A 288,358-nucleotide genomic window follows, 5' to 3' on the forward strand; every position below is an offset into this window, starting at 1 on the left:
AGAACCAAACTCGATTTGGCCAAAGAGGAGACAATAACAACAGATGTGCACCCTCCCGGCGAACTCTCTCCAGAAATCCCAGGAGCAGAGCGATCGGGGGGAAACTGTACAGACGTAGCTTCAGCCAAATCTGCACCATGGCATACAACCCCAGTGGAGCTGGATGCATTATTAGTGGGAACCACAGTGGTCAGTGTGTCATTTCCTGAGATGCAAATATATCCACTTCTGCTTGGTCGCACCTATTCCATATAAGATACACCATCTCCATTCACCTGGCCTCAGCTCCTGTCTTTACAGGACGTCTGCTCCCTGATTTAGGCATCCAGGGAACTTACCCTGTGCCCACAGGAGGATCTGGTGCACCAATTCATAAAGCAGTATATTGTCTGAAAAGAACATGATGACCCCTTAGATCTGGGAGAGAAAAAAAGATGATGAAAAAAGAATTGTGAAGGCTGATAATAACTGCTCCAATAAATGCAACTTTTTAACCAACAGGTATTTATCAGGCACAATATCCATATGGAATACAAAAATTGACCCTATTTAATTTGTTAGTTCCCATTCAGTCGGTCACGTTCGACGTACGTCGGACAGACCGACGAATAGGAATCTCGCTAGAGAGGCCAATCTACTTCGAGTGTAACTAAACGAGCCAATGCACATTGGCATGCAATCATATGCATCAGCTGCTCGCCTCGCAGCGCGGGTATATAATGAGCAGCAGGTGCGTTGCATCTTCAGCTTTTCGCTTCGGAGCCGAACGGTGTTGTTCCTGTTCTCTGCAAGCGAGTGTCTGCTAGAAGACGAGTCAAGCTTTTGGTTGAACTTCTCTTTTTTTTCCGAGTGCGGGCGAACAGCACAGCAGCGGGGTCGACGTCCTCTCTTTTTCTGTTTCGTTTGCCGTTTTTGAGCAAATAGCTGTTTGACAGCGTCAGAAGGCTGTTCTCACGGCCGGTACGGTGCGCTTTTGAGCGCTGAAAAGCCGTTTTTACGGCTGGTAAGAGTGAGCGCCTTCAAAGAGAGAGAAAGCACATGACAGGCTGCACACAATCCCTGTCTGTGTTGCGGTGGCCGTTCCCCTGCGTGCTTCAGCACTTCTAAAAGAGTAAAGTCCCTGAAAGAGCTTACACAAGTAGATTCGCATCTTTTTAAAGACGACATCCTACTTGTGTTTCTGGATGCGATCGTTCCTGTCCTCACTGACGGCCACGATCACCGTTTCGCATGTCTGGGCGCGTGCTGAAATGATGTTCGTGGGTGTTCATGTTTTCATATGAGAACATGATCACGTCGACACGCCGGTCGTGACTCTTCTTTCTCCGGGAAGCTTGAGTCCCCTCTGTTGTTGGCCAGCTGCCGCTTGTGTGTAAAAGCACAGCCGCGGCTCTGCCCGACACTCTGGGAGACCGCGGAGATCAGCGAGAGCAAACCTCTCGCTCCTCTGCGTGTCGTGTGCCGTCGAGCTGCCGGGCTGCAGCGCGGGTTGTCACGGCAACCCAGCGCTCGCTCGGCGCTCTAGATGCGCGGTTCCCTTGCGTAATCTCCATTGTAGCGCCCTCTCTGGTGCACCAGAAGAGGTCTACTTTGCTGATATGGCTTGGGTGACATGAGGTTGAGGGGTTCCTTCGGGGAACCAACCCCCTAGGGCCCCTCCCTCTCTAGCGCATTGCAAGCTGTGCAGTTTCTGGATTGGATTGCTGGTCCTTTTCATAGGGGAACCTAGCATTTCATTCAGAGCTCCAGCTGAGGGACAGACGTCGATTGCAGCATCGGAGAGAGTGCTGTTATGCTCTGGAAATGAGGGTGACGCTGCCCACTGTAATGGTGTGTGCTTATGCTGACTCAGATTCAGAGTTTACAGCCATGCTTTCCTGGGTCTTCCAGATGTGCATGGAAAACTTGGCAGTATGGGGGTATATTGGTGCCATAAATATGGAATGCCAAAGGTGCCAATCTGCATAAGTTTTTCCTCTCTCACTACCCTCTTGGATGGGGTGGCTGTACACAGACCACACCCACCCTGCATGTGAGGCCAAGGCACTCTTTTTGCATGAGGGTAGTTCTGTGCTGGGGTTGAGCTGCGCTTGTTGACTAACCGTGATCAAAGTCACGGCGCAGGCCCTCAGCCAGACGATGTCCACCTCCGTGGTCCAGAAGTGCCCCCTGGCTTACCTTGTGAGGTGTGAGAGATTGTCAAGCTAAATGCTTTCTCAATGCTCCCATCTTACGAGGTGGCCTTTCGGTGACACTGTCGAGGACTGAGCCCAGCGGTTCTCCTCAGTTAGTAGCGGATAGGGGAGCTTCCCATGACAAACCATTGAGTTCCTCTTGGGCTGCCCCTCAGTCTGCTCGTCGCCAAGGGTGTCGTCCCCTGCAAGAAACTCCGGCCCAGCAGGCTCTGCTGTATCCATTGCGGGGAGATGACGCCTCCCGTCTCTGCAGCTGTTTAACTGGTTGGTGAGAATCACCCCTGAGACGGGCGACCCAGAGATGGGTGGGGCTGCTCTTCCACCCCTGGAGGAGGGCCAGGTGGTAAATCCTTTATTGGGTTTGTTTCTGTTCCGCCACTGACCCAAGAGGCAGCGGTACCCAAATTTTAAAGAGCAGTTCCTCCATTTCCAGGTCTGAAGAGGGTTTGGAGAGCAGTGGGAGGAGAAAAACCTCACCACTCTCATCCCCCTCTTCTGTCGCCAGCGGACAGCAGCGAGCAGCGGGCAGCCAAAGCCTCGACTGCTCCCTCTGTCCATCCGTGGAGCCAGGTAAGTGTTGCCTAGCACACTGTGACGCCGCTTCGGGCCGCCTCACAAAGAGAGCCCCCGAGCCGCGTCCCTGTGTTCCACCTCGCTGCCCTGCTGCGGGTACACCGGTGGTCCCTTTGGTCCTGCTTGTACGGTCTCTGCGAGCCGGGTTAGCGCTCCCCAGTCCGTCTCGCTGGCTCCTTCGGACCATCAGGGTCGGCTTTGCGATTCAGTTCGCCCGGCTCCCCCCCAAGTTCAGGGACGTCCTCTTCACTACAGTGAAAGATGCCCCTGTCCTGCGGGCGGAGATCGCAGTCCTACTGGCGAAGGACGCGATAGAGCCGGTCCCTCCAGCCGATTTGAGGTCGGGGTTCTACAGCCCCTACTTCATTGTACCCAGGAAAAGCGGCGGGTTACGACCGATCTTGGACCTGCGAGTTTTGAATCGGAGCCTCCACAAGCTACCATTCAAAATGCTCACGCAGAAACGCATTTTCGAGTGCATCCGTCCCCGAGATTGGTTTGCAGCGATTGACCTGAAGGACGCGTACTTCCATGTTTCAATTCTTCCGCGACACAGGCCATTCCTGAGATTCGCGTTCGAAGGTCGAGCATATCAGTACAGAGTCCTACCCTTCGGGCTGGCCCTGTCTCCCCGCGTCTTAACGAAAGTCGTGGAGGGAGCCCTTGTTCCCATGAGAGAACGGGGTGTTCGCATTCTCAACTATCTCGACGACTGGCTCATTCTAGCACAGTCCCGGGATCAGTTGTGCAAACACAGGGATTTGGTGCTCAGACACCTCAGCCAGTTGGGGCTTCAGGTCAACTGGGAAAAGAGCAAACTCGCCCCGGTGCAGAGGATCTCTTTTCTCGGTATGGAGTTGGATTCGGTCGAGCAGATAGCACGCCTCACAGAGGAACGTGCTCGGTCAGTGTTGAACTGCCTGAATACATTCAATGGCAGGACAGCGGTCCCACTGAAGTTCTTTCAGAGGCTCCTGGGGCATATGGCGGCTGCTGCGGCTGTAACACCGCTCGGTCTGCTTCATATGAGACCGCTTCAGCACTGGCTTCACGGCCGAGTCCCGAGATGGGCGTGGCAGTGCGGCACATTCCGGGTGCCAATCACTCAGGAGTGCCGCCGAACCTTCAGTCAGTGGTCGGACCCCTTGTTTCTTCGGGCAGGAGTGCCCCTAGAACAGGTGTCCCGGCATGCTGTGGTGTTCACAGATGCTTCTGCCACCGGCTGGGGTGCCACGTAATACGGGCATGCAGTCTCAGGGGTTTGGACGGGACCCCATCTGCATTGGCACATCAATTGCCTCGAGTTGCTGGCAGTACGCCTTGCTCTGAGCCGCCTCAAAGGCCTGCTTCAGGGCAAGCATGTACTGGTCCGTATGGACAACACTGCGACCGTTGCGTACATCAACCGTCAAGGTGGTCTACGCTCCCGTCGCATGTCACAACTCGCCCGCCATCTCCTCCTGTGGAGTCGGAAGCATCTGAGGTCGCTTCGCGCCATTCATGTCTCCGGTGTGCTCAACCGTGTGGCCGACGAGCTATCACGAGCTGCGCTGCCAGGAGAGTGGCGACTCCACCCCCAGGTGGTTCAGCTGATCTGGAGAGAATTCGGAAAGGCTCAGGTAGACCTGTTTGCCTCACCAGAAACCTCCCACTGCCAGTTGTTTTACTCTCTGACCGAGGGGACACTCGGGACAGATGCACTGGCTCACAGCTGGCCCCGGGACCTGCGCAAATATGCGTTTCCCCCAGTGAGCCTACTTGCACAGACCCTGTGCAAAGTCAGGGAGGACGAGGAGCAGGTCTTGTTAGTTGCGCCTTACTGGCCCAACCGGACCTGGTTCCCAGAACTCTCACTCCTCGCGACAGCCCCTCCCTGGCCCATCCCTCTGAGGAAAGACCTTCTTTCTCAGAGACGGGGCACTCTTTGGCACCCGCGTCCAGACCTCTGGAAACTCCATGTCTGGTCCCTTGGACGGGATGCGGAGGTTCTAGGTGACTTACCCCCTGAGGTACTTAACACCATCACTTCGGCACGTGCACTGTCTACGAGATGTGCTTACGCCTCCAAAGTGGAACCTGTTCGTCGAGTGGTGCTCTTCTCGCCGGGAAGACCCCCGAAGATGCTCGATCAGAGTCGTGCTTTCCTTCTTGCAGTAGGGTTGGAGCGTAGGCTGTCCCCCCTCCACCCTCAAAAGTCCATACTGCTGCTATATCCGCTTACCACGACCACTTAGATGGCAAATCTGTTGGTCAGCACGACCTGGTCATCAGGTTCCTTAGGGGGGGCGAGACGGTTAAATCCTTCTCATCCCCTCTCCATACCCTCTTGGGACCTCACTCTGGTGCTGAGAGCACTTCAGATTGCTCCCTTTGAGCCTTTGCTGTCAGCAGACTTAAAGATTCTGTCTATGAAGACTTTGCTGCTGGTGGCATTGGCCTCCGTCAAGAGGGTAGGGGACCTGCAGTCATTTTCGGTCGACGAATCGTGCCTGGAGTTCGGGCCGGGTGATAGCCACGTGGTACTAAGACCCCGGCCTGGCTATGTGCCCAAGGTTCCTACCACTCCCTTCAGGGACCAGGTGGTGAGCCTGCAAGCGCTGCCCTCGGAGGAGGCAGACCCAGCCCTGGCTTTACTCTGTCCAGTCCGCGCTTTGCGACTGTACATAGACAGAACCTAAAGCCTCAGGACCTCAGACCAGCTCTTGTCTGTTATGGAGGCCAGCAGAAGGGAAAGGCTGTCTCCAAGCAGAGGTTGGCCCACTGGATAGTGGATGCCATCGCCCTGGCTTACCAAGCTCAGGGTGTGCCCTGCCCGCTCAGGTTGCATGCTCACTCCACGAGAGGTGTCGCATCCTCCTGGGCGCTGGCTCGTGGCGCCTCGCTGACAGACATTTGTAGAGCTGCGGGCTGGGCGACACCTAACACGTTCGCTAGATACTATAGCCTTCGTGTCGAGCCGGTCTCCTCCCATGTTCTCGCCACAGGTCAGAGGCACGGAGAGGCCCCGGCTTAGTGTCGGCTTGCTGCGCTACATGCGCTTCTTTTCTCCAGAGAGTCCCTACAAGGCAGACCCTGTCGAGTCCTCCGATATCCCTTCGGCAGCCGACGTGGCGGAGCGTCTGGCGCCAGGCCTATACTCCGTTGTATCCTTGAGAACCGGGTTTAGGCTGGGTTCCATATGTGTGACCCTACGGGGATCCCATATGGTTGGTTCCACGGTTGCTCCTAAACGAAGCCCGTGTCTTTCCCTCTGGGAGAACCTACCCTTCATCGGGTTGGAGTCACCCCAGCTCTTCCATATGTAGCACAGCCCTTCAGGGTTAGTCCATATGTACTTCTCCACATAACTCCTTCGGGGAAGGATGTGGCTTCCGCAGCGTTCCTTCCCAGCGAAGGGTACGCTTTCCCAGTGTTATCCAATAGTCTCACTGAATGGGTTTTGGGGAACAGCAGTGATCGACTCTCTCTGTGTTAGCCCTGTCCCACCATCCTCAGGCAAGGGGGTTCAGGTGGCTTACAACAGAGCGCTGGAAGGGGGCAGCTCCTGTGGCGCTTTGGTAGGGATTCCTATTCGTCGGTCTGTCCGACGTACGTCGAACGTGACCGACTGAATGGGAACGTCTCGGTTACAAAGGTAACCCTCGTTCCCTGAAGGAGGGAACGGAGACGTACGTCCCGTCGCCACAGTCGCTGTACCCCGCTGATGCTGCCGCCTATCCGGTTCGGCTCCTCAGCGAAAACCTGAAGATGCAACGCACCTGCTGCTCATTATATACCCGCGCTGCGAGGCGAGCAGCTGATGCATATGATTGCATGCCAATGTGCATTGGCTCGTTTAGTTACACTCGAAGTAGATTGGCCTCTCTAGCGAGATTCCTATTCGTCGGTCTGTCCGACGTACGTCTCCGTTCCCTCCTTCAGGGAACGAGGGTTACCTTTGTAACCGAGACGTTCATATTACTAGTCTTGTGGTGAACAATTAATCTGTACAAGTTAATACACACACACGCACAAAAAAAAAAGCTTTTCGTGGTAATCTTTAATCAAAATCTGAAAAGTTACATCCGGTCTGGAATCCATCTTCATGTATATGCCAGAAGAGCTTTATTTTAGCAAATATTTAGTAAATGACTTTGGGGGGATGAAGTACAGATGCCTTTTTTACTTTCTATGTTACCTAGAGTAGAGTATCATATACACTGTGTCAGAATGATGATTTATTACCCTAATTTATTGCTTAATTTATGACCCAAATTTCTGTGTGTTTTCAGTCAAGCTGGTTGGACAGTGGATGTCAAATATGTTTTATGAGGGCTGTGAGCCTTGATTGGCAGGTCAGTGGTTGTCAATGCTTGTTTTTTTATGGCTGAATTTATGCCTGTTGTCCCCTGATTGGCAGGTCAAGAGTGTCAATGAGATATAGAGTGAGTTGGATTTATAGTTAGATATATGGGTAAATTTATGGTGGTTGTATCTCAGCCCCAGATTTGGCATTTTTATGACATTTTGGTGAATCCTGGTCCTGTTATTTAAATAAGGTGTATTGGGTACATTTGTTGAACACAGAGGAGATTCTGCAAGTCATCTGTTACAATGGGTAGTCCAAGCACCCCTAAAACTACAAGAAAAGTGATGTGTATTTCACCAACAAGAGGCCCTGTTGAAATGGGTGAAAGTTGACTTTTGCACCAAAGAAGAGACAAAGCGTCAGTTTGACAAAGTTTCTTCATGAAGATATGAAATTTGTGAAACGTGATTTCTCAATGTCTGGTGGACGCGTCGGGCGCTATGTGTTTGACAAAGTGATGCGGGTTGTAAAACTCTACGCTGTGGATGTTGGAGATGAATTTACATCACAGGAGCCGTGTCTGATTTTCCCTGCGAAAGACTGGTTTATTTTTTTCAATTACGTTTGGAGAGATCTGAATGACTGTGGCGACGAACCGTTGTACATCGCAGAGTGGGATGGTGTGAGTCCTGACACGAGATTTCGCGTGGTCGGTGATCATAGTAAAAAACTACCAGACGATTGTGTCTATATATTTTGCTCCAACGAAAAGACAAAACTCTGCGAACGTGTATGGCCTATCCCTGAGACTGAGCATTACGTGTGCTATGACATGAAATTTTTGTTTCAGTGGAAAGATATTTGTCTCTTTGACAATCTTTTTACCTGTATTAACAAGATGTTCAGATGGTGTGATATGTACGATCGCTACAACAGTGTAAAGGTGAAATTGTTTCATCCTGAGCAGGGCGTTACCAGCCAAAAAGACCGCCTCTTAAGTCCGCCCACTTACTACAAACATTAAAACATCTGCAAGATTGGTACACTCACTACATTCATTCACCATGTCTCAAGAAACTGCATCTAACTACTGCTACACCAGTACCTCTGAGACTGGACCAGCTATGCCTGACGATAACGCTATGCCATTTGAACCCCACCCACAAAGTTATGACATAACAATGTCTAATGACAGTGCTATATCGCAGGAGTCCCACCCACAAACTTATGACAACAGCTGGCTGGATAAATTTTGCATGGATCTGGGATATCACAACCTGACTTTCCTTACAACACCGTACGGGAACACAGGAGCAGTAGCTGGAGCTGCAGCCTATGGTGGGGTTGACGACACAGACGGAATTATTCGGTCTGATGGGTTCAGAATCATAAAAGCAACTGTTGTGGTCCTCCTGGAACATCTCATCAACAAAAAGCTAAAACAGATTTGCTTGGGTTGTGAGGTGGAGCACCCGAGTCAGATTAGACATTCCTGTTTGTTTGAACCTGATGCCTATTTCTTTGACACATACTTTGAGGAGCTGCCTCATAATCTAATTAAACCAGGACTCAAACACATCATAGCTCAGGCACTGAACTGGTGTGGTTTAAGAATTCATCCCCAAAGGATCCAGGGGTCAGGGGATACTATTTTGCACGAACTGCGTGACAAAGTTTACATTGTGGAAAAACTTTGTGAAGTCAGAGAGAAAGTTGTGGATGTCAGCAGCGAACAAATTGTCTATGACGCCGTGGACAACTGGAAGGGGTCCGCACAAGTTGTCTGACTGTGATACTGAAATGGGGAATACATGTTGTGCAATGGGGCTGGCAAAATGTTTACTTAAACGCCGTATTAGATGCGAGTTGACAAACTTGTTGTATAAGATCATTAATGACTGTGTTGATGTGCCTGTTGCTGTAAATGGATGTGATGTAGACCCCAAACGTTTAACAAATCTCAAGAACCAAATGTCTGGTGTAAGAGGCATGTCTAATGAGTGGACTGATATAATGCATATGTGTATTAATAAAGGTGAGCCAATTTGTGCAACAATTAGAAAAATACTAAACCTGGTCACTGAATGTGGGAGCTGTATTAGAATTGCTGACATATTGTGTTTGTGTACATATGTGATTGATTTGTGTGTAATCACTGTGTCAAAAAAAGACCAAACTAATGTATGTGAAATTGTTGAAACTTTAATTGAATACATTCTTGAGAAAAACTTTGTGATGTGTATAAGATTTTTACAGTACCTGGATGATGTATGAGATTATTGTACTCTCTTTTACTGAAAATAAAAAGCCAGAACATGTATATTATCTGAGTTATTCTTTTGTGGAGACTGAACCAACAATATGTCCGAAGAAGAAATAAAAAATATTTATTACACACCTTCTAACCCTGGTTCTTTAGGGGGTAAAAAACGTTTAAAAGATGGTGTTTTAAAAGAAACAGGTGTTCGTTTATCCGACAAACAAGTGTCGGACTGGCTCGCTGGTGAAGATGCTTACACGCTGCACAGAACAGCGCCTGTGAAATACAAAAGGAATCGTGTCTTTGTCTTCGGCATTGATTTTCAATTTCAGGCGGATCTTGTTGATATGTCAGCATATTCCAAAGAAAATGACAACAATCATTTTCTCTTGACATGTATCGACCTGTTTAGTAAATATGCATGGACGCGTGTTTTAAAAAACAAGAGCAGGCATGAAGTGACTAAAGCTTTTGAATCCATATTGAATGATGGACGAAAACCATTGCGATTACAGACCGATAAAGGGAAGGAATTCCACAATAAACACTTTCAAAATCTAATGAAAAAATATAACATTATACATTTTACACCTGCCACTGAATTGAAGGCACGTGTTGTTGAGAGGTTTAATAGAACGTTAAAGGGTAGAATGTGGCGGTATTTAACAGCTATAAACTCCAAACGCTACATCGACATTCTTCAAGACATAACGGATGGATATAACAGTAGCTACCATAGAAGTATTAAGATGAGGCCAATCGATGTGAACAAAGAGAATGAATCTGTGGTGTTTCATAATCTATATGGCTCTAGCGGTGTTCGCTGTGTGGCCCCCAAATTTAAATATAAAATTGGTGATGTTGTCAGAATTTCTAAAGTAAGAGGCCCGTTCACGAAAGGGTATGAGGAAAACTACACACAGGAATTTTTCACAGTAACAGCATGCATCCCCCGTAACCCGCCTGTCTACAGATTGCGTGATTATGACGGTGATGTCATTGATGGGGTTTTTTATGCAGAGGAATTACAAAAAATATTTGTGAAAGAAAACAAGACATTTAAAGTGGAAAAAATTTTAGATAAGAAGAAGAAGGGGTGTAAAACAATGGTGTTGGTACAATGGCTCGGATGGCCTGCAAAATTTGCATCGTGGGTTGATCAGAAAGAGCTGGTTGATGTACAAGTACCATAAAAACAAAATCCTGCATAACATGAATGCATTAGTGTAAAAACCGGTCATGGCTGAGGGTGGATTTTATGTCACGCTCCCCTGCAACGCTTCGTTAACTGCTTATCCAGAAAATACCATATCTAGCTATACAACCAGATTAGCAAGAACGTCTCGGTTACATAGGTAACCCTCGTTCCCTGAAGGAGGGAACGGAGACGTACATCGGACAGACCGACGAATAGGAATCTCGCTAGAGAGGCCAATCTACTTCGAGTGTAACTAAAACGAGCCAATGCACATTGGCATGCAATCATATGCATCAGCTGCTCGCCTCGCAGCGCGGGTATATAATGAGCAGCAGCTGCGTTGCATCTTCAGGTTTTCGCTGAGGAGCCGAACCCAGCAGGCGGCAGCATCAGTCTGTGGCGACGGGACGTACGTCTCCGTTCCCTCCTTCAGGGAACGAGGGTTACCTATGTAACCAAGACGTTCCCATTCAGTCGGTCACGTTCGACGTACGTCGGACAGACCGACGAATAGGAATCCCTACCAAAGCGCCACAGGAGCTGCCCTCTTCCAGCGCTCTGTCGTGAGCCACCTGAACCCCCTTGCCTAAGGACGGTGGGACCAGGCTCACACAGAGAGGGTCGATCACTGTTGTTCTCAAAACCCACTCAGTGCGACAATTGGATAACGCTGGGAAAGCGTAGCCTTACATGCGATAAGGAACGCTGCGGAAGCCATATCCTTCCCCGAAGGAGTTATATGGATAAGTACATATAGACTAACCTTGTAGGTTGTACAATATATGGAGAACTGGGGTGACTCCACTCGGTGAGAGATGGGTTCTCCCAGAGGGAAAGACACGGGCTTCGTTTAGGAGCAGCCGTGGAAAAAGCCATATGGGATCCCCGTAGGGTCACACACATATGGAACCCAGCCTAAATCCGGTTCTCAAGGATACAACGGAGTATAGGCCTGGCGCCAGACGCTCCGCCACGTCGGCTGCCGAAGGGTAACCGGAGGACTCAACAGGGTCTGCCCGTAGGGACTCTCTGGAGAATAGAATGCGCATGTAGCGCAGCAAGCCGACACTAAGCCGGGGCCTCTCCGTGCCTCTGACCTGAGGCGAGAACACGGGAGGAGACCGGCTCGACACGAAGACTATAGTATCTAGCGAACGTGTTAGGTGTCGCCCAGCCCGCAGCTCTACAAATGTCTGTTAGCGAGGCGCCACGAGCCATCGCCCAGGAGGATGCCACACCTCTCGTGGAGTGAGCATGCAACCTGAGCGGGCAGGGCACGCCCTGAGCTTGGTAAGCCAGGGCGATGGCATCCACTATCCAGTGAGCCATCCTCTGCTTGGAGACAGCCTTTCCCTTCTGCTGGCCTCCGTAACAGACAAAGAGCTGGTCTGAGGTCCTGAAGCTTCGAGTTCTGTCTATGTACAGTCGCAAGGCACGAACTGGACAGAGCAAAGACAGGGCTGGGTCTGCCTCCGACGAGGGCAGCGCTTGCAGGCTCACTACCTGGTCCCTGAAGGGAGTGGTAGGAACCTTGGGCACATAGCCAGGCCGGGGTCTCAGTACCACGTGGCTGTCACCCGGCCCAAACTCTAGGCACGATTCGTCGACCGAAAATGACTGCAGGTCCCCTACCCTCTTGATGGAGGCCAATGCCACCAGCAGCAAAGTCTTCATAGACAGAATCTTTAAGTCTGCTGACAGCAAAGGCTCAAAGGGAGCAATCTGGAGTGCTCTGAGCACCAGAGTAAGGTCCCAAGAGGGTATGGAGGGGGGACGAGGAGGATTTAACCGTCTCGCCCCCCTAAGGAACCTGATGACCAGGTCGTGCTGACCAACAGATTTGCCATCTATGTGGTCATGGTAAGCAGATATGGCAGCAGTATGGACTTTGAGGGTGGAGGGGGACAGCCTACGCTCCAACCCTTGCTGCAAGAAGGAAAGCATGACTCCGATCGAGCATCTTCGAGGATCTTCTCGGCGAGAAGAGCATCACTCAACGAACAGGTTCCACTTCGAGGCGTAAGCACGTCTCATAGACAGTGCACATGCCGAAGTGATGGTGTTAAGTACCTCAGGGGGTAAGTCACCTAGAACCTCCGCGTCCCGTCCAGGGACCAGACATGGAGTTTCCAGAGGTCTGGACGCGGGTGCCAAAGAGTGCCCCGTCTCTGAGAAAGAAGGTCTTTCCTCAGAGGGATGGGCCAGGGAGGGGCTGTCGCGAGGAGTGAGAGTTCTGGGAACCAGGTCTGGTTGGGCCAGTAAGCGCAACTAACAAGACCTGCTCCTCATCCTCCCTGACTTAGCACAGGGTCTGTGCAAGTAGGCTCACTGGGGGAAACGCATATTTGCGCAGGCCCTGGGGCCAGCTGTGAGCCAGTGCATCTGTCCCAAGTGTCCCCTCGGTCAGAGAGTAAAACAACTGGCAGTGGGAGGTTTCTGTTGAGGCAAACAGGTCCTCCTGAGCCTCTCCGAACTCTCTCCAGATCAGCTGAACCACCTGGGGGTGGAATCGCCATTCTCCTGGCAGCACAGCTCATGATAGCTCGTCGGCCACACGGTTGAGCACACCGGGGATATGAATGGCGCGAAGTGACCTCAGAAGCTTCCGACTCCACAGGAGGAGATGGGGGGCGAGTTGCGACATGCGACGGGAGCGTAGACCACCTTGACGGTTGATGTATGCAACGGTCGCAGTGTCCGTACGGACCAGTACATGCTTGCCCTGTAGCAGGCCTTTGAGGCGGCTCAGAGCAAGGCGTACTGCCAGCAACTCAAGGCAGTTGATGTGCCAATGCAGATGGGGTCCCGTCCAAACCCCTGACACTGCATGCCCGTTGTACGTGGCACCCCAGCCGGTGGAAGAAGCATCTGTGAACACCACAGCATGCCGGGACACCTGTTCTAGGGGCACTCCTGCCCGAAGAAACAAGGGGTCCGACCACGGACTGAAGGTTCGGCGGCACTCCTGAGTGATTGGCACCCGGAACTTGCCGCGCTGCCATGCCCATCTCGGGACTCGGCCGTGAAGCCAGTGCTGAAGCGGTCTCATATGAAGCAGACCGAGCGGTGTTACAGCCGCAGCAGCCGCCATATGCCCCAGGAGCCTCTGAAAGAACTTCAGTGGGACCGCTGTCCTGCCATTGAATGTATTCAGGCAGTTCAACACCGACCGAGCACGTTCCTCTGTGAGGCGTGCTATCTGCTCGACCGACTCCAACTCCATACCGAGAAAAGAGATCCTCTGCACCGGGGCGAGTTTGCTCTTTTCCCAGCTGACCTGAAGCCCCAACTGGCTGAGGTGTCTGAGCACCAAATCCCTGTGTTTGCACAACTGATCCCGGGACTGTGCTAGAATGAGCCAGTCGTCAAGATAGTTGAGAATGCGAACACCCTGTTCTCTCATGGGAACAAGGGCTCCCTCCACGACTTTCGTGAAGACGCGGGGAGACAGGGCCAGCCCGAAGGGTAGGACTCTGTACTGATATGCTCGACCTTCGAACGCGAATCTCAGGAATGGCCTGTGTCGCGGAAGAATTGAAACATGGAAGTACGCGTCCTTCAGGTCAATCGCTGCAAACCAATCTCGGGGACGGATGCACTCAAAAATGCGTTTCTGCGTGAGCATTTTGAATGGTAGCTTGTGGAGGCTCCGATTTAAAACTCGCAGGTCCAAGATCGGTTGTAACCCGCCGCTTTTCTTGGGTACAATGAAGTAGGGGCTGTAGAACCCCGACCTCAAATCGGCTGGAGGGACCGGCTCTATCGCGTCCTTCGCCAGTAGGACTGCGATCTCCGCACGCAGGACAGGGGCATCGGCATCTTTCACTGTAGTGAAGAGGACGTCCCTGAACTTGGGGGGGAAGCCGGGCGAACTGAATCGCAAAGCCGACCCTGATGGTCCGAAGGAGCCAGCGAGACGGACTGGGGAGTGCTAACCCGGCTCGCAGAGACCGTACAAGCAGGACCAAAGGTACCACCGGTGTACCCGCAGCAGGGCAGCGAGGTGGAACACAGGGACGCGGCTCGGGGGGCTGTCTTTGTGAGGCTGCCCAAAGTGGCGTCACAGTGTGCTAGGCAACACTTACCTGGCTCCATGGATGGACAGAGGGAGCAGTCGAGGCTTTGGCTGCCCGCTGCTCGCTGCTGTCCACTGGCGACAGAAGAGGGGGATGAGAGTGGTGAGGTTTTTCACCTCCCACTGCTCTCCAAACCCTCTTCAGACCTGGAAATGGAGGAACTGCTCTTTAAAATTTGGGTACCGCTGCCTCTTGGGTCAGTGGCGGAACAGAAACAAACCCAATAAAAGGATTTACCACCTGGCCCTCCTCCAGGGGTGGAAGAGCAGCCCCACCCATCTCTGGGTCGCCCGTCTCTTTTTTTTTTATTATGGGTGATTCTCACCAACCAGTTAAACAGCTGCAGAGACGGGAGGCGTCATCTCCCCGCAATGGATACAGCAGAGCCTGCTGGGCTGGAGTTTCTTGCAGGGGACGACACCCTTGGCGATGAGCAGACTGAGGGGCGGCCCAAGAGGAACTCAATGGTTTGTCATGGGAAGCTCCCCGATCCGCTACTGAGGAGAACCGCTGGGCTCAGTCCTCGACAGTGTCACCGAAAAGGCCACCTCGTAAGATGGGAGCATTGAGAAAGCATTTAGCTTGACAACCTCTCACACCTCACAAGGTAAGCCAGGGGGCACTTCTGGACCACTGAGGTGGACATCGTCTGGCTGAGGGCCTGCGCCGTGACTTTGATCACGGTTAGTCAACAAGCGCAGCTCAACCCCAGCACAGAACTACCCTCATGCAAAAAGAGTGCCTTGGCCTCACATGCAGGGTGGGTGTGGTCTGTGTACAGCCACCCCATCCAAGAGGGTAGTGAGAGAGGAAAAACTTATGCAGATTCTGGCACCTTTGGCATTCCATATTTATGGCACCAAAATACCCCCATACTGCCAAGTTTTCCATGCACATCTGGAAGACCCAGGAAAGCATGGCTGTAAACTCCGAATCTGAGTCAGCATAAGCACACACCATTACAGTGGGCAGCGTCACCCTCATTTCCAGAGCATAACAGCACTCTCTCCGATGCTGCAATCGACGTCTGTCCCTCAGCTGGAGCTCTGAATGAAATGCTAGGTTCCCCTATGAAAAGGACCAGCAATTCAATCCAGAAACTGCACAGCTTTCAATGCGCTAGAGAGGGAGGGGCCCTAGGGGGTTGGTTCCCCGAAGGAACCCCTCAACCTCATGTCACCCAAGCCATATCAGCAAAGTAGACCTCTTCTGGTGCACCAGAGAGGGCGCTACAATGGAGATTATGCAAGGGAACCGCGCATCTAGGGCGCCGAGCGAGCGCTGGGTTGCTGTGACAACCCGCGCTGCAGCTCGGCAGCTCGACGGCACACGACACGCAGAGGAGCGAGAGGTTTGCTCTCGTTGATCTCCACGGTCTCCCAGAGTGTCGGCCGACCCGCGGCTGTGCTTTTACACACAAGCGGCAGCTGGCCAACAACAGAGGGGACTCAAGCTTCCCGGAGAAAGAAGAGTCACGACCGGCGTGTCGACGTGATCATGTTCTCATATGAAAACATGAACACCCACGAACATCACTTCAGCACGCGCCCAGACATGTGAAAAGGTGATCGTGGCCGTCAGTGAGGACAGGAACGACCGCATCCAGAAACACAAGTAGGATGTTGTCTTTAAAAAGACGCGAATCTACTTGTGTAAGCTCTTTCAGGGACTTTACTCTTTTAGAAGTGCTGAAGCACGCAGGGGAACGGCCACCGCAACACAGACAGGGATTGTGTGCAGCCTGTCGTGTGCTTTCTCTCTCTTTGAAGGCGCTCACTCTTACCAGCCATAAAAACGGCTTTTCAGCGCTCAAAAGCGCACCGTACCGGCCGTGAGAACAGCCTTCTGACGTTGTCAAACAGCTATTTGCTCAAAAACGGCAAACGAAACAAAAACAGAAAAAGAAGCGAAAAGCTGAAGATGCAACACACCTGCTGCTCATTATATACCCGCGCTGCGAGGCGAGCAGCTGATGCATATGATTGCATGCCAAAGTGCATTGGCTCGTTTTAGTTACACTCGAAGTAGATTGGCCTCTCTAGCGAGATTCCTATTCGTCGGTCTGTCTGACGTACGTCGAACGTGACCGACTGAATGGGAACTATAAACCTAAAAGGTGAATGGGAAGTTGGTTTGATCGAATTTGAATATCCTAGAAGCTGGTATACTTTTAATGAGGAAGATGCAGCTTTCATCTTCAACTATGGGGAAACAACAACAACAGGTGCAAATAGTGAGGATCACACCCCTGAATACACCGCTGAAGGTAAAGAGATTGAGATCTTCATCTTCAGGGATAAAAAGATATCAAATGTGCTACACAGGTTAAAAGCTGGATATTATGACGACATTGTTTTTTTGATCAGGGAGATCAATGCAAATCTACCACCACATGTGAGTTTTGGTTTTGACCATGTTAAAAACAAAGTGTTTCTGAAAGGTCCACCAAAGACATCACTCACATTTTACGGAAAGTTGGCCGTTATTTTAGGATTAAAACCGGGGGTTGCAATAGAAACTAATGATCAACCTGTTGAAAACCACAGTATTGGATACAAGTCTGTGACGTATGCACCTCATCAATCAGATATAAATGGGGGGTTCTACACTATATATATATATATATATATACGGATATAATACAATATCAATCAGTTGGAGACCATCATGACCAAACAGTGTGTTTTTTAATAAACGCTTAGGAGAGAAAAAAAAAAATTAAAAAATGATTTATCACACCAATCATAATGCTGATCCGATGCGTTACGTGACGTATTACCAGAATCAAGCTGGTGGCGGCCTCCCCGGCTATGTTGGGGCCGGACCTATGTATGGAGCGGGGGTTGGGGGCTTTTTCGTGGGCTTTTTAGAATGGCAATACCCTTGCTAAAGCGTGGATTTAGCATAGCGAAACCACATCTTAAATCAGCGGCGAAAAATATATTAAGCGATGTTGTTAGCAATACATTATCACGATCTTTTAACAACGATGGTACTCAAGATGGATCCGGGTTAATGGTGATGGCTCGCAAAAGAGGTTCCAGGCCTCCAGGGGTACGGAGGAGTGGCCAGACACAGAAGAAAACAAAACGTGCTCAGAAAAAAACACCAGTTGTAAAACGCAAGCGTAAGGAGACAGCCAAGCGTACTGGGTCAAAAAGAGCAAAGAGAGCTGTTAATACAATATTTTAAAAATATGGCGGCAATACATAACATGTCACTAGAATGTTTAAAAACTGAGCTGGATCTTTTCACCGTGCCACCCACCCAAATGTCGCTTGAAAGAAATACTTATATTGAAGTCCCCCCGTTATCAGCAATATCGGAGACAACACCTTTAGAGTTTTTTATTGCGGGGGCTGGTGAGGACTACATTGACCTAAACAATACACTTCTATTTTTGCGGGTCAAGCTTACCAATCCTGATGGCACTGATATCGCAGATGGGGATCCAGTTGGGCTGATTAACTACCCTGGAGCAACAATATTTACGCAAGTAGATGTATCGCTTGGGGATCATCTTATATCACAGAGTTCAAGTACATATCCGTATCGCTGCATAATAGATTGTCTTACCAATTATGGTAAAGACACGCTTGAAACAAATTTCTCTGCAGGGCTTTTTTACAAAGACACAGCAGGACAAATGGATGTCGCAGACCCCGCTGGAGAAAATCGCGGGCTGACAAAGAGAGCAGCCTTTACCAATGCTAGTAATATCGTCGAGCTGTTAGCACCTGTACATGATATATTTTTTCAGTCAAAACTTCTAATTCCTGGTCTAGATCTTAAAGTTCGCCTGACCAGAGGTAAAGATGAGTTCTGTTTAATGAGGAGCAACGGTACACCTTATAAACTAAGCATATTGTCTGCATCACTGTTTGTGAAAAAAGTGTCCGTGGCACCTGCTGTGAGGTTGGGTCATGCTCAAGCTCTGCTTACAACAACAGCAAAATATCCTGTGGACCGCGTGTGTATGAAGACATTCTCAATACCTGCAGGTTCACGTGTCTGTAATCAAGAAAACTTGTTCTTAGGCACACTGCCAAAATCTATGGTTATAGCGATGGTTGATAATGATGCATTTACAGGATCATATAATAAAAACCCGTTCGCGCTTAAAAATTATGACCTTGAATTTCTAGCAGTTTATGTGGATGGGCAACAGTACCCCGCAAAACCTTTGCAACCTGAATATGAAAACGGTTCTGCAGTGCGTGAGTTTTACCAGTTAGCATTGGCTTCTGGAAGACATCTTAAAAACCAGCCTCTGTCTTTTGATAGGGAAGAATTTCTGCATGGGTATACACTGTACGCCTTTAACTTCACACCGGATGAGGAGTGCAGTCAGCATTTGTCACTTATCAAGAGTGGAAATATTAGACTAGAAGCCCGTTTTAGACAACCTCTACCTCGTACTGTTACTTTATTAATTTACTCTGTCTTTGACAGTCTAATTGAAGTTTCAAATCGTCGACAGGTTCTGGTTGATTACTATTAATACATAAAATGAACACTGTACAGCTTACCTCTATCATGGATAAGGTTTCGTGCAATCTACATTTTCTTGGGGTTTTTCCATGTGATTATCTGCCAAAATCACCTTTAAGAAAACTACCATCAGCAGTTATTATAAATACAGACATATCGGGGCTTCCAGGTCAGCATTGGCTAGCCATCTACATAAACGAAGATGGTGTTGCTTGTTTTTTTGACAGCTTTGGAAACAAACCGGATCATCATCGTTTTCCAGTATTCATCAAAAACTTTTTAACTCGGAATTCTAAAGAGGTCCAACATTCAAATGTCCAAGTCCAAGACTTTTCATCAGACACATGTGGTCAGCACTGTGTGTTCTTCCTGTACCACATGGCAAAAGGGTTTGATTATGATTATGTGTTGAAATTGTATACTCATGATTGTATTAAAAATGACAAAATGGTGTCAGCCTTTGTGAAAAAACTAAAGCAATCCCCATGTAATGAAAATGTTTTCAAATGTGTTCAGTGTGTACAAACAGGTGCAATGTTTATGTCTCATGATTAATTTCTTTTAATAAAAACAAAGCAATTTTAATTTCCTGTATTGTCTCTTTTTTATTATACACATTATTTCAACAATACATTTTAATAATGATAAAACAAAATATACATGTGTACAGAACTCACAGATTAAAAAGTTAACCACTGTCCATGTTCAAGCTTGGGTGATTTGAATACAGATGGTGATGGTGTACTAGGACACACTTTCTGCTGTTTATTCTTCTTAGATGAATTAGTTACAGATGGTGTCGTTTTGCTTTTGAAAGAGTTAATTGCACGTCTGACCTGATGATTTGGTACCACAGAGTATGGTAAATTTAAACCAGCAAAAGCCTCCAGAAACTCATTCCATCCATCCGGTCTCCGTTCATCTGCAATCTTATGTGGAGCTGTGATGTTTTTAATTAAATCATACATGTGTGAACCAGGGATCGTGCACCCTTTAAACACAAACTCACCCGTGTCAGTCCATGAAGAAACACTTTTAGCTTTAGACATTTTTTCTAAAATGTATCGAACATTTTTCACACTCCTCTGTGGAACATTGTTTAATATTTCTTCTGAAACATTATCTAAAAAGTCATGAACAGGCTCACTAACTGCCCTGGGTGGGTCTTCTTTTTCAACGTGATCAGGGTGTGGAAAACTTAGTTTTAATGTACCAAACTCCTTATCCCCTTGTCTAGCTATTGTTAGAAACCTTTGCAAAACAGCTGTGTACAATTTTGCTTTTTCATCGGGATTTAGATCAGAACTGTACAGGATGCTTTTTATAGAAATGTCTAGGTCATTTTCCACGAGGTCTTGTATAGACTCGCGTGTGTTAGAGGGTTTCAACTTATCCAGCTGATGTTGTGGAACTAAAAACATCTTCTCACCATACTCCATCGCCGGACCTTATGTAGAGCTAACCAAACTTGTTATGAATGGTATTGCAACACTTAAAAGCGGTAATAGAAAACCTCCTTGTTGATTGATTAGCTGTTTTTTCCTTCTAACACCAACCTTCTTATCTGCAACAATTTTGATGTTGGTTTTTCTTCTCTTCAGTCTCTGATATTGCTGTGGTGTAAGTGGAATATTACCATGGAGAACATTAAGAGCTAGTTCACACAATGCAACGATGAGTTCGTCTGATGCTGACTCTAAAATAGCACGCCTTTGTTTGGGTGTTGCTTTTAATAACAACTTTGAAACTGGGAGGTTTCTTAAAAGTCTTGCAGACATTGTAACATCCAAGAGTCTTAGTGTTTTCTTTTCTGAATGTATACAACAGGGTGTTTTGAGAGTAAACTCGTTCTGAGACGATAATGGTCTGGGGTTGCTGCTTTAAAGTCAACCAAAAGGTAGCCAAAAGGAATACTGGTAGCATCTTGATAACATTCCATAAAAAATTTGCTGTTTCTGGGGTACATCTGGCATGCTAGCACATTAATTTGGGTATTGTCTCTGGGGTTTTTAAACAACACCAAATAACTTGTATTCAAACTGATGGTTCTACTGGATTTTCCTTTACAAAAGAGGTTCTGGACCATAAAGAGACAACTTATATGCTTGTGATACACATAATTAGTGAATAAACATTCAATCTGTATGTTGTTACATGCATCGTTCATAAGGTCATCAATTATTAATAAGTGTGTCTTATTGGGAGGAAAAAGATGAACATCATTCAGGTTCTGGGGGATTCCTTCAATAAATTTAATATCATACAATGCCAACAATTCATCATACAAACCCTGCCAACAGTCAAATACGAAGACTATATTTTCAATCTTTTTAGAAAACACACTTTTAGCATTTTCTAATAACATTTTTACAAAAAAACGTTTTTCCAGAGTTAGAAGGTCCACATAAAACACAACTGAATGGAAATTGTAATCTGAAATCAAAACCATCTGTGTCTCGCACACCTTGGTGTCCAAAAACGTTGTCAGTAGCCATATGGTAGTGTGGTAAAGTCAGGTAGCAGAACGCGTTTGTTGTAAACGACTTTGAATTTTTTTGCAAATGTCTTGTTATGTAGTGTGAATCGCTTTTTGTTCCTTACGATACTGTCGGTTTGTGCAAGAATATAATTATCACAACCATCCCCCCTCACATACTGACCAACAAGCTCAATCAGCGAGTCTAATTTGACGATTTGAGAGTCTACAGAATTTAAAGTGATACCTTTGGCTTTCATGCTTGTCTTACCATTAACCGTTTTAAAGCCATAACTTTTTGGACCACTTGAACAAAACTCTACAATGTAATCATCATAATCAAGTTCATTCGTAAGATCACCAAGAAAGAGTCCTAGCGGGGGTTCCCAATCACCATCTTTTGATGTGAACAGAAGACTGTCTGTATCCGTGTAAAGCAACCTGTCACCCAGTTTATCCATAACATCATACAATTCTAACCGGGCATGCGCTGTTGTAAAAGCACCGATAAAGACGTTTACATCACGACTCTGACCACCTTTTCCTTCAGCATAAGCCCACTGAACTAATGCAACAGAGTCGGATAAAAATCTGGGCCCTCACTGTTAAACGTGACTGCACAGACAAAATTTGCAATGTGGGTATTATTTTCATATCTTGTTTCAAAATCATAAAAAATGTAGCGATCATTTGGTTTCTCTGGTTTGATCGGCTGAATAAAACACTGATGCTCCCCATCGGTAACCAAACTCTCACCACATTGGACACAATGTTCAGCGCCACATCGGTGTGGTTTCGGGTTGGTCCCACTGACGTGATAACGTCTATTACATTGGGGGCAAAATTTGGTGACAGTGCACTGTGCACATTCCTCACCAGGGGCGGGATGTTTGTGCATTTCAAAACAATAATCAGATGTACAGTATCGCAAACAATCGCCACAGTGTTTTATCTTTTTGGGGTGTGTGTGACAATCTGGGTAATTGCACACATCGCAAACAAATCTGCATTTGTGATCTCTGCGACAAGTATACCCTTGGTAACAAAACACACATACATATGGCATGCCTAAAAACGCTTTTAGGTTTTTTATCAAATAGTAATGCGAATCATGCAAATATAAAAACACAGTTTTTGGATGCGGGTCGTCCGTCGTTGTATACTTCTCCAACATTCTTGCATTTATGCGATGGAAAGTAACAATTTTGATATTCAGCATGCGCTCAAAACATGAAATGTCATTAAAACGTATTTTATGCTGATCTGTGAAACCAGCTGACTTCTGTATAGATGCTGCTACAGCCTCTAACTCTGTGTGTGGTTTCTCTGGGTTTAGAAAATGAGCGAGACAAATTGTAAAACATAGATTATTTGTAATGTTTGTTGGGCAGAATAAATTCATCCTGTTTTTACTGATTACTTGGTTATGCAAAAGGTCACGTATCTTTCCACGAGCACCGCCATTTTTACACATTGCTATCGACACTCTTAAATCCAATGCCTCATCGACAGTTACATCAGAGTTGCTTTGCAATATCTTTTCAAGCTGATTAATAAAGAGATCTGGATCGTAATTATTTTGAGGTGACAAGAGAGCATCAACATCAGATGTCAAGCTGGACCCACGCAAAGTAATATTAATTACCCCCCCATCACCTGCTAATAATCTGGAAAATGAGACAATTTCGGCCAATAGATCATGTAAAAATGTAGTGTAGGCAGATAAATCTGTAGAAGATATCTGCCGCAGATTTATAAGCCTATGAATTTCCAAACCATTGAATCGGGCTCTGGGAATCACTGTGTACTCATGCACGACACCCCCATCTCTCACAAGAGAATCTATTTCACCCTGCGTAAGGCCCATGTTGGGGGCTGCTGGATCAAATGCTTGGTACTGCGGGGGGGGTCGCCCCCCACCTATCTGAGGAGAATTAAAAAATTGCTCTATATCAAAATTGGTGTTTGACGAATCATTAGACGCATTGTTGGTCAGAGGAGAATTAAAAAATTGGTCTACATCAAAATTGGTGTTTGACGAATCATTAGATGCATTGTTGGTCAGAGGAGAATTAAAAAATTGGTCTACATCAAAATCTGTTTCTTCTTCTTGATTTACCACCGCTGATTGTACAGTGTTTAGCAAATCTATCAAAACTTGTGTACTAGATTTAGGTCTATCCATATTTTCGACTGTTTGAATTAAATAACGCATAGTTTCTGTTGTGCTTTGCTGATGATGCGAATCATTATCACATCTAAATCTCACTGCTGGACTTTGTTCACTATCATCTGACTCCAGACAACGTTTTCTGGCCATTTTTAACGCAAATTATTTAAAATCCACAACCAACTAGCACAAACACACTAAATAATCAACAATAAGCTGGAAAACACAAAAATAATCCTACAAATGAAACCCTAAAACCACATCGTAAGCATAATACATAAAATATAGCACAAAATCATAACATAAACATAGCGAACATTTGTAAATCCACATTTGTATTAAATCAATCAGGACTTACCAAAGCGAGGTATAAACTTCTCAACCATTTGCTTCATCAACTCCACAGTTAATTCCTGATCAGTTCTTAAGAGCTGTTGTATAGAACCGTGACGTCTTAGTAACGCAATAACTTCTTTCAAACCAGTTCTTTGTCCCTGGAGCTCGGTAGTCACAGTCCGGTTAAAGAGTTCATACTCCTGTCTATCCCTTCGTCTGTGGTCTGACGCAATGTTCTGATTTTTTACCAGCAATTCAATGGATGATTTTAAACTTTTCACTTGTTGACGTAATATCTAATTTTCTGCTCTTCTCTACTGATGTAATAGTTCATTCTCTTCTCTAAAAGCAAGAAATTGTCCCGACATCACATCCTTACTCTGGCATACACAGGATTGTCCCTCATTCTTGAAGGCCTCTTGGTTGGAAGGTAGTGCATCCGAATCCGAATCCGGTTCTGAACCAGACACATGAGCGACGTTCTCCGAACCACTCTTTACTGTTTGAGACTCAATTGGTAAAGCCTCTGAAATGTCAGAAATGGTCCATGCATACAGCATCTCATCATCCCAATTATCTGCATTATCCACGCTTGGGACCCCATTTTCCGGGAACGATTCTGTGGGAAAATAATTTGTATAAGTGTATCGGGATTAATCTAATAACATGAAAAGGAAAAACATTAGCATATATCTATATTTTTCTGTATATACATACCCCATGATTGTCTTTGACGTTTTTGCTCAGGGGTGTTGGGTATCACACATATTTCTTCTGATTCTTCAGAACTATGTACTACTGATCCTGACCCAGGCTCTTTCCTTTTAATACCATGCGTGGTGATATCATCAGCAAATGCAGTGGGTGGAGGTATGGCTCTAACAGCATCCCTTATATGTCCTGGGGGGGTAATGAAATTCTGTTTGAGTGATTTTTTCCGATTTTTAACATTTGCATCCCTACAATATATATATATGTATATATATATATATATATATATATATATATATATATATATATATATATATATATATATATATATATATTTATTAGCCACCAATGCACTGACCCACATACCGATCGGATCAGATATTACAGAATCCTCAGTTGGAGTGTGAATTTGGGCCTTTACTTTCAAATGCTTCCCAACCTTCGTTTCAGAACCGTTGTTTCCAACACTGTTCACAATACTTCTCAAGGATGCTAAAAAAAAAAAAAAAATAATGTATTCATATTAGTTCATGTTTTTAACATGATAAAAACGTTATAACAAACAATAAAACGATGAGCTAAAACTTACCAAGCGGAGATTGTTGTTGATTTTGGCTCACATCAGCCCCAGAAACCTGAGGGCCCCGCACTATTGGGCAGGGGAAAATACTTTAAAATCACAATTATAACACACTCCATATACGTTTTTAATATTTATAGAGTTGAAAATTGACATCATAACAACATCATACCCACACCGTTCAAAGCTAGAAGCTGATCCACAGCCTTGTCATAATGGGAGTTCTGTACGCAGAACGTCATATCACCTAGTGAACAACATATTGATGCCATGAACTACATAAACAATTTATTTATGCATTTTATTTATTTATTTTATTTATGATTAAAACACCAAATCGGAAAAATAGAACTACTGTTTGAAGGAGGATCCATTTTCAGAAATATGTCCTTAGGGTGAAAATGGAATACTGGAAAGCCTTTAGATGACTTTAGAAAATCTAAAGTAAAACCAAGTAAAATCGTAGCAAATGCTCTTTGTGTTAGCCACACAGAAAAACCGGCCTACTAGCCTCCAATGGTCTTTATAGGTAACACAATCAGTGGTGTGAAAACTGGGGGTGTTACGTCTCGGTAGACCCCACCTCCTTACAAACCCCTGAGGAAAAGGATTGAACACCGGAATATTTAAAGAATAAAACTATGTCGGCTTTTCAAAATAAAAATAAGATAAAAAACAAAACAACAACAAAAAAACAATGCATAGCTTCATCCGTCTATAAATAGATGCATTACAATTTTTAATAATTATAAAACCCTGTACATCTATTATTTACCTAGAAAGTTTACTGTTTTTTGTTCAAAGGATGAGATTTAACAAAAATCTTTAAAATAATACATCCAATTTGTCTATTGTATTTAGGGAAGCTTATAAAAAGTTATTTTATTGATTCTCCTTTTCCTGGGGGACAAAGGATATTTTTGTATAGATATAAGTAGACATCAGTAGACCTTGCGTCTGCAACTTTCATGTTAACAAACATTAAAACACATTCTAACAGACATACTGGCTGCATCACAGCAGGTAATTGATAAGAGAAACTAGGCTTCTGATGCTCATCCCTGCTGAGGTCTCAATCTAAAAATGCAAACATGAAAATGCAGACATCTTGCTTCCTCAGCATGATTTAAGATAAGAGAGAGCCCTGTACTGCTTCTCTACAGAGTCAATATTTTAGATGAAACAACACTTGATTTTCACTCCAAGGTGTGAAATTTGCTTGGGTGACTTTCACCCCACAATCAAAGGAAAAACATGGTCACCATCAGCTCCCAACAGACTGAAAGGAGCCAGATACCCGGGTTTCACCAAAATGTCATAAAAATGCCAAATCTGGGCTGAGATACAACCTCCATAAATTTACCCATATATCTAACTATAAATCCAACTCACCCTATATCTCATTGACACTCTTGACCTGCCAATCAGGGGACAACAGGCATAAATTCAGCCATAAAAAACAACCATTGACAACCACTGACCTGCCAATCAAGGCTCACAGCCCTCATAAAACATATTTGACATCCACTGTCCAACCAGCTTGACTGACAACACACAGAAATTTGGGTCATAAATTGAGCCATAAATTAGGGTAATAAATCATCATTCTGACACAGTGTATATGATACTCTACTACCTAGAAAAAGGGTGTGATTTGTTCTTGACATTAAAAGATCACTGCTAGTTTACTGGAAAAAGGATGTGAGACGATGACTCAAGACCTCACAGGGCTGAAAATAACCAGTTATTAACCATTTGTGAGAGAAGATAAATATTTAAAGATTTTTGGTAATAATTTATATTGAAGCTCCCTTTGTTAAGGGTTTATAAAGGTGTTTGTTAATTAGTCATAAGTCATTATATAAATTTTATAATTAGTACATGTTAGTTATATGTTATAAATCATTAATAATGCAGTTATAACTGCATGAATAAAAAGGGCGACTTTAATGCAATACCTGCCAAATAGAGAGCCGTTTTTAACTCACATGTTATAAATGCTTAATAAATGTATTTATTAACATATTTAACTCAAAACCAGATTTCTGGTTTATTTTATGATGCATCAAAAATTGACTATCATAATTAAACTGAAGGGTGTTGTGCTTGTGGTTTTCTTATTAATATCTCATGACTGTCACTTTTACTATGTTGCTTACCAGAAATTTCTGTCTTACCCATGATACTCTCCAATAAGGTCATGATGCCTATCCACAGCAGTGTATAAAAACTGATTTATTGTTTATCAAGATGAAATTTAAACTTTATTTTGAAATAAAAAAAAGACAATAACCATAACTTGATGAGATATTAATAATGAAAAATTTAATTCCAGTATTAGTTAACTGTGAACACTTGTGATCCATTTATTCATGAGTTATAAACATTAATAACCTGTGAAAGTGAACCTTAATATAGGGTGAACACTTGTGAACCATTTATTCATGAGTTATAAACATTAATAACCTGTGAAAGTGAACCTTAATATAGGGTGAACACTTGTGAACCATTTATTAATGAGTTATAAACATTATAAATAAAGACATAATTCACATGTTTCCACTTTACATTAAAAGGGGCCGAGTCCAACAACAAATGTCTAACTAATCAGCATCAGGGGGCATATGACGGTCGAGGAGAGAGAACAAGGGAGATTTGAAAATATACCCAGTAAAATCAATGTAATATATTTTTGTTCAATAATATTTTTTCTTTTGTATTTTGAGAGAATTTCATGATATTACTATTTATGCAATAATTATGATACATTTTTCCCATTTATTTTTTTTCTAATATTTTTTCGCTATTTTTTAATTAATGCAGTATTTCAGGTTAAAATAGAGTCTAGGTGTCACGAAATGGCAAAGAGACAAACAGGTAAGATCCAAGTGTAGCTTTAATGGGGTAATCCGATAAACATAATCCAGGAAACAGACAAGGGTCAAAATCCACAGATCAGTCCATACAAAACAAAGAAAAACAAACAGAGAATCCAGTGACAATAAACGAAAGCCGGTGACATGAAATGAAACCAAAATAACAAAAGCAGAAACAAACCAAGTATAAATAGACAGAAACTAATGAGCAAACACAAAACAGCTGGGTGCAATGAAATGAGGATAATGAGTCCGGGAAGTGAGTTCTGGGAAATAAAGTCTAAGTGTACAAAACAAGAGTCTGGGTTGGAGTGCCCTCTAGTGGCTGATTAGGCCACTCCCACTAGTGATCATGACACTAGGCCTTTAAAATAATTTCTTTGAAGGTAGATTAACGCCATCTGTTGAAAGTATGGAAAGAAAAATGTGTAATACCATGGTGTAACCAATAGATACTTGTACAGCTCTCTATAGCAGTGGTCACCAGCCTTTTTAAGCCCAAGATCCCTGACCTCAACCTTTTTGAAAGACAAGATCTACTTGATAGAAAAAGACAGCCCAGATTGTATTTAGTATTTTTTTCGTGGTCAATGTAGATTCTGAGTTATTTATTTATTTTTACAAGCAAATTGGCCGATTCTGATACTGGTTGCAGATATTTATTATTAATATTATAATAAACAAAAATACATAGCCATTTCAAATTAGAGGGAACCACTGCTTTTTAATCACAATCCAAACAAAGATGCTACGCACGTTGCATACCACTCATACTACATAAACTGAGCCACAGTCATTTTTAAATCACATGATGAGAAATAATCACAGTCTACCAAACAATGACAAAAATGCAGGAAGAATGACAAGACAGGAATTTGCCAAATACGGAGGAGAACTTGGGGGCGTTTCCAGTTAGGATGACTTCACTAGGGAGGTCCCCAATTTATCTTTAAATACCTGGGAGAACAAGAGTTACATTAGATGCTGCTTCACAACCACCTGAAGTGTGTCTCCGATCCAGAAGCCTTGCTGATATCGCCTTTGATTGAAAAACTTTGGGTTTTATACTATACTTCATAATATTCGATAAATATTTCTACAGCTGCAGAAATAAACTGTAACTGTTAAATTATTGCCATAACAAAATTTGCCTCCTGTGGCATTAATTTAAGATTAGAAGAAAGAACAGACCACGAAGGAGTCTTCTGCACCAGACCGTAAGTATTTTAAAATGCTTATAATTTCTACACTTCTTGACTCCAACACGTCACATATTGATGCTTATTCAGGACCTTTTGGCATCACTTTTTAACGGGGTACTCCACTGCTTTCAGTGAGATACTTGGCATCAGTACAGACACTATGGGCACGGGAATTTCATTACATCAGCTTTGATTGTGAAATGGCATTGTCTCTCGTGATCAATTGTGTCAAACTCAGCTGTATTTTTCGTTGAAGGGTTAGTTCACCCAAAAATGTAAATTCTGTCATTTATTACTCACCCTCATGCCGTTCCACACCCGTAAGACCTTTATTAATCTTCCGAACACAAATCAAGATATTTTTGATGAAATCCGATGGCTCAGTGAGGCCTGCATAGGGAGCAATGACATTTCCTCTCTCAAGATCCATTAATGTACTAAAAACATATTTAAATCAGTTCATGTGAGTACAGTGGTTCAATATTAATATTATAAAGCCACGAGAATATTTTTGTGCTTTTGTGTTTTTCCTTTCATTTAATAGGTTTACATTTGGACAGAATCTTGGTATAAATGAGAACTGTAGGCCTATCGTTACAATTGCTGGTTAGGAGCATAAACTCGCACGATGAGGAGTATAGAAGTATAACTTTCTTTAATATATCCACAAGGAGATTAATCCACAAACAGGTACAACGGGGAGACAACCAAACAATACATGAATGATACCGGACAATACTAGACAGGAAACACAGGGCTTATATACACAGGAACACAAGGGGGTGATGTGAATAGCATTTAATAAATATTTTTTCATCAGGTTAGATTCTGATTATTAATCACTCAAACACCTTTATCTGAACCGTCGGTCCCGCACATCTGTCATGTTTGTAGTTTTTTAATACTTTTTATTCGTATTTGTAGTACTAATCAAATCCTCATCCTCAGCGCAATGTGTTATGGGCAATATTAGCCGATAGAGTGTGCACGGATCTGCACTTCAGATTCTAACCAGAAAAAGTAAACCATCTGGGTATCTTTGGAATACTCATTTCAACATACTATGATTTAGATCATACTAATTCTATTTTCGAATACTATTTAGGATGGATAGTATGCAAATTGGGACGCAGCGTAAGACTAAATCAAAAATGCCTGTCAAAATGAACACTGCTTGTAATTTAGAAGTGGGGTTAGCACTGCTTGTGTGGTGTTAACCCCTCATTGTGGTGCCAAAGTTGTACAGTGTGAAGCAATGCGGTGTTAGAATGTTAGATGCTTACCAACAGACAACCAATCGTGTGCCTTATATTTGCCTGCTTTAGACAGTCACAGAAACACTGCGCGTTGTAAACAGCAAATTCAGCATTTGAGAGGGAAAATGTCAAATGCTGATAGAAAACGCGACAATTTGAGTGAAGAAGAGACCGTTTCATTCTTATCTTTATAGTCTGGAATGTCCGTTCAGTATAAACTCTATAGTACAGTCGACAATACGAGGATGCGCAATACTAAAGCTATGTAAAGCTATTTACTTTGATATCATCATGTGACAGTCCTAAAAGAACTGAATATTCAAACGAATAACGAAACAAACCCTGAAAGCAGTAGACACAGACAGGATAGATGAATGCCTCTGTTTCCACTCTTCTGCAGTGACAGAGGACTCCATTTCCAAGCTAACATTAGCTAGTGTTAACATTAGTTAACACTAACATTAGTTTCTCTCCTAGGGAATTGCGTTCAGTCTCTTGTGTGTCACGTCACTTATAATGGCATCCGTTAATATCTCATTTCTATGCGCCATTTCTATACTCCAAGCATACGAGTTATAACAAGAGGAAAGTGTACTTACATTGCTGTCGATACTTGAAATTTGCTTGAAGTTACGGGATGTGTATTGTGCAGTGCTGTTGTTGATTCATTGTATAATTGACATGTGCAGGGCCGGCGATTGCTATAGGCGAACTAGGCGGTTGCCTAGGGCGACAAATATGTTTGGGGCGCAGGCGCCCTCTAGGGTCGCCGTTACGTTACGTTAGGCAAGTGCGCAGTTGATGAAGAAAATGAAGCGGTCTAATAAACCCTCCGGTGCACAGGGACGAAAACGGAGAAAGGTAAAAGGAAAACACAGTATAGAGGTAAATCTTCTCATCTCAGCCATTAAGATGTTAAATGAAATAAATTTGCTTAGTATTGTGCATCATCACCTTGAACTAGTGGTTAAACGGATCGTTGTTGATCCGTGATCCGTTCAGGACGCATGTGATTCACGGATCATTTGCAAGTTTCACCGCAATAGAGTGAACAGGTTATAATTTGAACGTGTTTTGTCTTGCTATTTCACACATTAAATAGATATAAAACCATTCCAGCGCTAGAAGAGGAAAAAGAGGATTTAATTCGGTATCGCACGCAGCGCTGTTATCGGTACGCGCAGACGCGCATACAAGGCTCGCGCACACAGAGAGCGAGAAAGAGAGAGAGGCGCGTTTCAGATAGCTCTTAAACCCTAAATAAATTTCTCTTTCACGTCCTCAATGCACTCGGATGGTCACGTACACGCATTATGTCAGTCAAAATAATAAAATAATAAAGTATTCTCGAAAACACATTCGGTTATGTCTTAATTGAACGAGGTGAGAATTCGGAATCGGATGTGTATCTATCGGATGTGCTCGTGCATGGAGTCTTACTCTTAAAGTGACAGCAACCTAAAAATACCTGCTGTTGTCTGTCATGTAAATCAAACAACAAAACACAGCTTTAACAAAGATTAATCTATATTACATTACATTTACACAGTGAACAGTTTCATTTTATATTTAATTATTACATTTCTGTACACGAAAATTAATACTACAGTTAGAACTCATATTTTATTTGTAACTTTATGTTGTATTTATCTATGCTTGTAATTGGTGTACAGTATTTGTCCTTTTTACAGTCTGTTCACTTGCTTTTAATAATGTATTAGTTAGGCTTGTAGTTTCTGCTGTGGTATCAGAGTAGTTAAAGTGGGCTAAGTAATAAATGCAAAGTTAAGTTACCCCCCCCCCCCAACCCCTAATTATTATTTTTTTTTTGCTGATCCGAAAAATGATCCGATCCGTGACTTCATAACCGTGATGTGATCCGAACCGTGAGTTTTGTGATCCGTTGAACCACTACCTTGAACGTTTCATTGCTGTCACTAAGCTATCACTAGCTAGCTAGTTACTTTGCTAGTTTGCTACGTATTACTAGCTAGGGCTAGGGCAATCTCGCCTAGGGCAACCAAAGGGCAACCACAGGGCTAGAGCCGGCCCTGGACGTGTGATTGAATCCAATGCGATTTCAAACAAATATAAGGACATACCATGGTATTCCAAACAAATCAAATAAAGTACGTTGCTTTAGTAACTTTCCACCATTGAAAATCTGTATCGGCTTGGCGTCTTTGATTACCATGCTCCTGCATAACGTGCTTCTATCTACCAACAGCATAGACAATGATGCAATCAACAGGTGTCACTAATATTCACTTCCGCTGGCTGTAATTAAAGGGCCATACTCCTAATTTGGCTCCTGCATCACTGTTTTGGGCTTATGCTTGCTCATATATCTATGGAGTTTGATCATATGCACGAGAGAGTGAGGAACAGCTGCAGTTCACTTAACAGCCACCGGTGTCACTAATAATAAGGGTTTTCTAATTCTTACAAACAGTACCTTTAACTTAATGTTTATTAATCACTTACACAAATGCCTATTATACTTAAAAATTATTTCTGTTTCTTAAGGATCCTAATATAAAGAAAAATGTGGAGTGACCTCTTCTACCCTGATAATCCTAAGAGAAGGGAGGAGCTCATCCGCAAAAGTCAAGAGTTTAAAGATCTGATGAAGAGCAACTTCTATGCCACCAACCAACTAATTGATGTTATGAACGAGCAGTTGAGCTGCTCCTTCCAACATATCGAGATGAACGAGGCTGCTTCTCTCCAGGAGAACTGTAATGTGATGATTGACTGCATGCAAAAGATCCAAGAAGTGGTAGAGAAGATTGACAAGGAGCTGAAGGAGAAGCTGGAACCCACCCTGTATGAGAAACTGCTAAACCTGTCTCTGTTTCCAGAAGACTTTAAACTGGTTTCAAAAGTTGTTGAAGGAGTTTGTGGTGTTGCAACTGTGGGATCTACTACTTTAGGTGGTCTTTTGATTGATAAAGGAGTAATTCTGGCAAAAATAACAAATAAGTTTGTTAAAATTGTGGTAGGGACATTAGCCAGTCTCGGGTTGGCAGTGGTGTTTTTGGGGATTGACATGATAGTTGAGGCCATTCTTGGGAGCATTGAGCGTGATAACCTTGAGAAGGCCCCGAAAGAGTATGACGACGCTTTGAATGAATTCGAACCAGCGTCTTTAGAATATCAGTATAACATTACCTATGCCAAAGTCAAAATTGAGGGAATAAATAAATAAGAAATGCAAGTTTAAACTGTTTTCTTTTTCCTGCCTGAAATGTTTGCTGGAATTAAAAAACTAATAACAGAAATTCAGAAAGGTCAAAGTGACATTTTGAAAAAATATGTAGAAAAAGAAAGAATCTAGTGAGAAATGAATCAAAGTTCTCCTGCTATTAAAGGGTCATAAAACCATGAGTGATTGTCCACTTCTTCCCATAATGCAAATATGATGTCAAAATATACCTGAAACAGGTGCTGCCATCTCTCGCTGATCAGAGTGTGTGCAGTGGTGATCGCAGTAAAATCAACAAAAATAAATAAAATAAAATGAAATACAAAAATGCATGTATGTCCTTGTCCGTCATTACCGAGTCAATAAAAATCACATTGAACTACAGGCTTGAGTTGTTATAAATGCTCTGGAGTCTGAGGTATCGCTGGCAATACCACCTCGGTTTTTTTTCTTACCAGTGTGAAAGAGACTCAAAATACTCTGTCAATGTTGCACATACAATTAAGAGTTATACACCATTTTAATCTGTGAAATATCTTCTTTTATTTGTGTACACTCAGTGTAAAAACAAAATGTTGTGCTTTTTGCAAAATAAAGAAAACTAACATGATGCGTGATCTGTCGTCTTCCTCTGAACGAAGTCCAATCTGATAGTTCTCAGAAAGTGAACTGTAACTTAGTGAATACTAATCACAAAAAAATTCGACTTATGTCTAAAGAAACATTGAAATGTCAGGTTTTAAATCGTGTAAGTAAAATCAAAAACAAAAATTCTCTGTTTATGTAATCTGTATGGAAAGAGATCCATGTCAGAAGTCTGTGATTCAGCTCATTATCCGTTAATGCGGCCACACCCACGGAGCCAGCGCTATTCAGATACAAATACTGAGGCAATACATGTATACATCGTCGCAATCGTGTATTTATTATCTTCAAAAGTGTCTATCTGCATGTTATAGCCATGATTATAGCGATCTCTGGAAGCATCTGTTAGTTCCTGGAATGTCAAATGGTATGCCTGTTCTTCACTGAGACATTTATGAACTCCGGCTGCAAGTATGAATTGAAAACACAATAAATATTGAATAAATATTACTCCTTTGTATAGAAAATTGACATACATATGAAAATCCATCAATATTTCGCCAAATGTGCATGCTTTTAAGCATATTGAGAAATTACGTTCAATATAAGTTTTTAAGAGTAAAACAGGTCAAAATGTGAAGCTTGAGTCTTAAATCTTTTTAATGATGTATATTTTTTCAACTGCACATTAACATTAATTTTCAGGCTATATAAAATAACAAATATAGTAGCCTATATGAAATGCCATAGAGGTAGGAATGTTCAGACGCTTTGCATCACAGAAATACATTATATTTTAAAGTATATTAAAATAGAAAAACATTATTTGGTTAGAGATTTGAGACTTCTTTTAAAAACATTAGTAATGCGTCCAATCTTTTGACTGGTAGTGTAATTTAACATAGGCCTATACAAAATTTTCTTCACATGGTGTGCAATAATACGTGCATGCGCGAGATCACAAAAATAATGTTTTTTGTCCAGAGTGGACATTAATCCTGTTATCAGCATTATCACAGAGAGTTTTTTCACATAGTCTACCTGACTTAAAGAGCTCATTATGCGCCTCATTATGCAGGTCATTATGCTGATCTTTTGTCTTCTCAGCTGTGAATCACAGCATTATTCATCAAGATTCAGTGAGTGTGATGAATGGGAACAGATCTACCCATTACTGTCGGACTTGTCATTCCTTTGTCAACTGTAAACTGTGAGAGAAACTTCTCCACAATGAGCAGGGTGAGGATAGAGGGCATGATACTATGACTGAATTTGCAGAGATGTTTGCCAACCATTGTATTACCCAAAGAACTGCATAATCATCTTAACTAAAAGTAGAGAACAAACTGTGCTCCAAATGCATTTTGATCTTTCTTTCATATTTGTAATTGTAGTTATTTTCAGATCAACTCCTTCGTAACAGACGGCTTGAGGGTCTCCATCAATGGGCCAAAGCCAGAAGAATTCAATTACAAATAGGCTTAAGGACTGTTTTTAACAATGTCCACCCAGCACTGCTCCTGGAGATCTGCCTACCAGTAAAGCTCAGCTGCAGCCCTGATCAAACACAACTGAAGCAGCTCATTGAGATCTTCAGGAGCACTTGAACTGCTGGAGCAGGGCCGGAATGGGACTCTGGAGGTAGACAGACCTCAGGGAACAGGGCACCCCTGGTCTACACAAGATGAGAATCATCAACATTTAAAACATGTTATAGCACATGCATACAACCATTTAAATCCTTTCTCTTTTGTAGGCACAGGTTGATGAGAAGTGAGGTCACAAAGGGGCACAAAATCGCTTTCACAGACCTTCTCCGGGTCTGTTTCTGGCTGGTGGAATGATCTGCCTGTCTTTAGCCATTTTCAAACTGTGACTTCACACAGCACTTACATACTGTTGTTCTCACATTGATTTGATTGATTCTACTATTCTCATTTGTAAGTCGCTTTGGAGAAAAGCATCTGCTAAATGACTAAATGTAAATGTCATATTTTAAAATGAAGTGTGGGAAGGACAAGCTGCCTTCATGAAGCTCAATCTTTTTAGTTATCACAGGTAAAAAAATTAAATAAACTTACAGTATATCCTCAGTCTTCTATATTATCAATTTTGGTGGTTTAGTGAAAACCTTACAGCAAAATCACCAGAGTTAAAATCCAGGTGTTATGATGTTTTAGAGTTAAGAAGAGTCTGACCTCACTAACACATACGGTACATGCTGCGCGCTTAAATCAGCTGAAACGGTTCACAGTGACGCCATTTTATTTGACTCGCCATGCGGAGCGTTGAAGATTTTTAACAGGAAACATACAGAATGTGTTTTTTAAATTCTACAATATGTAATTTATAACCTCATATTGTTTTACAGAGATATTTATTGACGTGCACAAAACTCACAGAAACAATTTTCTTCGGCTTGGTGTGCGGAGCTGATAAGGCGGCTACTTTTATTAACAAGAGAGGTGCAGAAAGTGATTTATTTCATGAAGAAAAAATGGCTCATCTTACCCCACTTTCCCCTATGGCCCATCAACAGATACTCGCGGCCTACAGCCAATCAATAGATATTTGTCTGCCCTATGGCCCATCTGTTACGGTATGCTGGTGCAGAGATGAGGCAGATACGGATTTCCACAATAATAGATGCTTTTTAATAAACAAAGGTAAGGAACGCCAGACATACACATTAACAAAACAGAGAACGGACAAGGAGTGCAGGGAGTGAGTGCATTATAAAGGGAGTGCAGATGATAGAGTCCAGGTGCAGGTGATCTGTGATGATGAGGAGCTGACGAGGGAAGTGAGTGCAGGTGATGAAACAGGAGGATCATGGGAAATGGAGTCCAGGAAGACAAGGGATCTGTGACACCATCATCAACAGATAAATACATACATTGTGCGTCCATACCCACTAATTGCCCATCAGTTTACTTTGGACAATGTATGCTAAAAGTTTGTTTGTTTAGGAATGTATCTGCTTCACGATCGCCGTCACCAGCACCGCACACAGGGGCACACAGGTGTCGTTCAGTTCTCAGTGCGATCGAGAACCATACTGAGTAAGAGCACAAATGTAATATTTTACAGATGTAATAGTGTTTACATCATATATGTTCTTCTATGACATAAAACTGCTGTCTTTGTTATGCATGGCTATAGTGATTGTGTTATCGGTATGCTCACAATTTTTTTTTTTTTTTTTTTTTACAGATGTGACAATGAACATTTCCAAGCAAGCAACAGGCAGTCCACTCTGTCAAGGAAAACAGAGACTGATGTTGACATGTTTCCACAGACTGGAAACTGGACCACAACTGAGCTCTGCTGACTCACATTCTCCCATGAATCTATTCAAACTCTTTTTTCCAGAAAGTGCTGTGTCAACTCTGTGCCGTAACACCAATGTGCAGGCTGCCAAAGCAACTGCAAAGGGCTGCAAATATAAATGGACAGATGTAAGCATCGGTGAGATGCACCTCTACATTGGACTAAAGGTGAAGGTGAGCTCCATCAGGGACTACTGGCGGCAGAGCAGTGTTTTCTCCGTACCTCCGTCCAAAGATGTGTGTAGGTTCATATAGCTTATACAGTTCTATATAGGCTGTTTATATCAGTTAAATGTAAAATAGATATGTCAAATTTTAGAGGTTATTTATTTCTTTCTTTCATATGTTCATGAACTACCAGTCAAAAGGTTGGAAACATTACTATTTTTAATGTTTTTGAAAGAGGTCTCTTATGCTTATGAAGCCTGCATTTATTTGATTAATATACAGAAAAAAAAAACAGTATTATTGTGATATATTATTACAATTGTAAATAACTGTTTTCTTTGAATATATAGTAAAGTTTAATTTATTCCTGTGATCAAAGCTGAATTTTCAGCATCATCACTCCAGTCTAATTATTCTAATATGATGATTTGATACTTAGTTACTATCAGTGTTGGAAACAGTTGTGCTGCTTAATAGTTTTTTTTTTTTTATAACCTGTGATCTTTTTTTCAGAATTCTTTGATGAATAATAAAAACAGAAGCATTTATTTAAAATAGAAATCTTTTGTAACAATATACACTACAGCTTTTAAGTTTGAAGTCAGTATTTTTTTCTTATTTTGAAAGAAATTAATTATTTTATTCAGCAAGGATTAGTTAAATTGATTTTAAAAAATGATAGTAAAGACTTGTTAGGAAAGATTTCTATTTTGAATAAATTATGTTCTTTCTTTTTACTTCTCCAAAGCATTAACATAAAGCTTCACACATTTAAAGTTATATTTTTTTTTTACCATAATAACCCCTTGCGCCAAAATAATACATAAAATATGAAGACAACAATGACAATAGTAATAATTAATAAATAAATAAAAATATAAAATGGTGAATAAACTTTAAATAATATACTAATTTACAAATTAACAATATCATTATAGGAAGAAATAAATAAATTGAAATAATAACAATGAAAAAAAAAATACAATTCAAGTCTCTAACATGTTTGTGGTCTGTACATATTTATAAAAACAACAATGGTAATCGTGTTTAAATCAGTTTAGCAAACTTAATTACTCTGATCAATTAAGTGGGAGAGTCTTCATATTTTCAAAGCATGTGATCATGGGTTGGCAAATCTTGTAAAAGTTTTGGACATATCCTTTAATTAAATACTTTATTATCTCTTAAGTTTAAATATGAAACCAGGGGCCTGTTTCATAGAACAAGTTTACCAAATAATCCAGGTTTACTTCAGTAAGTCTGATTTATTGTCAGTTGATTTGGTTAAACATAATCAGGCTAACTGAAATAAGCCTGGCTTATTTGGTAAACTTCTGTTATGAAACAGGCCCCTGGTCACATATCCACACTGAAGCTTTGGGTGGGTTTGTTGACTTCCACTCCAATAATATTCTTCTTCTTGCTAGTAATGTGGCAAAAGCAATAACATTTTTTACCTTATTTGTCAATGAAACACCATGTTCTGGTACTCCAAAGATAGCAACTTCAACACAGAGTATTATACCTACGTTAAAGGCCTCATTTAGTGTTTTAAATATGAATGTCCAATAGCCATTCAGCTTTTGACAAGTCCAAAAACATAAGAAAAAAGTCTACCTTATCTACCTTATTTGCATCGATCACACAAATCATCAACATTTGGGTAAATTTTTAAAGTCTACATTTTGTGTAATAGGCACAGTGGATATAAATGCTGTTCTTTTAAACATTGATAATAAATCATCATATTAGAATAATTTCTGAAGGATCATGTGACACTGAAGACTGGAGTAATGATGCTGAAAATTCAGCTTTGATCACAGGAATAAATTACACTTTACTATATATTCACACAGAAAACAGCTGTTGTAAATTGTAATAATATTTCACAGTATTACTTTTTTTTCTGTATTTTTGATCAAATAAATGCATGCTTGATAAGCATAAGAGACTTATTTCAAAAACATTAACACAAGTAATGTGTCCAAACATTTAAACAGTATTGTAAATGTTTATATATGTAGCACTGTTAGGCACAACATTCAGTTCCTCCACATAGAGGAATTACAATAAAACAGATTAAATCTTTAAATTTCCTCACATTCTTTGTTCAGGCTGCCTGACAGCATTCCTCTTTGATGGGCCATTAGCCACTGGGGGAGTGTCTCTTGTCTCTCCTGGTGTGAATCACACAAATACTCATGGACATCAACACTCCCATGCATACAGCAGTGCTGACACAAAAACTGACTTACACAATTTAAATCATTATATTGTTGTTTGTGTTGAAGTATTCAGAATGATCTATCTCCAAATAATTGTGTTGTAAAAATTCTAGCCTACAAGCTTGATAACTCATAAGTCTAGTGAACAACTATTCAGTATGTGTTTATGGCCTTATTGCAAGGACATTTTGAGCAATAGTATGTTATAAGTAGCTGAAATAAGCACACATCTCAGGGCATGTCAAAACATCTTAAGGGCCCCAGAATTACTCAGACCCCTGAGAATAATACATTTGGTGACAGTGTCAAGTTATGCAACATAAAACAATACACTTTTGACAAGCAAACCACTGATGAGTAAGTTAATCTGAGAATTAACCCTTCCATTTTAAAAGACTGAATAAAGCAGATGAGAGTTGAAATTACTGTCTCATTCTTACGTCTTGTCCTGCTAGAAGTGAAGGAGATTTTAGAGCTGCTGTTCAACACAAGTTTCAGAGGAAAGAAAGATCTACAAATATTTGAGGTGAGTGTTTCATCTTTTAGTTTTTTTTTTTTTATGTATGAGTGTCGACTTATGATGTGTCACTTTGAGCTTCTGAGACTTTAATACCGCGCTAAAGTAATTTTTGATGATTTTATTTCATCAAAAGGAAGGTAACCCTCATGTACGGTTGCTGTTTTGATTTTTCGGAAAAATCACTTAATTTGTCAGTTTTTTAGTACCCTATGAAGCTAAAAAAGGAGTTTTTCCTTATTTCAATAAAAAAATATATTGTGTCAGCCACATATGGTAAAAATTAGCTATTTCCTTTTTTTTTCAATCTACCTAAAATACTATCTAACCTACAATGTTTTTCTTGACATTTTGTGACTTTTTCTCATTTAGGGTCATAAACATGCATGCAAAGTTTCAACACGCTGATGTATTGTGAAATGTGCATATAGAAATTTTAAATGTTCTTACTGTTCGTGGGTCAATTTGACCCATATAGACAGCCATTCGAAAGTAACTACAGACCCAAAATACAAAACGTTTTTAGAAATCATAAATTCAGATATTTATTCTTTGTAATGTGTGAAAAGTATTGATATTAAAAGTTAATTATTTGTGCATGATTGTATGTTTTTTCCCCCATGACCTATAATGAACAGAAAAACAGGCCACTGTTGTGTTGAGCTGACAAAAATCAGCCACAGACGTATTAAATCCTTCCGTTTGCAAGCTTTATTTACTTGTCAACAGACATTTTTGTACAAATTTACACACTTTTTCTGTACCATTTCTACAGAAATTAATTTATAGTTGTTATGGTTTCAGGGGGTAAGTGCTCTGTTAAATGCTCTGCTAAATTTTGTCATCATTCAGTCTTTTTATTTCTTCACAATTAGTTTTTGCAGACCATCTTAGACTGTTTGACACTAGGCTATTTCTGTGAAATGGTAATGATTATTTAAGTTTGAAATAATTATTATTTTAGACCTGGAAAACCCATGTTTCCTTTAGAAATAATGTTGGTAGTTTATCCAATTTGTATATAATAATTTATTAACATTTATTCATTCTACCATGGTGAATAAAGGTGCGTTCAGGCGGCCTCGTAATTCCTGTAGTTACGAGATTCTAGCTTGTAAAAAGCGTTCACGTCCTCATAGAGCTCGTAATTACAGCTTGTAAGCTGGGAGTTTTCTGAAAGCTCCCACATGTACTCCCACATTCTGAAAGCATCCTCCCCATTCCAGTAAATACGAGGTGACGTGAACGCAGCATAAATGATGGTTATGGCTACGCACATCCAATCTGAAAATTCTGTGCGACTGCCACTAGGGGGTGAAATGCGACAATCGTACCCTAATGTCGTGTGCAGTGAAAAGGCGACTATGCCGTGTCCTTTTTTCAATCAGAAACACTGTGCGCTGTAAACAGCAAATTCAGCGTTTTTAGAAGAAAAATGTAAAATTATGATAGAAAAATGCAACAATTTGAATGAAGCGACTGTTTCATTCTTACCTTTATAGTCTGGAATGTCCATTCAGCATAAACTCGATAGTACAGTCAGCAATATGAGGATATACAATACTAAAGCTGTGTAAACCGGTTGTGTGCTGTGTTTATCCTTAAGATGACAACTATGCAAATAAGAAAGATAACCCAGAGTTTAGGAATGTGCAATACGAAACATCAGTTTATGAATACCCAAGATAAATTGTTAACCCTGGGTAAATTATGAGCAGCGTGAAAAGTGAAGCAAGATAACCCAGGATTCCGTTTAGCCGGGGTTTAGAATGACCCAGGGCTAAATATTTAAAGTGTGAAAAGCCCTCTAAAAGCACAGGAGAGCTTAACTCTTCATCCTCATGGTTATGCTGAATCTAGTTAAACCATCAGCACAGCTGGTAACACTAACTAGCATAAAAGTGCAAGTAAACGAAGTCTAATGCAGCTGCAGAATCATACAGACACAAATGCAGTCATTTGTCCACTAGAGGTCCTCTTGTCAATGGTGTAAGTGATGTGACAATACATACTGTAACTTGTGGAGTAATGGTTACCAGTCATCTTTCAGCAGCATGGGATCATGTGCTTTTCAGAGAAACAGAAAACCGATTCATAATGAAACGGACAACTGAATATTTCTTCTGGTAAATAAATAAAAGTCACTTGTTTACTTTAATATCATCATTAATAACTGAATATTCAAATGAATAATGAAACAAACCCTGAAAGATGAACTGCAGTAGACAGACAGGATGGATGAATGCCTCGGTTTCCACTCTTCTGCAGTGACAACAGTGTGCAACACTAGCTAATGTTAGTTTGGAAATGGAGTCCACTAACATTAGTTACTCTCCCAGGGTATCACGTTCAGTCTCTTGTGTGTCATGTCACTGTTTTGGGCTTATGCTTGCTCATGTACCTATGGAGTGTGATCACGTGCGCGAGAGAGTGAGGATCATCTGCAGTTCATTTAACGGCCACCGGTTTCACTAATAACAAGGGTTTTCTGATTCTTACAAACAGTACCTTTAACTAAGTTTATTAATTCCTGTTTAATTATACTAAACTTAAAAATTATTTCTGTTTCTTAGGGATCCTAATATAAAGAAAAATGTGGAGTGACCTCTTCTTCCCTAATAATCCTAAGAGAAGGGAGCAGCTCATCCGCAAAAGTCAAGAGTTTCAACATGTGATGAAGAGCAACTTCGAAGCCACCAATGAACTAATTGATGTTATGAACGATCACTTGAGCTGCTCCTTACAACATATCAAGCTAAACGAGGAAGCTTCTCTCCAGGAGAACTGTAATGTGATGATTGAATGCATGCATAAGATCCAGGCAGAGATAGAGAAGATTGACAAGGAGCTGAAGGAGAAGCTGGAACCCACCCTGTATGAGAAGCTGCAAAACAAGTCTCTGTCTACTACAGACTTTCAACTGATTTCAAAAGCTTTGAAAGTAGTTTGTGGTTTTGCAACTGAGGGATCTACTACTTTAGTTAGTCTTTTAATTAATAAAGGAGTAATTCTAGCAAAAATAACAAGTACATTTGCTAAAATTGGAGCATTAACATTAGCCAGTGTTGGGTTGGGAGTGGTGTTCATGGGGGTCGACATGATTGTTGAGGCCATTCTTGGGAGCATTGAGCGTGATCAACTTGAGAAGGCCCTGAAAGAATATGACAAAGCTTTGAAAGAATTCAAACCAGCATCTTCAGAATATCAGGATAGCATTACCTATGTCCAAGTCAAAATTAAGGAAATTAATAAATAAGAAATGTAAGTTTAACATTTTTTTTTTTCCCCTGCCTGAAATGTTTGCTGGATTTAAAAAACTAACAATTGTTATTGTTAAACATGCAGAAATTCAGAAAATTCAAAGTGACATTTTGAAAAAAATATGTAAAAAAATCTAGTGAGAAATAAATCACAGTTCTCCTGCTATTAAAGGGTCATAAAACGTCTCAGGTTATGTATGTAACGATGGATCCCTGAGAATAGGGAACGAGACACTGTGTTGAAGTGCATATCGGGAATGTCTCTACGTGAACTGGTGTCTAAAAACAATATCAACTCACGACAATCCTATTGGCCGGCGACAGCCTATGACGTCATCATAGCGCGACCCTGAAGTATATAAGGAGAGCCTAGAGAACGTCTGAAGGGACTGTTAAGCAGGCAGGGCTGCTTGGCTAGGAAACTCAGTGTCTTGTTACCTGTTCTCAGGGAACCATGATTACATATGTAACCTGAGACGTTCCCTTTCGAAAGGGAACTCAACACTGCGTTTGACATGCTATGGTGAACGATACACCCACGCCGCCATGCTTGAGGGGAGTGCATGCCAAAAATGGCTAGACAAACGTCAAAACTAGCAGCTTCAACTGAAATGCCAGAATCATTCCCTCTACAGGTCATACATAGGCTGTCAGTGACAGCATTCCATATGGCTAACAGCCCAAAGAGGCTTTCCGCAGAAGGCCTACCGAGGCCGCTCAAAAGCTTCTGGAACCAAGCTTCTTTTAAAAAAAAAAGTGGGTACCTTTAAGAGAATGTGGCCAGGGGGCCTAAAGGAACCCTAGCCAGTCACTTGTCAGGGGAATGTACTCAAACCTGATTGCCACCAGGGAGGCCAATCTGGTCTACTCTTACAGAAACCAAGTTTTGACCACCAACCTGTCTGATCACAGAGTCTCAAATCACATTCTTCAGAGAAGTCCAGTAAGAGTGACTACAAAGAGGAAGTAACCAACTCAGACCAGAACTTAGAGATGGGCATCCCGGAGGGCAAAACTCAGCTTAGCGCTTTTTACCCTTACCAGTGAGGGGAGAAACACTCTGTTCAATCCTAGGATCTACTCAGCTCTGAGGAGGCTGTGCACTCTTAAGGAACCCAACAAGGGAAGTAAATTTATTAGCCTCTTCAATAGGGAGGCCTCAGAGAGGCTTTCAACCACTGACCATTGGGTGCAGCTGCCGGTCCTTCTCCTCTCGATGAGAAGACCAGAAGAGAGTGAAGCATATCATGAGAAAAACACTCCAAAAACAAAAAGACAGATCCCACAAGAACTGCCTGTACATGCTCTTTTGTTCTCATAAAAGACAACATTATAAGTTATATATGTGATCAGATGTCAACACTATGGGACATCGACGCACACACTTCCTGAAACATTTGTCAGACTTAAATTGTCTTACCTTAATATCGGTTTGATATTGCTTCAAACAGAACAGTACCTGAAGACAAAAGGTACTGACTTGTTCTCTAGGCGCTCATTGTATACTTCCGTGTCACTCTATGATGATGTCATAGGCTGTCGCCGGCCAATAGGATTGTCGTGAGTTGATATCGTTTTCAGACACCAGTTCATGTGGAGGCGTTCCCGATATGCGTTTCAACACAGTGCAGAGTTCCCTTTTCAAAAGGGAACCATGAGCGATTGTCCATTTCTTCCCATAGTACAAATATGATGTCAAAATATAGCAGAAACAGGTGCTGCCATCTCTCTCTGATCAGAGTGTGTGCAGTGGTGATCGCTGTAAAATCAACAAAAATAAATAAAACATGTATGTATGCCCTTGTCCATCATTACTGAGTCAATGAAAATCACATTGAACTACAGGCTTGAGTGGTTATAAACACTGTCACTAAATAATGTTTGTAACTTAATTAACTAAATTATAAGGATTTACATATCCAGTATTAGTTTACATTTGATTACTTTATTAAATATTTGTAACTACCATCTCTGTACCTGAACACTGTTAGAACTACTAAACTCAAGTGGTTCAACCAAACATCTCTGGTTCAAACACACGCTGGAGCTTCCATGCTATCTGAACGATATGATCTTATGCACATCCGTTAATCAGTGTTAAAAGAAATGTCTAAATTAGATTGTTTGAATGATGCACTGATGGTTGTTCATTTCAAAGTAATTCCAAATTATACATTTACTGCTCTCATTATTAATTAGTTTTGGGCGTGTTACGCTTTTTGGCTAAAGGTCTCAGGTTTGGAAGGAGCGAGGACTCAAATGCAGGATAGAAGGGCTTTTATTAACAATAAAAATAAAATAAAACACAACAAAAACTACCCCGTGGGGGAAAAGAGACAAAAATAAAACTTGACTCAACTGACTTGACTTGACTTTTGACTATTGACTTGACGAAACACAAGGGAAAATACGACAAAGAACGACAACAAACCAGCACAGGACTGCAAACACAAGGAGAATAAATAGGAGAGCAAACAAGGCAGGTAACGAGGGAGGACAGGTGGGGCAAATCAATCAATAATGAGGTAACAAGATGGGCGGGGTCAAGACAATAGACATGAGCACATGGCACAAAGAAACATGACAAGCCATGTGCTCACACCAAACAAAACAAAGACACAAGCACATGTCCAATGAAGACAAATCACAAGCCATGTGCTTACACAAGACAAGACACGAACACGTGACTATGAAAACGCATAAGCCACGTATTTACACAAAACAAGACAACATGAGAGCACGCTTAAACACAGACTGCGTGCTACACAACATGAAAGCACGCGGCAGGTGGAAATAACCGCGTGCTACACAAAACATGAGACAAGAGCGCACGGCAAGTGAAAGTACACACAAACCGTGCGCTCACAATAAAGAGTGTCCGAATCTTGACACGAAACCGAAACCAAACTAGACACGAGTGCCGGGATCCGAACGCCACGCTCCCAACATGAAACAAGGCACGCAGACAAGAGAGCACACGGCTCGAAAACACTCAAGACCATACGCTCACACAAAAACACGACAAGAACGGGAGTGTCAGAGCTCTGTCACGAAACCAAGAAATAAACTAGACAGAAGTGACAGAACCCTGACAAAAGGTTGCAGGCTTGCCTTCTAGCTACTTTGGCTATTACTTACCTGACTCCTACCTGTGTTCCTGCTTGTTGCCAGTCAGTCATCTGTCTTTTTCAGCCCTCATTTTCAATAAGCTAATTGGATCCTAGAAAAGGAAAGAGACTTTATTATCATTCAAGCTATGTGTTGATCTGAACTTTGCTGTGACTTACTTGTGTGCTTCAGCTGATCTTCCTGTTTACCTGCTAATAAACGTTCTCCTCTTCTGCTGCTGACAAACTTATGCAGTGAAGTAGTAGTGTTTTATTTATTTTTATAAATTAAACACTACAGTATTTTACAATTTTTATTTAAATTATTTTCACATTTATTTAATTTCTTTCTTGAATGCTACAGTTAAATCCACCTACTGTAGCTGAAAACAATTTCACTGTTTATTTGTAAATTAAGTCATTTTTTACATATTTTTAATGTGTATCTTTGTTATTTTTTTAAATACAAAGATTTAAATTTTTTTTTTAAAGATTTCTATTTTTGGCCTAAATGTCTGTCATTCTTGTTCATATATTGTTACCTTGTAAGGCTATTTTTAAAATAGGAAAATTTGTTTGGCTGTATGGCTCAGTCACTTGCAAAATAGTAAAACAACATAAAAAAAGAACATCTAATAAATTGATCAAATCGAAAATTATGATTTTTCTTAAATTATGATATATTTTTGCCATGTCGCCCACCCCACCATACAGTAAATAAATAAACAGTGTGCCTGAATCAGACTGTAGTAATAGTAATGATTCTGTCCATTAGATGGAACAGAAAGAAATTAGCTTATTTATTTATAGTTTTTAGAAATCCATATATACAAAAATAAAAAAATTATATATATTTAGTCAATTATAATCCATTATTATTTATTATACATTATTAATATATTATTGCTTATAATAATTATTGTTTTAACAAACATTTTGATTTTTGAAGGTTGCAAGGCCATTGAAGATCAAACCAGTATAATTTCCGTTATTATATAATTATTATTTTATTTCCCAACTAATGACTCATCCGGGCTTTCCAATAGGTTGCATGTACGGGGAAAAGGTAGCTTTCTTCCACTTAAGAAGAGTTGTGCACTTTTAAGCACTTTTATTGTAATATCTCTTTACATAATTTTTTTTTTTTCTTTTTACAAGCTATAATTTCATTATTTTACTAACCCATACTATGATGTCAACTCTAACAAGACTCACAGCGGAATGTTACGTGGCATCACGATGGTGTCTCTACATCATGTTGTCGGTCAGCCATCACGATGGATGATGATATCGTCCATCGGCACAACCCTATTTCCTTCATTTCATTTTGTGTGTTCGTTCCTCCCTAAAAGCCCAAATTTAACATCAGAATTGATGATAATTGCGGGACGTGTTTGATATTAGAAAGAGCATTTAAAAGCACAATAATTTGCACAAGAGACGCTGTTTCCAACTTCAAGGCGGCTCTCTGTTTGTGCACTCTAAAACGGACCGCAAGAAGACAAGCAAATTATACTTTAGGCTTCATGTGTGCGTCTAAACTACACACAAAAATATATCAAAATGACAGGCTTGAATAACTTTTGCTTTAATAATCATTAAACCTCTATTAATTTATACAGTGAAATCTACAGTGTTATTTGATTACTTTAATTACTTTTATAAGCCAACCTTGCTGAAATTAAAGGAACACTCCACTTTTTTGAATATAGGCTCATTTTCCAATAGGAAAAATATTGAAACTCTTTGGTAATTTTTGAGCGAGATGCTATTGGTCTCATCAGATTCAATGAAATATGCGAAGCTATACTAAAAGTGGTACCGCCAGACTGGTATGTCTCAACTGTTGGTAAAACAAAAATGGTAAAACTCAACTGTTTAACTCTAGGGGAGTTGGAAAATGAGCCTATTTTCAAAAATAGTGGAGTGTTACTTTAAAGCACTGTTTTTTTTTATTAATTTATCTTTGTTTTGTTGTATATTTACTGCATTAATGTGACCATTTGTTTGTACTTTGTTTCTTTATTCTTATTGTATCTTATCTTACATATATAAAACAAAAACTGACAGGCACTGTTAAATCGAAACCCACCCCTAGTAATGACTCGGTTCATAAGCCAAACGTTTACATGAGAACTAAATGACAATGCAATAAGTCTTGCTGTTATTTTCATTATGGGAGAAATAATTAATCATTCTCATGAGTCGATTCTTTCACTGAACCATGTTTAAATGCTGTAAGTTTACTATTAGAAGTTAAATCTTAGGTTAAATCTTTAAAACTATCCTGTATATTAAATCACAAGGTCTGTGAAATGTCCTTATAGATTGATAAGTAACACTATGTGTTTGTGCTTATACCCATTTAACCATTTTTAGGACACAAAAGGGAGCTAAATCTGGCAAAACCTCATTTTGCCAGCTTTTTTTAGTAATTATTTATATAAAAGCGATATGAAATGCCCCCTTTTGTGGGTGTGTCAACCAAAAGAAAAGTTTATAATAACTGACAAGTAACTCATATTAAAAATGTAATTATTTATTATTTATGTAATTAATTTATGTAATTATTATTTAAGTAAATTTACCCTCCCACCCACCCAATAATTTAAATAAATATAAATATAAGGAGCAGTTTGTGGAGCTGGCAGGAGCAGTCATTGTGATCTCGCAGGATAAGCTTACTTTAGTGTTCTTGTTTTGTCAAATTCATCTTATGCTCATTTTTGCATCAAGTAAATTTTCTGGGGGCACTAAATTTGCTGCTCCTATTTATAAAAGGCTCCAGACTGCGACTACATGATCACATTTTACGACCTTTTTCCTGCCGGAGCAACTACATTTTCGCAGTGGTGCCCCCCATCCCTTTATATTGCACATAAGAAACGCAAAACGACAAACGAAACCCCGCTACGCCTTTAAGCTTCGCAGTGTGGACCGTTTATCAACTAACCAACAACGGACCAGTATTTGGCAGCGCAGTTTGGACCAATCTTGATCACGTGACACCGTTACTACACAGCGCTGCGAGAAAAGTGTTTGAATCCACTGTAAACTTCATAACATTACTGTGAGATCTAGTAAGAAAAAAAAACATGAGCAAAGCAGCGCTTGCCTACAATTTGCAAACTGTCTGCGGCGTCTTGAATTCTTTGCTAGCCTTCATCACTTTCCCTTTTAGGCTCATGGGCTCATTTAACTCATTGACTAAACTCAACATCCAATCAGAGTTCTCTCTCACCTTTGGTGCCGTACCGATTCAACATGCTCAATCGGCAAAAACGCACCCGATGAGGTTTGACTAGTGCAGATGATGCAAACGCTCAACGGCGACCCAACTTTGTCCGAGCGTCTCCTTGGTGTGTCAGGGCCCTTAAACTAAGCTGAAGGACCCTGACTCTCTGCTCTTTCCTCACTCCGGCTGACTTGGAGAATCTGCTGAATGGATAAATGTGAGGAAAAGTTGAAGCACATGACATCACTGCTTGGAAAATTTCTGTCATCATCTGCCTTACCTCTGATGTCATACTACCTGACTCCTAAATGGTTCCGGACATTCGTTCCTGCCGAAACCATTGGTGCTGCAGGATGTCCTCCATGGTCGCTCTCTCAGATTGATTAAGAGCCAGGCACCATGTGATCAACTCCTGAAATTCTGTAAGGTGTCACAAGAGTGACGGTTAGTCAGGTATGTTCTGTACGTCCACAAACTAACGTTGATACTTAATACTAATACTCAGTGTTATTGGTAGTTAACTGGTCTCTGACCTGCGGAGACTCTGGAGTCAAAACTCAGGCGGCCATCTTCCTTTCTCAGGGGGTTACAGCTGCACACCGTTCTGTGCATCATAATCCCCAGAGACCAGATGGTGGTTGGCTCGGCCGCATATTCAAAGTCCGCAAAATATTCAGGAGGGCAGGCAAATCCTGTTCATTAAAAAGAAAGAGATGTTCAGTACAAATCTCTATCTTCACAAATCTATTCTTAGCTAGTATTGGAGCTAATCACAATGGTAACACAAAAAAACGACTCACCGATGAACTGCCCCTTAATGCCACTTTCGGCGACTTCACCGCAGCCAAAGTCTATCAGTTGGACCCGGTTTGTCACCGTGTTGATCACGTAGTTGTCTAGCTTGATGTCACGGTGGAAGACACCTCCGTCAAGACAGTGCTTGGCTGCGAGCACTGCTTGGTACATCAAGCTTCGTGCCTGTGATTCACTCAGCTTTTCCTGGAGGATGAATCCGTACAGGTCTAGGCAGGGCTCAGAATACTCCAGGATGAGGATGTATTGATCTTCCTCCTCGAACCAGTCCAGCATGTGCACAATATAGGGGCTTAACGGAGGCCGATTCAGCAGCAGGTTTAAAGCCACTTCTGCAAATAGAGGTTCGGAAACTCCAGGCTGGAGAAAGGAGGTCGACAAACCATTAGCTGACTTTCACTAATATTTAAGATATATTATTTGTATTTAAATGTATGCATTATGTGCACTGCCAACTTACCACTGTGATAAACCTGTCAGCAAACCGGCCTGATGTAAGCTTCCTTATAAATTTGATGGCGACCTGCAAAAGAAAAAGAATAAGTTATTTTTGAAGTGCACTAGATGAAGGCACTGATCTATCTGTTGGTGAACATAAGAGTGATTTACCTGCTGGCCATCGGATCTCCGGATTCCTTTGCGCACAGTGCCAAAGTATCCTCGTCCAATATCCTCTTCCACGTCATAAAGTTCAGACAGTGGAACTGTGAAAATGTCCCAAAAAACATGTTAATATATGAGTTTCATGACCTGGAGTCTCTTAATAATCATAAGAGTTTCTTAACAGTCATACTTCTTTAAACAGAGAATCAGGAAAATAAGGAAAATAATACTCATTAGATCAAGATTCATCAGCATACTATTGAGAACATCAGAGGAAGATTTAGACACACTGAAACAATCAGTGGAGGAACAAAATAAGGTCAAATACTCACGGGGAGATGGTCCCGGGCAAGAGATGGTTCTTAACCAGGATGGATCTTCGCTTCCCTTCGTCGCAGCACCTGGAGATTCTGGAAATGACGGAAGATCAGTCAGATCCAGAAAATCCGGTGGCTCAAAGAAGGACGGATCCAGCTCAAGATCAGTCAGATCCAGCGATTCCTTTTGCTCAGGAACAGATGGATCCAGCTGATGATGGGCTGAATCTGTGTCGGGCTGTGGAGGAGGTGGAGCCGCGCTGTTGCGCTTTACGAGACGCCCTGCTGCATGTTTTACAGTACGCCACGCTCTTTTGATGAGCGTACTGCCGTCTTTCTTCTTTTCTAAAAGCACAAAAATGGAAACAAGAGTTATAAATTGCCACCAGATATTCTAAGTCAAATACTGAGGCTAGATCTGGAGAATAAACATTTTCACGACTCCAAAACTAGGAATCAACAAATACACTTAACAGAGTCATCTGACACGGTGTGAAAAAACAGGACAGATATAAAATGACACTAGACCCACCTTCTGGATTTGGGACACAGATTCCCTGCCTGATGCCGGACGGGCCCGGCCGTGGATCAGCGTGATCCTGTTGAGTCGTTGACTCCAGGTGGGACGGGCCCGGCTGTAGATCAGCTGAATCTGTGTCCAACGGAGGCTGTAGATCGGCTCCTTTACTGCCTCGACGTTTCACATCCAGCTTGAAAAATGAAAAGAAGCGACTCTTCAAGCTTTTGGGCTGTTTTTCTGGGGGGGAAAAAATAAAAAAGGATTTCTAGTTACTACATCAACTTTCTTTAAATGTAATTCATTAATTAAACATTTTACATTAAACATAAAACTTAATAGAATTAAAAATCTAATTAAATGCAGAAAATATACTGTACATATTTAATATGTAATTATATATATATAAGCATACCAGTGGCGATTTCTTTAAGACTGCAAGGGACTGCAAGCTCGGCTTCCCTTATAATGTCACAAAATTAATGGTCAAATATGTACTATTGTATTAACATTTTATTGACTAAAAATGCGTTAGAAAACGTTCATCTCAAAGACGAGTTCGTTCAGAATCAGTTACATATAGCAGGTCGGCTGACTCGATTTCCTTCTCATACATTCCCGCAGCGTCACAGTGCATTTCCCTATTGAAGCCCAGCGTCCATTGACTTCAATGGGGCTGCTTTGAACGGTTTTTTTCAGCGCTTCGAAACTAGACGGTCATTGGATAAACGCTGCGATTATGTCCCGCCCACGGACGCTCAGCGTCTCTGGGGGTGAATGGGGAGTGGGCTGGCCCGGACGCCGAGCTTCTGCGTGATGATTGGAGGGTCTGTCGAAAGACTGCATCTCCTTTTGACTGACAGCGATTCTGTACTATAAGGAATCACTGAAGCTATTCGCGCTCAGTCCCATCGCGGATTTCTCAAGTTCAGTCGAAATAAAAACTGCTGCAACCTATTTCTTTGATATTTGCTTGGCGAAATTGCTTGATTTTCATCATACATTTCACACAATTATACACCACATTCCTTGTTTCAGTTTTACAGAGTTTAATTTTTTTTTTTTTAGTTCATTCATTCATTCATATAACATTAGTAGGCTAGGCTAGGCTAAACTGCGCACGATGGCAGACGGTGCTAATATTGTCGACCTGATTTTGGCGAAGCCATTTGAAAGTGTTCCTTACGAGGAAAAACTTAGAATTAAACAGCAGGGCAGATCAACACCTAAGATTGATTTAGTGCAAAAGATAGGGAAAAATAACAGGTCTTTTCAGCTCTCCTGGTATGACAAAGTTAGCTGGCTGACTGGAAGTGCTGTGACAAATAAAATGTACTGCTGGCCATTGAGAGGACACTGGTCAAGTCACTTGAAAAGACTCCTAGTTGGTACGACAGGGTCACAGACCATTTTCTTGAAAAGGAACGTAGGGCAGAATTTACTTTTAAATAAATAGACAATTTTATGATGTAGGCCGAAAATGAGCATCCCCTCTCTGACAGACCAGTAGCCGCCACTGAAGCATACATTATTGTCCAAAAGTGATGTTGTGCTTGAAGAGTGTAAAACTTTTGTATTTGCTCCACATTTTAATTATTTAATTTGTACTAACGCAATGAAACATAATTATTGGGAATTATTCATAGCTGTTTATACACTAGTATTGTTTATTATGCATTTTTTCATAGTAAAATAACCTACATTCCGATCTAAGCTAATTAAATTGTCAATTAAATAAATTAAATAAGTTTATTTATTCCCAATGTAACATAATTTAATGTTTTTATTGAGGCTATAGGGTCATTAAACGTATAAAATTTATTTTGGCCATGTATTACTATATATCTCTTGTGTTTGAAACCTTACGTGTGAAAATTATATATAGAAAATTCAAACTTATTCACCTGTCTCGCGGTTCTCCATCGCTGCTACAGTACGAGAGAGTTCGCTAGTTCTCGCCATGAAGCTCTGTAAAGTCTCACAATCGTCTGCACAGATTTCCAGTGTTTCCTCACGAGAAAGTCTCTGCACTGATCGGATTCTCACTGAACTGACGGACGATAAACACACGAGCTCGACTGACTGAACTGCGGCCACAGGCGCGGAGCTCCAAATATATAGCCCTGTGACGCCACAGAATCATCGACGTCACGCGCGCTTAAAGTGTTTGTTTTCGAAAGATTCTAATCAAAGAGCACGTGATCGATCCTCAGAGAGTTGAGTCTGACATGGACGCTAATCTGTCATGTGTTTTTATATATTTTATGGGTGTTGTTCGTCAATTCAGAGTAAGTGGATTGAATCTGATCTTTGCAGCGATCGTGTGTGTGATACGCGTGACCGCTGTCCATTATATTTTCGGTTATAACGTGCATTAGTTTGTTTTGGCCAATGAAAGATTTTCAGTCTTTATAACGATACTGCGCTGTACTTATTACCTTTATGCTTACTTATTTATGTTATTTATTTATATCTCGGTGCAGTTTATATGTCAAAATGCTCGTTTTGAGGTATTCGAGTTGTAAGCAACTTCATGCGCATGCGCGTAAACCACACATGCCCGCTGAAATAACAAATCAAGCTATTTACCGTTTAAACTAATGTGAGATTATTAATTAGACTAATCATCAATCTTTTTCTATCCTGTATGCATCATATCTTTTTATAACACTTAATGTTATTATCATGTATGATTATTTTTACCCTGTATTTTCTGTTGGGCTGTCACTAATCATTATTTAATAATCGAGAAATCTGATTATTTTGAAGAATAATTGAGTAATTGTTATTTGTGGTGGTTATAATAATAGACATAAGCCTTTAAAAATACATATTTAATATTTGGTTCAAATATAGCATAATATGATTTTATAGAAGAACACTGTTAAAATACATAATGTATTATAACAAAGGCCTTGTGTTGTTAAACTTTACAACTGATCAAATTCTTGCTTAATATTGGCCAAATGACATTTAATTCAAATGTTTAATTAATCTTTAATATTTGGTTACTTCTTTATGATAGAAATGCTAGAGCCACTGTATTTTTTTTCTTGAACAAGAATACAAGGACATCAAAATATAAATATATAATATTTAAACTTTTATTTTGGTATCACAATAAACGGTTTGCATATTTAGAAACGTATTCTCCTGTATTGGTGTAGGTTTATAAATGATGTACCTTACAAATCTGATGCACATTGAGTTCCCAGATGAATGCTATGAGCAACACAAACTCAAAACACCTGCTCCACACATGTAAGTGATAACAAGAAATCATCAGTGATGAACAGTGAACTCACACTGCAAAAAATGCTTTTCTTAGTTAGATTTTGTTGTTTCCAGTCAGATATGTAAAAAAAAAATTAAATCAAGAAGCATTTTTTAGACAAGTAAATATTATGGTCTTGTTTTCAGAAAAAAATAAGTCAAAATTAAGTGAGTTTTTCCTTTAAAAAAGCAAAAATAATCTTTTTTTTTTTCTTTTTTTTTTTTTTTTCCGGTTTGAAATAAGATTAATTTTCTTACCCCATTGTCAGAATTATTTTGCCTGAGGCTCAACCTGTTTTTATCGGCTCAGAGGTCTGCATTTCCATTTTTAGATTTACGAAGCCTACGAATCAAGTGTTTATTCATTCAGTAGCAAACAATGAAAGATATATGTTTCAAATCACCCTTGATGCTGAAAAAATTACACAGGCTACAGATGCCACAATTAGAAAATACACTTGTATTGCACTTGATTCATTAATTAATCATTATGTTCAGTTGGATTAAATAATAGACAAATGTATTAAACTGAACGAATAGATAAATTACTGCAGTTACTGCGATTGACACATTTTATATAGATTGAACCACTTATTTTGTGTAGTGAAAAAGAAACTTTGTGATTTTGTGTATTGTACTAACACAATTGAAAACATGCTGAGATGTTTGAAAAAAGTGCCCTTTTGATACGTTGTGATATTAACACTACTACGAGTTTAGAAAATTTACCAATTGCTTGTGAAAATTGCACCAAAGCAATAAAAAAAAACTGTAAATAAAGCACATAAATATTACCTGAGCTTATTATTGCCATACTTTGTGCTGTTATTCCAGCAAAATAGAAACCATTTCTAAAATCGAATCATTGTGTGACCATCGCAGCTAGTTAGGACCAAACTCTGATTAACATGGAAAAGATACCTTTTATCATCACGTGTCGCGGCGTCGCAGCTCGTTAGGATCTTGTGATCTCATTTTCATGGAGAAAAATCGTGATTCACATTTTAGCAAGAATCGTGCAGCCCTATGCTTGAGTAGTTTCAATTTAGAGCCACAGAGACTCCATCCATCTCCCCATCTCTCCAATAGTCTTCGTTTTGATTTAATTCCTAATGAACCTCTTCGATGTTTTTAATCCTCACTAATTTTGCTCTCGGTCTAAAATGAAAAGGCTGAACAGATGACATTGTTGTGACACAGTATGATCAAGGTAACGGAGCCAAGATCGGTGCAAACATTTTGAGGTCACTGCACAGAATGCACTGCGATGCAAACAACAATAGCGGCTTACCTGAGGATGGAAGGGGGAAAAAATCTGTGACCATTAAAATCTATTAACAATCAGGACAAAATAAGGTACAGACAAAATGCAACCTACTTGCTCCTCCAAAAAGAGGCCTGGCCATCTTTCTTTGATGACAGAGACCAAATGCTGCTTATTGACTATTTCATTTCTCCTGAGAGGGAATGTAGTTTCCATTTTGGTGTTCAGTATCATCATGTCCATGTTCCTTTTCTTGACTTCAAGCTCAAGCTGTTCCCTTTCATGCTCCAATGCAGCATCATCCAAACCAGCACGATTGTCTGGAAGAAAGTTGATTCCATCATCTCTATTATTGTCAAGCTCACTACATCTAGCATTGTGTAATTTTTTTCTGTGATTGCCCATTTTAAGATTGAAGCTCTTCCAGCCCTGGCATCCTGTGTCACAGCTAAGTTCCCTTAAGCCGGGCTCACACTACAGGAGTTCAAGGCCGATTTTATCCCTGATTTTCCCCTCCTAAGAATCAGAGAAAAAATCTTGTCAAGGACCTCAATCAGTTCCAATGTTCAGCACAGATTATCTGGTAATGTGAGGCATTCACAGATCGAATCTTGCACCTCCTGATCTGCTCTTACACAAATCGGGGCCATCCCAATCATATCAAACATGTTTGATATTTAGGATTTTAAATCAGTATGATCCAAGACTATGATTACGTCAGTACTGTCACAATAGACAATGAGAAACAAGTCTACGAGGAGACTCTTAAAAAGAAACTCTTTTTAAGTTTATGGGGGGAAAAAATGGTTTAGGGAGAATAAGTGTATTAAACTTTTTTATGGATTTTTGCTGGGCCAACACAACAAAACTAAGTTTTTTATAGAGTAGAGAAATTGCAGTTCTCGTCAGAGAATCAGCAAGTTTTCTCTCTTTTGCCAAAGACTACGAAGAATATGAAGTACATAAATGCATTTACACAACAATAAAAAAAAAATCTTGCTATATAAGTGCAAGTGAAATTTGTAAAGTTAGTTTATATAGTTAATATATGGGTATGCAATTCCAAATCTTATTTATATTACGCATTATCTGTATTCATGTTCATTTAAACTAATTGTTTAATAATTGTTAAACAAACATTGCTTGTGGAATAGATTAGGGGTATAATAATCATAAAAAATAAATATAATAATAAAAATAATCATTGCTAAAAGCCAGACAATTTTGTATTTAAAAAATCTTTTTTGTAGTACTATGTACACTCTCAGAAATAAAGGTACAGAAAAGACAAAAAAAAGGTACAAATGCTCGTCGCAGGGGCAGTACCCCCAAGGGAAACAAACTTGTACCATATTAATGGGTACAAAGAAGTACCCCTACAGTTTGTGCCTTTTAGGTACAAATATGTACCTTTGCTTCATCGCTGGGGTGGTACCCCCGAGGTACAGCAATGGTACCCTTACCATAGGTACAGAGTTGTACCCTTTTATACTGTACCTTTTGAGAGACAGTTTGGTACCTTAGCAATACATTTGTACCTTAATCCACTGGTACAAAAATGTACCCCATTAGATGGTACCAATTTGTTCTCGTTAGGGGTACCACCCCAGCTACGATGCCATTGTACCTATAAAGTGGCAAAAATGTCCTTGATAAATAGAAAAGAATGAGAGCAAAAGAAAGCAATGTTTTGTTTTCCCACAATCAATGATTTAAAAGAATATGCTTTCTATTACTGCATTTATTTTGTGCAAGTGAGATGAGTAAAGATCTGTTTCATAAATAATAATCTGTCTGGTGTTTATAAGCAGCACATACAGTATTGTACTACGTGTAAAATATACACAAACTTACCTATATTAAATTGTTTGTGGTACCTACAGTAAAAAATGTAAATGTAAAATATGTGATGATAATATTGTTCGAGCAATTGATGGAAGTAAAAATGCATGCAGAATTGAGAAAATAGTATTTATGGAGATAACTTGTAGGCTATCACAGGGCAAACATGTGAATGTTCACGGTGCATTTTATGCAAACAACTCTAATCGTAGTTGTAACTCTATATTTACAGTAGGCATAATTGTCATTGCGTATGTGTATGCAGCATGAGTCAAATACAATCTTCTGTTCGTGAACAGTTGTATTTCATTCATTAATCTGACTATGCATCCGTGCATTTAATTGCCATTCGCTCGTGTGATAGTAATATGGATCTTAAGTGATAATTGATTCTATAAACAACCATAAAAGATACATTTCGGCTTTCTCCGGCTCCCTGCACCGGGCGTAATGCGAAACCGTAAGTGTATAACAGCACACTCGCTGATCCGAAATCCAAAATGGCGGCCACGTGCAACTAGTCTATTATAACGTACACAACATAGCCGCCATCTTCTAACGTTAAACTGTGTTCCACGTGCACAAATGGAATCGAACATCATCCAACATCTTCAACTTATAAGTATACAATACCCGTACACTAAACACTTATATAATTGATTATCTGCATAGCTGCAGCACTATTTGGGCATCAACTTAACTTTAACTGAACTTTTCAGTTGAGTACGTTGGCTTTTTGAGGAACTCGAGCTAGCTAACGATAGCTGTAGCCAACTCTAAGCTAGCTGGCAAACGTTAGCTAAGGTCAGCTAACGTTATGCTTTTTTCTTTACAATTAGCTACATGTAACGAACGTTAGTGGTAACTTAAAAATAAGTCCTGATATAATGTTAGTTCGATCTAACTGTAGCTAACGTGCAGCCAACTTTAATCAGCGGGCCGCAAGTCTCACTTAAATGTAACTTTAAGTTAGCTAACGACAGTATTACTCATCTCTGAATTTCTGTGCTTCAACTTCTGTCATAGTTAAACCACCTTTTATCAATGTTTGGATCAGCTCATCTGAGGAGTTGGCAGGGCCATTGTTGAGCTGTCAAGCGTCCTGCAGGCTCCAGCGACTGCCGTGCCAAGTGAAAGAAAGAGGCGTGACCACTGACCTAGAACACGAATAACGGCGCGAAAAAACAGCCAGTCATAATATTAGACAGACCAACAACAGGACAATTTTTGCCATCTTATTCATCACTAAATTCACTTACGAGAACCTTTAAGGCGAGAAAAGAACTGTTTAGATTTCGAATATAGGCAGTCTTGTGAAAACTGATGCCGAATTGACAATTTGCTTCAAAGTTTTCGGAGTTGAGAAGCTCCATGAAGTGAGGCGACAGCCAGTAGGCGCTCGGCCAGTCCTGCTCAGAGACCCCGCTGTGAGCTGGAGGTCTCTCAGACCGGTCTCGTACATTAGAGGCTTTTATTTCGCCGTTGACGATTCGTTTGTTTACATGCTGTTCATGTAAACACTCAAATTCCATTCATGCCATTGATGTACATCCAAGTTCACTCGACTACATACTCATGGCGTCACATACATACTATCAGTGAAACAGCACGAAATAAACTCATAACACAGAATTAATGAATAAAGGAAAACATAAAACATGCAGAATAACACTATACTCGGTACTTTATCTCCGCATTTCATCTCTGCATAACTCGCGGCACGCGCGCGCTAATCACACCACATTTGCTAACAATGTGCGCAGCACAGATCATTAACACTATAAACAGTTTACAGACTCAACAGTCTCGAATAGGAAACAATACAGTTAACAGTCCTTCTTATGAAGATCTAAAACAATGATGGTGTGCATTTTATACATTCGTTACCTGTAAAGGATGATATTAATTGACAAGTTTAAGTGATGCGATCATCAGCGTTGCTTTATCTTGAATGAAACGTATCGCGAGAACTCCTTCTCTAAATGCACGCAATGCCGCGCCCACGCCAGCACAACCAAGCACACACATCCATCTTAACTATAATAATATATATTGAATTAATTTGAACCAATAGTGCTTATTATAGAACCCAAAATATATGCAACAATTATTTAAATGCAAACAATAATGATAATAATTATAAAAATCGAGTATAAATCTGTAAATAATCCCTTAGCAGAAACAAATGAAAATACTTACGAAAACTGATAGTGATAATAATTATGCACTTATCACAGAGGATTATTCAGCATACATTTACAAATTATGACAAAGGCTCTATCAGTCTTAGAAAAGGCACGCATAAGTAGCTGCTACCCCAGATGATTGTGTACCCTGTAACTTGAAAAGCACTTCTTAGTACCCCACAGGAAGTGTACCCTTTGACTTGAATAAGGTACTTTTTTGTACCCTACAGGATGTGTACCCAAAAGGTACTTCTAAGTACCCCATGGGAACACGATAGGACCTTTAATGGTACATTTGTGAATGTTGTACCTTAACTATTACTTTATATGACAATGTACCTTTTCAAAGGGTACATACTGTATATGTACCTTTCACCATGCATATTTCATTGTGTACCCCTTTTCTTTGGAAAGGTACTTTTTGGTACTCAGCTGGATACATGTTTGTTCCTTTGCTGGCACATTTGTGAAATTTGTACCTTAAAGTAGTTAATTGTACCCTCATTGTACTGTATTTCTGAGAGTGTACTATGTAGTGACCTTTAATTTGGAGCAAGAGAAAGGGGAGTGACTTCATTGGGTCAGACATGTCACTTTGCTCACAGTAGCCTAACCATTAACGGATGGGGAACTGGGTAATTTAACAAAATAAACTAACTATTTACAGGCTTTTTTTAATCTTTTTTCTTTTCTTTTGTTTTTGGCAATTGAATAATATAGGCATATTCATATATATTTACAGGCTATTTACAAGAGCACATTTAAACTAGTTGATTTATGCTTTCAATTTTTTGATGGTGATTTATTTTTTGTATAAGAATTCAACCCACCTTTGCATAATATTAGCAAATTTTTCAATGACTGCTTTGTTGAACTTGTGGATCTCATGTGTTAAACGCTTTTGAATCGAAAGCATTGCCAATGCATTAAGCCGTTCCTGGGAGGGACATAGTTGACCGGTTTCACAGACCGGGCTTAGCTTAAAGGTGCCCAAGAATGCTTTTTCACAAAATGTAATATAAGTCTAAGGTGTCTCCTGTGAGTTTCAGCTCAAAATACCCCATAGATTTTTTTAAATAAATTTTTTTAACTGCCTATTTTGGGGCATCATTAACTATACACTGATTTTTTTCAGCGCCACCCCTTTAAATCGCATGCTCCCTGCCACACGAGCTATCGACTATATTACAGCGCATTTACAAAGTTCACACAGCTAATATAACCCTCAAGAGAGAGCGTTTGTGAGTGAGTGACTGAGTGATTTAGCGTGAGTGCGTTTGTATGTGTTCAAGTGAATGTGTGTGTGTGTGTGTGTGTGACGGCACGCGACTGGTCAGAAAGCAACGTGTAACGTTAGTCTGACATGTTTCTTGTCCACGACACCACAGGATTTTAGGAGTCAAAATTGCGTCATCCATCTGAAACAGTGACCATTGCAACAGACCAAAAAATTGTGTAATCTGACACAGTGACTATCGCAACAGACAAAAAAAATCATGAAATCTGATCTGACACAGTGACTAGTAAGTTATCAACAGACAAAAAAATTGTGTAATCTGAACCAGACATTAGACATCGTCGACGTCTGATGCCAAATTGTCAAACATCGCCCAACCCTAGCTTCTTCTGTTTATTATCATATATGCATTAGTCAATAGTAGTTTTTTTTAAAAGCTAACGTTAGCCAATGGAAAGCATTTTACTTACTTTTCTGGGTGCATCCGTGACAGGTGTCTGTTAAAGTTTGAAGTTGTCCCAGTCTTTTCCTCAATTGTGCGATTATACACACAACATTTAGCGCTGCTCTTTCCAGCATTAGATGCAAAATTCGTGTAGGCGAATTTCATGATCCGGGGCACATCTTTCTGCGTTTTCCAAATTTGCACATTTAGCCCGCGAATCATGCACGAGCGTAAAGTGAGTGACGTCAGTGAGTGTTATTATATAATTATATAATTATATAATTTTTTTAGAACATATTTAGTCAAAAACAACGTGATGAATGCTTAAGTCCGATTTTATATATCCTCGAATCCGAGTCCAAGTACGAGTCATCAGTCCGTGAGTCCAAGTCGAGTCACGAGTCCAGAGAATGGAGTCTTGAGTCGGACTCGAGTCCAAAGAATAGTGACTCGAGTCGGACTCGAGTCCAAAGAATAGTGACTCGAGTCGGACTCGAGTCCGAGTCCAGGACTCGAGTACTCCATCACTGGCATGTATTTAGCTGCCACCATGCCCAAATCTCAGTTGAATAAACAGACAAGTCTATTTTTTGCCAAGAACTCTGTTGTATTTAAAATTTCTTGTTCAAACTCTTCAATACAAAGACATAAATACATTAAACATTTTGCTTCAGTTTGTATTTTGCAACAAAAAAACAGTTGTGTAAAATTGTATTGGATAATACAATACACAGATTGGATGCAAAACAAAATGAAATAACCAAATGGAATGATGCACATCTAACTGTGCACTAGAACTGCATATCTTGAGATGAAGGAACAACAGTAAGAACAACAGTAAAATGCAATTGTGCAACGTTTGATAATACTAGTACATAGTATTAATCCAAGAATATGTTTCTGAGTACAGCCAATGCATCAGATAGGCCCATGAGTCTTTGTATGTTGTTGCCAGAATCACCAGCACGGCATTTTGGGCAGGAGGGAGAATTTGTTTGCCATTCCTCAATGCAAATCCTGCAGCCAATAAGGCTTTGGCAGCATGATGAAACCATGGGCTCGTTCATTGGACCTGGAAATTTGATTCAGAAAACAGTTTTAAATACTATAGTTACAGTATTTGAGAACTATTCGATACATTTGTGGAACACTGTTGTCTTTGTGGAAAGTGGTAAATCAGTTGTATTCATAAAGTTTAGATTAGCACAAACAAATTATATATTTTTTTCTTATTCCATAAAATGGTAGGTTCAGTCACTGCTTGATGATTTTACACAATTTAATAACATTTTAAAATATTATTTTGAAGAATAAAATATAAAATTATACAAACCTTTGCAGATTATACACGCAAAAGCATCTCTGACAGCTGTGGTTTCTGCATCTGTAAGGGATACTGTCGTCCTCCGATTGGAATTGGCAAATTCCAGTAGCTCTTTCATCGTTGTGGACACTGCTTGCAGTCCCTGGGCTGCTGCCACAACCTCTTCAATAGTGTCCACAACCTCTTGGAGGCCAGTATCTTCTCTTCGACTGGAAAACATTTAAATCATACAAGGCAAAAATGATTACATTTGTTTTCAACAGATAGTGTATTCACAGTGAAAGTAAGCAGATACAATCATTTTAACTATACTTTGATCATTATATACCTATTAAAGTCTCAAGGGCTTCATGCAGTCTAACTGTAATCCTATGTATTAACCTGTGACTTTAAATAACATGTTAAGCAAAAGTAATTGTTGTAATAAACAGAGTAATTAAGGTCCCAGTCCATCAACCCATCTGAATTTAGTGGCCCCAACTGAGCCCAAGTGATGCTGTGCATCTGCACTAGTACCTGAATTCTCAAATATACTTTTAAGAAAATACTGAATATCTAGCAAATTTAGTTGACAATCCATACAAATGTGATTGAAATTGTAATGAATTTAATTAATAATGTAATGCAGCAGTTTCTGTACCTCAGTCTCCTCCTTTTTCCAGTATGCTGATCCTGTATAGTAAATAATTTATAAAACAAAAGATTTGGAATAATTTCTAACATGATTATGAAGCATTTAAAACAAAGTATGCTGTATTTATATGTTGTGTTCTTGAGGCAGTGAAAATGCTGCTATAATAAGAAATACAAAATGTTAATTATACCTCTGGTTCCTTCAGAATCCAGGATTTCCTTTCCTTGCCCATCAGTCAGGATCAGTGAGTCTTCTTGTCCAAGGGCCTCTTTAACTTTACTCAGAATACCCGAAACAGAAGACTCAAACTCAGAAAAACGCACCGTTAACGTTTTGTTGGTCTCCAACTTGTCATCATGAAGTTCAGCAATGAAAATATTCCTAAATAATTATAAAAACAAAAGCATTTTTGCACATTTGATATTAGAATCCTCTTCCTGTACATTATGGCCTGGTTTCACAGACAGGGCTTATATTAAGCCAGGATTAGGTCTTAGTTCAATTAGGGCATTTAAGTAGCTTTTATAAATGTTCCGTATAAAAAAAAACAAAAACAAAAAAAAAAAAACATTACTGCTGAGCATCTTGAGACAAAACAAAGGCACTGAAACATTTTAAGATATCTTAGTGCAAGTTGCTTTCAAAACATCTCAAACAAACATTTTAGTCTGGGACTAGACTTAAGCCTTGTCTATGAAACCAGGGGTATATCTGTAACAGTTCAGCCCATGCACAGTTCATCCCTCCAGCAGAGGGAGCCGTCACCTGAGTTTTAGCGGTTCTTCCTGTTTGTATTCTTACTTCCTGTTTGTAGCCTTATAAGCCATGTGCTTCTCTGAGTACCTTGCGACGTATTGCATGTTAACTCTGCCTTACCAAGCCTTTATTCTTATCTCCGTCTATTCCATGTGTCTTGACCATTTAGCCTGTTTTTGGATTTACCCTTTTGTCTACTGTTTTGGATTTGGCCTGTTGCCTGCTTGCCTTGCTGTGTTTTTGAACCTTGCCTGGACTTTGACTACGTCTTTTGCCTGCCGTCTTGTATTATTCATTCTAAGTTTGTTTTTGTCAATAAACAATCTCTGCATTATGGATTCAACTCCGTCTCCAGCGATGGGTTCCTTACAGAATGTTTACATGCATGCAGCATTTTTATATTTTTGGCAATTAACTTGTGTGACTGGATGGCAAAGTAACTAATGCACTGAAAGCATGTAAAGTCTTCAATTGTTTTATATACTATTATACTGTGATGCTTAAATTATGTACTAGGTGTAACATATTTAGTTGTTTCAAGTTTTTACAAAGAGGAATTGTTTAATTTGGTTACCTTTGGAAAGTTTTTGGCATAGTTGCTCTTGGAACTGCAGAGGAACCAGTTGCAGAACCTGCTGCTGCACTGACTGGCCGGTGGAAAGAAAAGCGAGTAGGGTTGGGCGTTACAGGTGTATTAGGTGAACACTCCACGCTGATGCTCTCACCGTGCACCTCATAATGACCCCTTACTGTGAGGTCAAGAAGACTGAAGTGGCCATCAGGCTCAGGATGTTGTCATCAGTGATGTACAAACTGGGGCCATGGACCTTTAAGATATTTATTTTCAACATAAACAAGTTCAGGATATTTATCAGGTCACTTGAATTTATGGTGTAATTTAACAGATGGCGTCCATTTGTTTTCAAAGACAGTGGGCCTCCCTTCTGACAGAACATCAAAATGGTGTATTCTGAACAAAAGTTTTGTAAAGAGCATAGTGAATTTTTTTAATATACATAGAGAGGTATATTAGCCTGATGTCGCTTTAAGACCTAGCACATGGATTCAATTCAATTATATACATTCGATTTTCTCACGAACAATTTGCCACATAAAGGCCAATTCACCCTACACCAACAGACTCCGACCACGGTCTACAATCAACAAATTACCTAAACCAACGCCAATAGAGCCAAAACACTGATCCGACGAAACCAGGCGAAGTGTCTTGGTCGGTGCAGTGTGAATTGGCATTTGTAGTTGAATCTACAGTAACTTTACCTGAAAGATCCTGCCGATCTTGTCAGTTGTAAGGTCATTTTCTTTTAAAGTGATTCGCTTGTTCCCTCTAAAGAACACAAAACTTTCCATTGTGATCGATTGTCAGACAGTGATGGTCGCGTGCAGAGCCGGATTAACGCAAAGGCAAACTAGGCACGTGCCTAGGGCCCGATTGGCGGGATGGGGCCCAGACAGAGGGACAAAAATAATAATAATAATAATAATAATAAAAATAAAATAAAATGTACAAATGTCCTATCTACAATTTATTTCAATATTTATTAATTAACTAAAAATAGTGACGATGTTTATCTTAACCATAGACTGTTACATTACGTCACATTAACGCCAGCCCATGACTGTATTTATATAGAGGCGGCGGCGCCAGCCAGTTAAGTCCGAGGAGACGTCAGCGGCGGTCAGATGTTAGAGCGGGACAACAAAGCTAGCAGGCAGGTGTGTTTTGAGTAGGCTAACATTCAAGATGCTTTCGGGTGCGGCAAAACGTAAAAAGAAAAAAAAAGAAAGAAAGGGTATTAACAAGCTACCCATCTGATCCTGCAAAGTGGGACCAAATTGATGACAGGATGCGTGAGTACTTTGCACTAAACCATCCCTGTCAAAATATTGGAGATTTCTCTGCATCACAGAGGAAATATGGAGACATTAACCGAAGCTTAACCAAGGAACATTTCTTTAGAAAAAAGCTAAATGGAGAAACCCTGTCAAGAAAATGGTTAGTGTACTCACCGTCTACTGGCACTGTATTCTGTTACTGCTGCAAGTTGTTCAGTATAAGAGACAATCAATTTGTCACTGGATTTAATGACTGGAAAAACTGTGCTAATCGCTTGCATGAACATGAGAATAGTATGGATCAAGTTCTTTTATCCATTGTTTTATAGAAGGTGCTTCCATGCTCTTCCAGTTCATAGCAATGGCTCTTCTGGCATGTAACAATCCAAAGTCCAATAGTCTAGTGTGTTTCTTTGTTTGTGGGAAAACTGTAGGATATATTCCCAGTACACAAAGTTTGGCACAATGTGGTATTTTAAGATTAAACCGTTCTGACAAACAGTTTATGACATCCTTCCAGATCTTCTGTATATCAGAACATTCCCATAGACAGTGAATTAGATTTCCTTTATAATTTTGGCATTTTGTATATCAGGAATATTGCTAGACATATGATTGAGTTTTTCAGGTGTTATATAAACCCTTGTCAACCATTTATACTGTAATAATTTAAGCCGTGTGTTTATGATTTGTTTTTGCGCCTTTAAACATGCTTCAGTCCATTCAAATTCCCCTATTTCTTCTTGAATGTCTTTCCTCCATGCGTTTCATTTGTCTACAGCAGACTCTTTAGAGTTAGACATTATTAAATTATAATATTTTGACAATTGGCCCTTTTCACCTCTTTTTTCAATTATTTCCTCAATTAATGACAGTTTGGGAATGTACATAATATCTGTAGACCTGGAAGACATAAAACTTTTAAGCTGTGAATATTAAAAAAAAAAAAATGTTTTGAGGGAATCTGGTGTTTATCACACAATTCTTGAAATGTAAGAAGTATTCCATCCATATACAAGTCTTTAATAGTCTGAATACCTTTAGTTTTCCATAGTTTAAATCCTCCATCCTTATATTTATTATTATTTATTGTTAGACAGTTTGTAAATGGTCTTAATGAATGTGAAGGGGTCATGTTTGCCTTCTTGTTCTTAATTACAACATTTCTAAATGTTGTAAGCTATTGCATTTTGCAGAAAATCTTAATTAAATGTGTTGATTAAATGATACATAGTTTACTGACACCTATTGGTTATTTACTGGTACTACTGCCTTAACAATGTCACTCCCAATGGAAGAGGATAATTTAATAGCATTTAATAGAGCCGTGTAATGACGTATAAATAATGAATATCAAAAAATAGTCTGATAGACTGTTTAATATACAACACAACCAATTTGTAACCAAAGACAAGGCTATGTAAAATGTGAATTAACTTTTATTAGTAACTTTGGTAAGTTTCAGATTTCAATTCATAAATAACATCGATGGAGGGGGGCCCAAAAAATGCAGCCGGCCTAGTGTAGTCCATTTATTTAATCCGGCTCTGGTCGCGTGCGCTCTTTCATCAGTGTTGCCAGGTATATGGTTTCCCACTTGAATATTCCTCCTTCCCTCCCTGGATGTGGAACGGAATATTTACCACCCAAAAATGCTAATTTTACTCCCCGAAAAGTTATTACGTTTTTTTATTTATTTTTTTTAGAAGGGGAACACCTCTGGAATTCAGTTGGAATAATGATGGCCATTTTGTGGCTAGATTGATCAGCAATGGACTATATGCACGGAGCGTTCTTTAGAACTTCCGCATTAATATAAGCCAGCTCGAAAACTTCCGGTGAGATGTCATTTGCTGGTGTGTTGAGCATCAGTAGTGTAATACTTAGTTTATAATCAGAATATAGTCACTTAAATAGTGTGGCATAGCATTAATTTAGTTATTCAAACGTAAGACAGCATAAAAAAAAAAAAAAAAAAAAGACGTACCTCAATGTTCCTCCTCGGCTAAATTCAATTCGACCATTAGTTTTCACACTTTTATGTGGAAAAAAAGCTTCAAAAATTAAATATTTATTGTGCACTTTAGTTAGATTAATTGAATAAATGTGTGTTTTCACAAGTGTGCTGAAATCATTGATCTTGCGCTGCACTGACTGACAGCTGCTGTGATTACAAAGGGAGAGCCCGGTGCTCGCTTTCTGTGTAATTCACAATAAAAGTTATTGTTTTTCATAAGATTTTGTGAGTATTTCATACTTCACATTGACAAAATGTATTTTAAACCTAGTTATTTTATAATGTTTAATATTTAGTCAAAAACGAAGTGAAAAACGTTTAGAGGAAATGGCTGATATGTGCGCAAATAAATGCTACTTTGCCGCCACCTGCTGGTTAAAGTGCTAAGTACTGTCTTTTTTATTTTTAGATAAGTGTTTTTTTTATCAAATGTTAAATTTCCTACATTTTTTACAATGGGGACAATCTCAGAAGGATGAACAAATAATGTTTGGTCATCACATTAAAAATAACATTTGAAGTGCTGGAGAAATAATGTGTGTGCGTGTCTAATTACAGACAAGGCATTTTTAAACAGTCCCAATAGCTTCGTCTTTATTGCAATCAATAAAACTGGTTTATTGGCAAATTAGGTAAATGTGATAACTGCATTAAAATATGAATACAACATTAAAAGTCAACCATAGATGGTTTTGTGTCGATGTACAACGACTACAGAATGAACAGCTAACAGTTCACCGGAAGTGCTCGAGCTGGCTTAACGACAACCAGGAAGTAACCCGTGCATATAGGGTATTGGGAGGGTATTGTTATGCAGACTCGGCAACCCCGTTTCACAGCTACATCCGGGTCATGCCAAATTGGATAACTAAATATCAAAATCAGATTCGTGGTGGAGGCGTTTTTCGTATTTCCCATTTTCAATTTGAGCATGTAATCGAAAATACAAAAAAACTTTGTACAAAATTTGTTTTTTAAATATTGTATTTGTAAACTAATAAGGAAATAACAAGTTCGATTTTCCGAATATGATTTCTTAATTGAATATGAAAAGAACGAATGATACACGGATTGATGACCTGTGTCTCTACACACGTTGTCTATTTGTGTCCTTGTGGTTTGGGTTATGTCGGGAAAAACTTCGTCAACTAAAACAAAAAATTTGTGAGTATTAGAGTTCTATCAGAAGAAAAGATGTCAATTATCCAGTTGCGGCCCATTTTTTGTCTTCGAATCACGATGTTTCCTCCTTAAGTTTTGGTGGTATTGAAAACGTGAGTGTGCCACCTAACGCTGTTTTGGATCTTTACCCTTCAGACTTTATCACCTATAGGTATGAATGATGAAGCATTATTTAATGTGAACAGTTTTTCCCATTGACAATGTATAATTGTGGAATTAACTATGTGATGTGGTGTTAATGAGGTACTCAGTCATTTAGCTTGATTGTAAATTGATGATTTTTCACTGTGATTGGTCATGTTATCATTTTAAATGTAATGGAGTTTGAATAGTATGTTGATGCCTGATGAAGGTCATGAGACCAAAACGTTGCTAATGAAATATTTTTATATATTTCGCAACTATTGATAGTGTGCGGGATTCTTTGTTTTGCAGTTAAAACTGCTCAAACATGCATTTTAGTCTAGGACTAGCTTAAGCATTGTCTGTGAAACCAGAAATAAAACAATACTTTATTTTTTATTCACCCCATTAAGTCACAGGCATAGCATGCTGGGAACTACTGTTTGAGTAAATGCAACAGCAAATATATTTTTCAAGTACTTTGTTTGTTCACATTCATCATTCATAGTTAAGTAAATCAAGTAATTTGTGCAGAATTTTAATGTCTACACACCCTAAAACATTGGGAGAGGTGAGAGCAAAAGATAGCATCTTCATTGGTGTGAGGCTGCATTTTATGGCTGTATACTTTGTCTCAGAAGCTGTTACTTTTACTGGGATTTGCATAGCCAATTCTCTGAACACTGGGTTATCACTTGTCAAACACTTTCCTCTTCGTCCTTTGTACCTTATCACAATATGTTAAACAATAACCGATTCACGAGTACAAGTTTATATCTGTGCTCTGTGTGGATGTAGTTTTCATGTTTTGTTCTAGTGAAAATATCGCCTGTTTCATCGAATTGTTTTCAGAGGCATGTGACCATGCCAAAGGAATAGTCTCCAGGTGAATTCAACAGGGGCCTAGATGAGAAGAGTCCATCCAGAATGTGTTATTAAGGTATTATTCACCCTCACCAAAGTTTCTTACGTTGCTAGAAAGATCTGTACTGTTAATCAGAACCTGTAGGTATGACGTCAGCTGATAACCCATTTGACTGTAAGTATCAGTGTTTCTGTGTCCCAAGTTAGTTCAAGGCTGGATCCTTATATGAATGCCTCATATGGGCAATTATGTTACTGTTACATAGGTATTGTATTTATAATACAATGAATATAACATTCATATAATGTCTTATAGAATTGACCCAGTGGTACTGTGAGTGTTAAGGCCAATTCACACCGCACAGACAAATGCCAGCAAACACATTTGTTGGGTTTTGTCTGATCAGTGTGTTACCCCTGGCGGCATCTGTTGGTGTTGGTTGTGGTTTGTTTTCACCTGATTGAACATGTTCAATTAGTGTTTGTTGGTGTCTGTTGTGGCAGTGTGAACATTAGTTATTTTTCATAAAATTCTGAATCCAGCGGCCAACTTGTTTGTTGGCGTTTGTCTGTGCGGTGTGAATTTGCCTTTAGGCTGGAGAGCATTGGCGAGTTATACAGTATGTGTGTGCAGAAGCGGCTGTACAGAGTTGAAATCAAGGTCAAAGACCAATGTGTTGTATAACATATTTTGTAAAGAATATGCTTTATTAAGAAAAGAGAAACCACACTTGTATCATTGAGAAAGTGGTTTATTAAGTAAGACACCACACTTGTTTTACTGTTGTTTTATTGAGAATGTAGTTTATTATAAAAAAGACAAGACGTTTCATTTATTAGAAATGTGGTTTATTAAGAAAATAGAGTAGAGAGGAAGAAGCATGTATTAGAAAGAGCACTAATAAGATTGGAAAAAAATATAAGAAAATGCCTTACCAAGAGATGATAGGCCAGTTGCAAGACAAGACGCAGAAGGCAGCAGTGGAGTTTGGAGGAAAAGAACAAGAGGTAAAAGAGAGAGGCTATATAAAGACTATATAAAGGGCGTTTCCAGTCTGGATGACCTCATTTGGGGAGGTCACTTGAATAAATGTCTGAGACGACGACCGAGACATTAGTTGCTGCTTTGGGACCATTTGAAGAGCTTCTCCGGCACCAGAACCTCTGCTGATATTGCCTTGAGGAACTTTTAAATTTTTATACTTTACTTAATACATGTATAGAGTATTTGTAGAATATTTGTACTGCTAGAGTTACTAACTGTAATATGTAATTTGACTTATATTTTTATAAAACAAAGTCTGCCTCCTGGGGCACTGATTAAGTCTGAGCCAGAACAGACCGCGGAGAAGTCTTCTGTCCGATTGTATTTTAAAGTGCTTATAATTTAGATCCAATGTGACTTACTTACCTATAAATAAACAATAGATACATACCCACGCCCAGGATAGTGTACATGCATGACAACAGCATTTTCCAAGTTATGTCTGTCTGACCAAACTCTAAAGTTTCTTTAGTTGAGTCTGGTAAGATGGCAAAAATTGAGCCCAGATGGATCAAAAAGTATCGACATTCCCTTAAAGTGATGCGCCAATTCTTTCAAATAGAAGTATACCATAAATCTCTTAAAACCTTTGGTGAATTGATGATTGTGGTTTTTCTTTAATCCAATTAAGTAAAATACATCTTTGGCAGTGTTGGGCAGTAGCGTTGCTGCAAGCATGGGCATCGGAACCATTGTATGTGGGTGGGACAAGACCCACCCACTTTTTAAGACCAATGATATTGGACACACTCACTTTTACCGTCTCTAATTCAGCATTTGTCTGTTCAATTTTCAGAGTGCGTCAGTCACTTAAAGGGTGAGTTCACCCAAAAATAAAAATTCTGTCATTTATTGCTCACCCTCATGCCGTTCCACACCTGTAAGACCTTCATTAATCTTCAGAACACAAATTAAGATATTTTTGATGAAATCTGATGGCTCAGTGAGGCCTGCATAGGGAACAATGACATTTCCTCTCTCAAGATCCATTAATGTACTAAAAACATATTTAAATCAGTTCATGTGAGTACAGTGGTTCAATATTAATATTATAAAGCCACGAGAATATTTTTGGTGTGGCAAAAAAACAAAATAACGACTTATTTAGTGATGGCCGGTTTCAAAACACTGCTTCAGGAAGCATCGGAGCACAATGAATCATGAGGGTGAGTAATAAATGACAGAATTTTCATTTTTGGGTGAACTAACCCTTTAATTAGACATAACTGGCTGTGTTTTGTAAACCTTGTGTTTATTTGACAGTATTAGCACATGTATATCGCATTGTACAATATATAACAGACTGTGTTAATGGGTCACAGTCAAAGACACTTATCCCTATCCATTATTTCGTGAGGTATTCCTTTTCCCCAAATCATTACCGTCTCACCTTATATTTTCGCAGGGTAAGATAGATCATGGCCACGAATTAATAATTTGTTCCAGCAACTAATAAATTATCTTATTTTACTGAAATTACAGACATGTAAACAGATTACTATTTTAAATTAAGGAGGGACGAGGAAATTAATTAGTCGTAGAAATGGAATTATTAATTATTTATTATTATTATTATTATTTGTTATTATTAGGCTATAAAAGGGGGGGGGATCTGGTCTATGTATCCCTGCCTCTGCTGAATTATTTATAAAATATCCCCCGGGTGATGCTACTCCACACACCACAAACAGAGCATATAAAATACCAAAAATAAAAATATTTTTTAAAACATTGACAAGTAAAACGCTGTGTTTATAAAGAAATGTCTCTTTACGACCACAACAAACAGGACACTTTTCAGACCTGCATTCCAACTCGCTTCAGTCGCAAGTCAAACGAGCGCGGCGAGGACGGGGGACCTTCAGTTGAACAACAGTGAACTGCGGTCAGATGAGATGTTGTCAGGGTACGTGCGGCGGCATGCACTGCATATTACTTTATTATTCTTAACTAAAGCGCAAAAGAAACTACGGGCATGCACCGTCGTTATTCTGTTGTAAATGAAGTCATAATATTACCAAACATGCAATTAAAGCTGCCTCAGAACTGTGTACACCACAGTTATGTACATATGTACACGAAGGAAACCTAAATCCCCCAACCCCCCTAGCAAACTATGTTTTGTGATCTTGGTAAATGGAATGAAACCCTGCGTACGGCCCTGTTTCTTTTCTATCTAATGAAATCAAAAATCAATTACTATCCCTATCAAATAGCTTATCAGTAGCAAAAGCTCTTTTGTTGACCAAGTAATGCTGTAGCTTCCACACAAGCTACATTTCCCAAGCATTTCTGAAGCTTAAAACGGAAATACAACTGCTAAGGATCACTGATTCTGGATCAGTAAGTGATGCCACCACCATACACAGACCTGTGTAGCCGACAGAAGTACTTCCTCGTGTTTTACGGCAGTTGGGTTTGCTACTGTGCTGAGGCGAGTTGGATTTTAAATTAACTTACAGTTTGTCCTGCAAATGTGCCCAAGCAGGGCCTAAAATGAACACTCGCCAAGTGCACATAAAGATCGGTGTTGGCGAGTATATGAAACTGTCAGTCTCCAGATGGCCAGTAACAATTTTATGAATTCTGACAATGCAGTGTTGTGAGAACATGAACATGAACAATGCTCTGTATAGTTGGTCAGTGCTACATCATCACAAAAGTTTAACACTCTGGAGTCAGGAAACGTGCATGCGCGTTTTGCAGGATTTTTTTCACATTGCATCAAAACAGACTTAAAATACTCCGTCATTTTTTGTCATAGAGACATAATTAATATATCAATTGAAACTATAGAATATCTTCTTTTATTTGTGTACACTCAGAGTAAAAACACAATGTTGTGCTTTTTGTAAAATAAAGAAAACTAACATGATGCGTGATCTGTCGTCTCCCTCTGAACGAAGTTCAATCTGATAGTTCTCAGAAAATGAACTATAACTTAGTGAATACTAATTCTGACATTTCAACGTGTCTAAAAACATGTTGAAATGTCAGGTTTTAAATCATGTAAGTCAAATCGAAAACAAAAACTCTGTTTATGTAATCTGAATGAAAAGAGAAACGACGTGATTCAGCTCATTATCCGCTAATGTGGCCACGCCCACGAAGTGAGCGCTATTCAGACGCAAATTCTGAGTCAATACTTGTATGCATCGTCTCAATCATGTATTTGTCTTGAGAAGTGTTTATCTGCATGTTGTAGCCATGATTATAGCGATCTCTGGAAGGCTCCATTAGTTCCTGGATTGTCACATGGCCTATTCTTCTTTAGGAGGCATTTGTGAACTAAATGTGTACATAGCGCCCTCCGGCTGCAAGTATGAATTGAAAACACAGTATCCAGCACTCATAGTAATGACAATAAATTTTGAATAAATATTACTCCTCTGTATAGAAAATTGACAAACATATGAGAATCCATCAATATTGCTCCAAATGTGCATGCTTTTAAGCTAAAAGCCTATATGAAATGCCATAGAGGTTACATGAATGTTCAGACGCTTTGTATCACAGAAATACATTGTATTATGTTATAAGTATATAATAGAAAACCATTATTTTAAATTGTAATAATATTTCACAGTATTGCTGCTTTTTCTGTATGTTTGATATACACCACATGATCACAGAGGGTTTTTTCACAGCCTACCTGACTGAAAGAGCTCATTATTATGCAAGTCATTTCAGGTCATTATTATGCGATTCTTTTGTCTTCTCAGGTGTAAATGACCCATTATTCATGATGATTCACGCCTCCACGCATACTGTGTTTCTTAAAGTGTCTTACAAAATTTAAATCAACATATTGTTTTATGTGAAGGATTAGGTAGGATAATTTTTTACATCATTTTGAAGCAAAAACTCTAGTCTACAACCTCCAATACCAGAAGTATTGTGAACACAGATTTAATAAAAAAATTTTTGCCTCATTTCAGCGACTTAAGTTTTTTGTTTTTTCAATAACCACGCATAAACATTATTCCTTCAAAAATACAAACATGTACATACGTGTTCCTCACATATTATTGTAGCCTAGTTTGTGCTGAATACAGTGTAATGATACCTTTTCCATTAATATGTTTATGAACAACTGAAAAAAGCATAAATGTCAGGGCATGTCAAAACTTCTCCAGGGCCCAAATCAGCCTCAGACTCCAGAGGGTTAAGCCTGTCCACTGTGAATAATCAAGCTCTAGAACACGTGTCAGGGAATTCAATATTCACGCGCTGTGTGGGAAGTTCAACATCTGAAAAGCACGTGGCCTGAAAGCCGCGTCTCAGACAGCGTGCAAATATTAAGTTGATTGAGCTGTCTTTAATGCCCTCCTGTGCTTGAATGGACAAATTCACACATAAACTGTCCAAAAAAAAAAAAAAAATGTCCGTCCCGGCAAATATCCTAGTAAACATAGTCATTATGTCTTCATTAGAAAAAGAAAATGCATGATCCATGTGTGCATTGGCTCTTAAAGTGACAGCGTCCTAATAATCCTGTTGCTGTGCTGTCTGCATTTTTAATGTTAACCAAACAAATGAAAAAAAAACCACTCAGTGCTCTTAAACTTTAAAAGGTATATGAAGACTATGCAGTGTTATTTATTTGATTAGATTCTAATTTGTGTACCTGAAAACTACTGTTAGACCTGCCTGAAAAGCACTGCTCATTTAATTTGTACCTTTGGTGCATTGCATTTATTTTTGCTTTTGCTTGCAATTTGATTATTTGTTCATATTTTATTACTGACCATTTACTTGCTATTAAAATGATATTATTAAGCTAGTAGTTTTAGCTGCAGTATTGAAATTGGAATAGAGGATTGTAAATTTTCACTAGTGTCTAAAATATTAATGTCATTACTGCCTGTTTTTGTTTCACAGCTGGTAAAAAATAGTTCTGGCCGGTAAATTTTCTTAAGTCACCGGCCGTTGGCAGGTGTGGCAAAAAGTTTTAGGCCCTGTGCCCAAGTCTAAATTGAGCATACCCAATAGTAAAAACATCTTGGTCGTAGTCACCATAATACTGAACCATGGATGCATATTCAAGTTGAAGAACCCATGGGTTCAACCAGACGGCTTCAAAACCTGGGTGTTGAGTCATGCATCCAGGTTGCAGTTCTGCTTCTGCACATTTGTCCACAACCTGTATATATATAAAAAAAAAAATTAATTGTAACATTTAAGTAGTTTTAGTATTTTACCCTGTAGTATTAGTAATTTATTCTATAGTGTAATTGTTAATGTAATAACACATAGGCACTGTCTAGCAAATGTTAAGTTTATTTGCAGTCATAGAGTGCTATCTTCTCTCCTACTCTGCTGTTGTGTCATTTATAGGCTGGCTAATAACATGATACCCATTCTCTGCACTTCTGTCACAAACCTGCCTAACCTCCCTACAACACAGTCTTTCAGGACCAGTGTCCATGTGCTGACAGTAGCCACAGGAGCACCTGAATGAGAAGCATAGTACAGTTTAACATGATAAATAAAAGTTGCTGGTTAATTAGGGTAAGTTGCGTTATCTGTCAATTATAGATTTAGACAGTAGACAATTTATTGAATAGATTCAAAACCTTATGAAAACACGGTGAAACGGCGATTAATGGACAAATTCCAGTAATGACAATAGTTTTATAATTAAAATTAGTCTTACCATTGTGACACATCAAGATGCTCTCGAGGGTGAACTTGCTCCTGAGCCGCCACGTCCAGGTGACTGTTGGGACCGTCTGCATGTAACGGCTCAAACATATAGGGCCTGATTCCCGGGACAAAATGATCCTCTGTGTGTTCTCCATCCTCCTCCTCCTCCTGCTCCAAACTAATTTCTGGATTGAAGGGGACTGCTGGTGGTGTATCAGGCGGCGAGTAATCCTCAACAATCGACTGTAAACTTGCGTTCAGATCTGCCTCCATTTCTGAATGAAACGCCTACTTTTCTAGATCCAATCAGGTCCCAATAAAAAAAATAAAAAGAAAACACGCCCACTGTTTCTCATTTATTATTCCGTTTCTCTCGGAAACACGTCACATCACTGAAATCACAAACAAAGTCGGTTGCAACTTCCGGTTCACGCGGACTTTAAATAAACTTATGTTTTGCCAGATTGGCCCCTCATTCGAGTCCTCTAGCATCAGTTGTCCTAGTTAACCGGTGCTCTGACAGTCATTACTGTTCGGTAACTTCAGATCACACGCTGAATCACGCATGCACAGTATCATCAGCTCATTGGTTCTTAAATCTGGCATGTCCGAAAGAAGCAGTTCTCGGTTGTGTACTGATGATCTGAAAACCGTTGACTGAATAACTCTGGGATGTTGATTTATTTCGAGTCTGGAGTGTCAGGCACATCAAAAAGTGAGTAACTTAGTCATTTGTGGATTAGTGCTGGAGAACTGTTTTGAACGATTCAGTCCGATTTGGTGAACTGGTTCGACCGTTTCACTAAAAAGAACCGGTTCAAAAGAACGATTCGTTCGCAAACTGGACATCACTAGTTTATGAATGGTAAGCATTTCATTTAGTATTTGTGTCAAAGTGTTTAGATATTTTGTCACTGCTGTTTGTTAGCTTTCAATATACATTTTTATCCTGATTAAAGCTTTACTGTAGCCGAATACATAACTGAAGGTTGCATTTCTGTAAAGGTAGTGTTTAATTTATAGCATGGACAACTGTTTGTCTATGAACATAGATGTTTTTTGGTGTTTGTTGGAGAAGTATGCAATCGAATTTAGCTAACTGGCTAGCGAAGCAAAAACGAGTTGCTCTTTGTATATGTCCTTGATGCAACCAAAAAATAGCAACAGAACTATAGGTTTAAATGACATGTACAAACCATAAAACGTACTTACAGTTTGAAGCCAATAAACAGCAGCTTCTGCTTTTAAAGTGGGAACTGCTTCATCTTTCAGTAAAAGCCTTTGTGCAAATCCAGCATTGAACTCATGTAGATTCTGGAAGCTTCTTCAGTTCTGCATCCAGTGTAGAAAATATCACAGATCATAATGGGTTTTATTTTCTTTTGACGGGTCGCCCTGCGCTGCGCCGCGCCGCTCGCGTCCGGTGTACACAACTCTTCCGCTTCCACATGCCGGGCCACATGGCCTCGCCCACTTTGTTGTGTGTTCCCGGGGGCGTGTTTTGAGGGTTTATGATGTCACCAACCCGTTGTAGTCCAAACCGGTCGTCTTTGTAGGCATTAAAATGCCATAACTTTAAAAGACAATATCTCCGTTTGCATTGAACTTTCAGCGCTGTAACTTTGCAGATACTGTTTATGCTCAAGCAGCAACATTACACACTAACTAAAGTTAAAAAAATGAAATCGCAATGAAGCAAACTTTTAAATTATTTTATTGAGATAATAAATCAACCATTGGAGATTTTGACAAGCTAGGAAGAACCAGGGATCCTGATTAGTATAAAGTGTCTAATTTGTAAATAACTGAAGAAATGCTGTACTTTGATGTTAAATTTATCTTGCAGCTGTTTTAGGGTGAAGAACAAGTGAAGAATACATTTGATTCCCCTTTTATAGCATTGTTGGAATATACTGTCCTTTAAAGGTTAGTTCACCAATAAATTCACAAATAAATGACAAGAACGCGTCTTTGTGTCTAAAAACGCGTTTTAAGCAGAGCGCCTAGCGTTTTCAGCTGGCTAAAAATGCTCTGGTGGACACACGGCCTTAGGAGTGGTTTTAAAAAAAAGCGCAGCATAGAACGCGAGAGTCTTGAGACGCGCCTTTGAGGCTTGATGCAATAACGACAATAACGGAAATAATAGAAATAGGCAAACTGTAGAATTTACAGATACTAGTTTTGACATGGAAAAAAAGAAAATAAGATAATAATGAGCGCCTCCTCCACCATATTGCCATTATATACAGTTGTCATGCCAACTCGCAACGCTTGCCCCCCCTCCAAGTTCTTCTGATTGGTCCACTGCTTTGGAACTGACATTGTTGAGCAGCGCTGCGTGTAAAAGTTGAAATTCTTTTAACTTGACACGGCATCATCTTAAAAACGCGGCGCTCATGTGAGGCGCTGCAAAAGACTCGAGACGCGAGCGTGACGGTCATGCACGTCCATCAAGCGCGTGTTTACATAGAAAAACAATGGGAAAGTAGCGCATTGGAATAGAAAAACGCGTTCTGTGTGAACGGCCCCTAACAAAGTTTCATAACATAATACATCAAACCCTGAGAACTAGATAATTAACATAAATCAAGGGGAAGCAACAATGTTAAACTAAAAAATGTGTCCAGCAACACTGTCCTGCACAGTACCTCTGCAGTTAGGGTTTCGTTTCTGGATACAGCACTCAAAATGGTCCCTTGTTTTACAGTGGATGAGAGGGAAGCACCGCAGCTAGGAGCGGGTGTCACGTCAGTCTCACGGGTGAAAAAGCCAGCGATTGGGTTGGAAGCAGGTGAGCACGCAGCTGCAGACTGGTGCTTTGCACCTTTAACGTGGCTAGACAGCGCTGCCTCTCCCATGTTAGAAATGTCAAACATTTTACGACACAGTGTACATTTAGCACGTCCCGGGTCCTGATCTTTCTCCAGCCACCCCTCATACTTTTCATCATGAAGCCATACATTTTTAAATCTGCATTTCCCTGGCATTGCTACACAATACTATTAGCTGAAACTGCGTTACCCCGTGCAGAGAACGTCACGTGACGGATCGTGCGAACCTTAACTATTGTAATTTAACTAATATTATCAACTATATTCGAATATACGGACATTGTGAAACAAATTTCCATGACTTTTCCAAAACTTTGTGGGTTAATTAATTTTTCCAAAACAAAAGGCCTGGATTTTCCAGGCCTGGAAATTGCCATTTTAAAATTCCATGACTTTTCCAGGTTTTTCATGGCCGTACGAACCCTGCATCTAGACTGCGCTCTACTCATCCCTGACAGCTGCTGAAAGGTTTGAATCAATGATTAATCAGTCTTGACTGCTCTAAGAGGATTATGTTCTACAATGTGTACTTCACATTCATGAAAAACGTCCTGTAGTTCTGTGTTAAGTTAAAACGCAGGCTTCCTGTTTTCCTGTAGACGTTTATTCATATCAGACACACATTATGGGCCTAAGTAGATTAAGGCCCGGTTTCACAGACAGGGCTTAGACTTAGGCCTTAGTTCAATTAGGCTATTTAAGTAGCTTTTATAAACATACCCTAGAAAAAAACATTACTGGTGTGCGTCTTGAGACAAAACAATAACACTGGCATATTTTAAAATATATCAGTGCAAAAGTTGCTTTCAGTTGAAACAGCTCAAACGTGCATTTTAGTCTAGGACTAGCTTAAGCCTTGTCTGCGAAACCGGGGGATTAGATTAGATTAGATTAGATTAACTTTATTAATCCCCGAAGGGAAATTCACATGCCACAGCAAGCTCAACACACAGAATAATAAATAGAATAGAAATACAAAAAAAAAATAAATAAATAAATAAAATTACAAACAATTACAACAAATTGTGCACAATAACCTGAGCAACTACATTATACACTGCACCACATTGGTTTAGTTTTGAGCATATAAAGTACACATTCCACATCAATACACAATCAGATTTCTAACAATTATCTTGTATAGCACTGGTTGTAAAATCTAATGGCTGTTGGTAAAAAGGACCTTCTGTAACGTTCCTTATAACACCTAGGTTGAATTAATCTTGAACTAAAAGAACTCTCGCAAGCATGAACTAAATCATAAAGAGGATGGCATTCATGATTCATCATGTTAATCAGTTTGTCAGTCATTCTAACCTGAGCTATGTCATCTATAGTGGGAAACACACACCCCACAACCGAACCTGCTTTCTTAATTAGCTTATTAAGTTTGTTTTTCTCCCTCTCCACAAGTCCTCCTCCCCAGCAGGTAACGCCATACAAGATCACAGATGACACAACAGAGGCATAGAAAGTCTTCAACAATGCTTGACATACACCAAAGGATCTAAGTCTCCTTAATAAATGAATACGACTCTGACCTTTTTTATAGATTTGAGTTGTGTTGTCAGACCAGTCAAGCTTATTGTTCAGATATACACCCAAGTACTTATATGATGTGACAATCTCAATATCTGACTCGTATAAATTCACTGGCATAGCGTGATACGGATGTCTGCCAAAGTCAACCACAATTTCCTTGGTCTTGCTAACATTTAGCCTAAGAGAATTTATCTCACACCAATCTGCAAAGTTCTTTAGAAGTTCCCTGTATTCACTCTCATCATTATCTTTTATACAACCCACAATTACAGAATCATCAGAAAATTTTTGAAGATGGCAATTCTTGGAATTATATTGAAAATCAGATGTATAGAAAGTAAATAAAAATGGTGCCAAAACCGTTCCCTGAGGTACACCAGTGCTACACTTAACTACTTGAGACACACAGTTTTTTTCCCTTACATACTGTGGTCTGTTTAAGAGATAGTCAGTTAGCCAGCTGACCATACTGTGGTGTAATCCGGCATTTTCTAACTTATTCCTAAGTAAAGCAGGTTGAATAGTGTTGAAAGCACTAGAGAAGTCAAAAAATGTAATTCTGACAACATTACCAGAGGTCTCTAAATGACTTAAAGATCTGTTTAAAAGATAGATAATTGCATCATCAACACCAATGGCAGTTTTATAAGCAAATTGCAATTTATCATCAAAAGCACATAGTAACTGCTTAATATAGTTTAAAACCAATCTCTCAAACACCTTCATCAACTGGGCCGTTAGGGCTATCGGCCTGTAATGTGCAAATTCAGTAGGGTTAGTTTTCTTAGGAACTGGTACAATACATGATGTCTTCCATAACACAGGTATCCTTTCCAGACGCAGACTTAAATTAAAAATATAGTGTATCACCCAACAAAGCTGATCAGCACAAACTTTAAGAACTCTAGGACTTATACCATCAGGGCCTACAGATTTCCTCATTTTAATTCTCTTTAAACCACTTCTTACTTGTTCCATAGGTATAGTAAACACAGGAACAGACTCACAGGTGATAGAGTGTGGTGAATTTAACTCTAAGGAGAGGTCTAAACGAAAGCTCCCCCTCAGACCATCCGTTGAGGAAAATATTGGGTCAATACCATCAAATCTATTAAAAAATATATTAATTTCATCTGTCCATGCCTGTCCACCAAAGGCAGTAGATCCATGTACTCTATTCCCATGTCCAGACATCATGTTTAGGTCACTCCATACCTCTGTCACATTGTTTTGTTGGAGTTTTTGTTCCATTTTTGACTTATAACATTCCTTCCCCTCCTTAATTTTAACTTTTAGTAATTTCTGAACTCGCTTCAGTTCCTCTCTGTCACCAGTTAAAAACGCCCTCTTTTTTTCATTTAGTAATGACTTTATCTCCAGGGTAACCCATGGTTTGTTGTTTGAGTAACATTTTACCTTTTTGGTGGGTACTGTGTTTTCAACACAAAAATTTATGTAGTCTGTAACACAGTCCGTTAGGCTATCAATGTCCTCATCATGCGATTTACATAAAACCTCCCAATCCGTAGTTTCAAAACAGTCCATTAATGCCTCATAAACTGATTCAGACCACACTTTAACTGTTCTTATTGTTGGCGGATGCTTTCTCACAGCCGGAACATACATAGATCTAACAGAAACAATATTATGGTCTGATCGTCCCAATGGAGGCAGTGGTAGAGAACAATAAGCATTTTTCACATTTGCGTATAACAAATCCAGAGTTTTACCATCTCTCGTATCACAGTCCACATATTGTGTAAACATAGGGAGGGTATTATGTAAAGAAGCTTGATTAAAATCACCAGAGATAATGATGAGTGATTGTGGATATTTTGTCTGCATCCTGGCTGTGACAGTATTTATATGCTCACTTGCATGTCTCACATTTGCAGAGGGCGGGATATACACCGTGATAGAGATCACATAAGAAAATTCTCTTGGCAAATAGTAAGGCCTCATTCCTACAGCCATTAATTCAATGTCCTTGTTACACAATTTTTCTTTTACTGTAATGTGTTTTCGGCAGCACCAATGTTCATTAAGAAACAGGGCCAATCCACCACCCTTGCTCTTACCAGACTCCACAGCACACCTGTCCGCACGTACCAGATGAAAGGAATCCAGCGTAACAACTGTATCCGGTGTTCTCTCATTCAACCAGGTCTCTGTAAAACTCATAAAACTGCACTCACGATATTCCCATTGAGACCTTGTAAGTGCCGTTAGCTCCTCCATCTTGTTCCCAAGTGATCGAACATTTCCCATTACGATGGCTGGTAGCGATGGCTTGTATCGTTTTTTCTTTAGTCGGCTTTTCAATCCAGCTCTACATCCCCTTCGCCTCCTCCTTAAATCAAGCGGGATCTCCATTTCAGGTATCAGTACCTTTGTCGAGTACTGAAGATCCAAAAGTTGTTCTCTTGAGTAAATTATGGAGTCAGAATTAGCTGCTCTAAAGCTAGCACCTGAAGATCCAATTATGAGTGCCAAAATAAAAACAATCACAATCCAGTGCTTCCTGATGCTCTCATATCTAAAACTGCTCACAAATGTAGTCCTCAGGCATTGATAAAGTAAATTTAAGAAACACAAAACAAACAAAAAGTTAAGAACATTAACAACATTAAAAACATTCAGAGCTGCTGCAACAGGCTGCCACATGCACGGCGCCATCTTGGTACTCACGGAGGGATCTCGATAAAGTTTACTCTATTTTTCTTCTAGTTCACCAGCCACTTACTTGCATGCATTTCGGGAGAAACTGATGAATTCACGTGCTGTAAATTCGACTGACAGGACTCTGTGAACTACATCATTGTTTATAAAGGTTTTAAAAAGACAAAACACACTCACACATATTTGAGAATCGGAATATCAGATACTTGATGACATGATAAGCAAGTTTGTGAATATTTTAAATAAAAAAGGAAAAACTAAGGCCCCGTCCACACGAAGACGGAGCTTACCCCAATCCGATCTTTTTTTTTCCTTGTTCTAAAAAAAAATCCCGTCCACACGGCGCCGTATCAAGAAATATCTGCGTCCACACGAAACCAGTGAAACGGCTCAAAATGATGTAGTATACATGCCAGACCATTATGTGGCGCTGTAATTCAGTCACAGAAATGCACTTAAAGCAGCGAAGGAGACTTGGAGCATGCGCATAAACCTTGCGTGCTGAATACAAACTATAGCAAAGCTTACTTTGTGTTCACACCGCCAGCAGCGAGAGCGTCAAAGTGATAGGAAGTCATACATTTTCAATGAGAGCTGGCGGCGAGCTCCGGGCCTCCGGCGAGAGCGGCGCGGAGCGTCTAGGACTGTGAGAGCGTCGAGGAGAGTTGAAATCAAGTCAACTTCATGGTAATGAGCTATGACGCGGTTCGGCGGCAACCAATCGGAATGTAGAGGTCCTCGCTTGAGAGGATTCCGATTGGTTGACGCGACTAGTCATTTACTTTGACCCTCCCGCCGGCGGCGTTTTGAACGAACAGAACAGCGTTGTTGAAATAACGCTTTATTTTGGCTCAGTAGCTTCTGCAGCATGAACACAAGCATGTAGAGTCTGCTATTGCTGTTGTTGGTGCTGTTTTGTGGTGTTAGCGCGTCTGACTAGGGTCGACACGTGGGGTGATGACATCATCGTTTCAGAAAATATACGGATTGCCCCGTCCACACGATAACGCAAAGACGGCGTTTTCAAATTTATCCACTCTGGGACCCGGTTTAAAAAAATAGCGATTTCACCGTTCGAAAACACCGGATCCGTGTGGACGAAACGCCTATCCGATAAAAAATTTGTGCGGTTTCACTGAAACGCGTCTCCGTGTGGACGGGGCCTAAATAATAGTGATACATCTGTCATACAGTGTTATTGTGGCTGCGGTGTCTGACATGACAAGCATGACGCGTTGCCATGGAAACAATAGGGGGAAACATTCTAAAGTAATGGTCAACTAAAAAAATCTCACTCTGGGGGGTCAGCTAGAATATTTCAAACTCACGAGTTCTTTTTCAACCATAGTATATCTGCTCTCTCTCTTTCAAAGAGTTTTCTGCTCAAAAACAGCACTGGCCTCTCACTAACAGACTCTCTTTGGGCCGAAACCGCTCCCTGTCTGACATCAGAGGCATGCAGGTGCACAAGAAAAATATATTCTTTGCATGGATTCTTTGAGAAATCAAGACTCTGCAAAACTATCTCTTGACATAATAAATCTTTAAGTGCTTAAAAGCTCATTCACACTGCCCTGTCCAGTGAAACTTAGAAGGACTCTTTATAGTTAGATCAGTCAATATGGTAGCCAGAGATGCAAAATGGGGAATAAAATGGCAATCCCACCCAATTAAACCAAGGAATGATCTCACTTATTTGTTGTTGTTTTTTGTCTGTGGCCTTGGAATGTTTTGAAAACACTTAAGCTTCTCTACTTGTGGCTTAATCTGACCATGGCCAATGAGATATCCCAAATACTTAAGCTCTGTTTGTGCCCACGAGCATTTAGTGGTATTAATAGTGAGTCCAGCTTTCTAAACATCACTAAGATGTTCTAGATGTTCCTGCCATTTTCCACTATATATCACCACATCATCCAAATATGTAGACTAGTACACTATCCATAAGTCTCTGGAATGTTGCTGGTGTTCCATGTAACCCAAAAGGCATTACAGTATACTGATATAGTCCTGTGGGGGCACAGAAGCCAGTATGGATTACAAGAGGGGTCAAGTGGTACTTGCCAGTATCTTTTACATAAATTTAGGGTGTTCATGTAATGTACTTTACCAAGCTTTCCACTTTGTCTCTATGAGGCATTGGGTAGGAATCAAAGCAAGAAACGCTATTCAGTTTTCTAAAATCTGTACAGAACCTCAGTTCACCGTCTTTCTTAGGAACCAGAAGTATGGGACTTGACCACTCACTTTGGGACAGATCTATTATTCCCATCTCCAACATCATCTCAGTCTTCAGTTTCCCTACCATCTACTCAGGCACTCAAAAAGGCTTCTGTTGGATTGGAGCAGTATCTTTCAAGATGGTATTATGGGTGACAACTTTGGTACACAACGGTCTTTCCTGGAAGAGAGATGGAAAAAATTGACTACCTCTGCTAGATGTTGTTGGTGGTCACTCAAGTGTGTATTAAGGCCTGGAACTTCCGCTGATGGTCAAATTTGTAACATCTCTAATTCATCTTCTTCATCCATGACTACCTGCACCATCATTACCACTTGATCTTTAGGTTCAGGCACTCTCTTCTTAAGGCTGGAATACATTACACGACTTTTAAAATCTGAACGGATTTTTAAACAGCAGGCATCATACACTTGCCGACTTTGTAAATGGTTACAGAGAAAAGCTGGGCGTCATACCCTACACGACTGAGGATCACACACTACCAGACTTTAAAATCGTTCCGAACACAAACAGAAACATGCGCCTCGTTGCCAGGAGATGCATGATGGGTGAAACAAATGCAGAAGATGAGATGACCCGCAGTAGTGCGTTTGGAGATGGACAGGGGTGGGTACACACAGTCAAGTATGCGCTCAACGGATTACAACAGGAGTTAGAGGTAAATGGTGTAGTTATATCCATGTTGTTACCTTTAATATAATCCATTATCAGTCATTGTTTACATTTAATGTAATATAATCAATCATACATGTCATGCGCAAACTCACGGCTCCATCTAGCAGCTGTAAGCGGTATATATAGTAGTGTCTCAACACGATCAATCATCAAGCGCCAAACTTGTGATCCGTGAGCTGGACATTGGTAAGCTTTTCCTTTTTACCCGATCTTGTACAGTCGAGACATTTTTTCTCGATCTTTGTGACTTTGCACCCTTGATTTCCATTGTCTGGGCAGCGTATGACTGTACTGTGTACTGTATTTATTATATTAGCAAAGCATATCATACACTGATACGTGTTCTTAAATCGGCTCAAAATATCAAACATGGTTTAAATCCTCTGACTGGATGGAATCAAAGTCTGAAGCTAAAAAATCGGAGTCTGTGACCATCATATACTATGTGAATCTGCAGACTGGCTCTGACTTTTGGCAAATAGCATCATCTTGTTCAGACTGTAAATCTGTAACTGCAACTGTAAAAATCGAGGCAAAAGTCGTGTAGTGTATTCCAGCCTTTAAACTCCCTCGGCAGGTTGACAAGGAGGATCTGTTTAGGACGTTTTCTTTCAGGACACAGAATCTCATATGTTACAGAACTCCATTTTCGGGTAATGACATATGGACCTTGCCACTTGACTTCATCACATTAGCCATGAAATTAGTTCCTTCATCAGTAATGATCTCAAGGGTTGGAGTACCTTCTGAAATTAAGCCAATTAAGCATTTCACAATATGTTTAACCTGGATGGATCACAAAGGGTACACTTCAGGATATTTAGTTGTATAACTGCAAATTACCAAGGCAAATTGGTTATCTGAATAGTTAAAGGCTGCAGATAACTTCTGTCTGCCTTATGGACAGGAGCTACCAGCTGGCATTCAGAATAGATCTTACAGTATTCTTTTACATCCTGATACAATTTAAAGGCTGATTTATACTTCTGCGTCGACTGTACGCCGTAGCTACGGCATAGGCTGTTTGTACCACGCGTAGCCTACGACGTAGCCTGACGTGCACCTCTTCAAAAATGTAACAACACGTCAATTCTACACGGACCGCAAGCGCTCTGATTGGTCTGCTAGAACCACTCCCTCGGGTCAATAAACTGGCGCGGAGCAATAGGAGAAGAGCGAGCGCTTTCAACTTCCTAATAGGAATGAAAAACTCTCTGTTTCAGAGGACACATACAGTAAAACTGCAACAAAAGTCATTACCTATTTGCCGCTTCTCTGCCATTTCTTTATGTAAGCATTTTGAACGAATCTTTAATGTGACTCAGGAAGAACGAGTCATCTCGGGGGGTGATTCGTTCAGTCACACATGCGCAATATTCTATAGGTTCTGTACTGCTAGTAGTAGTTCACCTGTTGATTCAATTGATTAGTTCATTTCATGAGTCTTTCGGATTTTGAGTCGTTCCTTAATCATGTGACAGACCCATACGCTACAATGCATTCTGAGCCGGAAAGAGAATTGATTAGTTCTTTTTATGAGTCTTTCGGATTTTGAGTCGTTCCTTAAACATGTGACAGACCCATACGCTAAACCAATGCAGTCTGAGCCGGAAAGAGAATTGATTAGTTCTTTTCGTGAGTCTTTCGGGTTTTGAGTCGTTCCTTAATCACGTGACAGACCCATACGCTAATATATAAAACCAATATATCAAGTCTGCCTAGGAAAAGCAATTATTATACCAGCAAACTCAAAATTAGAGTAAAAATGAACAAACTAGGCTATAAATACTTTGTATTGTAGGCTTGGATTATTATATTATTATATAGCCTAGTGTTTATTAACAGATAGACAGTCAAAAAGATAAATATAATCAATATTTTATTTATAACAGGGCTTTATTTATTTATAAAATAATACACCACAGATCCTCAAGAAACAGGTACAAAAATATAGTGACAGAAATGTCAGAAATAGCGTATGGGTCTGTCACGTGATTAAGGAACGACTCAAAAACCCGAAAGACTCATGAAACGAACTAATCAATTCTCTTTGCGGCTCAGACTGCATTGGTTTAGCGTGTGGATCTGTCACGTGATGAACGAATGACTTAAACCCGAAGACTTGTCAGACAAGAGGTGAGTTGAGCTTAGGCTATCATAAACTGAAGACCCATGTAAAGAATTAATTAATCTTTTCTGTATCTTATAGCATTGTAGTTTTGTATTGTTTGTAGTGGGATCAACGTTTGCATAAGTAGCAGATGTGTTGGGGAAGTAACACGTAACATTTAATTACATTTTGCTAAAATTATCTAAATGAACGAAATGACTCGAAAAAAGATTCGTTAATTTTGCTGAACAAGACTCAAAAGTCCGAGTCGGTAAAATGATTCGAACTTCCCATCACTACGGCGTAGGTCAGACGCAGAAGCATAAATCAGCCTTAAGCAAGTAGAATCGTTGACTAATTCACTCCTAAGTTTTCTGCTGACCTAAATGTCCAGACCAGGGTATAGTATGACCCAGATGTAAAATCATCTTACGCAGTTCACTAGGCGCAACCAATTTACTCTTTAATCATCCCCCCAGAATCAAACAGGTCTGCATGGGCATCAGGATAGGGTTGTAGACCTTTAGTCTGAGATCGGGTTACCACTGCACAAGTTTTGGGCAGTGCATTGACAAGATAGGTTAAAAAAGAAAAATCATCACTTAACACCACATCATATGCCAAGTTGTCAACCACCCCCACCCTCAGCAAATATGCCTGTTCATCAACAACCATACATCAGCAGTTGGTTAGGTCTTCAATTCAATCTTTAAATTGAATATTACATACTTCACTTTGTCACACAATGAATGACACATTTTGGCTCTCATGGTGTGTGCATTATGTGTGTGAAATGCCTGCTAATTACGTTGCTTATTCCAATACCTTATATTGGGCTCTTTTTGCACTTAAATTGGCTTATTCTTACTGTTGACATTAAAAATGATGCGTTTTTCTGAGGATTAAAGTCATTGGCTAATTTATTGATTACAGTTTTGACAGTTTCCAGTTGGACATTTTAGTCATATATACTAATTCTCTATAATGTATTTGCCCTGTATTTATTTTTTCATTTTGCCATCATCATTTTGTTTTAAGGATATAAAAATTGTGCTTTTCAACCATTGGCCGTATACTTTATCTCAGAAGCTGTTACTTTTACTGGGATTTGCATTGCATTATCATTTCTCAAACAGTCTCACCTCCTTTTGCACCTTATCATCAGGCTCTAGTCAGGTACCGTTTGCAAGACAGAAAAATACAAGGGGTTATATCTATGGATGCAGCGGTCCAATACAGACTTTGTTTTTTTCCCCCGGGTCAGTTATCGGTCAGACAGCACTTATCCAAATTCGATCCTGTGCTTTTGTCCGAAAGGACAAAAAACTATTATAAAAGCACAATAAATGTTTTTATCTGAAGAGTTTCAATTGCTGGCAGGCAAGCAGGCAGGCACCACATATACGAAACCAGACAACACTGAACTGAAACAAGGGAACTTAAATACACAGGTAAAATAAACACAAAATTCAAACAAAGAAACTGTGACACATACAATATATCAGGATTAGTAAACGAGTGAGTGATTTCAGACACAGCCAATCACAATGCATTGCTGCATTAATCTGAAAATGAGTTTGTAGATTGTTAACATTGTATTCTGAATTTTGCATTCATCGTGAATGGTTTTTTTTTTCTTTCATTTCTTGTTATTTTCAACAGTGCTGCACCAGCATTAATTATTTAAATACAGTAATTATGGCAAATGAATGAATGAAATTGAGATCTTAACTGCAATAATAAATTCAGCTAAATATTTTTCTTCACGTGAAAAGCAAAACAGTGTTATATTTTTTTTATTCTGGCATCTTATACAGTTTTTTTTTCACCCCACACAATGTGGACCATCTCACTCCCGCACTACAGATAATAAACACTGAAATGCCATCTGGGACTTCACTGAGGTCCAAGTAAGTCACCAAGGGTAACCTCTTAAAAGGTACAAGATGTAAAGGTACAGAAATTAATTTATAATACCCCACTGAAAAGCCATTGTACCCTTAAAAGTTTTGGCTGTTTTTTTCTGACAGTGCAAAATGTTAAGTTTTCCTTGCAGCTCTACCAACCAAAAAAGGATGAATCATCCAGGTGTTGCGAAGGTGTGGCCAATGAGCTTCCTATAAAATCACTGGATCTGTGCTGTTGATCTCAGAGGCTTCTTCTGAGACTCGTCGACCTACAAACCAACACCAGCCTGTTGACCGTCCAGCTTGCTGACCAAGCAGACCATTTCTTCAACTTCAGGTCTGTCTTTGAGTTTGTTGAGGTTTTACTAGTTTACATTTTACATTCTTTTATTTTGCAGACACTTTCTCTAAAGGGACACAAATCAAATACAATCATTTTTAACCTCAGAGATAACCAGGACTACAGTGTTTTTTTTTTCACTACAGAACTCTACTTGTGGTACTACTTTCAATGTTAAATAATGAAAAAGTAAAATAAATGTTAATACCATAATAAGCATTTTCAAAACATGTTATAAAGTGCATCACAAGGCAATAAAACATGATAAATGTGGCAAAGAAAACTTAAATATACAGTAATTGTAATAATGGATTTAGTTAAGACTGCATCAAGTGGCTCCACACATCTGTTTTAAATAGTTCTTACAAGTTGTGAAAGCTAAACTGAAAAACTGAAGTAAATTGGACAGAAGCTCTTGAGTAATTTGGGAATTTGTTAGTTCTATACATATCATCTATGTATTGTATGTTGGTTAGAATTACAATTCAAAATAAAAGTTACTGGCAGCTGTAGTTACTAGTAGTTTAATATGTTAATATATGTTTATGGTTCTTTACTATAATATAATTTATTTTCATTTGAGTCTACTAATTAAGAATATTTATAAATATAAATTTAAACTATAAACTCTGCTCAAATACTTTACATACTTGAAACACCTGAATTAAAGTGCCCCTATTATGGATTTTTGAAAATGACCTTTCATGTAGTTTGTAACATATAGCTCTAAGTGAATGAAAACATCCTGCAAAGTTTTAAATCTGAAAGTGCACCGTATATAAAGTTATTGTCTCTCAAATGTAAGAGTCGACTCTGAGCAGGGCTTAAAAACGAAAATAAAATTCAATCGTTCCACTCCGAGCAGAATCGGTATTTTAACGTTTCTGTTCCAGCGTTCCTTCGTATTATAAACGTTCTGAAACCGGTTTTATCGAAAAAAATTATTTATTTTTTGCGTGTAGCCTACTTAATAATAATAATAATAATGCGTACAGCATTTTATTTATTTAAAAAAAAGAGAGTGTATTTGCCATTTTAGCCAATAGGCCTACAATTATCTTTTATAACAAGATTCCGTCCAAATGTAAACCTAAACGAAAGGAAAATCAATGGTTTATAAATTAAAGTATTTTTTCAAGATATTTTAAAGGTGCCCTCGAATGAAAAATTGAATTTATCTTGGCATAGTTAAATAACAAGAGTTCAGTACATGGAAATGACATACAGTGAGTCTCAAACTCCATTGTTTCCTCCTTCTTATATAAATCTCATTTGTTTAAAAGACCTCCGAAGAACAGGCGAATCTCAACATAACACCGACTGTTACGTAACAGTCGGGATCATTAATATGTATGACCCCAATATTTGCATATGCCAGCTCATGATCGAGGCATTAGACAAGGGCAAAACATCTGGAGCAGCACAGCCGAATCATCAGACTAGGTAAGCAAGCAAGAACAATAGCGAAAAATGGCAGATGGTGACCTGTGTGAAGTTGGCCCCCCACCCAACGCAAAACGATGGCAAAATAGTCTCAATCGTTTGTGCTCCGTTTGTGCCGTAAACATTTTCATTTGTGCTGCTTTGGTTTTTTAGATATTAAAAGAATATTTATAGGTCATTCTGAGGTCACTCAGCCCCCCACATGTTCCAAATTCACCGAAAATAGTCTCAATCGTTTGTGCTTCGTTTGTGCCGGTAAAAGTTTAGTTTGTGCTGCTTTCGATTTTTGAATTATAGGTGATGACGTCACTCAGCCCCCCACATGCTCCAAATTCACCGAAAATAGTCTAAATCGTTTGTGCCGATAAAAGTTTAATTTGTGCTGCCTCGGTTTATAAATATTACATTTACATTTATTCATTTGGCAGACGCTTTTATCCAAAGCGACTTACAAGTGAGGAATACAACAAGCGAGTCGTCATGACGAGGCAAATAGACACAAGAAGTGCTTGCAATACAAGTTTAGGCACTATAATAAACTATAATAAATACTGTAGTATACTTTAGTTTTTACAACAATAAACTGTAGTGTATATTGTAGTATAATATACCCTATAGTTGTAGAAAACTTAGTACAGTATTGGGTAGAGTAATTTGTTTATATTACTATAGTTGTTATTATCACTCACAGCAACTATTACCACAATAAATTAATTCAAGTACTTTACTATAGTATGGTTCAAAAACACTATAGTATTTACTATAAATTACTATAGTATTTTTTTCACCTGGGCCAGGTACGTGTTAACGAATCTTATTGTTTTATTATGTATTATTCATCAAATTATATTAACTGCAGTGATTCTCTATCAAAGGGTAGCGGAATACAACGATTTAATAAGAATGTGCGTCAAAATCTTGTTTATTATTATTGCCTAATAAACCTGGCATTGTGTATTATGACTGACTTAATTTCTGTGTTCCTCTTTTCTTCTTCTAAATGCATGTAGCCTAAATGCACCAATAGGCTAATAATAATAACAACAACAACAACAATTATTATTATTTATTGTACTTATTTTTTAAATGTATTTATTAATCAATTATTTTTAATTTATGACTATAAATGAGTGCACTTAGTATGTTTATCATAAAATAATTAATGAATGCTTTATTTAAAAAAAAAACTTTTTACAGTTTTAGAAATGTTTGTGTACTATTCATTCTTAACATGAAGACTTGTTTTGGTGATTTTATTATACTAAGCTTTTTGCACAAAATGGACTTTACAAGATAAAAATAATGGAAATTCTCAAATGAATTCTGAATGGAAGTTCAGGAAATTCTCCATTTTGTAAAATAAAGTTTATTTATTTACAATAGCCTATAGCCTGGTTGAATCTGCCGGTGTTATGAAATATTCGGTGTCTGCGATTTTCGGTGACACTGGGCGGAGCTTATATGAATATTTACAAGTTTCCTGTTTTGAGTTAAAGCGCCTCTGAAAATGTTAGTGGACTGTCCTTGGATCACAGAACTGTTTTCTGTAACGTGATTGTGTTTCCACGTCAAATGAATTTATGATTCTTTTTATTAATAACTGTTTATGTATGCTCAATAGTTTGTAGGTTACATTGTGTCGTGAGATATACGTGAGGTATTTACAGCCACTGGTGGTCTGTCGTTAGGAAATGAGCCAACATCGAGTTTGTTTGTTTTAGTAGGATACAACTGTTTTGATTTTTAGTTCATTTGAGAAGATAACTTGTATAAATGTATCTGTGGTTGCATAATAAAAGTTTCAGTTGTGATTGTGTCATTCCCTATTGCTTTCTCAGATAGCCTGCATAACTTTAACCAGACATTATTATTTTTAAAACACATTGAGAGTTAGATTTATGTTCCGTTATGTTTTTGACTTGCATGAATTAATGTAAACCTTCTTTATGCTTTTCTGCAAAACACACAATGCTCTCTATGAATAGAAACATGATGAGACATGATATTAGCTTCCCTGCAGCACTTTCACAAGGTTTTATTTTAATGCGCTTTCCACAACAATTAAAATGTTAAAATTGAATTACAAGTGGTTAAATTGATCAGCTACAAAACTAAAAGTTACTAATGCAGGTTTTATTTAAAAATAATTATATGGAGAAGACAATTGGCAAAAGTATGAGGAATATTATTGTTATGTGGATAATCAGACATATATACATACTACTATGATTGTTCTGTCATTTCTTAATTGCTTGCTCAGTTGGTAAATATTTTTAAAGAGACTTTATTAAATCCTAAAGTTAAGTGTTATTTTTTCATATTATTAGGAAACATTCTCAATCTTTTTTCCCACAAAATGATGCATTTCATTGACAAAAAAAAATTTTAATGTGGAAAAACATGAAGCACTGTGAATCAGGATTCAGTTTAACAGTGGTGATATGAAACTATATGGAACTAAATGATCAAACCTGCAGTATATTCACAATGAAATGTATTAGTTCTATTCTACAAGCTTTCCATGACAATTAAAATTTTATTTATGTGAAATTAGCTGTTAAAAAATTAGACCATGTAGTAATTTGCATATCTGAAGGTAAATAATGAGAGTAGTTTCATTTTGAATAAAAAAAGAGCAACTGGTTCTGTGTTGGAATTTTATTCACAAATGAGGAGAAGTCACGACATATGACATATTTAATTAGCAAAAACACTTGTATTTAAACACACTTTACACAGGGTCTTTGGTTTGGTCTGTTCTTGTGATCCCAGTGATACCAGCCTTTGATACTGACACATTCAATCTGAAATATATAATAAAATGACATTACAACAAACATGTATTATTAAAATTTTTAATACTCTGTCATGTTCAACACAAAGTTAAAAATAAAAGTGTCTGCTTTGTCTGGTGTACAGGGATATTTATTGGCAAAAGTCATATTTGGGAATGAAAGAATATTGGCTATAGATATTATATTAGTTATCGCATGCATAATTCACCGTGGCCCATTTGGATAATAAATAAACTATATTTAAAGTACATTAACATGTTTTCTTGCATGTGTGCAATTTTTGAAACATATTACATATAGAAATTCAAGTCTACCCAGATAGAAGTGCTTCTGCAAACTAGGAAAGTTCACTGCTGCCTTCACCACAGGAGTTTACAATTAATATTATTATGCTACCATACATTTCGGCAAACTTTTAAAACTATATGCTTAAAAAACTCAAGGTAATACAGCAACAACAAAAATAGGCTACTTAAAACGCTATTGGCTCGTTTAGCGAATCCTAACGACACCTCTGGCGAATCATTGGCTGTAAATTTATTGATTTAATTTATTACACAGGAAAGGTTAAAAGGTGACTGAGGTGTGGTGTGGTGAGGTTAAAAGGTGTTGCACGCACAAATTCTGACTACATTAATATTTATTGATTTTTTTGTATTTACAACTATGTCTCTATTTGTACAAAATGCTGCACATTCATGTACTGATTTTGCACACACAAGTTGTAGTTTAAATGTAGTAACGCACATTTGTGAATTTGTCAAATAAATTGGGTTGTTGTGCACACATTAATAATTAGCTCCAGGCTTAATCATTGTAGTTGTTTGTGTGGGTTGTGAAATGCTTGAAAACCGCGAAAAGTAAAGTCTCAAATAAATGGGTTAATGTTTGGGTTGCAGTGATTAACTCAGTATGCTAGGTTTCACAACAACTGTACTGTAACCCAGACAGCAACATAGTGTCGCCCAGATCCGGCCCGCATCTGGTCCGTGTGTAATCCACATAAAAACTTTTAAAAAACACTTAGCAATGTGATTCTTTTAGTTAGTTAGTTCATCTTTATTTAATTTCCCGAAGGCAATTTGATTGCAGCACACAAGCATTTCACATAAACAACGAAAACACAAATACAATATAAAACATAAAACATTTTATGTTCATTTCCTTCCTAAAAATTCCTTCCTTACCTCAAATTTAAAACCTTCACCGCTGAGGGGATGAATGAATGTCTAAAACGATTTGTTCTACTAATCAGAGTTCTATAACGAGTGCCAGAAGGGAGAAGGTTAAACTCATAGTACATTGGGTGTGAATCATCTAGTAAAATGCTCTGGGGTCTCATTTATAAAACTGTGCGTAGGATCCCTACTAAAAGTGTACGTACGCGCAAAAGCTAGATTCTGCGTACGCACAAAAAAAAAATCAGATTTATAAAACCATGCGTACGCCAGAACCTACGCGCAAATCCCTTTATAAATCCCAGTCAGTGGAAGATCGTGCGTACGTGCATCTCCACCCTGTCTCCCCCCCAAAATCACCATATATGGAGCTTACGACGCCTAGTTTTACTATGCATAACCTCATCTGCATATCATTTCCATACATATTCCCATCCACGTGACACCACGGTTAACACCGTCAAAGGTACAAGACATTGGAAAATATTAGATATGGACTATAAATGCAATTTGTGCCACACATTATATTGATAAAGATAATCCAATATCCTCTTTATGTTTTAGAATAAATATATCAAAATATCCATAAAAACAAAATTGTATAAAATACTTCAGATAACTGGCCAGATAGTATTTTAATAGTTTTAAACAATTCAAATAAAATTTATGCAGTTTTGCTGATAAGGTGAACATATCTTTTAGGGAGTTTATAGGCTATTTTTAGTGGAAAAAGATCTGCCTAGGGGAGCGCGGGGCACAACGTAACACTTTTTGGATTTGGCCGAATAATTAACAAAGTAATGGGGTTAGACAAACCATATTTTTAAACCAACAACATGCAAGCCTCTCTTACAAATGAGCACTGTTTGTATGTTCGTCGGACCTACCATTCCTGTGCTGTATCGCCCAAAGCGCCGAGAGTCAAATGTTACAATTTACCCCGTGGGCGGGGTTAGTTGTAACAGTTGCTGGAAGAGTCAGATTTCACACAATAAATTCAAAATCAGTTTAGTTTAGATCGTAGTACCATTTCCTTATAGTATACTCAACTAAATGTTGTATTCCACATAGCACAGTATGTAAATTTTTTGATCTATTAAAACAATATTCTTGAGTGTAGACAAAGATTTATTTTCAACAATAAACTGGTTCAATAATTATAATTTATTTTTCTTATTACAGTAGGCATAGTAGATAAATACATTAATTAATAAATAAATACATTAATAAATAAATAAATAAAAATTAAAAACATGTCACTCTTAACATTTATGAAGACATTTCAACCTCTTCAACTGTGTGATTTAAGGGAGATTAGACAACAAATCATGTCAATTTCTTTTTATTTTACTTTTAAAACAGACCTGTATATAGGCCTCAGTTTCATGAACCGATAGGCTAACATTTTAAAAATCATGTAACTTTCTTTTTTTATCTTAAGACATTTTAAAATGTGCATAAACCATTTAATTTCACAAGACATTTAAACATTTGCATAAGCTTTTTCAAGGTAAAGATAAAAAAAAAATCATCTTTTCACACCGTTTCTGTATAACTGATATTTTGAATGAATTGAATAACTGATTATTTTGTATCAGTACTAATAAATGATAAATCTAACAAATATTCATGACATAGTAAGTGGAAACATTTTCAACATACCACTGTACGACGTGTAGCCTAGAAACTTTACTCATTAAAGGGATGGTTCACCTAAAAATGAAAATTTCCCCATGATTAACTCACCTTTTAGTCATCCTAGGTGTATATGACATTCTTCTTTCAGACGAATATAATCTGAGTTACATTAAAAAATGTCCTGGCTCTTCCAAGCTTTATAATGGGAGTGAATGGGTATATTTTCCATCACAGATAAATGTGCTCTGATGGACTTCCAAAAAAATATACTCATTAACTCTCATTATAAAGCTTGAAAGAGCCAGGACATTTTTTAAATACAACTCGAATTGTATTAGTCTGAAAGAAGAATGTCATACACCTAGGATGGCTTCAGGGTGAGTAAATCATTGGCTCCTTTTCATTTTTGAGTGAACTATCCCTTTAATACAACTTACTCTTCATCACAGACGTGACAAACATAATGTTCATTTCCCTCTGTGCATAACTCATGTGACCACCCATCACAAAAGACACATTTAACCCATTTCTCTCCAGGTGCAGAGGATGTAAATTCCTCCCCGCACACAAGGCAGTCGACTGAATTACTTAATTTACTTCGCTTTTTCACACCAAGGCTTCTGTTCTTGGGGGCTGTCTTTTTACTCTTTCGAACCTCTTCCTCTGCAACGGCTGGAGTGTCTGTGAGGATGGCACTTATTATCTTCTTTCTGGGCTTGGCAACTTCTTTTCTTGGAGGTGCATTGGGAAAGGGCCTGACTAAAGCAGGAATGAATTAAGGCACAGAGGAGCCCTGGTGAAGAGAGGAGGAGCCCTGGTGGAGTGTGGAGGAATCTGCAGAGGATGTCAAGGTAGTTGGCTCTGGTCGGTCGGTTGCATATGCAGGAGCGAAGTCATTTTCTCCAAACACATCAGGGCTGTAGGGCCAGATACCAGTGCACCTAGATAGATAGACAGATAATTTATTCATCCCAAAGGAGATTAAGAATTTTATTATTTTTTATTTAATAGATAGATACCTGAAACCAGACACGATGTTCTCAGGTGTTGTTGCCTGTGGCAACGCTTTTGCAACAATCCCAGGGAGGTCGTATATTGTGCCGTTCTTGCCAGGGTGAGCTTTCATCCAGGCGTCCAGGTGCGTGTTGACCCTCCCTTTGAAAGATCGAAAAACTGTTCTGTCCAGGGGACAGAGCTTATGAGTGCAATGTGGCGGGAAAGTAAGTAAAACGATGCCTCTTTCTCTACAGAAATCCATGGCTGGCACAGACAGGTGGGACACGTGATTGTCCAGCAAGAGAAGTACCTTCATTTCTAGCGAGGGTTTTGTATGGTTGGCAAAGTGGTGAAGGAAATGGGAGCGTTTAGCGGAAGTTCTACCCGGAAGACTCTAATGCACGTCATTGCTCATTATCTAACCAATCATTACACGTCACCTGAGTATATAAGTTCTGTTCCCACCCACTATCGTGTTCGCAGATACCATCGCCGGCGTTCAGTTCGCAGTTGACGTTCCTCACGACGCATGTACAGGCCTATTATTGTGATTATCTAAATATTCACACAGACAATGTTAGCGGTAGTCCGATGTACTACAATGTGAAAACGTTTATTTTAGATGGGATATAATGCTGCAGCGTCATTTAAGTTAACGTTAGCCTATTATTTTGAACGTTAATTGAAGCGGTCGCACTATGAGAGTGATCGTATTCACCGTCTCAAAATTCAGAAGTGTGCAGGTCCACCCGCGGATTCTATTTTTGAATTTCGTTTCAGCAATATCATCAAAGGGCCTAGCTATCATCAAAGCAATCTTCAACATTCTCTCGTCATCACTACAACAGCCACTTCATCTCAGTGATAAGTATTTCCATCGTTTTATGCATTTTGATGTCGTTGGGTGTATAATCATACTCTTTTGCTCTTTACATACATCAGCAGAGCCGTACAGTGCAGTAGCACGCATTTGTTTGAGACAGAACGGTGCTCGTTCGCATTGTTACATTCATAGCATGTCGTAATGATCCGCATAAAAGCGGAGTTGGACTCGTTGTCTAACAGCAGAAAGAACGACAAGCTTTGTAACTTGTGTATGCATGGCGCATAGTGTCGAGTGACTTCCTTTGTAACATTAGAGGCAGAAACATCATTATTTATGTCCTGTGTGGTAATAAGGCTATGTCATTTACATACTGTATATAAAAAAATAAAAAAAATACCTGTACGTGTTACTTTCTGCAGTTACCCAGATAGCAAACGGACGTCGATTCAACGTTTATTTTTGGTTGTAAAGATCAGTATCAGTCGCCGATCAAATTTCAATGTTGATTCAACGTTCACTATTTGATCGGTACATCAGAACGTTATTACGTCGAAAATATGACATCGATTCAATGTCGAAATGAGGTTGTTTCATCAACAGATACCTACGCCGACGCATATGATCGAAATCATAACGTCTAATATATGTTGAAACTTGGTTAGAGGAATCGGACATTGCGTGCACTATTAGGACGTGCATGTCTTTTGACTTATTTACTGATATAATTTTAATTCGTTATAAAAACCCTATTTAAGTAAATTAAACAAGTTTATAGCAGTGGTTATTTATAATAAATCCACATAAATGAGCAGCAAAATCTATAGCAGGCTCTTACTCTGACACTGATAAAATGAGCAGTCCTCAAGTTTCCGTGATTTCTTGTCCGATGCATCCATTTTAAAATTAAATGAAAGCATAGCCTACCGAAGATTGCTCAAACGGTATCGGCAGGTCATAAACACACGAGAAGGAGCGTTAATGAAAACCATGAATGCAACATATATGTGAAACACTGTTAATATGAAGACTTAAGATGCAAAAGCCTCTAAGTACCGTCTGAAATTTTTATCAAGCTCGTAGGTTCAGTAATTTCACTTGAATGGCAATTAATAGGTCCTTTTCATTGCCATTAAAGTGAAATAACTGAAGATAAACATATAAGCTTGATAAAAATGCTCATTTTAGAAGAATTTCAGATGGCACTTAGAGGCTTTTGCATCTGAAGTCTTCATATACAGCTCTGGAAAAAATTAAGAGACCACTCCAAGTTCAGAAATCAATATTAAGTGGTCTCTTAATTTTTTCCATATATATATGTATATATATATGTATACTGTTTATATTTTAAAAATGTAAAAATGCATAGAACATAAAGCTTAAAAATTGATCTTCATGTTACATGCATAAATAGGCCTGTGTACATATTTAAAATATATTTTAAAAATATAGCCTATTCATGAATCATGTTATGTATAGTTTTTAACAAGAGACAATATTGTGAAACAACGAATGTGAAATGACTATGAGTGTACACAAAGCAACACACACACACACACACACACACACACACACACACACACACACACACACACACACACACACTGATGCCTGGATGCTATATGCAATCAATCACACAAACACATATTTATCAAAACCAGCAAGTACATATACTTCAATTCACCCACTCGACCAACAAAAAGAATCAAAATGTCTTTTGAGACTCCATCTATCTTACATTTTTTCATTCTGATTGCCATTGCTCATTGTTTCAGTATGTGTTAAGTTCAAAATCTTCAACGCTAGTTCACATACTGTGTTTGAACTCTAGCTCATAATGCTGTATGGTTAAAATATGTTTTTTTGTTGTTGTTGTTGTTGTTGTTGCTTCCGTCCTGGTGCCCATTGTAGTGGACATGAATAAATCTAATATATTGTACATTTATTTTATTTATTTTTTTACAGTTAAAGAGAATCTGAAAAGCACAAACTGGCTTTATATATATATATATATATATATATATATATATATATATATATATATATATATATATATATATATAACAAAAGTAAAGTGTTGGTATAAACATACTCCAAGCACGTTTTCCAAAAATATAAAGAAGTTCTTTTAAAGTTTCACTTTCTCATTTTGCACAATGGGTCGATAGAACTACAAAATGCATTTTAATTTCATGATTTAATAATTGTATGTAATGTTATAATTCTATATGTTTATGTTTGTAAATGCTGCATGACTGTGACGTGTTTTAATGCGCGTGCGCGTTGAACGTTCGAATCGCTTTCAAATGCTGTAGCGGATCTGAGTTGCCATGGAAACGGGGAAACGTCAAGCAGCAAGCCTCCGTCTCGCTGTTGTTTTCACTGATTTTAGGTAAGTTTAGTCCACAAAATCACACACATAATATATAAAACTGTTCCTGACACTTTTCTTAAGTGTAACTGACACACTTCTGTTGAATATTTACTTAAAAGAAATGATTTAGTGTCTTTGAAAAAGTCCGTTAGCATCTCAACCGTTTTCAGAAGCGGTTGGCTAACTCTATATTTTGAGCCCTTGTTTAATGAAAGTTTGGGCTTTTAATCTCATCGTTATGTGTAGATGAGATGTTTTGATAGCTTTGTTAACGTTTTGCTGGCATATTATCAATGAATGATGGTAAACTTACTTATTTATTTAACCTAAAAGTATGCGCTGGCTGTACCGTTAATCGGTGACGTCACTTACATGAGCGCGAATATTAGCTGAAACTATTTCAAACACGGTTTGATCTCTAATGGTAAACAAATATTGATAAAAATTGTTCTGTAATTTCAGGGACGACAGAAAACCCCCTCCAACAAAGGGTAAATTCCAAAGTTTGCAGCATTTCTGGAGGAAACACAGGTGAACTGAGAAAGCTCATTAAATATTTTAAAATGCATTTATTTCACAATATATTTTACCTATATCACCATGCATCTGCAGTTTTCTTTTGTAAAATTATTTTTAATGCATTAGTTAAGAAGGCTTTGACATCCAAACGTAAGTGACACTGTATGTACAATAGTGAATTCTAATACTAAAAATATAAATTCTGTTAACTTAAGAAATTATTTTTTTAATATTATGTATTTTATTCTTTCCACCTCTGCTCTAGCTTGGTTCCTTGTAATAAACCTGTAATAAATGTGGTTGGCTCTGTGACAAATTGAATGTTATGTTCCTAGATCCTTCCATGAGGATGGCCTCCTGCACCCCAGCAGAGCTGAGCGACCTCCTGTCAAAGGCCATGAACCAGATGACTATTGTAAGCAAAACCTCAATCATTCACTACACTACTGTTGAAAAGTTGTGGGTCTGTAAGATTTTTACATGTCTTTGAAAGAAGTCTCACATTTTAAAATCATTAACCCCAGGTTGTTTCAGTGAGGTTGTTCTTGAAAGGCCTGTAGGCTAAATAATCAGCTAAAAGAGGTAACATACGTGACAAGTATAATGTTATAATGCTTGTAGTTATAATCATTTATTTAACTATTATGATAACAGGATATCATGGTCATTAATCTATTTTATTGTATTTCTCTGTCTATTTGTAGTTATGTTTGCCAGTGACAGACGCCATACTGTTCCACTCAAAGGTATTTATTTATTTGTATACGTGCATGCATTTTTTAATGATATATTCTTAAATATTTTTACTTATAAATGCTGATTGTGGTCCAGGGGGTCGACAACTTTAGGCAAGTAAGTTATTTTCGACAGAAATCTGGGCAGCTTACTCATTGCTCATACTCTTAGCCTCTAATGTGTTTGAATTTATATCATCAATGCAATATCAGGGGGTAAAGATATCATTAGAGTTCTTACAGTTATGGCTGTACTATGCTCTTGTTACCAGATGAGATGTAATCTCTAGCGTTTGGAGCTGTGATTCTTCAGGACAAGATGCCATTCACACTTGATACATGAAGATGGTGAGTTTCACAATAGCTGCACAGTCACAAATCAAGAGACTGACTCAAGCTTTCATCCTTATGAGCTCACCCATATGTAGGGATGGGTACCGAAACATGGTATTAAACAGGCCCCGGGGCTAAATTCTGAAAGACCAGAGTATCGATAAGCTTGAACAATATTGGTTCTGCCGTCGGTACTGGAGAAATTACACGCACTATTCATTATTGCTATATAGATGTTATGGCTGGGGAAAAAAATCGATTCACCTATCGCAATTTGTTTATGATTTAAAAAAAAAAAAAAATTTATTCCAGAATCAATATTAATTCATATGAAATTTCTCTATTTTAGTCCTTGCCTATAGACGAGGTGGACAGAAGTTACCCACTCTTGTGTCATTATCAATGCTTGTCACGTGACGTAAACCAGTCCTGCTGTTAACGAGCAGAATTACTGAAGGAAAGAAACAACAACAGAAAAAGTGAAAAACTTCCAGGCACAGCCTTAGATGAAATCAACCAAAGATAAAAAAGACCTTAAAGGGTTAGTTCACCCAAAAATGAGAATTATCCCATGATTTACTCACCCTCAAGCCATCCTAGATGTATATGACTTTCTTCTTTTAAACAAACACAATCGGAGATATATTTAAAAATGTCCTGCACTACAAAAAAATTTTCTTACTTAGTATTTTTGTATTGTTTATATTCCAAATATCTAGAAATTGTTAAATCAAGATGCCTTTTCTAGATAATTAAAATTACATAAAATATTTCTTGTTTTCTGGGGGGGGGTAAGAAAAATCTTGTTTCTGTTTGAAATCCCAAGATGAAATTCAAAAATCTAAAATCTGTTACAGTTGCCGATGGATATTGCCGCGCATATTGTGGGCAGCCTATAACACATCTCGATTGAGACAGACTGCTTCAAAGCTCATATGTGCTGTGATGCACGGAATATCTGTGATCACATAAACAGTAACATCTTCTCAGCATGTTTAATAATAGAACCTGTTATAATCTGTGATTTTGTCTACACTGGATGAGGAGTGACGCAACACAACAAATTCCTGACAGTAAGCGGGCTCCGCGTTCTATTTTCAACAGTCGGTCAGCTTTTAGCTGTTGAGGCGCGACACAAAAAAAGTCATGTCTGGTGTAGACACGGTGTTAGTTGTTGTTTAGAGTTGTTTAATCCTCCTCTGCTGAGATCTTGAGAGATTTAATGTCTTTTATCTTCAGTTGATTTCATCTATAAAGCAATGTTAATTATGTTCTTAATTTGTATATAATAAAAAGAACCGATAAGAATACCGTTGAAGTACCCGATCAATAATTAACAGTAGCAATACTGTTAGAACTATAACGATACCTATCCCTACCCATATGACATAACTGACATAACTTCTATGAGTCACATGAAATAACTTCTTAAGGCTGTCCTAACCTAATGTAGCTCTACCCAACCACTGCATGGAGGCTGAAAGATGGCTTCCTGAAGATGAAAGGACAATATGGACTTGAGGAGGGGAAATACTTTATATGATATGTGAGGATAAGGAGGGGTGTTTTATTCCAACTCTAGTCTTCATACAACGTGTTTGTCAGGATGGTTGTTATTTTGTAAGATTAGGGAGAGACTGTACCTCTCATTTGTGTGTCTTGTGTACTATAATTTTAGAACAGGAGCTTGTACTCCTTTGATTTGATTGAAAAGTTTCAGATGGAGCTGTTTTTTACTTTCTGTTCCCATTATGTTCATTTACATGCAAACAGCTCATGGTGAAATTTTTCTAGCATTTATATATACTACTACTATTACTACTATTAATATTGTTCATATTATTAAACAAAATTAACAAGATCTTTTAAAAACATAATATAATGACTTTATTATAAAAGGACCCACTATGAAAATACAGTTTTACAGTGTTATTCGTGTCTTTCCTTTTACTTTATAGCACATCACTGACAGGCTTTCCTGTGTAACACTGATTCAAGTTTTCCACCATTGTATTTATCCAAATGAGGTTTGTAAATGCATGGATGTTTCATATTTTGCATTAATTATTTCTCTTATATGAAAATTACAATGTAAAAGAAGACGTGACAAGGTCATTGGTCTTCTCACAAAATGCCACGTTAGAGGAATATTCAGAGGGGCGAATTGAAATAATTTCTTTTGGGCATTATCATGCCCACTAAAACTAAACCTGGAATGATAATTTGTGTTACCAGATGAGATACTTTGTAATGGGTATGTATGATGTATGATTTTGATCTGTACTATTTCTGTTTCAGGTTCTCAGGGATCCCCAGTTGAAGGCATCAGGACATCAGATGTTGGCCTGGACAGATGTACCAACAGTACACCACAAAGACCTCTGCTTTTAAATGGATGGCTGATTACTACCATGTTCTGTGCGGGTATTATTATAGCAAAACTGAGCACCTGTGACAGTGGGATTTCTAATTTTAAAGAATAGTCATACATCAGTAAATTATTTATTTATTTTTTTATTTAAAAATTTGAAAGGATTTTTAAAAGTTGCAAACTTTTTTCTCCAGTTACAAAAACAGCTACACCTTTTCAAATTCTTCATTGGGGGTGCACAAATCCTATTTCACAAATTAAGAAATTCATATGCTCACATTTAAGCCGTGCTCTTCAGACACTGTAACAGTCCTGATATGATGTCACACTTTGCAGTATCTTTTTTATTAACATGAATTCAAATTTTAACAAATATATTCAAAATGTAAAGATATACAATCTGACAATCTGATCTTGTCATTATTAATCAATCAGTAATCAACACTGCACCACCCCGAAATTACATGCACTGTAGAAGTATGGTTTTGGCAAGAAATGAACAGTAGCTAAATATTTATTATAAATGCTACTATTTGACATTCAGTATTTTAGTCTATATTAAAGGGATACAAGTCTCTTTTATGTATGATTTTTTTTTATTACAAACTGTTTTTGTTTGTTTGTTTGTTTGTTTTTAGCTAGCACTTAATATTTCTTTAATGTTACCACATGAGAATAGCCAAACAGTGTAGGTGATTCACAAAATCATACACAAAGAAATGTGCATGATTGGCCAAAGTTTTACTGATCTACAAACAAATTGAGCTTATGAATTTCTTAATTTGTGATTTGTAGAATCGGTTTAGTGCACCTGCAATGAAAAAGATTAAAGGCAGCGGCTATTTGCACTAAGTGACAATAGCACATTTTCTTACACTAGGTGAAAATAGTGATAGATTCTATTTACACCATGTAAAGTATCAATTCTTTGCAATAAGAGTAAATAGATGCTATCTATAGGCCTACTTAATATTGGCAGATACTATTTGCACCTCAGTATTTTTGTACATTAACAGGATGCAATAATATAGAGTGTAAATGATTGTATTTATTAAAATGATTAAATGGATGCTGCCTTATTGGTAGAATAAAACCCTCCCTACACCTTCTCCTAACCCTACCCAATAAACATTTTTAATATTATTAAACACTCGTTCAGTTTAGTTCCGCTTTTAGAACATTATTTTCATTTTTATTGAAAATAAATGTGAGCTTAGCAAAAGGCAGATTTGAAACTGCATCAAAAGCCAGAACTCCCTACTCTCTACTGCTGTGTCACTAAAGACGTTGCCTTCTGTGCTTCTTTTTTAAAACTTGAGTGGCCCAAAAGCTAGTGTAAATAGCGTTTGCCAACAAGGGACGCTATTTGCACTTTATGTAAATAGACACTCTGAAATTTAAAAGGTGTAACTGTTGTGTTGTGTTTTTGAGAGAGAAAGGAACTAAGTTTTCAACTACTAAAACATTTTGATGACTTCACTGAAATATTGTCTACACCTTCCACTGTCAGTTGCTCAGTTTCACTACAATAATGCCAGATACAATACAGCATGTGCATAATTGAGTCGCTGTTCTAACAGCTGGGGGCTATAGAGAACCACCTGCACTGCAAATTTTCAGGCGTGACATTCGCATTTATCCAATTACAGGAGTGAATCCGTTAAATCATTGGGGCACTTCATGAATTGACACTGGTTTACATTTAGATAAAGATGAAATATTTTAATTTTGATATAAATGTCAATAATAATTATGAAATAAATTTAAATATTCATAAACCTTGAAATTAAAAAAGTAATTAAAAATATATATTTTATTGTCCATTGTATTGAAATTGTGGGTTACATCTTTGTCACCCTTTTCATCCCTGATGAGTTTACATCCCTGTTACAAGAGCAAGGAACTTACATTTTAATTGCAAAGGAAAACCAATTCATCGTCTATATTCTTCTGTCCTCCATTTTTAAGGGTAAGATTTCTTTATAAATCATCTAGTGACCCATATGTCTTTATTTTTGTTGAACACAAAAGGAGAGAGTCATATAGTCTCAGTCACAGCAAGAAAAGAAACTGATGGCGTAGTCTGACTCAGGCTGTCAGTCTCTTGATGTTCTGCCTTACATCTCCTTTTGTGCTCCAATAAAAATAACACATTTGGTACAAAAGAACATGACCAGTTTTATACTTGAGTAAATATTGCTTTTAATTTGTAGCTTGAGACTATTTATAATAGCTAATAATTAACTTGTATACCTCTTTGTGTGTATTTGAGAGTAAATGCCTTTTCTATGTTAGTCTTGTATAGAAGGTTTGTATGCTCTAACGATGTAGGCTATTTGTACCTGTATTTTGTAAATATTAAAGCAATGTTAACTGAATGTGATGTGTGATTATTTTGTAAACAGGCTTATCTTTTAGTATTAAGTGTTTGAGATTTTTAAAATAAGTAGAAAATGTGTTAATTGTATAGAGTTATTTCACCCAAATGAAATCAACATCAACGTTGGGTAAGCAAACCAGTTAGATCGATTTCATGTTGAATTCGTGTTGATCTACAACGTCGTTTCACTCAGCTGAAATCAACATCGTTTCGACGTTAGGTAAGCAAACCAATTAGATCGATTTTATGTTGAATATGTGTTGATTCTACAACGTCGTTTCAACCATCCGAAAATCAACATCGTTTCAACGTTCGGTAACCAAACCAATTGCGTCGATTTTCCGTTAGATTTGAATGGAGTGTCTGACGTTGATTCAACATTACCCCGATGAGCAAACTGATGCCGGATCAACGTCGGAGATCAACGTCGTTTCGATGTCACGAGAAACGTCGTTTCTACGTTGATTCTATGTCAGTTTGCTATCTGGGTAGTCTCCGTCTATGTCCTGTGTGTTCAGCTTCATGCACGTGCACCAGATTTTCTTTGTGAAAAAAAAAGGGACAGTCGATTTCATTCCATAGTTATTGCGTTATCTTTCTGCGACTAACGTCATATATCGTGATATGACAAATTAAGATTATTTGAATAACCCTTTTCGGAAAGTACCCTAATTCTAGAACATTTAGGGTGATTTAAATGAAATAAAGGGTGACATATTTCAGGTAAGTATTCAGATCCAGTAAATGATTAATGTAAATAACATTGCATAGTCTTTACTCTGTTTTAAATGAATTTAATTTACCTGTGCTAGAGGCACAATCTCATCGGCGCGGAATCGCGGGCGCGATTGCAACGAGAGACTGATTTCAGTGCCACACGCGAGTCCCAGCCTGCATTTCCAGGAATAGGAACGAGTCAATTCATTCTACTGGAGTAGGCCTACTTGCAAGTGCTTAAATACTACTCATACAGGTAAGTTTATTTTATGAATTAAAACTGACGTAACGTATCGCTGTTTAACTTGGTCTAAGGTTACACTATCACATTAAATTGCACTTGAGTGTTAAAGTTGTAGACTGCTATTCTATTAGTCTGTTGACCGTAAGCAAGATCAACAGCATGATATTCTAACATTCCATCGTGTTGAGCCATCTATGGTGTTGAGCTACATAACATGAATTCATCTCGTGTACTTTTGCTCACCTGTCTATTAATGTGCTTGAGCGGCATCTGTTGAGTCGAGTTAGTCGCAAAGCTTCTGCATTTCGTAAACGCCATGCTGACGTTGATCCTCGCTCCAATTCTTATTCCAAGTTTGCTTGCCATGTTCCATAGTGTTGGATGAAACCGCGTGCCACTAGACATCACGCAGCTGTCAATACCTGTTCCACGGTTACTATCAAAGACTATAGAATAAAACAAGTCGTGTCACTCGTTTTGTTTTGAATGGGAGAAAGTGTATTGCGCAATATGGCGGAATATGTCCCGCCTTCTAAATAAGGTCCAATCGCTGACTGCTAAAGTCATCACGTCACAGAGCGCCTCTTAGAAGCACCGGTTTCTATAGAAACGGTCAAACGCGTGCCTCAGAAAGGAGGCACGAGACGCGCATTTAGGTCTGCGGCTGTCGACATACGGAAGCTGTAAGCTTTAAAGTCTCATTCTCACTTTTGAGATTCCCGCTACAAGCTCGCAAATATGTGACTGCTCGTGAAAGTAAACCGTTCGTTTTGCTTAATTTTAATAAAGTGATAACCTGAAGGAAGCCTGCAGTATTTCTATTGGAATATTTAATAAAAAAAAAAAAATCTTAACTTTGACAAATCATGTAACACTAAGGCTACTAATTTTAATAAATACACGCGGTGAAATAAAAAGATATAAAATGATATGTAAATAATGTCTATAATAATTTGAAAAATCTTTTAATAGGTTATAACATTTGTTTGTGATGTTATGTTGGATTTATTGTGCATTAGCCACTTATAATATCCTGGGGCGGTCAGTTGAGCTACAAGTTTGCAGCATATCTCAATTCTTAAACAATGCGTTCGGTGTCCTTGTGTCCTTCCGAGTTCGTTCTTTCAAGGTCGCTGGCAAGACCGGACTCCACAAGAACGCAACTCCGCAACTCTGCGTTCTTGGAATCGAGAAACGGCCCGAGAGGTGTTTCAAAGATGGCCACCGAGTGAAATGACTGTCTTAAAGGGACTTATTACTTCGCAGTACAATAAGAATCCAGGGATAATGCAGAATTGCAGTTCTTTAAAAAAAAAAAAAAAAAAAAAATTATCAGAGCAAGTGGTTTTATCTTGCATATCATCTCTAAAGCTGCAAAGTTATTTCTCTGTACTTTGTTGGTTAACATGCATGACACAGACAGCAGCAAGCCTGCGTAAGTTAAGATCGGATGCGTGGATCCCCTATAATGATACACATCAGTTTTCTTCACGTTACCTAAGCCATATGCACTGTGTGTACAAGGACATTTGACATAAATCTGCATGTACGTGTCTATCCAGGCAAAAATAGATGCATAGTGAAAGCAATCCGTCTTTAACGTGTGCGCACACAGAATAGCGCGTAAACTGACAGGACCTAAACATGTGCAACTATACTATCCTTGCTTCATGACTTGTGGATGCGCACATCCCGACATATCTAAAGTTATATATTGTGCTGCCTACTACACATCGACATCAGAGTTACTGTGCTCCGTAGGCTACTCCGCACCTGCCTGGTCATAAGCATTTCACTTGTGCTCATTGTGCCCCTTCTGTGCAGGGCACTCCCGAATATCTCTTTTCTCTTTACTAAGGTGTTGAACAACGATGCTCATGGTGTTATACTTTTGAAAAGGTTTGCTAGCTTCAGCCAGGTTCAGCATTGTCAAGTAAAGTGCTTCCCTTTTGCAAGGGCATCGTACAACAAGGTTTCTCAATCTTTATCTGCCCCATGCATTAAGTATTCTTGTACTTATGTCATGTCAAACTTAATTTCTTTGGGGGTTCTCTTAGCAGGTTCTGACAGTTAGACAAAGTTCTCTCTGCTTAGTTCTATCTAGCCGTGAGCAGGAGTCACGCCTAAGCATGTTGAATGAGTCTTTCCTATAGAAAACATATATACCTTTTCATTATTTACTTAAAATGACTCATGCTCATTCACTCATTGTAATCACATTACGTCGATTATTGGCTGCTAGTTATTAGCGGTGGTGTCATTGTTTTCTACTTTATCTTCAGCTTCGGTCTTCACAAATGTGTATCTTTTTATATCATTGGCTTATCGTGACATTTAATCAGTATTCATTATGGGCCTTTCGTGGCCTTTACTTATAACAGCCTAATCATGGTTTCGTGTAACATAGCACATTGTTGCTTTGCTTGGAATAGTCCCATGACTTTTGCGTTACATAGAATATATCGAAGTATCATACTAAATTGCCTATTATTGCTTTGATTCTTAGCATTATAGGTATATTGTTGTTATCAGGCTTACTGTTGACATCTCATAAAATCGACTATCATTACCTTACATTGTATGGCCTCTCATTGCATTCACATTTGATGGCAATCATAACTTTTAGCTACATGGAATATTGTTGCTATAACATTAAAGGTTTAATATAATGGCCATCATGACAGGTCGTTGTCATCAGGCTTATCGTTGTCATCAGGCTTATCGTTGCCATCGGGCAAATCGTGGCCATCGGGCATATCGTTGCCATCGGCCATCGGGCATATCATTGCCATCGGGCAAATCGTTGCCATCGGCCATCGGGCATATCGTTGCCATCGGGCAAATTGTTTGCATCGGGCATATCGTTGCCATCGGGCAAATTGTTTGCATCGGGCATATCGTTGCCATCGGGCATATAGTTGCCATCGGGCATATAGTTGCCATTGGGCATATCGTTGCCATCACATCAAATGGCTCATTACCTCACATTAAATGGTTTTCATTTTTGCATCAAATGGCATGTTGTGGTTCTACACAAAGGCCTGTCTTAGCTCTTCATATAATTAAAACCTGTCATGGCCACCAGGTAAGTCTGTTTTATGTAACTCCAAGGTCTTCTCGAATTGGCCTATATTGACTTTTCAAGGTACAGGACCTTTGCGGTCTTTACATGTAAAGACCATATCCTTGTCAGTCAATATTATTCATTACGTATGCCATTTATTCGTCATAATTTAATACTAGTACGTTACTAATGCAAACTGGTGGTGGTGTTTTCATACGATTTAATATCACTCGTTATGATTTCCCTATACTCACTCAGGGTCAAGTGAACGCTATCTCTATGGACCATGGTCCTCATATGCAGTCTTCTAGTATCGCAGACTAACTTGTCTTTCAGACCATAGCATCAAATCACTATTCACATCACTGGTATTCTTTTGTTAATCTAGGATTACCAAGGTTATGTTTATAACAAGCATTAGGTAAGGTTATAGCTTATCATAAAATCCTATATTTAAATCTTCCGTGGTAAGTATCATATTGAGACAAACTACCTGTTACGGTGTCAGTTTCTATTCCTACTATTTACATCTATATGACTTGCTTTAGTCGGCATATCGGGGTATCTCATTCATCCACTCTGTCTTCCCTTCACTATGGCCTGTCGTGGCATCATACATGATCTACATGGCAGCTCGACCTAATGTGGCAATGTTATGGGCTATGCGGCATTCTTGACATCATTAAAGCTGTGACATAATAATTCTTTCTGTTAATGATTAAACATTCATTAATGTCTGTGCATTCATTATCTCTTTCTCTTTAGTAATATTTAGGAACGTATTCAAAGAATCCTCCAACTGGTGCGTATTTCATTCACATTCCCAGTTCTTTTGGGGGTAGGCTCCGCCCCTGCCTTCATCTTCAGGCAGGATCTGCAAACGTCTGCTACCCTCCGGATTGTACTATGGACGGGGCCTACGCCAAAGAACTTTATCATTTATTTGATATTTACATTCATACTGTTGAATAAATTGTATTCAAACGTTTCTTTGCTTCCCGAGTCTTTCTGGTAGAAATGGGAGCGTTTAGCGGAAGTTCTACCCGGAAGACTCTAATGCACGTCATTGCTCATATTCTAACCAATCATTACACGTCACCTGAGTATATAAGTTCTGTTCCCACCCACTATCGCGTTCGCAGATACCATCGCCGGCGTTCACCCCCATCCTCCCCACCACCACCAGGTCGGTCCCTGTCCATACATTGGGGGTAGGCTCCGTCCCTGCCTTCATCTTCAGGCAGGATCTGCAAACGTCTGCTACCCTCCGGATTGTACTATGGACGGGGCCTACGCCAAAGAACTTTATCATTTATTTGATATTTACATTCATACTGTTGAATAAATTGTATTCAAATGTTTCTTTGCTTCCCGAGTCTTTCTGGTAGAACTGCAAAAATTCCTCTGCTTGCATCCAACCAGACCCATTTGCTGCTCCGGCTGATGCAGGCGGCCCTTCATGGATGAAGTGAGAGTGAAATCGCTTACGGGGAAAAACAAAAAACGGAGGCACCGAATTCCCCAGGGCATTAATGGCCACTGCCACAGTCACAAGCGTACCCCTTTCTCCAGATGTCATTGCTCCGATCTGGCGCACTCCTTTTGTCGCAATTATTTTTTCTGGGGTGTGTACTGTGGTCACACCAGTCTCATCCATATTCCATATGTCATTTGGCCTAAAATGGTGAGTATTGTATACAGTGTCTAAATTGTTAAAAAAAATTCCTACATTGTGAGAATTGAAACTAGTTGCTCTCGCCATACTGGTGGCTTGTGGTTTTCTTAATGAAAGAGACCTGTTCCTTTTGAGGAAGGATGTAAACCAGTCTTTGCATGCCATTTGGGTTTTTGACCAGGATTCTGGGAATTTGCAGTGGAACTTGACTCCGCATTCGAATGCAAGTTTTCGAACCTAAAAAACACAAAAATAAAAAAGGGGTAAAAAATAAGTCAACTACATGAATTGCTTTTACATACATCACACAAGGCATCCTAAAATTGCTTATTCGTGTAAGTATATATGCATACTTGTATGCATGTGTGTAGCCTATGTATGTATTTATTTGTGTGTGTGTGAGTGTGAGTGTGAGAGAGAGAGAGAGAATTTTTGAATTTTAATACACCTTTATTAAACCAAAAAAGGTTTCACAATATTACAAAATCACAAAGCAAATAATAAATAAAAAACAAATCAATCAAAAAGCAAGCATTAATTCTTCAACATCATCAACTGTACAAAGGACCTCATTTATCCCCCAAATGTACATAAAAGACTCCACACATTTAATCATTTTATAATAGGCATGCTCTATTCTAAGCCGAGCTGCGACCAAGCCTTTAAAAATCTTCAACACATCCAGAGAACCCTGTCCAGACAACTTATTTTTTCTTGATTTCCAGATAGCAAGTTTTGCTATACCAGACAAAAAATTCAATAAAATCAACTGACTTTTCCTTTTTTCTGTATACTTTGGACCATATATAAACATTTCAAAAGAGAAAGCTTCACCAATTTCAGTAAACCATTGAGATAAAAATGAAAACAATTCATTTAGCCGAGTACACTGTACAAATAAATGAAAAACTGTTTCAGCCTCTGTACAGAAGGGACAACCCACCCCAACAGAAGGATCAATGTGCACCACGTATCTGTTTGTGGCTATCGCCCCATGTACAATCCTCCACTGAAGGTCACCTGTTCTTTTATCAATTGGGCATTTGTATAAGGACCGCCAGCAGCCTCTAGGGGAAGAAACAACTCCAAAAAATTCAGTCCATTTTGTTGAAGTCAGTCCACTCAAAAAATTAGCATTAGATGCTTTTACACAGGAGATATATAGGGCTTTTTTTCCTACTTCTTCAAAAATTCCAAGCTGAGGGGTTTTAAAAGACAAAAGACTCTTTCCATCATCTTGCCAATCTCCCACAGCAATAGTTACATTAAGAGAGGGGAAAACATAAGGAATCCCTTTTCTCCATTGATCAACTGCTATGGAGTCATTTGTCAAAGTCTTATGTTCCCCATGCAAAGACGTTAAAATTTCAGTAGTAGCTTGTTCCAGCAGGCGCAAGGATCTCACCCCAGTCCTTTCACTAAGTTCCTCTGTGCTTGTATTTAAAAGATGCCCCAACTTTGTACATCCAGCAGCCGTAAAACATGCACGCAGACTGATACCAGACATAAGTCTTGAAGGTAGAAAATTGTTCAGAAAAAGTGGCTCTTCAAAAAGCCATAATCCATAATTTGTGTCTGATGAACGTGAAATGGTAAAAACCTTCCATGCCTCCATGACTGATTTATAAAACAACGTAAGACTCGCCCGATCTTCATTCTGAAGCTCCATCAAGAACAAATGTTTGTCCAGTCCCATACCTCTGACCCGCCTGAGAAGAGCAGAAGCTGTCTTTAGCCATGATACATCTGTATGATACAACAGTCTTTGAGCTGCTTGTAGCCGGAAAGCCATAATTCGGGCTCTTATGTCTATCAAACCTTAACCTCCTTCTTGAACAGGAAGGTATAAAGCAGCAGCACGTAACCAATGTTGTCCAGACCAGACCAAAAATAAGTCACAAGTTTCCTTTGAATTTCTTCAATAATTCCAGCAGGTGGTTGTAACACACATACTTTGTGCCACAAGGTAGAAGCGACTAAATTATTAGTCACTAAAATCCTCCCCCTATAGGACAACTGAGGTAGCAACCATTTCCATTTAGACAACTTGCTGCACACTTTCTCCACTATACCCTCCCAATTTTTCTTTTGAAAATCATTTGACCCCCAAAAAAAAACTCCTAACAATGGTCCCCAGGTAATTTTGGGAGATTCTCAGATTCCCCTTTACCAGCCCAAAAAGCTTCACTCTTAGCCCAGTTCACTTTAGCTGATGAAACTTTCTCATAAAGACTGAGCACCTCAGATAAACACTTAATATCTTGAGTGTGATTCACAAAGACTGTAATGTCATCAGCATAAGCAGAGAGAGAAATGTTTGAGTCTAAAGAAAAACCAGGCACTTTAAAACCTGACAGTCCTTCTCTAAGTTTAATAAGCAATGGCTCAATTGCTAAACTATATAGCTGACCAGACAATGGGCAGCCTTGTCTAATACCCCTTAAAATAGGAATTGGCCGACTCAAAGTGCCCCCTATCTTAACCATACATGATGCACCGTTATATAATAACTGTATCAAATTTAAAAAAGTTTCACCAAAACCAAAAAACCTTCAATACATTAAAAAGATAATTGTGATCAACACGATCAAAAGCCTTCTCTTGATCCAGAGCAATTAGTCCAACATCCACATTAAAACCATTGCAAATATCTATAATGTCTCGTACTAAAAACAAATTGTCCATAATAAACCTCTTTGGAATACAATATGATTGATCCTTATGTACAACCAAACCCAAATAATTTTTTAATCTATTTGCCAGACATTTTGAAAATATTTTATATTCTGTTGTAAGAAGAGCAACAGGACGCCAATTCTTCAATAAGGCTAAATCTCCTTTTTTTGGCAATAATGATAAAACAGCATACTGACAGGTAGTAGGTAAAACACCCTCTTTTATAGATTCACATAAAACATCAAAATAATCATGTCCAATGCAATTCCAAAACTTCTTATAAAAGTCTGCTGGCAGTCCATCTATTCCAGGGGATCTTCCTGAACTAAGTTGTCCCACAGCAGCAGTAATTTCCTTAAATGTTATATTAGCATCCAAAACAGTTTTAGATTCAGAGTCCAGCTGAGGAAGACCTTGAAGAAGTTGTGTCATCAATTCATCATTTTCACAGTTTTCTGCAGCATAAAGATTTGAATAAAAATCCACAGCATGTTTTCTCATTTCTATAGTCTTATATGTTATCCTCCCATCAGGGAGTTTAAGACATGGCATTTGTTTTTGTTGAGCCACCTTATATTCCAAGTTAAAAAAAAAAGAAGTTGGTGCATCCATCTCTGCTAAAGACATGAAACGGGACCTTATCAAAGCTCCCTTTACTTTTTCATTTAGGACCAGACTTAGCTCTCCTCTTTTCTTTCGTAAATCTTCATACAGTACAGAATTGTGTGCATCAACAAGCTGCAATTCCATCAAATGAATTTGCTTTTCAAGTGATTCAATCACATTCTTTATTCTACTACTACAGTTGGCTGAATACTGCTGACAAAAGGTTTTAATTTGAGTCTTACCTACATCCCACCACTGTTTCAAGTTTTCAAAAGAACTTTTTTTTTTTTTTCCAATTTTCCCAAAAGAAAACAAAATTATCACAAAAAACAGCATCCTGAAGCAATTTAACATTAAAATGCCAAAAAACAGACTTTCTAGGAACATCTGACATGGTCATTGTCATAATAATTAAATGATGATCAGAAAAGCCTACAGGACAAATGCAACATTCAATTATTCTACTACTGAAATATTTAGACACATAAAATCTATCTAGTCTGGCAGCACTAACTCTATTATTAAAAGTCTTAATCCATGTATACTGTCTATCATCAGGGTGTTTTATTCTCCACATATCCAATAATTGGAATTCTTTTATAAGTTTTGTCAATGCACTTGAAGACTGTATATGAGGTTCTTCAGTATTACGATCTATAGTAAAATTTATTGTGCAGTTCCAGTCTCCACCAATAATAACACATCCTTCACTGGAAACCTTTTTTAGACTCTCATTGAGTATATTTAAAAAATGTAAGCGCTCCTGTCCCACTGTTGCCGCATAAATATTAATTAGAAAAACAAGCATTCCTTCAATCTTAGCTTTAACTACCAATAACCGACCCTTTACTGGTTCCTCTGTACTTATAATATCTACCCTTATGATTGGAGAGAAAAAGATTCCTACCCCTCTGCTTAAATTTGTACCATGACTAAGTATTTTATGTCCCTTCCACCACAAATTCCACTCAATTTCATTCTTTATATCACTATGAGTTTCTTGCAGGAAGACAATATCAAGTTTTTTTTGTTCAATTGTTTCATAGACTACAGCACGTTTTACACTATCCCTCCCACCATTAATATTTAAAGAGCCTATCCTCAAAACCTCCATACTCAAGATTAAGATGGAAAATAAAGAGTAAAGCATGATATGAAAGCAAGCAAGGAAAAGACACCATGTGATACATGATTATTTTAGATTTTAGATTTGCTCTTTTTTCTAGTCATTGCTTTGCCTTTTCTTATAGTGGTAAGATGCTTTTTCAGCCGAAAACGCTTCTTCTCACTAAGTTCCTCAACTCCAACAGTCCTCTGATAAAACATAACAGATTGAACAAATCTGTCTACATCAGAAAAGAAATCATTTATGTTAATTTGTTTACCGTACGTCTCATCCAGGAAACTATTGATTTCTTCAAGACTATACAAGGAATCTTTATTGAAACCTCCTGAAAAAACTGCCTGAGACACATTAAATGCAAGTCCCTGTGAACCACCATCATTTTCACACATAGAAACTTGTGACTCTGTATCATCCGATTGCTCCTCTTCCACATCCTCATCATTCAAGGCGCCTAAATACGATTTTTTTTCCATTCCATCATTTGCAATTTCCAACTGTTTAGTACCTCTAGCTACTTCATCAGTAACATCAGGAGTTAAATCCATTACGCAATTCTTTGGGCCTACATTAACTACATCACCGTCATTTTCAGTGTCAACAATTAACGCATCATCTGAATTACCAGCACTCACCTCAACAAGTGGAACAACCTCGTCTTTGGACGCCGCAACCAGATCAACGTTATTATTTGCGACCCCATTCTCTGATCCTGCCGCGCTCTCCTCTCCTGTTTTCTTGTGTGGACACGTAAGACGCTTGTGTCCGATGTCTCCACACTCGAAACATCTTATGCTGCCAGTAGTTGCATACACCATATACAACCTTCCTTCATGTTTCACACGGAAATTAATATCCAGTGTATTCTCAGGTGATTCTAGCACCATGTAAACATACCGTCTGAAAGACGCAACGTGCTTCAGAGCCGGATGTTTACATCCAAGCGTAACAGTTTTAAAGGGACTAACAATTTTCCCAAAACGCGCTAACTCACGTTGCAAAACGTCATTAGATATAAAAGGCGGGACCAGTTACAATTAAACGGTTGACAAGATTTTGTTTCTTCAAAAAAACAACAACAGCCTGATTCATGCGTGATGCCGATACAACATTCTCATGACCAATCTGATCACCAACTGCAATTAAAACATCCTCCACAGTAGAATTATCCTCAGGAACGCACCTGAAACCATTACGGAGTGATAATGGCGGCGTCTCATCAAGAGACGCCATTCTGCCAAACAAACACCAGTATTCAACTATTTTACAATTTCCTTTCTAAATCATGTATTTTCTAGACAGAAAAGCAAAAATAAATAAAGAAAAGCTAGATTTAGAAACTCTCACCACACCGCAGCTCTCACCACCACCACCACCACTCTCACCAACTCCCAGCATGCAACAGAGAGAGAGAGAGAAGGCCTATGTATTAAATAATTTATTCTAAGCATTCAAACAAATGAACCTACCATTTATAACAGAAACAGGCACTTGAATGTGAACAGAATTCAACAAAACAGAGCAATAATTCCTAGCTTATCCTAGTTCAACCAGCCTACCTCCTTGGGGCTCAGCCCATAACACATTGCTGCAGCACGAGTCAAATATGCAACAAGCTGCTCCTCCTGCTCTGAAGTAAACACCTTTTTGTGTGAAGAGTAGCCCACTGGAGGTAGTGGTGATCTTACTCCCTGCTCATGCAGTTTGTGTTTACGTGTTATGAATCGGTGTAGAGTAACATGGCAGATGCCATAGCTACCTGCCACGCTCCGCAAGGACCTGCCTCTCTCCACCTCTCCGGCTTCCAAACTAAAAACTTCCCTAGTAGTCTGTCCCCTAGTTGTTGACTTTCTACTATTTCTAACCCTGTGAATAAAATAAATGCAACAAGTGTTTGTGCAAACTGTACTTACTGTAATACAATGGGAATGTATCCAATTTATTTAAATAAAAATTATATAGGATACATGTGTGTGTCTGTGTACACACACACACAGCATTTATATTTATAAGCTATATATACATATGTATAATATGCATATGTATGTATATATAGCTTATAAATATAAATTATATGTTTGTGTACACACTCAAACACATATATCATTTATATTTATAAGCTATATATATATATATATATATATATATATATATATATATATTTATAAGCTATATATATATATATATATATATATATATATATATATATAATATATATATTCGCAAAATGTAGTTGATAGAATCCGACATTGCCGATTATTATGTGCGGCTTAGTTGTAACACCGTGTTACAACTAACCCCGCTGTGTAGTGTTTACCTCAGGACTGGCTAGCAGTCACTATGCGTTTTTCACATCTTTCAAAATGGTAACATCTTTTAGCCAAGACGACGTAATCACAACAATATAAGGTTGGACTAACCTACATTCATACATTCTTTAAAAATCGAAAAAACAACTATTATAAAAAACAATACTTACATGCTGACGAAAGAGTTTCTCCTCCGTTCTCATCCAATATGTGACGAACTTTCTCGAAAGATGGCGGGAAGACGTCTGCCGACAGTGTGGTGAAAAGCCCGGAAGTACGTCATAGTTAACCCTTTGCAACTATCTAAAATGTCTGTGTTACTTTTTACCCCGCGTTACTTTGTGCCCCGCGCTCCCCTACTTATTTATTGCAGTGTAAATAGGCTACAATCGTCTGACTCGGCACGTCACTGACAAAGTATTTTAAAAAGAAAACGTGCAAATCTTACCGTTTTCCTCAAATGATATCCTTCAAATAGTAATTGTTTGAAGATCCTTCACACGACATCACCACCTCCTGCAGCTGTGGTTGTACAGTAAGATATTATTGGACCTATTCAAACTGGACAACGGATCCAGCAGTGTCTTCCATAATATCCAAGTTAACTGTGCATCACTGATCGTTATTCTGAAAAAAATATTTTGTCATAACATCTGCAGTTTAGATTCAAGAGGAATTATTGTGCTCCCAGCGCTCCTCGCTGTCATTAAAACAGCGTATCACTGGAAAAGTGATCGAAAGTAGCACATCTACTATCTCAATTCATATCACTTTTGTCTCCAGAATGTGCGTACGCACGGCTCAAAGTTTGCTTAAAGGTGCGCACATTCTCCCGTCAAGTTTGTTTTTATAGATCACAACCTTTGCGTGGTAACTGGCGTACGCACGTTTCCAGCCCCGTTTTGTGCGTACGCACGCTTTATAAATGAGACCCCTGGGCTTTACTCAGAACCTGTCTATGATATAACTGGGCCATAGACTTACTCCCCGTTATTTTACTTCCCTGATTTACAATCCTCTCAAGACAGTTCTTGTTTTTCACATTTAGAGAATTAAACCAGCACAGCATTGAAAAGGATAAAAATGACTCAATATAAGATCTATAAAACATGCACATCAGTTTTTTGTCTACATGAAATGACCTTCATTTCCGCAAACAATACAATCTTTGCTGCCCCCTCTTACACATAACCTCAGTGTTGGGAGAAAAGGACAATTTATTATCCAAAACAGTCCCCAAATACTTGTGTTGTTCAACACTCTCGATGCCTACTCCATTTATGCTTAATTGCTTATCATGAAAAAATGTCCTCCTAGAGTTAAAATCAATAGTCATCTCCTTAGTTTTAGAAACATTTAGTTTTAAGAAAGTATTTTGACGCCACATGATAAAATCATCAACCACAGGACCATGCATAGGGTCCTCCTCACTCATTAAGCTAACAATTACGGAATCATCAGCAAATTTTATCATGTGTCTGTTTCTATAACTGCTTTTACAGTCATTCGTGTACAGGATAAATAATAAAGGAGAAAGGACGCATCCTTGAAGTGACCCAGTGGATGACACCAGCCAATTTGAGAAACAATTATTTACTTTAACTCTCTGAGTTCTTTGCACAAGAAAATCTAAAATCCATCCTACAAGACTAAGATCCAACCCAAACTCATTTATGAGCTTCTCAACTAAAATGTGTGGCTGAATGGAATTAAAGGCGGATGAAAAATCAATAAAAAGCAATTTAGCAAATGTTTTCGGCTTATCCAAATGCTGAAGTACTAAGTGTAGGAGAGTCGCAACTGCATCCTCTACCCCTCGTTTAGACCTATAAGCAAATTGTAGGGAGTCTAAAGAACTCTGTGTCCTTTCCATAATTACTTTCTTAACTAAACCTTCAAAACATTTCATAACTAGGGAAGTAAGCGCCACAGGTCTAAAATCATCCAATACCTTTATATTTCGCTTGGTACTGGAATCACTGTAGACTGCTTCCACAGTGCAGGCACTTTTTGTTGTTGGAGAGACAGAGCAAAAATTTCATAAAATATTGGACCTAACTGCTCGGCACATTCCTGCAATAACCTACCCCCTATATTGTCAGGCCCTGGTGCCTTCCTGACTTTGCACTGTTTAAAAATTTTGATCACATCACTCTCATTAAAAAAGACACAATCATCCTCCCCAACGCGAAAAAACGTTTTTCATTGTCCAGTTTTCTCTCAGAACGATTATCAGAGTTACTATCGCCATTATCGATGCAGAGTTAATGACATACAATGGTGACATTAACGAAAACAAATCACTGCACTAAACTCGAAAACAGAAAGGCTGCGCGATCCTGCCAATATGGCGGATAAACAAAGAAGTTGCCCAGAACACAATGCGGCGTGACGTCAGATTCGTATTCTCTTTTCCTCAGGTTTATTTTCTTTTTTCCATTTGCTGTAATAGTATGAAAAAGGACAACATATACTGCACATTTGTGGTCTGTTCTCCCGATATAATTTACAATATAGCCCTTAAATAATTCACTGGAATGCACAAAGAATCTCTCGTTCAAAGCCTCACATCTCTTACCAGGTTTGTTTTCGCAGGTAAATACAATTTATTATCTGTCAAAACGATGGAAATCACTTAATGCTGAAGTTGAACATTTTTGATTAAGGCAACATTTGTTACATAATACAGATTACTACAGTAATATTTAACTCGTCCATTATTGCTGTGGAGAGAATCACACCTTTGGAGTTATTCATGGCCTGTTGAAAGTACCTTGTTGATGCTTTTACACTTTTAAATGTCCTTTTGATGTTTGATGGTTGAAGGGTGAGTAGAATAATAGCATCTCATTGTACCCAGTTTAAACATAAAACATATTATTGCATTCATAGAGCGAGTTTTTCACCGATTGTTTACAGCTTAATGGAAGTTACACCCATAATTTGCGCAAAGTGTCATGGGGCGTAGGAATAAGGTGGATAAGTTGCTCTCTTTATTTCAACATACAGCAGTAATGCACAAACAGCACAAACCTGAAAACTTTCTTGGCTGAAAACAAGGAAAAATGGGAGTAGTAGTTTTGGGCACTTTCGAAACACTGCTTTGTGTTTTATACTGCCCAAGTCACGTGATTTTAATAAGGCTTTGTTACTTCAAAACATTTCAAAATTTCAGTGGTTCTAGAGGACAATCTCAGTGAACCTATGAACTGGTGTCTGTTTTTTTTTTTTGTTTTTTTTTACCTGATCTCAGATCAGTTTGATATGTTTGCAGACATTCTGTATTATAAAAAGGAAGATTAGTTCATTGACTCTTATTGGCCTGATTAGCCAAACATGCAAAACAAACCCAATGCAAGGTTGTTGTAATATTACATGAGCACTGGGTTAAAAATTGGTTTGTTTTTTATCCAGGCCTTTATTAGTTTGTACTGCTTTTGAGTTGAGTTGTAGTAATAAACACTCAATTTCACGTTGTGTTTCTCCAGCCATGGCGTCTGCTGGGCTTCTGTTCCTGATGTTGATATCGTCCTCCTTCCTCATCTCCACCGTCTCTACATCTGCTAACCAGGACCAACGGCAGAAAAACTCTTCAAAGAAATTAGAAAAAGTCAAATATATAGTCAAGAACATCCTTCTAATTATTGAAAAGATCACACGAGCAGTCAGCCCTTTTATGGCGCTGTTACCAGCTCATGGGACTCTTGCAAGTGGCATTTTAAATGCAATAGGGATGGAAGCGTCGAAAATTAACAGTCAACTAAATGGTGATCCATTACAAGCTTTCATGAATGAATTTAACAATCTTAATATTAAGCTTGACCAATATCATGGAGAGCAGAAGTGGGACATCTGGGCAAATACTTACTACAAGCCAGAGCTGAAAATTAACACAGCGTGGACTATGTTCAATACTATGCTGCGCAGTGTTAGCGAGGCAAAAGATGTCAAAGAAAAGGAGAGGCATGAGCAGGAATTTGTCAATACCTACTCAAAATTTGAGCATGCCACTAAGACCTTACATAGTAACCTGATCAATGACGGACTGTCCTTGGGGCCACGCTTCGGAGATCTACTGGCTAAACATGTTAAATGTCATGAAAAGAATATCATAGAATATACAGTGTTAATTTATAAACTTCTCTACAAGGGCAATATAATGAATAATTTCTATTATAAACTCAGGAAAGTAGAGTCCCAAGCAAGGGTTGATGAGGAAGCTAATATTACATATGACGCAGCATCAATTATGTTCCAAACCCACAAGGAGTGCATTATTAACAGCATGGAGTACATTAAAAACGATGTGAGAACACTCATCGACAAAACACAAACACGTTCAGAACTTGCAAAAAATGTCTGGTCATTTCTGGTGAAGGAGTATGACAGGTACGACTGGATGGTTGTTGCATTTATAACAAAAAAATCTGATAAACCCTTTGACACCCTGAACAGTCACGTCCTGACAGGATTTACTGAGGTGACAAAAGATGGCATTAGTGTGGCTGTAGCCAGACAGGTGAAAGGGACTTACACTAAGGCAGATTTAGTCAAACAAGCCATTGGCAGGTGCATTGATAACTCAGTCCAGTGTCATGATGTAGCAAAGAAACTCGAAGGTTGTACTGAAACTATGGAAGGAATTCGAGTGTCTAAGACTTACACAGCAGTACATGCCTATATAAAAAAAGCTCATGACAGTACAAGCAAAGCAACAGATGAAGACTATGAAGTCAGTGCTGATCCCGAAGACAGTTCAGCTCAGACTCCTTTTATTTATAAAGGGAAGTGTAAGAAACATCTAGTTTTGAAAAGCAAATTTGTTGTTATGATTAAAAGTGATGAAGAAATAATGACAGAAAACCCCTGCTCCAAACTGAACTGTGGTGGGGAGGAAAGAGGCAAGTGTGTTAAAGTGGAAGGCATCTTCCTGGCAATGTGTGAGTGTAAAAATCCATACTATGGTGAGAACTGTGAGAAGAGCTTAGATGATTACAAGAGGGAATTAGAGGAAGAGATTCAAGTAAATGTAAAGCCACAAGTAAATCGAGAGAAGCTACAAGTGGTAGATAAGAGGAGAAGGCCTCGCCAGTGATGCATTCCGGTGTCAACAAATTTCATGAAATGACTTGAGCTCGTCTTAAACGACACTCAAACTTTTTGGTAAATTGCTAAAGTTCACGTCTTATCTAGATATTCAGACTGAATATATCGGTAAACCACCAAAAGTCTTAAAAGATTTTATTGTGTGCACAAATGATTCTCCACATCTATAACAATATGAACATGATATTAATATGTGCACATAAAGACAAGCATCTTAGCTTCATTGTTTGTGCACATATGTTAGAATACAAGAATGTTTTAGATAATGTTGTTCACAAGATATTATTAATGAGCACAAACAAACAGCACTAATGTGCCCTGATGTACTTTTCAGTCCACACCAAGAACACAATACAATTTTTACTCAGTTTAAAGTGTGTTAATTAGTTTTAAGCAAAGACAGTTTGCTGAATAAATTAGGGCCTGTAATGATCCAGGAAAGACAGAGAAGCAGCATTCAGGGTTTCATCATTCTTACACACCATTGTTTCTGTGTGTCGGGAACCAACAACCACATTCAGAGAAGGCCACAACTTCCATAACCCAAGACATCTGAAATTGCATACTCTCTAGAGTAGGTACTTATTTTGAATAAATAATTACTTCACGACTGCTAGAAAAGTATGAATGTAATCTGGATGTACTACATTCGCCATGTTGTCATTATCATGTGACCTACCAGCGTCAGTTGCGTCGCCTTCACTGTCATTTTTCAAATCCTCTCCTGTGGCCTCATGGGATAGTAAAGTGTCCATTGTATGCACATTTCAGAAGTAGGAGGTCATCGTTTTGTGACGTCATTGTTCTGGGAAAACTGAAGTTGTATATTCAGTGTCGGTCACAGCACCTTTTAATTGCTGTTTTGGATCCGATAATTCATTCACAAATTAAGCACTGCATGCATTGAGAAACTCAAAAGGAGTGAAACTAAAACTAACTTTAAACACCTTTATCATCTAAATTTGAAGTTAAAGAAATCTAATCTGAAGATTATTCCCTTCAAACAAACATTACTGAGTTCATTTCATTTCATGAGATTTTTTTGATACCTAGCTTTGTGTTCATATTTTTGTGATGATGTATAAACTTCACAATAAGAAAATGCATCATCAGTTGGAGTTGAGCTGTAACGCAAAATGCTAAGTAAAGAGAGCCTCTGTCCACAGGCAGGAGGGATTATATTTCTTTTACGAGTTCAAATTAAAAAAACTTTATTCCATTCTGTACAGCATTTTAGCTGAAAAAGTGTAGGGGGAAAAACTGCTGTAAAGAAAAGTGATTCAAACAAATGACCATTAATGTGCAGAAATCTGTGGCTAAAGTGTGAGAAAATGTAAAATTACAGTGACATTTTATTTGAAATTATTTAAAATTAAAGTATGACCTGTGTTGCTGTATCTATAGTGAATTTCCATTTTTCCCCCTTTCTTTATTTCTCATTAGACCCCTTAAGGGGAAACAAAGAAAATGCATCAAGCATACTGTAAAACAATAAATGCATTTCAGACACATTTCATTATTATTTTTATCAGATTGTTTTGTTTAAAGAATGTTAAAATATCATGATCACCTGCCTGTCAATTTGATCAGATTGGAGAGAGTTTAAACGACATGCTTTTCCTGCTTCAAGCTTCTGTCCTGATTTTGCAAGTTGGTAAAATGAATAAAAAATATCTGTTTTATTGTCATTGGTATGTCTTTTTATTTGCATGCATACAACAATAATATTTAATATAAAGGTGCCATCGAACATTTTTTTACAAGATATAATATAAGTCTAAGGTGTCCCCTGAATCAGCTCAAAATACCCCCTAGATTTTTTTTTTTATACATTTTTTTAACTGCCTATTTTGGGACATAATTATAAATGCACAGATTCAGGCTGCGGCCCCTTTAAATTCTCCTGCTCTCCGCCCCCCGAGCTCTCGACTATAAAACAGTGCATAAACAAAGTTCACACAGCTAATATAACCCTCAAAATGGATCTTTACAAAGTGTTCGTCATGGATGCGACATGCATGCGTCAGATCATGTGAGTAAAGTATTTATTTGGATGTTTACATTTGATTCTGAATTAGTTTGAGGCTATGCTCTGTGGCTAACGGCTAATGCTACGCTGTTGGAGAGATTTATAAAGAATGAAGTTGTGTTTATGAATTATACAGACTGCAAGTGTTTAATAATGAAAATAGCGACGGCTCTTGTCTCCGTGAATACAGTAAGAAACTATGGTAACTTTAACCACATTTAACAGTACATTAGCAACATGCTAACGAAACATTTAGAAAGACAATTTACAAATATCACTAAAAATATCATGTTATCATGGATCATGTCAGTTATTATTGCTCCATCTGCCATTTTTTGCTGTTTTCCTTGCTTGCTTACCTAGTCTGATGATTCAGCTGTGCAAAGATCCAGACGTTAATACTGGCTGCCCTTGTCTAATGCCTTGAACATGAGCTGGCATATGCAAATATTGGGTTCATACATATTAATGATCCCGACTGTTACGTAACAGTCAGTGTTATGTTGAGATTCGCCTGTTCTTCGGAGGTCTTTTAAACAAATGAGATTTACATAAGAAGGAGGAAACAATGGTGTCTGAGACTCACTGTATGTCATTTCCATGTACTGAACTCTTGTTATTCAATTATGCCGAGGTAAATTCAATTTTCAATTATAAGGCACCTTTAACACAAGTTTGCAAACAAATGAAATTATCAGGTGGTTTTATTTTAGGCTCTGTGAAACTCTTCAACTGTTATATGTATATTTAATGACAAACCCAAACCCCAGACATGGAACATGTTCTGTTTTGCATTTTTATTTTTAAACCATCATTACAACTGTTGCTCTAATACTCTCTTTAAGTATAAATACCACAAAACAATAGGAGCAGTACAGACACAGGGTTTCTGCAGGTTTTATGAAGGTAAATTTACATTTACACTGCAAGTCTTAATGCACAGATCCGATCTTTTGACCATATCCGATTTTTTGGCCAGTGTGTTTACATTCACTTTAGATGTGACTGGTATCTGATATCTGTGTTTACATTCAAATGATTGCCATTGATAGCTTTGCATGCACGTGGTAGACCCTTGGGTTTTGAATGGCCGTGCTATTAAAATTATTTATATGTTTCACGTCGGGTGGCCATGATTACCTGCCAGAATGGATAAGTTAACAACTGTTAGTGTCATGCGAATTACAGCACGAATTCTGACTGAAGGAATATAGACTGGAAAATAAAGGTAATTTGTGTTTGTTGTGTTATCTACAGTCGTTAGATCTAGAATTCTGAAGGGAAATAAAGTAGCAGGTAAGATTACATTTATTTGAATGAATGATGATGAGAGAGCGAGCGAAGGAGAGAGCGCACTCGAGAATGAGTATAGCCTATCCAGTGAAGCTTTTGGTTTATTAAAACAAAACAAAAACACACACAAGGTTGTCTATTTTAAATTAACCGGACAGAGGTTGAAATTCAGCTGCTGAATGTGTGTGTGTGTGCGTGCGCACACAATTTCTTTCAAGGAAAAAATAGGGGTTAAAATAAAAATAGCTTTTCACATCCTGAAAAGTGTAGCCAAAGCGTCTTGATCGCCCCCAGGTGGCTGGATGCAGTATAGCTTATAAACCCCGCCCTCTCCATGTAATCTAATGGGACATGAGACAAACTATGTAATTATACTTCAAATATTTTTTTTCCAAAGATGATTTCTGTCATTTTAGTGATGTTAGTTCAAGTGTTCGTTCTTTAAATAACTTTGGTTTTAGTTAGTTATGTGATGCTATAAAAACGAGAGTGTGGCGTCATGATTGACAGCTGAGATTGACAGCTTTTCTGAGTGATGTAGTCACTGAAGCAATAACAGACTTTTTTTCAGGGTCTTGAGGAGGTAATTGAAGCTATAACTTTATTTTCTACACTTCCAGAACTTTTTGTTTCACACCAACATAATGAGTTGATCTGCAGTAAACTGTATTAGCCGATTCTGTGGGAGTGTGGGCGGGGCCTTTATACCCCAGCTCGACTTCACGCTGCACAGGCTCTGGTCCCGAGTCAGTGCAAGATGTCAGCGCCATATTTGGACTTTGGCAGCTTCACTTTCCTACAATGGAAAAGAGTGAAGGTAGGTCGTCCATTTTTTTACAGTCTATGCTTCAAACATGACATGAATCTGACCAAAGGATATTTGAGTGGGCTCTTTTCCTGCACTTTCTGAACAAAAAGGCAAGTCATGCAGTCCTTCCTAAACATCATTACAGTCAGTGTGGCTCCAGTCCGAAGATAACTCCTCCACATACTGCTAAATCAAAGCACACTTGTATGAGACGGTCCCAAGTAGAAAAAGAACTCCCACAACTTTGTCAATTTTAGGTAGTTAACCCAAGCCAAATGGGTTCAAAGATGGCACATTGCTACTCTTGTAAGAAAAACCATGAGTTAAGACAAAGGAGGGTTATTCCTATGGAGTGAATAGTGTGCCAAAATTAAACAAATCAATCCAGCATTTGAGCGATTTACAGATATAAAGGTCAGTTTGAGCGAAAACACAAAGTAGCAAATATATATTGTGACGTTCCTCTGGGCTCGTACTACTCTAGCCAGCTGTGGGATTTTGAGCTAACTGTAATGCTAAACACCTGCAGACAAATTATAAAAGGCTCTTGGTTCTCTGGCATCTCTCTCTTCTGTTGCCCTTTTTGCTCTCTGATATCATTGCTTTATTATATTAATTTAGTTTGGGGATTTATGTTTGCAGGTTTTTATGCTATGTTGAAATCTGCCTTCATTATTACTGTGCTTGTGTTAATTATGTAGTTTATTCTTTATTTACTTTGATGTTCAGAGCGAAATGTTTTCTGTAGTGGTGCTTTCTTTATTTATTTCTTATGAGTTGTAAAGTTTATGTTTGTTAATAAATACTTTTTGATTCGCTGTCGTTTTCGTTGCCTCCCTTATATGTCCCGGTCGTAACAATATTGTGTTTTCCAAACATAAATAAATGAGCCTACATCATATTTAACAATTAAATACAATCCATCCTAAAAAAAAAAAGAAGCAGCATGTAACCTTTGTATGCAATAGATTTGGTATTTGTTCAAAGAGGTGGATATACTAGTGGATCCATACTAGTAGTTTTCTTGTTGTTGGGAAATTACATTTTATATGATTTAAGTTGACTATGGCATGCTAAAATTACTTGATTTAGCTAACTTTAAAACCCTTTTAAATGCAAATGACCACCCAAATCAAGACTGCATGAAATGTATACCAGGTTCTGCTGCTGACAAACTTATGCAGTGAAGTCTGCAGTGTTTTATTTATTTTTATAAATTAAACACTACAGTATTTAACAATTTTTATTTAAATTATTTTCACATGTATTTAATTTCTTTCTTGAATGCTACGGTTAAATCCACCTACTGTAGCTGAAAACAATTTCACTGTTCATTTGTACATGAAGTCATGAAGGGGGGGGTAGTATCCTTCCACTTAAGAGTTGTGCACTTTTTATTACTTTTTATTTTATTACTTTTTATCTCTTTACATAAATACTATTTTCTACTTAAAACCTATAATTTTGTTATTTTACTTTATTACTTTATTTTATTTCCCAACTAGTGACTCATCCAGGCTTTCCAATAGGTTGCATGTGAGGAGGGGGGGGCTTCCTTCCACTTAAGAAGAGTTGTGCACTTTTTATTTTAATATATTTCTTTACATAAATACTATTTTCTACTTAAAAGCTATAATTTCTTTATTTTACTAACCCAACTAATGACTCATCCGGGCTATCCAATAGGTTGCATGTAAGGGGAAAAGGTAGTTTTCTTCCACTTAAGAAGAGTTGTGCACTTTTAAGCACTTTTTATTATAATATCTCTTTACATAAATATTTTTTTTTCTATTTAAAAGTTTTAATTTCATTATTTTACTTACCCATACTATGGTGTCAACTCTCGCAAGACTCACAGCGGAATGTTACGTGGCATCATGATGGTGTCTCTACATCATGTTGTCGGTCAGCCATCACGATGGATGATGATATCGTCCATCGGCACTACCCTATTTCCTTCATTTCATTTTGTGTGTTCGTTCCTCCCTAAATGCCCAAATTTAACATCAGAATTGATGATAATTGCGGGACGTGTTTGATAATAGAAAGAGCATTTAAAAGCAAGAGACGCTGTTTCCAACTTCAAGGCGGCTCTCTGTTTGTGCGCTCTGAAACGGACCGCAAGAAGACAAGCAAATTATACTTTAGGCTTCATGTGTGCACCTAAACTACACACAAAAATATGTCAAAATGACCGGCTTGAATAACTTTGGCTTTAATAATCATTAATCTATGAATTTATACAGTGGTATTTGATTACTTTAATTACTTTTATAAGCCAACCTTGCTGAAATTAAAGGAACACTCCACTTTTTTGAATAGAAGCTCATTTTCCAATAGGAAAAATATTGAAACTCTGGTCATTTTTGAGCGAGATGCTATTGGTCTCATCAGATTCAATGAAATATGCTAAACTATACTAAAAGTGGTACCGCCAGACTCGGCGATCGGCTGAATGGATTCGAAAACGCTAAAACTCAACTGTTTAACTCTAGGGGAGTTGGAAAATGAGCCTATTTTCAAAAATAGTGAAGTGTTTCTTTAAAGCACTGTTTTTTTTTTTTTTTTCATTTATCTTTGTTTTGTTGAAATATTTACTGCATTAATGTGACCATTTGTTTGTACTTTGTTTCTTTGTTCTTATTGTATCTTATCTTACATATATAAAACAAAAACTGGCAGGCACCGTTAAATCGAAACCCACCCCTAGTTGGGCGGTTCATAAGCCATACGTTTACATGAGAACTAAATGACAATGCAATAAGTCTTGCTGTTATTTTCATTATGGGAGAAATAATTAATCATTCTCATGAGTCGATTCTTTCACTGAACCATGTTTAAATGCCGCAAGTTTCCTATTAGAATTAGGTTAAATCTTTAAAAATATCCTGTATATTAAAACACAAGAGGTGTATGAAATGTCCTTATAGATTGATAAGCAACACTGTGTGTTTGTGCTTATACCCATTTAACCATATTTAGGACACACATTTGTACTCAAAAGTGAGCTAAATCTGGCAAAACCTCATTTTGGGGACCTCCTCTTTTGTAAAAATGAGTAAATTAAGCTTTTTTTAATAATTATTTATATAAAAGCGATATGAAATGCCCCCTTTTGTGTGTGTGTCAACCAAAAGAAAAGTTTATAATAACTGACAAGTAACTCATATTAAAAATGTAATTATTTAATTATTTATTATTTTTTATGTTTATTATTATTTATTATTATTCAAGTAATTTACCCTCCCACACACCCAATAATTTAAATAAATATAAATATAAGGAGCAGTTTGAGGAGCTGGCAGGAGCAGTCACTGTGATCTCGCAGGATAAGCTTACTTTAGTGTTCTTGTTTTGTCAAATTCATCTTATGCTCATTTTTGCAACAAGTAAATTTTCTGGGGGGCACTAAATTTGCTGCTCCTATTTATAAAAGGCTCCAGACTGCGACTAAATGATCATATTTTATGACCTTTTTCCTGCCGGTGCGACTACATTTTGTTAGAGGTCGCAGTGGTGTCCCCCCCCCCTTTATATTGCACATAAGAAACACAAAACGACAAACGAAACCGCGCTACGCCTTTAAGCTTTGCAGCGTGGACCGTTTATCAACTAACCAATAACGGACCAGTATTTGGCAGCGTAGTTTTACAGATGGGCCAATCTTGATCACGTGACACCGTTACTAAACAGCGCTGCGAGAAAAATGTTTGAATCCACTGCAAACTTAATAACATTGCTGCGAGATCTAGTGAGAAAAAAACATGAGCAAAGCAGCGCTTGCCTACCATTTGCAAACTGTCTGCGGCGTCTTGAATTCTTTGCTCGCCTTCATCACTTTCCCTTTTAGGCTCATGGACTCATTTAACTCATTGACTAAACTCAACAGCCAATCAGAGTTCTCTCTCACCTTTGGTGCCGTACCGACTCAACATGCTTGATCGGCAAAAACGCACCCGACGAGGTTCGACTTGTGCCACCACAAAAAACTGAGCGACGCTCAACGGCGACCCAACTTTGGCCGAGCGTCTCCTTGGTGTGTCAGGGCCCTTAAACTAAGCTGAAGGACCCTGACTCTCTGCTCTTTCCTCACTCCGGCTGACTTGGAGAATCTGCTGAATGGATAAATGCGAGGAAAAGTTGAAGCACATGACATCACTGCTTGGACAATTTCTGTCATCATCTGCCTTACCTCTGATGTCATACTACCTGACTCCTAAATGGCTCCGGACATTCGTTCCTGACGAAACCATTCGTGCTGCAGGATGTCCTCCATGGTCGCTCTCTCCGCTGGATTGAGAGCCAGGCACCATGTGATCAACTCCTGAAATTCTGTAAGGTGTCACAAGAGTGACGGTTAGTCAGGTATGTTCTGTACGTCCACAAACTAAAGCTGATACTCAATACCAATACTCAAGTGTTATTGGTAGTTAACTGTTCTCTGACCTGCGGAGACTCTGGAGTCAAAACTCAGGCGGCCATCTTCCTTTCTCAGGGGGTTACAGCTGCACACCGTTCTGTGCATCATAATCCCCAGAGACCAGATGGTGGTTGGCTCGGCCGCATATTCAAAATCCGCAAAATATTCAGGAGGGCAGGCGAATCCTGTTCATTAAAAAGAAAGAGATGTTCAGTACAAATCTCCATCTTCACAAATCTGCTCTTAGCTAGTATTGGAGCTAATCACAATGGTAACACAAAAAAACGACTCACCGATGAACTGCCCCTTAATGCCACTTTCGGCGACTTCACCGCAGCCAAAGTCTATCAGTTGGACCCGGTTCGTCACCGTGTTGATCACGTAGTTGTCTAGCTTGATGTCACGGTGGAAGACGCCTCCGTCAAGACAGTGCTTGGCTGCGAGCACCGCTTGGTACATCAAGCTTCGTGCCTGTGATTCACTCAGCTTTTCCTGGAGGATGAATCCGTACAGGTCTCGGCAGGGCTCCGAATACTCTAGAATGAGGATATACTGATCTTCCTCCTCAAACCAGTCTAGCATGTGCACAATAAAGGGGCTTAACGGAGGCCGATTCAGCAGCAGGTTTAAAGCCACTTCTGCAAATAGAGGCTTGGAAACTCCAGGCTGGAGAAAAGAGGTCAACAAACCATTAGCTGACTTTCACTTATATTTAAGATATATTATTTGTATTTAAATGTATGCATTATGTGCACTGCCAACTTACCATTGTGATAAACCTGTCAGCAAACCGGCCTGATGTAAGCTTCCTTATAAATTTGATGGCGACCTGCAAAAGAAAAAGAAGAAGTTATTTTTGAAGTGCACTAGATGAAGGCACTGATCTATATGGTACAGTTGGTGAACATAAGAGTGATTTACCTGCTGGCCATCGGATCTCCGGATCCCTTTGCGCACAGTGCCGAAGTATCCTCGTCCAATATCCTCTTCCACGTCATAAAGTTCAGACAGTGGAACTGTGAAAATGTCCCAAAAAACATGTTAATACATGAGATTCATGACCTGGAGTCTCTTTATAATCGTAAGAGTTTCTTAACAGTCATACTTCTTTAAACAGAGAATCAGGAAAATAATAATAATTGGATCAAGATTCATCAGCGTACTATTGAGAAAATCAGATGAAGAATTAGACACACTGAAACAATCAGTGGAGGAACAAAATAAGGTCAAATACTTACGGGGAGATGGTCCCGGGCAAGAGATGGTCCTTAACCAGGATGGATCTTCGCTTTCCTTCGAAGCAGCACCTGGAGATTCTGGAAATGACGGAAGAAGATCAGTCAGATCCAGAAAATCCGGTGGCTCAAAGAAGGACGGATCCAGCTCAAGATCAGTCAGATCCAGCGATTCCTTTTGCTCAGGAACAGATGGATCCGGCTGAAGATAGGCTGAATCCGTGTCGGGCTGTGGACGAGGTGGAGCCGCGCTGTTGCGCTTTACGAGACGCCCTGCTGCATGTTTTACAGTACGCCACGCTCTTTTGATGAGCTTACTGCCGTCTTTCTTCTTTTCTAAAAACACAAAAATGGAAACAGAAGAGTTATAAATTGCCACCAGATATTATACGTCAAATACTGAGGCTAGATCTGGAGAATAAACTCTAGGAATCAACAAATACACTTAACAGAGTCATCTGACACAGTGTGAAAAAACAGGACAGACATAAAATGACACTAGACCCACCTTCTGGATTTGGGACACAGATTCCCTGCCTGATGCCGGACGGGCCCGGCTGTGGATCAGTGTGATCCTGGTGAGTCGTTGACTCCAGGTGGGACGGGCCCGGCTGTGGATCAGCTGAATCTGTGTCCAACGGAGGCTGTAGATCGGCTTCTTTATTGCCTCGACGTTTCACATCCAGCTTGAAAAATGAAAAGAAGCGACTCTTCAAGCTTTTGGGCTGTTTTTCTAGGGGGGAAAAGGGATTTCTAGTTACTACATCAACTTTCTTTAAATGTAATTCATTAATTAAACATTTTACATTAAACATAAAACTTAATAGAATTGAAAATCTAATTAAATGCAGAGAATATAATGTACATATTTAATATGAAATTATATTTATAAGCATACATTATTGCCCAAAAGTGATGTTGTGCTTGAAGAGTGTAAAACATTTGTATTTGCTCCACATTTTAATTATTTAATTTGTACTAACGCAATGAAACATAATTATTGGGAATTATTCATAGCTGTTTATACACTAGTATTTTTTATGCATTTTTTCATAGTAAAATAACCTACATTCAGTTCTAATCTGTAGTTTGCCTTTTTTGCCAATTAAATTGTCAATTAAATAAATTAACTAAGTTTATTTATTCCCAACGTGACATAATTTAATGTTTTTATTAAGGCTATAAGGTCATTAAACGTATAAAATTTATTTTGGCCATGTATTGCTATATATCTCTTGTGTTTGAAACCTTACGTGTGAAAATTATATATAGAAAATTCAAACTTATTCACCTGTCTCGCGGTTCTCCATCGCTGCTACAGTACGAGAGAGTTCGCTAGTTCTCGCCATGAAGCTCTGTAAAGTCTCACAATCGTCTGCACAGATTTCCAGTGTTTCCTCACGAGAAAGTCTCTGCACTGATCGGATTCTCACTGAACTGACGGACGATAAACACACGAGCTCGACTGACTGAACTGCGGCCACAGGCGCGGAGCTCCAAATATATAGCCCTGTGACGCCACAGAATCATTGACGTCACACGCGCTTAAAGTGTTTGTTTTCGAAAGATTCTAATCAAAGAGCACGTGATCGATCATCAGTGAGTTGAGTCTGACATGGACGCTAATCTGTCATGTGTTTTTATATATTTTATGGGTGTTGTTCGTCAATTCAGAGTAAGTGGATTGAATCTGATCTTTGCAGCGATCGTGTGTGTGATACGCGTGACCGCTGTCCATTATATTTTCGGTTATAACGTGCATTAGTTTGTTTTGGCCAATAAAAGGAGATTTTCAGTCTTTATAACGATACTGCGCTGTACTTATTACCTTTATGCTTACTTATTTATGTCATTTATTTATATCTCGTTGCAGTTTATATGTCAAAATGCTCGTTTTGAGGTATTCAAGTTGTAAGCAACTTCATGCGCATGCGCGTAAACCAGACATGCCCTCTGATATAACAAATTAAGCTGATTACTGTTTAAACTAATATGAGATTATTAATTAGACTAATTATTAATCTTTTTTTATCCTGTATGCATCATATCTTTTTATAACACTTAATGTTATTATCATGTATGATTATTTTTACCCTGTATTTTCTGTTGGGCTGTCACTAATGATTATTTAATAATCGAGAAATCAGATTATTTTGACGAATAATTGAGTAATTGTTGTTTGTGGTGGTTATAATAATAGACATAAGCCTTTAAAAATACATATTTAATAACAAGGCAGTCATATTTGGTTCAAATATAGCATAATCATATGATTTTATAGAAGAACATTGTTAAAATGCATAATATAAACCATCATCTTCTGTACGTAATGTATTATAACAAAGGCCTTGTGTTGTTAAACTTTACAACTGATCAAATCCTTGCTTAATATTGGCCAAATGACATTTAATTCAAATGTTTAATTAATCTTTAATATTTGGTTACTTCTTTATGATAGAAATGCTAGAGCCACTGTATTTTCTTGAACAAGAATACAAGGACATCAAAACATGTAAGCTCAGAGGGTTTAAACTTTTATTTTGGTATCACAATAAACGGTTTGCATATTTAGAAACATATTGACGTATTCTCCTGTATTGGTGTAGGTTTGTAAATGATGTAACTCACAAATCTGATGCACATTGATTTCCCAGATGAATGCTATGAGCAACACAAACTCAAAACACGTGCTCCACGCATGTAAGTGATAACAAGAAATCATCAGTGATGAACAGTGAACTCACACTGCAAAAAATGCTTTTCTTAGTTAGATTTTGTTGTTTCCAGTCCAGAAAAATAAATAAATAAATCAATCAATCAATTATTTTCTTGACGAGTAAAAATTATGGTCTTGTTTTCAGTAAAAATAAGTCAAAATTAAGTGAGTTTTTCCTTTAAAAAAGCAAAAATAATCTTAAGATTAATTTTCTTACCCCATTGTCAGAATTATTTTGCCTGAGGCTCAACCTGTTTTTAGACAGGTTGACAGACAAAATGCAACCTACTTGCTCCTCCAAAAAGAGGCCTGGCCATCTTTCTTTGATGACAGAGACCAAATGCTGCTTATTGACTATTTCATTTCTCCTGAGAGGGAATGTAGTTTCCATTTTGGTGTTCAGTATCATCATGTCCATGTTCTGTTTCTTGACTTCAAGCTCAAGCTGTTCCCTTTCATGCTCCAATGCAGCATCATCCAAACCAGCACGATTGTCTGGAAGAAAGTTGATTCCATCATCTCGATTATTGTCAAGCTCACTACATCTATCATTGTGTAATTTTTTTCTGTGATTGCCCATTTTAAGATTGAAGCTCTTCCAGCCCTGGCATCCTGTGTCACAGCTAAGTTCCCTTAAGCCGGGCTCACACTACAGGAGTTCAAGGCCGATTTTATCCCTGATTTTCCCCTCCTAAGAATCAGAGAAAAAATCTTGTCAAGGACCTCAATCAGTTCCAATGTTCAGCACAGATTATCTGGTAATGTGAGGCATTCACAGATCGAATCTTGCACCTCCTGATCTGCTCTTACACAAATCGGGGCCATCCCAATCATATCAAACATGTTTGATATTTAGGATTTTAAATCGGTATGATCCAAGACTATGATTACGTCAGTACTGTCACAATAGACAATGAGAAACACGTCTACGAGGAGACAGAAGTGACGGACATTTTGAAATGTCAGTAAACAAAAAGCATTAACGCCAACGCTCTGTGTGAATGCAGCATAAGGATTATTTATTTATTTATTATTATTTTTTTGGATGAATTTGCAAAGCATTGTTCACAAAACTCTTTTTAAGTTTATGGGGGGAAAAAATAGTTTAGGGAGCATAAGTGTATTAAACTTTTTTATGGATTTTTGCTGGGCCACAACCCAAATTGCAGTTCTCGTCAGGGAATCAGCAAGTTTTCTCTCTTCTGCCAAAGAATATGAAGTGCATAAATGCATTTACACAACAAGAAAAATAAATCTTGCTATATCAGTGCAAGTGAAATTTGTCAAGTTAGTTTATAAAGTTGATAATATAGGGGTATGCAATTCCAAATCATATTTATATTATGCATTATCTGTATTCATGTTCATTTAAACTAATTGTTTAATAATTGTTAAACAAAAATTGCTTGTGTAATAGATTAGGGGTATAATAATTATATAAATCATATAAAATAATAAATAATCATCGCTAAAAGCCAGACAATTTTGTATTTAAAAAATCTTTTACTATGTAGTGACTTTTAATTTGGAGCAAGAGAAACTGTGGATTGACTTCATTGTGTCAGACATGTCACAGTAGCCTAGCCATTAGCGGATGGGGAACTGGGTAATTTAACAAAAACACAAACATTTACAGGCTTTTTTTTTTTTTGGCAATTGTTTCCTTTTCTGGGATGTAGAAATGTCATAATATAGGCATATTCATATTTATTTACAGGCTATTTACAAGAGCACATTTGAACTAATTGAGTTATTCTTTCAATTTTTTGATGGTGATTTATTTTTTGTATAAGAATTCAATCCACCTTTGCTTAACATTAGCAAATTTTTCAATGACTGCTTTGTTGAACTTGGGGATCTCATGCTTTAAATGCTTTTGAATCAAAAGTATTGCCAATGCCATTCCTGGGACATAGTTGGCCGGTTTCACAGACTGGACTTAGCTTAAGCCAGAGCTTGGCATTAGTTACATTAGGATATTTAAGCAGCTTTTATAAAAATGCCTTAGAAAAGACATCACTGGTGTGTGTCTTGAGACAAAACAATGACAATAGTTCAGTAAGATATTTTCAGTTGAGAGCTCAAACATTCATTTTGGTCTGGGACTAGCTTAAGCCTCATCTGTGAAACCAGGCGAGTGTTTCTCAGAAATGTTTTATTAATTTAATAGTGGATTAACATCTCTCAGATTTTGCCAATGAAATCCACAAAGCTTCTTGTGACTCCATGTGCCTCTACTGCATCAGTTCCTTGCTTTTGAGGCTGTGCATAGAGGCTGTCAACACAGGGCATGATTGCTCTAATAGCACCTTAGAGATGATGAATTGTTTTTGTAACTATGACTCATGTTATACATCATGTACAGTCTGTGTAAGTGTATAATTCAAGTGTTCCCCATGCTCTAATGTATAATAAAAAAAATCACAATACATTGCAATATAGAATTGCAATATTTGTAATATTGCAATTCTTAAAAATTGCAATACATATCATATTGGTAACCCCAAGTATGTGACAGTATTGAATTGGGAGATGGGTGTATTGTGCCAGCCATACTGCATGTTGTGTACAAAAAAACAGAGATGTGGATGTAGTGATGGCGATAATCCACTATAAGCTAATTAGTCAGCCTGCGAATGAGGTTCAAACAGGGTCATTCCTTAGAAATGAAACAATAGTGGACAGGATTATAGATGCTATTCTGTGTAATCAAGATCTAATAAATACACTGGCTAATGCAATAAAGCAGGCAAAATAATGTCGAAAGAGGTTGAATCTCTTATTAAAAACAGACAAAGAGTTGAAGAAACCAATATATACTTGAGCCGACCAATGTGTCTAAACCAGTGGATCCCAAACTTTGTACCTTTTATAAATAACTTAGTAAATTGTTTTAAATAATAATAATAATTAAAAAAAAAAAAAGTTAAATAGAGAAATATGCAATGATGGCAAAAACAAAGTGATACTTTTAAATATTAAATGAAAACCGCCAGTAGGTGGCAGTTAGTCACTGTCTTTATGAGTGAGTCGTCGAGTCATTCATTCATTCATTCATCAGTACGAAGCACATGGCTGTATTTATGAATGAGTCATTGAATCATTTACTCTCACGATTTGTTCAAAGCCGCTGATTTTGCACTAAACACAGCTGTGTTGCTTAGAGACCAAAGACTTTATATACAGTCTTGAAGGGACTTTGTTGGAGACTAACAACAGCTCTTCTGTGGCATTTGTTGAAAATATTATTTTATTAGAAATAGAGCAAACAATACAGACAAGACTGTGTTTAAAATTGACATCACTTAATAGTACCCTTCTGTTTGTTGAACTGTTGTATAAAATCAGTGTCACATGTGCAATCGTTTGCACATTTGCCGATATTATCAACATTAAAAACAAGAACTCACACAGGGTGTGTTTTTATATCAAAGAGAGATTTGTTCTTCATGCTAGTAAGTGCTACATCCCCACTTTTACATTGTCAAAAGATGATAGAGGTTTGATTGGATGTTATGTATTTACAGCATTTTGCCTGCTAGAAATACATGCTCAGTTTTAATGTCATTTTAAAGAAATGTACAATGATATGAACGGCAAAACTCATTTTGTTTGCGTACCCCCTCTGTCACCTCACATACCCCCAAACCAGTGTATAAAGTAGCAAACCCATGTGAACTTGAACAGTCCGATGTATCTAAACCTTCTGTCTGGTTATACATCTGTATTAAATACCAATGTGTTTGTCATTAAACTATACATTTAACCAGTGAACCAATTCATAGTCATGCAATACACATGTATTTTTTCCTGAACGGCTTCATGATGATGATGATTATTATTAATATACTGTACATAACTTAAGTAAGCTTTTCTGTCACTGTTCCTTTGATCACAGAATCAATTAAATTAAACCTAAATGTGACTTATAAGTAAGGAATACTTTTAATATATTAGTAAATAAGACTTAAATAACACTTAATACAATAAAGTTAAGATTACTTACTTGAACTAAGGCAATGAGTTTACACAATTAAACAAATGTGACAAATTATTTTTACAGTGCATACGTGACAGACAGGACCTTAAGCAAGTAATCATTAACATAGGTAAAAACACAGCTCACATTATGATACAGTAAACAAGTCATTGTAAACGTTATCTTAAGTGCATAAATCTACTACCGCAAACATTGTGAATAGAGCTAAACTATTGAACCAGGAACGACTCTTTAATTTATGATTAACAGTTAACTTTAAAGAGGTCATGAATTGAGAAATCAACTTTTCCTTGAGCTTTTGATATATAAGAGGTCATCGTACTATAACAATATCCTGTAAGTTTCAGAACTGAAAACTTCCTTGTTAGTCCAATAAAGGCTTTTATAGACACCAGACCCATCGACTGATCCTGGAATAGACAGATGAAATGCCATCTCCACAAAAGAAATCAACGGCTACTTCATCGTTGCAACATTAGCCCCGCCCACTGCTGTGTTAGATGAGGAGGAGAAAAGAGCGATACAGCTCAAATTAACATTACCTTTCAAAGGATCCTAATGCTAGGAATATAGTTATATATTTTGATATATAAATCAATCGCATTTCAGTGTAGGCTTTGCAAACCTTTACAATATGGACTCAAAAGTAAAGCAACAACATGTAAGTAACGGTGTTAATTCTAATGCCTAATCTGATATTAACGATTCGGTCAACTTCATGTTGTTTTTATTAGTAGGATGAAAATAATCTGTTATTTAAAAACTGGTTAAATTATATATAGAAAGCGATCAAAGAACGCTCCCTTTACAATCATTGGAGCTGTCAATCAAACAGTGCGAGTTTATCAGTGACTGAGTTCTGGACTTGTAAGAGATTTGTTGAATTGTTGATTTGTTTGCACTGTTATGATGAAAGCATTCGACGAGATCACTGCTTTCATGCACTCAACAACATGTCTGTGATCGAAACTTTTCACAATGAGTTAACCTTGAGAGTAAAAATGTGCTAAAAATTTTGACAGAGTAATACTTAGCTATTTCAAATGGAAAGCCAATCACAGTTGTGGGTGTTTACACTGAAGTCTCACAGCAAACACGCCCCTTAAAACAGAGCATTCAAATCAGAGGGATAAAATCAGGGTAGGAAAAATGCCTTTTATTTCTAAATGATGACAATTTTTGATGTAAAAAGCATACTAACATTCTAAGTGCACCCTAAATGAAGGCTTTAGTATGTATACTGCTGCTGCTGGAAACCTTTGTGTTTGTCGTCCAGCAGCAGGTAGATGGAGGACTCAATGAGAATGAGATCAGTCAACAGATCAGCTCTGAGGACGGAAGACAGAATCCACCTCAAACAGACACTTTGAGAGCTGAAGCTTCAACTATACAACACTGCCATCTGTGCTTCCATGACATCCATGCAGCACTGAGAGAACTGACCGCCACCGTTACAGAGCAGAAAGGAAACATCAGAGCTTTAGAGACGCGACTGAGGGATGCTGAGAAAGCTGCAGAACAACATACGTTCCTCCTGGAAGAGATGAACAAGAAAAATGAAGGTACCTCACCGAACCATTCACTCTTTTATCAATGATCCTCAAAGTAAAACACCTGCAATATATTACATACTGTAAAATTGAGTTTTTACTCTGCAAATTTTATCTATTAACAGAGTGTAACAGTACACATAATCGTACCATGAATTTTCTGTATCTTATGGTTCTATACGCATATGTACATGACAAACACAGTCTTAGTTTTAACCACCTTTTTTTACTTTAATAATAATCAAAGTCTCAACTTTCATACTGTGTCCATTTTATCAAGAAATTCAAACAGAAAATGCAGTTTTGACACTCTTTGATGTGACGTGACAGATCACTGTCTAGACGCCACAGTTCAAGCACAAGTGAACATGATCATCTCTTCCTCTTTAATACTAGTTACAGAATAAACATGAATGAACATCTGAAGATATGTTGAAAGATACAGTACAACTTACTGAAAGACATCAATAAAACAGCTTGTAAACAATGTCACGTAGCATTACATTTACCTCAGACGAGTCATTCAGTGTCCACAGCTTGTTCATTCACCAGAGAAATGAACTCTTTCTCTATACACTATATTAGGCTGTATATTCCATAAATTTTAGTGATGTCTTGATATTTAATGCATGTTTAAATCAATCTGTCATTGTAGGGAAAACACCCTAGGAAGTAAAATTAGCTCAAATGAAATATTTAGGGAATTATAAAGAGTTGTTTAGATTACGACCGAGCAACTGATTCGTCCAGCGTTCATTTGCTCGAGCCGTAATAAGCTCTTGTAACGGATATAAATATCCAACAATCGTGAAAACACTGATTAGAGCACGGTAACTTGATCACAGTTTAAGACATTAAATCATAAAGCACATAATACAAGACACTTTCCTTTTAAAATCTACAAGAGATTTTATTTATTCTAACACAAACTAATCTAACACAAAGGCACGCACATACACACACACACATTCATACGCGTTGCAGTAAGAAGGAAATGAGAGAGAAAGAGTTTTGAAAGAGAGAGAGAGAGAGAGAGAGAGAGAGAGAGATCTGATTAACAGAATTCCTATCAATGCATTTCAAAGACCAGAACGAACCATGAATCATTCATTTAAATACACCAGTTCAGTTTTCATCTGGAGGTACTTGCTTGCGTTGACTAAGGTGAATTTCCCTCGTCGTGCAGAGAGGGGTTTCCCAAGTCGACGATTGGTCCAGATCAGGTCCGTGTGGAACAATGAAGGAAGTCTCTTTGTCGCTGGAGTTGAAACGGCAAAAGTCGTTGGTTGAACTTTGCGGCGAAACTTAGGACACAAGACTTTCAGCGGTAAAGGAGAATTAAGTAAAGAAAAGAAAAGTGAGTGAAGGTTGGATGGCTTGAATGAGCGGCTTGTCTGTTCTTCTTGTCACTCCATTGTTCTTGGTACTTGTCTTGGCTTCTCTTACCAGAACAGGACCAACTCCTTTCTCGTTTACCAACCAACTTCTCCCCCTCACTATCTTGCAATATGATCATTTAAACTTAGTTGTTTGTCACACCTCTGAGGAGTCCTGGCCAATCAGACATTGTCCTGTTTCAAGAGGGCCTTCCTCTGACCCCAATAAAACATAAGTGTTACATCCTGTTTCTGCTTCAGCAGAGAGTGCCATTTTAACATAATTTCTATTAAATGGAATACGATACATTTTAAACAGATTTCATTCAAGCCATGATTTAAGAAAGATGAAAAGAAATAGATCAAGTCCAAATAAGGCATACTTTCAGTCATTCAGTCAAGAGTTAACACATTTACATGAATTGTGAGTGTTCTAAAGCCTAACTGTTTACAGGTAGTACTTGTGGACACATAATGCAAAATGTATGTAGTTAAAAGATGTTTGATAAGTCCGTTAAAATTGTTGAAACAATTTTGAAGCAGTTTTATTTGTTCAACAGTCTCTTTGGCTTTCCTGTGAAGTAAGGAGACAAAAGGGTCTGGATTGTCTCTCTGTCTTCTTGGGTGACCCTTTGGTATGTCGCTTCTGCTATCAGGAAGCATGTGTCGTAAAAGTAATCAGCCTGGCTTTATCTGCAGACGGGCCGGAGCCGGACCCCAATTCTGAATTAGAATTATGTTTTGAAAGAATCATCTGAATGATTCATTTGTCTGGTTCGTCCACAGTTGCTACATATCCCCCCTTTGTTCGGCGATGTGTTGAGATGAAGACATCGGCGGACACTGTGGAAAAATGGACAGAAGCAGACACACACAAAGCAACAACAAAACAACACCTCCATGATTGACCACTATACTGGTGCAGGGCATTAGATTATCTGAGTACTGATGGATTAAGTTCAATTTTGGGAGTGTTATTCTACATTGTCTCAGTATGTTAATGCTTGGATCAAATTGTGTGATTTAAATTGTTTGTTTCCTTCTCTTCTAAATTGTTCTGGTGACATCATTTGTGGTAAAAATGATGTGACCCATCATGGAGCTCTCTCTGGCTCACATTCGAATTTTCAAATGGCTTTCAGACCTTAGGCGTGGTGCGTCAATCCTAATGTCACGACCTTGACCCTTATGGGGCAGTCAGGTATTTTACCTTATAAAGAAGAAGGGAAAGAGAGGAAGAGGAAAACAAAACAAAATAAAACAGTTAAGTGTTTCCTGGTATGGCTAACACTACTGCGTGCATCTAAGGTGTCATGTATCAGCTTAATGAAAGGTGTTCTACTTGTTGTGCAGATGGTTGTATGTTTCTTATGGTGAATGTAGCTAAGTCGATGTTGAGCTAGGTTCTGAAACTAATATCTGTCTGTAGGAAGAGCATGTTGGTGAGTATGTTAATGTAGTGTAGTGTAATGTAATGTAGTGCAGTGTATGTATGGTCAGATCTGGTTCGGTCTGTCTTGCTCCCCCCTTTTCTTGAAGGGCTTAGATGAAGATTGTCTCTTTGCATCTTGGACTTGGGACGAGGGATCATCCCTAATTTGATGGGAGTCAGTCCAGTGAGGCAGGAAGTTCTTTGGCAGAAGGTGGGAGGAAGTTTGACATGGCTGTGTTGAGCTGTGGTGCAAAACTTTGTCTCCTACGGTGCCTTCCTTTTGTAATGCCTTCTGGTTGTGACAGACTGTCTGACCTGTGCTTACTGTGTTTACTGTTGTTACTGTTGCACAAGCATGGTTATTGAGATGGGAACTCGTTGGGTTTATTGGTGGGTGATGAGTAACCAGAACTGTGTTCTCTGGTACTACTGAGTTTTCAGCGGTGTTTGGCTGCAAGAGACCGCTTCGTTCTGTGCTGTTGTAGAACAGGTGGCAGTCATCTCCATTTGGAAGGTGGATCAGATGATCACTGACCTTCCGTTCTGTCTCTAGTCATAACAAGGGTGACTCATCCTCGTGATCGTCGCTGTTTATGTTGTTTGCAAAGAACGCTGTAATTTGCCTCATCAGTTGTTCCATGTCTTCTGAGGTGGAACTGTCTTGTTCTTGGGCGTTCTTGTTCTCAGTGCTGTGTTTAACTGAGTGATGCAGAGGTGGGTTCCGCCGTCGCTTACCCACAGTGGATGCATTTGAATGTGTTGGTTGGTGGACTTTAGCTGTCCAGTTTGGATCCCAGATGTTTCTTTCTGGTGGGTTTCTTGAGAAGTGTGGCTGGTCCCATGGCATTTTCCAGCTGTCGGTGTGGGAGCTGTCAGTGGCATGGGGGTCACGTTCTCCGTGTCCTTTATGACAGGCTGTGGCATTGTCATGCCACTGGCCGTCTTGCAGTGCACGGCTTGGGTCTTGGCTGCCGGAGTTTGAAATTGTGACTGTTTTCAAACCTTTCTTTGAGTTCATCTTCTGTTTGATGTAGGCCTTGTGTGTCAAGTCACGTAGCTGTTGGATTGACATTGTGCTTGGGCAGGCCATGACGCCAAGATGGTGACTTAGTCCAGGGTGCAGGTTTCTCAGGAAGAGGGTTTTGAAGTTCACATCCTCTTCAAGTTCAGGTTCGTGATGTGCACCTAAGTAGGCTTGTCGGAAACGGTTGTAGTAAGCTTGGGGAGTCTCTTGTCGACCTTGTTTGGTTTCCAAGGCGACTAGCAGTCCATGTTCAGACTCTGGGCCTGTAAATTCTTTGATCAGTGACTCACGTAATAGCTGGTAGTTGTGCTTAACGTGAACAGGTTGTCGATCTAAAAAGCTTCGTACCTCGGGGCTGGATGTGGACCTGAGGAGATACAACCTGTCTCCGTCAGTCACATTGGGTCTCACCTCTAGGTAGAAGTCAATATCTCGGAGATAAGTCTGGATGTTGTGGTTCTCCATGGAGTTCGGGTTGAACTGTGTGATGTTCTTAGCCAGCTTGTCAAGGTCTTTAAGGGTCATCTCGTGCGCAACTTTGGGGTCTGCATGGATGAGCTCTCTTTGGTTGACAGGGAACAATCCTGTAGTGAAGGCCGGTGATGTTGTGGGTTGTGGCCATTCACTTCTTCCGTTGCATGGCAGTTCTTGGATGGGGGACTCTGTTGTGCTCAGCAGTGGTGATGCTGAGGGAGGCCCCTCCCTTCTTGACTCTGGTTTCTGTGTGTGAACATGCTTAAGTTCATTTCTGACCATGTAGAGCTTGCCGTTGGCATCGTCTAATTGTTGGTTTAGATGGTCCATTTCAGTGCTGTACCATTTCAAATGGTCTTCCAGAGCATTGATTTTAAAGTTCTTATCTTTAATGTCAGAATTGGCATTTTGTAGTTGGTTTACCAGGTGACTTTGGACAGTCTTTAATTCTTGCTTGTCACGTTCCGCAACTGCAAGGGCTTCTTGGAGCTTGTCAACTTGTTCCTTTGTTTCTTGCTCTGCAAGTTTGTCTTGAGCTTTCACCTTGTGCTGGTCTGTGCAGCGTTGGATGTGCATCAGCTCTCTCAGGAACTCAGTGGTCTGACGCTTGAAGTCGTCCTGGACTTTCACTTCCAGCTTGTCTATGCGGCTCTGGGCACGTGTCAGCTCCTCCTGCAGGTGGGTGATGTGCTTGTCGCTTAGTTTCAGCTGGGCTGTGAAGGCAATGCTTAGAGAATTGGTTATCTTGCTTAGTTCAGTGTGGTCTTGGTTCTGGCTTGAATCATGTGTCGGGAATCTTCTCAGAATTATGATTATTATTAAAAATAATAACAGTTCAATTGTCTTTGGCATGAGGCAGTTTGTAATGCCGCTGAGCCAGGCGTCCACATCTTGGGCAGTGGGGTTTTCCGTCTGCGACATGTTGGCACGCTGGGGAGAAGAGACTGACACAGATCTGTGTGGGGTGCAAGCCTATATGTGGTGGAACAGCTAAGTGTCGTTCAGTGAATGTACACCAATAGTGAAGTGTGGCTACGTGTTGGTCTCAGTGTGTAGACAGGTAGGCTAGTGATGAGAAGGCTTTGTCACTCAACTGAGTAAGGGAAAGAGAAAGAGAAAAGTTAAAACAAATTTCAATAGACGAAATATTTCCTATAAATATTTTCTATCAATGAAAAACTGTTTTCAACTCGTGATGTGAGGACTTTGTCACTCGACTGAGTAAGGAAAAAGAGAGATTTTTTTTTCAATTTATAGAAATATTTATTTCCAATAAATATTTTCTATTAATGAAAAGCTGTTTCTAAAAATAAAAGAAAAGAAAATATATATTATTGTTTATGTTCGCAAGGACAATAATACAATAATAATGCTGATACCTCTTTTCTTAGTTTGACAGGATTGACACCACACACCTTCAGTTGAACTGCTTACCAGGGATGCTGTGAAGGCAACGGTTGCTCAACACTTGTCTCTGTTAAAGGTTCTTGGAGGAAATGTCAAAATTTAAATTGCATTTACAAATGCAGGGAGTATGGAGAACACAAAAGGGTTTGATTAAAATCAAAAACCTAATGAATGGTTTCTTTGGAAAGATTGTGTTTCTCTTTCTATAGAATTGATTGATGGTTCGTCCAAGCTTGATCCCTACAAAAGTGAAGAATAGGATGGAAGAAAGCAGGAGAGCACAGGAAAGACGTGAGGAAAAGGAAAGGAGAAGAAAGGAGACCAGATCCACAAGTGGCTCTGAAGCCTTTGTCTAATTACGAGGATATAATTGGTAGTTGATGGACAACTAACCCATGAGAATAAAAATGTTAGTAAAGAGAGGGTTGTGTCTGATTGGTTTGAAACTCGTAAAAAGATATCAGAGTCTCCTGTTGAGGCCCAGGTGTGTCGTTCCTAAGCTAGAATACAAAGAGGACAGGAAAAAGATAAGACAATGAAGTCAATGAAAATAACAGGATGAAATAAGGAAAAGGGAGTTAAACACAGGTGAATGAATAAATAAAATAGAGTGGTTAGGTGAATAACCACGAAGGAAAAGAAAGATAACGCAATAAAACAATGAGCAAATGTGAGTCAAAATTAGGAAAAACTTTGGTGGAATAAGTTTGCTTAAACTTCTAAAGTTCAAGGCTTATTCATACCTAAAGTAATTCGATCTAAAATAGAATTTTAGATTCATGAAAATTGTGAAATTAGAAATAATGGAAATTTGGAAATGTAGAAATAATTTAAAATTACTTTCTAGTAAAATGTAGGATTTCAATTTGAATTTAATTGGTTTTATTAAATTCAAATTTGACAATTAAAAATTGTAAACCAGTATTTCTTTTTCAAGTCAAATGCAGGTAAGGCAATTATTAATTGTAAACCAATATTTTCCTTTTCAAGTAAAATATAGGTAAAGTAATAAGTGAGAAAGTTAAGTGAAAGTATGAAGGAAAGACCAACAAGTGTACATAAAGTTGAAGTGTTTTAAGTGGTTAAATCACTTTATAGTTGCTAAAACAGACACTGTGTTCACACAATGATGTTAACTAGATTAGCTTTGAGGCTAAAGGCTTTAGCATACGAACTTCGGTGTAAAAAAACTACAGAGGTTAGTGTGCGGTTTGTTTACAATGACGTTCTTCCGGAAGCGTTGGTTAAGACTTCCGTGCCACGACTGTAACTATGGCGACCAAACAAAATGATAGTGGCGAACATGTGAATTACATCAAATACATGTAACTGTACAAATGAAAGACACATGCACGTACAATCAAGCATTACGTGAAATGTCGGCGCATTTCAACTCTATAAATAAGAGACACCACTCGTAGCTGTTTTACGACGTGGGGCTTAAACTTTAAGTGATAGCTTTCTGCTGTAATAGATGGAAAAATCGCGACCTCGGCGGGTCTCTATATGCACGCAAAATATAACAGGTTCAAAAGCTTCACTTGGTCAGTTTCAAATCACTTAAATTGCGCTCGGACACACGTAGTGTTACACGAGCTCAAACAAGCAAGCGTATAGCGTTTAGCAAACGGGAGAATATAGCACACTGAAAGCAGTGGAACACGCACTATAATCAGTTTGGCTATATATAAAACCAGCAAGCGTATAGCGTTACTGTTTAACAGAGGGGAAATAGCAGATTAAGTACAGTGGAACACGCACTGACACTTTAGCTATAAAAATAAAACAAGCAAGCGTATAGCGTTACTGTTTAACAAAGGGGAAAATAGCAGATTGAGTACAGTGGAACACGCACTGACACCTTAGCTATAAACAGGGCCGGATTAACATAAGGGCTAGGTGGGGCTGAAGCCCCAGGGCCCGCGGGTAGAGGGGGCCCGTGATTGGCTGGAGGAAATGAGATTGACAAGTCATAGGTGGTTGATCTTTGTCTAATAAAATAACAAGAAAAAATGATTGGAAAATGTGCCTGACTGATAAATCCCCGTCCAATCAAAATCACTTTACAATTCGCGCCATATGACATCGCGGGAAACGCCTCTTTGCGTTATGCATGTAGATTAGACAAGCAAGCATTAGACGTTATGCAAGCCTTTATTGCTTGTTCAGCCTCGCTGGTGTTCAAAATGATAAAAAAAGTGATAGTGGTGCGCAAAAAAGGAAAAATAAGCTTGAAAGGGAGAAAAGGGATGCTAACCTTACATCAAAAATTCCAAAACTAACTACTTTGGTTCACATAAAACATCCGAGCCAGTGGAAGACCCCGCGTGCAGCGGCAGCTCACAATTATCTTCACCCACTGCACGTTGAAAAAGGTGAGATAGCAGCTGCATCAAGTTATTATTTTTATTATGAGTTAAGCCCTATTCGGATGGTAATTGTTTCTCATGAAAACGTAAGGTGTTTTCAACATTTACAGGGACGAGTCGATTGATTTTATTGCCGTGGATTCAGAATGTCAGTGTTTTTTTCTCTCATCATCATCACCCGTGTAAAAATCCCAAATTAACTTTCCTACTGTTTTTTGATGAACACCAATGTCGAGTGACTTGTCTCCAATATCTGCCTTTGAAGCACATTTTATCAGTTGCAGTTCTGGTGGCTCCATCCGTACAACTCGACCTCGACACATTCACAACACACGTTAACACAGCGGTAGAGTTACTCACGGAACACTGCAATAATTTGCAATCACAAAAGTTCTTTATTTGCATGTGCTTTAAAGCCCTGCCAGTTAAACATGTCATTCGTGTGCTGTTCTGAGATGCGCCTTTTCTGACCCCATACACCCGAAGCGTGCACACACATTTAAGCCTGTCAAACAGTACCTGACTACTGGACTTCATCTTTCGCGTCTGATTGCGCTACAATACTGTCAATTACACAAAAGGTTTACATAAACACAGTTGGTTATGTCTGAAGTTGAGAAAATCGGACGCGTGTAGGTCTTAAAGTGACAGCATCCTTATAGTTAGCATGCGGACCCTTGTCCTTAAAGGGATAGTTCACCCAAAAATTAAAATCCGTAATCACATACTCACTTTCAAGTTGTTTTAAACCTGAATGAGTTTCTTTCTTCTGTTGAGCACACACACACACACACACACACACATGTTTGTTTTTGTGAATTGTGGGGACTTTCCATAGACTTCAATGCATTTTACACTGAACAAACTGTACATTCTATCCCCCTACCCTGCCCCTACCCCTAAACCTAACCCTCACAGGAAACTGTGCAAACTTTTACTTTTTCACAAAAACTCATTCTATATGATTTATAAACCCATTTACATTGTGGGGACCGCTGGCTGGTCCCCACGATGTAGGTGAACTCAGGTTTATATTACATCATGGGGACATTTGGTCCCCACAATGTAATATAAACAAAAGCACACACACACACACACACACACACACACACACACACAAAAATATTTTGAAGAATGTGGGTAACCTAACAGTTGCTGGTCCCCATTAATTTCCATAGTAGGAAAATAATAATAATGTGGAAATCACTGGGGACCATCAACTGTTTGGTTACCCATATTCTTCAAAATAGTTTATTTTGTGTTAATCAGAGGAAAGAATTATTGTCTACTTTACTTCGTGTAAATAAGAGGCTGCAGTAACTTATTTCTGCTAATTTCTATATTTTTAAAAATAACATTATCATTTTGAGATAAAATGCAAGATAGAAAACCAGATGGACAAATCTCCATCTGAATGCATGAGTTGCACTGAGGTGCAATGCAAATTTATTTTTACTGACGTCCACATGAGAAACAATTACCATTTTAATATGAAAGCAAGGGTTTTTATGAATGCTTTCTTTGCCCCTTTAGATAACGACAGAAATAGTCCAATGCACAATGAAATATTGGTGCCATCACACTGTGGAATGGCAATCAGATGAAAGGGGGCCCTCGGTGTTGCTATAGCCCCAGGGCCCAATGTGTTCTTAATCCGGGCCTGGCTATAAATATATTGATTTAGAAACAGATCGAGGAACACGCTCAATCTTGCCGTTCTGTGAGGAGAGTATTCGTCCTACACTGAGGTATTTTAACTATTGCAGTTTAGTTTCGATTCAGCTCTCTGATACACAATAACGTTATTATAGCTATTTGAATGACGCTGGAACACGCAGACATCAGGATAGCTATAAACAAGGCATTCTAGAATTTAAGGAACACGCTTAATTCTTACCTTATTGTGATATCATAGATCTGAAATTTACTGCAGACTGGAGTTTAGAGACAAGACAGCAGACTGGGGTTAAAGCTCTCACTCATTCAGGCACTCGTTCAAACGGGCCGCGCCGTGCGCGCTGCATACGTCACACGAACACTGAGGGGTTTAATAATTTGCGTTGATAAAAAGAAAAATGACTTGATATGTGCTCCAAATTTAGATTAAACTGCCCGAATTATCCTCCACCATTACTGTAGGGAAAACACCCTAGGAAGTAAAATTAGCTCAAATGAAATATTTAGGGAATTATAAAGAGTTGTTTAGATTACGACCGAGCAACTGATTCGTCCAGCGTTCATTTGCTCGAGCCGTAATAAGCTCTTGTAACGGATATAAATATCCAACAATCGTGAAAACACTGATTAGAGCACGGTAACTTGATCACAGTTTAAGACATTAAATCATAAAGCACATAATACAAGACACTTTCCTTTTAAAATCTACAAGAGATTTTATTTATTCTAACACAAACTAATCTAACACAAAGGCACGCACATACACACACACACATTCATACGCGTTGCAGTAAGAAGGAAATGAGAGAGAAAGAGTTTTGAAAGAGAGAGAGAGAGAGAGAGAGAGAGAGAGAGAGAGAGAGAGAGAGATCTGATTAACAGAATTCCTATCAATGCATTTCAAAGACCAGAACGAACCATGAATCATTCATTTAAATACACCAGTTCAGTTTTCATCTGGAGGTACTTGCTTGCGTTGACTAAGGTGAATTTCCCTCGTCGTGCAGAGAGGGGTTTCCCAAGTCGACGATTGGTCCAGATCAGGTCCGTGTGGAACAATGAAGGAAGTCTCTTTGTCGCTGGAGTTGAAACGGCAAAAGTCGTTGGTTGAACTTTGCGGCGAAACTTAGGACACAAGACTTTCAGCGGTAAAGGAGAATTAAGTAAAGAAAAGAAAAGTGAGTGAAGGTTGGATGGCTTGAATGAGCGGCTTGTCTGTTCTTCTTGTCACTCCATTGTTCTTGGTACTTGTCTTGGCTTCTTTTCCCAGAACAGAACCAACTCCTTTCTCGTTTACCAACCAACTTCTCCCCCCCACTATCTTGCAATATGATCATTTAAACTTAGTTGTTTGTCACACCTCTGAGGAGTCCTGGCCAATCAGACATTGTCCTGTTTCAAGAGGGCCTTCCTCTGACCCCAATAAAACATAAGTGTTACATCCTGTTTCTGCTTCAGCAGAGAGTGCCATTTTAACATAATTTCTATTAAATGGAATACGATACATTTTAAACAGATTTCATTCAAGCCATGATTTAAGAAAGATGAAAAGAAATAGATCAAGTCCAAATAAGGCATACTTTCAGTCATTCAGTCAAGAGTTAACACATTTACACGAATTGTGAGTGTTCTAAAGCCTAACTGTTTACAGGTAGTACTTGTGGACACATAATGCAAAATGTATGTAGTTAAAAGATGTTTGATAAGTCCGTTAAAATTGTTGAAACAATTTTGAAGCAGTTTTATTTGTTCAACAGTCTCTTTGGCTTTCCTGTGAAGTAAGGAGACAAAAGGGTCTGGATTGTCTCTCTGTCTTCTTGGGTGACCCTTTGGTATGTCGCTTCTGCTATCAGGAAGCATGTGTCGTAAAAGTAATCAGCCTGGCTTTATCTGCAGACGGGCCGGAGCCGGACCCCAATTCTGAATTAGAATTATGTTTTGAAAGAATCATCTGAATGATTCATTTGTCTGGTTCGTCCACAGTTGCTACATCATGAAAACAAGTTATAAACACCACTGTGTAAATTATTATATTTCAATAAACAAACTGGAGTAGAAAAATATTTTTATAATTAGATTTAGCAGCTCTAAAGGCAAAAACTGCCTTATGTGCAATTTACATGTTTGTATAACTATTTTTTTTTTTTTATTTAAGCGTTGATTATTACAACTAAAATTACTGTTATTGATTTTAACCTGTATTATAGGAATTGTATTCTAGTAATGTGGAAGTAAGGATTGAGTAAGAGTTGAGAAAGGAAAATAACTAAACAGTGTGTTAAATTCAGTGTGTATACATTCTCATTGTAATATATCACAATATTGCTTATGTTTTTCAGTAACAGACAGAGAAATAGCTTTTTCAGCTGGACTGGTGGAATCTGGCAATGTAGATATTGGACCTTCTACCACTAACATCACACTAACCTACAGGAACGTCTTCACGAACATAGGGAACGCCTACAACCCAATTACAGGTAATTATCAATGAAATGGAGTCATAAAACTCAGTTTATAGTAATGAAACCCTTCTGCTCCATTCAGACCTCTCTGCAGTTGTGTAATGTGTATAAGAGAATTAAATGATCTGCCATCTTTCAAAACTATTAAACAGTGTGTTTGGTAATTGAGCAATCATACAGGAAACAGCTGATTCTTTTCTTTATTGTTATTTGCTTTAGGTATTTTCACAGCCCCACTTAAAGGAGCGTACATGTTCAAAATCTCTGTCTATGCTCATGGTGGTCACTCACATCCAGCAAATGCCACCATTATGAAGAATGAACAGCGGGTGCTTGTAGCACATGCTCAACAGGCTCAGGGAACATTAAACTCCTCAAAAGGAGTTGTGCTGATCCTAGAGGTTGGAGATGTTGTCTATGTGAGACTTTGGTCTAGCAGCAAGATTCAAGATAACAGTGATAATAACCACAACACTTTCAGTGGTTTCCTACTGTTTCCCTTAAAATAACAGGAGATTTGGAGAATGTGATTCCAATAATTCTGAACCTTCAGCGTATGATTTAAGATGAAAATCATGAAGAATCATTAACATATGAACCTGTATTAATGATGACTAATGTGTGTTTGAAATTTGCAATAGATTACTGTATATAAATTAATATAATAGACTATATGAGCTCATAAGTTCTGATCTGTCTATACATGTAAGTTTGTATAAAGAGTTTCAGCACTGAGACAGACAGGACCCATGAATATCACATGATTTAAAAATGATTTGTTAAAGTAGAACATCTATAATGTTAAATAATAGCTTTTAAGTGCAGCTTGTTACTGATCCTTGATCTGTATCTCTTCATTCTACATAGACATATTATTGTGATATTCTTTTCCTCATGTTCTGGAATATTTCCCCCAACAAACCTGTAGTACAGTAATAGGTTATATCATTGATGCTTGTGTGGCGGTTTGGTATTTCAACAAAACTCAAACTGACTACGCCACCCTGTCAACCAGGGAAAGATATTTATGAATTGATCACCTTTAAATGGGCACACAAGAACGTGGTTTCAAATATGGAGGCCTGAGACATGGATAACAAAATACAAAGCTTTATTTCAACAATAATCAAGCACAAATCTTAAAACATTCCTGCAGGCTGGGCATATTTTATGTGGAGATGGATGAAAAAAAAAAGAAAAAAAAACAAAGAAAACAAAAACAACCAAAGGGAAACCGAGGCTTACCTAGGGCAGGTATAGTGTGAGGAGCACACGGCTACAATAATCGCAAAAGATCTTACCACCAGGTGCACAGGTCTCACTACACACACACACACACGTCAAGCGTGAACACACAGCACTCCGTGACAGAGTCCCACCACCGCACACGAGGGCCAACCAGCGACCTGCCTGAAGCCTCGGTTCCTACAACAAGAAGCAAAAATTAACCCAAAACCTCAAACAAGAGAAAATGATATTATTATTAATAATAATAATAATAATAATAATAATAATAATAATAATAATAATAATAAGAAGAAGAAGAAGAAGAAACTTTAATTACAGTAACAAACAGATAGGACTATAAGTATGAGACCAGAAGATCAAGACCTACTGATGAAGGTTAGGAACAGTCTCAATGGGAGATGTTCGCTCCCAGTGCCATACTGATATAATCAACAAAACATGAGCAAAATACATATTAAACAACAAAATGAAACAAAAAAATACATACAAATGAATAACACAAATAATCAACAAAATAAACCAAGTAAACAAATTAATAACTGAAAAATAAACTTGAACAACAAAATACACAAAGAGCAATTACAACACATCCAAATAAACATCAAATCCAAAGAAAACAATAAAACAAATGAACCAAACAAAAGCGCTGACCCAACGAGATGGACCGATGAACAGCGCACTATCGCGCCGATGGTGACCTTGAATAGAGCGGAGTAAAGTTAGTTTTGTTTTGGATATTCGTCACACATTCAGCAATAAACGGCAATAACTCCAAAACGACACGCCCCCCCAAAATCTAAACGGTATTATCGTTAAAAGGGCAAAGCTAGTAATGTTTCACAAGCTTTCTTTTCATTATTTTTGCTCGATCTAACGAGCAATGACCCGCCAAAGCCGTCGCAATGTGAGTTACGGCGAGAAGACTCGCTCTTGGCTGAGCTGTAAGTTGGGGACCGTGGGGAAAGTGCAAGTTTTCTTCGTTTTTTGCTATAACTCGGTGAGTGGTGTTTTTCTAATAGCTCTTTTGTTAAAAGTCCTATAAACATGAGACCAGTGTCATTCAGTAAAAGGGGACAGGGGACAACTTTCACAACCTCTTTTTTACCCCTACTGGTGGAAAAGGGAACTGCATGTCCAAAATTAACTTTCTTTTTGTAATAGCTTTGTCCACCGGGGAGACAGAGACATCAAACCAGTGTCATTCAGTAGAGGGGGACAGGGGACAACTTTCACAACCTCTCCTTTTACCCCTACTGGCTGAAATGGGTATTGCATGTCTAATATTAACATTCTTTTTGTAATAGCTTTGTTTATCAGTGAGATAGAGACATCAAACCAGTGTTATTCAGTAAAGGGGGACAGGGGACAAATTTCACAACCTCTTTTTTTACCCCTACTGGTGGAAAAGGGAACTGCATGTCTAATATTAACATTCTTTTTGTAATAGCTTTGTTTATCAGTGAGATAGAGACATCAAACCAGTGTTATTCAGTAAAGGGGGACAGGGGACAAATTTCACAACCTCTTTTTTTACCCCTACTGGTGGAAAAGGGAACTGCATGTCTAATATTAACATTCTTTTTGTAATAGCTTTGTTCATCAGAGAGACAGAGACATCAAACCAGTGTCATTCAGTACAGGGGGACAGTAGACAACTTTCACAACATTTATTTTTTACCCCTACTGGTGGAAAAGGGAACTGCATGTCTAATATTAACATTCTTTTTGTAATAGCTTTGTTCATCAGAGAGACAGAGACATCAAATCAGTGTCATTCAGTACAGGGGGACAGTAGACAACTTTCACAACCTCTTTTTTTACCCCTACTAGTGAAAAATGGAACTGCATGTACAGATTATACCTTATTTATATCCTTACAATGTCAAAATTTACATAATGCAGATTTTTGCTGTTAATACTGTAAAGCTGGCTTTAAACAATCTGTACTGTAAAAAAATGAAACATAAATAAAGGAGACTTGACTTGACCCTACTGGTTGAATATGGAACAGCACATAAAAATATGAATGCTGTTAATAGGTTCCCAGACCTCACCCCAAAAATTGTCAGGACAACAGCCATTTTGACAGAACTCGTGTTTATGCAAACATTCAACATAAAATGAAAACCATACAAAATTAAACAATATCTTTTTACATCTTTTGTCTCAAAGGATTTAGTAGTGTTTACTTACAGAAAGCACACAACCACAGTGCTCTTTTTAGTTTTCGTACACCTTTTTTGGTAATGTTGACACAGACTGCGTGGTACCATCTTGCAAAGCTGCTGCACTGAATCTGGTGGGGGAAATTGAAATAATGAAAATATATGATCTTTATTTACTTAATACAAAGTACTACAGAACATTTGCTTTAATGTCATTTCAAGGTTGACTCCATACTAATTATTTAATTATCTGCATACTAATTATATAAGTAGATGTAATAGTTTAACACATAAGATCTATGTCAAATAGCTTATCTAATAAGAATTGTTTCATAATAAAGGACACAAACCCATGTGTTCAGACCCACACGTCCAGCAGGAGACTCTTGTCCACAAAAGGAGCAATGATCCTTGGGGTTGAACACTGTAATTACATTCTCACAAATCAGTGTTCTATTTTAAATGCTCTAATTTTTTGATAGATAGATATATTTTAAAAAAATTAATTAATATTAAAATAATTTAATAACATTAAAAATTAAATTTCAGCCAGTAAGAACCTAAAACTGAAATGGCCTCTGATTACAAGACTATAAATATTCTTACATTATGGTCCAATGAAGGTGTATATTTAAGAAAACTGTGATAAGCTGTAATTAGCAACTTTGTTTTGTACTCTGGCCCTGTGAAAAAAAAAAAAAAAATGCTGACACTTCTTACTAAGTATATAAACTAATCAAGTGCTTACAAATCAATTGCAAATTAAATAATTAACTCCTGGTTTGTATATTGTATTCTCTTAACTGTTAATGTATTAATAGATTAATATATAGTGAGTTCTTCACTCATTGTCAGGGTATAAATCAAAATTTTATAATTAGGTCATATGTAAAGACTAAGATAATGCTTTTTATTCCTTGTAAACATCTAAATAAGTAAATATTTTTCACTTTACATTAGGTCATGGAAAATTATGACAATTTATTATGGTTAATACATTTGAACCAAAAAATAAAAATAAATCTTGACATTTAATATGAGCTTAGTTAGTGGTTTAGTCATGAAAGTCTCTCATTCACCGCTATAAAAGTTAACCCAACTATGAATACTTCCACTTTTGAGAACCCCAGAAATATGAAAAGGACCTACCCTAACCTAATCCAAAGTGCTAACATTTTGCGGTTAATAAGTTGTTAACAAAGCATAAAAAAACATCTAACTGTTCACATATGAGCTAATTAATTAAATGTAATTAATTAAAGTAATCTTGTTAATTACAGTAACAAGGAATTAAATCACTAATTGTACAGTATATAGCCTTATCTTAATATATTAATAATGTACATAATGAAATATATAAAATATGAATTAAGTATATTTTGCAAATGATTTGTTGACTTTAGATCATTTTGTAGGAGGCTTGGCTTTTCATGCCCATATATGTAGTGAAAGAGCACTCATACTGAAAGATTTGTGCATGATTCTCATTAATGTGTGCTTAAAATACATACCTGATGCTTCTAGGATGGTTACTGCCATCTCCTTACGCAGCTCAGATAGGATATGCTGGCTAGAAGGTATCCTGATTTTAGATGGTGTCTCTGGAAATGACTCCACTACCTCCTTAGCCATCTGTTGGGTAACATAAATATCATTAAACAAACTTGCAAAATACATTAGCCATTAAAGAATAAGAAATTTAAATATTACACATTTGAGGTTATGCAAAAATTAGTGTTCTAAGGTTCTAAATTGTATAGCTACCTGCATGACATAAACACCACAGCTACAACTGTCTTTTTGAATGGTGTGCTTCAACACACCATGTGTCCATGCCACATCCACCCAGTCCGTCTTACCATACAGTATTTGCCGCATTTTGAAGTATGTTCTACACGTGAGAATTGTATATTATCAAATTTAGTTATATTAGTTCATATGATAATGTATTGTATGATAATTTAAAAAAGGGAATAATATAATACAATACCTGAATCTTTCGGCAGCAAGTTCGGATTCTTTAGCTTCATCTAACCCTTGTGGATCCACCACTAAAACCTTCTGTGATGTCCTATTGAGGTACTGTTAAAACATATAGTTTGGTTAGTTTTTCATATACATAAGTAATGAACTATGGTTTAACAATGGTTTTACACACCAGAAATTTCCAGTGGTTCTTGTTTACTTGCATAAATCCGATTATGGCGTCATATTTTTCAAAGTTGACCTTCAAACGAGTTGAAATATTATATTATATTATTGTACTTGTCCTTTTGACCTTTTCATTTTGCACAGAAGAACAACCGTAAAGTCTGACCTTTCGGAAACTGTGCCTGGACATGGCAGATCTCTCCCCAAACACAACAACACCGGCAGAGAAGTGGTTGAATAAAAAGATGTACTTTCCATAACCTTTGGAATTTAACAAGGTTTGGATGTAGCTTTCGATAACCTGAAAACATTTAGGAAAATTAAATTTATACCCTTACATCTCATTACAATAGTAGTGACATAGTATTTGTCAAATGTATCTTCACTCATTAGCCTACAAGTAGTGAAAGTTAAACTCAATGCACAATAGTGACTGTTTCACATTTAGTTAAAATATATGTATTAATCAATGGTATGCATAAAGCATTTGTCATTTTATGATAATAAATATACACTTTCTGTCTATATTGTCCTTTCAAAAATAGCATTGGGCATCCTTTCACTTAAAACTATACCAGTACAAATATGAAAATACATCCTGAAATGTAGGTTCAGAATACCATGTAGTATTTACAGTGGTGGTTAATTTAAATCCTTACTATCTAACTGGATTATAAATATATAATATATCACTGCTTGGTAATGTATACTGTAAAAAATAAATGTAAAAAAAAAAAATAGTAAAATACATGGCAGCAAAGTGTGCCAAACATTTACCATTAATGAAAATAACAGTTAAACATCATTAAAAAAGAAACACTCAGTGACTGGCAGAAGCATTTGCCAAACAAAAACTGTACAATTAAGGTAAAATATCCTAATTCATCTCCTAATTTTAAGTTAAAAAAACTAAATAAAATATCCTAATTCATCTCCTAATTTTAAGTTAAAAAACAAAATAAAATATCCTAATTCATCTCCTAATTTTAAGTTAAAAAAACTAAATAAAATATCCTAATTCATCTCCTAATTTTAAGTTAAAAAACAAAATAAAATATCCTAATTCATCTCCTAATTTTAAGTTAAAAAAAAACAAAAACACTAACAGATCTCTCTAGATGTCAGCATCTTTACTTATTACAAACCAGACTGACTTTCTTTAATATAAAACTTCTTAAGAATTAAATGAGGTTAAGATGTTGATGTTTTTGTTGTTGTTGTTGCATTTGCTTTACTTAGGCTCTTGACCCTTGACTTTTTAAATTATTATTTTTTTTCTGATTGTTATTTATTATTATTATTATTATTAATAAATTATATTTAGAAATTCTTTGGACAAGATGATGTAGACACAGACATCAAGATTCAGCGTATGAACAATGGTGACAATCCAACAAATATTCAGAACAACTATCACAAATCAAGGTACTAAAGCTCCCTTTTTCACCAGTAGGGGTACGAAAAGAGGTTGTGAAAGTTGTCCCCTGTCCCCCTCTACTGAATGACACTGGTTTGATGTCTCTGTCTCACTGAGGGACAAAGCTATTACAAAAAGAAAGTTAATTTTGAGTTGCAGTTCCCTTTTCCACCAGTAGGGGTAAAAAAGAGGTTGTGAAAGTTGTCCCCTGTCCCCCTCTACTGAATGACACTAGTTTGATGTCTCTGTCTCCCCGGTGGACAAAGCTATTACAAAAAGAAAGTTAATTTTGAACATGCAATTTCCTTTTCCACCAGTAGGGGTAAAAAATAAATGTTGTGAAAGATGTCCCCTGTCCCCCTCTACTGAATGACACTGGTTTGATGTCTCTGTCTCACTGAGGGACAAAGCTATTACAAAAAGAAAGTTAATTTTGAGTTGCAGTTCCCTTTTCCACCAGTAGGGGTAAAAAAGAGGTTGTGAAAGTTGTCCCCTGTCCCCCTCTACTGAATGACACTGGTTTGATGTCTCTGTCTCCCCGGTGGACAAAGCTATTACAAAAAGAAAGTTAATTTTGGACATGCAGTTCCCTTTTCCACCAGTAGGGGTAAAAAAGAGGTTGTGAAAGTTGTCCCCTGTCCCCTTTTACTGAATGACACTGGTCTCATGTTTATAGGACTTTTAACAAAAGAGCTATTAGAAAAACACCACTCACCGAGTTATAGCAAAAAACGAAGAAAACTTGCACTTTCCCCACGGTCCCCAACTTACAGCTCAGCCAAGAGCGAGTCTTCTTGCCGTAACTCACATTGCGACGGCTTTGGCGGGTCATTGCTCGTTAGATCGAGCAAAAATAATGAAAAGAAAGCTTGTGAAACATTACTAGCTTTGCCCTTTTAACGATAATACCGTTTAGATTTTGGGGGAGCGTGTCGTTTTGGAGTTATTGCCGTTTATTGCTGAATGTGCGACGAATATCCAAAACAAAACTAACTTTACTCCGCTTTGAATAGTCGGAGACAGATCACAGAAACAAACGTAAACAAAACAGCAGCATCAAAGAATGTCGCCCCACAGGCTGCACGACGTGCAATGGGTCCTAAAATCAGCTATTCTTCCTAAAAAAAAAAATAAAAAAAAATAAATAACTAAAAACATTAAATTACTTACCACGTAAAAATAGTATAGACCTTAGTGATAGTTACACATACCTCCATATTGTCGCTATAGTCACGAGTCAGTCCGCACGCACACTCGGACATCAAACCCACAAAAGGATATAATCACAGCAGGAGCATGTTGAGTGAGAGGGCAGCCGCCAACCAAACACTATGAATGATTTTCGTCGGAAACTACAACCCAAATAAAACCAGTTACCTCAGACACGCATTCTAATGCTCACTAGTTAGCAAACGCATACCTGACAGACGGAAAGAGCCAAAAACCGGAATGGGCGGGCCTCGGGCAGTGACGCACAGCGGTGAGCAAACACACAATAGTGCTTTAAAAGTCCCCTTTTATATAGCCGTGAAAGTATATGATTGGACAATTCGTGCACTTGTGGCCAATTTAAAGAACGCACACCGTTCATCCCACTACACTTGCTTTGAAGTCATGATCAGCTATCATTATCCTAACTATTGTGCCAACGTAAGCTGGGCTGGACAATGCAAAAAAGCATTACATTCACAATTAAACAGGTACTGCTCAATGAATTTGTATTCTTTACCAATTTTAGAACTTGTCGTGAGCAAACATTTGCCTGAAAGTCGTCATACATTATCATCGTGACATCTGGTGAGAGAGGACACAGGCGCAGTTGGCTGATTAATGAAGGTGCTGGTAACCCTATCACATTTAAGACAATCAAAATAAAAGTATAAGTATCTGTCTTTCTGATGACATGTCTCACTTCTGGTCCCTAATCTCGCAATCACAGCTCTTACCACCTGCCTGGATGAAATAAAGGTGTGGATGCATGACAATTATCTTAAACTTAACGAATCAAAAACTGAGCTGTTACTTGTTGGTATGTCAGCAGATTTGCACAAATATAACAGTCTCAATCTGCTCACTGATTCTGACTTACTGTCTCCAGCATTACAGGTGTGAAATCTAGGTGTTATTTTTGATTCACAATTGTCATCCGATGCCCATATTAAAATGGTTTCAAAATCTACATTTTTCCATCTCAGAAACGTTGTCAGACTTCAACCTTCTCTATCTTTGCCTGATACGGAAAGGCTTATCCATGCCTTTATTAGGTCGAGACTAGATTATTGTAATGCACTTTACTTGGGTCATCCTGAAGCTTTATTAACTGCATTGGCCTCCATTATGGACACGTATTAATTTAAACCCTTTCAGGCATGAATTATGATAACCTCAGCCATGATTTTATTCTTTGATGGAATCACGTCCTCATGTTCTGATATCAGATCTCTACAATCATTCAAGGTAAAACTGGAAACCCAATTCAGATGATCCCTCCAGTGTACCAGAGTATTACCCTTATTAGCAGATAATTCTGGTGATGTTCAAGATGGACAAATTTCAAACATAGCTCTCCTCTGAGAAAACCTAGAGATCAGGGGCTGTATTCACAAAACATCTTAAGGCTAAAAGTAGCTCCTAACTTGCAGATTTAGAAAACTCTTAAAAATAATCGGTGTGTCAGTCCTAATTTTAGGAGCCTAATTTTGCACGTTTTATTTCACATTTTAGCACTAAAACTAGCTCCTAAATCTGTGAAATATGTTAGGAGTACTCAAGAGGATTCCTAAATCACTAAGATCAAATCATAAACAAACCTAATTGCTGTTGCTGCCAATCCACCTCAGCAATCCACCCAAAGAAACTGTCAACCAACTGAGGCAATAGCGATATAGCCTTAGGTGCTGAACCTTTTCATCATAAATGCAATAAATATTTTGATTAGATTTGAATCTATGATACAATGCCAAAAATAAATCTTTTATAAATAAATAAATAATGTCCGATTACCTGTGGCAGTTGTTTTCAAGAGTTCACTTAAAAATTATTAAATGGAGTAAAAAAAAGGAAACACTTAAGAACACTGATCCTTCATTAATGAATAACTACTCAGGAACAAATGAATAATGCATTATTAACACTCTAGTAACTACTGTTAACTAACAAGAAACTCTGATTAATGAATTATTATGTACAGTAATTGCACTCAGTTGAATGTGGTACTTCACTGTTAGCTAATCAGTAATCATTACTATCCCAAAACCTTACAAAAACATCAGAAGTTTACAATGACTACAGTAGTTACTAGAGAGTTATCATGTTTCTCACTTTAGAATACTGATCCAAATAATTAGTAATTCCTTCTGAAGTATTTGATAATACTTCAGTCATTACTAGTGGGTTACCATGATCTTCACTTTGTAATTAATTATACATTATGCATCATTTACATTAATTATGAACTTGTATATAGTAGTTTTTAGTAGTTCTCTGGGAGGAATGAAAAAACAGTAGTTACTGATTAGCCAATAGTGAACTACCACCTTCATCTGAGCACTATTACTTACTAATTCATTCATCAGAGTTTCTTGTTAGTTAATAGTAGTTACTAGAGTGTTGATAATGCGTTACTCGTTTGTTTCTGTGTAGTTATTCATTAATAAAGTATCAGTGTTCTAAAGTGTTACCCTTATATTTTGAGTCTCTCTCTATAAGAATCACATCTAGTGGACGTTTTATTTTCTGTGACCTTTAGACTTTTACACACGTCACTTAAACACAGAACCAGGAAACTGGATTCACCCGAAGTGTATTTGACTGTTGAAGTGTAGTTGAGCTGTTGTGTTTGTGTCTCTGTATTCATGCAGTAAAATGGCAGAAGCCAGAATTTCAGTGGATCAGGATGAGTTCCTGTGTCCAGTGTGTCTGGATCTCCTGAAGGATCCAGTGGCCATTCCCTGTGGACACAGTTATTGTAAGAGCTGTATTACAGACTGCTGGGATCAGGAGGATCAGAAGAGAGTCTACAGCTGCCCTCAGTGCAGACAGACCTTCAGTTCAAGACCTGCTTTAGCTAAAAGCACCATGCTGGCTGAAGTGGTGGAGAAACTGAAGAAGACTAAACTTCCTGCTGACTGTTTCGCTGGAGCTGGAGATGTGCAGTGTGATGTCTGTACTGGAAGAAAACACAAAGCCGTCAAGTTCTGTCTGGTGTGTCTGAACTCTTACTGTCAGAATCACCTTGAACAACATGAGAGTTGGTTTAAAGGAAAGAGGCACAATCTGACTGATGCCACTGGACGACTGCAGGAGATGATCTGCCAGAAACATGACAAGATCCTTGAGGTTTTCTGTCACACTGACCAGAAGTGTGTGCTGTGTACGATGGATGAACATACAAACAATGATACTCTAGCAGCTGCAGCACAGAGGACAGAGAAAAAGGTATGAACTTTGTTCTGGTTTTGTACTCAGCAAGCTAAACATTACTCAATAGCAAGACTTGACACCAGGAAGGCGTCGTTCAGAAGGTTTACTGAGTAAAATGTGTAAAACTATAAAAGATTGTATTTCATGAAAAATGTTGACTCCAATCATGTCCGACATGAGATAATCATGCAAGATGCTTACACAATATACATATACCTAGAGATAAATGCTTAATAAGACCTTAAAGGGATAGTTCACCCAAAATGAAAATGTTGTCATCATTTACTCACCCAAGATTCAGAGCGTTATGAATCTTTTGTGTCGAATCATGATTCGAATCACGTGTCAAACCGCCAAACTGCTGAAATCACGTAAATCACTGCTAATTCGACACAAAAGATTCATAACGCTCAGAAGTTTCCTGAAGCAGTGTTTTGAAATCGGCCATCACTATATAAGTCGTTATTTTGTTTTTTTGGCGCTTCAAAAATATTCTCATTGCTTTATAATATTAATATTGAACCACTGTACTCACATGAACTGATTTAAATATGTTTTTAGTACATTAATGGATCTTGAGAGAGGAAATGTCATTGCTCCCTATGGAGGCCTCACTGAGCCATCGGATTTCATCTAAAATATCTTAATTTGTGTTCTGAAGATTAACGAAGGTCTTATGGGTGTGGAACGGCATGAGGGTGAGTAATAAATTACATTATTTTCATTTTTGGGTGAACTAACCCTTTAATTTGCCGCCCTGATTGCACTTGCTATGTGCATTACACTGCAGGCTCACTCTTGCTCGTATTCAATGTAAATCATCAACACTATCATCTGTTACGTGTGTTTTATTGAAATAAACATGTTGTCCGATAATGACAGCTGAGGCTCGGCTTGAGCTCAACCCCCCAATAATGATACTATGTAGAGGGAGAATGAGAGAAATTGAGGAGGAGCTGTGTGTATGCCTTGGACAGGAATTAATTAAATGAGGGATATTCTGACATTTTTGTTCCTGGAAGAAAACTCAAGAGTTCAGAAACAGTGCGCACTGATATAGAGAACAACTCCAGCTGGAGAAACTTTGATACTTAGCAGAGCTTTTTCATGCACAGACAGCAACATTACACACTAAAGAAAGATGACACTTGGGGAAAAAGCATAATAGGACGCCTTTAAACCAGTAGTTCACCCAAAAAAATGTGCATTCATCATTTACTCATGTTATTCCAAACTGGTATGACTTTTTTTTCTCTGAGGAACACAAAAGAAGGTATCTTAAGGAATGTCTCATCTGTGCATATATTGAAAGTCAATAGGATCCAAAAGTTTCAGTCTTCAAAAAGGACATTAAGGTAGCATAAAAGAAATCCATACAACTCCAATGGGGTAGTCTAGCCCTGCATCCCAATGTGCATACTATCCACCCTAAATAGTATTGAATATTCCTAATGTCACATACTATTTAGGATGGATAGTATGCACATTGAGACACAGGCAAAGTCTTCTGAAGCGCTATGAAAAATCAAATATGATGGCATGTTTAGACTCGTGACATGCATGAGCCAGTGAGGTTTGATGTTATTGATGCATCATCATATTTGATTTGGGCTCTAGAAACTGAGACATTCTTCAGAAAATCTTCTTTTGTGTAATGAAATCAAGTTTGTAAAGACATGAGGATGATTAAACAATGAACACATTTACATTTCTGGGTGAACTAATGCTGATACTTATGATTGAACCTATAATCTTATGAAAGATCTTTAACCCCTCAATCTCACCACTTCAATGATACTGGATTCATATCTGTTTACTTGATGATTTATGTGATGTTTCTCCTGTCATTGGTTTGTCCTTTAGCACCAGCTGAAGGAGACACAGAGGTGGTTCCAGCAGAGGATCCAGCAGAGAGAGAAAGATCTCCAGCAGCTGAGAGAGGCTGTGGAGTCTCATAAGGTGAGTCTGGAGAAGAAGAGAAGTTTGAGAAGTCTCAGTCAGGACTCACTGAAGCCACTGTGTGATTGTGATGTGTGTCCTAACAGAGCTCTGCACAGACAGCAGTGGAGGACAGTGAGAGGATCTTCACTGAGCTCATCTGCTCCATTGAGAGAAGCCGCTCTGAGGCCACACAGCGGATCAGAGATCAGGAAAAGACTGCAGTGAGTCGAGCTGAAGGACGACTGGAGCGATTGCAGCAGGAGATCAATGATCTGAGGAGGAGAGACGCTGAGCTGGAGCAGCTTTCACACACACAGGATCACATCCATTTCCTGCAGGTAACAAAGATCTAGATGAACAGAATCAAAGCAGACTTGAGCAAGAGACTCACAGAGAAACATTTCATGAGAGCAGAATGAGCCGTTGACTGAAGTGTTGATCTGTGTGTTCGGTTATTATATAATCATCAGTCAGACTCTCATCTGATCATCTTCTTTTGAGAGAGACACACTTACAAATGCATTTCAGCTCTGGAAATCTCTTAAAATTAAATTAAATTAAACTTTATTTTACAACAATGTGAAATCCATGAACTTGATGGTACTAGTTTCACCCAGTAAGATTTCACATCATCTCTTTACTTATCTTTTTACAATCTTTGACTTACACTACAAATTTTGAGTAATGTTTATCAAAATAAAATAATCTGCAAACTGATCAACAAGAGCTGCTCAAAACTGACAGTAGTGCAGGTTATTGTCTGAAGTGTGGAGGTGATGATCTTTGATTTCTGTTTTCTGTAGAGTTTCCAGTCTCTCTCAGCTCCTCCTGAATCTACAGACGTAAATGATGATCCCTTCAGTTCTCTCTCCTCTTTTGATGAAGTGAGAGAATCTGTTCTTCAGCTGAAATACAAACTGGAGGATTTCTGCAAAGAGGAGCTCAAGAAGATCTCTGAGAAAGGTAAAGTTCTAGGGCCTGATGTATAAAATTTGCATACGCACAAAAAAAGGCATTGAAATGTGGCCCTTCCACAAGTCCTTTAGGAAAGGTAACATCATGCAATGGTCACTTCACTTTAAGGAAGTAATTGAATTGTTTACAGTCATGTGACCCAGGGTGACGAATCATCATGATTCATTTTAAATTTAAATGTGGTGGGAGAGTTGGTAAATCAATACTCTCTAATGGGTCAAAATGGGGCTGGAAGAGCATGTCTAGAACCACCGATAAATCGCAGGATGGGATCAGAGACTTAGACCTCCCTCATAAATTGACATATCAAGGGGTGCTGGCTTATCATACCCGAGTCCAGCCCCACATGACATTCTGAGATGGCTGAAAGATAGACCTTAACTGTCGAAAAGGCTTTACCTTTATCTAATAGTTCCTGCAGAAAGCAGATAACATCTGACAAGAAAGAGACAATGTCTATGTGGAAATAAGCGTCCTTGAAATCTATCGATGTGAACCAATCTCCATGACACAACGTTTGGGACGGGGTCCTTAATCCAAGCATTTTGAACATGTATCTCATGGTTGTTTGGTGTTTGTTCAGGGTCTGCAAATCTAAAATAGGATGGAGACCTCCACCTTTCTTTGGAATCATGAAATACCGGGAGTAAAATCCTTGATGGCTTTCCTCTCCCGGCACCATTCTTATTACTCTTTTGCTCACAAGAGATGCGTTTTTCTCTAAAATCTGAGCTGATTCCCCATGTGCTGTTGACATAACCACTCCATTGAAACTTGGTGGATTTACAGCGAATTAAGAGTCTGTAACCCTTCTCTATTGTGGATAAAATCACGCAGTGAGTATGCTCAGTGGCGAAGAAAGGAATTGCAACTTCAATGGGGAATATTTTGGTTTCATTTTTATTGTTGTGTTTACACATGTCCCCGCCCTTGGCTTTTGGCCTGGATGCATGGGAATTTATTTTATTTTCACACATGAAAATGTTTTGCTTGTTAGAGGGAGATGGTGATGTTGGCTAGCCCTCCTGAAGTCTATGACTATCTCTTTTGTCTTGTTGGTATTGAGGGCCAAGTTATGCGTTGTGCACCAGGCTGTGAGTTTCTCCACATCTTCCCTGTATGCTGACTCATCATTATCGGTAATAAGGCTGACAACAGTGGTATCATCTGCGAACTTGATGACATGATTGCTGTTAAAACTGACAGTACAGTCACAGCGTGAACAATAAAGGACTCAAAACACACCCTTGTGGCGTGCCTGTGCTCAAAGTTACTGTTTTAGATGTTAAACTGCCAACTCTGACTGTCTGTTGTCTCTCTGTCAGAAAGTTTATAATCCACATACACACACCTGAATCCAGGCCCAGCAGCAACAACTTTTCCACCAGGCAAGATGGTATTAAATGCTGAGCTGAAGTCAATTAGTAAAATCCTGGCGTAGGTGTTCTTGTTCTCCAGGTGTGTCAATGTAAGGTGGAGCAGGGTGGAGATTGCGTCCTCAGTAGAGCGGTTCGACTGTTTAACTGAAGCGGGTCCAGATTTATTGGGAGACAAGACCTGATATGACTTATCACTAGCCGCTCAAAACACTTCATGACAATGGGGGTCAAGGCTATTGGACGATAGTCGTTCATTGATGATGGATTGGACTTTTTTGGAAGTGGAATAATAATGGCACTTTTTAGACAGGTGGGTACACTGGCCTGGCTGAGAGAGATGTTAAATATATCACAAAAAACCTCCTTTAATTGCTCTGAGCACCCTTTTAGTACACAACCTGGGATCTGGTCAGGCCCAGCAGCCTTCCGTGGGTTGATCTTAGTAAAGACCCTCTTGACGCTGTCTACTGTCAACTGCAGTGCCTGTTGAACAGAAGACTGTTCCTGCATGTGTGCAGCTCTGATGTTCTTAATTTAAAGAAATTTAAAGAGACACACACGAAAATGACATGTTTTTGCTAATAATCTTAATTACTAACTAACAGATGAAGAGAGTAACACTTACTTTTTGTCATTAATGCACACAATATAAGTATAAAACACTGAACATGGTGAAAACTCCCAGCAGCTCAGCACTCGCTTCTCTATCTTGAGTGAATCTGCATGTGACAGAGCGCTTGACTCATTGCATGGCTTAGGCAGTGTTGGAGTGCATTAACATCCACCAGAGATGTGCATACACGATTATTCTGTAATCTGTGCTGCCTTTCTTACAGATTGACATGATACTCACACTCTTCATGTCTGTTGATTTCCACAGTCACTTTCAGCAACATTCCCAGGACCAGGAACGACTTCCTACAATGTAAGTCACTAAGAAAACAAGCAGAAAAACTCACTGAGTGTGTTCATGTTCTTCCTGTAGAATAAGAAAAAAAACATGACAGAAGAGTTTTATAGTTGATCATGTAAATGATGATTTGTACAGGATATCTGGTAAACTGTACTGAGACACTGCTGATATATTGAACACGAAGAGTTCAGATACATTAAAAGATCAGATTCATAATTCCTGATTCTGATGTGTTTTATCTCCATCAGATTCCCATCAGCTCACTCTGGATCTGAACACAGCGAGTGAAAACCTCTGTCTGACTGAGGAGAACAGAATGATTACTAACAATGACACAGAGCAGTCGTATCCTGATCATCCAGACAGATTTGATTTTGTGTCTCAGGTGTTGTGTAGAGAGAGTGTGTGTGATCGACGCTGTTACTGGGAGATTGAGTGGAGTGGACGTGTGTATATATCAGTGTCATATAAGAGCATCAGCAGGAAGGGAGGTAATGAGTGTTGGTTTGGATATAATGATCAGTCCTGGAGTTTGTTCTGCTCTTTCTTCAGTTACTCATTCAATCACAATAACATCGAGACCAAACTCCCTGTAAAGCCCATCATCAGCAGTAGAATAGGAGTGTATGATGAGGATGATGATGATGATGATGATGATTTAGAGTCCTTCATCAGCAGTAGAATAGGAGTGTATGTGGATCACAGTGCAGGAACTCTGTCCTTCTACAGAGTCAAGAGAAACACAATGATCCTCATCCACACAGTCCAGACCACATTCACTCAACCGCTCTATCTTGGGTTTAGGGTTTTTAAAAGATCATTTGTGAAACTGTGTAAATGAATCAGATTAGACTGTACAGAGACTCTACCCATAATGCTTTGAGCTCATGATGAATTAGTAACAGTGAGATGTTATAGAGTCTCTTATTTTCTCTTCATTACATTAATACTACAGCTGAACTTCTGTCAGTGAAATAACATGTCAGAATAAATGTGTGTAATGAATCCTCATATAGACAGTAAGATCAGTGTGTGTTTGTGAGTCATGATGAGTGATGGATTGAGGATTGAGTCAAATCATCATCAATTCAATCTGGATAACTAAAATATATTAGGAATGAAAGAAGGAAAACTAAGCTGAACTCTGAAATCAGTCCAGATGAATCACATCATTACTGTAAATGTCAGAATTGTTGGAGTTTCTTTGTTCAGTGGTTCATGCTGCTTGTCCTGCTTGTATATATACAAACCCGATTCCAAAAAAATTGGGAGTCTTGGGACACTGTACAAATTGTGAATAAAATGCAATAATTTACAAATCTCATAAACTTATATTTTATTCACAATAGAATATAGATAACATATCTAATGTTGAAAGTGAGACATTTTGAAATGTCATGCCAAATATTGGCTCATTTTGGATTTCATGAGAGCTACACATTCCAAAAAAGTTGGGACAGGTAGCAATAAGAGGCCGGAAAAGTTAAATGTACATATAAGGAACAGCTGGAGGACCAATTTGCAACTTATTAGGTCAATTGGCAACATGATTGGGTATAAATCGGTGTCGGTGAACACAATCCACCGTGTCATTCGCCGTTGCCGGCTAAAACTCTATAGGTCAAAAAAGAAGCCATATCTAAACATGATCCAGAAGCGCAGGCATTTTCTCTGGGCCAAGGCTCATTTAAAATGGACTGTGGCAAAGTGGAAAACTGTTCTGTGGTCAGACGAATCAAAATTTGAAGTTCTTTTTGGAAAACTGGGACGCCATGTCATCCGGACTAAAGAGGACCAGGACAACCCAAGTTGTTATCAGCGCTCAGTTCAGAAGCTGCATCTCTGATGGTATGGGGTTGCATGAGTGCGTGTGGCATGGGCAGCTTACACATCTGGAAAGGCACCATCAATGCTGAAAGGTATATCCAAGTTGTAGAACAACATATGCTCCCATCCAGACGTCGTCTCTTTCAGGGAAGACCTTGCATTTTCCAACATGACAATGCCAGACCACATACTGCATCAATTACAACATCATGGCTGCGTAGAAGAAGGATCCGGGTACTGAAATGGCCAGCCTGCAGTCCAGATCTTTCACCCCTAGAAAACATTTGGCGCATCATAAAGAGGACGATGCGACAAAGAAGACCTAAGACAGTTGAGCAACTAGAAGCCTGTATTAGACAAGAATGGGACAACATTCCTATTCCTAAACTTGAGCAACTTGTTTCCTCAGTCCCCAGACATTTGCAGACTGTTATAAAAAGAAGAGGGGATGCCACACAGTGGTAAACATGGCCTTGTCCCAACTTTTTTTGAGATGTGTTGATGCCATGAAATTTAAAATCAACTTTTTCTCAGTTTAAACATTTGATATGTCATCTATGTTGTATTCTGAATAAAATATTGAAATTTGTTTCTGAAATTTCATTCTGTTTTTATTCACAATTTGTACAGTGTCCCAACTTTTTTGGAATCGGGTTTGTATATATGTAGCCTCTATGAGTGTAAACCGCCCTTGTTTCCTTCATAAAATAAATGTGATGTACACTTGTCACCATGTGCTTCATTTCCACATATTTAGGCCAAAGATGAATAATATAAGTCAAAAAGGGTAAAATGACAAAAATAACCACACAGTATCGAAGTATTGCTTCAGTATCACTCTTGTACCCTCAGTTAATGTTGAAGCAATGTTGAGAATTCAACCACAAATCAATGGTAATATAATTGATTCAAAATTACAAAGTGATATTTTTTTCAACATCACTTTTGCACCCTCAGTTAATGTTGAAAGAATGGTGGACAATAAAACCAATGGTAATGCTATTGAATCAACATTATACTATGATTGATTCTACATCACTGATGCTGAATTAATATTGGAATTACAAAAATAATCAATGGTAATGTCAGTGAATCAACATTACACTGTGGTGGTTTTGGAATAGCCTCACACGAGGGCACCACAAATGTAGTTATTTATGGTCTTAAATATTAATATTTTGTATTAATATTAATATTGAGTCAACATTCCTTCCTATATTTCGGGGGATCAGTCAAGTCTCACTTTGACATTAAAGAACAAACATGGAAGATTGACTGAATTACAATTATATAAATTGGAGGAAGTTCATCGTTTGACCAATCTGAAGGATTAACTTGTAGAGCCTCTTACTGTATTATTAACACAAGGAAGAGACTAGTGTAATAAATGGATTTTATTAACAAAAGGAAAGACAAGAGTATCTAACAACTACTGAATGGATAAAGTGCAAAAAGATTGATAAATGCAAGTGAATGAGTTAGATTTTACTAGTTAGTCTGGTCCCACTTTATATTAAGTGGCCTTAACTACTATGTACTTACATCAAAAAATATGTACAATGTACTTATTGGGTTCATATTGAATTGCAAAACACATTTGCAGCTATTGATGTGGGGTATGGGTAAGGTTAGGGAAAGCTTTGGTGGTATGGGTAGGTTTAAGGGTAGGGGTAAGGGTTAAGGGATGGGTCAACAGTGTAATTATAAATGTAATTACAGAAATTAATTACAGATGTAATTGCATGCAGGTGTTTTTAAAATATAAGTACAATGTAAAAACATGTATGTACACAATAAGTGCATTGTATCTAATGGTTAATTTAAATGTAAGTACATAGTAGTTAACGCCACTTAATATAAAGTGGGTCCGTTAGTCTTGTAGAAAGATAAACTGTAGTTTCTCTAAAAGAAATAAGATAAACCTTATTCTGAATTCAACAAATAAACCGAGAGATTATTTGTTATTAACTGATATGAGCTATGCAAAATCTAATGCAATCAGATAATCATATACTGACAATATACACTGCCTGGCCACAAAAAAAGTTGCTGTTTTGGACTCTCATAGACTCTTGAATACTTGAGAGTCTATGACTAGATCATTGTTGCTGTGATTATGATGTTAAGAGTGTCAGAAGGTAGTGAAAAATCCCCAGTCTTATTAATGAAATTGGTTTCTGCATCATTTTGATTAACACTGTTTTCAAATGAAAGACTATTGTCAAGTAAAGGGCTTTCATTCCTCTCATCATCAAATTCAAAAAACAGAAAATCATTGCTATAATCATAGGAAAGCAAACCTATATTATCAAAATCTTCCACATCTGAATACTGAGTGTTGTCTTGTCTTGTATGAAATCCCTCACTGACATTACAAAGTTCAGGTCCATTCATCACAGATGAGAAGTGTCATTTTCCACTCCGGAGGAGGAAGTATTTAGTTCTAAATGGTTGTCATTTGACCTCCAACCTTTTTTGCTGAAAGAAAAGAAAACACACCAAAGTGTACTGTACAAGGTAGATGTTTCAAATGTTCACAAAAACATAATAAAAAAGATATATTAATAGTTCTCATTTGGATATCTTTTGGGTCTCTACTGAATCTTCATTTTCGTCCTCCAACGAGACTGGCTTATTCTCGTATATCTTCCACTAAATGTGAATTAAATGTCACATATATCGCACACCACTATGTAAGGAGTCATTTGCTCTCCAATTGCTCTTGCGGTACTTTGATGTCATACATCGTCTGCGCAGCGCCGATACATCTAGGCATCTAATGGTGTGACATCACTAATAGTCGAACGCTGAACATGATGTCACGCCTGAGAGTATTTAAAGTTTCAGAGTATTCTGATTTCAGCATGAGTGTTATCATGGGACAACTAAGTTCGCGACCAAAGAAAGCGAGTTGTGTGGAGCATGTACATGAACAGAAACCCTGTGTACTGCTCAAATACACCACCGCCACAGCAGAAAACCATCCTCATCGGCTCGATAAGACACCTGGTGGTGCTGGTGAGATTGATGAAGGGAGAAAGGAGGCAGGGAGAGATGTGAAAAAGAAGATGTCTGGGAAATTCTGCCTTTTTCGCAAAAGAGCTGGAAAAAACAACCTGGCTCATGCTAAAGCGGGATCATACCGGAAAATTACTCATGGTATAATCACACATGATGATAGGAGTACTGATTATAGTAGATCCTTCAATTAGCTATACTTTTGATGTTCTTGTGGACAACATAATTATAAATTATATTTTGCTGCATTATGGTCCTGGAACACCCCTTGTCTTGTATGAACATGTCAAGCTTCATGAAGCTTCAAGGAGGAAGTCTCGATGAGAGGACAGCAAGGCAGGTTATGCAGCAGGTCATTCACATCACTGTCATTTGCTGTGAGCACAGAGGCTTCCATCGAGATATAAACCTGGAGAACCTGCTGATAAACCAGGACACCTTGGAAGTCAAATTGACTGAGTTCGGGTGCGATGTGCTAATGAAGGAGTCTGCCTACGAGACCTTTCTTTGTATGTATTTTGAACTAATCAGCTCACTGAAACACATCCTATATATAGTCTACATGCTCTTGTACAGTATAACATCATACAAAATCTCTTTCCAGGCACAAAAGTGTGCTGTCCACCAGAGTACCATGTCAATCCTTCTGTTTGTAATGGTGTGTGGGTATTATCCCTCAGACCACAACTTGATTATGATCAGTGAAGATGAATGGTGCGAACCTGGCCTGTCACAAGATGAGATCTTCATTAATAAAACAAAGAGGGCGGATCTCTTTAAAAAAGTTGAGCTAATAATCAGATGTCTCTCATATCTTTTTGCACAGAATGTGACCAGATGATAAGTGCTTCTCTGCAGCCTGATCCACAGCAGATTTATTCTGGAAGAGATGCAGCTCCATGACTGGATTAAGGTACTAAAAGACTTATTTTAGTCTAATGTTTTTTTCATATCATCCTAGACTTTTTGCCAAGTCACATTTGCTCAAAATGTAATGTATTTAGACAAATAATGCAGATATATGTTTTTATTTCAGGTCATGGTGTAAGACAATGGAGAACAGCAGAAAACAGCTCCATAACAGACACCATTTTGTTTCTGTCTTCAGTTTTTTTCCATCCCAACGAAATTCAATAATATTTTGGCGAAATAGAGCAAAAACAGGCAATATTGTGTCTAAAATGTTACTTAATATTCACTTTTTTTTTATTAAAATGTTGTATAAAATCAATATCCCATTTGCAAACGTGCTGATATTTGAAAAACAAAAAATGTCTTTGTATGTTTCCTTAACTATATCATATGATATAAATCAAAAACTTATACAGGGGCAAATTCAAAATAGTAAATCAGGCAGTCACAGCATGTACTCAAAATACACACACGCAGTAACCTTTTCAACGGCACACTCAATAATGACAGATCACACATCATTAAAACAACAATTACAGTATTATAGTAGAAGATTTATTTATCTCAGACTTTAGGGACTTTGATATATAAAATATATAATTATATGTGTTGATCAATGTTTTAATGTGATCTGAGAATAAAGTATTACATTTCAAACACTTTATTATACTTTCTTAACTCTTTAAACAGAGAAAAGTGGCTTTAAAGTTTGACCTCAGTGTGGATTTTGAAATACCTGCAATCCATTTTCCTTGAATTTCTATACAAACAACACGTGATGTAATTAGAGTATTTGCCTCAGTTGGTCAGTAAGGAATTGCACATTTGATTACACCAGGTGTTCAGTGCACCATAAGGATAGATGACACTTTAAAAATATTTATATTTATATAGTTTTGGCCATTTCATACCCTTGCCTCAACAGAAGGTGAAGATGCAAATTACGAAAAAGAAAAGGTATACAGCCCATAAGTGTTTTAAGACTTGTAGTTTAAAAACAAGTGATTTTTAAACCGCTCAAATCAGCAAAAGAGAAGTCCTTCAGTGTGTGTCTTTCCATCTGAGAGACAGACTGAGTGACGCACATAACACACTCGCACATAGAGCAGAAGAAAAAGATGGTACATTTATGTAATGTTTTGATACTATTTGATTTGTTTTGTTTAAAACTTATTTAAGGTGATTTTCTGTAATTTAATATAGCTTCATATTTATCACAGGATTTTTTTGTTTTTGTTACATGTGCATCCATCTTCAAATGTAAGACCTGTGATATACTCAAAGAAAATGAAGTTTTAACGAAAATCAGATCTGGGGGGAAAGTCCTTGCAAGATGGTAGACAATAAATTCTACAATGCCACTGTAGATTACATTGATGTCTGTGAGCAAAAAAGGTGCAAGAAGGTGACAGAATTTTCATTTTTGGGTAGGGCTGCAACGATTAATCGCGATTAATCGTTTGCAAAATAAAAGTCTGTGTTTACATAATATATATGTGTGTGTTCTGTGTATAATAATTATGTATATATAAATACACACACATACAGGTATAAAGTTTAGAAATATATGCATGTATTATAAATATATATATATTTATATATATTTTATATATAAATATAAAATTTTTCTTAAATATATACATGAATGTGTGTGTATTTATATATACATAATTATTATACACAGAACACACACATATATATTATGTAAACACAGACGTTTATTTTGCAAACGATTAATCGCGATTAATGCTTTCAAAGCTAGCTCGCTATTGCTAGCCTCTCCAACAATCACCTTCCCTACCTTTAAGTTATAAGCTGGTCTTCAGAAGAACTAACATGCAGGGATGTTAAAGCAATATTTTTAAGTAGAGCAATTTAATCGTCTTCAAGTGAATAAAAATGTATAAATGGGGGATTCCAGTGAGTTATGTTAAATCCTTTCACTGATCAGCACAGACTTGTGTTCTGTGTGGGATCTAGTGATTTACCTACCACTGAAGCTCACATCAGGTGCACAGCGTTTAACCCTCATGCACTGTTAAATTTCTGGTTACTGCCTGTATGATCGGGGTCAAAATGACCCTAACTGGATTCAATACACTTCCCCAAAAATCACACTATGAAAAAAAAAGCATACAACCAGGTATTAATAATTAACTTTTAATATCAATACTTTTCACTTTACAAAGAATAAATATCTGAATTTATGATTTATAAAAATATTTTAACCACTATTTTTAAAACTGCCGCACCCCCCACCCGTGTAACATTTACCATTATACATTTATAACAATAATATCTTAGTCTAAACCTATATATTATTTGAAAGCTTTCAGATTCTAGTTTTCATATTTGTTGATTTTCAAAAGAAATGACGAAATGAAGAAAAATGAAGAAATGAGCTATAGATAAATAGTGACAGATTCTTCATTTGTGATGTGGTGCCAAACTATAACACATGCTCTGATTTTTTCCGTATGTTTTTTATGTGTTTTAGGGCTTTAATTAACATCAAATATTAACATTACTGCACAAACTTCTTCTGAATGGGATGTTTACTATGTAAATAAATATTTTGAAAAATATGGAAATATGGTTCAGTTCACTAATGTCTTTGAAAAGTTTGGTACTTGACACAAAAAAACTTACTGAAAGTCCTGTTTGTTAAAAAACATCAACCTAAAAATTAGCACAGAACTTTTTAATATTTAAATATTCAGCTTTGATTTTCTTAAAGTTTTAGAGTTATAAAATATATAAAAGTTATAAAAATATATATTATATAATTTAATTTTCCATGAACTTAAACTTCTATAAATTTTTTAACTTTACTTTTACAACTGTCTTCTTGTAGAATAATCTGTGAAGTGTTCCCTTTAAAAAAGATACCAAACTTAAGATTTTTAACAATTTAAATTGATAATCAATGAACAGGTAAAACAACTTTATATTTTCACAAACTTTGCACTTCAGTACTAGAGTTGAAGAGCTCTGACATACAACACAGAAAGCGTTTTGTATTTTTAAATACAAAAAAAAAAATCGACCCACGAACAGTACGGTGCATGCATGTTCATGACCCTAAGTGAGAAAAGTCACAAAATTTCAAGAAAAACAACACAGGTATAATTGTATTTCCGATAGATAACAAGATGGAAATGTATAATAAATATAAAGTCCAAGGCAGCTGCAGCCATAAACACATAAAAGCATAGTCCACAAACTGGATTCAGAAAGTAAAAGGGGGGATTATGTCAAGTCACCTTTGATTATGAACTGAAGGCTGTAGATATGAATTATACAACAGAAGGTGCTGTAGTTTCCTCATGTTAAGACCAAAATTTATGGAAATACCTTTTAATAAAACCTGAACAAACCTAAATCTGTGAAATTCAGAGGAAAAGTTGAAGAAATGATGTTGCAAACATGATGGAATGTGTCTAATATTCTTTGTACTGTTAATAAGTCCAAAGTTCAGTGTTTTGTTCAGATCAAAGTTGCCATTATGAGCATAACAGCTGTGTCAGTATTGCATGTGTCAGTATTGCATTTATAATCAATTTGTAAATCATTAAGCTTGCATAAAAGTAATGAAGCAATATAGTTTGAGCAACAGTCTTATAAATCTACTGTATGCTGCCTGTCATTGTCTAAATTGTCCATCACATGTGAATTACTGGAGAATCATCTAAAGCATTAAGAATGAGCTTAACAATAGCAGTTCCTCTGCATCTGTACATATGTCTTGAATTTGCTCTGAATGCCGCAGGTCTGACCATCGCAACAGAACCGGCCACTTCTGAATTGAGTACTGAAGATGATGCCTCTCTTCAGAATGAAATTAAACAGCTGACTTGTCCTTTGACAATATGCACAGACCTGCTGAAGGAACTTGGAGCCACAAAGACACGACTCAAAGCTCTCGAAATCAGTCAGCAGGAGCTGATGTCCAGACTCGCTGACAGTGAAGCTCAGATTGAGGAAATCAAAATGGAAAGACAAGGTGAGACTGATATTTTTAAGACCTAACACTGAAAAAACAATTGGTGTAGGACTTGCTTTGTGAAATTTACAAGCAATTTCTCATTGAAACTTGTTTCCAAGAAATGAAACTATCACACTGAATTAAGAGTGATATTTATGAAGGTGTTCTCTTTACACAGACCAAATGTGGCATTTCAGCTTCATTAGGATCAAATGGTTTCTTTGGACCATTTAACACAGCTCTAACACTGGTTTACAAGAAAGTCTTCATCAGTGTTGGTGATGCCTACAGCCAGGCCACAGGTATTAATCCACGCTGCTGAAAACAATATCAACACTTGTATAATTCATGTCTACAGCTGTTACATGGAGATCGGTCTTACTCTTTAACAGGGATTTTCACAGCACCGGTACAGGGAGTTTAATATTTCAGTGTCTTCTACCATTGTGGAACTGGTCATGGATCAGTGTTGTCTTTGTATAGAAATGGAAAACATGAAGCATTGACAGGACATAACAAGAGCAATGATTCTCCAGAGAACGGAGGCAATGGCTTAACGCTGCTGTTGGAGAAAGAGGATCAAGTCTATATCGTACTCCGAAAGGACACATGGATCACCATGTGAACAAACATAACAATTATTCAACATGTTATGGGTTTACAGGTTAAAGGTGCTAAAGAGGATGTTTTGTTTTATACATTTTTGCAATATTACAGTCTTTACTAACTGATAAAAGACTATTTATTAGGTGCACTGAAAGTAATAATATTAATATACATAATCTGTGCACGAGGTAGGGCCTTAAAAACATCGATGATCGCGTAAACGATTGGACCTCTGGCTTGTCAATCACTGCCATGACGTTCCTTGTGAGAGACGTGCGGCTGCGCTCTCCAGTAACTTTCCACACTCCACAGGCGCCGCATGCAATGTTTTTGTCCGGAGACAGGAGTAACAACTGCAGATTATGAGTTACCTGCGGTGAGTCCGACATAATGAATCCACTAACACGACACAGCGAATGCCGGTGATAAACACTCGTGTTCAAATATGAGTGTTTACGAGTTTTGGGAGGCGTTCCTTTGAAGTGAGCTGTGAAGGAGGGGGGGTTGTTCTTACGCATGCGCTCATTTCAAAAACTCACTAACAGTCTTTGGATTCTCAGGCGACGAAAAAATCCTCTCTATCACCTTTAAGGTGAATTAATACAATTTTTGTTTGATGTGAATATTGAATTACTTTAACATGGCCATTTACTCTTTTTGTTCAGTACAACACCATGTTTTAAGAAAGTGTTTGTAATTGTTTTCATGGTTACTTGTTTGATTAATGAACTGCATCTTTCTTTGGTTTGGTTTAGTATTTATTATAAACTATATAGTATAGTATATTTTCTGTTAGTCTTTGTTCCATCTTTGCTGAAGATGGAACAACGTTCTGCTCTTTGAGAGATGAGTGTCCAGAGTAGTTTTGCTTTTTTTGAGTTTGTTAATAAATATACTTCTGCAATTATACTGTGTGCAGAATTATTATGCAAGTTGATTTTCTGATCATATTTTTTTTCCAGGCATATTTGACCAATTCCAAACCAACTCAATCTTTACTATTAATTTTGTATTTAATCATTTATAAGTGATATATAATTGCTCATGAAGGCTGGAAGTGAAAGTCGTCTCATATTCAGGTGTGCAGAATTATTAGGCAGGTTTTCTTTAACAGGCAAAAAGAGCCAAAAAAAAGATTGAACTCAGACTGAAAAGTCAAATTATTGAATGCCCATGAGAAGAATGCAATACTAATAAAATACTAGAAATTGCAGAGTTAAAGCATGACCACTGGATAGCAAAACATTCATTGGTTTAGCAGGGTCGGACAAAAACAGGTGGAAAAGAAAAGACACATGTTAACTGCAAAAGATTTAAGAAGTAAGGAGAAGAATTCAGTGTGAAACCATCAGGAACCCTTTAGTCTCCAGTGACACCATTTTCCAGAACTGCAACCTACCTGGAGTCTCCAGAAGTGTGAGGTCTCAGGATCTCAGAGACTTAGGTTAGCTAAAGAATCCTAAAAAATGACCCCAACTTAATAAGAATCACAAGCTGAACTGTTGTAAAATACATGAAGTGTTGTAAAATACATGACATTTTTATTGGTTTTATAGACAGACAGATTGAGGGTGTCTCTTGAAGCACCAGCACCACATCCTTTTGTACCACTGTTTGAAGAATTGATCTTCCAGAATGTGGCAGTAAATTTGGAAGTTTTATTCTATATCTGCAAGACAGACCTTTCAAGATAGGAGATGAACTAAAAATGAACTCCCACACATTACTGGCAGATTCTGAAAGATGAATTCTTCAAACATTAAGTCTGTCTGTCTATAAAGCCTATACCAAAAAAAAAAACTTCATGTATTTTACAACACTTCATTGTGTGAATTTTTGATTGGATCGATGTCTACAATATTTAACAACAATACTTTTAAATGAAGTCACTTTTCTGTTCATTAAGATATGATGTACAATGAGGATTACCATGTTAATGTATAATACAAACTATTTTTTGTTAGTTCATACGGCTTGAGCTAATTTGTATAAACTGAGAACAAATACTTTTAACCATATAATTTTGAAAATGTATGAATAAATGTGTAACCATTTAATAAAATGTCTCCATTGATTGTATTATGTGATTATGTTATTTCCTTCATGTTCATGTTGTGAACTTTTGACAAAAAGTAGCCTACTTCAAGACACCAGCATATGGGCATTTAATGCCAAATATAGGCCTACGTGTATTTAATCATTGTAAATCCTTGAACAAGTGAAACATTCATTTAAGCCAATGAGACATTTGACAACAAGAATGACGGAGGTGAGTTGTGTTTGATATATTCTGTCAGGATGTGGTAAACAAATTTAGTGTTTTGAAGTATTGAATCTGTTCACATATTTCACAATTTATCATTAAAGCTTTTTTTGCATTTGTCAAAATATATAATTCATGTTAATATTAAATAATTATTAATTAATAAAACATATTAAAAAAAATTTTAACCCTCATGCATTGTTCGATTTCTGGTTATTGCCTGTATGGTCCGGGTCAAATTGACCCTATCTGGATTCAATACGATTCCCCAAAAATCACATTATGAAAAGAAAAACAAAAAACAGAACATACAATCAGGAATTAATAATTAACTTTTAATATCAATACTTTTCTTTACAAAGAATAAATATCTAAATCTAGATTTATAAAAATGTTTTTTAAGACTGCCCCTCCCCTAACCGTGGGACATTTACCATTATACATTTATAACAATAATATCTTAGTCTAAACTTAAAGTATTCTTAAACTATACATCATTTGAAATCTTTCAGACTCTAGTTCTCATATTTGTTGATTGATAAAGAAATGACAAAGCAAAAGATATTTAGCGATAGATTCTTCATTTGTGATGTGGTGCCAAACACATAACTGCGTTTTTTTTTTTTTTTTATAAACGAAGCATTAAGACATGTTAAACTGTGCCCCATAAACAATCAAGTCTAGAAAAAAGCCAGTGAACCACCGCTTTAAAAAGACACAAAACTTAAGTAGTTTAAATATAAGTAGTGCTCGGAAATATTCAAGATTTTTAACAATTTAAGTTAGAAAAGTCTATGCTAAAAAAGTGGGACTGACAACTGACATACAACACAGAAGTGTTTTGTTTTGGGTCTGTAGTTGCTTTTGAATGGCTCCCTATGTGAGTCAAATTGACCCATGAACATTAAGAACGTATAAAATTTCTGTATGCACATGTAGTCCTCTCACCAATAAATATGGCTCAAATATTAGAATTTTCATCTAGGGGAACCTCTAAATTAACAATAACCTGGTAAGAGGCACATTTCTAAATTTACTTAATTTACATAAAAAAAAACAGATCTTCAGATACCACTATTAGTGTCAGTTTAGTGTTTTATAATTAGACAGTAGAAGTAACTACAGACTAAAGTTTCAGTTACTGTGGTCCAGCATTCCCATATGTAAATAACCATGACCATACATTTTTTCTTTCTCCACAGCAAAAACACCAGAATGTGAACTGAACAATAAACATGAATTTATTAAACTGGAGCTCTTTTGATTTGCTCTTTTGATTATTGATTTGTTTTTTCTTTCTCTTCAAATGAAATTCAATCAATTAAATCACAATTCACACTAACACAAGTCCAGAAAATCACATTAAACCACAATAAACCCAAAGTAACGTATTGATTTGTGTACCTTCGGATAATTTGTTTTATTGTTTTTGTCTTCTAAACGGAAAAACGAAGAAAGCATTAATTTATCACATATTCGACCCTCCTCATGAGCATAAATAAACAAATCTCGAGTCGTTTTTTCATATTTTTATTTTAATCACATTTTGTTCTAATCCGCCAAATGGATAAACAATAAAACCAAAATGGATAAACAGCTTGAATATTCGATCTCTACATGGGCGGGAATAAAACGCCCCTTTCCGCTGATTGGTCAACCAAAGATCAAGCCACGCCATCAGTTCTTAGCTCGGCTCCGCGCAACAGAATAGTAGCCTCTATCTATCCGATACATTTGTACAGATTATTACAGAGTTTATTGCAACTACATTTAATCTCGTTCTCATCAAACAGCCAGACTAATAAATGGCTCGACACAACCCGTGCCAGGGCAGAGCCTAGACAGAGCTTTCTTCTGTATACACATAGCCTATTCGCGTGCCATGATATACTAATTTGTCGTATCAAATATTAATTTACGTGGCATCTGCTTTCACAACTACTCCTAACCTATGTATTTGGCACACCGCTGTTTTATTTAGCTGACCAACTCTAAAAATCTCTGCTGGAGCTGCATGAGTGCGGGGAGAATGTATCGGACATTTCATCTGGGTCTATATCTCATCAAACAACCAGATTAATGAATGGCTCGACCAAACCCTACAGACCATAGCTTTCTTCTGCCTACGCATACATTTGCGTGCAGTGGAATTAGTTAAACATATTAAATATTAATTAATTTACGTTGCATCTGCTGTCACAACTACCCCTAACTGGCACACCACCTGTTTTATTTAGCTGATCAACTCTTGAAATCTGTGTGCCAAAAATGCACGACAAACAGCGCAGAGGGAATATTACATTGTAGTGAAGTGCAGATCAGCAGTCCTGACTGTTGTTTTGAGCAATACACCGAGTTTATTTCATTAACACTATGTCCCTCAAAACAATGTTTTATTTTTTCTGCCAGCTAAATTTCTAAAGCAAAGTCACAGATCATTGTGCGACTAGCAACATAAAGGCGCACAGAGTAGCCTATAGTAGTTAATTTGTGAATGAATCCAAGTCTTTGGATCTCAAATCTGTTGAGTGATTCATCAGCCATACAGCCTTTTATTACTGAATGAATCAGCGTTTCGAGCGAATCGATTGAATAAAATGACTCGTTCATTAACACAGTGACTTGCTGCCACCTACTGGCAATATTTCATATTCATTTCATCTTGTTATTTCATATTTCTGTATTCAAAGCATTTTGTATAAAACATAAAATTAATGTCATTGCATTATTTGCTCTGCTGTGTGGATGTATTTACGGACCTCTCTGAACAGCATTAAATTGTGTAAATACATCTAAAGCAACTTCAGATACTGCTCTGCCACCTCTGCAGCACCTTTGGTTGAAACAAAATAGTGTCAAACTCTAATTGTATTGACTAAATTTAAGATTTTAAATTAAAGGTGCCCTAGAACTTTTTTTTAAAAAGATGTAATATAAGTCTAAGGTGTCCCCTGAATGTGTCTGTGAAGTTTCAGCTCAAAATACCCCATAGATTTTTTTTTTAATTAATATTTTTAACTGCCTATTTTGGGGCATCATTATAAATGAGCCGATTCAGGGCTACTGGCCCTTTAATTCTCGTGCTCCACGCCCACGGAGCTCGCGCTTGCTTTGAACAGTGCATAAACAAAGTTTACACAGCTAATATAACCCTCAAAATGGATCTTTACAAAGTGTTCATCATGCATGCGGCATGCATGCGTCGGATTATGCGAGTATTGTATACTGTTATATTGTTTACTTCTGATTTTGAATGAATTTGAGGCTGTGCTCCGTGGCTAACGGCTAATGCTACACTGTTGGAGAGATTTATAAAGAATGAAGTTGTGTTTATGAATTATACAGACTGCAAGTGTTTAAAAAATGAAAATAACGACAGTCTTGTCTCCGTGAATACAGTAAGAAACGATGGTAACTTTAACCACATTTAACAGTACATTAGCAACATGCTAACGAAACATTTAGAAAGACAATTTACAAATATCACTAAAAATATCATTATATCATGGATCATGTCAGTTATTATTGCTCCATCTGCTATTGTTCTTGCTTGCTTACCTAGTCTGATGATTCAGCTGTGCACAGATCCAGACGTTAATACTGGCTGCCCTTGTGTAATGCCTTTCATAAGGTTGGGAACATGAGCTGGCATATGCAAATATTGGGGCGTACATATTAATGATCTCGACTGTTACGTAACAGTCGGTGTTATGTTGAGATTCGCCTGTTCTTCGGAGGTCTTTTAAACAAATGAGATTTATATAAGGAGGAGGAAACAATGGAGTTTGAGACTCACTGTATGTCATTTCCATGTACTGAACTCTTGTTATTCAACTATGCCAAGATAAATTCAATTTTTCATTCGAGGGCACCTTTAAAGGATGGCATGCCTATGGCTATTATACGATATAGCTATTTTAAATATAGCTTATTTGACTAATTCATTTATGATGGTAATAGATGGCAATAAATATATATATTCATCTCTGGCTTTGTTGTTCAAAGTGTTATTTCATAGTCTACCCTTAAACATGAAAATAAATGGCAAGAACGCATTAAAATCCGGCACACAGATTGAGAGTTGGTCAGCTGAATAAGAAGGCTAATTCTTATAAATTCAAATAGCAAATGGCTGCAATATAACAAAGAGTGAAAAATTTAAGGGGGTCTGAATACTTTCCGTACCCACTGTATTTCACCAGCTGTAGTATTAATGTAATGATTTATCATGAGCTCAAAGCATTATGGGTAGAGTCTCTCTGCAGTCTGAATCATCAACGCAGTTTCACTGATGATCCAGAAGTACCAACCCTAAACCCAGGATAGAGCGGTTGAGTGAATGTGGTCCGGACTGTGTGGATGAGGATCATTGTGTCTCCAGAGACGCTGTAGAAGGACAGAGTTCCTGCACTGTGATCCACATACACTCCTATTCTACTGCGTCTGATGGGCTTTACAGGGAGTTTAGTCACTATGGTATTGTGTATGAATAAGTAACTGGAGGAAGAGCACCTCAAACTCCAGGACTGATCGTTAGATCCAAACACACAATTCCTGCTGATGCTCTTATATGACACTGATATATACACACGTCCACTCCACTCAATCTCCCAGTAACAGCGTCGATCACGCACACTCTCTCTACACAACACCTGATACACATCAAATCTGTCTGGATGATCAAGACATAACTGGACTATGCCATGTGTTTGGATCCAGAGTGAACTGATGGGAATCTGATGGAGATAAAACACATCAGAATCAGGAATTATGAATCTGATCTTTTAATGTATCTGAACTCGTCATGTTCAATATATCATCAGTGTCTCAGTACAGTTTACCAGATATCCTGTACAAATCATCATTTACATGATCAACTATAAAACTCTTCTATCATGTTTTCTTTCTCCTTCTACAGGAAGAACATGAACACACTCAGTGAGTTTTTCTGCTTGTTTTCTTAGTGACTTACATTGTAGGAAGTCGTTCCTGGTCCTGGGAACAATGTTGTTGGAAGAAACTGTGGAAATCAACAGACATGAAGAGTTTGATTATTGTAAGAAAGAGCAGAAATGACAGAATAATCTTGTATGCGCTGATATGTGATATTCATGGCTAATGTTTCTCTGGGTATATTAAAGTTTTGTGAATCTAGTCCAGATATTATTTATCAATATTGTATAGTTTGATACTCTGGTTTGATTAAGCAGTTATATTCAGTATAATATGTGACATGTTTGCACAGTTGCATGTCACTATTTAGCTACTGGGATAAATATATATGAATATTTATTTCATAATGCTGTTATTCATGTTTGTTATTTGTTTTCATTTTGAACCAAACACACCTCTACAAGTATATAATGACACTAACGTGAAACCAGACTTCATTCTGAATCGTTCCCTATCCCCTATAGTGCACTATGTGCCATTCACCATGTAGAAAATAGTAAAGTGTATTCACAATTTTGTTCACGACTACCAGTTGCCAGGGTGCTGGCACATTTGGCTGCTGCTCCTCTTTCGTTTGTTTTTGTTTATTTTGAGTTTTCAATGAGGGTTTTGGAGCATGAGAAGACTCCCCTATTTTATTGCCATGAGGAAATACACATCATGCTTTGGATTACTGTTATCATGTACAGATATGTTGTCCTTCTTGTGCCTCTAATTTGAGAGAACTCTTATTTTGGGTGACTTTAACATCCACATGGACATAAAAGATTCTACAACAACAAAAGAATTTACATCTTTATTGGAGTGCTTCGATTTGAACCAGCTGGTGGACTGTCCTACTCATAATAAAGGCCACACTCTTGATTTAGTGATCCTAAATGGTTCATTTGTGTCTCAGTTGTCCACCTCTGACTTAGGGCTGTCTGATCATCTTGCTGTCTATTTTAATATGGAGCTGCCTGGCAGGAACACTATCTCTTCTCGCATTATAAATTATCACAAATGGAGATCTATTGACCCCTCTGATTTTGCTGAATTCATTGATTCTTCCTTAAGTTGTTTTTCTATATTTGATGTGTGATGTGACAAGGTCTTCATGTTTAATTCTGTTTTCTCATCTGGCCTGGATTCATTTGCCCCTTTGAAATCTGTTTCCTTTGGAAGTTCCTCTCCTTTAGTTTAATGGTAATCTGTGTGTAATGAAGACATCATGTCATACAATGGAGCGTCGGTGACGTATGTCTGGCTTAACGGTCCATCAAAAGGCCTGGAAAGACCACTTACTTGAATATAAGACTAAAATTGCAGCAGCAAGGTCTGCTTATTTTGCACAGATAATTGATAATCAGAATAACCCTAGACAATTGTTTCATTCAATCAACAAACTACTCAAATGTAAGAGTTCTTTGACTGGTTCTGCCTCAACTCACCTTTGTAATAAGTTTCTTGTTTTCTTTAGCTCTAAGATTGATCACACTCGTAAATGTATTATTTCTTCTTTTTCTTTGTCTGTTTCTCCTTTATCTGTTTCAGAATTTTCTGGTATCCATCTCTTAAACTTCTCCACAATAGACTTGAATTCTTTTTGCAATGAGGTTGTAAAAAATGAAAGAAATGAAAGAATATTTTCTCAGAACAAGAGTTCTGCAATTTTAGTTTAAAGAGGAATTATCATGTGCCTATAGCACTCCTCACTGTCAATAAAACATTAAAACTTCCCAGCATGCCACCAGAAAAGAGTTCAAAATCAGTGCATAATTTTTCACACAAAATACACTATATTGCCAAAAGTTTTGGGACGCCTGCCTTTATGTGCACATGAACTTTATTGACATCCCATTCTTAATCTGTAGTGCTTAATATGGAGTTGGTCCAGCCTTAACAAGCTTTAACAAGCCTCAACACTTCTGGGAAGGCTTTCCACAAGGTTTAGGAGTGTGTTTATGGGAATGTTTGACCATTCTTCTAGAAGCGCATTTGCGAGGTCAGACACTGATGTTGGCGAGAAGGCCTGGCTCACAGTCTCCGCTCTAATTCATCCCAAAGGTGTTCTAGCGGGTTGAGGTCAGGACTCTGTGCAGGCCAGTCAAGTTCCTCAACACCAAACTCGCTCATCCATGTCTTTATGGACCTTGCTTTGTGCACTGGTGCGCAGTCATGTTGGAACAAGAAGGGGCCATCCCCAAACTGTTCCCACAAAGTTGGGAGCCTGAAATTGTCCAAAATGTCTTGGTATGCTGAAGCATTAAGAGTTCCTTTCACTGGAACTAAGGGTTCAAGCCCAATCCTTGAAAAACAACCCCACACCATAATCCCCCTCCACCAAACTTTACACTTGGCACAATGCAGTCAGGCAAGTACCAATCTCCTGGCAACTGCCAAACCCAGACTTATCCATCACATTGCCAGACAAAGAAGTGTGATTGGTCACTCCAGAGAACACGTCTTCACTGCTCTACAGTCCAGTGGCGGCGTGCTTTACACCACTGCATCCGATGCTTTGCATTGCACTTGGTGATGTAAGGCTTGGATGCAGCTGCTCGGCCATGGAAACCCATTCCATGAAGCTCTACGCACTGTTCTTGAGCTAATCTGAAGGCCACACAAAGTTTGGAGGTCTGTAGCTACTGCGCACTGTGCGCCTCAGCATACGCTGACCCCGCTCTTTGATTTTACGTGGTACTTCATGGCCGAGTTGCTGTTGTTCCTAATTGCTTCCACTTTGTTATGATACCACTAACAGTTGACCATGGAATATTTAGTAGAATATTTTAATATTTAGTTTATTTATTGCACAGGTGACAACCTATCTCGGTACCACGCTTGAATTCACTGATCCCCTGAGGGCAACCCATTCTTTCACAAATGTTTGTAGAAGCAGTCTGCATGCCTAGGTGCTTGATTTCATATACCTGTGGCCATGGAAGTGATTGGAATACCTGAATTCAATGATTTGGAGGGGGTGTCCCAATACTTTTGGCAATATAGTGTATATCTAAATTTATCTAATTTTTGCTTAACTTCTGGATAATGACTATGTAATTTGAGTGCTTAACTCCATTAATAAAAGTGAAATATCTAAATGTGCAGCCTATATCAAAATGAAAGCACTCCAGTATAAGATTGCGTACGCCATGTTTATAAATCTGGCCCCATGACTTACCTCGGTCAGAGAACTTCTTGAGCTCCTCTTTGCAAAAATCCTCCAGTTTGTCTCTCAGCTGACGGACAGATTCTCTCACGACATCAAAAGAAGAGAGAGAACTTACGAAGGGATCATCATTATTTACATCTGTAGATTCAGGAGGAGCTGAGAGAGACTGGAAACTCTACAGAAAACAGAAATCAAAGATCATCACCTCCACACTTCAGCCAATAACCTGCACTACTGTCAGATTTGAGCAGCTGTTGTTGATCTTTAGTAACTCTCCTCAATCCAGCACTTTCACAGCATCAGCTTCATTCTTCTCATATTCATTATATCATGTTAGAGCTATAAGTTCTAGGGTTTGACACTTCCAATATATGTGAACTTTCTAGGAAAACATTTGATGATCAAAAATCTGACAATAACATGAACGTAACAGATGAAGTGCATCAATGGCGTCACATGACAGGGTTGAGTAGATTTGATCAGGAAAAGCAGTTAAAAGGCAAGGAGTAGATTAACCATTATCTATAACTTTTGAGCAGTTAGTGGCTCTGAAATTCACAAGGACTCTTAAGACACAATTCCAACGTCAGGTTTTAAATACATTCATTAATGGATTATCAGCAAATAGTTATGAAAATGATTATAAAATGATTATCTGATTTTGGTAAACATTAAAATTTAGTTTTATAAGTTAAAGATTGTAAAAAAAAGTAAAGAGATGATGGGTATCTAGCTGGGTGAAACTGGTACCATCAAGTTCATGGATTTCACATAGTTGTGAAACAAGATTGAATATTAGTGAAGTTTTGAGCTGTTGCTGTCTGGAAGCTCAATATATCGTTCAGAAAAATGTTTCCTAAGAGATTTCCAGAGCTGAACTGCATTTGTAAGTGCGTCTCTTTCAAAAGAAGATGATCAGATGAGAGTCTGACTGATGATTATATAATAACCGAACACACAGATCAACACTTCAGTCAACGGCTTATTCTGCTCTCATGTAATGTTTCTCTGTGAGTCTCTTGCTCAAGTCCACTATGATCCTGTTCTTCTAGATCTCTGTTACCTGCAGGAAATGCATGTGATCCTGTGTGTGTGAAAGCTGCTCCAGCTCAGCATCTCTCCTCCTCAGATCTTTGATCTCCTGCTCCAGTCGCTTCAGTCGTCCTTCAGCTCGACTCACTGCAGTCTTTTCCTGATCTCTGATCCGCTGTGTGGCCTCAGAGCGGCTTCTCTCAATGGAGCGGATGAGCTCAGTGAAGATCCTCTCACTGTCCTCCACTGCTGTCTGTGCAGAGCTCTGTTAGGACACACATCACAATCACAAAGTGGCTTCAGTGAGTCCTGACTTAGACTTCTCAAACTTCTCTTCTTCTCCAGACTCACCTTATGAGACTCCACAGCCTCTCTCAGCTGCTGAAGATCTTTCTCTCTCTGCTGGATCCTCTGCTGGAACAACCTCTGCGTCTCCTTCAGCTGGTGCTAAAGGACAAACCAATGACAGGAGAAACATCACATAAATCATCAAGTAAACATATGAATCCAGTATCAGTGAAGTGGTGAGATTGAGGGGTTAATGATCTTGCACGGTAAGATTATAGGTTCAGTCATAAGTAGGTGTGCAACAATACATATATTCGTATTGAACCGTTCGGTACGAGGCTTTCGGTTCGGTACGCATTATAAACTGAACGATTCGTTGGACTAATCCTATTACATTTGGAAAATAAAATAGCTTAAAGTGTGAAATATAATGTTCTCAGTGCCAATAAGGCAGCCCAAATGTTGTAACAGGCAATGTGAATTGTCTAATTGTCTGTGAATTGTCTCTGCTGAATCGTGCTGGTAGAATCCGTGAAGTGATGTTACCACTCAGGATTTTTCTGTTGCCTGGCTACCAGTTTCTCTGTAGCTGGCAAAGCGCTCTATTTGCAGAGTGATGTAAACAAATTAATAATAAAATTAAAAGAATAATCTGATCATCCTCCATAACGCAGTCATTATTTACATCTCATATCATCAATAAACCATTGCATTACCAAGACAGCAACTGATGCTTTTGTATTACATTCCAAAGAGCCGCCATGGGTGTATTCTTAGCAACATATACACTATATTGCCAAAAGTTTTGGGACACCTGCCTTTAAGTGCACATGAACTTTAATAACATCCCATTTCTAATCTGTAGTATTTAATGTTGGCCCACCCTTTGCAGCTATAACAGCTTCAACTCTTCTGGGAAGGCTTTCCACAAGGTTTAGGAGTGTGTTTATGGGAATTTTTGACCATTCTTCTATAAATGCATTTGTGAGGTCAGGCAGTAATTCATCCCAAAGGTGTCCTATGGGGTTGAGGTCAGGACTCTGTGCAGGCCAGTCAAGTTCCTCCACACCAAACTCGCTCATCCATGTCTTTATGGACCTGGCTTTGTGCACTGGTGCACAGTCATGTTGGAACAGGAAGGGGCCATCCCCAAAGTGTTCCCACAAAGTTGGAAGCATGAAATTGTAAATTATCTCAAGGCAGTTGGGACCACAGTCACCAAGAAAACCATTGGAAACACACTAAGCCGCAATTGTTACATGTGCCCTGGGTCCGTGTTCTATTTTCTTCATATGAACTCCATTTCCCACAATCCCCCACCTAGGAACCAATCATGCACTCACATCAGTTTCCCATCAGTGACTCTTTATAAGCTGCACTCAAACACACACACATTGCTGTGTATTGTTTAGCCCTTTGTTGATAATGATTTCATTTGATTGGTAACAGTCATAATGTACAGGCTACTATGCTAGTATTAATTTTTATTTTTTCAGGTCTTAAAAAGCCTTAAATTTAACTTTAAAAAATGTGCAGCAACCCTGAAAGATAAAAACTAAATAAACAAAGTAAAAATTATTTTACTTTTACGTCAGTAAAGCCGGTTCCCTGATTACCGCTAAATCGCCATCACCTGCTTTCAAATGGAGCGGCATTTAATAGACAGAGCCGTAGTTCACTGACAAGCCACGCAATATCGCGTACAATATCGACGGCGATTCATATCGATATCGAACGTGATATTGCGTGGCTTGTCAGTGAACTACGGCTCTGTCTATTAAATGCCGCTCCATTTGAAAGCAGGTGATGGCGATTTAGCGGTAATCAGGGAACCGGCTTTACTGACGAAATGCGCGTGACAATTGCATGCGATATATCGCCCAGCCCTAGAGTTCACTCCTGAGCTTCAACCTATGAGTCCAATCCAGAGTCCACCTCAGTACGTGAGTCCACTCCAGAATTTGCTGCGGTCCCAGAACCCAGCCTCGTGGGCTATGGACTTCCTGTCTGCCTGCATACGACCACAGAGGTCATCCATGAGTTCCTTGTCTTCCCTGAAACGATCACGGAGGTCGTCCCTGAGTTTCCTGTCTGCCTTGACATGACTATGGAGGTCTCTGAGTTTCCTGTCTGCCTCGACATGACCGCAGAGGTCGTACCAGAACTGTCCATTTGTCCCGACGCAACCGCAGAGGTTGTTCCTGAACTGTCTGCTCCCAGCTACATGACCAGAGAGAACATTCCAATCAGAGCCCTGGAGGGCTTTTCTGAGCTCCCTGCCTGTACTGTCATGGCCCTAGTGGCCAATGTTAACCTCTCTGTGCTTCATGGTTCAGTTTCTCCTGTTCAGCCATGTTGGTTCCCAGTGATACCTGAGCTGCAGTGGTGGTTGTCTGCTCTGCCGTGGGGGTCTTCAAGCCCGTCTGAACTCCTTTGTGGTCGTCTGCTCTGCCGTGGGGGTCTTCAAGCCCATCTGAACTGCTTTGGTGGTCGTCTGCTCTGCCGTGGGGGTATTCAAGTCTGTCTACCTGGCCGTCTGTCCAGCCTTCTTCGCCCTGGTCATCTGCCCTTCTTCAGTTTCCAGGCCGTCTTCCTCTCCACAGACCTGGCCCTCCATCCCACACCCTGTTCCGCCTCCGCTCCACCTCCCTCCAGGACTGTTTAGGAGTGTCTGGAAGCCACTCCTTTGAGGGGGGACTCTGTTACATGTGCCCTGGATCCGTGCTCTATTCTGATTATATGGACTCCATTTCCCACAATTCCCCACCTAGGAACTAATCAGACACTCACACCTGTTTCCCATAAGTGACACTTTATAAGCTGCACTCAAACACACACACACATTGCTGTGTATTGTTTAGCCCTTTGTTTGCATTCTGTCTGTTCCTTGTCCTGCCTAGCCTTGCCTGTGTTTTTGACCCTGGACTGATTCCTTGTTTATGATCGTTTGCTGCCTGCCTTGACCTTTGCCTGTGTATCAGACTATTCTTTTGCCTTGCCTTCCTGTTTCTGTTTGCTGGTGTTTGACCTATTGCCTGTATGACTACGCTCTCCTGTAAATAAAGCCTGCACGTGGATCTCGAACTCTGTTGTCCCGTTCCCATACGTTACACGCCTACTGTTTATTTTATATTCTATAGTACAGTATAGTATGTATATTGTGTAAACATTTAGCTTGATTATCTAATGTCGAACATAATAATTGGACTAAACATTTTTCATGTAACAGTTTGTTTATACAATCTTTTTATTTTATAGTTTTGCACATTTTACTCAGTAAATCATCTGGGGCCGTATTCACAAAACATTTTATCTTATCACCAAGAGTTCTCCTAAATAGCAGTAAGTTCTTAGCTAAGAGTTTTCTCTTAAAACCTATTGACAAAGCTGCTGAGACCAACTTTTATTAAGGCGTAGACTGAAGTCTTAAGCTAAGAGTAAGGTCGGGGTTGACCTCGTTGCTATGGAGTATACACACAGTGATTGGCTGATGGGGGAGGAGTCAGCAATTTAATCATAGAAATATTGTAGAATGAGGTGTCATGTTTCCATATTCAAATAAAGGTTTTAAAATACAAATGTTGCCCTATTCAAATAAATATTTTTTAATAAAAATGTTGCCATAGTCAAAATAAAATGTTGCCATATTGTTGCCATAAAGGTTTTAAAATGTAGGCTAAAAGTGTCAATAATTACATACAAAGTGTATGCCAAATGCATAAATGTAAATGTAATTAGTATATACAGTTAATTGTCCCAAGAGAATGCAGGATTCAAGCGACAAATTATGTTTTATAAACAAAGTTTCGGAGAAACACATTAAAACGGTCTATCTAATCAGCACAGGAAGAGGAATATATACACAGACGAGAGCTGACTCATCATAGTTACTTCGACAGTTTTCTGCATCCCTCCACCAACCCGCTCCTCACTCTCAGCTGGGGATACGGTGAGAACTTAGGGTTTGGGCCAAATTCCAAGCTCTGAGCCCTCGATCGATTTTTTACTCTATTCAATCATTTGTAAGTGTGAACTCATGAAAACCATTGCCACAGGTAATCAGACAATATTTATTTATTTGTTAAAGATTTATTTTTGGCGTCCTATCGTAAATTAAAATCTGTAAATCAAAATGTATTGCATTTATGAAGAAAAAGTTGAGCACCAAAGGCTCTATTGCTATTGCCTCAATGGTGTTCAGTGTCTTTGAGTGGATTAGGACTGTTTGTGATTTGGTCTTAGTGAGTTAGGAGTCCTCTTGACTACTCCTAACGTTTCACAGATTTAGGAGCTAGTTTTAGTGCTAAAATGCTTTGTGAAATACTCTTAGAGCAAAAATTTAGGACTCCTAAAATTAGGACTGACACGCCCATTATTTTATAAGAGTTTCTCCTAAATCGGCAAGTTAGAAGCTACTTTTAGCCTTAAGATGTTTTGTGAATACGGCCCCTGAACGACAATTTCCTGGTGTCAAGACTTGTTAGTGTTTAGCTTGCTGGGTACGAAGCCAGTACAAAGTTCATACCTGTTTCTCTGTCCTCTGTACTGCAGCTGATACAGTGTTGTGGTTTTTATGTTCATCCATCATACACATCACACATATAACCTTCTGATCAGTGCGGCAGAAAACCTCAAGGATCTTGTCATGTGTTTGGCAGATCATCTCCTGCAGTCGTCCAGTGGCTTCAGTCAGATTGTGTCTCTTTTCTTTAAACAAACTCTCATGTTGTTCAAGGTGATTTTGGCAGTAAGAGTTCAGACACACCAGACAGGACTTGACAGCTTTGTGTTTTCTTCCAGTACAGACGTCACACTGCACATCTCCAGCTCCAGTGTAACAGTCAGCAGGAAGATTAATCTTCTTCAGTTTCTCCACCACTTCAGCCAGCATGGTGTTTTTAGCTAAAGCAGGTCTTGGACTGAAGGTCTGTCTGCACTGAGGGCAGCTGTAGACTCTCTTCTGATCCCAGCAGCCTGTAATACAGATCTTACAGTAATTGTGTCCACAGGGAATGGTCACTGGTTCCTTCAGGAGATCCTGACACACTGGACACAGGAACTAATCCTGATCCATTGAAACTCTGGCTTCTGCCATTTTACTGCATGAATACAGAGACACAAACACACAACAGCTCAACTACACTTCAGTTTCTCGGAAGTCAGGTGATTCTTGTTTCCTGGTTCTGTGTTTAAGTGACGTGTAAAAGTTTAAAGTCTGCAAGTCTAAAGGTCACAGAAAAAATCATCCACTACCCAGCCAGCAATGACATGTGGGGCCCAGATGAGGGCTTCTTGGGCGGCAAATGTGGGCCCCATTATGGGCTTGCACCCGGGATCCACATTGGGGCAAGCTGTGGAAGCCCAGGCGTACTAAAAGTGGGACCTGTAAGGGTACTGTATGGGTCTTAATTGGGCAATTCATGTCAGACCCATTTGGGCCCCACCTGCCCAAAGGGGTCCAAAGTGGGCTTTGCAACATGGCTACACAGATGGGCTTTAAATGGGATCTGTAAGAGTCTTATGTGGGTCCTAACTGGGCAATTCATGCCAAACCCATTTGGGCCCCACCTGCCCAAAGAGGTTTAAAGTGGGTTTGCAACCGGGATCCACATGGGGGCCAGCCGTGGATGCCCAGATGGGTTTTAAGTGGGATCTGTAAGGGTCTTATGTGGGTCTTAACTGGGCAATTCATGTCAGACCCATTTGGGGCCCACCAGTCTGAAGGGGTTTAAAGTGGGCTTGCACCCAGGATCCACATGGGGGCCAGCCGTGGATGCCCAGGTGGGTTTTAAGTGGGATCTGTAAGGATCTTATGTGGGTCTTAACCGGGCAATTCATGACAGACCCATTTGGGCCCCACCTGCCCAAAGGGGTTTAAAGTGGGTTTGCACCCGGGATCCACATGGGGGCCAGCCATGGATGCCCAGGTGGGTTTTAAGTGGGATCTGTAAGGGTCTTATGTGGGTCTTAACTGGGCAATTTGTGTCAGACCCATTTGGGCCCCACCTGCCTAAAGGGGTTTAAAGTGGGCTTGCACCAGGATTCAACCGTGAATGCCCATATGGGCTTAAAGAGGGCTCTGTAAGGATCTTATGTTGGTCCTAACTGGGCAATTCATGCAAGGTAAGCCCAACCATTCATTTAAGGAAACAATCTAAGAAAAATTAAAAACGAAGAATGAATGTAAGTACAAGATAAATACAAGACACTTGATGCTTTTGTTACGGTACACAGGAGGCAGACACAGATGTAACAGGTATTGGTAGTTTTATTGACCACAGTAGAGCAAGAGATAACAGACAGGTGAGTGAACTGGATGCAGATGATATAGAACTGGTAGTATGAGGAATAGTTACTGTCCTTTCCATTGCAGGTAGAGATACGCTGGAGCTTGGAGTAACTTGGAGCTGGCTGGAACACACCCACACAGCAGACGAGGCACACAGAGGGAAGGAGACACGCTGGAGACAGGTGAGTATACGAAGAGGAGTCCTTGAGGTAAGCATAACAGGAAGTATATGCGAACGAGACCGGACATAGAGTGCTGTGTGCGTGTGTGCTTTATAGTGCTGTTGATGAGTGGGGTGATGAGGTGCAGGTGGCGGTGATCAGTACTCTGGAGATAGCGTGCATTGTGATTGGGTGATGTTGGAACCTGACGTGTCTGTGACAGCTTTGAACTGCAAGAAATATATTAAATTGAACAACAAAAATTATCTTTAAAAAACAATGTCACAACATACGGTAAACTAAAAAATATATTTAAAAAAAATCTCTGAAAAAAAATACAATACAAAATACACTCATTATATAATACATTGAACAACAAACATAATCTTTAACAATTTAAATTAAAGCCTTATCCCAGGAACATCACGGTTGATGCTCATGATGCCAAACCACTCAGATGTTCCTGGGAGTCATAAGGCTGATATTAATTCAGCTCCATCAAATTGGCTGTGCTTGTTTTACTTTCATATACTTAAAATGTAGGTAATTATATTATTATTATACAATTATCATTTATTTAGCTCCTTTGTCAGAATATTTTACGAGTTTTAATAATTCTTATATTTTTATAATAAGATATCTGCAGCTATATTTGCTCTTTGGGTTATGCAAGCAAACAAAATTCAACCTTAGTCAATATTTATCCTTCATTTTGTATTAGCTGCTAGTGCAGTTGTAACTGCAACACTACAACTAACGATAGAAGCCAGCAAGATGCACAGGGAGACCGGGGAAACCGACATTATGATGTTTACAAGCCCAAAACATTTGAGACTGTTTGCTTACACATTTAGTTTGATTTGATTTGTTCCAATTTATTCTTAGAGCAAAAGGTGGGGACAGTGCAATATGTTGAAGTATGTGTTATGCAATATGTGCAATATGTTTTTATGTTTAAATCATGAGGAAGGGTTCGGGACGGAACCAAACTCTGAATCTGATATTGACTCAGATGAATTTGAAGTGAAATAATGATGAATATATTTTATATCATATCACCGTTATTGAATAAAAGTATGTGTTATATTGATATTTAATTATTGTCCAGTCCTATAGCTAATCCAAACCCACTGTTTTTCCTTTTGGTTAGATTCTACATCAGATTAAACAGCACAAACCAAAAATACAGACTACTGTACAATCTGCAGTGTTATTTTTATGGCAACATAATGTTTCAACTTACCTTAATTTTATGGAAATTCGGCGTTGGTCGGAAGAAATATGCATTTCACCTCCAAGTCACAGCCAGCTTGCTTTCCGATTCCGAATGGACTGTTAACGTTTTGAGCGCGAAACACGGCCTTTGCATACAGGCCCCAGAGATGTCCGAACTGCCTGACCAAATAACAATTTAATACAGTAAAATTCGTAAATTAAAGGATATGTGAGAGAATTAACAAACGACTTAACTGCTTCGCTGGCTTCATTATGAATGAGCCTAATTAGGTGTTGTAGGGTCTGCACAGTCTCAAGGATGAGCAGGTCCCACCATAAACTGTGTTTAAGTCTCAATTCGCGGAAACTTTGGTTTGTAAATCTTACATTGATTCCAGACCGGCAGACACTAATGGATCACGAGACTCTTTTTTTATGACTATTTCGATAAGTCCCAAACCTCTCCTCTGTGACTTCAAAGGAGATGCGAACGCCACGGATCGGGTTTCGAGGAGACAGGCCCGAATTCCAAACGGTCATAAAAAGGAAAATACACGCACGTACCCACAGACACACACACACATACAAAAGCCCTACATAAAGACTGTATACACAAATATTATACCTGCAAATATGAATGTATCTGCCATTATGGTGCTTGTTGCATGTATGTGTTACTAATGTAGAATCGTAGAATTGACTGTAGTAGGTTAGTTTTCATGTTAAACGATAGTATTAGAGTAGAAAGTGTATCTTCTTTATATGATGAGAGACACCTGTCGAGTTTGATCTCTCCGTAAAGCTGTGAGTCCGAGCTATTCACCCATGTACGTTACATTTCTGTCAAATGCATCGTTCAATGTTTAATAGTACTATGAAGAAAATGCACCGATTTGACATACCATAAATTAACCCGTTGGACAGGACAAAGAGATGTGGAAAACCGCCAAATTGCAACGCGATCATTGGAGGACGTTATCAGGAAGGCGTTCTGGTCTGTTGTCTTTAAAATACCACAACACACGTCTTTTCTTGCACAAGTTTTTCCTGCACAAGTTCCTGCCGTAGAGACAGACTCTCTTCTTTATCTTCCGGTCATCTTACTTCCAGTTAAGCCTTCGTCTGAAACTTTGCTGAAGATCACCTCCTGAAGGACCAACCACCACACTGAGCGCTCCGAATCTCTAAGCACCACAACGAACCTACATGCAAGTATTTGTTAAGATTTTAAATACTGGGTTTCCTTGCTGGCTCTTCAAGGTTGACTGTTGGAATTGGCCATTCTTTGATCATCTCTCTTTCTGACTTTTACTTTCACTTTGTATGTATCTATGTCTACTTGTGTACATTTATCCGTATAACCTTTGTATTACCCGTTCCGTATATTAAACACGTCATATCCATGCTTTTGTTCACTTGCTCATTTAACAACAACCAAGTCACTTTAACGTTCTGATCCTAATATCATTGCTTTACGTTTGGATGCTATCACAGAAATTTATCCTCGTGGCCTGAGTATAACATTTCTGTCGTAATAGTCTTTGGATACTTACCGGTTTGCTGGATGGACCGATAGCTTTCCACATAATTATTAAACTAGAACTGATCATATATGTGAGTGATTATTCGTTGTGATTAATTCACCATATAAGGTTAATTCCCCCTTGGGTTGGAATGCGCATATAATTATTCATAAAACGTTATGAATTATTATATTCATATTCCACCCATAAATTGATTGATAACTGTACAAGTCGTCACAGTGTTGTTGTGCATAACAGGCAGTGGTGGAGAGTACTGAAAATCTGTAGTCAAGTACAATTAAGTGCATTGCTAAAATATTACTCAATTATGAGTAAAAGTACCGGTGTTAGAGAAATACTCAAGTAAAAGTACAGTTTGTAAAAAAACAAAACAAAAAAAACCCTAAAAAAATAAAATTAAAAATATTCAGAGTATTAGTTACTTTTAACCACTGATGTCACCGTCACTTCTCCAGACTAGGGCTGGAAATTGTGTGTTTTCCTTTACCAGAAGTTAACATGCCAACAATCTATTAATCATTAATAATTGATAAGATGCAAAACATCATTTTTTTCTCATTTAAGTTTTTATTTCCTTATTAAGCAAATATCCATGAATACATTTTTAACTGGTTAAATTCTTCATTCAGAATCAATGAAAGATCAATCATTAACGTCCTTTTTTTGTTTTGTTTTGTTTTGTTTTCCGTCCTCATGACCCGGTTTTCATCGGCTTGTTTGGTATCAAATCACCTTACTGGCTACAAAAATGCAGATAAAAGGTTTGGATATGAATTAAAATTGTACTCAGTACTCAACTATGATTTTAAAAGTAACTTAGTAGATTACATGGATTAATGAATATTACAAGTAAAAGTACAGGCTTGAAAATCTACTCATAAAAGTACAAGTACCCCAAAAAACTACTTAATTACAGTAATCTGAGTATTTGTAATTAATGACTTCCACCTCTGATACCAGAAACCACTCCCCAAGCGGGTCTTGAATCTGGGTATCCTGCGTGGTAGATGGATGTGCAAACTGACCAAAAGCCAATAGGGTAGCAAAATGGGTCCTATGAGGCATCAGGGAGGGATTTACCCAACATTCTACAGGCAACTATATGTTATAAGCAACTTATGTTAAGTTAGCAAAATATTCATACAATATAAATATTGTAAATATTCAAATGCCAGCAGTAGCAATGCTGTCTCCTTTACAGACATCCCAACCTGCAAAAAGTCATTTCAGGGAGGTACCCCCCCCCCAAAAAAAGAACATGACTTTACTTGTATACTGAAATACAGCTGAATATAACAGAACAATGAAGTAACTATTTACATACACGCCAAATGTAGGCTACATGTAGGCCTAGGCCTATTTCCTATGCCTTTGTTTTAACATGTTGTGATCCCTAAAAGATATAAAAGCATAAAATATTATTTCTATATGCTAAAGGCCTATGAAATTATTTGTTAATTATGTTTAAATATGTAGATTACTTTTACTATTTATATAAGCTGCTTATACTTTTTATGTAAACTGCTTTTATTTATTTTCCATTGCAACTTTAAACAGGGGTACACTATACTTATACTTTTTTTTTTTGGTGGCACTCTCCCTCTGCTATGGTGCTCCTGTTTCTAGATCATAGTTCTAGATAGACATAACTGATTAATTTGGTACAGGAGAAGAGATAAAAGCCCGCCCACACTGACAATTGATTGGTTGATTTGCCGAAACAGGCCAATCGGGATTCTCTCTGTCTTACATGCCCTTCGCACACAAGCCCACTAACACACAAACGCAAGGTCTCTCGCTCCCTCTTCCTCTCTGCCGTGCGCGCGCTACACGGTTTGAAACACAGTCTCTGGGTGTGTCTCAATCAGCTCCCTAGTTCAGTAGTCAGGGCACTGATCAGGGAATCAGCTACATTCATTTACATTAATACTAATTCACGACCTAGGGAGCTAGGGAGCTGATTGAGACGCAGGTTCTGTCTCGCATGCGCGCTCTTGCTCGCTCGCTCTAGATTCCGGGAGATTTTAACTAATTTGCGGGTATCAGGGAGTCGCTATCAATATGCGGGAGACTCCCGGAACTTCCGGGAGACTTGGGATGTCTGCCTTTACACTTATCCCCATAAATCTGTCCCAATCTGGGTCACTGCACCAATGAAAGTGTTTATGTGAATGCTCCATACACTGTCGGAAGGCTTTCTGCAGCTTTATTCTTTTACTTAAATTGAAAGGGCCTCTGTCCTTACAGGCCTACTTCTTTAACTACCTCAGCCCCTCCCTTTACCGTCTTAAACCATAAACCATGTATATTTCAATGCATCCTGAAGATCTTCAGATAGCCTAACCAAACAGATCTACTGTACCTGTACCTAGTTAAGCTTATTTTATTTTATTTTTGATGCTTGTTTGTAGATGAGCATTACATAATATTGCTGGACCTGAACCAATCACCCAAACCCATGGCCACTTGGCCCATAAATATGCCATTCAAGACCCATATATGTTTTCCCAGTTCAAACCCATGCCCACTTGACCCATAAAAATTCTATGCAGGACCCATATGTGCATTCCCAGTTCAAACCCATGCCCACTTGACCCATAAATATGCCATTCAAGACCCATATATGTATTCCCAGTTCAAACCCATGCCCACTTGGCCCATAAAATTTCTATGCAGGACCCATATGTGCATTCCCAGTTCAAACCCATGTCCACTTGGCCCATAAGTATGCCATGCAAGACCCATATATGTGTTCCCAGATCAAACCCATGCCCACTTGGCCCATAAATATGTCATGCAAGACCCATATATGTGTTCCCAGTTCAAACCCATGCCCACTTGGCCCATACAATTTCTATGCAGGACCCATATGTGCATTCCCAGTTCAAACCCATGTCCACTTGGCCCATAAATATGCCATTCAAGACCCATATATGTGTTCCCAGATCAAACCCATGCCCACTTGGCCCATAAATATGTCATGCAAGACCAATATATGTGTTCCCAGTTCAAACCCATGTCCACTTGGCCCATAAATATGCCATTCAAGACCAATATATGTGTTCCCAGATCAAACCCATGCCCACTTGGCCCATAAATATGTCATGCAAGACCAATATATGTGTTCCCAGTTCAAACCCATGCTCACTTGGCCCATAAAAATGTTATGCAGGACCCATATGTGCATTCTCAGTTCAAACCCATGCCCACTTGGCCCATAAATATGCCATTCAAGACCCATATATGTGTTCCCAGATCAAACCCATGCCCACTTGGCCCATAAATATGTCATGCAAGACCCATATATGTGTTCCCAGTTCAAACCCATGCCCACTTGGCCATTAAAAATTCTATGCAGGACCCATATGTGCATTCCCAGTTCAAACCCATGCCCACTTGGCCATTAAAAATTCTATGCAGGACCCATATGTGCATTCCCAGTTCAAACCCATGTCCACTTGGCCCATAAATATGCCATTCAAGACCCATATATGTGTTCCCAGTTCAAACCCATGCCCACTTGGCCCATAAATATGCCATGCAAGACCCATATATATGTTCCCAGATCAAACCCATGCCCACTTGGCCCATGCCTGTCCCTTATGGGGCCCATGTAATCAGCTCATATGGGCTTCCTATGTGGGACTCGTACTACAAAACCTACATGGGACCCGCTGATTTCACCCAGCCAAAGCCCATGCCCACACAGTACCCATGGAACCCGTAGTTAACCCAATTGGGCCCCACGTGTCATTGCTGGCTGGGGCAGTATGTGATTTCCCAGAATTGTTGTTGAACACTGTTGATATCTGAAATCAACCCAAACAAACACACCTCTCTTCATTGCTCTGCCTACAAAATTCATGAACACTGTCTGATGAGAGCGCTAACAAGGACACTAAACACCGCATTCTCTTGTGAAGCCACCAGTGCGCCTCTTGAGATCAGGGGAGTGAGGTTTACTTGCACAGATCTCCTAGCTGGCCTCCATTAAACGCGCAATGCAAAAGTGGATGTCTATCATAGCAGAAGCGAAGAAAAATAATGCTTCATGAAAAATAAAGCGAAGATGATGAATGAACGACAAGGAAGCACTTGGTTCTGTGAAACAGCGAAACCAATGTTACTCACAATTGGAGTAGAAACAATGCAACCATGGTGTCCATTTTCAGCAGGGACGTGCACAGACATTGTGGGGGGCAGGGGCTTAAGTGGAAAAAAGGGCAATTCTCATAATCATTTATTTAAAAATAATAAAGCGTTAAATATATGAACAACTCTGACTTCCTTACAAATTTATTTTAAATCCCTTGTACTCACTCAATTGTTTTATATTCAACAGATTTCTACAAAAGAGCAGTGTGCATGTTTTCTACACTACTATTTTCAAGTAGCTATATATTTAGAATAAATGACTGCACTAAAGAGAGGGACATAGTTTCACTAATAATTTGTTTATTTTGCACAAATCAATAAATTGTTGTAATTCTTTTGGTGTAATTGGAATACTTATTTCATGTAGTGGACAATTTTAAGACTTTGGTTCATTTTTGCTTCCATGTCTTCTTTTACTCTACTGGAAAGAAAACTTCCAAAATACACTTTTAGATGGTGTTTGTTTTAAGCCTACTACCCTCTGTCTGTTTGCATCTGTAGATTCCTTCTAAATTAACCAAAACAAGCTAATCTGTATATTTAAACACATTGAGAGTTTTTACCCCTGAAATGTTATAAGTACATAATATATATTATAGCAACTGCCTGCAGAGGGCGCCAAAATCCTGGTGATTGTTATTTTTGCCAACCAGCATGATTAAACATATAATATTAGTTAAATAATAATAATAAAATTCAGCCACTTCTTTATGAAAGAAATGCTACAGCCACAGTAATTTCTTCAACAAGAACATGTGGACATCAAAACATGCACACTCAGAGCGAGGGGTTAAACTTTTATTGAATTATTCTCTTGTGTAAGCGTAGGTTTAAGAATGATAGCATTATGCAATGCTGTCTTGTGACTTTTAAATGGTTTTAGTAAATCATGCATCCTTAGAAACTGTCTAATAATGTGGATTATGGATTAGTGTCCGTGGAATGCTCCTCTTCCGGTATTGACAGCCCTACAGATATCTTTACCAGGTTCAAAAAGCAACGCATAACACATTAAAATAATTGAAATGATAATATAACAAATTGCATTAGTATAAAATCAGGCAGATGCGTTGTTGGTGCACAAATTATTCACACAGCGATAAATGTATAAATTATCTCATCCTTAAATGGCCAAAACATTCACATGTTTGAACATACATAGGCAACCTGAAAAAGATGTATGGGATTCATCTAGGGCTTTTCTTTTTTCGCTTCTCACCACCAGACATAGGGCATAGCTGTCATAAAAAAAGCACCCCAGAAAAAAGGGCACTTTCTCTCAAGGAAGAAAAAGGGCAGGTGCTCAAGCCCCCTTTTATGTCTATGTGTGCACTTGCCTGCATAAAGCCCAAAGTATCATTCACTTTTTACGTGTACGCAAGGGTCACAATGTAGTCAAAACAAAACTGCATAAACAGAACAGACTGGAATGCATGCAAACTACGGTGACAATGGAGACCTACATAGGTGTAAGTCAGTTGTAGTCGTCATTTTTTGCCTTGTCTCTTTTTTTCAGTTCTTGTTGTTCTTCTTTCCTTCAGTGATTCGGCTTGTTAACGGCAGGTGTCTTCAATAATTGTCTTCATCACACAATTAATCAATTAATTAACTACAACATTTATTTAAGAAACATTAAGAAATATTCCTCTTTTAGTTCAGAAGACTAATAACTATTGGAATTAAGATAATTGGTTAGCTTAACTTACTGGGTTTAACATCCAGACCTGCAAACTCATGCAATGAAAAAGGTGACATGTTTACAAATGTAATCCCTGTGGGGGGTTCTGGGATAAAACATTGAGGAAGTGTCTTTCAACGGGACAACAAGGTAAAGCTTATGGGACTCATTACTAAAATGTAATATTTTAATATAGATAATGTAGTCTTATTGTGCATGCTGCTCATTGAAATTGAGCATTGAAATGCTAATTTTTCTTTTGTGAGTTAATGCCAGTTAATCATTTTTGGTCTGGAAAAATTACTATTCCACTTTAATCTCCTTAGCCAGAAAGACATAATTTTCCTCAAAGACATAAACAAATGTTTATGTAAAAGACATTATGTCACAAAGACGAACTCCGTGATTCCCTCCTCTGGCCATTAAAGGGCTCCCTCACCCGAATATTGACTCTCTCACACACACACTAAATTTCCCATCAGCCCCGTACCTGGCACTGATTACATTGCCCAGCTGCAGCTCATTCACTGGCCTATATAAACTGTCTCTTCACCAGTCCTCTTTGTGAGGTCTTGTATTTCTATGGTTTGCATTTCTGAGCATTCGTTCTTGTTGAGCTGCAATCAGAATTGGCCTGTTGTGATGAGAGGAGAGACTTAAATCAGTTTATTGAACTCACCATCCAAATAGATAACCTCATCAGCGCAAGAAGACCAAACACCCGTAACACTATCCGAGTCCCTGTATCTGCATTCGCGGATGAAACAGCCTATGCAGATTAAATCTTACTATCTATCAGCTGAAGAAAGAGATCGTCGACTTTCTCAGCGTCTATGTTTGTACTGTGGTCATTCTGGTCACCAAAGAAGCTCCTGCCCTTCACGACCACATCCTGAGTCCCAGAAACCGGTAAGTTTCACTATTGATGCTCTAAACCCAGAACTATGTGTCACCGTACCAATCACTATTACTGCTAATGGCTATCAAATCTCTACCACGGCTCTGTTGTAATCTGGAGCTGCTGGAAACTTTGTCTAGAGACTTCGCTCTTTGTAACCACATTGCTCTAATCCAGTGTTCCTCTTCTCTAACAGCAGAGGCAATAGATGGATGACCGCTGGGCTCTGGACGTGTCACATTCTTCACACAAGAACTCTTGATGCAGACTGGAATACTACACACAGAAAGGATTCAATTCTATATTCTTTCTACATCTAACAGGCCTATCATCCTTGGTTCACCCTGGCTTTGTAGACATGATCCCCACGTCTCATGGAAAGAGGGTCAGATCGTCCAGTGGAATGAGTCATGTTACCCTGAATGTCTCTCACACGTCTCATCGCTGCCTGTCCGATCCATAAATGTCACAGAAAGAGAAATCTCCTAATTTAAATCTTCCAGAGGAATAGGCCGCTTACCAGTGGCCATCAATAAAGTTAATGCATCCAGACTGCCTCCACACCGTGCCTGTGACTGTACCATTGATCTTATTCCTGGTTCAACACCTACTGGAAGTCGTATATTTCCCCCCTCTCAGCCTGAGTCTGAAGCTATGATGAAGTAAATCGAGGAGGAACTAGCTAAGGGCTTTATACGACTGTCTACATCTCCTGCGTCTGCAGGATTTTTCTTCATTCACAAGAAAGAGGAGGTCTTCGACCACCCATTGATTATCGTGGTTTGAATGAAATGACTGTTAAATTCGGTTATCCTCTACCTCTGGTCCCTGCAGCACTGGAACAGCTACGCACGGCCAAATACTACACCAAGCTTGATCTACGCAGTGCATACAATCTTATTCGGATCCGAGGGGGGATGAATGGAGGACAGCTTTTTCCACAAGTACTGGACACTATGAATACTTAGTTATGCCGATCGGCTTGGTCAATAGTCCGTCTGTCTTCCAATACTTCATCAATGATGTGTTCAGAGGCATGCTCAACAAGACGGTCATCAGATGGGGAAAACAGAAAGACAAAAAAGGTATCTTGGTATATTCAAAAAGAGAAGCCTATCTTGGAAAAGGAGGCAAGAGATAATATCATGTTTATTTTCACTTTATTTTCTTGTTCTCACAAATCTTACAGAGGCTTATCATTATTACACTGATGTACAGGAGCTTCAGTGGTCCACGTGTGATCGTGACCTAAACAGACTATACTCTTAAAAGAACCCCAAATTTTTCTCCCGATAGCAGGCTTTCAAGTAAATGAAAAGAACAAGCAGAAACAATGCCACAAGATCACAATTTTATTTATGAGCAAGTCACTATTAAAACATTGAGCTCAACATTCATTAAAAAAAACAATTTATGCTTAAGGGTCAACCACTTGGCTTAAACCAAGCTAACATTCAATGACATTAGCAGCAAAGGTGGCCAAAATACCTTATTTATAGGGTCCCCACAAAGAGTACTCAATTGCTTTGCAGCATGCATCAATGCTACAACCAGCCCACTGGCTTTGATCTAGTCAGACAGACAAAATGAACTGGCCACCTTCATACCCAAATATTAATAACAATAATACTGATAAACAATAATAGACAATGATAAACAATGATAAACAATACAAAAGAATAGAACGGCCCAAAAAAACAAAAGAGAATAACTGGAAACGGATACTTTCTTTGATGTTACCTCTTTACAAACATTTCCTACAGCTCAAGTCATGAACCAAAAGTGAAAGAAAAAAAAAAAGACACATTTAAACACTCCAAATCAACCAAACAAAAGAAAACAATTTATATATTAACCATTTCAAACCAACACAACATAATACACAAAAAACAAGATAAAAGAAAACACCCAAAATAAACCATATGTGGCAATATCAAATGGAGAGGGATGTTAATCACCATTTAAATTTTATCCGACTACGCCACCCTGGTGGGAGGCCAGGGAAAATAACTCCCAATAAGACACACAGTTAAGTTTCACCAACTGAAGGCAAGGAATTAAGAGAGACGCGAGTACCAATACAAAAATAGACTATTATAAAAATCACAGCAATGATTAAAACTCTCTCACAAACACACCCACAATGGCAGAAATATAATAACCAGGGCCAGGATTAGTGGGAACCAGGCAGGCCGGCTGCAGCTCAGGAGGTCATCCAAAACCCACCTCAATTCACACCAAAACAAACACCATGCACACCCACCAAAGGGAAGTTGTATCTGCACACAGCACACTGTGAAACACCGCAGAATGAAGCAGCTAGCCTCCCCAGTTCCACACACGACCTCACTGGCCCTGGAGAGAAAGAGAAGAGCATTAAAGAAAAACAAATAACAATTAAACAAATAACAATTCAATGAAAAATAAGCCAAACACCAAAATAATAAAGTTACTGCAACAGTTCTAACACTCGGGCCTGCAGAGGACACCACATGGGCCTACAAACAGACGAATAGCCAGCACTTGAATGGCACTAGAGCGAGGCATCAAGAAATAATAAACAAACCTTTACAACAATACATTCAAAAAGAAAATATATAAAAAAACCAAAAAAAAAATACAATAATAAGATAAAAATAAAAAAAAGCAAATCAAAACCCAGACAAAAATAACCAAAAAACAATTAAATAAACAAATCAAGAAACAAATTAAACAAGAAAAATTAAGTCCAAAAGCTTAACTGATAGGCAGCCTTGCGGATGCGCATCCAAAGCCCACTTTAACAGCCCTGGCGACGCGCAAGGCAGCAGAGCAATATACAGTCCAGATGACCGTCAATCGCACGGTCGAAACCAAAATATATCCATAAGCAAAACAGCAGCTGCGTCACATAAGATCACTAGCTGAGAACCGGACTTACTGTTCCCCTTTCCGATTGATGTTGAACACTGGACGCACAGCTGTATGGTTACTCACTACCAGTGCCGCAACTCGGTCTAGCGATCAGCCTTCACACACATACACACCTGCTCTCGCTGCAATTACTGCAAGTGAACTCCGCCACAACTTGCCGCAATGCCAAACGCCACCAGCTCCGCTCTAAATTAAACTGAAGATAGCGCACTGTTGTATTATATCAAGAAAATGCAATTACCCTGCCTCCTTGTTAAGGTTTTGGATGTCTGTTGCTACACATTTGGCCAATGTATTAAATATTAGGTATTGCTTACAATATTACTGTTATTTATATTTGTTTGTTTCTAAGAAATGTATTATATTGTATGGCCAGAGATGTACAGTTAGATATGTGTGTGTGGCTGTTTACGAGGAGCAGAACTGGACTGCAATACACAGAGGTGTGTGCGGTTCTATGTGTGTGTGCTCAAGGACATGGAGAACTGTGGTTCTACTCCAAGAACCTTATAAGGACATCAGCCATCTTGGCTGAGTTTACTGGAGTCCAAGGACACAAAAGCCAGACAGCTTGCACCTGCGAGGCCTTGAGAAGTGTCTGGAAACTTTGGGAAAGTTACAAAGTACGTCAATCAAGAAGATAACGTAACGTCTGTGATAAACAACACGAGTATAAAAGACTGATGAGCTGATTGCCTCTTCGGAATACTGATACGTCAGTACCCCCGACGCCTAGAAGCCCAGAGCTGAGGACAAGAAACCCCAAGCTGAAGATGGGAAGCCCAGCGCTGACTACACCTTTGACTCAAGAGTGATTATTGTATTTTATACTTTAATTATGAAGTTTTATTTGCCTTTACATTTTTGTTTATTATAAAAGAAAAGTAACCAATTAAAAGAAATTTAATTGATTACAAAAGCTGCCTACCCTGATTATATATTTACTTATAGCTTGATTTATAGTGTTTTAAAACTTTGAACAAGAACGTACCACAGAGGAGTCTTCTGACCAAATTGTAAGTAATTTAAAATGCTTATAATTTAGGCCAGACTCGACTTACTTTACCTAACCTGAGAATAATAAATAATAAGGTTAAAAGGTGTTAAGATCAAAATTCACACCGCAAAACAGCACATTAGCCTTGCAATATACGCATCACTACACCACCAACAAAAACTCTACATACCTGAATGGGCAAACGGGACGGAAACGGAAATGCAAGGGAGAGAGAGAGAAGCACCCCAAGTCACAAACATACCTACCCGTCAAAATAAGGGTCCCTAAATAGTACAGCTCCTATCACCTAATTGGTCTACCCACTATACGCCAACCAACCAATAGGATGGCGTGACTGATCCTGCCACACATAGATTGTCGATCCTCTAACTGAGCGATATCACTGTAAAGGCAAAGAAATAATACCCAAATCAACGAAACCAAATACTACAAATAAGGAATATACAATAACAAACTAGCAACAACAAAAAAATTAATAAATGTAAATACAACAACAAAAAAAACACTTCAATTCAGCTCACCCTCGCACACACACACACGCGCATTCACACACACACAAAATCTAACAAGATGCACAAAAAAGACAAACAACACAATTGAATGATGGACGGGCTCAAATGACCACCAGGTAGCAGCGGAACCAACGGCAACAGTTTTGCGTCTCCCAGGCAAGCGATATACAAACAATAGCCCCCCAAGTCAGATTCCCAGTGAAATGCTCTCAGACAGCAAATGCTGTGAGTTTGCTTCCTCCTTCTCTGAGAAAATTAATAATATCAGAAAGGCGATCAGCACATCCTTGAGCTGCACTGGGGGAAAACAGATCAGATCACAACATCAGAAAGCAGCTATTATGTCTGTTTTCGAAGCAATTGATTGTAAAATTTTGGAAGAAACAGTACAGCACCTTAAAACATCAACCTGCGCCCTTGACACACTTCCCACATCTTTTTTCAAAAGCGTGTTTAACTGTTTAGAAGCAGATCTCCTAGAAGTGGTAAATGCCTCACTTCTCTCTGGGACTTTTCCAAAATCCCTGAAAACTGCAGTTGTTAAGCCCCTCCTGAAAAAGAGCAATCTGGATAACACCATATTGAGCAACTACAGACCAATCTCAAATCTTCCTTTCATAGGCAAGATCATTGAAAAAGTTGTTTTCAATCAGCTGAACAAGTTCTTAAGCTTGAATGGATATTTTGACAACTTTCAATCTGGTTTCCGACCGCATCACAGCACAGAGACAGCGCTCATAAAGATAATAAATGATATTCGCCTAAACACAGATTCAGGTAAATTATCAGTGCTGGTTCTTCTCAACCTCAGTGCTGCATTTGACACTGTCGATCACAATTACTTCTTGACAGGCTGTAAAACTGGGTTGGGCTTTCTGGGATGGTCCTTAAATGGTTCAGGTCATACTTAGAAGGGAGAGGTTATTATGTGAGTATCGGTGACTATAAGTCTGAGTGGACATCCATGACATGCGGAGTCCCTCAAGGTTCAATACTCGCACCCCTCCTGTTCAACCTATATATGCTGCCCCTGAGCCAAATAATGAGAAAGAACCAAATTGCATATCACAGCTATGCAGATGACACCCAGATTTACCTAACCCTATCACCTAACGACTACAGCTCCATTGACTCCCTGTGCCAGTGCATTGATGAAATTAAAAATTGGATGTGCCTAAACTTCCTTCAGTTAAACAAAGACAAAACTGAAATCATTGCGTTTGGAAACAAAGATGAAGTTCTCAAAGTGAACACGTACCTTCACTCTAGGGGTCAAACAATTAAAAATCAAGTCAGGAATCTTGGTGTGATTTTGGAGTCAGACCTGAGTTTCAGTAGCCATGTAAAGACAGTAACTAAATCAGCATATTATCATCTCAAAAATATTGCAAGAATTAGATGCTTTGTCTCCAGTCAAGACTTAGAGAAACTTGTTCATGCTTTCATCACCAGCAGGGTGTATTACTGTAATGGGCTCCTCACTGGCCTTCCCAAAAAGACCATAAGACAGCTGCAGCTCGTACAGAATGCTGCTGCCAGGATTTTGAGCAGAACCAGAAAACATGAACACATCACACCAGTCCTCAGGTCCTTGCACTGGCTTCCAGTTGCATTTAGAATTGATTTTAAAGTACTGTTACTTGTTTATAAATCACTCAGTGGCCTAGGACCTCAATACATTGCAGATATGCTCATAGAATATAAACCTAACAGATCACTCAGATCATCAGGATCAAGTCACTTAGAAATACCAAGGGTTCACTCAAAGCAAGGAGAGTCTGCTTTTAGCTGTTACGCCAGCCGCAGCTAGAACCAGCTTCCAGAAGAGATCAGATGTGCTCCAACAGTAGCCACATTCAAATCCAGACTCAAAACACATCTTTTTACCTATGCATTTGCTGATTGAGCACTGTGCTATGTCCGAACTGTTTGCATTTTATTTTATACGTATTATCTTTGTATTCTTTTTATTCCTTTTCCTGTTTTTATTTCATTTTTAATGTATTTTATATCTTTTATGTATCATCTTGCTATTCTGACTTTTAATGCATTTTAAATATTGCTGTCTGGTTGAGAGAGCTGGGAGAATTAGGAAGAAAGCATTGGTGATTAGGTTAAAATTTGGTAAATTTGGATAAAGGGACAAACCATGGGGAAATTTGAGCTTAAGTGCATGGTTAAGATATCTCTGGATTACAGTCAGGATACTTTCCAAAGGGGAAATTTCCAAAGGGGAAATTTGAACTGCGTTGCATAGATAAGATATCTCCGGAAGGGGGATTAGGGCTGTGTGGTGCAGTTTGAGGTGTCTTGCAAAAGGGGAGATTGAAACTTTGTTTATCAGTTTGAAGTGCCTTAACAGGTAGCAGTCCTGTCGTGTGAGGAAGATCCATTCAGATCTGCTCTGATGGATAGATCCATTTAGATCCACTCTGACGGATGACAACAACAACAACAACAACAACAACAAAAAAATCTCCCTAAGACTTCCTAGCTCATTCATCCAGATAGCAAAATTCTCTGTTTTTACTGTTATTTCTATTCCTTTTGTTCTATTTTTATTATTCTTCTTTATGTAAAGCACTTTGAATTACCATTGTGTATGAAATGTGCTATACAAATAAAATTGCCTTGCCTTGCCTTGCCTTGTGTGTTCCACTGCTTTCAGTGTGCTATATTCTCCCGTTTGTTAAACAGTAGCTATACGCTTGCTTGTTCGAGCTCGTGTAACACTAAGTGTGTCCGAGCGCAATTTTAATGGGAAGTGATTTGAAACTGATCAAGTGAAGCTTTTGAATCTGTTATATTTTGCGTGCATATCCGCTTGTTAAGTCGTGAAGTAAGGAACGCCGTTTCCGGGTCCAACCCTCTACTCGTTTCACTTGAGAATGCCATCAACGGCCGTTTATGAGTGCTATTTATTCATTTTAAACATCAATCATTTGAAAAAAGTTAAACATTTTAAATACTTACAGTGTACACAACAGTCTCCATGCTCACAGCGTCACAGATATTAATATTTTAACGATTTATAAAAGATGAATCATTGTCTGGCCATCTGGAATTTTTGTATGGAGATAAAGGTTATAATTATATATTTTTTGTAGTATTACACCACATCGTGTATGTATATTAGCATCATTTGTTGTTTTCTTGTGGTATGAGATAGAGCGTTAGGACCCGGAAGCGCTGCCGTGTGCCGTCAGACTTAACAACCGGTGCACGACGTAACAGTTATGTATTAGTACTTAATTTTAATGACTTACTAACTGACTTACTAACATAATTTCATGACTGACAACGTAACTACGACGTCGCACGCCAGTAATTTCATTACCTTTAGATTACCATCTCACAACGTCGTCAGTACGATCTCCTAACGTTATAAGATTACCAAGAACGTTCCAGATATGTACTGTATTCGTAATATATTGGTAATTCCATGACTTACTAGTAACGTAACTACGTCCGAGGTGACAACGAATAAAGTGCTATTATAAAAATGTATAAAATAAACTTTGGAAAGACGCTAAACCTTTTTTATTGTTATGTTTACGTTAGTGTGCTGGTGGCCGTTAGAGTTGGCATGGCAACCGGGAAAACATTCAAGCTGCTGGAGAGGACAGCGTCCATAGACATATAATAAACACTAGACGCCCTATTGGCCGCTTTGGACTGTTGCTGCGATACGTCAACGAATCCGCCATATTGTGCGGGGCAAGACTGCGCTGTTAACAAACACAAGTAAATGGATGAGCTGCGGTTTTTCTGGACAAAAACAAAAATAACGTTTACATTTATCATCCAATTTCAGTGGTTTATAATGTACGTGGTGTGCAAAAAGTTCTAGTTACTTAAGATCTCCATAGTTAGACATATAAAATATTTATTTTAATAAGAAATAGTCAAAGCTCACTGCTTGTCATGTATTTGACTGCTTTATTCTTGCATAAGAATTGTGAAAACGCCCATACTGAGATATAATTTAATTTTCACATTAAATTAAATAAAGTTTTCTTATTGTAATAAAGGGATTTTCTGTCTTTAATGCAATTTTAGCTTTTCTTGAGCTTAGAATTGACCACCATTGATAAAATTAAACAAATCATCAAATACAAATCACACAGGCTGCTTTCTGTATTTTTATAGCACTAAAATGATACAGATAGATACTCCAAAAACATACAACAACAAAGATAACTGATGGATCCTTTATGGTAATACATATGGTACAACTACAGTGCAATGCAAATAAAGAAATTGAGAATAGTAAATAGTTTGTTGTACACTATAAGAAATAGTTTATGTAGTATATAATATAATAATATAGTCAATAATAAAGTATATAATATTGTCAATAAACAGTATACAGCAAATAAAACAGTAATGAATAGAACATTTATAAAATAGTTTAAGTACAATAATATAATATTATAATATTTTGATAATAGCATATACTATAATAATACTATAATAATAACAATAGAATATGTAGTATCATTTACAGAATATAGACAATAATATAACATCATAACTATAATAGATTGATAATAATAGTATTGGTATACTAATAATAATCGCAAATACAATGTAATATCAATTGCAGAATAATATAGACAATAATAAAAATAGTAAATTAAATAGTGACTAGTACAATAATAATATAGTATTGGTAATAATAATAACAACAACAAAAGGCTATATATTTTCCATCAGTCTCTTGGAAATGGTGAGAACAGTGCACTGACAGGCTCTCCTCAGCTTTCCTTGAGGCTTGTGTAGCCCTGGTTGCAATGGGCTGAAAAAGAAATAAAAATATAAACAAATCACCATTTAATGGCAAACTTTTAAATAATGTAGATGAGTCGGGAAACTTCCCTTCTAGCTACTAACCACTGTCTCCTCGACTCGTTGTCTTTGTGAAACCTTAAATGTGTGAAAAGCTAGCCAACTAACTAACAGTAAGGGTTAGATTAAGATTAACAAAATATCAGTCACCTAGCCGTAATGAGTACTTGTCATAAAATAGAGATGCATATTTAAACTTTAGTTTATAAAACAGCATAAGCTAAAACTATATTAGAAATCATGTAAACTCACATCTCAACTTTCAAAGCTAATTACTGACATCGCTAGCTATTTTAGTCTGACTGACTCCGGTGGCCAACTACTATCAATTATATAATGACCAAATACAACCAGAAACAAATGTTCAGTCTTACCTGTGAAAGGTTATTCCCCGAGACCGGTTTTCAATTGTGCAGCGATTTGTACAGCCCCAAGCAGCACACGAAGCAGGCATTTTTCTCAATTCCAGTTATGAGCGTTATGGGAACGTTGCCCCGCACAACATGGCGGCGCCAATGGGGCGTCTAGTGTTTATTATAATGTCTATGGTTCATATGCTGTATTTTTCCAAGTAAATATTTAGATCTCCGAATGAAACAGTGTGAGATTCTGTGTAATAGGCAAAACTATAATGTTTGGGTGCAGAAACCATTTATACCAGATATTATAATAGTATTATTATGCAAATAGCTACAAATGTGGTTTACAAGTTTAAAAATACATGTAAAAAAACAGTTTGACTTAATAAAGCAGAGTTCATATTATGTCATTTTGGTGATATGACCAAAATCTTGATTTAAGATATAAGACATTTTAATTCAAATAACGATAGCAATAATAATATATCACAATATATAAATATTGGTTATTTAAATTTTGTTATTAAAAATAAAAAAAACAAATGATACACAATAGGACAGAGGCTACAACAGATTAAAAAGAAAAATTAAATTAGGTTTTTCAGGTGGGTTTCTTTAATATGTAGTAAGAAACACTGACAGAGGTCATAATCGAGTGGGAAAACATTATTATAAAAACTACATTATATTGTATACAAATGAGTTAAGTTAAATCAAGTTTCCCTGTATGTTTACAGCATTAGTGAGAGAGATTTGTTTCTCAGAGTTTTTTAAAGTAAACTGGATTAGATTAGAATAATTGTGCTCATAATTTCACTGATCAAGAGTTTACAGTATGATCAGATTATCTATATTTTACATTTATTAATAAACTGACATTTATCAATTTTACAACATGACATTTTAGTGAAAAATAATTATGCCAGTAATAATAAAAATGATTTATGTGACACTACAATAAGAACTGATTTCCATCAGCACAAACAGAGTTTGATAAAAGCACAGATACTCACCGTCACTCATCATGACTCACAAACACACACTGATCTTACTGTCTATATTAGGATTCATTACACACATTTATTCTGACATGTTATTTCACTGACAGAAGTTCAGCTGTAGTATTAATGTAATGAAGAGAAAATGTGACCAGTCACAAAAAGTAGGGACACAAGTCGGTTCTGGGGCATTTTGAGTTATTCACAGATTCTGAAAGTGTAGTCTCCAAGCTTTCCAACGATGTGTAACACATGGAAATCTGATAATATTTGGAGAAGTTGTGGCCATTTGAAGGTAGGCACTCAAGAAAGCTCTATAGGGAGAAAAACGCCTCTAAAGTTGCAGTTCTCGCCTGTTCTCACCTGCTGGGAGTGACAATAGGGCTCATTTACACCTCATTTAGATAAGCCATACCCCCTGTAAAGCTGCATGGACCTCATACAATTAATAATAAAGGATAATGTGCATTGTAAATGTCAGTAAATTATCTTTTTTGACTTTTATAAAAAATGATTTAGAGGCTGAAATATGTGAGTTTTATCTTTTTATAAAACTTTTTTTGTCAAAACTCTATTTGAATTTGTGCATTGTAGATAACATGTTGCAAGACACTCTTTAAAATCTGCCCATCAGCCGGAGGGCACTCTGTACAGCTTTTGTCCACAAATGCCTGCTAAAGAAGAATAGGCAATCCAGGAATTAACCGAACTAACAGAGGCCAGAGATCGCTAACTATGGCTATTCAAAACACTTTTCAAGACAATAAATACACGATTGAGACGATGTCTGCATGTATTGACTGAATTTGCGTCTGAATAGCGCTGACTCCGTGGGCGTGGCCGCATTAGCGGATAATGAGCTGAATCACGGGTGTCTGACATGGCTCTCTTTTCATGCAGATTACATAAACACAGAAGGTTTGTTTTCGATTTGACTTACACGATTTAAAACTTGACATTTCAACGTTTTTTCAGACATAAGTATAATTTTTTTGTGATTAGTATTCACTAAGTTACAGTTCATTTTCTGAGAACTATCAGATTGGACTTCGTTCAGAGAGAGACGAGAGATCACGCATCATGTTAGTTTTCTTTATTTTTCAAAAAGCACAACATTTTGTTTTTACTCTGAGTGTACACAAATAAAAGAAGACATTCTATAGTTTCAATTGATATATTACTTATGTCTCTATGACAAAAAATGACGGAGTATTTTAAGTCTGTTTTGCTGCAATGTGAAAAAAAATCCTGCGAAATGCGCCGGCGCGTTACCCGACTCCAGAGAGATAATGTCTTATTATGCCGCTTTCATCGTCTTCAGAATCAGTGAGCGCTTGTTCATAAGCATCCGGCTTGTCGAAGAAGTACTTCAAAACATTTTCGGTGTAACGGCCACGGTTCTTCATTGAATTTTGATATCAGCTAGAGCCGGCCAGAGCGCTGCATAATAAGTAGCCATGCTTCCCAGTATGGAAATACACACAGACAATGACACGCCCCTACTGCGTGCTAGAATCTCCGAAAAACAAGCCGATTTCAACCTCAAAATGTACGCTTTTAAATATACCAATACTGCTATCTCAAACACGGAAAGGCTTCTTCATGATCTCAACTAACAGATTCTGCAAAAAAACGACAATCACCAATTTTGAAAAAAAATGCTTCTTTCTCATTTTGCTCGAGAGTTGTGCTGCCGACTTGTGTCCCTGGTTTCTGTGACGGGTCACAAATAAGAGACTCTATAACATCGCACTGGCTACATTTACATGCACCCAAATAATCCATTTGTAATCGGATTGACGGCTCAATTGGATTGAAAAATTTTCATGTAGTTTCATCTGGGGCACATGCGCAGTGCAACGTTGACACGCATTATGCAGTGCGCAAGTGTAACCCCTAACCCAGGTCCTACTCGCCCCGCTCTGCGCAGGCCTCGAACCTTGGTCTCCAGCTTGGGAGATCTGAGGATCAAAGTGGGAGCCACTTCGTCGGGTCTGCTCCCACGAACCTCCCACTCCTCCACAACACCATGTGCCGTCGAGCTGCCGCCTGCTGTCGCAAGGCCCTCCACGGGGGTGCCCCGCGTCACTTTCGGTGCTCCGGAGGAGGATCAGATGTCAATCTCTGCATCAGGGAGAGAACTGAATGGTTCAGAGAGCGACGACGACTCTGAGCTTCTGCCCTCTGGGACGGTTGCTCAATCGGAGGCAGACTCTGAGCTGACGGCCATGCTTGCCCGGGCCGCCGCGGGCATCGGCCTCGTGTGGAACCCTCCACCGTGTCCCGAGCGCTCGCGGTTGGATGACTGGTTTCAGTGCCTTTCTTCCCGGAAGTGCATGAGGAGCTCCAGAAAAAGTGGATGGCACTTCACACTGCCAGACCGCGGTCTTCTGCCTCCTCCACTCTCACTACCCTCGATGGCGGGGTCGGCAAGGGGTACGTGGACATTCCGCAGGTGGAATGTGCGATTGCGGTGCACTTGTGCCCGCAGTCCGCGGCCACCTGGCGGAATCGTCCACGTCTCCCATCCAAGGCGGGTAAGATCAGCTGCTCTCGCTGCCAATGCTTACTCCGACGCTGGACGGGCGGCTTCTGCCCTGCACGCCATGGCCATCTTGCAGGTCCATCAGGCGAAAGCACGAGGGTAGTTCTGAGCCAGAGCTTTTGCAAGAGCTGCGCACGGCGACCGATCTCGCCCTCCGGGTGACGAAAATCACGGTGCGTGCCCTGGGTCAGACGATGTCCACCCTGGTGGTCCAGGAACGGCATCTTTGGTTGGACCTGGCTGAGATGAAGGACGCCGACAAAGTTCGCTTTCTCGATGCCCCCATCTCCCAGGCCGGCCTCTTCGGCGACACTGTCGAGGACTTCGCACAGCAGTTCTCGGCAGTGCAAAAGCAGATGGAGGCAATAAAGACGAGATGAAGTCTGGGTTTTACAGCCCGTACTTCATAGTACCCAAGAAAGGCGGGGGGTTACGGCCAATCTTGGATTTGCACGTCTTGAATCGGGCCCTTCACAAGCTCCCGTTCAAGATGCTCGCGCTGAAACGCATCCTCACGTGCGTTCGCACCCAGGATTGGTTTGCAGCAATCGACCTGAAGGACTTTCATGTCTCAATCCTTCCTCGACACAGACCATTCCTACGGTCCTCCCCTGATATGGAGCCGATTCGGGGAGGCACAGGTGGACCTGTTCGCCTCTCAGGAATCCGCCCATTGCAAGTTGTTTTATTCCCTGACAGAGGGGACCCTCGGCACGGATGCACTGGCACACAGCTGGCCCCGGGGCCTATGCAAGTATGTGTTTCCCCCAGTGAGCCTTCTTGCACAGACACTGTGCAAGGTCAGGGAGGACGAGGAGCAGGTCTTGCTAGTTCCGCCGTACTGGCGAACCTCCTTTCTCAGGGGAAGGGCACCATATGGCACCCACGCCCCGATCTGTGGAACCTCCACGTGTGGTTCCTGGATGGGACGCAGCAGACTTAAGTGGCCTACCGTCCGCGGTAGTTGACACCATCACTTCAGCCAGAGCCCCCTCTACGAGGCGCGCTTATGCCATGAAGTGGAGTCTGTTCGTTGAGTGGTGTTCTTCCCACCGGGAAGAGCCCCGGAAATGCCCGGTCAGTGCTGTGCTTTCCTTCCTTCAAGAAGGTTTGGAACGGAGGCTGTCCCCTTCCACCCTGAAGGTCTATGTGGCCGCCATCGCAGCGCATCACGATGTGCTCGATGGCAAGTCACTAGGGAAGCACGACCTGATCATCAGGTTCCTCAGAGGCGCCAGGAGGTTAAATCCCCCGAGGCCTCGCCTCATTCCCTCCTGGGACCTCTCTGTCATCCTCTCGGGCCTCCGGAGAGCTCCCTTCGAGCCCCTTGAGTCAGCTGAGCTGAAACATCTGTCTCTCAAGACAGTGCTCTTGACTGCGCTCACCTCCTTCAAGAGGGTTGGGGACCTGCAAGCATTTTCGGTCAGCGATTTGTGCCTGGAATTCGGGCCGGACTACTCTCACGTTATCCTGAGACCCTGGCCTGGATATGTGCCCAAAGTTCCCACCACTCCCTTCCGGGACCAGGTGGTGAACTTGCAAGCACTGCCCCTGGAGGAGGCAGACCCAGCCCTCGCGTTGCTGTGTCCCGTTCGTGCCCTGCGCATTTACGTGGACCGCACGCAGAGCTTCAGAAGCTCTGAGCAGCTCTTTGTCTGTTTTGGAGGTCAGCAGAAGGGAAAGGCTGTCTCCAAATAGAGGTTGGCCCACTGGATAGTGGATGGCATCGCCTTGACGTACCAGTCGCAAGGCGAGCCTTGCCCCCTCGGGTTGCGAGCTCACTCCACTCCAACGGGGTGTTGCTTCTTCCTGGGCGTTGGCGCACGGCGCCTCTGTTGCAGACATTTGCAGAGCTGCAGGCTGGGCGACACCGAATACATTCGCGAGATATTACAATATCCAAGTGGAACCGGTGTCCACACGTGTGCTATCTACTCGTAGATAGCCATGGGTGTTCGCTTGCTGTGCCATTTCCCTCGGGAGAGGGAATGCGAGCACTTTTCCCGCTCCTCAGTTCAGTTCCACGTAACGGTGAACCCTGTGGAGTTCCTCCTGCATCCTGCGGCGGCCAGACGTGGTGGAGGCGTCCGGCGCTAGGTCCAGTACTCGTGTGTATGCCCGGTTGGTCTGCCCTTGTACTGGGCTAGATGCCCATATGCTGTGATTCCCCGCAGGTAATCCCATATGTGTTTTTCCACGGTACGGTTTCCCTGATGGTAAACCCGTGCAGCTTCGTTTTGCCCTATCTCTGATTGCTAGTATGTTCCTCCCGGAAAGTAGGACCTACATCAGAGATCTTCCATATGCGTTACTGTCCTCAGGCCAGTCCATATGTGTTTTCCACACATTACCTCCCCTCGGGCAGGGTGTGGTCTCCGTAGCTTTCCCCTCCTCAGGGAATGCTTTCCTGGCGTTTTGGTCATGGCTGAAAAACGTGGGAATTGAGTTCCGAACCACTCTTCCCCATGGGTAAGGAACAGCAGCTTCGACCTCTCCATTGTAACGCTCTGTCCTCTCCATCCCACTGGTATGGAAGACATTCCTGGGCTTACTCTGGGCGCTGGAGGGTTGCGAGTATGGGCCGCATTTGCATTGGGCACGCTACGGCCTGCCAGCATCTGCCTCCCTAACACTCGTAACGTGGTTCAGTTGCTATGGCGCTTTCCACGGGACCCCGTTACGTCAGTATTGATGTAACGTTGAACGTGACTGACTGAATGGGAATGTCTAGGTTACTATTGTAACCCCCATTCCCAAAAGCAGAGAACGGAGACGTTACGTTCCCCTGCCATAGCTCTGAGTCACCTCTGAGTGGCCAGATACCTATCTCGGCTCCTCAGCAAAAATATGAATGAAGGTGAGTATGCCGGCCCTATTTATACCCGGATGCCGGGGGAGGGGCCCGGCATGTAAATCTCACAGGCCAAATCCCATTGGCTTGTTTTGTACCCTTGGAGGTGATTGGGCTCCCAGGCGAGATCCCATTACGTCAGTATCGACGTTACGTCTCTGTTCCCTCCTTCTGGGAACGGGGGTTACAATAGTAACCTAGACGTTATGCCAGTGAAAAAGTCTCAACCTCGGTCAGTATTCACTACAGAAATTGACGCTGCATTAACGGAGCATATTCTCTCAGAGACGCATTTTCAACATAATATGCTGATAACAGTATATAACTGCCTTAATTTATTCCATTATTTCTCTTGTGGCCGTACATATAGGCTAGAGAAACAAATGAGAATTTCATGTTAAACAGGTTGTTTTCTTAAAGTCGGTGCTCAAAGTAAAGTTGCGCTTAAATTCATTGATGACTGCAGTGTTAGGAAATATTATAGCCTACACTCTTAATAATTTTAATTATAGGCCTATAATTCATTGTGTAATAGAACTAAAAAAATTTTAAAAACATTTTCAAAGATTGCTAATAGCCTAATCTTTTATTATCCTCACAGCACATATAATATTAATTTGATAATAAAAGAAGCAAACCTAATAGTAATAATAATAGACTAGAAGAATGTAACAGGCCTACATTAATTGGAAATACCAAATCCTCTTAATATTGCCAAGATTTGATGCTTTTGACAATATCTCTGGTTATCATCGATACATGATCATCATCTGTTGACACAACCCGGGTTACCGCAAGTGTGACTGATATGACGTCACACACGCAGAGCGAGTGTGCAAAAATTTTAATCAGAATGTATATAAAACACATTTAAATGGATATTTGAATCAGATTACAGTGTTTAGAGTACATATAAACATATCTGCAATCAGATTCAATTAATTCGGATTGACGAAAATCGGTGCATGTAAACGTAGCCAGTGTTACGGATTTATCATGAGCTCAAAGCATTATGGGTAGAATCTCTACAATCTCTACAGTCTGTTCTGATTCATCAACACAATTTCACTGATGATTTATAATAAATACTAAACCCAGGATAGAGCGGTTGAGTGAATGTGGTCTGGACTGTGTGGATGAGGATCATTGTGTCTCCAGAGATGCTGTAGAAGGACAGAGTTCCTGCACTGTGATCCACATACACTCCTATTCTCCTACTGATGATGGACTTTACTGGGAGATCAGTCCCTCTGTTATTGTGTCTGAATGAGTATCTGGAGTGAGAGCAGAACAAACTCCAGGACTGATCATTAGATCCAAACCAACACTCTTTTCCCTGTCCCTTCCTGCTGATGCTCTTATATGACACTGATATACGCACACCAACACTCCACTCAATCTCCCAGTAACAGCGTCCACACACACTCTCTCTACACAACACCTGCTCCCAATTATCAAATCTGTCTGGATGATCAGGATACGGCTGCTCTGTTTGAGTGCCAGTAATCACTCTGTTCCTCTCAGACAGACGTAGGTGTTTATTCACTGTGTTCAGATCCAGAGTGAGCTGATGGGAATCTGATGGAGATAAAAAAACATCAGAATCAGCAATTATGAATTCATCTAAACTTTTACAGGTTTTTTTTTTCTTCAAAACTTTACACACAAATCCCAAATCTAAGAATTGCACACACAAAATGCAAAATGCCTCACATCTCCTGCTAAATGAAGCACTGCATTCAAAATATCACAAACACATCTCAAAAGCAAACATTTGACTTACGTTGCAAACACCTTTGCCATAATATTCTATTTTTAGATACATCATATACACACAGTTATTCAAAACCTAAAGCTCTATTTTCATGAGCTCTTACGTACATTTCTGTACCAGACTGAAATTGGCAGAGAGATGTTGAAAAATTCACGGTAAACAACTAAAGCAATACTGAAACCAAACTATTTTTTTACTGTAAGCATTTGTGGTTGTGAATACAGTATTACACAGTACTAAAGAAAAGAAATATGTCAACCATGTGTATTTTGGACAGTAACAATGGTTGTGTTTGAAAAAGGAAATCAAGATACTTCCTGTTAGATTTTTGTGTGTTACATAGAGAATTGTGTGTGTTTAGCAAGTCAAAGGCCGAGAATCAGTGTGTGGTTTTGTAGGTTTGGTGTGTGGTTCTGGTGTTTGAGTGTTTCAGAAATTGTGTGACAAGTAAGGATTTTGTGTGTAAGCAGTTGAAAAAACAAAAACAAAACTGTAATGTATCTGAACTCTACATGTTCAATATATCATCAGTGTCTCAGTACAGTTTACCAGATATCCTGTGCAAATTATCATTTACATGATCAACTATAAAACTCTTCTGTCATGTTTTCTTTCTCCTTCTACAGGAAAAACATGAACACACTCAGTGAGTTTTTCTGCTTGTTTTCTTAGTGACTTACATTGTAGGAAGTCATTCCTGGTCCTGGGAACAAAGTTGGTGAAAGTGACTGTGGAAATCAACAGACATGAAGAGTGTGATTATCATGTCAAGAGAAATTGATCCCTGCATCCGTTCCTAAGACATTTCTAATATGATCTTCTACATGATATGAGATGATGGAGGATCATTTCTGAGAGCAGATGAATCTCCAGGACTTTACCTCTGTCAGAGATCTTCTTGAGCTCCTCTTTGCAGAAATCCTCCAGTTTGTCTCTCAGCTGACGGACAGATTCTCTCACAACATCAAAAGAGGAGAGAGAACTGAAGGGATCATCATTTACGTCTGTAGATTCAGGAGGAGCTGAGAGAGACTGGAAACTCTACAGAAAACAAATCAAAGATCATCACCTCCACACTTCAGACAATAACCTGCTCTACTGTCAGATTTGAGCGGCTGTTGTTGATCTTTAGTAACTCTCCTCAATCCAGCACTTTCACAGCATCAGATTCATTCTTCTCATATTCATTATATCATGTTAGAGCTACAAGTTCTAGCATTTGACACTTAAACTATATGTAACCTTCTAGTAAAACACTTGATGATCAGACATCTGCCGATAACATAAATGTAACACCAAGAGCATCAATAGAGTCACATGACAGGGTTGAGTAGATTTGATCAGGAAAATCAGTTCAAAGGCAATGAGTAGATTGACCATTATTTATAATTTTTGAGCAGTTAGTGGCTCTGATATTCACAAGGTCTCTTAGGACATGATCCCAAAGTCAGGTTTTGTGTTTTAAATAAACTGAAGCATTGATAATATACAGCCTCACTTCCTGTTACTGGCAAATAGTCTGACTAATGATTATATAATAACCGAACACACAGATCAACACTTCAGTCAGTGGCTTCCATGAATGTTTCTCTGTCAGTCTCTTGCTCAAGTCCACTATGATCCTGTTCTTCTAGATCTCTGTTACCTGCAGGAAATGGATGTGATCCTGTGTGTGTGAAAGCTGCTCCAGCTCAGCGTCTCTCCTCCTCAGATCATTGATCTCCTGCTCCAGTCGCTCCAGTCGTCCTTCAGCTCGACTCACTGCAGTCTTTTCCTGATCTCTGATCCACTGTGTGGCCTCAGAGCGGCTTCTCTCGATGGGGGGGATGAGCTCAATGACAATCCTCTCACTGTCCTCCACTGCTGTCTGTGCAGAGCGCTGTTAGGACACACATCACAATCACACAGTGGCTTCAGTGAATCCTGACTAAGACTTCCCAAACTTCTCTTGTTCTCCAAACTCACCTTATGAGACTCCACAGCCTCTCTCAGCTGCTGAAGATCTTTCTTTCTCTGCTGGATCCTCTGCTGGAACAATCTCTGCGTCTCCTTCAGCTGGTGCTAAAGGACAAACCAAGGACAGGAGAAACATCACATAAATAATCAAGTAAATAGATATGAATCCAGTATCAGTGAAGTGGTTTTGCATGGTAAAGTTATAGGTTCATTCATTATTTAAATCAATCCCTAGTTTTATATGGATAGTTCACCCAAAAATTGTTTACTCATTTACATACAGCGACATACAGAACAGTAGAAGCAATCAAATCAACATGAGTGCAACAGAATGCAAGTGCCATGTCAAGTCCCAGTTTATCCAGCAAAGTGCTCATAGCAAGGATTTTTTTTAATAGATTGAAAGAGAGAATAGAAGTAGAAAAAGTGTTAATATTACTGTGTCAAGTGTTGACAAAAAAAGATATGTCTTTAGCAGTTTTTAAAAAAATGGCTAAAGACTCTGCTGCCCAGATAGAGCTAGGCAGGTCATTCCACCAGCAGGGAACAGACCAAGAAGAGATCAGTGAGAGTGATTTTGTGCCCCTTTGGGATGGCACCACAAGTGGCTGTTCACTTGCAGAACGCAAACTTCTGGAGGGTGCATAAGTCTAAAGTAGTGAATTTAGGAATAGTGGTGCAGAGCCAGTGATTGTTCTGTTGGCATACATTGGAGCCTTGAAAAGGCCAGCCAAGAGAGCATTACAATAGTCCAGTCTGGATAGAACAAGAGCTTGGACAAGAATTTGTGTGGAATGCTCCGATAGAAAGGGTCAAGTCTTCCTAATGTTGTATAAGGCAAATCTGCAGGACGGGGTCGTTGTAGCGATATGATATGTGAAGCTTAAATGATCATCCATCACCACTCTAAGGTTCCTGGCTATTCTGGAAGCAGTAATGGTTGATGACCCAAGTTGAATGGAAAGGTTATGATGAAGTGTTGGGTTGGCACCGACCACAAGCAGTTCTGTTTTTGCAAGCTTGAGTTGAAGGTAATGGTCCTTCATCCAGGCAGAAATGGCTGTCAGGCAGGCTGTGATGCGAGCAGCAACAGTCAGATCATCTGGTTGGAATGAGAGGTAGAGCTGTATGTCATTAACATAACAGTGATAGGAAAAACCATGTTCCTGAATGACAGATCCTAGTGATGACATGTAGATGGAGAAGAGATGTGGTCCAAGCACGGAGCCCTGAGGTACCTCAGTAGCAAGATGATGCGACTTAGACACCTCACCTCTCCAAGATACCCTGAAGGACCTACCTGAGAGGTAAGACTCGAACCACTGGAGCGCGGTTCCTGAGATGCCCTTTGTCGTGAGTGTTGACAGGAGGATCTGGTGGTTAACTGTGTCAAAAGCAGACGACAGATCCAGCAAGATGAGTACTGATGATTTTTAAGTCGCTTGTGCCAGTCTCAGGGCTTCAGTGACTGAGAGCAGGGCAGTCTCAGTTGAGTGGCCACTCTTGAAGCCAGACTTGTTGTTGTCAAGGAGGTTGTTCTGTGTGAGAGAAGTAGACAGTTGGTTGAACACAACTCTCTCAAGTGTTTTTGGAATGAATGGAAAAAGGGAAACCGGTCTGTAGTTTTCTGAAAGTGCTGGATTTAGAGTGGGTTTCTTAGGTAGTGGGGTAATCCTAGCCTGCTTAAATGCTGTAGGAAATGTACCAGTGTGAAGAGAAGTATTGATAATGTGAGTGAGTGCAGGTAGAACTGAGAAGGATATGGCCTGAAGAAGATGAGTGGGGATAGGGTCAAGCGGACAGGTAGTAGGGTGATTGGAAAGGATGAGTTTGGAAACATCTGCCTCCGAGAGTGAAGAGACATCTTCTTGTTTTTGATTATCATCTCCATTGCGATCGCTCTCAGGGACAGTGGGGTTCTTCTGCATGAAAGTTTATCTTCTGCATGCGTTTGAAATTTATATCAGTTTAAACTTCTAATATATAATTTTCTGAGCGAACACATCTAAAGCAAACGCACAGAAAGCTGGCTGTCAGACATCTCATGAGTATCAAACTAACTTCTCTTTCATGTTTTATTGTGCTTAAACTGTCAAATACACACAAGGTTGTCAAAAACACAAAGTTCACATAAACAGTCGGTTATGTCTGTGAACAAAAACAGTAGGGACAAAAATCGCATATGTATATTAGATCTGTGGTGTATTCCCTTCAAAAATAAAACCAATCCACTTCGTCTTCAGCGGCTCTGATGTCGGGAGTAAATAAAGGCTGTTATGTTCACTCTTACATGCAACAACAAAACACCTCAATCTCTTGAAAGACATTCTTGTCACTACAGCTGCTCTGGTGCTGAGACAATGGTAGACAGTGTACAACTCACTCAGGGTGGGGTCTATGCTAATATGGCAGAGTCTGTTAGCAGTAAGGATGGGGCCTGTATAAAGTGACGTTACTTTGTAGAGAATCTGCAAATTGCTTGTTCTGAGACACTGCTTATGATTTACAGGGATTCAAAAAAGGAGTGGGTGGATTTTTATCATTTTAGGGTGGTTGTGTACACACACTGCTGACACACATTTATGTTCAAACACCATGTAAAATGGAATTTTGCATAATAGGTGCCCTTTAACACCCTGAGGTCTGAGGTATCGCCAGCGATACCACCATGGTTTTTTTCTTACCAGTGTGAAAGAGACTCAAAATACTGTCAATGTTGCACATACAATTAAGAGTTATACATCATTTTAATCTGTGGAATATCTTCTTTATTTGTGTACACTCAAAGTAAAAACTAAATGTTGTGCTTTTTGTAAAATAAATAAAACTAACAAGTATGAATTGAAAACACAGTATCCAGCGCTCATAGTGATGACAATAAATATTGAATAAATATTACTCCTCTGTATAGAAAATTGACAAACATATGAGAATTCATCAATATTTCTCCAAATGTGCATGCTTTTAAGCTAAAAGCCTATATGAAATGCCATAGAGGTAACATAATTGTTCAGACACTTTGCATCACAGAAATACATTATATTTTAAAGAATATAATAGAATACCATTATTTTAAATTGCAATAATATTTCACAGCCTACCTGACTGAAAGGCCTCATTATTTATGCAGGTCATTACAGCTCATTATGCGATTCTTTTGTCTTCTCAGGTGTAAATGACCCATTATTCATGATGATTCATGCCTCCACACATACTGTGTTTCTTGACCAAAGATGTTTTAGAAAATTTAAATCTCTCTATTGTTTTATATGAACAAGCGGGCAGAATAATTATTGCATCATTTTGAAGCAAAAACTCTAGTCTACAACCTCCAATACCCAGAAGTCTTGTGAACACATATACAACATTATTTTTTTTTGGCTTTATTTCAGTGACTTAAGTTTTTTGTTTTTTCAGTAACCACGCATGAACATTATTCCTTCAAAAACACAAACATGTACATACATGTTTCTCACATATTATGGTAGCATAGTTTGTGCTGAATACAGTGTAATTACACTTTTTCCATTAAAGGTGCCATCAAACGTTTTTTTACAAGATGTAATATAAGTCTAAGGTGTCCCCTGAATGTGTCTGTGAAGTTTCAGCTCAAAATACCCCATCTTTTTTTAATTAATTTTTTTAACTGCCTATTTTGGGGCATCATTAAATATGAGCCAATTTATGCTGCACGGCCCCTTTAATTCTCGTGCTCCCCGCCCCCGGAGCTCACGCTTGCCTTAAACAGTGCATAAACAAAGTTTACACAGCTAATATAATTCTCAAATGGATCTTTACAAAGTGTTCGTCATGCATGCGGCATGTATGCGTCGGATTATGTGAGTATTGTATTTATTTGGATGTTTACATTTGATTCTGAATTTATTTGAGGCTGTGATCCGTGGCTAACGGCTAATGCTACAATGTCGGAGAGATTCATAAAGAATGAAGTTGTGTTTATGATTTATACAGACTGCAAGTGTTTAAAAATAAAAATAGCGATGGTTTCTTAACGTAAATACAGTAAGAAACGATGGTAACTTTAACCACATTTAACAGTACATTAACAACATGCTAACGAAACATTTAGAAAGACAGTTTACAAATATCACAAAAAATATCATGATATCATGGATCATGTCAGTTATTATTGCTCCATCTACCATTTTTCGCTATTGTTCTTGCTTGCTTACCTGCACAACGTCTGATGATTTGGCTGTGCTGCTCCAGACGTTACTGGCTGCCCTTGTCTAATGCCTTTCATAATGTTGGGAACATGGGCTGGCATATGCAAATATTTGGGGCGTACACCCCGACTGTTACATAACAGTCGGTGTTATGTTGAGATTCGCCTGTTTTTCTGAGGTCTTTTAAACAAATGAGATTTATATAAGAAGGAGGAAACAATGGAGTTTGAGACTCACTGTATGTCATTTCCATGTACTGAACTATGTACTATTCCATGTACTATTTAACTATGCCAAGATAAATTAAATTTTTAATTCTAGGGCACCTTTAATATGTTTATGAACAACTGAAAAAAGCACAAATGTCAGGGCATGTCAAAACTTCTCCAGGGCCCCAAAAATCCTCAGACCCCAGAGGGTTAAAGAAACCGAAACTAAAACAGTTCAGACAGTGGGTTGAAAACGGGCACTGCAACAATGTAAATTATAAGAAAATGAGTTTTTTGAACATTAAATGATGTAAATATATTCTAGTAGACCCCATAACAAAATTATGAACCTGTAAATGAGCATAATGGGACCTCTTTAAGTACATACCTGTTTCTCTGTCCTCTGTGCTGCAGCTGATACAGTGTCATGTTTTTTATGTTCATCCATCGTACACAGCAGACATATACACTTCTGATCAGTGCGGCAGAAAACCTCAAGGATCTTGTTGTGTTTCTGGCAGATCATCTCCTGCAGTTGTCCAGTGGCATCAGTCAGATTGTGTCTCTTTCCTTTTAACAAACTCTCATGTTGTTCAAGGTGATTCTGACAGTAAGACTCCAGACACACCAGACAGGACTTGACGGCTTTGTGTTTTCTTCCAGTACAGACGTCACACTGTACATCTCCAGCTCCAGCGTAACAGTCAGCAGTAATTTTAGTCTTCTTCAGTTTCTCCACCACTTCAGCCAGCATGGTGTTTTTAGCTAAAGCAGGTTTTGGACTGAAGGTCTGTTTGCACAGAGGGCAGCTGTAGACACTCTTCTGATCCTCCTGATCCCAGCAGCCTGTAATACAGGTCTTACAGTAACTGTGTCCACAGGAAGTGGTCACTGGATCCTTCAGTATATCCTGACACACTGGACACAGGAACTCATCCTGAGAAAATCTGGCTTCTGCCATTTTACTGCATGAATACAGAGACACAAACACACAACAGCTCAACTACACTTCAGTTTCTCTGTCTCTGAACTGAAGAGTTTCCTGTTTCCTGCTTCTGTGTTTGAGTGACGTGTGCAAACCATGTGTGTCTGTAAAGCAGTGTGATGGTAATAACGGTTCTCTACAAGAAATGATGACTCAGGCACAATAACACTTCAGTACAATGGTATTTATTGGTGTTTATATACACACAGCGCTTGGATGAAAATATGTCCTTCCACACACAAAGAAAACACTTTTTTAACAACTCTCAGCAATACCACATTTGTACTCACACCTGCTCAACCCACCCTGAATGATGTTGCACTTTCATCTTATAAAGTGGATGGCCATAAATCACTAATTTTAGATCAATTAAAATATTATACATACATACAAGCAGATGTATTTTTGTTTTGTTTTTTGAAGAAATGTAAATTGCATAGGTTTATATATGTAATGAGAGTAAATTTACCACCAGTAAATTAAACTTATTAATGACTGAAAATTAAGTTTGTTCCCTGAGAACTTTAGATGGATCCTGCTAAAGTTGTGTATTTAAGACATGTCTATCAATAACAATGTAATTTCTTACCCAGTAACAGTTACAATATCACATCTTAAATGAGATTCGAATCCGAAGGGATCAGACATGTTCAGTCCAGTGGCGGCGCCAAGCTGAGAGGATTTGCTAGGGCTATAGCCCCACCAAAAATTTGTGCTTTGCATTGGCGCAGCCCCCCTAAGGATTTTTTAGTGATTTTTCAGTTCACTTTAATTAAAAATAAAAATGTCATTAAAAACCTAACAAAAAAATAAGGGTTAATGTTGTAAATGCACCTATACACAATGGTTTTAATGGGGGATGATTCTATTGCACGCTCAGGTATGGTGTACGGTACAGCGTTAGGAATAGCGATCATATTAAGCTCCTCATCAACAGTGATCATATTGGAAAGCTATGAAATATGAAGTAAAAGAATGTGGACTTTAGACACATTTCTGAATAGTTCAATAGTAGATAATGGATAAAGATATTGTCCTCTTGTAATCTGCTATTGGCAAGTAGCTACCCTGATCTTTTTGAAGACTCACTCATATTATAAACTTCAAATAATATAGATTTTAATATCAATTCTTGCACTTTGTTCACCCTAGCTAGCCTAGTGGTGATGAAAAAAATAAAGAGAAAAAAGTTGTTTTTTATATAAACTAGATTAATGCATTAAACAGGCATCTTTGCATCTCTCTGCTTTTTCAGGTTCTCATGCTGTGTTTTAAAACAGTGTAAAAAGTTTTTCCATCTTTTCCATTTGTTTTAAAAGCACAGGCACGTTCCTTTATTTAGAACGAGACCCCAGGGCAGTCGAAGGCGGGAGAAGCCAGGGAGGAGATGACTCGATGGCGGATGACACTCTGGGGATGACTGACGAAGATGCAGCCAAAGAAGGAGACCCAGATGGAGCCAATGAGCCCACGCCCATCTGATTTTCCTGGAGACCAAAGAGGAGCCATGGCAACGAGCATCGGAGGTGGATGCGGACGTCCAGGGGGCAGAGGCTTAGCTGGTGGGACTGAGGATGGAGGCGGAGCTGGAAGGAAGGCGGAGGCAGACGGAGCCGAAGGTGCAGGTAGGTCGACGGCTGACTAAGGCAGAGCAGGAGAAACGAGAGAGCCCGGAGAAGCCATATGGCCGATGGTGTCTGGTGGAGCTGTAGAGTCGATGGGCCAAGGTGAAGCAGGGGGCACAGAGGCTGGAGGCAGAGACAGGGGATCATCTGTGCTGGTGACCTGAAGAAACTTGGCATCTCTACCTGGCATGTGAAAGATGTAAAGTGGCTGAAGGTCAGTAGCGATGGTGGGGCTGAGGAACTGGATGAATGAGGAGGCGGGAGACGGAGGCTGGGTGGTCATACAGGGAATTCAGGAATAATTACTAGGGACTACAGTCAACTCAACCACAGTGGTGGTGTTGTGGGCGGGGCTTTCCTCCCAGCCCTCGAGCTCTAAGAGCACTCCCTCAGCGATGACTGGTGTTGCCAGCTCGTGCACCTAGTCAGATCCTTGATGTGAAGCGTGCCCCGGGACGATGGTAACCTCCAACCTTATCCTTGGTCCTGGCTCATCCATAGTGGTAGGCTGGCCTCCTCAATCTGCGGTGGGCTCATGTAACACCTCCGTCGTGTTGTTCGCTGGTGGTGGCTGACTGGTCTCTGGCGGTGGTGTGGGACTGGTGGCGAAGTCATCCTCTGCGGGGCCGATGGTAAATGGTGAGTCATTGTTCACCAGCACCCACTCCACGAATGTGGCAAAATCCTATTGTAGACCATCCGCTGGAAGGCATGCCTTGGACTGCTCGCTCAGGCCTGTGATGTAGAATATACAGAGCGAGTGGTCTGGGTAGTGCGTTTGGCACGCTAACTGGAGGAAATCCCGGGTATGGTTTTCCAGCAAATGGTCTTCCTGCTTCAGGCACAACAGGGCAACATAAAGAATGTCCATGGTGTCCAAGGGCATGTTGCAATCTGCAATCTCAGTGTCTCTTCAGTTCTTTGGTCCCAAAGAAAGTCAGAAGTTCCAGGTCTCAGAAGATAATCTTTATGACCAAGCAACAAAGTGAGATGCCAGCTTCACATCTGAGCTGCAAAACTTTGTTTCATATACCTTTTTCTTTTTGCTATAGGTCCAATGGGAATCCTCTCAGTTATCTTTCTTTTTTAGCTGCACCTTGGCGTTCTGCCACCACTAATTTTTACTTCTCATACATTTTTTTAAATCTTTATGTAAGGATATTTTTGGTACTTTCCATTGTTTATTCTTGTTCCCATACGTTAAACACACATCTTTTGGGTACTTTCCTAGCAGCAGACCTGGTATTTCCCAATGTATTTTAAAGGGGTGGTTCAGTAGTTTTTTCTAGGCTTGATTGTGTTTTTGGGACACAGTTTAACATGTCTTAATGCTTTGTTTTTTTGAAAACGCTGTATTTTTCATATATTTTACCTTTATTCTACACCTCTGTTTCCACTGTCATATGAACGACTTGTTTGACTTCCTGCTTCTAAGAAACCACTCCCTCCGAAATACGCAGTGTGCTTAGATTGGTTAGCAGGTTGGTAGCTGGCCCAGTGTATCGTGATTTCGCTGAAGCTTCTGGAAACGCCACGCCCCTGTGTAAATAAATGTAAATGATGTAAATGTTGCGTCCACATTTACCCTTAGACTTATGTGGGACGTAACAATGCAACCAAAAATAGCAACAGAACTATAAGCTTAAAAGACATGTACAAAAAATAAAACGTACTTACAGTTTGAAGCCAATAAACAGCAGCTTCTGCTTTTAAAGTGGGAACTGTTTCTTTTAGCAATAGCCTTTGTGCAAATCAAGCATTGAACTTGTGTAGATTCTGAAAGCTGTCTTCAGCACCGCATCCAGTGTAGAAAATATTACAGATTATAATGGGTTCTATTATCTTTTGACGCGTCGTGCCGCTCACGTCCGGTGTACATAACTCTTCCGCTTCCATTATGCTGTGCCACATGGCCTCGCCCACTTTGTTGCGTGTTCCCGGGGGCGTGTTTTGCCGGGTTTATGATGTCACCAACCCGGGAAAAGCTTGTTGTAGTCCAAACCGGTCGTTTTTGTAGGCATTAAACTGCCATAACTTTACAAGACAATATCTCCGTTTGCATTGAAATTTCAGCGCTGTAACTTTGCAGATACTGTTTATGCTAAAGCAGCAACATTACACATTAAATTAAAAAAAAGTGAAATCGCATTGAACCACCCCTTTAATTCTACTATCAATTCTTCAGCAATCAATAAATGTCTCCAGGATCATCCCCACCCTGACAGCAACATAATATCGGCCCAGATCCAGCCCACATCTGGTCTGTGTGTAATCCACATGTATCAGACATGGGCCGGATCTGGGTCACATTATGATGCTGTCTGGGCAGGTTTCCTAGTTCTTTTTGTAAACTATCTGTCAGTTCAGCAAACGGTTTAATTACTCTCACTAAGCCTTGAAGCAAGAGACCGGTGATCAATGTCAGCCTGTTTTGCCACAGCACATCCTTCCCAAACATTTTTAGCACTGATTCTATCATGCACAACTGACTGTTCCATCTGGTTGTGCACACAGTTGTGGGACGAACAGCTAATTTGTTGATTTCCTCTGTGGTCAGTGTGCTGTTTCTGACTGTTTTGACTACTTTTCCGACCTTGTTGATTACTGAATTGACTGCACAATGCTTCGCGATTGCATCTTTTATAGACAGTTGGAGTAAGTGGATCAGACATCTCAGGTGAAGACTGTGACCCCTTCAGCTTGTCCAAATATCAACAGCCAATGAGAGTCCATTGATGTGCTGTAGGAGAGCCTGCAGCTTATCCTCGAACTCGAATAAGGCATGTGGCATGAGTGTGTCACGGACCATGCTGTAGCAAGTTGGGATGTAGTGCAATGTTCACAAAATAACGCATCCCCTCTCTTTCTCCTTTGGTGAGTGGCTCATGGTCCATGTAGACCATTTTAAAGAAGGCCTGGTCCAGTTCACACTTCCTCTATATTCCTCTGATATATTTATTTTTGTTTTTTGTTGAAATAAGCTTTTGAATCTACTCTTCTCAGCCTCTTTACATGTTTGCTTCTTCCTCTGCAAGTAAATATTACACTAAAATTAATTTTGAGTAGTAATCAGTAATACAAAATTACAAATTAACAAATTCATTGAGTTGGTGGCTTAGGTCGTTACAGTTAAGACATTACAGTTAACATTACAGTTAAGCTGGCAATTAAATTAGAATACTGCATTTAATATTTGGAGATAGATACAAAGAGTTACTTACCTTTACATTTTTGTTCCATGTGTGCCTTGACACATGCCTTTTCAGATTCCACAACGATCCTTCTGTTGTCGTGATCACCTCCCCGCACTCACTTTCTCGTGCCCCATCTTTATCTTTTAAGATACATTTGTATTTTTGTTCACTTTGTTCAATGTAATATTTAAGATTATCCATTTTTCTTTCAGTGGAGCTTAACTATTCTTAATGCTGCGTTCACACTGAACGCGTCTGGGGCGTCAAATTCTTGAACATTTTGAAGTCAGAGGCTTCAGACGCGCGTAAAATTCACTCAATTCGCGCGTCTAAACAAAGTGTGTTCAGACGCAAATTCGCGTCATGGGAGGAGCTTCTGCCTGGCGCGGTACTGTACCTTGCTTGATAATGGCGGATATGGATGTTGCTGAGAGAGTAGGTTGGATTTATTTACTTCGTATAGCCCATCAGCGGCATTGGCGGGCTCGCCGTGTCTGGGTTCATAAGATTGTCCAGAGACGCTCCCAGTTTGGTGAGTTTCACCATTTACTCCAGGAGCTGCGTCTGGATGACGGCCGCTTTCAGCGGTACTTCTGTCTGTCTCGGTCCCAGTTTGATGACCTGTTGGCCCACATTGGTGCGCGGATTTTGCACCAGGACACCAACTGTCCATCTGTCTTCGGTCAGTAAATACTAATATATTATTTTCTGGTTGGATTAATTAACATTTGTATAACTTTAAATAACATTATATATATATATATATTGTGTGTGTGTGTATATATATATATATATATATATATATATCTATATATATATACACACACATATACATACATTATATATATATATATATATATATATTATATATAGATTACAGATCAAAGTGCATTTATATATATATATATATATATATATATATATATATATATAAATGCACTTTGATCTGTAATCAATAGATTTGTGTTTTGTTATGAATTTGACTAATATAATTTATTTTGCAAAAGTTTTGGATTTCATGTCCAGGTACTCCTATCTGTAATCAATATGCATGTACTAGTAAATTATTGTTCTATAGTGGTTTTAGTGTGCCATCTATAAACTGTTTTGCTGCTGTAGCAAACAAATCTCAGCATATGGTAAAGTAAAACATTAAGCATTAGTCCTTTATAATTATTAATTAGTACTATATAAGTACAAGTACATTTATAGTATTTATAACTGTTTTTTCAGGTTTCTCGCCACTGGGGACTCATTCAGGACCAGGTTGGTGTCTCCACAGTCTGCAGCATCATCCCCGACGTGGTCACTGCCATCTGGGACTGCCTGGTGGGGGAGTTTATGGCTGTGCCCTCCACAGATGACTGGAGGTCCATTGCGGAGGACTTCCATCAGCGGTGGAACTTCCCGCTCTGCTGTGGAGCACTGGACGGCAAACACGTTGTTCTAAAGGCACCCCCCAACTCAGGATCCCAGTTCCACAACTATAAGGGAACCTTTTCTATAGTTCTCCTTGCGGTTGTGGATGCACACAGTCGCTTCCGGGTGATTGATGTCGGGGGATACGGCAGGACGAGCGATGGTGGGATACTGGCCAACTCCGCCTTTGGTCAGGCGCTTCGTAGTGGCACACTCCATCTGCAACCTGACCATCCAGTACCCGGAATGGACCACAGAGGACCCCAGCCCCATGTTTTTGTAGCAGATGAGGCCTTCCTGCTGTGAAGAAACCTGATGCGTCCAATCCCTGGGCGTGTCCTTCCCAGAGAGAAGCGCATCTTCAACTACCGCCTCTCCCGTGCCCGGCTGGTGGTGGAGGATGCCTTTGGGATGCTGTCTGCGCAGTGGAGGCAGTACCGCCGCCTGATTGAGGTCCACCCTGAAGTTGCGGAGAAATGTGTGAAGGCGACATGTGTTCTCCACAATTTTATAAGGTCCTCAGCAGCGAGACAGGCACCTGCAGTGAGGGAGGTTGTGGCCACCATAGAGGAGCCGCTGCCAGGTCTGGGACAGGTTGCAGCCAATAACTCCTCCAGACAGGCACTCCGAGTGAGAGACACCTTTATGGCCCACTTTTCTGCGGAAGGAGCAGTCTCATGGCAGCCCACTGAATAATTTTTTCTGTCATGTCCTCCCAAGGACTGACCCACAACGGCTCTTTTAAAAGCCACCCACAAAACTACAAAGAGCTTGACTATATATAGTTATATCTCTTTTATAAACATACCTTGTATTATAATGTGTTATTCTCTTGTGTTTTCCCTGTTTGCAGGTAATGGCTGCACCTCAACTCACTTGCACTTATCAGGAGGTTCTAAAGTGACTCTGACGTTGCCTCGGTTCCAGGCTTCGTCAGCTCCATCACAACATGCACATTTATTTATTTCCTGAGTCATAACTGTCACATAACACTAACGTTTGCTGAGTGGCAGGTTATCCACAACAGTTGATAAGGTGAAGTGATTAAAACATGATAAATAGTAAAACTTTAAATCATTTTTTGCACAGGTCTGTTTAAAAAGAAACAATTATTTGTTGTCTTGCTATACTGTGTGTTTTTGCAATATGACATAGTACAAATAAACAAATGTTTGCCATAAGTAATCTAATCTTACTGAAAAAATAAAATAATTATTATTTTTTTTAAATCAGACTGGAATTTCCTGTGACATATATAATGGTTTACTCTGTTGGGTACCACACCAAACTTTTGGTCACTACAAATATAGAATTAATAAAAACATAAAAATGATTGACATTAATAATAACTTTAATAATATAAAAATAACATTTGAACTATTTACATGTGACAAATTAACATTAATAACTTCAAAAAAAAATAACATTTAAACTATTTACATGTGAGACAGCAATAAAAAGGACCATTCATTGGAAGAGGGACGATGGGATAGTGAGGGACACAAATTAAAGAGGAGAAAGGAGACAAAGTTTCATTCCCTGCAGAAATTGCTGCCTCATTTAATTAAAAAAAAATCTACTCCGTAGGATCCAATGTTTCCAAATTAAGCAGAACAGTGCTGCTTTCATAAATTAATTTATGCATTTGAAATTTGACGAATTCCTTCGTCTGAGGCGGCAACTTCTGCAGGGACGGAAGCAGACTTAAAAGAAAATGCTCATCCTCGGAGCAGGGAGGAGGTTGCGGCCTGGATCTCAGAGCTGTTAACAGCTCCTTTTCAAAATTCACAGACTCTTCCCAAGGCCTTCTCCTCTTCGATTGTGGTACTGTAAAAAAAAAAAATAGTGCAATGAGAAGATGTTCACAGAAAAGTTTAACTGAAAATCTGAAATAAGGCAGTGCAAATGAGCAATAACTCTATTGAGCAGAAATTAATACTGTTTATTGGAAGCATGTTAGCAAAAGAATAAATGCCTGTACACACCAGTGGGTACAGCAGCAGCTGATGGGCCAGCTGATGGTCCGATTTCCTCGCTTATCCTCTTCCAGGCAAGGTCCTTTTTATTCCTGTGTCGATAAAAATATGATGCTACATCGTACAATTCAGGGTGGCCACACACCGCAACTATTAATTTGTCCTCCATCTTTGTTCTGGTCTCCAGTGCACCACTGATCACGTCATAAACACGTAACTCCCAAAGCAGAGTCCCTGATTGGTTAACGCGCCGCGAATTTATGCCAAAGTTCAGATTTTTCAACTCGGGCGTCAACGGCCGATTCGCGCCGCAGGACCTCTAGACGCGCGTTTACATTGACTTAACATGTAAATCAGACGCTCCAGAAGCCCCACACGCGTTCGGTGTGAACGCAGTATTACACGTGAATTCGTTCAAGCTATAATGCAGTTGCATTATGGGTGGTTAACATGAGCTGTGCATGTGATGGAGCGATAGCGGAGCACTCTTGGATTGAGAGAAAACCGTGATGCCCGATATTACAAAATTCCACTCCTCGCTCCGGGAAAAATCACAGCTCTCCGCTGCTCGCTCCACTCCCACTCCGCTCCACTCACATACTCTGTTCAGGATACACTCACATAAATGTTACACATAGACGAGAACAGACGAGGAATGAGGGAGAACACAGGGTATAAATGCATTGGGCAAACAAACAAAGCCAGAGCCACACAAGTACATAAGTATTCACAGCCTTTGCCATGACACTCAAAATTGAGCTCAGGTGCATCCTGTTTCCACTGATCATCCTTGAGATGTTTCTACAATTTTATTGGAGTCTACCTGTGGTCAATTCAGTTGATTGGACATGATTTGGAAAGACACACACCTGTCTATATAAAGTCCAACAGTTAACAGTGCATGTCAGAGCACAAACCAAGCCATGAAGTCCAAGGAATTGTCTGTAGACCTCAAAGTCAGGATTGTATCGGCACAGATCTGGGGAAGGGTACAGAAAAAATTCTGCAGCATTGAAGGTCCCAATGAGCACAGTGGCCTCCACTGTAAATGGAAGAAGTTTGGAACTACCAGGGCTCTTCCTAGAGTGGGCTGCCTGGCCAAACTGAGTGATCGGGGGAGAAGGGTCTTAGTCAGGGATGAGACTGGGTTCTTGGTCTCATCCCTGACCTGCAATTATATTAGTGAAGTGTCTATGGCAGAAAGGTCGGGGAGTACATCGGAAGGAGGTGTGGGAGAAGAGCCCCCGTAGATGATATCATGGAAAATAACTGTTAGGGTGAATATTACCAGCCAATGATATTACTTTGGTGTATTTTAAGAGATAAGAAAAAGCCAATGAAATTAATTTGGTGTGTTTTTAAGAGATAAGAAAAATGTATAAAACTGCCCCGGCTACGAGAGCCTCAGATGTGGAGCTGGCATCTCACTTTGTTGCTTGACAATAAAGTTAAATACTTCTGAGACCTGGAACTTCGACTCTGTGAGTTTTTCTGAGACCTGAAACTTAGACTTAGAAACTTAGAAGTTTTTCTTCGAGACCAGATCTGAAGGGACAAAGAGACATCGAATCTGCTACGACAGTTGCACATGCTGACATTGGAGGCATGACCATCCATTGTTACACATACCACCCTAATGCCCCGTGCATGCAGCTCCTCCAAAGCATGACTGAGAAGGACCCTTTGGGTTTCTGGAGAGAGAGACTTGGTCAGGAAGTAAGCAATGGGAGCCTTCCAATGTCCTTGTAGGCCAACCACCATGAACACAAGAGCCTCGGTAGCAACCTCAGTCTCACTGTTTCCATCACCCATGTCTACAAAACCAGACATTGATTGTGTATGTGGATTGTTTTCTGATGGACATGGCATCCAACATTAGTGAAACACATCCATATTTAGCCTGGTCTCCCTGGCATCTTCTCTCCAGCATATCCAGCATCATCTTGTTCAGGCCAGGTTTGGCATCCACCGAACGCAGCCACCTGTAAAAAAAAACTGAGAAGAAGCTTTTCAGCGTGTTTGCATCAGTAATTTACAAAAATTAAATTCGACAACATTAAGCCTACCTTTGTATTGTATGTGGATGTGGGAGGGGAAAATGTCGAGTCTCTCTGAGGTATTTGTATGGCTTTGGACCATGTAGATGGAGCGTGAGCGCAAACTCTCTGTAGTCCTTTGTGTACTCGTGGCCTTGCTTTGCCATGAGGTCAACCTGAAGATCTGAAATGTTATGATTTAAAATGAATAAGTCCCCTTCGGATAATAAATAAGGAGTTTAATAAGAGAGTAAGAATAACATATACATGAATTTCAAAGTGCTAATTTTGTCTTACCAGAGTAGAATTCAAGCTTCTCTTTGAGCTCTTCATTAATGAGGTTCTTTTCCCTCAAATCCCCCAAAAGACTCTTCACTGTGGTTTTTGCCCTCTTTTCTCTGGCCATGGAATTCATCTTCTCTCGCTCTAGACGTTCCACTCTTGCCAATGCTTCATTGAGTCTGGTCTTAAGAGCGGTAGGAGAAGCAGGCAAGGCATAGCCATGATCCTAATAGAAAGAGGGATGAACATGGTTTGAGTAATGTTTCACTTCACAAACATTATTTTGAAACCACTAGTTTATGGCCCACATTCTTTCTTATAGTCATCACACGTCAAAGCCACTGCCAGCACTTTGTGTGTGTGTGTGTGCCAGTAATGTTCAATGTGTCTTAAATTGTGATTGTATGGGTTTATTTGTGAGCATGTTTAATATGAGTGGAAGCAAACAAGTGAGATTTTAATATGTCCAGGGAACATTATGATATGATGTTTAAAGTAGAAATATTCACATCATTAGGCTGAGATTGTGGGCTTGAGGTTGCTGTTTCCTGGGAATCCTGAGAGGCCATGGACAGGCTTTCTTCAGCTCTTCTGGAGGTAGACGTAGCCCTGTCCTTTTCCAACTAAATTGAAGAAGCATAATACATAATACAATATATATAAAGGGATAAGCATCTTACCCTGCCGTGTGATTGATAATTTACATTTATTAACATTTACAGAACATCAGAGGTGTAAAAAGTACTCAAAAATGTTACTCAAGTGAAAGTACAAGTACTGAGTGAAAATTTGACTCAATTAAAAGTAAAAGTATCTGGCCAGAATCATACTTGAGTAAAAGTAAAAAAGTACTACAATAAAATTGTACTTGAGTATTAAAAAAGTAAAAGTAACAACAAGAATGAAAACTAGAGATTCTTGTTTAAGCTTTTAATCTCTAAAAACATGAAGTGAAAGAACCACATACAAAGTTTTATCCTCCTTTAGAACTGTTTGTGTTTAATTGTATTTAATTATCAAACTATAAGACTACTACCTAATGCCAGTATGCAACATGCTACTCAAAGTTGCAAAACCTCAGATTTAACTTAAGCAGAAGCTGATTTTCAAAATTGTGAGTGTCAAGTCTAGCTCTTTTGGGGCTAAAAATCAATCCTGCAGTGCCTGAAACACTGGTGTCTGAAACACAGGCCAGATATCCAACTCTTTGCTGGCTTCATGTGTTGTCTGTTTCAAAGAAGCGAAAAAATCTTCATCATCAGATGAACTGTTGGCCATGGGTGCTCTTGATTCTGTGGCTGATTTTTGACTTCCTCCATTTTCTTCCACTGACTGTTATACAGTGGGTACGGAAAGTATTCAGACCCCCTTAAATTTTTCACTCTTTGTTATATTGCAGCCATTTGCTAAAATTATTTAAGTTCATTTTTTTCCTCATTAATGTACACACAGCACCCCATATTGACAGAAAAACACAGAATTGTTGACATTTTTGCAGATTTATTAAAAAAGAAAAACTGAAATATCACATGGTCCTAAGTATTCAGACCCTTTGCTCAGTATTTAGTAGAAGCAGCATTTTGATTTAATACAGCCATGCATCTTTTTGGGAAAGATGCCACAAGTTTTTCACACCTGGATTTGAGGATCCTCTGCCATTCCTCCTTGCAGATCCTCTCCAGTTCTGTCAGGTTGGATGGTAAACGTTGGTGGACAGCCATTTTTAGGTCTCTCCAGAGATGCTCAATTGGGTTTAAGTCAGGGCTCTGGATGGGCCATTCAAGAACAGTCACAGAGTTGTTGTGAAGCCACTCCTTCATTATTTTAGCTGTGTGCTTAGGATCATTGTCTTGTTGGAAGGTAAACCTTCGGCCCAGTCTGAGGACCTGAGCACTCTGGAGAAGGTTTTCGTCCAGGATATCCCTGTACTTGGCCGCATTCATCTTTCCCTCGATTGCAACCAGTCGTCCTGTCCCTGCAGCTGAAAAACACCCCCACAGCATGATGCTACCACCACCATGCTTCACTGTTGGGACTGTATTGGACAGGTGATGAGCAGTGCCTGGTTTTCTCCACACATACCGCTTAGAATTAAGGCCAAAAAGTTCTATCTTGGTCTCATCAGACCAGAGAATCTTATTTCTCACCATCTTGGCAAACTCCATGTGGGCTTTCATGTGTCTTGCACTGAGGAGAGGCTTCCGTCGGGCCACACTGCCATAAAGCCCCGACTGGTGGAGGGCTGCAGTGATGGTTGACTTTCTACAACTTTCTCCCATCTCCCGACTGCATCTCTGGAGCTCAGCCACAGTGATCTTTGGGTTCTTCTTTACCTCTCTCACCAAGGCCCTTCTCCCCCGATAGCTCAGTTTGGCCGGATGGCCATCTCTAGGAAGGGTTCTGGTCGTCCCAAACGTCTTCCATTTAAGGATTATGGAGGCCACTGTGCTCTTAGGAACCTTAAGTGCAGCAGAAATTTTTTTGTAACCGTGGCCAGATCTGTGCCTTGCCACAATTCTGTCTCTGAGCTCTTTAGGCAGTTCCTTTGACCTCATGATTCTCATTTGCTCTGACATGCACTGTGAGCTGCAAGGTCTTATATAGACAGGTGTGTGGCTTTCCTAATCAAGTCCAATCAGTATAATCAAACACAGCTGGACTCAAATGGTGTAGGTGTAGAACCATCTCAAGGATGATCAGAAGAAATGGACAGCACCTAGTTAAATATATGAGTATCACAGCAAAGGGTCTGAATACTCAGGACCATGTGATATTTCAGTTTTTCTTTTTTAATTAATCTGCAAAAATGTCAACAATTCTGTGTTTTTCTGTCAATATGGGGTGCTGTGTGTACATTAATGAGGAAAAAAATGAACTTAAATAATTTTAGCAAATGGCTGCAATATAACAAAGAGTGAAAAATTTAAGGGGGTCTGAATCCTTTCCGTACCCACTGTAATTTCCAGGTCAACAAAGAGTATAGAACCCAAGAGGCGACACTCTGATACTTTTTAGGCAACAGTCACTAGATGGCTCTCCGGTAGCGCGGCCACCATTATGGGGTGAAAATACTAACTGGACCATTGAATCCTTCACATCTTATGCACCCAAAATCGGTGAATTTCACTGCCAAATCAGAAGCACAGTAGAACAGTTTTTTAAATTAAGTCACCAGTAAATTGTATGGCTCCTACAGTAAATGTTGTATTGTCTTATATACGTTTTATTTTACCAGTTGTGGAATCCAACCATTCATCCATCTGAGGTAATGTAGTTAGCCTACTTTATTGAGCATTTCCATTTTATGAAACTTTACACATTTATTAATAGTAAATTAATAATTCATTCATTTAAGATCATCATGTTTGCAGCGAACAATATATTTCAGACCTAGTAGAGTAATAATAATAATATCTAGATCTGAATTGAAATAAGCTATATTGTACGTTTTAACATACAAACATAATGATCTTATGATCTGCTGTGTCCATTATCGCATAATTCCCACTTTTGGACACTTTTGCTTCAATGGACATTAGACAACACTGCAAAATCAAGCTGTTATATTCATATATTTATTGTCCAACATTCCCAATTTTTCTGATGCATGTCATAATTTAATTTCATATGTTGGTATTAATTCAGTGTTTATAAGTCTAATACTAATACTAGATTAGTTTTTTTAATTTACTTTTTTTTTAACAAAGCAGCTGATATTGCCATAGAAACTACTGGACTGCCAAGTCGCCTTCACCCCAAAATGGCTGAAATGCAAGGCCGCTGCTGGGCGCCGGTATTGCAATGGAACATTCTGTTGAGTGTCGCTTCTTGTTAGTGTATATTCTTTGAGGTCAAGGTGCTGTGCATTGTGGTAATTGACGTGACATGAAGTCACTTCCAAAGGAATAAATAACCTTTAAATTAAACTGGTCATCAGCGCAATTCAATTGGTTTGGTAATAGCAAAAGAAAATAGAATGAAGTGATCTCCAAAAAGTAAGTACTTTTTGACTGTAAATAAAATTGTAAGGAGTAAAAAGTACTCTTTTTTCTCAAAACATTTAATCAAGTAAAAGTATTGATTTTTAAATGTACTCAAGTAAAGTAAAAATCCCCAAAAATAATACTTAAGTACAGTAATCAAGTAAAATTACTCAAGTACTTTACACCTCTGCAGAACATTTACATTTATGAATGCTAAGTCTTATGAGGATACACGTACTCTTTGGAGGTGAACCAGGAAGCTGAAGACGGATGGAATAACACCATCTCGGAGTCGGACAATCTGACCCATCCTATCAAAATCACCCTGCTTAAAATGATGAGAGCAAAGTACTGATGTATCATTTTCATGGAATCCTTCTCTCCTCAAAGCCACTTCCCACTTCTTCCTCACATCTTTGTCCTTGGGAAACCTTCAAAATGAAAACTGAAAATTTGTGAGAGTCTACACAAAAACATTTCACAAAGGAGGTCAAGCTTATTTTCTTTCTTCACATTTCTTAGAACCTTTCTTCAACAAAACTCCTATTTTGAAATAGGACTACTGAAAACTTTCTTGATTCAGTAAATAGTGAAGCTAACAACAAAATACTAAGTTTGCTGGCCAATGTTATACCAATAATAATAGTTTTATTTCTACATAGCATTCTTGTGTCAATTGTAATCTAAAGCCCTATTCGGGCAGGATTAACTTTACATGGGTAGATGGAGTAATAATGTAATTTATACACAGACGTCTGTAATATTAATGTCCAATTCGCACGGGATAAGATATCTCAGTAATACTAGCAGAAGTGGGAGGGGTAACTCGATTTGCGCTTTGCCGTCATGTGTGTATATATTGCTTCCTGATATCACGTGCGCAAACACAAATAACAGTTATTATGTCCGGTCGAACAATGTGTGTATTAACTTCAGATTGTGTTGGTAATAGGCACTTAACATTACCTAACGCTAAAAGTAAGTTTTGTGCATCTAACAAGTGCTTTCGAACTTCTTTCTGATCTTAATAGTAAGTTATGTGGAAAACACTTGAGTTGAGGGAGGAAGATACATAGCCTAGCTAACGTTAGCTAGCTACGATTTGAGTACAGTACTATCAAAGATCCTTGCTCCTTCTCAATTCTCTTCTTACTTGTGAAAAGTAATCCCCCGAGCCCTACTTGTGATGGTCCACCGATTAGAACAGGAAAATGCTGCACAGTGCTCTGGCATCTTAACTGCTGCTACCAAAGTCCCTTTAAGACAAGTCATTTCACTCGGCGACCATCTTTGAAACGCCTCTCGGGCATCCTGGGCATCATGCAATCTCTTTGAATGGGGAAACATCAAATTCTCCAAAACTGTTCGCCAACCTTACGATTAAATTTCATATTTGAAATCACCAATGAAATCTAACAACAACCGGCTCATAAATTTAGTTTCTAAACGCTCGAATCATGACAAAAAAACCTGTATTTTTCAGACTGGATCAAGCTAATGCGCATGCGCAGACCTAAATGCGCGTCTCTTGGGAGGCGCGCGTCTGACTGTTTTTATAGAAACCGGTGATTCTAAGGGCCGCTGAAGTGACGCGATGACTTTACCAGTCGGCGATTGGCCCTTGTTTAGAAGGCGGGACTTATTCCGCCATATTGCGCGTTACACTTTCTCCCATTCAAAACAATACGAGTGACAGGAGTACGACCTGTTTAAAATGGTGGCCGCAAATCTCAGCGCCCAGTGGCCATCTACCTATATGATGTCTATAGTGTTGCTGGCATTGTAAACTAATAAATGATGACTGCTTTGGTAAGCTGAATTAATAATTAAAGGCATATTTACATGTATGTTTTATTGGGATTTTCAGGAGGTTATGTGCAGTTATTAACTGTATTTGTATTTTTGTCGTTTAAATGTATATGCTTTGATTAGCATTAGCTTGTGGACGCGCCCGATTTTACATGTAAACGTGCCTTATGCGCACACTAAAAAATAAATAAAAAAATAAAAAAAATCGCAAAACAATACAAAATGGTGTCTTCAAGTAGTGAGGATGATTTTTTTGCCCTCTCTCTTCTTAAAAAGAGAAAAATAAAGAGGAAATATTGGGTCCATCCACTCCTGCGATCACGTAGAGAGGAAGGAGAATTCCACCTCCTTATCAAGGAGCTGCGGGATTATCCAGACCGCACACACACATGTTCGTTTTTGTGAATGGACTATATGTACGGAGCGTTCTTTAGAACTTCCGCAATAAAATAATTACAGCTGTGATATAATATTTGTGGTATTTTTGATAGAATAATATTTGTATATATAATTGTAGGTATCTGAGCACTGGCGATTCATTCACTTCCATCGCCAGCAGTTTTAGGTTGAGCATCAGCACTGTAGGGATGATTGTGAGGGAGACCTGTGACCAAATCTGGCTGCAGCTCAAGGACACTTACATGCCATCTCCAACAGAGGACATCTGGAAACACACAGCGAGGTGGTTTAATGAAATGTGGAACTTCCCTAATTGTATTGGTGCTCTTGATGGGAAGCATGTCAAGATTGAGGCCCCCGCAAACACAGGCTCCCTTTTTTTTAATTATAAAGGCACCTCTTGTCCTCCTCGCATTAGTAGATGCTGATTACTGTTTCCTGGCCATCGATGTGGGAAGCTATGGTGGGAACAGCGATGGAGGCATTTTTGCAAATTCTGCGCTGGGAAGGGCCCTCCAGCGTGGGACCCTGAATGTTCCACCCCCACTGGAGCTCCCATCTGCACCTGAATTGGGGATGGTCAACCACATTATCGTAGCAGACGAGGCCTTTCCCATGAAGCCATATCTGCTCCGACCCTACGGTGGAAAGCACCTTGAAGAAGACAAGCGCATCTTCAACCTCCGCCTATCAAGAGCACGTCGCATCTCAGAAAATGCGTTTGGCATTCTGACCCAAAGATTCAGGGTTTACAAAAGGCCAATGGAGGTGAACCCTGACCTGGCAGACAGCATCATCAAGGCAACCTGCATCTTATGCAACTACCTGCGCCATGAAGTAGTGGGACAAGCCGACCAGGGTGACAGCTTTGACTTTGACGATGATGGTAACGCATCTCTACATGAGTTCCAGAGGCCTAGGGGCAACCGCGCATCTGAAGAGGCTCTCCATATTAGAGACAAATTCAAAAACTATTTTGTCTCACCTGCTGGCGAGGTACCATGGCAGTATGACCGTGTGCAGTGTGGACTCAGATTATAGACACACAGTCAGTCACACTGTGTTAGACCCCATTTGTCTGAGGTAACCCAGGTGAAAAAAAGTACATTTCTATAATATACTTAAAATGCTCTATTTTCGTGCACTAATTTTGTAGTTAATATACTAAGAATTCATCTTTAGTACTACTTAAGATCATCTCAACTGTGCTATTTTGAGACAGCATGAAATATGAACTAAATTGTGCTAAGGGGGATTATCGCTGCTCTCTCTGCTCTTATCCATGCTAGGCTGGATGGATGGGCAGGGAGTTCATGCCCAGAACAGAAACATACCGCCACTCCAAACTGTATGGTAATTGTCAATCATCTTTTACTATCTCTGTATTTAGAAAATGTATTTATATACTACTTATAGTGCATTTGAACCCATAGTGTACCACAAGTGGTATGTAAATACATTTTCTAAATACAGAGATAGTATATTAAAAGCACATTTTAGTTCATATTTCCTGGTGTCTCAAAATAGCACAGTTGAGTACACTTAGATGTTCTTAAGATTATCTTAAGTACTAAAGAAGAATTTTTAGTATATTAAGTACAAAATTAGTACACGAAAATAGAGCACTTTAAGTACATTATAGAAGTGTACTTGTTTTTCACCTGGGAACTGAATTCTGTCTCCATACCTTAAACATACTGCCAACCCTGTTCTTTCATTTATATAATATATATATATATATATATATATATATATATATATATATATATATATATATATATATATATACACACACATTTTTGTATTATTGTACTTTTTGTAGTTGTTAGTATATACATATTATACATATAAAGAAAAACAGCAAAAGACCAATGAATGACTTATTTCTTGTTTATTCTACATCCAAAAGAACCTGAATTCATGTAAACAGTAAAAAAAATGCTTTTGCATAAAAAAAGAATAGAGGTATTTTAAATTCATTAATAAAAAAGAACCTGATGCTCAGAAGAGCAGAACCTGATTTAATGTAAACTATTAAAGTTTTTCTGCATATAAAAAATAATGTAACATTAACCCCTTAATCCCTAGTTAAACATTAATAATACATTAGTAACATTAAATTACCTGAAACTGTTAAATTAAAAATTTCTGTGAAATGATTATTCAAACATTGTAATGTAAATCAGAGAACGGTAGGTTGGATCCTGGGAAAACTGCTGATAATAAACCCCTCCAAAGGCAACATCGTGGACTAACTCCTGCATTTTTATTTTTAAATATGATAGTTTCTCTGGGGAGAGTCTCCTCATGCATGGGGCCAAGCTGGAGAGAAAGGTAGAAACCTCATCACTTTGAAGCTCCTCCAAGGCCTGACGCTGCTGTCGCTCTGCCTGTCTCTCTTTCTCTCTTCTTTCATCCCTTGCTTCTTTCCATTGACAGTACCTCGCTAAACCATCATCACTCTCTGCCTGCGTCTTTTTTCTTTTGGCACTATGGCTACATGGAGTCGTGCACACCTCGCTCTCTGTTTCCGTTACTACACTTTCATACTCTGTCTGCATTCCATTCTCTTCCTCCTCCTCCTCCTCTTCCTCCTCATCATCAACTATCAGGATATTACCATCTGACCTGTTGAAAGTAGGCTATCTGAGTTATGAAATGATTGCACTCTGCAAGCATAATCTTTCTGTGGTGCATTTCTGGATAGCTAACATTACCTTCTTGCCAATTATTTTTTTAAAAAGGACAATGCATCCATATGGATCCACTTTTTCCTTTTGCTGGCCCCCTGTCCACTTCTGCCCTGTTCCTCTTTTTTTTGACAGACGTACGTGTCCCTCAGGTTGCGCCACATTTTCTTCACTGCTTCAACTAACAATATACAAAACAAGGGAAATTATTACATGCAGGCAGTCATTTAGGTGACCAGAAAAAAAATAGGTGCTTGTATTTTTTTTTCTTTGAATCCTCTCTTTGAAAGTGTTTAACTCTGGACTTGTGTGAAACAGCTACCTATTGTAAGTTCCATTTGATTCCACTAGATGTCAAAAAACACAGAAAAAATGAATTATTTTTCTAACATTTTGCTTTCAAAAGTTATGTCTATGAAACCAAAGGAAGACAAAGTGGATTTTTAGTGTCTTTTTGGAGTCTCCAAAGTCCCGGCTGCAAAAACAAGCTATTAGAACGAATTTTACACCAAAAATCCCACTTTTACTACTTACTACGCACTCCCCAAACATGTTTGATTTTCTTTTTCCTCAAATAGACACATTTAATGAATGAATGACATTAGCAACAAGCTACTGTTTAGCTAACTTGAGCAGACCGTTTTGTAAACACTGTATTTTGAAGTCAATACCTACCATCTTTTGCCGTTCGCTTACGGTGGCTCTGAGTTATCAAAACGTCTCTCAAAATGCGTTTTTACGGATACGAAAAACGCAGAAAATCGAACCTGTTCCGAATTTTTTTTTTTGACGGATGAAAGTTTCGGAGGCAGTGTGCAAGCGTGATTGACATAACGTGGGGTCGAATTTATTTTTTGACGTGCGAAAGTTTCGCATGCGAATTTCGGACTCAGTGTGCAATGACCTTGAATCTTCATTTTCCTCCTCCAACGAGATCTTTCACTAAATGTGAATTAAATGTCACATATATCGCACACCCCTACATGTATAAGTTTGTTTGAGATGCATCTGCGCTGAGCAGACCAATCAGCGTTTGACATCGGTACTTTGATGTCATACATCGTCTGCGCAGCACCGATGCATCTCGAACAAACCTATTATCATTCAAAATACCAGGTAGGAGTCTTATGGCGTGACATCACTAATAGTCGAACGCTGAACATGATGTCACGCCTGAGAGTATTTAAAGGCTTGAAACTCACTTGTTCATTTTGTAGGTTGAAGTTTCAGAGTATTCTGATTTGTTATTCTGAGTGTTATCATGGGACAACTAAGTTCGCGACCAAAGAAAGCGAGTTGTGTGGAGCATGTACATGAACAGCAACCCTGTGTACTGCTCAAATACACCACCGCCACAGCAGAAAACCATCCTCATCGGCTCGATGAGACGGAGATTGATGAAGGGAGAAAGGAGGCATGGAGAGAGGAGAGAAAGAAGATGTCTGAGAAATTCCACCTTTATCGCAAAGGAGCTGGAAAATACGACCTGGCTGAGGCGGGATCATACCGGAAAATTACTGATCACACATGATGATAGGAGAATTGATTATAGAAGATCCTTCAGTTAGCTCTACTTTTGATGTTCTTGTGGACAACATAAATATAAATTACATATCGGTCCTGATATGGTCCTGGAACGCCCCTTGTCTTGCATGAACATGTCAAGCTTCATGAAGCTTCAAGGATGAAGTCTCGATAAGAGGACAGCAAGGCAGGTTATGCAGCAGGTCATTCACGTCACTAACATTTACTGTGAGTGTAGCAGATCCGATTCTGCACATAAGGAATTTTACTCTGGAGACAACAGGCCAGCTCCGAAACAGTATTTATTGATCTGGAAAAACATGGGACACTTGATCAGTGAAACATCAGTTGCGCTAACTTCTTCCGTTAACCGCAACTATGACTGGAAGAAGGGAGAGAGAAATATGCGTCCTGCCTCGTCAGCGTCCACTCGCACTCTCAGGCTGACGTTACAACAATTTGTTTAACATTGAGTAATGCATTTAAACCCATAAAATAAAGAATTCAAAATAAAAAGACATAATATATCACTGTGTCAATTGTTGTCTCAATTTGTATTATTAACAATGAATCATGCATAAAATTAATGTAAACATTCTCCCAAAGCATCACACACATTCACAATGACACTATAGAAGTGAAATCAGTGCATTACACAAATGCAAATCAATTAAATGCATTATAGAAAAAGGGGATAGGAAAATAGTATTGATAATATATTCAAATTTAGTCTATAACATTATAAACCAAATTACACAAATTCTATAATTTTGTACAATGAGTTAACATACCTGAAAACATACTGAATATACCTGGAAAAACATGGGACACTTGATCAGTGAAACATCAGTTGCGCTAACTTCTTCCGTTAACACTGTGCACAAACCATGAGTTAATTAGCTCCATGTGCGTCAGGCAAGAGTTGCATAAAACTCGCATAAATTGATCAATGCACAAAAAAAAATTTGTAAAACAAACTCAGAACACATTTCGTTTTATATTTCATGAACTTTGACCAAATAAATAACTTTAAACATACCAACTATGACTGGAAGAAGGGAGAGAGAAAAATGCGTAGTGCCTCGTCAGCGTCCACTCGCGCTCTCAGGCTGACGCAACTCACGTAGGCCTACTCCCAATTGAATAGTGCGCAACACAGACAAGCGTCCCATACGAACAAACACTACAATGTGTGGTTCCCACTCACAACAATACATGACCCGTGCAGGAATCCAACACTCAGTGAAATTAATTGTCTTAAAATAATTAGAAAAATAGTTTTGGGAAGTTCACTGCATAAAAATAAAATATGATCAAATAAAATAAAATAATCTTTTCTCAACAGGTTACATGAGCGCAGAGGCTTCCATCGACATATAAACCTGGAGAACCTGCTGATAAACCAGGACACGTTGGAAGTCAAATTGATTGAGTTCGGGTGCGGTGCGCTCATTAAGGAGTCGTGCCTACATGACCTTCCTTTGTATGTATTTTGAACTATTAATTAGCTCACTGAAATAGTCATATATAGGATATGTATGACTATATATACACTACCGTTCAAAAGTTTGGGGTCAGTAAGATTTTTTAATGTTTTAAAAGAAGTATCATCTGCTCACCAAGCCTGCATTTGTTTGATTAAAAATACAAACAAAAACAGTGACATTGTGGAATATTATTCCAATTTAAAACAGCTGTTTTCTATGTCAGTATACAGTGAAGTGTAATTTATTCCTGTGACCAAAGCTGAATTTTCAGCATCATTACTTTAGTCTTCAACTGCCCTTTCATGAGGGTGAGTAATTAATGACAGAATTTTCATTTTTGGGTGAACTAACCCTTCATCTGATCCTTTAATAATGGCTTTCAAAGGATAGTTTGAGTTTTTACCTTGTCCTTCTGTTCATGTGAGTACTGTTTCTTTCTCTTTTTTCTCCCCAACTGTAGTTTGTCATGAACTGTGGCAAATTTCATGGATGGACACCAGTTGAGAAATCAAAGCTGAAAAAAGCCCTTATATATAAAAATGTTGCATGAGATCAACTTAATAGCTTAAAGATGGTTTGTTTCTTGTTGTTGTTACTTTAATACTTTTGTGTGCCCTTTAATGGCCTTTTTTGTGAGGTTTTTCTCTATTTTCAGATGTATACGGTAGCAAGACCACACTCTAGCCATTGCATTAATTTATTTATTTTTGTTCATTTCATTTATTTATTTTTGTATGATGTGTGTGTGGGGCTTTTCCATGAGTGAGAGCCTAATGTTCCTGATGTTAATCAAACAGACTTACTACAAAATAAATAAATAAAAAATCAATCCGCTCTTGTCTGAATCACTTATATAGATTCATCCTTACTAAATTTACAAGTTAGTTGTTTTTATTTGTACTATTGCGTGTAGTTCGATTATGTTCGTATTTTATTACAGACTGTTTACTTTGAATACTGTTTGAAAGTTATATTTTATATTTAGGCAGCAAATGACATGGCAGTGTGTAAACCAGTACCAAACACCAAGAAAATCTCTCACTTTCATGTCAGGGTCTCTTCAAGATCCTCACATCATGGCCAGTGGTGAGAAACTGCAAGACAAACGCCCAAAACCAGGCATTTGCGAATTGCTTCACAGGCTTGAGGGCTTTAATTTTGTGGACTTTTTGTCTGTGATCTCTTACCAGTGTCCTCCTGAGATAAGTAGAGACATTATTAAACACCCTGGTGCTGCTGAATTTCCTCAGTTGCCTGATGAAGGTTGAACAACTTGAAATTTAAAATCCATTTTGATCTCAACTACAATCAGCAATGCCACTTACAGAGCCTTAAGATGTCAAGGGACATCTCTGCTGCTATTGAGGCAAAAACAACTCTCATTCTGTGAGAAACAGCTGCTATGAACAGCGGGCTGGACCTGGAAGTCTTTAACGCTGATATCAGGTTGGCAGAGGTAAAGAGTTGGAGATGTTTCTCAATTTATACACCTGATCACATTTCTGAAAGCATGTGAAGGCAGCATTAGGCTCACTCAAGAAAGGAAACACTTCAGACTCGTTCGTCCCCTTTGATATCAAGAGGTCCCTACAACATTTGACCCTCAGCTGACTGACTGAACCTACCATAGAAAGAGGAACAATTAAAATTCTCATACGGGCCATAGCCTGGGTGTCTTCTGTGTGTCCTTCAGGCTGAGCTGACTGTATTTCTTCAGTGGAGGGATGATGAGCGCCACCCACAGGCTCTGCCTCCTCTGTGATGTCTCCTGGGACAGGCATCTCCTGAGATTTATCAAGGACAGCAGCCCTAAAATGCTTCCTCGCTCTCTGGTAAACATTAGAGTAGTTGTGTTTTAGGCCAAACATAATGGTGACTGAGTGTGACCTGGATGCATCAGTGAATGGTGAGATATTGAGCACTGTAAGTGAACTTCACACCTTATACCACTGCGAGTATCACTGCAAAAAACTGCTTTTCTTATTTAGTATTTTTGTTGTTTTCAGTCCAAATATCTAAAAATTCTTAAATCCAGATGCTTTTACTAAATACGTAAAATGAATTAAGATATTTTTCTTGTAATCTGGGGGAAAAAAATCAAAACGAAGTGAGTTTTTGATTAAAACAAGCAAAATGATCTGCTTATGGGGTAAGAAAAATAATCTTGTTTTTGTTTGAGACTGAAACAAGGAACAAGATTTCAGACAGAAACAAGATTATTTTTCTTACCCTATTGGCAGATCATTTTTCTTGTCTTAAGCAAAAAGAAAACAAAAATACTAAGTAAGAAAAGCATTTATTTATTTGCAGTGAGCTTCCTCATTCCTGGTCCTGAAGAGCGTCATTCCTGCTATGTTTTTAGTTTCCGTGTGCGTGTTCCCACACACACATTGTGTAATCAGTCTCAGACAAACACTCAAAGAATACAAGTTACAGAGAAGCAAGACAACACCCTTAAAAGTTCAGCAATTCTGTATCCTAAATACTACACTGGTACTGCAGGACTGAAAACTGTGTGCAGTTTCTTAAAGTCACCATGAAATCAAAATGGCCAAATCTTGTTTTTATTGAATATTGCAGTATCCTGAGCTCTGCACAGAACAAAATAGTGTCCATGAATTAAAAATTGTTGATCACTTTTAATTAAATCGCTTCTTTGTAAATTAGTTAATAAATTGATCACTTTTTATTATATCATTCTTTGCCTATAAGTTAAAACTTGAGAAAATTGTATTAATTTGTTATAATCTGAAAAATAGGGTGAATAATCTGAAGAATTGAATAATAATGTTAAAAGGTGGCCACAATTTTACTACAACAAAGAATTAAAATGCAAAGACGAATTCACATAATAAAACAGGATTGTGCGGTTCTTTTCCGTAAATTTGGTTATATTTTTAAAAAAATCTTATTGATTAGTATTTTTCTTTTTGCAGCTGACAGCTAATTGCGATGGTATTATAAATTTTGTGTACTTTTTCATGTGTATCAATCTATTTCACATCTCTAGGAAGAGGCTCACAAGCTTGGCAGTCAGTTTTACTGGAGGACAGCAATTGTGAGTAAATTATCTGTCATCTTTACAGAGCTGCAATATGAGGAGTGTGCAAAGTAACATATTTAGCAACGGTACAATATGCATCATAATAATTAATAATTCCTTACATTTATATAGCGCTTTTCTGGGCACATTCTTTACATATTGAAGGGGGAATCTCCTCAACCACCACCAATGTGCAGTGTGAACTGTGAACGGAACACTAGCCATGTAGAGATGACCTGGAGGGCAGGGACTGATTTTTCTATATTGGAATCCTATCAAAATCTCAAAATGCTCACATCTCATATGCTTTGCATCTTTTATGGTTGCTCAAATCAATCCAACCCAGGAACCCACAAGGAGCTTTTATCGTTTACGTAACTTATAGCGTTTTGCGTCTGCTGATATTGAAATTAATATGGATACCTTCTCACCTTATTTGTTTTTGACTTGGTTAAATATTCACATTCTTCATGGTATCGTTTGCAGGGAAGAGAAGGTATTTTATCCCATTGCATGATCATTTGGTGTTGATCTAGTTACCGTGGAAACAGTGTCACACGGTGCTACTTCAGCCATCATATGGTAGAAAATGTCCAAATAAATAAACAAGCTGTCAGAAGTCAATCCATTTCTTTGTTGAAAGGGTGTAAATGTAACGGTAGTTTTAATGTTGTCTTTATACTTACATTCCGATATGACCACGGAGGAGAATCAGAGGGTCACATTCAGTGGACAGACACCGATACACTGTATTTTTTATTATAACAAATAACAACCAAAGTCAAACCTATAGAAGCTCGTGAACAGTTTTGAAGTGGTTGTGTGCAAGTTATGCTTATTCATAAGCCGAGTGAGAGTCATACTGGCAAATGTAATGTTAATTATTACACCAAAACAAAATACAAAACTTTTGGGGTTTGAAATAAAAATGATAAATGTTGTGTTTGTGGTATGCGTCCACGGATTGGTTGCACCCTGCAAACACAGCAAATGTGAAAGCACACGAGCGTGTGCTGCTCCTGCACCACATATGCACTGCAACCCAGCCAGCAATGACACGTGGGGCTCAGATGGGTTAACTACAGGTTCCATGGGTACTGTGTGGGCATGGGCTTTGGCTGGGTGAAATCAGCGGGTCCCATGTAGGTTTTGTAGTACGAGTCCCACATAGGAAGCCCATATGAGATGATTACATGGGCCCCATAAGGGACAGGCATGGGCCAAGTGGGCATGGGTTTGATCTGGGAACACATATATGGGTCTTGCATGGCATATTTATGGGAAAAGTGGGCATGGGTTTGAACTGGGAATGCACATATGGGTCCTGCATAGAATTTTTATGGGCCAAGTGGGCATGGGTTTGAACTGGGAACACATATATGGGTCTTGCATGACATATTTATGGGCCAAGTGGGCATGGGTTTGATCTGGGAACACATATATGGGTCTTGAATGGCATATTTATGGGCCAAGTGGACATGGGTTTGAACTGGGAATGCACATATGGGTCCTGCATAGAAATTTTATGGGCCAAGTGGGCATGGGTTTGAACTGGGAACACATATATGGGTCTTGAATGGCATATTTATGGGTCAAGTTGGCATGGGTTTGAACTGGGAACATATGGGTCTTATATATTTATACAACAGTTCTGTCTGGTTCTCGAATCTGATTGGCTGATAGCCATGCGATATTTCAGCGATAACAGCACTCCTCCTACCTTTTCACCGTTTGTATCACTCTGCTTGAAGTGACCGTCATGGCAGCCGACCAAATCAACCGTAATTTTTACAAATACTACTTGTTGTACCACAAACTGTAGTTTTAATAGTTTTTTAGGCGCGAATGTAGTTGTTTAGACCTGAAATATGTGACTCATATTTAATAACAGCGCCTATTTTACAACTTGTTTTGACATTTTCGGAGATGTGAGCTCCAGGGCGTCAGCGGCCGTTCAGTGCTTCTGTAACTGCCGAGAACAGCTTAATCTCGGCCAGTGCCTCGGGGATTTGCCGCTGGCTCTTATAGTGGTTAAACATGAGACATTATTCAATTTGAGTACATAGAACAGGCAATCTTTGGTCTTTATTAATCTATTATTTGTTCCAGAGCAAGTCGAATTGTGCTATGTTAAATTTGATAATAATAAACAACGTTATGTTACATCATTATATATAGCATATTGGCTTCAACTAGACGGGACATATCAGACGAAGACTCTTCTCCGCTCTTCAAATACGTAAAACATTAAACTTTATAAACATAGGGTTTTTTGAGTAAAGAAAACGCTTTACAATTTTTTTTTTTTCAAACATCAGATCCAGGGACGTGCACAGGAATTTTGAGGGGCAGTTGCTCTGACCTAAAAAAAGTCCTAAAAAAAAAAAAAAATCTCATATATAATACCCGTGGTATAAGCGGAATAATTGACTTGAATCACAGCTTAAATAGTGTTTTGACATCGACAACCCAAGTGCATTTTACCTCAAACTTGCGTCTAGTTAACTTTCTAAAGTAGCCTAGCAATCGCTTCTCGGGTCGACATTAACACACTGACAAAATTATATTCAGAATTAAAAATATTTTATACCACTTTTTAATGTGTGATTGTGTAAAGGTTTTCACAAGATACCAACCTTTCGCGAACTTGCTTCCAACACTCGTTCTCATGGAGGCGCGGTGTGCACGGAGGGGCTGTGCGCGCGCGAGTATGTGAGAGAGACGCGTGAGTGAGAGACTCAGGGAAATTAAATGCATTTAATCTATAATTTTATTTTAATTAGTTTTGCCAAACACACATTACAGTTTTGGTTAGTTATCTTTTTTTGTAATGCCTTGTTTTTATTTTTATTTCAGTTAACGACGATGTTTTTTCCCACCTAGTTTTCGTTTTTTCGTTCGTTTTCGTTAACGATTATAACCTTACTCACCTTTCCGACAACGTTAAGTCGTCTCACCCGACAACCGCGACAATCTCCTTCTAGTGCCGCTCATGCAGGCTCAGCTCAGGTGCCGGTCGTGTGCAGCGTGTAAACAGAGTTTCCTTCCCCTACTGACTTTCACTTTCGGACGGGTGCCCGAATATGGAAGTGAATGAGGCTTTGTGATTTTTTTTTTTTTTTTTTTTTTAATCTAGGCCTACGTGAAATTCTGCATCCATTGTTCGATTATTTTATTTATTTTTTTCCACCTCGGAAGGGCAACATGAGTCGAGAAGGGCATATGGGCAGTTGCCCGGGCAACCTGAGCAACCCCCCTGTGCACGTCCCTGATCAGATCTTTATTTACCTTGGCATTGCATAGAGGAGATGTCCAAACTGCGTGCGCACTTCATTCACGAGGGGAGGCGGATTAATGTAATGAGGTTTGATTGACAGTTTGAGGATCCAATGGAGTTAAGAGGTTTTGTCACAAGCTCTTTAAAATCCTTTTCATTTGTTAAATATTTGTAAAACCCACATACAAGCATAAATGTTTTTTTTTGTAAATAACTAGTGCTTTGTTTGACTGAACTGTACAATTGTGCTTATTTGTTGTTCAATAAATATTATTTTATATAAATATGTCCATTAGTAAGTAATATGGATTGAGTGAAAGTTACATTAATACGCCATTAGATGGCGGCAACACTTTACAGGAGAATGAGTCAGTGAAGCACAAGAGACTTTTAAATTGAAAGGAACTTTTGCAAAGGAAGTTGTTTTTAGTGCTGTGGTGTTATACAAAGATCGCTTTCCTCAGAGGACATTCAAACGGACTTTTATAATGGATATAATATTATGGACATCGACTTGAAGAATGAATGTAATGCAATATATCAGACACAGGTAATAGCCTGCTCTCTCTCATTGTGTTTCAATGAAGCGACTCGACGTTCCTTCGTTACTAGTTCTAAAGTGACGTTTTAGAGTTAGTAACGGAGGCTTGGACCAACTGTCAACTTGAGATTTTAAACGTTCCTTCGTTACTAGTTCTAAAGTGACGTTTTAGAGTTAGTAACGGAGGCTTGGACCAACTGTCAACTTGAGATTTTAAACGTTCCTTCGTTACTAGTTCTAAAGTGATGTTTTAGAGTTAGTAACGGAGGCTTGGTCCAACTGACAACTTGAGATTCAAATCCGTGGCGGAAGGAAGTAGTGCTGCACAAAAGAGGGTTTTAAAGACACTCCATTGTTGTTCTTATTTATTTACACACTCGTGCCGTCGAACTGTTGTATAAACGCAATATCACACGAGTAGCCGTGCGATATGGCTGTATATCAGCACACTGTGATTCGTCCGTAGGCACGAGGCCGCAGGCTACTCGTGTGATATTGCTCATATATCTATGGGTAAAAAAGAACATCGACAACACAAACGCCATGACTGTTTTGGATGTATTTTTTGCAGAGATGTTTTGTTTTCTTTTTTTCAGACATTTTTAAAAAATATATATTTTTTATTTATTTACCGGTACGTTGTAAAATTTTAATTGTTAAAGATTATGTTTGTTGTTCAATGTATTATATAATGAGTGTATTTTGTATTGTATTTTTGGAGGGTTTTTTTCAGAGATTTTTTTAAAATATATTTTTTAGTTTACCGTACATTGTTTTTTAAAGATAATTTTTGTTGTTCAATTTAATATATTTCTTGCAGTTCAAAGCATCAAGTGTCTTGTATTTATCTTGTACTTACATTCATTCTTCGTTTTTAATTTTTCTTAGATTGTTTCCTTAAATGAATGGTTGGGCTTACTTTGCATGAATTGCCCAGTTAGGACCAACATAAGATCCTTACAGAGCCCACTTTAAGCCCATATGGGCATTCACGGTTGAATCCTGGTGCAAGCCCACTTTAAATCCCTTTAGGCAGGTGGGGCCCAAATGGGTCTGACACAAATTGCCCGGTTAAGACCCACATAAGACCCTTACAGATCCCACTTAAAACCCACCTGGGCATCCATGGCTGGCCCCCATGTGGATCCCGGGTGCAAACCCACTTTAAACCCCTTTGGGCAGGTGGGGCCCAAATGGGTCTGTCATGAATTGCCCGGTTAAGACCCACATAAGACCCTTACAGATCCCACTTAAAACCCACCTGGGCATCCACGGCTGGCCCCCATGTGGATCCCGGGTGCAAACCCACTTTAAACCCCTTTGGGCAGGTGGGGCCCAAATGGGTCTGTCATGAATTGCCCGGTTAAGACCCACATAAGACCCTTACAGATCCCACTTAAAACCCATCTGGGCATCCACAGCTGGCCCCCATGTGGATCCCGGTTGCAAACCCACTTTAAACCCCTTTGGGCAGGTGGGGCCCAAATGGGTTTGGCATGAATTGCCCAGTTAGGACCCACATAAGACTCTTACAGATCCCATTTAAAGCCCATCTGTGTAGCCATGTTGCAAAGCCCATTTTGGACCCTTTTGGGCAGGTGGGGCCCAAATGGGTCTGACATGAATTGCCCAATTAAGACCCATGCAGTACCCTTACAGGTCCCACTTTTAGTACGTCTGGGCTTCCACGGCTTGCCCCAATGTGGATCCCGGGTGCAAGCCCATAATGGGGCCCGCATTTGCCGCCCATGAAGCCCTCATCTGGTCCCCACATGTCATTGCTGGCTGGGAAGCGTAAGGCTGGCGTAAAGCCTAAAGTATAGTTCACTTTTTACTCATACTAAAGGGTCAGTGTACTGAGTGTGTAACGCAAATTTCGTCATCAGAAGAGTACATGTGTACTCTACACTTACTACCAGATTTTTGTAACTGTGCGTACTTGTATGCGCAGGTCACACATGCATTTAATATTTTTGCAGTAATTAGTTTATCAACAGGGTCCCCACCGTTTTGCCGCGTCTCTTTTTTTTCTGTTCTTGTTGTTCCTCTTTCCTTCAGTGATTCTGCTTGTTAACAGCAGGTGTCTTTCATAATTGTCTTCATTACTTAATGAATCACTTAATTAATTAACTGCAACATTAGGGTCATTTGAGATAAGCAAAATCTGTGCAGAACCGATCACCAGTGATCACCGCAAGATGCATGCCAGTTAGAAATGTGTCTGAGTGTGGACCGCCTTGCTCTGATGTCATGACGCTGATCTTCCAGAGCAATGTCATGTCTCTGCTGATCTTTCAGAGCAACTTCACGTCTCCGCAGATCTTCCAGAACCACGTCACGTCTCCACTGTTCTTCCAGAACCACATCACATCTCAGCTGATCTTCCAGATTCTCATCCCATAATGGCCATCAAACTAGCATCTACGGACAAGATGGCCGCTCCGCCAGTGTCTACGGACAAGATGGCCACTCCGCCAGTGTCTACGGACAAGATGGCCCCTCCGCCAGTGTCTACGGACAAGATGGCCGCTCCGCCAGTGTCTACGGACAAGATGGCCCCTCCGCCAGTGTCTACGGACACGATGGCCGCTCCGCCAGTGTCTACGGACAAGATGGCCCCTCCGCCAGTGTCTACGGACAAGATGGTCGCCCCGCCAGTGTCTCCAGACTACACTCCAGTGCCTGAGTCGTCTCCAGCCTCTGCTCCAATCGCCGACTTCGCTCCAGTTGCTGACATTGCTCCAGACTCCGCTCCAGGCGCAGAGCCTGTTCCACTCCACGAGCCCGCTCCACTCCATTAGTCCGCTCCAATCCACGAGCCTGCTCCATTCCACTATCCGGCTTCAGAATCCGCTCCAGCCCAAAGAAGTGCAGACCCTCCCAAAGAAATTTCGGAGAATCTCTCTGAGGCACCTGACCCACCGTGGCTCTCCGAGGCTCCCGAACTGCCATGGCACCTAGAGTCCTTGGACTCGCCCTGGAGACCTCCGTATGAGCCTGCGCCACCCTGGCCACCTACCCAGCCAACGCCACCTTGGCCGCTTGCTCCGCCCTGGCCAACTGCTAAGCTTAATCATGGGCATGGTCCTCCACTCTGCCCCCTTGTTCACCTCTGCCCTGCCTCTTGGGATTTGTTAGGAGCATCTGGAAGCTGCTCCTTGGGCGTATCCTGCGCCTGCTGTTTCCTGCTACTCCCCACCAGAGGTCACCAGTTCACCATTATCACCTTTTCATGGCACACGCAGTCACACATCACTCTGGACTACATTTCCCACAATTCCCCATCTAGGAACCAATAACGCACTCACACCTGTTTCCCATCAGTGACACTTTATAAACTGCACCCAAACACACACATTGCTGAGTATTGTTTAGACTTGTTTTCACCCTTGTCTCCGTGTTCCTTGTTCCCTGCCTTGCCTGTGTTTTTGACCCTGGACTGTTTCTTTGTTTGATGATCACTTGCTGCCTGTCTTGACCTTTGCCTGTGTTTTGGATTACTCTTTTGCCTTGCCCTCCTGTATCTGTTTGCTGGTGTTTGACCTCTGCCTGTACGACTACGCTCATTTTAATAAAGCCTGCACGTCGATCTCCAACTCCGACATCCAGTTCCCTTCGTTACACCTGCAAACTCACAAGAGATGAAAAAGGTGACATGTCTACGAATATAATCCCTGTAGGGGGTTCTGGGAGAAAACATTGAGGAAGTGTCTTTCAACGGGACAAGAAGGTAAAGCTTATGGGGCTCATTACTAAAATATAATATTTTAATCTCATTGTCCATGCTGCTCATTGAAATGCTCATTTTTCTTTTGTGAGTTAATGCAAGTTAATCATTCTTGGTCTGGAAAAATTACTATTCTACTTTAATCTCCTTGGCCAAAAATACATAATTTTCCTTAACGACATAAACATATGTTTATGTGAAAGACAAAGCAAATATACTTTCTATAAGGTTTTGTAAAAATGATGAAGTGCAGGCATGACTTCCCTTTTTTTAATCCTAAAGGGTAAAGAATTTTTAGGCAAAATATTGTAAATTATTTAAATTATTATAAATATTAAAATATGCATATACAAATATTTATAACAAAAAAGCCAATACAATTCATATAAATGTATATTTTTTTATTTTCATTATGTACGAGATATACACATGATTATGTGTAAGATTGAAAAATAAAAAGTGTTAAAGTGCTCACTTATTCTTGTATACAGTTTAGATGCATATTAGCTTTTATTTTTTTAAAATAACCATTAAGACAGCATTCTGATTTAGTCCATGACGAATGCAGAAAATGTATACATGCTCTATAAGAAATAAACTAAATAAACAGAAGTACTAGACCCCATACATTCTCAAGATAATGAGATGTGTCCAGGCCAGGAGTTATTAGATTGTGTCCAGCCCAGCTACTTTTATGATCGCTTGAGCAGTTTTTGCCAGTTCATTTACTCCTTCTCTCAAGAGGTACTGAGTAGAAGCAAAGGACAATCCTGCAGCAACAGCACTGCCCATACCTGGAAAGAGACTCACCAAATCTGCGCAGGAAGACATTGTTGCAGCTGAAACACAGACTTTTATTGTGGTCACTGCTTTTTTTTTGATGGCATCAGCAAATTTTGATTCGGCCCGATATTCCAGCAAGTTCTTGTTCACCTTTTCTGAAAGCCTTTTCAGTGATCTGTCATCCAAACCAAATGCATAATAGCACCTTGAAAGGAAAACCAGCCCAATGGCTGCATCACATGTTACTGATGTGCCAGGAATAGGGATCAATGCTACACCAGCAGTAGCAAGAGATGCAGCCCAGATCTGTTTTTTAAAATAACTGATCTTCTTCTCAAGAGCTGCAGCAGAGCACACCGGCCAAGCTTGAAGGAGAGCAGATTGCTTATGGTCCGGAAGATCTTCCATGAGTTTGTTTTGAAGCTTTTCAAAATCATATTTCTGCCAATCAACAGACGATATCAAGAAAACTTCAGGGTTTCCCAGTTTCTTCAAGTTACTCACACAGTAATCTCTTATTGTGTCAAGAACTCTTTGTTCATTAAATCCTGCTTTCCTTTGCTCTGAAGAGATGTCGACGTCAATCTTGGAACGAACAAAGTAAAAATGTTTCTTCTGTTTTCTTATTTCTTTAGCCAGCATGATGTCATTCTCTGAGAACCTCTCAGAGCTCAGGATAATGAAAAAATCATAGGTTTTAAATTCGACATCTTTAAGGTAATTCTTTGCTTTGAATTTTGGACTTCCTATTCCAGGCAGGTCCGAGATGTTCACATTTGGCATTGTAGGATGCTCATACTTGGTGTGCTCCATCGTAGTTTCTGTGACACCAGTACGTGCTGCTCCCTTATCATCGTCACTTAGGCCTCGGATACGATTTACAAAGGAGGATTTCCCAGATCCTGTCTTTCCAGTCACAGCGATGTCCAGTGTGACATTTAAAAACTTGTTAATTGTTTCATTCGCTTTTGCTTTAGCCTTTTTCAGGGTGGACTTGCCTGATGCTTTTACTGCCTCAGAAACATCACAGTCCTCAGTTGCCATGTTTTAAACTGCAAAAAATATAGAAGTACCTTAAGCATTACTTTATTCTTGAAGGGTGAAGAATGTAAGAATGTTAAACATTTCTGTTAATCTATTGATTACTGTAATGTGATCCACATTCAACCCTGAGGCTCTTTGTTTAACAAATGGAGTCAACAGAAAGTTACATTTAAAGGCAGATAGTGTTTCACCTAAAGGCCTACGTAACTTTAATAGGATGTACATTACAATTGAAATGATTAAATAGACATTGCATTTGATGGTTACAGTGTTTTATACTGACCTTTTGAGTGGAGAGCTTTCAACCTTTTCTTTCTTTTTGTGTTCCTCTTTCCCGTCAGTCGACACAAAATCACGTTTCATAAATAAAACAACATTGATAACTGGGGTTAATTTACTTAAACAACATAAAACTACAAATAACAAAGTTTAGGGATACAGGTGAACTAATGTTGTACTAAACCCACAATACTTTACAGAATCAGCTAAGGGTCCTGATCCCCCTGCCAGTTTAGTTTTACAACAGTTTTTTCTTTCTTTTCTTTTCATTTTTGTGTATTTAGAAACTATCCTGCTTTAAATTATATATTGGTTAACTGTAATGCGGTGTCAAATATTGGCTACATAAAGAAATGTTGAAACTGACAAATCATACAATTATTTTTATTTACTTTTTTTTTGCTATTACATTTAATAAACTAAAATAGTGTAAATGTAATTTTTTAAAGAGTTATAATTTTACCTTTTTAACCTTTTGCCTTACCTTACCTACTATATAGAGCCCAAATTCTTGGATCCAGCAGGAGTAGCGCTGACAATGCTTTGTGTTTCTTTTCAGTGAGGTTTGAGAAAACAAGTTTATAAGGAGATATAGAGTCTGACAATCCGTTTAATTGAGCTATGAGCTGCTGGAAAAGTATTAAAAGACAGAACATAAGTATGAACCAATATGGAGAAGAAAATAAATATATATATATATATATATATATATATATATATATATATATATATATATATATATATATATATAAGAATATATAACATTTATTGGTTATATATTATAATCTAGTCATACGGTCTGGTCCATTTTGAACATACCTTGAACTTTTTCAAAACATATAGTTGATATCCATAAACGTGTGTCATGTAACAATTCAAATGTAATAATGACTTTTTTAGTTCCTGCTGCTGATTTTTACCATTCAGGTACAGCTGGAAATGTTTAAAAAGGGGGCAGGCCATCCACCAACAGTTGAGCCGCCCATATGAAAAAAAAGAAGAAAAAAAAACATATACAGCAACCATATATCTTCCTTGCTTAAGTTGACCAGAAGTACCTTCTGTGTTTCATTAAAGTCCAATACATGTCATATAAAAAAATCAGACCGATTATGGCCACTTTCATACTAAAATGCACACATACAACTTGTAGGGGATGTTTAGATCATATATAAAAATTGTTATATGAGTTTTACATGACGACAGTATGCAATGGTTTATGGTATTAGCAGAAAATATAGGAAATAACTCATATTCTTACACAAATCATTTAAAGTTCTTAGATTGAATCATATGCTAGTCATAGAATTTAAATTTTCCATCATTTGTTTATATGAATTTAATGCAGATTTTATGTTTTAAATAGGGAAATGGTGTGCCTGTTCAAGCTTTATATGTTTCCACCTAATTCCTTATATTACAGGAATAATATTATATCTCTATATACAATTATCATACATGATTTCAGCCAATTTTACAATATCTCTGCATATATACTAATCATATATGATTTCAGTCAATGATTTAAACAAATTTGCAGCAGAAACACTTTATTTCAACACAAAGAGACACAATCAAATTATAATCCACAAGAGCAACTTGATATCAAACTGAATTTTGCTGAGACAAAACACAGTCAACAGAAACTACACACACACACACAACAAAATACCTCGAACACACTGTCATGACTATCAGTCATCAAAGAGCATTAGGTTTCTGGATGTTTTTGTGTTTTCTTCTTCTTTCTAATTTCAGTAAATTTGGCACCAGTGCTGGAGGGCACCACATGAGGACACTTTTGTAACGTTGCTCCTGTAAGACAAACGAATAAGAGGCAAAACTTTGTTGTTGTTAGGAAGCAAAGTGGCCCACAGTCCAGGACTACATGTCATGTTACTATAAAGGTACTTTTGGTGCAAAACAACTGAGCAGCTGTGACAGTGGGATTTGTAGTAGAACAGGCACACATGTGTATCAGTAAGTTTGAGGTCACAGAGAAACATGTTTTAAAGAGATCCAAACACAACACAACCAGTTACACCCTAAATTCTTCATTGAGGCGCACAAATCCTGTTCTACAAAACACAAATGAATAAACTTGTAAGATCACATTTTTGTTAGTTGACTCACGCATCAAAAAATGTGAAGTCACGGACAAATTTTGCTCATTCGCAAATCAGTATGTGAATTCATCAAATGAGAGCTGCACACTTGTATAATTTTCTCTCACAAATGTCTTTTTTTTTCTTGGATATTTTTCTGGCACAAACACAAGTACATGAACTGATTGAATCTGCTGCGACGAGTCTCAAACACTGTTTTTTGCTTTAAAGTGACAAGTTTTGCGTGCTCTCCCTTTTGCACCATATTCTATGAAAATGTGGGGCAAAAGTGAGCTGTGCATCGGTCATTGCTGCAGAGCCAAATGGGAGGAGCTAGAGCTCCAGCTCCAGAGATATCCGTGAGCGCCTAAAACCAAGTACAGGTCTCTGCAGAACAAAAGAGGAGCGTCTCCCAATTTTGGGGTGTTTTCTCACTGGGAGAGGTGTTTTTAACGAGAAACAACTTGTTTCGAGATAATGAGAAATAAAGTGTGCCTGCCTAGATATAAACATTTTACAATAATATATTCACAATTCAAATATTTTGAAGAGTATGAACTATTACACAAGACCTATAGCTTATAGCTCGAGAAGGCGAAATATATGATTTATGCAAGTTTTAAGATTAGGCTACTCCGTTTTTTTTTTTAATTGCTTATTTATTTATTTTATTATTATTATTATTTTTCATAAACTACATATTATAATGACACGGGATGTAATTTTGTCACAATATGGCTACTGTAGTCTATATTTTACATAGGCTACACATTTCGTCATTTGTCTATACTTATCCAATCGGTGTCATTTGAGGTTGGAAATGGCCCAGGTGAGAAAATACTATAGTAATTGATAGCAAATAGTGTTTTTGAACCATACTATAGTAAATTGTAGTATACTGTATATATTATAGTATTTACAACACTTTGTTAATGAATGCTACAGGATAGGCTGTAGTATACTTTAGTTTTTACTACAATAAAGTGCATGTATTGTAGTATAATATTCCCTATAGTTTAAAGAAAACAGTATTGGATAACATAATTTGTTTATATAGTTTTTATATTACCACAGCAACTATTACTAGGCTACAGTATTTTTTTTTACCTGGAGGGCTACAAGAATTATCATTAGTCAAATAGTTTCTTAAGGCTAGATATTTCGCCTTCTTGTGCTACAAGTCTTGTATAATAATTGCTCTTCAATATAAATAATGCAGAAGAACACAACCGCAATGACACGCGATCAACAGCCTATTTTATTTAATCTCTCGTATGCCAAATTTCACGTGATAGTGTAAACCTTCGTCATAAAAGCTATTAAAGTGACATTACTACTGCACTATATCAACAGACGAGCACAGAGAGCCGAATACGCATGCTTGCGATTTATATTAACTAACTTTAATTTTAAGTGTAATTGTTTTTTATAGGCTATCAACCACACAGAAACACAGGACTGCCTCAGCGTGTATTGGAGGCTATATGAGCTTTATATGCATTAATGAGACTATTTACTGACCTCGTGTAAGCATTAAATAAAGAAAATGTGTTAACCTGAAATGATTGAAGACTTTAAACTTTAATCATTTTATTGACCACAGACACTGTAGCCACAACCTGATAGTAAAACTAAAACAAATCAAGTGACCAACAAATACAGGTGCTGGTCATATAATTAGAATTTCGTGAAAAAGTTCATTTTTTTATTGTAAATTATTTTTAAAAATGAAACTTTCATATATTCTAGATTCCCTACATGTAAAGTAAAACATTTCAAAAGTTTTTTTTTTTTTTTTTAATTTTGATGATTAGAGCATACAGCTCATGAAAGTCCAAAATCCAGTATCTCAAAATATTAGAATATTTCCTAAGATCAATAAAAAAATGGATTTTCAAAACAGAAAAGTTCAAGTTTTTTAAAGTATGTTCATTTGTGCACTCAATACTTGGTCGGCAGCACATATTACAGCAAATGACTTGCTCCTAGCACAAATTACAGCATCAGTGAAGTGTGGCATGGAAGTGATCAGCCTGTGGCACTGCTGAGGCACTATTGAGCCTTCAGATCATCTGTATATTGTTGGATCGACTGTTTCTCATCTTTCTCTTGAAAATATCCCATAGATTCAGGGGTCAGGCATGTTGGCTGGCCAATAAAACACAGTAATATCATGGTCAGCAAACCACTTGGAAGTGGTTTTTGCACTGTGGGCAGGTGCTAAAGTCCTGCTGGAAAAGGAAATCTGCATCTCCATAAAGCTTGTCAGCAGATGGAAGCATAAAGTGCTCCAAAATCTCCTGGAAGATGGCTGCATTGACTTTGCACTTGATAAAACACAATGGACCAACACCAGCAGACATCACGGCCCCTCAAATCATTACTAACTTCAGAAACTTCACACTAGACTTCAAGCAGCTTGGATTCTGTTCCTCTCCAGTCTTCCTTCAGACTCTGGGACCATGATTTCAACATGAAATGCAAAATTTACTTTTATCTGAAAAGAGGACTTTCAACCACTGTTCACTGTCCAGTTCTTTTTCTCCTTAGCCCAGGTAAGATGCTTCTGACGTTGTTTCTGTTTCAGAAGTGGCTTGGTAGTCCTTTTCCTGAAGATGTCTGAGTGTGGTGACTCTTGATGCGCTGACTCCGGCTTCATTTGACTCATTGTGAAGCTCTCCCAAGTGTTTGAATCGGCTTTACTTGACAGTATTCTTAAACTTGTGGTCATCCCTGTTGCTTGTGCACCTTTGCCTACCCAATTTCTTCCTTCTAGTCAACTTTGCATTCAATATGTTTTGATACATCACTCTGTAAACAGCCACCACATTCAGTAATGACCATCTGTGACTTACTCTCTTTGTGGAGGGTGTCAATGATTGTCTCCTGGACCATTGTCAAGTCAGCAGTCTTCCCCATTAGTGTGGTTTCAAAGAACAAGAGATACCCGGAAATTATACTGTAGGGATGGTCATTTAATGAAACTCAAATGTAAATATTCTAATATTTTGAGATACTGGATTTTGGACTTTCATTAGCTGTACGCTCTAATCAACAATTTTTTTTTAAAAAAACTTTTGAAATGTTTTACTTTACATGTAGGGAATCTAGTCTAAAGGAAAGTTTCATTTTTTAAAATGATTTACAAAAAAAAAATTAACTTTTTCACGATATTCTAATAATATGACCAGCACCTGTATAGCGAATGTTAGCTAATAATAGTTATTATCGCTAGAAGTGAGTGGAAGTAGATTGCTTGGAGCTTTTTACAATGGGCTAGCAAGCATATTCACACAAAAGAAACGTTTAAACAACTGTTACTTTACAACAATATACTTACATTCATATACAAGACATATCTCTTGTTTTTCCGTAAATCTCCCACTCGATTTGAGCAAATCAGGTAAAGAGGTTGAAAAACACCTATTCCCATGTGACAACACCCCAAAATTTAAACAATGTGTTTTCTGTTTATCTTCTGCATGTGTGCACATCTACACATCTGTCTTGAGTCTTAACCATTAACAAATCAAGCCATTTTATTTTAATATTAATTTAATATTAATAATATTTATTTCATGACTCTATATCCTGCACTGAAGCATATATTGGGAGTTTAGTTTTTTATATGAATAAATTATATAAATAATGTTCATTGTAGGCCTACGGTGATACGAGCACCTCGTTCTGTTAAAAGTGTAGAGTCCATAACTTCCCTAAAAGAGTCTGAACGAATCCCAGTGTGTTGATAGTCCAAATGTAAATGTGTCTGCCGGTACAATCCACAGTGACAATCCAATAAAGTGTGTACTCTGAAGAGGTAAGTCCTCAAAGGGTAACTTCACCGTCCAGGCTCCTAGTGTTCACCAGTCGGTCGATGTGTTAGCGACCCTGGCTGTGTTCGAAATGGCATACTATCATACTACTCTTACTGTGCGTAGTATGCAGATTTTCTGTATGCATGGAATATACTATATTTGCCATCATCTACTATATAGAGCTCAAGAACACTGAAATCAGTATGGAAGCTGTGTTCAGAATAGCATACTATAGTATATGAATTTTCTGGTTTACCTAATGAATTTGCTGAAATCTTCGACTGTTTACTGTTTCCCACAATGCAACGCACTCCACGTGACATTTCACTTTCGTGAAGAGTGCAGTGTGAGTGAACTGGAGGCAGGGAATAATTATAAATATAACCTACACACGTTACTGTAAAGTACACACTAGCTGTTCCCAAAAACACAATTTCATAAACTGCACTTTAATCTATACGGCAAGTTTCTGATCAAGTCAAATCAAGTCACCTTTATTTATACAGCGATTTATACAATACAGATTTCAAAGCAGTTACAGTGATAGACATTGTTTAATAGTTTGATCAGTTGAACCCTTTGTAAATAAACGAGAGCCTTAGACCACATAAAATCATTATAATATGTGTGTCATATGTGACAGTCACAATGTGATTAAGCTATTTAGACCATTACGTTCAATATAAACAAATCTTTCTCATTTTTGCGTTCTCCCAAGTTAACTCCCAAGTTAACCAGAGGCAAAAGTCTCCCAAAATAAACAATAAAAGCCTAATGGTTTATGATCTATGCACCAAGTGTATCCATAGTAGCTCATTCTCATCGCAATGCACTAATGGCCATACGTTCCCTTTCAGTCGGTCACGTTCAACGTACGTCAGTAGTGACCGTCGAATTGGGATATCGCTAGAGAGTCCCTATCAGCTTCGAAAGAACTAAAACAAGCCAATGAACATTGGCGTACAATATTTGCATAATGCGCACCGCCCAACAGGTGGGTTACATAAATAGGAAGCAGATACAATCGCACTCTGTCTTTCGCTTCGGAGCCATACTTTGGTGTCCTGCAGCTGACTGAGAAAATCAAGCTTCTGAAAGAAGATTCAGCGCTCGTGTTGGAGAGACGACACTGCAGCGAGGTTGCGAGCTGGAGCCGGGCAGAACTTCTGCTTTGAACAAAGCGTTCCGCTGTGATTCCTTTTTGTGTGGGTGTGCGATTTGGGCCGGTACTCCCATGTGTTCACACACGCTCATGACACTCCCTGTGTGTCTCGACACAGAAAGAGCTGAAATTCCCCTTCTAAAAGAGACTTCACAGACAGACACTGCATCTTTTTCAAGACGTCATTCAGTCTGTGCGTTTCTGGAGGCGGTCATTTCCTATCCTCGCTGACGGCCACAATCACTTTCTCTCATGTCTGCTTAGTGTGCTGAGACTGTGTGTGTGGGTGGTTCATGTTCTCGTGAAAAATGAGAGCATGCCCACGTCGGCGCGCTGTTTGTCTCGCCTTTCTCATAAGGGCTTGAGCGCTCAGCGCGCCGTGTGCCGTTGAGCTGCCGGTTGAAAGCGTGCATTGCTATGGCAACCCTGCGCGCTGTCTGGTGCTCTAGATGCACGGTCAAGACTTGAGTGCCTTTTAATGAGGTGGAGTCCCCTCACTTATTCCCTGATCTAGTCATTTTTCTGAATCAGAAAAATACTACTTTGGTTAATAAGCTTGGGTGACCAGAGGATCACAGTGGGGCAATACCCGCCGAGCCATTCTCCGTGGGCCCCGCACTCCTCTAGTGCATCGCAAACATGTTGTGACTGTGTTTGTGGGTGGTTCATGTTTAGTACAACATGGCCACGTCGGCGCCCAGTGCGCCGTGTGTCGTCCAGTTGGGCGGCCACGTTCATTGTTCAACATGGCTGGTAGCTTCTGCTTGGATTGCTGGTCCTTCTCATGGGGGACCTAGCGTCTTGGTCAGAGCTTCAGCAGAGGATCAGATGTCGACTGCTACATTGGAGAGAGTGTTGTTGGGTTCTGAAAATGAAGATGAGGCTGAGTGTCCCACGGTTGTGGTGTGCTCGTGCTGAATCAGATTCAAACTTGACAACAATGCTTTCCCGGGCCTCTGGGGGCGTTGTGCAACGCGTACCCGCCTTGCCCCGCCCCCTGTCTTAGCCCGGAAGTGCATGGAAAAACTTGTCAGTTTGTGGCCTTTTTTGGCGTCAAATATGGAACGCCAAGGGGGCCATAATCTGCATTGCAAGTTTTTTTTCTCTCTCACTACCCTCTACGGTGGGGTGGCAGTGCTACGGGCACACCACCTCTGCCCTGCATGAGTCTTGGCCCCGGCACGTCCGTGGTAGGCCAAAGTACTCATTGCATTGGGTAGTTCTGAGTCAGGGTTGAGCTACGCATATGCAAGTTATAGCGCAGGCCCCTGGCCAGACGATGTCCACCTTGGTGGTCCAGAAACACCCCTGGCTAGCCGTCAAAGTCGAACATGACCGACTGAAAGGGAACGTCTCGGTTACGTATGTAACCCTCGTTCCCTGAAGGAGGGAACGGAGACGTACGTCCCGTCGCCACAGTTTCTGTACCCTCGCTGCAGTGCAGACACCAGTTGTCTCCTCAGCGAAAAACAGAGTGCGATTGCATCTGCTTCCTACTTATGTCCCCCAGATGTGGGCGGTGCGCATTATGCAAATATCGCACACCAATGTTCATTGGCTTGTTTTAGTTCTCTCGAAGCTGATAGGGGCTCTCTAGCGATATCCCAATTCTTTGGTCACTACTGACGTACGTCTCCGTTCCCTCCTTCAGGGAACGAGGGTTACATACGTAACCGAGACATTTTCCCGCAAAGATTAGGCTACAGGTCTCGTAATGATGACTAGTCTGTTTTGGGAAAACGTGCACTTCATAGTATTGTAGTATTCTCGATAGTATCTAAAACTTCAAATTATAAATTCGATGCTGGCCAGGTTGAGTTAGTCATATGAAATTCTCTTGAAAAATAAAAATATATATTTAGCATATCAATAGCTTTTTTATGCTGACAAAATATACAGTGGTGTGAAAAAGTGCTTGCCCCCTTCCTGATTTATTTATTTATTTATTTATTTTTTTGCATGTTTGTCACACTTTAATGTTTCAAATCATCAAACAAATTTAAATATGAATCAAAGATAACTGCATGTTGTGTTTACTTGTGTTTTTAAATGAAGGTTTTTATTATGAAGGGAAAACAAAATCCAAACCCACATGGCCCTGTGTGAAAAAGTGCTTGCCCCCTAAACCTAATAATTGGTTGGGCCACCCTTAGCAGCAACAACTGCAATCAAGCATTTTTTTAATGCATTTTTTTTTGCATTAACTTGCAATGAGTCTGTTACAGTGCTGTGGAGGACCCACTCATCTTTGCAGAATTGTTGTAATTCAGCCACATTGGAGGGTTTGAGCATGAACCGCCTTTTTAAGGTCATGCCACAGCATCTCAATAGGATTGAGGTCAGGACTTTGACTAGGCCACTCCAAAGTCTTCATTTTGTTTTTCTTCAGCCATTCAGAGGTGGACTTCCTGGTGTGTTTAGGGTCATTGTCCTGCTGCAGAACCCAAGTGCACTTCAGCTTGAGTTCACGAACAGATGTCCGGACATTGTCCTTCAGGATTTTTTGGTAGCAGAATTCATGGTTCCATTTATCACAGCAAGTCTTCCAGGTCCTGAAGCAGCAAAACAGCCCCAGACCATCACACTACCACCACCATATTTTACTGTTGGTATGATGGTCTTTTTCTGAAATGCTGTGTTACTTTTACGCCAGACGTAATGGGACACACACCTTCCAAAAAGTTCAACTTTTGTCTCGTCAGTCCACAGAGTATTTTCCCAAAAGTCTTGGGGATCATCAAGATGTTTTCTGGCAAAACTGAGACAAGCCTTTATGTTCTTTTTGCTCAGCAGCGGTTTTCGTCTTCGAACTCTGCCATGCAGGCCATTTTTGCCCAGTCTCTTTCTTATGGTGGAGTCATGAACACTGACATTAACTGAGGCAAGTGAGGCCTGCAGTTCTTTGGATGTTGTTGTGGGGTCTTTTGTGACCTCTTGGATGAGTCGCCGCTGTGCTCTTGGGGTAATTTTGGTTGGCCGGCCACTCCTGGGAAGGTTCACCACTGTTCCATGTTTTCACCATTTGTGGATAATGGCTCTAACTGTGGTTTGCTGGAGTCCCAAAGGTTTAGAAATGGATTTATAACCTTTTCCTGATTGATAGATCTCAATTACTTTCTTTCTCATTTGTTCCTGAATTTCTTTGGATCTCAACATGTTGTGTAGCTTTTGCATTTGGTCTACTTCACTTTGTCAGGCAGGTCCTATTTAAGTGATTTCTTGATTGTGAACAGGTGTGTCGGTAATCAGGCCTGGGTGTGGCTAGAAAAACTGAACTCAGGTGTGATAAACCACAGTTAAGTTATGTTTTAACAGCAGAGGGCAAGCACTTTTTCATACAGGGCCATGTGGGTTTGGATTTTGTTTTCCCTTCATAATAAAAACCTTCATTTAAAAACTGCATGTTGTGTTTACTTGTGTTATCTTTGATTCATATTTAAATTTGTTTAATGATCTGAAACATTTGCATGGTGTTTGGACATAAATGTGTGTTGGCAGTGTGTGTACACAACCACCCTATAGGGATAAAAATCCACATACTCCTTTTTTTTAATCCCCATAAATCATAAGCAGTGTCTCAGAACAAGCCATTTCCAGATCCCTGGCAGTGTGACATCACAAGAGCCACAGGCCACGAATGTTGACAGACACTGACGTTTGAACATAGAACCGTCCTGAGTGCGTTGTTTACAGCGAGTCCGCCATTGCTGCACTGAAAACAATGTCTCCCAAGTGTTTTAAGTGTTCAGTAGCTGGATGGATTAATCCACATAGCTCTCTTCATTTACTCCCTAAATTTGAGCTGGATTAACTTGGTTTTCCAGGAAAATGCTCCCTCAGTTCTGTCGAAATTTGTTTATGTCTGCGTGAATCATTTCACACCGGACTGCTTAGTGAACGAATATCAATACAAAGGGACAATACCAAACAGAGACTGTGCTAAAAATATGCCACTCAAGGATGTACAAGTAAAAACTGTTCATGATCCAGCTTACAGTCTCCAGAGTGATACTGGATATATTATAACACATATGATATTGTGACTTCAAAGCAATCATTGTTGATCTAATATATTACTATCCTACTGGTTTGTTGGGGAAATATTCATGAAAATATGAGGAAAAGAAAATGCTACAATGTTTCTTTGTTCTCTTATTTATTTATGTAGGATGAAAAGATACAGATCAAGGATCATTAACAAGATACACTTAAAAAGGTATTATTTAACATTCTAGATTTACTACTTTAACAAAACACTTTTGATTCACATGTGATATTCATGGGTCCTGTCTGTCTCAGTGCTGAAACTCTTTATACAAACGTACATGTATAGACAGATCAGACTTTTATACAGTAATTTATTGCAAATTTCAAACACACATTAATACAGGGTCATACAGAAGTTAACATTTGAAGTTGATAAAAAAAAGTTGATCAAAGTTGTCCTAAGAACTAAGTTGCCCTGATAAGAAGGTTTTAGGACAACTTTGATGAAAGGATTTGATCCACTTCGAATGTTGACCACTGTATGTTAATAATTCTTCATGATTTTCATCTTAAATCACACACTAAAGGTTCAGAAATATTGGAATCACATTCTGCAAATCTCCTGTTCTCTTAAGGGAAACAGTATGAAACCACTGAAAGTGTTGTGGTTATACTGGTTATCAAATATCCTTGTGCCAGACCAAAGTTTCACACAGACAACATCTCCAACCTCCAGGATCAACACAACTCCATTCGAGGAGTGAAACCGATCCTTAGCCTGATAACCATGTCCTGAAGCCACATGTTCTCCATTCTTCATAATGGCTGCAGTTGATTCCATTCCACCAAGACCAAATACAGAGATTCTGAACATGTACGCTCCTTTCAGTGGGGCTGTGAAAATACCTAAATCAAATAACAAGAGATACAGAAAATAATTAACTGTTTCCTGTATATTGTAATACAGGAAACACTGCGCAATAGTTTTGAGAGACTGCAGATCATTTAATTCACTTATACACATTACACAACTGCAGAGAGGTCTGAATGGAGCAGAAGGTTTTCATTACTATAAACTGAGTTTTATGACTCCATTTCATTGATAATTACCTGTAATTGGGTTGTAGGCGTTCCCTATATTTGTGAAGACGTTCCTGTAGGTTAGTGTGATTTCAGTGGTAAAAGGACCAATATTTCCACCGCCAGATTCCAACAGTCCAGCTGAAAAAGCTATTTCTCTGTCTGTTATTGAATAACATAAGCAATATTGTGATATATTACTCTATTACACTGAGAATGAATACACTGAATTTAACATCATTCAAGCACACTTTCACCTCTATTTTCCTTTCTCAACTCCACTTGACTCAGAGTAAGATTTGAAATTTCTGTGAAGGAATAAAGATTCTGTTAAATGACATTTACACTGATTATTGTAATAGATAACACAATTTACACAGTATACACTCAACTTTACACTAACATTTACACTATACAATGTATTGCATTGGAGTTTTACTTTGAAGATCATTAATAATAGAGTGAATGTTTAGGTGAGGTACCTTCTTTTTTCTTGTTCATCTCATCCCTCAGTCGCAACTCTAAAGCTCTGATGTTTTCTTTCTGCTCTGTAACGGTGGCGGTCAGTTCTCTAATGTTTGCTTTCTGCTCTGTAACGGTGGCGGTCAGTTCTCTCAGTGCTGCATGGATGTCAGGGATGCCCAGATCACAGTATTGTTGTCTGTCAGTTGAAGCTTCAGCTCTCAAAGTGTCTGTTTGAGGTGGATTCTGTCTTCCGTCCTCAGAGCTGATCTGTTGACTGATCTCATTCTCATTGAGACCTCCATCTACCTGCTGCTGGACGACAAACACAAAGGTTTCCAACAGCAGCAGTATACATACTAAAGCCTTCATTTTTCACTGTTTGTTTCCAGCTCTTGCTCTGTCATCCTCACAGCCTCTCATGTTCCCTTTATAGTGTCCTGATTTACTGTCTTTTGTACCTGATTTATATTGCTTCAGATAAATAAGTAGTTCAAGTAAAGGAATTTTCCAGCCTCAGTAGATGTTAATCTCCATTGACAACATTTGTGGCACTATGTTGATCTCAACAGAAAATAACTTTGACTCGTCAAAAAAAGAAAAAAGAAAGAAAAAGATATAGATTGTCACACCACTTTCTTTATACATGTTTATATCTTAAAGTAGTTACCAGGTTTATGTTGTTATGACAAAAAAGAAAGAAAGAAACACTGGTTGTAATTGTACACAAACAAAATTATTAAGTGACATTTGCACACCTAATGTTTAAGCATTGTGGCTATAGTATTGAAACAGTGTGTATTTTAATGTTTACTGCTTTGTCTATTTACTTCTATTGTAAGTTCCTGACATATTTTAACTAAAGAAAGAATTGACATTTATTTCTGTGGTGATTGATATCATACCACAAATATTGTTGGAGTAATTTCATTATTGCAATTATTAACCTGATATACAACTTTTCTCAAGGACAAATGACAGATTTTGGGGAAGTAGATATATTCACTCATGACAATGTTTACATTGACTTGTTTTACAGTATCATAATGTGAGTTGTGTTTTTACCTTTGTTAATTATTACTTACTCAGGTTCAGAGTCCCTTGTGAAAAAGATGAGCACTTTAGTATACTTTTATAAAGTGTGCTTTTTATACAAATAATATACTTAAAAACACACTTAAGTGTGATTTAAATGTAATGATTTCAAGTAACTAAATCCATATTATTTGTCATTAAATTCAAATGTATTATCATTTAAATGTATGTTTTATGCAACTAGTTGAACTTATGAGAGATTTTTTAACCCGCTTAAGTGTTACAGTACAGAAGGGACTGAGACAGGAATTCACAGATGATATAGTTTATTGAAACCAGTACGAGTATATGGAAGTGCAGGTGAGTAAGAAGTGCTGAAGTGATGATACTAGAAGTGCAGAGAGGTAACACAGTCCTTTGTGGTTGCAGATGGAATGGATCTTGGAACGGTTGGAGATGGAGATCGCTGGAGACAAGGAGCACTCACACAGAGACAGGGAATCATACGAGGAGAACAGGAGACACTGGAGACAGGTAAGTAGCTCACAAGGAGTCCTTAAGGTAAGCATACAGGTAAGTTAGATGCAAACGAGACCGAACATTGGAGTGGTATGTGTGAGTGCTCTTTATACTGGTATTGATGAGGTGCAGGTGTCGGTGATCAGTACTCTGGTGATTGGGTGCGCTGTGATTGGTGAGCGGTGGAGCCTGACGTGTCTGTGACATTAAGTGGGACTTTAATACATTTTTATATGGACTGGGAAATATGGTAAAAGTTCTGAATGTACCACAAGCAATTAATGTGAACTAAAATATACTTTAATATCAGTTATATGTACACTATCATATAATTAAACATATTAGTAATAAAGTAGCAATTTAGTATATTTAAAATCTATTTTTAAAAAAATCTTAAAGTGTATTTTAAAGTGATATATAAAATACTCATTTCTGAATTACCTAGTTACAATCAACACAAATGTGAAATTGGAACCCTCTAAATTTATTGACAGAACAATCTCTAAAACAAATACCCAAACAAAAACCTTTTTGTTCATGCACAAGAGAAGCTCAGGAAACACTACACAATCCCAAAGAGTTACAACAATTTAAATCTAATTTGGAAAGAGTCTGGAGGACAGTAATGCACGATCAATTTCTCCCTCACAGCACCTCTCTTCCTCTCTCTTACTTACACACACACACGTCTGGTTCACTATCTTTGTGGGGACTCTCAATATACGTAATGGTTTTTATACTTTACAAACTGTATATTCTTTGCCCTTACACTTACCCTACTCACTTACCCTAACTCATTCTGTATGATTAATAAGCTTGTTTCCTCATGGGGACCTCAATTTAGATCCCCACAGTGACACGAGTCCCTATGAGTCTGTGTTCATTAAGGTTGAAGTCCCCATCAGGATAGAAAAACATAAACCACATATGCTTGTGTGGTGTGTGTTCATGTTTTTTTTTTTTTTTCACCTTTCCCACTATCCAGTCAACTTAAAAGACATGTCAGAATGTTTCATTTGATCCCCAGAAGACAAATCTCACTTCAAAAAAATCATTTCACTTTCACAACATACATATTTTAAATATGTGGCACACACAGGGTTACGGGGACCAGATTGTGGTATATGGTAACAACAGTGTTTATGAGGTCCGTGCACATCCACACAAAACTAGCCACTTATCTGATTGTTCTGTGATCACGGTAATAGTGTACTTACATTTGCATATGCACTACAGAGAAAAACAGAGACAGAGAGACTCTCTGGTATTACGCTAGAAGATGCAGACATTTATGTGAACAAAAGTAGTTCCTGTCGCTCAATTGGCAGAACACCGCGTTAGCTTTGCAAAGGTTTTGGGCTC

The 288,358-nt window shown here is 38.9% G+C and overlaps 8 protein-coding genes and 1 pseudogene across 16 annotated transcripts; 3 read left to right on the forward strand and 6 right to left on the reverse strand.

Annotated features, from left to right (window-relative positions):
* The first annotated feature begins 33,233 nt into the window (after nucleotides 1-33,233).
* Nucleotides 33,234-33,896, forward strand: LOC137025157 (single-pass membrane and coiled-coil domain-containing protein 3-like). Its single transcript, XM_067393190.1, has one exon. The coding sequence runs from the start codon at nucleotides 33,234-33,236 to the stop codon at nucleotides 33,894-33,896; it is 663 nt and encodes a 220-aa protein (XP_067249291.1).
* A 16,727-nt stretch (nucleotides 33,897-50,623) lies between these two features.
* Nucleotides 50,624-138,828, reverse strand: LOC137025158 (uncharacterized; annotated as a pseudogene).
* Nucleotides 138,829-143,577: 4,749 nt separating this feature from the next.
* On the forward strand, nucleotides 143,578-158,745 carry LOC137024015 (complement C1q-like protein 4). 3 transcript variants are annotated; one of them, XM_067391168.1, is made up of 4 exons: nucleotides 143,578-144,856; nucleotides 145,472-145,757; nucleotides 157,844-157,981; nucleotides 158,186-158,745. In XM_067391168.1, the coding sequence occupies exons 1-4, from the start codon at nucleotides 144,830-144,832 to the stop codon at nucleotides 158,473-158,475; spliced, it is 741 nt and encodes a 246-aa protein (XP_067247269.1). In that variant the 5' UTR covers nucleotides 143,578-144,829; the 3' UTR covers nucleotides 158,476-158,745. The 3 variants fall into 3 exon arrangements, with proteins under 3 accessions (XP_067247269.1, XP_067247270.1, XP_067247268.1); XM_067391169.1 differs by having other exon boundaries at nucleotides 145,475-145,757; XM_067391167.1 differs by having other exon boundaries at nucleotides 143,578-145,757.
* On the reverse strand, nucleotides 145,592-151,166 carry LOC137024014 (uncharacterized). Its single transcript, XM_067391166.1, has 2 exons — nucleotides 146,843-151,166; nucleotides 145,592-145,729 (listed from the first exon to the last, which is right to left on the reverse strand). Exon 1 carries the CDS (start codon nucleotides 150,970-150,972, stop codon nucleotides 149,107-149,109), a length of 1,866 nt encoding a protein of 621 aa, XP_067247267.1. The 5' UTR covers nucleotides 150,973-151,166; the 3' UTR covers nucleotides 145,592-145,729; nucleotides 146,843-149,106.
* A 378-nt stretch (nucleotides 158,746-159,123) lies between the features above and the next one.
* Nucleotides 159,124-166,404, reverse strand: LOC137024713 (uncharacterized). Of its 6 annotated transcripts, none has more exons than XR_010895739.1 (9): nucleotides 166,159-166,397; nucleotides 163,697-163,831; nucleotides 163,538-163,606; nucleotides 163,370-163,461; nucleotides 163,144-163,270; nucleotides 162,891-163,011; nucleotides 161,730-161,803; nucleotides 159,582-161,510; nucleotides 159,124-159,391 (listed from the first exon to the last, which is right to left on the reverse strand). XR_010895739.1 is itself a non-coding variant. In XM_067392548.1 (9 exons), the coding sequence occupies exons 2-9, from the start codon at nucleotides 166,207-166,209 to the stop codon at nucleotides 161,400-161,402; spliced, it is 780 nt and encodes a 259-aa protein (XP_067248649.1). In that variant the 5' UTR covers nucleotides 166,210-166,299; nucleotides 166,368-166,404; the 3' UTR covers nucleotides 159,124-161,399. The 6 variants fall into 6 exon arrangements, 5 of the variants coding, with proteins under 5 accessions (XP_067248649.1, XP_067248648.1, XP_067248651.1 ...); XM_067392548.1 differs by having other exon boundaries at nucleotides 159,124-161,510; nucleotides 166,159-166,299; nucleotides 166,368-166,404; XM_067392549.1 differs by lacking the exon at nucleotides 159,124-159,391 and adding an exon at nucleotides 161,986-162,062 and having other exon boundaries at nucleotides 161,373-161,510.
* A 2,367-nt stretch (nucleotides 166,405-168,771) lies between these two features.
* LOC137024016 (tripartite motif-containing protein 16-like) lies at nucleotides 168,772-177,089 on the forward strand. The gene is made up of 6 exons (XM_067391170.1): nucleotides 168,772-169,384; nucleotides 171,233-171,328; nucleotides 171,415-171,648; nucleotides 172,114-172,273; nucleotides 174,545-174,589; nucleotides 174,826-177,089. The coding sequence occupies exons 1-6, from the start codon at nucleotides 168,812-168,814 to the stop codon at nucleotides 175,416-175,418; spliced, it is 1,701 nt and encodes a 566-aa protein (XP_067247271.1). The 5' UTR covers nucleotides 168,772-168,811; the 3' UTR covers nucleotides 175,419-177,089.
* An 11,504-nt stretch (nucleotides 177,090-188,593) lies between these two features.
* On the reverse strand, nucleotides 188,594-201,757 carry LOC137024017 (tripartite motif-containing protein 29-like). The gene is made up of 6 exons (XM_067391171.1): nucleotides 201,141-201,757; nucleotides 196,679-196,774; nucleotides 196,359-196,592; nucleotides 195,305-195,470; nucleotides 192,161-192,208; nucleotides 188,594-191,924 (listed from the first exon to the last, which is right to left on the reverse strand). Exons 1-6 carry the CDS (start codon nucleotides 201,504-201,506, stop codon nucleotides 191,869-191,871), a joined length of 966 nt encoding a protein of 321 aa, XP_067247272.1. The 5' UTR covers nucleotides 201,507-201,757; the 3' UTR covers nucleotides 188,594-191,868.
* A 27,862-nt stretch (nucleotides 201,758-229,619) lies between these two features.
* Nucleotides 229,620-237,750, reverse strand: LOC137024715 (tripartite motif-containing protein 16-like). Of its 2 annotated transcripts, none has more exons than XM_067392553.1 (6): nucleotides 237,114-237,750; nucleotides 232,339-232,434; nucleotides 232,019-232,240; nucleotides 231,255-231,414; nucleotides 231,054-231,101; nucleotides 229,620-230,177 (listed from the first exon to the last, which is right to left on the reverse strand). In XM_067392553.1, the coding sequence occupies exons 1-6, from the start codon at nucleotides 237,684-237,686 to the stop codon at nucleotides 229,654-229,656; spliced, it is 1,623 nt and encodes a 540-aa protein (XP_067248654.1). In that variant the 5' UTR covers nucleotides 237,687-237,750; the 3' UTR covers nucleotides 229,620-229,653. The 2 variants fall into 2 exon arrangements, with proteins under 2 accessions (XP_067248654.1, XP_067248653.1); XM_067392552.1 differs by having other exon boundaries at nucleotides 232,019-232,252.
* Nucleotides 237,751-271,388: 33,638 nt separating this feature from the next.
* LOC137025159 (interferon-inducible GTPase 5-like) lies at nucleotides 271,389-272,549 on the reverse strand. Its single transcript, XM_067393191.1, has one exon. The coding sequence runs from the start codon at nucleotides 272,547-272,549 to the stop codon at nucleotides 271,389-271,391; it is 1,161 nt and encodes a 386-aa protein (XP_067249292.1).
* Between the last annotated feature and the right edge of the window lie 15,809 nt (nucleotides 272,550-288,358).

Source organism: Chanodichthys erythropterus, chromosome 8 (genome assembly GCF_024489055.1).
Source record: "Chanodichthys erythropterus isolate Z2021 chromosome 8, ASM2448905v1, whole genome shotgun sequence".
NCBI classification, from domain to species: Eukaryota; Metazoa; Chordata; class Actinopteri; order Cypriniformes; family Xenocyprididae; genus Chanodichthys; species Chanodichthys erythropterus.

Excerpts from the sequence above, each read along its gene's own strand:
- LOC137025157 (XM_067393190.1), top strand. The coding sequence starts at position 33,234 with ATGTGGAGTGACCTCTTCTACCCTGATAATCCTAAGAGAAGGGAGGAG.
- LOC137024015 (XM_067391167.1), top strand. The coding sequence starts at position 145,415 with ATGAAGGCTTTAGTATGTATACTGCTGCTGCTGGAAACCTTTGTGTTT. Across the intron at positions 145,758-157,843 it reads GATGAACAAGAAAAATGAAG|TAACAGACAGAGAAATAGCT; the intron begins GTACCTCACCGA and ends TATGTTTTTCAG. Across the intron at positions 157,982-158,185 it reads CGCCTACAACCCAATTACAG|GTATTTTCACAGCCCCACTT; the intron begins GTAATTATCAAT and ends TATTTGCTTTAG.
- LOC137024014 (XM_067391166.1), bottom strand. The coding sequence starts at position 150,972 with ATGTCGCAGACGGAAAACCCCACTGCCCAAGATGTGGACGCCTGGCTC.
- LOC137024713 (XM_067392548.1), bottom strand. The coding sequence starts at position 166,209 with ATGTCCGAGTGTGCGTGCGGACTGACTCGTGACTATAGCGACAATATG. Across the intron at positions 163,462-163,537 it reads AGAACCACTGGAAATTTCTG|TACCTCAATAGGACATCACA; the intron begins GTGTGTAAAACC and ends ATGTTTTAACAG. Across the intron at positions 163,271-163,369 it reads CTTGCTGCCGAAAGATTCAG|AACATACTTCAAAATGCGGC; the intron begins GTATTGTATTAT and ends TCTCACGTGTAG.
- LOC137024016 (XM_067391170.1), top strand. The coding sequence starts at position 168,812 with ATGGCAGAAGCCAGAATTTCAGTGGATCAGGATGAGTTCCTGTGTCCA. Across the intron at positions 171,649-172,113 it reads ATCACATCCATTTCCTGCAG|AGTTTCCAGTCTCTCTCAGC; the intron begins GTAACAAAGATC and ends TGTTTTCTGTAG. Across the intron at positions 172,274-174,544 it reads CAAGAAGATCTCTGAGAAAG|TCACTTTCAGCAACATTCCC; the intron begins GTAAAGTTCTAG and ends TGATTTCCACAG.
- LOC137024017 (XM_067391171.1), bottom strand. The coding sequence starts at position 201,506 with ATGCTGGCTGAAGTGGTGGAGAAACTGAAGAAGATTAATCTTCCTGCT. Across the intron at positions 196,775-201,140 it reads TACAGAGGACAGAGAAACAG|CACCAGCTGAAGGAGACGCA; the intron begins GTATGAACTTTG and ends TTTGTCCTTTAG. Across the intron at positions 191,925-192,160 it reads CAGGAACGACTTCCTACAAT|ATTCCCATCAGTTCACTCTG; the intron begins GTAAGTCACTAA and ends TATCTCCATCAG.
- LOC137024715 (XM_067392552.1), bottom strand. The coding sequence starts at position 237,686 with ATGGCAGAAGCCAGATTTTCTCAGGATGAGTTCCTGTGTCCAGTGTGT. Across the intron at positions 231,415-232,018 it reads ATCACATCCATTTCCTGCAG|AGTTTCCAGTCTCTCTCAGC; the intron begins GTAACAGAGATC and ends TGTTTTCTGTAG. Across the intron at positions 231,102-231,254 it reads CAAGAAGATCTCTGACAGAG|TCACTTTCACCAACTTTGTT; the intron begins GTAAAGTCCTGG and ends TGATTTCCACAG.
- LOC137025159 (XM_067393191.1), bottom strand. The coding sequence starts at position 272,549 with ATGGCAACTGAGGACTGTGATGTTTCTGAGGCAGTAAAAGCATCAGGC.